Source organism: Drosophila busckii, chromosome 2R, assembly GCF_011750605.1.
Source record: "Drosophila busckii strain San Diego stock center, stock number 13000-0081.31 chromosome 2R, ASM1175060v1, whole genome shotgun sequence".
NCBI classification, from domain to species: Eukaryota; Metazoa; Arthropoda; class Insecta; order Diptera; family Drosophilidae; genus Drosophila; species Drosophila busckii.
The window spans coordinates 23,231,375-23,512,918 of record NC_046605.1 but is presented as its reverse complement, the minus strand read 5'-3'; the positions used below and the strand labels follow the sequence as shown (position 1 = coordinate 23,512,918).

Genomic DNA, 281,544 nt, shown 5'->3' with positions numbered 1-281,544 from the left:
ACTCCCGCAAGCAAACGAAGTGACGTATCTTGGAGTACACCTCGACAGAAGACTCACATGGCGTAGGCACATCGAAGCCAAGAGAACGCAACTAAAACTAAAAGCCAATAGCCTCCACTGGCTTATCAACGCTCGGTCCTTTCTCAGCCTTGAAGATAAGGTCCAGCTTTACAATTCCGTACTTTAACCAATCTGGACCTATGGCTCCCAACTATGGGGGAACGCTAGCAATAGCAACATTAATATTGTCCAGAGAGTCCAGTCAAAAATCCTTAAAACTATCACCGGGGCACCGTGGTACGGTTTTCGAAACGAAGAACTATGAGATCTAAATATTCAACCAGTCAGAGATGTAATAGCTGAACAAAAGGTAAAATAATACAGCATGGTTTCTTCGCATCCTAGTCCCCTCGCGCGAGGGCTAACAAGGCTGTGCAGCCGCTCCCGTCTGCATCGTAACGACCTACCAACCAGCGATAGATAGCGGAATCTAGGAACGTGCAATCCCAAAACAGTTTAAAGAAACTGTTAGATAATGTTCAGTTATAAGATTTGTATACTATTGTTGTCTCAATTTAAGAGAATATTCAATAAAAACAGCAAAGTTTAAAAAAAAAAAAAAAAAACATGTACAGACGCTATGGGACCTGGTTGCAAACAGCACATCACTACGCTTATGCCCAGGTTTGAGTCTTGGAAGTTCTAAATGAGCACTTAACTTAAGCCCAGTCCTCCTCGAACAGGTGACCGCTGGTCAAGCAGATTCCGAAGGTGAGCCTTCAGTGGCGTACAACAACCCTTTAAAAAAAAGCGTGCCCGTTACAATTTGTGTTGGATTTGATACTGGAAGCAAATGTACGTAAGACATTACTTATGAAGGTTAATATTTGATGGCTTTTATCTTTTTAACTGTGCTGTTTTTATTGAATCTTCTCTTATATTGAGACTAACAAAAATATTACCAATCTTATAACTAATCTTTATCTAACAGTTCTTTTGGACTGTTTTATGATGAACGTTCCTGGGTTGGTTTGATTGCTACGACAAAGATGGGAGCTGCTGCACAGCCTTATTAAGCCTCGTGCGAGGGGTTAGGGTCCGAAGAAAGCATGCTCTAGTATTATTCCTTGTGTTCATACATCTCTGAGTAGTTGAATATTCACGCCTTTCTGTATGTTTTCGTTTCGAACGTACCACTGTGCCCGGGTAATATTTCTAAGGATCTTCGACTGAACACTCTGGACAAAATTAATATTGCACTGCCGGGGCTCCCCATAATTAGGAGCTATAGGGGTGGGCTTAGGTACGGAATTGTAGAGCAGGACCTTATATTCAGGACTAAAAGAGCACGGAGCGTTGATAAGCAAGGGGGGGCTATTAGCTTTTAGTTTTAATTGTGTTATTTTGGCTTCGAAGAGTCATGCGAGTCATCTGTCGAGGTGTACTTCAATAAACGTTATTTATTGTTTGCTTGCGGGAGTGCGGAATTTTTTGGTGTTTAGGGTAAACGTAACATACTTGCATTTTTGTTCGTTTAATTTTATTCGTCAGTCAGAAAGCCATTTTTATACTTTGACCATATGAAGGGCCAATTGCTCTGATGCATGCATTGGGCACCTGGAACGGCTGATAATAGCTGTGTCGTCAGCTAAGGTGGATGTTATTAGTCGTCTACTTGTTGGACTGCTGCGTAAAGGACATAAAGTGTTGGTTCAAGTACGCTGCCCTGGAGAATTTAGCTCCAATCGTGTAGTCGTCAGACGTAGCAGAGGTACATCACACCTCAAGTTTCCTGTCGTTAGACACGGAAGCTGAGTTCGCAATTCACCGACGGACCAAGAGCTGTCCTAAACGCTTTACTGTAGAACACACAGACTCATCAGGATAGGGACAACAGGAAACAGAAGACTTCTGCCTCCGTGAATAAAAGGCAGAGGTCAGATGACTCTGCTAGGGGATCCGAGAGCAAACGGGCTTGCACGGGAGAAATCCTGGATACCCTAATCTCGAAGCTCAGCTTCAGGAAAAATTTCACTTGATAACTGGCTCCTATTCGAGAAAGCCATGCACCGACGCATTGGCCTTTCAGAATTGGCAACGCTGGTGCGTATGCGTGCGTCCAATATTGAATGTAAGCGTGAATATGTGTGGCAAAATTTAAGACCAATTCTTTGAATCCATAGTGAAACTCGCCAAACACACCTGAGATGGAGTAATAAATATAATAACGGTACCCTGTTGTCCGTCAAGAAACTGATGAACAACATGATTGCAGCGACGATCATTAAGGGCGAATTTAAAAGAGAGGAAGTCCTTATCCCACGAATTCCAATTAATCCAACTGATCTTCCATTCAAATTCAAGAGGATTCAGTTCCCGGTTCGATTGGCATTTGCGATGACAATCAATAAATCGCAAAGCCAATCGTTGGAAGTCTGCGGGATAAATTTAGAATTTCCCTGTTTTTCGCATGGCCAGCTATACGTCGTATGTTCGCGTGTTGGCAAACCATCTTCATTGTTTGTTTTTGCGCCGGAAAATAAATCTAAAAACATTGTTTATCATATCGCTCTCTGCTGATATCGATTTAAATAAGTTAATGTGATATTTTAATTATCTGTGTTTGACTTTAACCCTGGGGTTATATATAAAAGTAAAATTGGGGCGAGACAAAGTTCGCCGGGTCCAATAGTTAATTATAAAAATGTCAAAGTGTATAAAAAAAATATAAAACAATATATATTAAATAAAAAAATGAAATAATATTCAATAGTGTAATTGGCCTTCATGATGCACGACATGTGTGCATAAGCAGATACAAATCAGTGTCTCGCATTTTTTTCAGACGTCTTACGCTTAGTACCCTAATGTTCTAATATGTATAAAATATATTATATACCATTATATAAGTATATCCAGTATTAACTATCAAATATACTACTTTCGAATAATTTTCATGTAGTTATCATAGAAAACTTTAATTCTTTTTAATAATAAAATAAGAGGCACCAGTCCAAAATGAACTTATAACTTATACAGTGAAGGGTATTCATATTTTAACTTAGAAAACGAACACATGCATGCAATTATGATGCACTATAGGAAATTTACTCATTTTTTGAATCCAAAACCCGAAACCCGAAAGTCGGAAAATAAATAATTTTTTAATTGAAACTTACTAAGGAAAGGTAAAGTTAATATTGCGTACCAAAAATTTCAATAGATGGCGTTAATTCAAAAATATCAGCTGTTGCAATAGTAAAGCAAGTGCGTTTTCAAATTGCAAAGTTTTGTAATTGAAATGTTAATTAAAATTAAAAAATAAACGATATTAGTGAAATTTTTGAAATAAAACTTTAAAGAAATGGGGCTTGTATGTTGTTTGTTTGTGAATTTCAAATGTAGAAATCACTCTTGATGTTCCCAGAATAATGTGAAATGTGTATGTAGTCTTACCAATAATAAAACTTCAGTATATCTGACTTTTCAAAATGAGTCTATCAATGAAATATATTCTGCATGCATCTCGCATACTAAATATATGGGCAATTAAAACATTCAAGCCTCATAAGACCCTGGGACTAGATAAATCTACTCAACTCCAGCTCATTCTGGGGTATACTTTAACTGAGCCGAGAGCGACAAATAAACAACTCTGCACACCTAAATTTAGCGCATCGAAAATTCAATGCGCGTCAAGGAACATAGTCCAGTAGCCTTTCTTGAAATTAAGGGCCCCTTAAACATTTTTCCCGGCAGAATCAAGGACGATGGGAACTTGGGAATGGATGGGAATGGATCTGGGAGTGGAGACTCCTCTGGTGGAGCCCATCGACCAGAAGTCCTGCGAACCCTGCCATGTGAAGCTTACTAGCCCTTATATTCGTTAAACAAGGAATGAACAAATTGTTAAGGACTATAGAGGGGGAGGGTCATGTATCTCAGGGTAAATTTCCACAGACCCCGTGTGACCTAATGCAAAGAGCATTAAATACATTGGCTAGCTGGGCCTTGGAGTCAATCAGCGGCGATTACATGATGCGTCAGCAATCGAAGCTTGCTGTCTATATCTAAAATTAAAATTTAAATATTTCCGAAGTTTATATTTGACTTGAGAAAGCTTCTAAATTTAAAACCAATACTTTTCATTTTGTGGGTGTATTTCAGGTTTTTTAAGTTTTTTTATTTGCATAGGAGACGAAAAAAAAGATTTAAAAATTAAAATAGTACTGCTTTGGAATTATGAGTATCTACATCTAATATCTCAAGCTCTTGTCGTAAACAAAAAAAAAAAAAAAAAAAAAACAAGAACGTATTAGAGTAAGACGTTTTTATATACACTTTGGAACGTAATCGCAACAAACACACGTTCGCACACACATCAGAGAACGGCAAAAGTGGCAATTTTTAAGCACAAGGGTTGCACTGTAGAAAAAAAAGTGCAAGAACTGACTCGGACACAAAAAAAATTTTATGTCTCGATATACCCACTTGCACTTGAAAGTATTTTCAAGTGTTTCAAGTGGTCAGAAGACAAGGCAAAGGAAACTACGTTTGACTGGACTAACCCTTTGCGTGAAATAATTTTGCTTGTTTGCAACAGTGCATGTGATTTAATGTGAACGTGACTTCATATGAACGTGATGTAATATTTTTTTTTTTTTTAAACTTTGCTGTTTTTATTGAATCTTCTCTTAAATTGAGACTAACAATAAGTATACAAATCTTATAACTAAACATTATCTAACAGTTTCTCTAAACTGTTTTAGGATTGCACGTTTCTAGATTCTATCGCTGGTTGGTAGGTCGTTACGACGCAGACGGGAGCAGCTGCACAGCGAAGAAAGCTTGCTGTAGTATTTTACCTTGTGTTCAGCTATTACATCTCTGACTGGTTGAATATTTAGGTCTTTCTGTATGTTTCGTTTCGAACGTACCACGGTGCCCCGGTGATAGTTCTAAGGATTTTTAACTGGACTCTCTGGACAATATCAATGTTGCTATTGCTAGCGTTCCCCCATAGTTGGGAGCCATAGGTCCAGATGGGTTTAAGTACGGAATTGTAAATCAGGACCTTATATTCAAGGCTGAGAGAGGACCGAGCGTTGATAAGCCAGTGGAGGCTATTGGCTTTTAGTTTTAGTTGCGTTCTCTTGGCTTCGATGTGCCTACGCCATGTGCGTCTTCTGTCGAGGTGTACTCCAAGATACGTCACTTCGTTTGCTTGCGGGAGTGCGGAATTGTTTAGTGTGAGCGGTGGACAATTTTGTCTGTTTAGGGTAAACGTAACATGTTTGCTTTTTTGTTCGTTTACTTTGATTCGCCAATCAGAGAGCCATTTCTCCACTTCGACCACATGAAGAGCCAGTTGTGCTGCTGCTTGCATTGGGCACCTCGGACGGCTGAGAATAGCTGTATCGTCAGCAAATGTGGATGTTGTTAGTCGTTTACTTGTTGGAATATCTGCTGTGTAAAGGACATATAGTGTTGGTCCAAGTACGCTGCCTTGTGGGACTCCAGCTCTGATCACATAGTCGTCAGACATAGCAGAATTGCATCTCACTGCAAATTTCCTGTCATATAGATACGACTCTAATAATTTGTGTGTATTATTAGGAAACGTTGCTCTGATCTTATGCGTTAGTCCTTCTAGCCAGACTCTGTCGAATGCTTGGGATACATCTAAGAATATTGCAGTGCAATATTCTCGGTTTTCGAATGCGCTTCATATTTCAGATATTATGCGATTAACCTGCTTGATAGTGCCGTGTTTTTCACGAAACCCAAATTGATGTGATGGAAATTTTGTTATGGATTCTTAGTTATGGATTTTTATCCGAATCAGCAAGCATTTTTCAAAGAGGTTTTGACAGGCATGATAGTAGGCTTATGGGTCTGTATGACGATGGATTGGTGGGTTGATCTTTGCCTGGCTTTGGTATCATTATTATTATTGACATTTTCCATCTCTCTGGAAGTAACCAATTTTGGTGATGGCAATGAGGAGTTGCGCGAAGGGTGCAAACGCAACAATATGGGAGCTTCAATATGCATTTTTGGCGTTATTTGTCGAAGCCTGGTAATTTTTTCGGGTTCAACTGATTTTTGATGAATGTGTGCGATTCGTTGGGCCGAAATCCATTGGCTCTTGTTGAAGCTGAGAGTCACTTTTAATGTTGGATTGTGAATGAATTTGTGGCAGGATTTGGCTGAAACACATTTTCATGGTGTCCTGCAAATGTTTTGGCTCTGTCTTCATCAGGGTTTGGGTTGGTTTCTTATAGGCATCACAGTTTCTGTTGGTGGGCATAGAGTTGGATGAGCTTTCCACAGTGAGTTTTTCGTAGAATGGATTCTTAGATATGGATTTATCCGAGTCAGCAAGCATTTTTCAAATGGTAAGCTTGCGGGTGGCGTCTTAAAGCCTTTGACGTGCATATGGCGACCTGTGAGACTGCCATTCTCGTCTAAGGCGTCGCTTTTCTAGAACGAGTTGCTCGATTTGCTGATTTGTCTTCTTTTGCAATGCGGGCTGCGGTGACAAAATTGGACTCTAGGTGTTTGATAAGGCTGTCGATATCATCTTTAACGTTGAGTGCAGGATTTAGCGTATGTGTGAGCTTATATTTTTCCTATCAGATCCATTTGGTTTTGTGTGAAGTCAATCTAAGCGGTTGATCATCAGTTACTGGATGACTGAGTAAATTAATTAGGACGGGTGAGTGGTCAGATGAGAAATCTGAGAGACTTTCGGCACTGATCAAGTTTCGAGGTAAATTTTTGGTAATTGCGAGGTCTATTAAGTCAGGCAGTTTATTTGGTCTGTTGGCCAGTATGTTGGTCTTCCGGGGAAACCTGGTCGAGTTTGTTGCTTTTATAATTGCATTATAGAGCTGCTTTCCTTTTGGAGTCACAAGGCGAGATCCCCAGTGTGTGTGCTTTGCATTGTAGTCTCCTGCTGCTATGAATGGTCTCCTAATGAGTCGAAGAACTGCATGAACTCTCCTTCATTTATGGTGAAACGAGGGGGGCAATATACTGCGGCTAGAATAAGTTGTTTACCACTATCCAGTTTTATTCTTAATTGTTGTGGCTTGTAAATAATTTTCTGCAAGTGATGCTTGATACGGTTTCTGATCAGGATACCAGTCCCACCGTGTGCCTTGCCATCGGGATGGTATGTTGCATAGAATGTGTAGCCTCTTAAATTGAAGTTATATTTGTTTGTCAGATGTGTTTCTGACAATAGCATGACGTCAATGTGTTTGTCGAGCAGGAATTGAGGATAACTCAAGTTTATGCTGTGAAACGCCATTTAGCATTCCACGTGGAATAACGTAGAGAGCGATTGCATTATTTGTACTGGTGTATACTAACCATTTCGTATTCAAGAGATTCTGATAAGCATTTAAATCTTGCCATATTGTCCGCATGAAGACATGAACTCCATAATGCTTTTGTTGCAGGCTAGAGAACAGTGCCTCAAGGTTATTTTGTTGGTGTTCCACAGGCTGATAATGGTTTGCCATATTTATCTCAGAGTTAGGTGCTTTTGGGTGCAATGTATTTGGCGTAGTGGGCTCCAATTCTGATTTTAAAGCGCCTGCAAATGTCACATTTTTCCTTATTGAGGATCCGGAGTCAACCGACGATCTGGTTGCCGACGAGAAGAAGACGTCTGGGTGTGATTTAAATGGTGTAAGCTGTACTTTTGAGGAGCGCGGCGTGGTGACTCGCTGCTGGATTCGACTTTTTAACTCCTTATATATTGGAAACCTCTGTAGTTAGCTGTGTGATTACCACCGCAGTTGATGCACCTTTTGGTACTAGAGTTGTCTTTGCTTGCTAGGCAGTGTGGAGAGTAGTGAAGCTGTCCACAGACTACGCACACCGGGCAGTATGACCGTGTGTGGCCATATTCTTGACAGTGATTCTGCGATGCAGTAGAAACTGAAGTTTGCATATAGGGTGGCACTTCGTTCTTTTAGTACAACTTTGACATATGTTCTAAGTAAAAAAATGGAAAAAGAGGTATTTATGAATTGCTCAATGTATGTAACAGGAGAGAAAGTGAGGCGGTGCAGACGCCCATAAAGTATATATATAATGATTCAGCTGACGAGCTGAGTCGTATAGCACCTGATTCCCGTACTGTCCGTCTGAATGTATTGGCAAAGCTGTTTGTCTCAGCAACTATAAGAAAGCTCAAGGCATAACGCAAATTATGAGTATATAGGTGCTACTCTATAATAACCCAAAACTCAGCCGAACAGCTTTTATTTTATTTTTTTTTATGTCCTCCCCCCACTCCCCCGCAAATCGAAAAAAAAACAATATATAAGGCAGTAGAAAAATCTTTAAAAAACTGAAATAAATCACAAAATTGCCTTGTCATGTTTTCAACCGATTGTGCAAGTTTCAATCGGAGAAATAACTTAGGAATTAATCACATTTCAATTTTCAATATAGACATGTGTTCATGAGTCAATCCTGACGCGACTTATAATCGTCGCTGCTGACGCTACAGCGGAAACGAAAACGAGGTGTGACGCGTTAGCTGTTTTGTGTGTATGTGCTTGTGAGTGCATGCGTGTGATTTGCTGCGCATAACGCCTAGTCAAAGTATATTTAAATGTTGGTGGCGCCCACCTTTAACCTGTCCACTTGTTTAAAAGTATTGTTGTCTGGCTCCAGCTCTTATTTTATTAATAGCGGTTTGGGCTTCTTATCCTTGTTTAAGATGTTAAAGACTGTTTTGGCGTTAAAGCCCTTTTTATCATGTAGCGCATGAGTATTTTCTGCAGGTGTTACATCTGACAATGCTTAAATGCCTTTAAGAACGCTAACTATTGTAAGCCTTACTATGCCTTTTTAATAATGATACGAGTGTAAATTTCATTTTAAGTGTCGCCTAGATGCTTAGGACACACATATTCTAAAGCTTTCCTTCTGACTTCGTTTGAACTATTGTTTCACCCAGAGAAATATTGACCACCGTACAAAGGGAAAATCTATAGTGGAAGTTGTTCCTTCGTCCAATGAGCTTCTATATATTTTTGCTCACAAGGGCATTGGAATTTTTCTCCAGTATAATATATCGAAGGAGGCTTTGGCTTCTTTTTAAACGCCTCTTCTTCGGGCCTAGTGCAGATCAATCTGAGTTGTCTGCTAGAATTTGAAATCTATTGGTGGTGTTGTTTTTCGCTTGAAAGCTGGCATTTTCATAATTGCTGGCGGAGGTAACATTTTCGCTCTTGCATTAGGAGGGCTTTAGTGCTTGCCGTTTAATTTGAATCGTAGCAGATCAGACATTCCAGTCTGAACCGAGCCGGGGCTATCGCTTTGCAGTTGTTGGTCCAAGTGAGATTGGTTTGTTTGCTTTTGTTTTGTATTTGATTCGATATACGGCGCTTTTCATGCCGCCGATGAACATATAGCCGAAGCGAAGTGTTGCCAACGAATGCGCTTGCGAGCGGTGGTCAGCCGATACCGTTGCGTATTCAGTTGTGTGTTGATGTTGCGGGTAAGTCAGAGAGACTGAGTTGTGCTAGCACACGTAGGTGGAAGCATGTCGCTGCGGTCCCATTGCATGCCCAGCTTTTGCGTGTTCGATGTTTAGCGTCAATGCAACTCGGGTGCTCCTGGAGCACGGTAGAGCTGGAGAGCAAACAGAGCTCTGATCACTTGTTAAGATGCGAAGCTGTCGAATTTTTGGTCAGGGGAATTGACCGTTCGAAAAGTACTGCATCAGCAGTATTTTATGTTGGCTCGGCCACTAAAGAGAAGTACGCGTTGTTTCGCTGAAGCGAAAGCCGGCGTTCGTCTTGCTCGCGCTGTCTTTGCTTATCGTTATGATTCATCTTTTTTAGTTTTTAATGCATTTCTAAATTATAAAAAAAATTAGTTAATTCAAATTAATTAATTAATAATTCAAATAAATTAAATTAAGTATTAGTGCAGTTTTCATCGCACTTAGCGTCTTTTCGCGTTTTACACTAGTTATACACTCTCACTGCCCTCTAAACTTGTGGGGTTTATATTTTTTTTCCGGCAGTTCTAATAAAAACACGTCTGCATGCGACGGAACCGATTGCGAAGCACGTGATGTAATATGAAATTGAATATTTATTTATTACCAAGATCATTCACAGTCACTACTTTGTGTTTAGCCTTTGCAGTCTGTCAGCACTGACTGCACGCCGCCGCGAAGGCAGGTAGAAACACATGAAACACTTGAAACACTTTTTCGAACCTTTTTCTTGTGCACTGTGTTCACGGCACATACAATATTTCTTGTGCCCATCAGCCACTGTTTTGCTTATATGTATCAGTAGTACTGGGTTGTACGCTGTATGCTTAGTGGTTGTACGCACAGTGTTTTTAAGAGTGAGTGCACTATTGCGGCTCTCTGACACACATACTTAACAGCTCACGCGTCATAACCAGAGCTCCCAAAATATGCTCAACCAAAATTTCACAATCTGTCTGCTCACTGAAATAACAGGGAAATATTATACAGACTCGCTCACTCTCTGAACAGAACACCTCAAACTGATTTCACTCATGTTTTCTGTTTTATGTTGATCGGTGAGCGAACACACGAAGCGCTCTTGCGACAATAGTTTGAAAGGGATATTTTTGCTCGGCGCTCTTTAACTGAGCCTCGGCAAGTGAGCAAAAACGATTTGCGTTCAAGAACAAAGTGTTTTTTCTGTACTTGCTGGGACGTTAATGCGTAGGAATATACATATCAGAGAACGGCAGTGTGAGTGTGCCCACCCCCCGACAATTTTGCATAAGCCTTTACAAGCCTTTTGCTTGGATAAACACAAAGTCCCAAAAATGTATGTGAAAAAACGCAAAATAAGGGCTGTCTGTACTGGCACCCGCGCTGACGCGACAGCGGGTAGCGAAAATTATATAATTTTTTATACTAATGCAAGCGCGCAACACACATACATGCGCAAAAGACACTCTCACCGATTTAAAGTGTCTCGAGTGAGCGCGTACATATACAGAGCGACAAGAAACTCTCACTGATTGAGCAAAGAGCACGCTGAGTAAAAACAGGGGTGAAGTGTCTTCTTGATCCCGTTTTCAAATGTGTCTGCGAGCAACAGTTCTTTTTAGGACTTTTTGCAAAAAGAGAACACTACTTGCGAGCTCTGGTCATAACATATTTTCGATGTACTGACATTTTCATCGGCGCCTGCGGTGCAGGCATGGTTCGTCAGAAATCGTACACCGCTGTATGTATGGTAAAATCAAATATGAATATTTCCGAAGCTGAGATATTTTTCCGTTACATATTTTGGGCGTACATTTTTTACTTATACTACTTAACATCGATATCTTTTTTAAGCTTTTTTGTGTAAAACATAGTCTCGAATTTATAAATTCGAGAAAAGTTTAAAGATATTTATTAAAGTCTTTAAAATATGTTTATTAAATTAGTTTTTTCACTAAAAATAATAAATATACAATGTTTATTGCATTAACCATTATTTAAAATTCACGTATTTTTCATATTTAGTGCGTAGCAGGGCAAACTAATTTTCTCCTATGCTTTACCTTCTACCAAGCAAAAGAAACTGTTGCCCACGTAGACACCTTGCATTTCATAACTTACATACTATTCTTATAATTGAAATTGCCTATTAATAAAACATATGGATTGGTAAGAAAAAGCTTAACTTATTTGATATGGTTTTTGCTGATTGTGTACATACAATAAGCATTACATTTATTATTTAGTACAATAGATAATAATAAAAAATTGATTCTAGGAATATGATAAAGTAGAGTGAGAAGCATAATATAAACATGCCGATATTCTTAATCTGTCGAAAAAATATATTAATTTATATTGTCAGATTTACTTAAAATTTTCTACATCACTTCTCTAATTCGTCCAAGTTGAATAACTGATTGGATACGAGAATCGTCCACGAAAATTTCCTTTTGCTAGTTGATTCCCACTAAAATCACTATAGTCGTCAGATTCTTCCGTCTCTTCTTTGAATATACTTTTAAGTGAACCAGGAAATGGTGTTGCCATTTCAGAACTATACAAACTTTCAACATCCTCTTCACTGTTTTCAAATGGATCTACAGCTACATAGGAGACTGAAAAACCTTTCATATGAACGGAGCTATCAGTCTTAAAACGTACTAGTAACGAATCTGTTAAAGAGATTATGTCTTGGGGGAGCTGCATAATAAATTGTGATGAATGTATAAATAAATCATATGTCCAATAGAATTTCACTTACCAAATTACCACAGTATTGTCCATACATTGGTCCACTAATGTCTTCCATGCCTGAGAACACTTGAACATAGTCGTATGTACAATTCTCGCTGCTCTCAATATCAAAGGTAAGAAAAAGCAACTGTACATTACTATTGGGTGGAGCTTGTATTGTCCACTCACAATCCATATTGTCATCATAATCTAAATTGCTAAAGCGTGCGTGGGAGTAAAACTGCTGCACATTGCTTGAAGCACGCAGATAGCCACCGCAAGCTAAAAGAACAACAAAAATGTTAGCATTACATTTTATTTATTTATTCTTCACACCCACAAGTGGAATGCAAGGCCGTAAATCCATTCATTTGCTTGTTTTTGTCCGTCTTCAGAGCCATGTATAGCTGATTTGATGTTGATGATATAGGATAAGGTATTTTGTCGCCACAAAAACGTCCCAACAAAGAACTTAGCTCAGATTCACCATCATATATAGCTACATTATCATAAGCGCATTCCTAATAAAAAATATACGTTAGTTACCACATTAAAGTCCTGCTTACACTGTACCTGATGTGATTCCACATTGAATTCATTAAAAATTAGCTTAATACGATGTCCCGGCGTTGTTGAAAAGTGCCAGACACAATCGGCATTAGGCGGATAATTATCCGGATAGCTCGGACTGTAGATACTTCCGAAAGAGCTGGATATTTCATATTTGCACTCGCCCTCTTTGCAGTCATGTCCATTCTCATGCAGCGAGTATCCATTGTGGCAGAAGCATAAGTAAGAACCAATTGTATTACGACACTCGTGCTGACATCCGCCGTTGTTGACAGCACATTCATCAATGTCCGTGAAAAATACGGCCGCGAATCCAGAACGCTGTATTGACTTATCCGAGTGAAACTCAACACGTAGAGCATTGCTATCTGATGTAATCGTGGGTGGTATTGAGGTACCACAGTACGTACCCATTCGCTTCAATCGATTTTCAGTTAATTTCGAATATATTGTCACTGAATCGTAGCCACAATCTGATTGCTGGTGCTCCGTACCCTCCAAATCGAAATGTGTAAAGTTTAATGAGATCTTATGCTTCGGCGGTGCAATAATTTCCCAAATGCACTCTTTAAGTATTGGATACATTTCCGGAAATGAGGGCGAGGTAATTGTGCCATTGGGATATTCAATGAGGCCACCACAAGCATCTTATAATAAAAGCCATTATTAGAATTTTACCTTACGGGCCATACAGCATGAGAAATAACAACACACTCGCACATATTTGTGAACTAAGAATTAGCAGGAGCAAATTGATTCCGTTCCTAAACAAGTTAGTTTAAATGTATTCCTCAACATTATAATTTTCTTTAAAACATGTTAAACATTTAGAAGTATCTGTGCAACACGTCACTCTCTACTATATAATTTTATTATTGTAAGTTATATTTCAACCAACAAAAAAATTTTGCTATATAAAAACTGGACATGGGTGCCCTCGAAATCATTTTTGAATTTAAGTTTTACTCTTTCATTTCAGCGATGAAATTTCTTATCACTCTGACATTTTGTAAAAAAATGAAAAAGGGTATTATGAAATTGTGCAAATGTATGTAACAGGGAGAAGGAGGCGTGGCAGATCCCACAAAGTATATATATTCTTGATCAGCAACAGACACACTGAATCGATGTAGCCATGTCCGTCTGTCCGTCCGTCCGCCTGTATGAGTACGTATATCTTAGCAACTATAAGAGCTAGAGCAACCAAGCTTGGTATGCCCCTCCCCCGCAAGTCGAAACAAAAAATTAAACCCAATATTAAGCAATTAAAAAATTTAAAAATGTAAAATAAATCACATAATCTAATTTTCAATATAGACAGCGGGGTGCGGTTGCTGACGCACCATACAGCCGTCGCTGCTAACGCTACAGCGAAAACGAGCTGTGACGCGTTGCCTGTTGTGTGTATGTGTTTGTGAGTGCGTCGGTGTGTTTGCTGCGATGCTCTAGTTTTTCTCTGAACCATTTCTACTAACTATAGCAACAAAAGATTATTAATCTGTTTCTTAATTAATTTGATTTGAATGATTGAATTTGATTTGATTTTGTATAGCTAATATATAAATTTATATTTATTGCAAATTGAAATGAAGAAATTTAAGTAATATGATCTTCATCATTTCCGTTTAAAGTGTCTTAACTTTCTTGGTGTCTTAGGCCTGTTGAAATTTTCAAGCCATTTTCTAGTTCAATTGTATCATCCTTCCAAAATGGCTTTGCTGTTATGCCGTTACCTATTTTTGTGCGTCAAGCTAATTGTACTGATTTGGTTAATAAACTAGCAGCTGAAATTCGCGAAAATAAATTTTATGTATCATGACCATGTACCATTATGATCCTTAAAAGGGCACATAAAACACTGCGACAAACGTAACAAATACCTTAAGCCCAAAAAAAAAAAAAAATACCTATACTTATACTAACTCAAAAGCAAAGCCAAAAACTACATGTAGGTGTGAAACGATTCGAACCAACAGTTTTATTGTTGAACTTCAGGCTTTGAATTCAACATTGCTTCCAATAAAAATCAATCAGTTGCCGAGTGGAATTAAAGCAACCCAAATAACTATAACAAATACAATGGTAGCTGTACAACTACGCAGGAAGCTATGCGCAATCAGAATATTCTCCTGGAATTTCTAATCTTACTAAATAGCCCCTTTAAAAATCATTGTGGAATGTGAAAGGCATTTCACAGCTCACAGCTCTTCCAGTTTCTCGATCAACATGACATTCACGACATGCTTATATCAGAGACTCGCCTAACAAACAAAAATTGTGATAAATCATCCAGATAAGAAACTCATGGAGGTAATGACATTCTGATTAAGTGTAGCTCACATCTCAGCAATATGAAAGGAAGGCAACTATGTAACGCTATGCCACGAAACACGATTGACTTTATTTCTCCAAGCAGTCTAAGTTATTCTTCAAACTCAAAAAAGCAACCCAACATGATTTATTTTGCTGTTACAAGAAGAGTTTTAACTAACTAACTTCTAACACAAATTGGCTTAAATACATGAAAATATATAAGTTCCCACATTGATGGCTGCGCAAACATCTATAAAGATGACATAAATAGCTCAGTTGAAGAATTTGTGTCTATAATATCACTTGATACAAAGCTACAATATAAAAGCTGAATAATGAAATATGAGTCGCAATTCCAGACATTGAGAACTGATAGATAACCTGCCTCGAAAAAATTATGAAAAGTCCTAGAGGATGAGAGAAACCAAGCTCAAAAATACTGTATGGAGCAGATCTCTTCAAACATCAAATAGAACCGTGGAAAACCAACTGTGAAGTATGTCTAATAAACCTCATCCAGCAACAAATAGCTTTGTTCTCACACCAATCAACAATCTTAAAGTACCACGCCTATCATCTTCAAAGCAGAAGAAACACAAAAAAAGCACCAGGCCCGATTTTATCACTCCTAAAATTATCATAAGACTGCCGAGTTTTGCAATATATTCATGATCATAAACCAGAGCTCGCAAGAAGTGGTCCCTTTTTGCAAAAAGTCCCAAAAAGAACTGTTGCTGCGCATTGTTTGCCAAGATTTGAGAGACAGATAGGCTAGATTGAGGAAAAAAATAAGCTGGAATAAGCTAGACACTAAGATTTGTGTCAAAACGTCAGCAAAATCAAAAAAAAAAAAAAAAAAAAGGCCGCTGTTGAAATTTTAAGCGTCGAAAATTCATTTAAAATTCGATAGTTAAAAGTAAAACTCAGCGCCTGCAAATTTCATACAATTATGAAGAAAATTTACCAAAATTAAAATAAGCTAAGAGAAAATTAAAATAAGCTAGATTTCAGGCTATAAGCTATTTGCTACATTTATAAGCTTTTCTATTTTGAAATATGCTAGAACTAGCCTGAAATATGCTAAACTGGCAACACTGGTTGCTCGCTCAAAAAGACACTTCACCCCTGTTTTTACTCAGCGTGCTCTTTGCTCAATCAGTGAGAGTTTCTTGTTGCTCTCTATATGTACGCGCTCACTCGAGACACTTTAAACCGGTGAGAGTGTCTTTTGCGCATGTATGTGTGTTGCGCGCTTGCATTAGTATAAAAAATTATATAATTTTCGCTACCTGCTGTCGCGTCAGCGCGGCTGCCAGAACAGACAGCCCTTTTTTCTCATACATTTTTCACATACATTTCATGCCGTTCTCTGATATGTATATTCCTACGCATTAACGTCCCAGCAAGTGACCATTTCTATCTCTATCACCCTTTCACGCTTTGCATATCATGAAATAAAGCAACAACAAAGCACTAATGAAGCAACAACAGAAAAGACACTTTGCGCAAATCGTTTTTGCTTACTTGCCGAGGCTCTGTTGAAGAGCTCCGAGCAAAAATATCCCTTTCAAACTGTTGTCGCAAGAGCGCTTCGTGTGTTCTCTCACCGATCAACATAAAACAGAAAACACGAGTGAAATCAGTTTGAAGTGTTCTGTTCAGAGAGTGAGCGAGTCTGTATAATATTTCCCTGTTATTTCAGTGAGCAGACAGCTTGTGAAATTTTGGTTGAGCATATTTTGGGAGCTCTGTCATAAACTCATCAATATATGCGTATTTTTTGGTATTGAATATTATATTATTTATTAATCAAAAAATAAATAAATGAATAATAATCAAAAATGCGTAAACTATACACGTTGCTAACATTTATTTTATTAGCCGCCAAAATACGTTTCTCTTACTGTCTATACAACTTCTTGACTTAATAAATATTATATTTATAACAAAATTAGCCGTCAAAATTGATTACTACTCAAATGCTGCTTTATAAGATAATAAAGCCATAAAATAAATAAATTAATAAAATAAATGCGAGCAACCACTCGCGTGACAGAATTTCTTGGGACTTACTCGAGTAATTTTAGGTGTAGGTAATTTCTTCCCATTCTCTGATGTAATGAAAATAAAATATATTTTATGAATAAAACATGAGGACGCATTAAAGTTGGGCGCACTTATTTTACACTTTGATTGAGGTATCGCAGTAAACACACACTCACAATAGCTAGGTTCTAGGTTCGGGTGTACAACGGTCACACGTCACTATCATTATCACCCATCAGTCAGTACAGTTCTTTATATATATATATGTATATGTACATAAAATGACAGTCTTACATTTTTCATTAAATTGAGGTCTGTGTCTTTTTTTATTGCACCATGTCACGATTACTAAGATAGATGGCAATTTCTGAAGCGTTTTTATAAGTGTAAATCATGCTAAGCAGTATTTGCTTATATAATTTACCGACATATGTAGATATTTTGTTTACAAAAGTTAATATTTGAAACGTGCTACACAAAATTTTTAAATTCTGGCGGCCACGAGTGATTAATAAATTAATTGCGATTTATTAAATAAGTTATATCATTAATCTTCTTTTCTGTGTCGTTATTTGTACGCGTTTAGATTTTCCTACTGTAAAAGCACAAAGAAATTTTTATTCTTATCCTTTTTTTAACCCTTGTGCAAGCGACAACTTTCGAATTTCGGTAAAAGATATTAAAACATGTTTTTAAATCTTTTTAGATTATTAGATAATCTTTTGTCTAAATTCCTACACAAGTCAGGCCAACCACAATACCCCTAATCTGCATTGTTAATTGTGATCGATAGTAAAAGCAAGGTGCTAGTAAGGGACCTACCTTCGCAATGTTTCTTGTCACTATGCAGCTCATACCCTATGTGGCAACTGCACTCATAGCCACCTAAGGTATTAATGCACTCATGCTCACAGCCATGATTCTGAGTTTCGCACTCATCTACTTCTTTCATGAAAACGGCCGAGAAGCCTGCTTTTTGGACTGAAGTATCAGATACAAATTTCACGTACATCAAATTACCGCTGGATCTGCAATTTTAATTGGCAAGACCATTAAGTCTAGGAATTGGTTATTTTTGTTATGTTCAGTACTCACTTTAGGTTCGGCGGCGGTTTGTACCCACAAAAAACGCCAATTAATGGGGCGTCCTGAGCGTCACCATCTCTTACCTCCACATAATCATATACACAGCTATCATGATTTTCGACTTCAAAAGATTGAAACTTGAGCGCAACTTGAAAGCCTTTGGGTACTGATATTTTCCACAGACACTCCTTATTGGGTAAGTAGTCCAACGGGTAGTTGGGGGATTCCAAGCGGCCTTCAGAATCATCAACGGATAAGTTACCTCCACAAACAACTGTTATAAAAAATACATTAAATAGTTACTTACAATTGAAAAGTTAGTTACCATCAAATTCCGCCTTAAATCCGCGATAACCATCTTCCCGGTGTTTATTTATGTAAGTTAACAGCATACGACTCGACAAAGTAGTTATGACTTCTTTAGCCACCTTACCACAATATCGTCCAATTAGTGGAGATTTGATGTAGTATCCATCACGTATCTCAAGGTAATCAGTTTCGCAGTTATTGGACTTAAAGATGTTCTACAAATCAAACGAAGTTAATGTCTAATTGTAGAACAATTTAAAAAATTATGTAAGTCTGATGTGTACATACATATATAAATTATAAGTCATTTAAAATATCATATAAATTATAAGTCATTTAAAATATCTCATTGATTACGGAGATACGCCAACTTACTTATTTGTTTTGTCTTTCAAAATTCCAAAAAGTTCTAATTAATAAAAGAAATCTGACGCTAGTCTAAAAAATGCTGTTATGGTTATGAGTTATTATTAAAATGCTATCGAAAATCTATTTATTACTTTAGATTGTTTGTTCAAGTAAGGCATAAATGACATAGTAAATTTATATCAAATATTTATAAAAATTTATTAAAATACCATATTTTCAAGTCGCAGCACCACTCGCTCGCCATGAGTTGCTGTGATGCGCCACTCACAATGCTCCGTTTCATTGCTAAGGGCACCCGCTGTATAATAAACAGGACTGGAGAATATTCCAGTGCTCTCCTGAAAGGTGCGACCGCACTTGGGACATTTATATAATAGATTCGCCTGTGCAATATCGCCTTGACTTAGACGTAAACGTTGACCGATCTCTGGTCTTTTGCGTCCCTTTACCTCAATTGGAAGTATAGTATCCAGGTAGGTACCCTTGGAGAAAGTATTGCGTGCATAGTGCATAATGGAGTCATAATCGTACGCCATACCAAGTGAATTAACTTCATCCATGGAAAGCATATTGAAATTATAGTCCTGTCCTTTCATAATGTTGTTATGCTCAATGACTACATGTTTTTCACGATCTGGACGAGTATGTTCATGCCAAAAGCCTACCACATGGCCCAATTCATGCACTACAATTCCAAACTTATCGCAGTTGCGGCCAATTGATATTGCCTGGGGACCATTTCCACGTTTGCCCACAAAGGAACAACAACTGAAATGAAAGGCAATGTAATTGAATATTTAATTTAGTAAAAATAACACTACTTACCCACAGTTGCGTATTGTAAAGACTATATAATTTGGATGTATTTCTGCATCTCGCTCTACAAATTTAATACATGTGGAATTTTCCCAGTGCCGCATAGCCTGTTTAAAGAGCGCCTTGTGTAAGCCACTGAAATTCCCATCAATTTCATATGGTATAACACCATAGTCCCAAATCCGTTCCTTTTTTGCGGTTACTGCTCGTGATACGCGATTATGCGATGCAATCTGCTGCTGACTGTCAAAAGAAGAAAATAAAAATAAAATTATTTGTATGTGATGAAAAATTGTACTTGACTAGAAAAAATGTATTTGCATACAATGCTATTGTACTTTACTTACTGAATTATATTTAATTTATTCTCAAATACTTGTGACGGCTGTACAGATTTTGACGTATTGAACGATTGCCAAACTATCTGATTATTTTTACCCTGCAGCCATTTGCTATGTTGGCGTCCTGAATTCAAGTAGTTTTGTGCTTTCTGATCAATAGTTTGGTTTAAGTCCCCTCGAAAATGGGATTTTTTTTTATTACAATTATAACGGTGATGGTTTCTAAAAAATTTCAGTCAAACATATAAAGTATTAATAATGTAATCTATGGCTTACGGTAGCCAATTACCTTGTCTTGTGTATACGCCTATCTTCTTTTCGCGTCATGCCATGTGAATGTATAAAGTCCACATCTTTGTTATTTAACAACATACCATTACCACCGGCATTGCTATAAACATTTGGTATAGTAGAGCGTAGCGTAGGAAATGGGGTAGGAACAATATAATGTCGCTGCTCTGTTATGAAATGCTTCCCAGAATCATCTTCAATATCTTTGTTATTGGATTGAATTTTACGTACATCGACTTTGCGCCTTAAAAAGCGCGTCTTACTGTGCTTTAGAAATTCTGGCGTTGCATGTAATTTATTCGCGAGTCGTAGATTCCTCTTTGGTAACCATAAGTCAGCGTTTTGCTGGCTTATGTCTAATGGTATATGCACATAATGCTTCACAGCGCTCTAAGTTCAATGACATTCAAATATATATATATATATATATATCTATTTTAATGTTTTCTGTATTCAACTTACCCGGCCCTCTGAATTTAGCCAAATGTTGTTGAAATTAGACATCTTGGTTTTTTTTCGAATAACGTCTGTTAAGCCTTCTTCTTCTACTTGCAGACCCTCGTTATATACGTGCTTAAAATTTTCTATATATAGATGGAAAGATGAACTATGTTTTACAGACGAAGCATCCACCGCGCTGGGCTGGTTAGACAGCATTCTCTCGTTTTTCACTATTGAGTGTTTAGGATCAGGTATCTTATCTCTCGCAGTAAGAACAATGTCGCCCATAAATCCGCCTACCAAGTTGATTTACATTTAATTATTAACATTTTCTTCAGTAATATATGTATGCAATTATAATTTTATTAGAACCATTAAACTTGTCTGACCCCAAATATTTTTTTCTCATTTACCCCATTAACAATCAGTCTCCTACCTTATTTCCAATGTTTTTGTGCATAAGGTGGTATTTGTAATAATTTACTCATGAAGTTAGAATCTTAATGATTTAAGTCAAACAATATGTATGTAATATAAACAAGTAGACAAATTAAAGTTGGGCGCAACCAAAATTTATATACACTTTGAATAGAACATCGCAGCAAACACACGCATTTGCTCACAAACACAAACACACACAGCCAACAAAACACAGAAAACAGCCAATGCGTCACAACTCCTTTTCGCTGTAGCGTCAGCAGCTGACTGCGTTGGCAAGCACACCCGCTCTCTATATTGAAAATTAAAAAGTAAATAATTCATAAATTAGTTACCCGAGCGTATTTGTGATTTATTTCAAATTTTTAAATAACTTTTAGTTGCTTAATATTGTGGGTGTATTCCGTTATTTTTTATTTGCGGTGCTGGGGAAGGAAATAAAAACAAAATTTTAGCACGGGTATAGGAGCACCTATGTATGTACATACAAAATTTGGTTGCACTAGTTTTTCTAGTTGAGAAACAGGCACTCATACATACAGACAGACGGACATATCTATATCGACTCAATTTGTCTTGTTGACCAAGAATATATATATACATATATACTTTATGGGGTCTACCACCTCCTTCTCCCTGTTACATATGTACTTCATAATATGTCGGAGGCTTAATATATGTTTATATATGAGTACACAAACTTCACTTCACTATTTATTGACCGAACGCCGACACAGAACTGACCGTCTCGCTTCGCGTCCTCTCCTTTTATATTCATCAATTACGCATTAAGCAGCTTATTTTAGCTTAAACTATGTATATGTGTTTCTTAATATTATTGCGTAGCTCGCATTCCAGAATGTACGTATGTCACTGCGCAGCGGCAGCCGCATACCACAATGTATTTTTATGCATGTTATTGCGTAGCTCACATCCTCGGCCATCCTGACCGTTTAATCTCCTGATCATGTTGTTTGACTTACATCTAATATTTACAGTTTTTTTTCCCTTTAACTTAAATTATTTCGACATCTATGTACATGTTGACATTCTTTATTTATCTGCTATTGTTTTTATTTCTATTGAACCATGGCTTAATGTTTTGAACGCTCCATACGCTAATGTATGGCGTGCAAAATTGCAGGGAAAGACACAAAAAACATTGTCCGCGACCTTTTTTTTTTTTTTTTGTCATCAAGGGCAGATTGAAAAGGCTGCATTTTCAAAAATGCCACAATTCCCACCTGCTAGCTGACAATTTCTCCTCCTATGGATCTGGCCACTAAAAGGCGAAGTTGGCAGCACTGCACACATCATTGCCTAAAAGCACTAAGCATACAACACGACCATGGTATTATTGTATCATGAAATCGACTAAAAAGTGGCTGCATATAATTTCTCGACGATTGAGCCCAAGGCAAACTTCGTGAACTTTCGTGGTGAGTTCGCGATCCTAACACTCTTTGCCGAAATCAAGGCAGTGTTGCACAGTTCATTGCCTAAGAGGCTTTCAACGCATGAGGGTGGGTGCGCTGCGCAGCGCGCTGATATTCTTTCTATGTATGCGTGCATGCCTTAGAGCATGTGTGTGAAGCAACAACTGCCAGCGCACTCATAAGCGATCGTGTGTGCGAGTGGCCAGTTGCAATGAGAACCCATTTGTATGTATGCGGGCGTATGTGTGTGCTTCTGTTGCAAGCCCAAGCACTTCAAAAATTCAATTTTTATATTTTCTGCCGCTGACCGCTTCTAGGGTATGTAGGGTATATTGAATTTTTCAAAGTTCAGCAACAGGGTCAGCACAATATTTTATTACTTGTGCAGGTCAAAATAAATATATTTGAAATATATATAGGAAAAGGATGACACTTTTTAATTTGGAGTGCAAACGTTAATGTATACACGTGCAAACATTATTTTATGTTGTATGCTTAGTGGTTACAGTCTGTAACTATTTTAAAATGTTTGCCTTTCACGTATATTCTGAACCGTCTTAAAGCATAAATTATTGCAAGGGTTTCTAGCTCAAGGCTGTGATACTTTGATTCTGTTGTCCGATGTGAAAAGTAGAAAACTGGGTGTAGTCTTCCATCGTCTTTCTTCTCAAGTACGACAGCTTCAAAACCTAATGCACTGGCTTCACAGTGTAACTCAATATCTTTCTTATAATCATAAATTGCTAAGATTGGTGACTGTATCAATTTGTTTTTTATAATTGTGAAACATTCAAGTTCTTTTTCTTCAAATTTAAACTGTGTATCTTTACTTATTAAATCGTATAGCGGCTTGGCAATTGTTGAAAAATCTTTTATGAACCTGCGAAAGTAGGAGCACAGTCCTAAGAAGCTTTGAACAGCAGGGGATTTATCTGGTATTGGCAAATTTTGTACGGCCTCAATGCCTTTCTCGTCTGCTTTTATTCCGTCTTTCGATATGAAAAGCCCTAAATACATGACGCTTGATTGTCCATGCGTAACTCTAATTTGTTTTGTGTTGATCTTTGAAATACTACTGTCAATGTATCTTAATGTTTTTTAATGTCTTTACTAGCGATCATTATATCGTCAATATAGACAATAACTTTATTCTTCCTAATCATATACCAAAATATTTAATTCACAAATCGTTCTGAGAAACTCAAACTGGCCAAGGGGCGTTACAAACGATGTATATTTTACTGACTCTTTGTCTACGAAAATATTGAAATAACCATTTTTTAAATCTAGTTTTGAGAATACCGTTTTGTTTACTAATTTGTCCAACAAGTCGTCTGTCAGTGGCAGTGGGTAAATTTTCTTTAATTAATACTTTGTTTAGCTTTCTGAAATCAATGCATAATAACATGTCGCCAGTTTTTTTTTTACTAACACTATGGGCGAAGCATATTTAGAATCATTTGGTTGAATAATATCTTTATGTAAATAAAAGGCTTGCTATTTTCTAAACATAGTTTAATTTCTGCTCTGATTGTTGCTTATGTAATTTTCCCTCAGTATTCTTGTAAATTTCCATTTTGTTCCATCACCTATGTTTTCCCCACATTGTATCATTTGTATCAGTTGTATCACTTGTATGAGATGCCAGTCGTTCTATTTTACATATATCCTGTTGAAAACTTTTGAACTAACTTAACATTTGGTTCAATTTTGCAAATTACTGTATAAGAGCTATTCTTCAAACTTTTAATTTTGTGAGATGGATTTTCATTGTGGTATAGACTGTTTTCTACTGTTAACATTTTTAGCTTGTCGAGGTCAAACTTTAAATTACATGCATCCATGAAATTTCTGCCTAAAACTACAACATGACTCATAGACTCGTTTGAAACTATTATCAAATTAAAATAACATTTTGTTCTTTCTTTGAAAACATAATATAATATGCTTCAAGTTGGCTTTTATTTAATCCAAAATAAGATTCAGTTACAGCTTTTAAGTTTGCCTCTTTGGGCATGAGTGTTTTTTTTATGAAAGATATGGGAAAGAATCGGGTTATTGTTTATGAAATAAATTTTGAAGTACTTTACATAGTTGTTGCCACGCACTTCGATTCTATCTGGGCATTGTGCTACAAAGTGTCCAAACTGCCCGCACGCTCCCTTTTTGTTTTTCGGCATTCTTGTGCGTTGAGTCCGTTTGAGTTGCAGTTTGTGCAACGTACTTCAGCTCTGCGAGCTACAGATGGCGCCATCTGCTTGGGTGCTGCTGTCCGTCCTCGAATATGAACGTTGGCGAAAGCGCAAAGAATCTGCACTGGGTTGGAAAATCGCTGTATGTGCGCCTGATCGCGCAGGTTGATGTCCGGAATCCCTTCAAAGATATGTTCAATAAGCTCATCTGTTTTTTTTTTTTATTTGGAAGTATGCTGCGAATTTTTCACCGGGCTGCCACTTACGATCCTCGAATTTGCGCAGTAACTCCATTTTAGATTGTTGATCTCCGAATGCAAAAATTAATTGTTTCAATATCACGTCGATTGGTTCCATAATTCGCACTGTGTTGGCATGCAGCCACTGTTGAGCGCTGCCTTTTAATTTTGAGATTATCAAAATACGCATGTTGCCATTGTCTAAGTTGTACATTTTTGCAATATTTTGTATTTGTGCTGCCCAAAGACGTGCACATGTTGTTCCGTCGTATCTCATTGCGATTTCTTTAGCTTGTGACAAAGCCAAAGCTGCACTGTCACTTCGCTGTTGTTTAGCATTCATATCAAAGATTGATCGCTTCTCTATGTTATCGCTACCGTTGCCACCTTTGTCGCCAATTTGTGTTGTGGTGCTCTTCTCCTTTTGGGCCTTTGAGTTCTGCTAGCATCTGCTGTATCCCACGTAGCTGTTGCAGCACGGACACTTCATGATTGTTGTGCTTGAAGTTGTTGGTATGTCGCCAACTGCGTCTTGTGCCTGCTGATCTTAAATGTTGACCACTTCATCTTGTGACCGAACTCCGAAACAGAACTGACCGTCTTGCTTCATCAATTACGCATTCAGATATAATAATGCAGCTGGTAAACTGCGCAAATTATTTTTGCTTAAACTATGTATATGTGCGTATGTATATGATATAGCGCAGTGCGCCTTACAGAATTCGTGTTTCTTAATATTATTGCGTAGCTCGCATTCCAGAATGTACGTATGCCACTGGGCAGCCGCAACTTGTGTTAGCTTAATGTATGTATGTATGTACATGTGTGTTTATTAATATTATTGCGTAGCTCGCATTATAGAATGTATATATGTCACTGCGCAGCTGCATCTTGCCTACCACAATGTATTTATGTTTATGTATGTATGTTATTGCGTAGCTCGCATAACCCAATGTACATACATATGTATAAATATATATGGTACTGCGCAGCTTGCCTACCACAAATATGCTTTTTGTTCACAAAAATATCGAAGGGTATAAAAACATAGTGTATAGCTGGGATCTGAAAACTTTTTTTATACCCTGTAAATAAGGGATCGTAACAATGACACGTGTGAATTTGTAATGTAAAAACACATGCATTGACCATCGTTGTTTGTATTCGTGGTTAAATTTTAATAACGAAACAATTAAGACTGCATGTAACACAAGTGGTCTTACACCACCACATTGCACAGAGAACGGCAAGAGTGCACGCACCACGAAAAACACAACCGCGAACACCATGGTAGTACTGCCACACACAAGCGAATTTGTGGATCAGACCACAATCAATTACTTGTGCGTAGAAAAAATGATTTCAGCAGCATTGTGGCGCAGGCAATTCTTTCCCGAACAAAAACACAAGAAAAGGTGTCAAAATATTTCTGAGGGCTTCTGTTTTCGCTACTTGCTGTCGGCGTCGCTCTGTCGCTGCCAATGCAGTAGCGAGAGGAGGATAGCAAAAGCGATATTGTTTCTCGCGCTTATGCTTATATGCTAGCCGATCGAACGCGGACATTTCCTTTGCGCTTGCTTCGTTGTGCGGTAAAACACAACGGACCTTTTCTCGGATCTCTTCTGGGTGTTTTGGCGCTTTTTTTTTTTTTTTTTGTTTGTCCGTGCCGTATTTTCCGAGTGTCCATTGTGCGCCGTATGCGTTCTTGCACTTGATTTTTGTGTGTGCCACCATTGTGCTTAAAAAGTGCCACAATTGCCGTTCTCTGTTGCACATACGTGTTTGTTCGTTATATTAATAAAAACATATACATACATATGTACATATATAAAATAAAAAGTCTTAAAATAAGAAATTTCCTTTTTTTTAATAAATTGTGGAGATTTTAGAAAACATGGCACATTCATCGATGCATCAAACTTTTGACCCGATGTTGAGCATAGAAGTCGATATTTCATTTTGAAAACATGGACAAGGATCGACATCAGTGTTATAAGAACTAAAATACAAATACACTCTTCCAGCAGTGGCCGGCGCTGCCTATGCACGGTGCTAAGGTATTTTATGGCAGGCAGCGCTGCCGCCACTAAACAGTGTTGTATGCTTAGTGCTGCCGTCACACGTATACCGTAAAGCTATCGTGTGGCGTCGGCAATGACACTTCGGCTTTTGCTGCCTAGCTGCGCGTCGGAGCGGCAGAAAAAATTAAATCAGTTGTTTCTGAAAAGTTGACAAAGACACATAACTCTGCGCAATTTGAAAAAACTAACACAAGAAAATATGGTCGACAAAATATATATCCAATTACTTTTTTTTTATCGTAAATTGGGAGGGCGATACGCAATTTTCACAAATAAATATACCACTTATAGATGTGACCGTCTGTCAAGGGGTTGGTGGTGGCGTATTAATTGCCGTTGAATCCGACCTTTATCGGAATTTATTTGTTCTTTATCTAATATTGAATTTGTTGCAGTTAGAGTGACTTTTTGTCAAATTTCCTTCTATATAAGCCTCTCCTATATCCACCTCAATCGGAATGTTACATTTATAATGAACACCTACTAATATTAATTAGATTCCTTCTAAAGCTATCTGAAAGGATTATTTAGTGTTTAAAGGAGACTTTAATTTATCCAAGAAATTCTTGGTAAACTATGGATATAAACTTGGGTAGTTCTTACTAGCTCCAACGAGTTCATAAATAATTTACTGGATCTTTCACTTTATGAAATAAATAATATTCCTAATTGTAACAACCGATTTCTTGATCTTATATTTGTATCGGATCATTCAGCTAGCGCAGTTAGCAGAATAGATCCGATTGTGCTTCCCGAAGATGTATTTCACCCAACTTTAGAATTACTTATAGAGCTACCGGCTCTTGAGCAAACCGTGCAGCCTACAGCAGCGCCTAAGCCTCGTTGTTTTAGAAAGGCCGACTTTAATAATTTAAATAATCTTATTATAAATCATGACTGGTCTAACTTTTTTGCCAGCAATAACTTAGAAATTGCTTTGTCTCTTTTTTATAACGCCTTAAATAGCTTTTTGAACAATCCGTTCCTCGTAGGCAACCTAGTAGGTCTAAAAAGCCTTTATGGTTACTAGAGAGTTAGCGGGTTTACAAAATATAAAATCGCGTTTATTAAAGATATCAAAACGTAACGAGGGATAGATTGATTTTGCGTTATCTAAACTGCTAAATCTGAATTTCTAACTTTTAAATCTCAACTTACAGACAATATTTATGTCGCTGGTCGGCTTCAGTTTGCTCAGGATCCTAAACAGTTTTATAATTTTGTAAACTCTAAACGTAAATCGTCTTCAATACCTAACTATGTTTCTTATGAAAATACTACCGCAAATAATGATCAGGCATCAGTCGATCTATTTGCAGACTTTTTTCAAACAACCTATTCAGTCACTAACAACTTTTTCTACACACACTACCCTTATAACATCAACAAATCTAATTTTGTTGCGGAGCCTGTGATTAACGAAGACTCAATATTGCGTGAACTAAATGTAATGAAACCTACGTTCTCTCCAGGACCAGATGGTGTACCAGGTTGCGTACTTAGATATTGCGCTGGTTCACTATATTTACTTTTACATAGATTATTTGCCTTGTCCGTTAAATGTTACTATTTGCCTCCAATCTGGAAGGAATCTTTTATTATTCCGTTACATAAAAATGGCCCTAGAAGTTATTTAAATAACTATAGGGGTATATCAAAATTGACTGCTACGCCTAAACTTTTTGAAAAAATTCTTACTTCTCAATTAATGCATTTCAGTAGCTCAATAGTTTTACCTTACCAACATGGCTTTGTGAAACATAAGTCTACTACCATCAATCTACTTGAGTTTTCGTCAATGGTAATCAAAGGTTTTCACAACAAAATGCAGACTGATGTTATTTATACTGACTTTAGTAAAGCATTTGACTCTGTTAATCACCGTCTTCTAGTTAATAAATTAAGCTTGATTGGACTTCCAAACAATTTTCTGAAATGGATTTCCAATTACTTAACTAACAGAACTCAGAGGGTGATTTTCAAGTCGGCTGTTTCCAAGCCAGTATTCGTAACGTCTGGTGTCCCTCAAGGTAGTCAAGTTGGTCCTTTGCTCTTTAACCTATTTATTAACGATCTTCCCTCAGTCATTATGCATTCCAATATTTTGATGTATGCTGATGATGTGAAGCTGTGTCTATCATTTAGAGACATGTCATGCAGTACTTTATTGCAGACCGATCTTGATTGCTTTTTTAATTGGTGCAAAAATAATTTATTAAAACTTAATTGCTCTAAATGAAAAGTTATGTCATTCCATAGACACTCGCCTCACATCGTCAACTACTACATGGTTCAACTGCCTCTGAACAGATTATCGGAGGTTAATGACCTGGGTATTCTCCTTGATAGTAAGCTGAAGTTTGACAAACATGTTTCCTTAACTGTCAGTAAGCCAATTCAAGTTCTCGGCTTTATCAACCGAAAGCAAAAGAATTTGATGACCCTACACCAACTAACTACTTTTTATATATTCTAGTTCGACCGATTCTGGCAATATGGATCTTGTATTGGCTCCACAATACTCGAACCACCAAATTTAGTATTGACTCTGTTCAAACAAAAAATTGCTTTCCGTGGCCTTAACTGGGTTCCAGGTGTTGATCTAATCTCTTACTCTAAGACTAACTTTAATAATCTTCAATCTTAACTAAAATCGACGAAATCATGCTTGGTTGTCATGTTATGATAAAATAATAAAGGGGAAATTGATTCTTCATATTTGTTGGGTCAACTCAATTTCTCGGTTCCTGTTAGGTATACTCGAAATTTTGTTCCCTTAACTCTTAACTTTTGCACATCTATCTATTTACTGCATGAGCCTCTTCGAGTTTCTGTGCTGATTATAATAAACTTATTCTGTTATCAACACAGAGCCCTCTGAATTTATTACTAAGCGGTGTACCTTAACTTACTTAAAATATTAACAATTAACTTTAATCCAGATCTGATGGTTTTTCTGGATTTCCCCAATCCTTCACAAATTGTTAGGTCTGTTTACACTACAAGAGAAAATATATGCAGCACTTTTAAGAGCTCTGAGACATAATAAATTAATTTTACATATTTTGTATATAAATACTATAATGTAATTTACTCTTTTGCTGTCGACTGCTCTTAGTTGACATTAAATAAATAAATAAATAAAAATAAATAAATAAAAAAAAAATGCCTTATTTGCCATCAAATTTTGTCTAGAAAAGCAATTTTTTTTTTGCATTTTCTACTATGAAAATAATTTTGAGCAAGCTGACTAATAAAAAAGTGACGAACATATAGCGAATTTAATGCGGATCGAAGAATATAAAGGAGACATAGATTTGGACGAGCTAATTTAAATATTCTGCTATTGTTTCTCAATTAATTTTGTGCAATACACGAGCAATTTTCGCAGTGCAAAGCAACAAAACGTCACGGATTTCGTGTCTGTTGCTCCGAACACAAGTACAACGTAAAAGTGCAAACGTAATAGAAAACCAAATCTTAATTGGTAGCCTAAGCCATCTATAAACCGTAATTGAATAGGTATGCCACAAAAATCACTATTGAAATTGAGTTTCGCTGAAGGCATTCAAGGCTAAAAATTTCGTAGGTGCACACAGATTCAAGTAATTTTATTTTACTTTTTTTTTTCAGTCGTCGACTAAACGTTGAATCGATCGGTTGTGTCTTCGCAGTTAATCGCAATTTAAACGCACAGTTTCAAGCTTATCCACTTTTCAAGCGCTCATTCTCTTTCATCAAAAAAAAACACAACAACAGTAAGTCTTAAGTCAATAACATGCTCACTGGGCAGAATAGCCAAGGGGCAAATCGCTTTGAAATTCTTAGCAATAGCCCCAAAACCAAAAGGAAAAAACCTTCACCTCTATCAGAGGTTTTTCCAGAACTCCCAACGCCCAACTTACCCAATCCAAAATACTTAGTTATGTCAGCCACTGACAAAGAAAAACCCCTCTCATCATACTCATGCTTCGCAGTTGAACGAGCAATTAAAATAATTAGCACAAAAACACTGAAAATCAACCGAGATGGCAACTTGCTTATCTTTGTCGAAAACCCGACTATTGTAGAAAAGTTTATTGCTGCCAAGGAGCTCCATGGCATTTGCAAAATCAACACACAATATCACAACAATCTTAATCACTGCAAAGGTACAGTCTATGCTCCGTACCTTAACGAAGTTCCAACTGAGGAAATAGTGCAAGAACTTAAATCGCAGGGCGTTGCAGAAGTTTATAAATACACAAGGCAAATTGCCGGCAGGGTAGTTCCGACCGGTGTAGTACAGCTAACTTTTAACCTCTTCAGCCTCCCACCCCCAAAAAATCCAAATCTCTTGGAACCTCGCTCGGGTAAAGGAATACCTTCCAAACCCCATGCGATGCAAAAACTGTCAAATTCCAGGACACACAGCCAAACACTGCAAAGGTAATACAACTTGAGATCCAGGCGGCCTTCCAGCCCACCTACCGACTCCATGCACTCGCACATTCTGTATAAACTGCAAGGGAGAGCATGCTGCTAGCAGCAGAGACTGTCCAAAATATAAAGATGCACAAAAAATATTGAAAATAAAAACTCAAGAATAATGTACGATGTTCGAAGCCAAAACGAAATATTACAAACAACAACCACAGACACTACCAAACACAAAAAAAACTTACTCCGAAACAGCCACTACAACAGAATGACCAAAAGTAACGGCGACTGAAAATTTATCTTCCACCTCAAATAATCAAAACAACTCAAACGACAAAACAAAAATCAAAAACACACTAGATAAGCCATACAACTTCACAAGCACAGAACACAAAAAACAAATAACAACAGGAAAAAACTCGACCAAAACAAAAACGCACTCACACAAGATAACAGACAACTCAACAAACGAAGACATGATTACAAACAGCGTATCAGACTTCGACGAACAAATGAAAGCCGAATTGAAATTGATCAAAGCAGCAAACCAAAATAACTCAACGCTCTCTAATATAGATAGTACCAGAGAAGATGTTGAGTTGTGAAAATAATCAGCCTTTACCTATCTCTACTGGCTCTACCCTCACTTCTTGCGATCGCCTCTAATGTTCTCTGCATTAAAGCGCAGTATCGCGGGACTGAGTGGGGAGCTAGAAAGATAAGGAGAGATCACTTAAACACAATACGAAAAAGTTTTCGTATTTTGATAAGTATCAAAAACAAAAAAAAAACCTTCTCACTAACCCAATGACACTCAATATAATCCAATGGAATATCAATGGATATAAAGACTAACACCATAATCTCTCCCTCCTAATACAAAAATACAAACCACAAATATTATCACTTCAAGAAACTCATCTCACTAACCATGACACAACATTCCACACACCAAACCAATTCTTACTTTATAAAAAAACGATATAAATATACTAGCCCCCAAAGCTAGCAGAGGAGTAGCGCTTCTAATATCAAAATCAATTGAACATAAAATAGTAAACTACCAATCAAATATTTTAGCAATCGATAATTAGCGTTTATATATCACCAACTGAGAAATTTGTTGAACAAGACTTGCACGACCTAGGTGACATCAATGCCTGGCACTCACTCTAGGGATCACCCTCAAACAATAAAAGAGGAAATATTACTGCTAAATTCATTCAAAACAGCAATCTAATAGTTTTAAACAGAGGAGATGCCACACACCACTCCTCGCATAACACTTTCACACAAGTAGATGTATCCCTCTGCTCTCCACCTCTTGATTTAAACGCATCCTGGTCAACCTGCGAAGACCTATATGGAAGCGACCACTATCCAATACACTTACAGCTATTCCCAAAAACACTCACCAACTCAACCCATAGAACGCATAAATACAAATAACACTCAGTTAACCCTCAAGTGCCCAATTTGATTTTTCGAAAAAAAAATATTTTTTGGTTCATTTTGTCTTAAAAATAAAGATTTGTTGGGAAAGTAAGCCAAAAAAATAATGTAGTATAAAAATTATTTTGATAACGTATTTTATTATAAAATAAATAAAGAAATGCTCAAATAAGAAAAGAATTAACAATTAAAACTAAAGTAAATTAAATTTACAAAATTCAAAAATATTTTTATACTAAAAGCTAGTTTATTTGTGATGAAAATCGAAGAAAGTCTTTTTGTTGGGATAGGCACAGGTTTATATGTATTACATTTACGGCATACAATTTGTGTTTCGGATGTACAACCAGGTAGCTTACAGGTTATTTTGTCAGCGCGTGATAAAAATATCGAAAAATGCTCAACTCCATCATAACGTACATCATTAGACGGTAGGAAAGTTTTGTTTCCTGCGAATCTCTTATCCTTTTCAGAAACTTGTCGTGGGCGTCCTCGTCCTGTTAGCAGAGAAGGATCGAAAGTTTGGCAGCTGGTATTTTGTATTATTAGAGTCGGGCTGGTTTATTCGGTGGAACAAAATGTAAGCGTTTACCATAGCTAAATCAAGCATATGTGTAAATAGTCGATTTGTGTACTTGTTGCTCTTTAGTGGAATTTTATATCGGCCAATAAGTCCGTCCATTAAGTCGACACCACCCATGTTGCTGTTGTATTCGTGGATTACATTGGGGCAATCTATGTCAACGTATTTTTTTTCAGAGCGAACAAAACGTGAAACCTGGCCTTTTGAATTCGTTTCACTCAGGAAAGGCTTTGTTCCCGAGTAAGTCGAAGCAAGTCGCACTGCTTTATTGTCCTTCCAAACCGTTAAAGAAATTTCGACTCCTAATGCATATCCACAAAATTCAGTGGAATATCCACGCATTCGTTTCTTGATGTCGTTGTCACAAGGCAGCTTACAATGTGGAACACGGTTCGAGCGAATCGTTCCCAAAGAAAATATTCCCCGCGATTTAAGATATACAAGAAGCGGCAAGGAAGTATAATAATTGTCAAAGTAGATAATATGGTTTTTGAAATTCGGAACATTACGTGACAATCGAACAACTACATTTGCTGCCGCATCAAGATCTGGTACGCCAGTTTGAACAACGTTGTTTCCAGCGCCGCAATATATCTCAAAATTATAACAAAAGCCAGAGGAGTCACACAAATTGAAGAATTTTACTCCCCATTTGTGTGGTTTGTTTGGTAAATATTGTCGAAAAAAGGTTTTCATCTTCGTTGCACACATTTGTTCATCCACGCTTAATCTTTGGCTCATCGGAACTGACTAAAACTTCTCATTGAAATGATTCACGATAGTCCGTATTTTGTACAAATGATCGTGGTCTGCAGAATCCCTGGAGGGCAACTTACTATTATCGTTGAAATTAAAAACGAAGTATTGACATCTTTTTGGACAGCATACAAATTTGTTTGCTGGGTAATATGCTCAATGATATTATCGTTCAAAAAGTATTCAAAACATTTGAATGGTGTATCGAGCGTTTTGTAAATAAAATCGCAGATTTATCTATTACTAAGTTCTTTTGGCGCCACAATATCTTTTTAAACAGGGGTGATTTTGGATCTATAGCCGAAACAGGTTCCACAAATTCGGCCATTGTGCTTTCTTCAGCATGAGCAACATCATCCTCAGCAAGCTCTTTGCGTTTACGTTTCTGCGAGTGAGGTGAATTGGATGCTATCGAAGTTGAGGGTGACAATAATTTTGCCAACGGAGTAGGACTTCCGCTTGAATTTACACAAATGTCTGAAATCAACATATTTACCGCTTTTTCAATCGCTGCTTGATCTTCCTCATTGAGAGGAAATTCTGTCTTGCACACATCGTCAGTCAAATTGTCATCCGATTCTTCTTCTCCATCCGTATCCGTGTCAAATTCAATAGAATTTAAAAATCTCTCAATGTCCACGTCGGAAAGAGCTGATAGCTTATGCATTTGTCGGCGCTCCATATCTACTGAAGCAATTATTTGCACTTAAATATGTATTGAGATGGGCCAGTTTCAAACTTACTTTATAATTTTTTTCTCCCGGAAATTAGCCAGACCCGTTGGCTACCATAACAAAACTTGTTGTTTAACATAAAAGAAAACTTTGTTTTGTTGTGAGTGCTATGTTTTGCGTCCTTAAGACTATCACCAACACGGCTATATTTTTATTTTCTGCGTCAAACTTTCAAAAATATAAAAAAACCATTTTTTAATTCGCACGTTTTACAAAATAATTATTTCGACTAAACTGCACAACTTTTGATCTTTAAATGACTAGAGCAGCTGACGCAACCTCTTCTATGTATTGCAAACGCAACAAACTTAATTTTTGGACTTCCCCGAATAAGAAAACTGCGAAATGAAAAACCCGAATGAGGAATGTGACTAACGGTATATTTAACTTTGCCCGTCTAGAGGCGGTCTTGGGCACTAGAGTGTTAACTGGGAACTATTTCAAAATAATGTGTACGAACTATCACACAAAATACACATCACAAACAACACAAACAAATCAGCAGCACAATTCTTAAAAGTCATTAAGGCAAGTGCAAATAACGCAATACCAAAAACTAACCCAAAAAAAACTAATCCTAATATAACCTATTGGTGGAGCTCAAAATTAGAACTCTTGAAAAGAAAAAAAATCAAACTTCTTAACAACCTTAGAACACATTTAAGCACAGAAAACTTGCTGAAATACAAAAAAGCCAACGCCAAATTTAAATACGTTGCCAAAAGAGCTAAAAAAAAAACTAAGTTTGCCGATTTTACCCAGGATATTAACCCTAACACATCAACAAAAACATTATGGGAAAAAGTTCATACTATTACAGGAGTCAGAAAAAATATGCACATACACGCAATAGAAATAGAGACAGGCAATGACTGCGACCCAACCAAGATAGCCAACGCATTCGCCAAACAATGGTCAGAATACTCAAAAGACTCAAATTTCCCACCATACTTTCAGCAAAACAAAGCCAATCATCATACACCCACCTACCCATAACATACTTCCCAAGAAACAGAGCTAAAATTATTGAAACACCTATTACGCTACTTGAACTTTTATCATGTCTCAATAGCCTAAGGGCACCACGCCCGGACACGACAACATAAGCTATCAAATATTAAACAAAACTCCCTGCTACAGCAGTCAACAAACTCTTATACAATAAAATACTAGACACAAGCATCATTCCCCAGCAATGGAAAATAGCCACAATAATTCCGATCAGCAAACCCAATAAACCAAAACACCTCTTAAATAGCTATCGCCCAATATCACTACTATCCTGTATATCCAAAACGCTAGAAAAAATATTATCTAAAAGAATAATGTGGATGCTAAATCAAGAAAATCTGCTCTCCCCCAACCAATACGCTTACAAATCAAACAGATGCACCATAGAACCTCTTTTAATATTAGTTAACTATATATGCAACAAACTTTCTTCAAAAAACCATATCTCCATACTGTCAATAGACATGGAAAAACCCTTCGACAGGGTAGGTGCGCACTGCAAAAATAATAGAATTTATACACAGCTATCTCAAGAATCGAAAAATCCAAGTTAAAATAAACAACACTCTTTCAAATGTAAAACAACTTTATAATGGCATACCACAGGGTTCACCATTATCTGTAACTTTGTTGCTTATAGCATTTAATAAATTAAGCATTATTATTAACGAAGATAAATTTTTTACACATACAATGTACGCCGATGATCGCTGTCTTATCTTTATTCCAAAACCTGTTTATGTTACTAAAGTTAAAAATCTATTTGACAAAATAAACCAATGGTGCAATTTTACTGGAACAAAAATATCAAGCGACAAATCATCTCACTTACATATATGTAAAAAACACAACATAGAAATAATAATAAACAACACTAGTATACCTAAGGTACAACATCTCAAAATATTAGGATTAGTTTTTGACTCAAAGCAGACTTGGAACGAACATGTTAAGACTTTAATAAAATCTTTAAGCTCTAAATTAAATATACTTAAATGTTTAAGCAGTAGCAATCTTAAGTGTAACACCACATCACTCATAAACATTTCAAAATCAATAATACTATCAAAAATTGACTATAGCCTCTGCATATACGGTAAAACAAACAAATCCAAAATAAAAAAACTCTCCACCCCCTATCACACCACGATCCGACTCTCCCTAGGTGCATTTAGAACCACCCCAATCTACAACATGCTTGCAGAAGCTGGAGTTCCTGATTTAATAACCAGATTCCAATGGAGCATTGGAAGACAAATAAACAAGAATTATCAACACACCCGGCTCATCCTTACAAAAAACACTAGTAAACCAACTCAGACGTAAAACGAGAACGCGAAAGACATCAAGCCTGCAACTCATCATCGACAAAGCAAGAGCACTTGACATACTCATTCTGCCAAAGAAAAAAGGACAAAGAAAAACTTCCACCATGGTTCTTAAAAAAAAAGAAACTGTCATGCTAGAGCTAACTGAGCACCACAAGGCCACAACATCCAACGAAGTATAAATTAACATAGCTTCAACAAAATCAGAAGTTGAACACTCCACATGGCGGTTCATCTTCACAAGACGGCTCAAGAAACAAAAAACATCACCGCCTTTAGCGTGGCCAACGAACAAAATATTATATTGTAAAGCGTTCATCACACCAAGCATACACCCTCAATCTTCACGGCAGAAGCAGAGGCGATACTAGCAGCGGCTGAGCTGGCAAGCGTAGCTAAGCGGGAAAAGCACATTATATGCACCGACTCTCTCTCCACCCTACTTGCAATACAAATCGTCAACAATCATGGACCTACAATACAAAAAATACGTGTAATCATCACTACAAGCCACAAAAAATTAAAACTGCTGTGGACACCAGGACACGCACGTATAAGAGGAAATGAGCAAGCGGATACAGCAGCTAAATATGCTACACAAGCACCATTACTCCTCCACAACACTAACAAAAACAAAATATATAAACAAGCTCGTCAACAGTAACACAAATTGAAATTTTAAACGCCGTCTGGATCAACTACAATCACTTCTACAAAACGATAAACCCAAATAAACAACCAATTAACATACCAACATCGACAAATAGGAAGGATGCAATAATATTCACTAGATTCAGTTTGAGAAACACAAGTCTAACACGAACATCTCCTAAAACAACTACCTAAAAACATACAGTAGCAAAACTACACTTACAATCCAACATTTCTTAAGCCACTGCAACTCTATAAAAAATATCTGCACCACCCTTAACATTCCCACTCCAAACCAACTCCTCGCAGAGGTCAACCCAAACAACATAAGAGACTTCATGAAATTAACAAACATTAAAAATAAGAAATTAGAATAAGAAAAAAATCAGCCTGAAGGCCTTTGTTGCTCTAGCTATACTAATTGTACCATAGAATTAAATTCTAGGCTACAATTAAAAAATAATAAATAAATAAAATATTTTACTTTTTAATATTTCACAAACTTTTTCGAATTTCCAAAGTTTGTCAGCTTTTTTAAGTTTACCATTGGAAAGCAAATGCTTTCAATTTGTTTTTTATTTAATTTATATTTTTTATTTACTTAAAAAATATAAAAAAAAAGTTTTTAAATTATATTTATAAATAATTTACGTATTTTTGTCACGTCAAACAATACACTTAGCTTGGCAACTCTAAAAGTGTGGTTTTTGCAAAAATCGAGATCTGACAAGGTACCGGACACCAGCTAACTTATCTCTGATTTGTTCAGCACAGACTTAGTAAGCTGAAGTGCCTGTGGCGCCGCTTAATAGAATTAGAGTGAATTTCACGCTGAACTGAATTCTGGCACGTGGCAGCGTCCATTAGATACAAAACAAGGCAACTGAAACGCAGGAGCAAAGAAACTCAGAATTCGGAAAACATATTGAATGGCTTTTCAGTTCACTTGTGAGCAGTAACTACCACCACTCTTTAAAACGACTTAAAATTACAAGGCGACAGAGCGACTTGGTATTTACCCAAACTTGCTGCGTTGGTACACTCTTGCCATTTTCTGGCTGTCACCTAGTTCCATCTCGATATTCGCATTCAGTGTTGTGAATTATATATATTATTTCGCCCCACCTTCTCCATTTTACAGAGTTACGATATCATACTCCGGTCAAAATATACCTCGTAGGAAGCGATGTAAGCGACAAAATATACTGCATTTTATATATTTTAACATCAATTGAGGCAACTTCTTGACTGGTGGATGATATCGTAGCTAATGTGTGCAGCGAGTCATCCGGACGCTAAACGGTTTTGCGCAGGGTCTGGGACTCGTAAAAAAGAGATCCAGTGAAGACCAACAAAACTGCCTCGGATAAGCAATAATAACTTTAATCAGTGTGCTAAGAAATTATCTAATATCTAATTATCTAAACAAGCTGCGTTGTCATGCGGAGAAGCGCAAATTCGGATGTAGATTTGAAGTAAGCCGGAGACTTCACCACCACGTCTCCAGGCTCACACCAGTGAATGAAAGGCTAGCTACAATACGCGTCAAAGCTAGGTTTTTCAACATTAGCCTAATTTGCGCGTACGCCCCGACAGAGGAAAAGGACGATGCCGTTAAAGACGCGTTCTATGCGAGAAGGAGGAAATATTCGGGGAAATATATATCCTCGGGGATTTCAACGCAAAGGTTGAACGAGAACTCATTTTTACCCTCACTATCGGACAGTTCAGCCTCCACGAGACCACCTCGAATAACGGTCTAAGGCTGATAGACTTCGCCGCGTCGCGAAACATGGTAGTTAGTAGCACCAGATTTCAGCAGCTCGGCGAGTTGGCTATCCCCTAATCAAAAACACAACCAAATTGATCACGTTATGAAAGACGGAAGGCATGCCACAAGCGTGCTGCAGTCTGCCGCAACGCGAGCCATGCGGGATGCATACAGTGAGGAAAGAAGAGAGACGCCTTTTCAGACGGAAAAATGGGAGCAGGAAAGGTGCGAGCATGAGGAACTCGAGGTGCTGTTCGAAATGATGTTCGAAAATTCAATCAACAGGTGTACCGTCTGACCCAGGTTTTTAAGCACGGAGCCGCGACGAGAATAGAAATCTGGTTACAGATACGCAGCTGTCACTGAGATTATGGAAGGAGTATTTCTTCAAACTGCTTGCAGGCGATGACGACACAAATTCCGCAATTGGAGAAAGCAGCCCGATACCACCAATCAACGATGAGGTGGACGTACCACCACCTAGCCATAGTGAGGTCCGAGTCGCTATAATGCGACTTAAAAACAACAAGGCAGCCGGCGCACATGGACTGCCAGCAGAGTTGTTTAAGACCGGGAGCGATGAGCTGATAATATGCATGCATCAGCTCTTCTGCAAAATATGGCTAACGGAAAGCATGCCCGATTGGAATCTCAGTGTTCTTTGTCCTGTTCTGAAGAGGGGTGACCCGACGTTATGCGCAAACTATTGGGGAATCAGTCGTATAGCTATATCATATAAGATTCGTGCTGTGTGAAAGACTAAAGCCGATCGCCAACACAATGATTGGACCTTATCAGTGCGGCTTTAGACATGGTAAGTCCACCACAGGCCAGATCTTCACCAAATCCTGGAAAAGACCCACAAGATCGATAAACACCATCTCATTATCGATTATAAAGCTGCGTTCGATAGCCCGATAAGATATCGTCTGTACGCCATGATGTCTGAGTTCAGTATTCCGGCAAAGCCAATCAAACTTTGCAGGATGACATTGAGCAACACCATCAACTCTGTCAACGTAGGAACGAACCTCTCCGAACCTTTCAATACCGTTCGAGGTTCAAGACAATCCGACCGCTATCATGCGGCCTCTTCAACAAAGCCGGTGTACATCGCAATGGAACTATTTTTTACAAATGTGTGCAGCTCCTTGCATACGCTGATGATATAGATATCATTGGTCGCGGCAAGCGAGATGTCACCGCTGCATTTTCCGCTATCGAAAATAAGTCAGCAAGAGTGGGTCTGGCGGTAAACGAGGGCAAGACGAAGTATATGCTGTCTACGAACAAGGACGCGTGGCGCCTTGGTTCCCACATTCTAGCGGACAGCTATACTTTCGAAAGGAAAGCAGCTCTATAATGCAATTATAAAAGCCAGCAACAAACTCGACCACGTTTCCCCCGGTAGACCAACATACTGGCCAACAGACCCAAACAAACTGCCTGACTTAATAGACTTCGCAATTACCAAAAATATACCTCGAAACTTGATCAGTGCCGAAAGTCTCTCAGATCTCTCATCTGACCACTCACCCGTCCTTTTACTCAGTCATCCAGTAACTGATGATCAACCGCTTAGATTGACATCACACAAAACCAAATGGATCTGCTATAGGAAATATATAAGCTCACACATTACGCTAAATCCTGTACTCAACGTTAAAAATGAATATCGACAGCCTTATCAAAACACTAGAGTCCAATTTTGTCACCGCAGCCAGCATTGCAACTCCTCAAAACGCAAAAGCGCCTTACACTCAAAAGAAGACAAATCAGCAAATCGAGCAACTCGTTCTTAGAAAAGCGACCCCTTAGACGAGAATGGCAGTCCTACAGGTCGCCATATGCACGTCAAAGGCTTTAAGACGCCACCCGCAAGCTTACCAAGCGTTAAAACAACAAAAAGCAAATAGTCAACATCGCTACATCCAGCAACTACCATCCTCTTCTACGAAAAACTCACTGTGAAGGCTCATCCAACTCTAATGCCCCAACAGAAACTGTGATGCCTATAAAAAACCAACTAGGCGGCTGGGGCCGCGTGACGGACAGAGCCAAAACCATTTGCAGGAACACGAAAATGTGTTTCAGCCAAATCCTGCCACAAATTCATTCACACTACCAACATTAACAAGTGACTCTCAGCTTCAACAAGAGCCAATGAAATTTCGCCAAACGAAATTGCACACATCATCAAAAAGCAAAAATCACCAGGCCTCGACCAAATAACGCCAAAAATGATTATTGAGCTCCCATGTTGTGCAGTTTGCACCCTCGCGCACTCTTCAATGCCATCACCAAGCCTGGTTACTTCCCAGAGAGATGGAAAAAGTCAATAATAATAATGATACAAGCCAGGCAAAGATAACACAAATCCATCGTCATACAGACCCATAAGCATACATGCATGCCTTTCAAAACTCTTTGAAAAATGCTGACTGATCCGGATAAATCCATATCTAAGAATCCAAAACAAAATTCATCACATCAATTTTGGTTTCGTGAAAAACACGGCACTATTCGAGCAGTAATCGCATAAACATCTGAATAAAGAAGCGCATTCGAAAAACCGAAATTTGCACTGCAATATTACTAGATGATCCCAAGCATTCGACAGAAGTCTGGCTAGAAGCTAACGCATAAGATCAAACAACGCTCCTAATAATTACACACAAATTAATTAAGAAGTCCGTACTATATAAGGAAAATTTGAGTGAGATGCAATTCTCTATGTCTGACGAACTATGTGATCAGAGCTGGAGTCCCACAAGGCAGCGTACTTGGACCCAAACACTATATGTCCTTTACACACAGATATTCCAACAAGTAGACGACTAACAACACCAACTTTGCTGACGATACAGCTATTCTCAGCCGTTCGAGTGCCCTATGCATGCATCGGCGCAACTGGCTCTTCATATGTCCGAAGGGAGAAATGCTCTCCTGACTGGCGAATAAAATAAACGAACAAAAAAAGCAACATTTACGTTTACCTAAAAACAGGCAAAATTGTCCAACCGCTCACACTAAACAATTCCGCACTCCCGCAGCAAACGAAGTGACGTATCTTGGAGTACACCTCGACAGAAGACTCACATGGCGTAGGCACATCGAACCAAGAGAACGCAACTAAAACAAAAAGCCAATAGCCTCCACTGGCTTATCAACGCTCGGTCCTCTCTCAATCTTGAATATAAGGTTCCTGCTTTACAATTCCGTACTAAAACCCATCTGGACCTATGGCTTCCACAAATATGGGGGAACGCTAGCAATAGCACCATTGATATTGTCAGCGAGTCCAGTCACAAATCCTTAGAACTATCACCGGGCACCGTGTACGTTCGAAACGAAAAACATACAGAAGATCTAAATATTCAAACCAGTCAGAGAATGTAATAGTGAACACAAGGTAAAATACTCCAGCAAGCTTTCTTCGCACCTAATACCCTCGCGCGAGGGCTAACAAGCTGTGCAGCCCCGCTCCGTCTGCGTCGTAACGACTCTACCAACCAGCGATAGAATCTAGGAACGTGCAATCCTAAAACAGTTAAGAGAAACTGTTAGATAATGTTTAGTTATAAGATTTGTATACTTATTGTTAGTCTCAATTTAAGAGAAGATTCAATAAAAAACAGCAAAGTTTAAAAAAAAAAAAAAAAGGCTATACTTTCGAAGTGGTCAATTCACAGACCTGGCGTCCGCCGTGAACACCGTGAATGATGTTAGCCTGGAGATCAAGTGAAGAATCACACTTGCTAATAGATGTTACTTTGTGAGCCCTCTCTCGTTCGACAAAAATAACGCTCTACAAGACGCTCATAATATCCACGCTTCTGTATGGCGCAGAAGCATGGGTGATGTCGCAGGCGGATGCAGCCGCTCTTGCAGTGTTCGAGAGGAAAATTCTACCAAGATCTTTGGTCCCGTTCGTGTTGGGGACGACTTTCGTATTCGTATGTACCACGAGCTGTACGACGACATTGACGTTGTCCAGCGCATTACAATACAACGTTTGCTCTAGCACGGATATGTCGTACGCATGGACGAAGAAATTCCAGCGAAAAAGGTATTCGAAGCGAAAGCCAACGAAGGTCGACGAAATGGACGACCACGCCTCCGATGAAAAACCAAGTGGAGAAGGCGCGCACAAAGCAGAGGCGCTTGGAGGGAGTTTTTGAGGTCGGCCGTAACCCGATAACGGGTTGTTATGGCCACCTAAGTAAATAAGTATCCAACATATACATAATTTTGAAATTTCCTAGCATTTTTTAATAAACATCCTTCCACTTTGGACAATCAGTTGTGTGGAACTATGTGTCATTTAAGATTCAACCCACAAGTCTAACACTTGAAATTAAAAACGGTCTTGCATTTTCTATGTGTCTCTGTATTTTTACGTGTCTTTTATGTATGTACATTAGAGATCAGAGAACGGCAGTGTTGTCATTTTTTAAGCACCATGGTAGCATCCACAATCCATGGGTATTGGTATTTTGGTCCATTTATTTTTGTATTTTCTTTTCAATGTTTTTCCAGCGTGGTGCTCTTAAAAGGTCACTTATGCTGTAAAAGCTCGATTAATTACGGTGCTGAATTTATTAATCAAGCATTGGTCTTAAATAAAGAATGTCAGAAAAAGCCTTTCAATATAGTTTCATATTCTTTTTAATTGATAAAATTAATGATTGTTATATCTTTTGATTTGATTAATTTTAAACTTAAATGAGTTGTTTTTACTGAACACTTCATATTCGCTCGGACGGAAAAATACCAAACAACTGTAAGGCAATTACACAAATTAAAAAATTAGTTTTTTTAGGCATATTATTTATTAAGAAAATAATTTATGTTTAAAATTTTCAACATTTCAATAAGAAATGTTCACAAAAAGATTAAGCAAAATATTTGAAAATTTATTCAGAATCTAAATTTGAATCACAATTTACAAGTTCTTTTGAACAACAATCACAACATGGTTTTATTGTTATTCCGCTGCGGCTTCAGGTTGAAGGCGACAGTTTGATAATTAACATCTTTTATTTTATCTGACCATAACTTGCAGTATTCCTCACCTTCTTCTTAACATATAAAAATGAAGCCTTAAAAATGTAAACTAAAATACTACTTGAGATCGGCTGGGCCGATTTGGTTAAACATTTTTTTCAGTTAAGATAATTAAAAAATATCCAATAAAATTACATTTATCAAAATTATTTGTTTCAATCAGTCAAAGTTACGATCAGACGCCCGGACTTATTCATTTTTATACACTTTGACATTTTTTTTATTTAATTTATATTGAGTAAAGTTAATTTGTAGGAATAATGCCTGCTATTAGACGACCAAATATTAGACGACGTACACGTAGTGCAATATATAGTCGGAATGACCATGAAAGTCACGCACGGGAGGAACGTACCGAAAGTAATGAATCGACACGAGCCCATATAGCACAGATTCACGCTGATCCACTCGGACGAATATACATAGTTCATCCACGCCAAGACGAATGCTTGCTTTTGTTATATTTTAGAGGCCCTACATTCTTCGAATTCCTGCGTACTGTGTATGGCGGTACCCGACCGCACTGTGGGAAAAGTACAAGGACGATATGGCTGACGACGTTTTAATAGACGTTCGCAGGACAACTACGAATTTCATTCTTGCCATTAACAGAAAAATGCACAACTAAGATCAAAGACATGTTCATGTGCGGCAGTCTACTCTCGACATTTGGAATGCCAGCGCCACATCGCTCAGTGCACGATGCTTTCAATCACGAATTTCAACCGGAGCAGCACTAAAACCAAGATAACTTGGCCAGTCTACACAAATGTGCCGTTTTTGAATGCCGAGCAGAACAGGCAAGACATTTGTCATTTAGTTGATTCGATTCTGCCACATTTTTGGCAGGCGGTCGGACTGCATATTCAGCTTGAAGCTGCCCATGAATCTTCTCACGCTTGACAAGCCACGATAAGCAAGAATTCGGCGACAGCGAAATTGATGCGAGAATGCAAAATCATCATTTGAGATGAATGCACGAGCAAGCTTTGGAGGCAGTTGACCGAATGATGAATGGTTTACGCGGTGATTCGAAACTGTTTGGTGATTCTTTGATATTGCTGTCCGGAGATTATCGTCAAACACTTCCCGTCATCCCAAAATCTGGGGCTGCCGATAAAGTTAATGCATGCCAAAATTGTCTTCATTGCGGAGATATGTCAAGAAGCTGAAATTAACCACGAACATGAGAGTCACATTGCAAAATGACACGCCCGCTGCTGAATTCTCGAGACAACTGCTGGCACTTGGCAATGGCGAATTCCTGTTGATGTTTCGACTGGATTAATATCGTTAAATAAAATAAATCAATTTGAAATTTTAATTATCTGTGTTTGACTATTACCACTAATCAAGAAATATATAGAGGCGTCAAACAGCAAAAAAAAAGTGCTTCAACAACGGACTAGCCATGGAACCCCAGAGCAGATCCGAAGGATGTCTAGAACCAGAGTGCGTTCGGCTGTTTCGAGTTCGAAGCGTTCGTTCGAAAGCACGTTCGAAAGCAAGCACAACAAGAAATCTGTTTTTCAGTCGCCATGACTGCGTTCGCAGTTGAGCACGCGCTGCGTTTCTACTGCGGCTGTTGCTCTCGTTTCGTTGTATGTGTATATATGTGTACAGCTTCAGCAGGTTTGTATCGCATGCAAAACATTGTTTGCCGCTGTTCTTTTCCTGTCGCCTCACAATCCACGCGGCTATCGCTGTACTCTTCGTTGACAGATTCTTGTGATTGCTGTCTCACTCTTTGCCAATGATAAAATTCTGCCGCTAAACGACTGCAAATGATTTATGTGAGCGAATATAAGAAAGCATACCAGCTACATGCAGAAAAAAGAGAAAATAATATTAAAAATAATAAGAATTATGTATACCCTTCATTTTATGACAAGTTAAATGGTACGTTTAGGTATAATCAAATAAGATTTCTAAATAAATTTTTTAAACTATATTAATTAGCCTTAATATGTGTTTATTATATAATAACAAAATAATTTGTTTACTGTATAACATTAACATATTTACTTCATATAGTCGGAATGCGTGCAGATTACCTATTTTATGCAGGATGTTGCGCGGTTGTCCGCGAATGGCAATTAGAAAAAGGAATCTGAAAATTATCAGCGATCTAACCAATATTGTCTCGTCCGCAGCACTTTTAATTGTCATGAAGTTCATAGCAAATTGAGCCGTGCGGAAAACCTTGCTTATTGACCGCAAACAATCGCCAGATCTAAAAAAACAAAGAACCGCAGGCAACAGTGTTTTGATACGCACCAAAACGTGCGAGCGCTTTATAAATATAACACATACAGAGAACGAGAACCACAGCGCGTAAGAACGCAGCAGCAGCGACTCAATCGATAAACGCACAATCGATCTCGCGCATCTGAAAACAGATTTCTTGTTGTGCTTGCTTTCGAACGAACGCTTCGAGCTCGAAACAGCCAAGGCACTCTGGGGTTCTAGACATTCCGTTCGGCTGCTCTGGGCTTCCAGGCTCAGCCGTTTGGTTGATAGAACTTTTTTGCTGTTTGACGCCTCTATATATTTCTTGCTTAGTGCTATTACCCTGTGGTTATAAAAAGGCGTCGAATTAGGGCGAGACAAAGTTCGCCAGGATTTTTTCCACATCAAATCAAAGTCATAACAAAGTATTCTAAACTCCTACTTAAACTAGATCTGAAAAATTATTGCTACGCGCTCTAAAAGTTATTTAAGCTTAACCGTTGTTCTAGTTGATCAAACCTCGATAAACTCTGTGCGTGTAATTGCAATCATTGATATATTGAAAGCCTTCGGGCTGAACGATTTTTTCATATCCTGATTCAGATTGAACAAATCAGGTATTTTCTGGAATTTTGGAAAATGCCGCCCGTAAATCTGGGAAAACTAAAAGTTTTTCTCAATTACAAAAGACATAAAAAGCTGACAGTTTCACCAAAACCATCCATGTGGAGGCAGAGGAATTATTGTTAATAAAATCAAAAGTAATCGAATATTCGTCAAATTATCCAAAAGTTCAAAAGCTTAGCTTTATAGATATAAATTTAAAATATATCGAGATGACCTCTCGTTATGAAAACGTTTAAGTTATGAAAATCAAAAAAAAAAAAAAAAATAACGAAAGATTCGAAATTTCTACAATCTATCAATAAGTTAATTATCGAAATTTTTAATGAATATCAGTGATTTTTGATATTATTATTGTAAATTATTGATGATTATTATTCGTTTGTATATAAGATTGGTAAAATACACACAACATTTACATGAACATTTATTATTATTTTTTAAGTGAAACCTTTTAAGCTTTTAGCGCATTGAGCTTAAAACTAAATCGGCACTCTAATTAGAACGTCACTCAAAAAAAAAAAAGCTAAACCCGCGTAAAATCATACGATAGCGCCGCCGCCAAGCAATGTTTGTTGCTATGCATAAAAAAAACTCACTGTCTAGCAAGAAAAAGAAAAAGCTCTCGCCTGGGAGAAACGTGAAAACAATCAGATTAGTTCATAATTCCAATTAGACAAAGTCAGTCACATTGCGCAAGTGCGTCGGGAAAAAATTGTAGCCCACAATGCACAAGAAAATTGTATAACTCAAAATAGTAACATTTCGAAAAAGTAATCGCGTGTGATGCTGTCTGAATTGCAATAGTAACATTTGAACCTTTGCCGTTTACGCTTTCGCTGAGCGAATACAAGAAAATTAAGAATCAACTCCAGCTCGAATGTGGGCTGATAATTGGTTCAAGCCACACATTACTACCACTACAACCAATATTCAAGCCGCCATATCCGCAACTATCATAGCAGCAGCAACCGCCGGCACTACAAAGAAAAAAAGAAATAAAAAAAAACTTTAACCAACATTAGCAACATCTACAGCAGCAAATCACGCAGATTTTCAAGATGCAACATTCAAATCTTCAACATCTTCATCCGTCACACATACCCCAACATAGACCCAGTAGCAGCGCAGCAGGCAAATCAGAAATGAATAATTCTTTTAATTATAACGCACCTTTCATGATTTAGCTCGTCTGGAAAAAAAAATTCGCAATTTGTAACGTATAAGTTATCGAACAACCAAACTCCAAAAAGCAAGAGGCAAAAAAGAAAAAATCCTCATAGTTCTAATTAATTCTAGTTCATCATTATTTTAAAGAAAAATTATAAATTTTCTTTCGGGCATGCATGTATAGCCATATATAGACATAGGAATATTATAAATTTTTCAACAGCTAGCTAACGTCCATCCTCGCATTTCTGAGCTCAACGACGGCAAGGAGGAATTCAATTATAACGCTGTAAGTTAATTCGAAAAAATAATTTAATCTAAGGCCATAAGCCTATACATTTTCATGAATTCTATATCTATATATGCGTGTGAATAAAACTGTTTATTTATATTGAATACAAAGACACACATGCCTCTCTTTCTATTTCAAATAATTTTTGTCTGTAATTAAGAATTTTAAAATTTATTAAATTTTATAAATGTCAATGCAAAATTTACACTTATTTATAAAATATTTAGAGACTTCATTTTTTTTTTAAATTGTTAAAAAGTAAATTATTAAATTTAATCCTGAAATCTAAAGTCATGAATTAATAGTTTAATCATTGTTGGAGTCATGTCGTCCGTGGATAGTCTATTGTCAGGGTAGTATGAGCTGTGCATAGTTGCACATGTCCGTTAGTGTTGAGTCCGATTAATTAAAGCACGCGAAATTTTAATAAAATATTAATTAGAAGTCAGAGTAAGCGTCTCAGTGGCATTAAATTTTTCCTACCCCATATTGCCGACAACAAATGAGCCGGGGCCAGCGCGTCAGGTTACCTCGCCAGACTAGTAGGTTGTATACTACAGATTACGCCTTAACATTTAAGCTAACACGATAGTAGGTCCCACACGCTGCTAAACGCTGCTTTGATTAGAACAATTAATTACCAGTATTTATACAATAAGGATTGCACGCTAGTTCGCTTGGATTACCCCAGGTTGTTTACACAACAAGGATTTCACCCTAGGTCGCTAGAATTACACCAGATTGCAATAAGGATTACACGCTAGTTCACTAGGATTACACCAAGGTTGTTCGCACAACAAGGATTACACGCTAGGTCGCTAGGATTACACCAGATTGCTTTGTATAAAACGGATTACACGCTCGACTGTGTTAATTGGTTCACCAGACCCTTCTACCACGCTTGTAACTTGACTTGACACTAGATTGATCTTCCCTTGATTCTGGCCTCGATCCTTTATTCTTGCTACGGAAAGTCCCACGTATCGACTGACCCTGTTCCTGTTTGCACTCGCACTTATATAGGGACGTAACGGAACTTTTCTGCTGTCTATCTTCTCCATTTGTCTCTTTGTTTCCTTGACATTGTTTACCTAGCAGGAACTGAAAAATTAAGTTGACTCAACAAATATTAGGAGTCAAATTCCCCCTTAACTAATTTAATCAAAAACATGACACATAACATAATCCGGCGGTTAGTTAACAATTGGGGATTAATTAAAAGTAATCTATTAGTATAAGATGATAGCTCAACTCCTCCTCGCTTAGCGAATAATAAAAATTTTTTTTCAACAGAGCCATATTCCATAATCGAACAAACAAGAGATCTATAAAGTAATTAAATGTGTAAGGATCATCAAATTCCTTAGACCATCGTTTGATAAAACCGAGAACTTGAATTACCTTACTGACAGGTAAAGAAATATGCTTGTCAAACTTTAACTTACTATCAAGGAGAATACCTAAGTCATTTACTTCTGCCAATCTATGTGACTATGTGAGGTGAGTGTCTATGGAAGGACATAATTTTACATTTAGAACAGTTAAGTTTTAATAAAATCTATCTACACCAATTGAAAAAGCGGTCAAGATCTGTCTGCAATAAAGTACTACCGTAATGATTCGTAACTTTGGATTCGTGTTCAGTACGAAATATCATTCCAAAACACTGACCCACTTTATTCGCAAAACCCATGCAGTGCACTGTAATTAAACCAATGTCAAATTATTTGTTTACGCTTCGAGCATTCTTTTGCTCTCCATCAATTTGACAAAATATATGTAGATAGTGCCGACCATCTCAGTAATCTACTTTTTATACACTTTGATATTTTTTTTATAAGAGACAGACTTCAAGAGCTGGAGATACAAATTTGGTCTGTAAGTTCTCCTATTGTTGAAGCAATTTGCTTATATTTTTCAACCTTTTATTCTTCCGGGTAAGCGTAGCTTCTAACGACAAGCTATATCGCGTTATTTGTTTTGTATATATATGTTTTTGAGTGCGTGTGCGCGTGTGTGTTTTTGGTGCAATGCCCTAGTCAATATGCACATATGTATGGTGGCGCCCAACTTATAATGCTGTCCTACTTGTTTTTATACACTTTGACATTTTAAGCTAACATTATTTTCGTATTTACTGTGTGGCTTGCTGAAGGCCAAAAAAGTAATATGTTATGATGTGTACTCACCCGCCTTACAGGGATCCATGTCAATGTCATTAGATAGCTTAGGTACTTTCTGCATATTTAATAGCTGCTTAATGGTATACTTGCTGTTATATATACGATGATTGTGCCTTTGTAGTTTGTCTTGAGTTATAAAATGTTGTTCAAGTTGATGGTTACGTTTGCTGTTTCTATTATTGGTCTCACCAACGGATTCAATGTTTTTAAACCCCGGTATTTTCTGCTTCCCCTCATTTAATTGAGCGTTTGTTGCATGCACCGAGATTACAATCAACCATAATGTTGCTATCACCAATGCAAAGTTAATATTATTAAGAACGCGACCAATATTAAACCCAATTCCTGGCCGCAATCTTTTTCTGGACTCTAGCAACATCATCACAATAGATGCGTCCACAATTTTCTTGCTCCCCAAGAGTTTTTGCAGGCTTTTTGGTTGTTTAAAAAGCTGCTTAGTCTTGGTGTCAACGCTTACTAACTGCCTTGCTACTCAAAACCGTTGCATAGTCACGTCAAATGTGGCCTGCGAAAGAAACAATAACATTTGATATGAACTAGAATTCAAAATTTATAATAAACAATAAATAAACAATTTTAGGTTCGAAACTCAAAGTTTCATGGAAAGTCTGTTAGGATTTTAGCTTTTTCAGCTTTTGTTTGACTTAAAAATAAATATTATTCGTTTCGGTTAAAAGATATTAATTTAAATTTAAATTAATGAAAAACTGAATAAAATCTGAATATCAAACTTGTAACAACCAGTGAGAAATCATGTATGAATATTGACGAGATGAAAACTCGAATCAATCAAATAGATAGAAGAAAATTGGGATGGAATCTCACAGAACTTTTATTAAATGAAAATCAAAATGAGTATACAAAGTCATATGAGAAATTAAATGATCTTTCATTTACTGTGTTCAGATTTGCCGCCGGCAACAGATGAAAACTAGAAATGTTTACCAATACTGTTTGTGTGGCTGATGCACACCTGACAATTCTCGATTTTTTAAATATCGCTGTTGTGTTGAAGCTTAGCTTGTGCAAGCTTTTATGGATATTTCAAACACAGGTCAAAAAGATTAATTGTTTTTTTATACACTTTGGCATTTTTATTTAAAATGGAAAAGGGTATGTTAAAGGTATCCTTAATCAGCAAAACAAACTGAGTCGATATAGCCATGCCCGCACGTCCGACCGTCTGGATGTATAAGCAACTGTTGCTGTAGGTGCTCCTACATGTGCCCAAACCAAAAAGCTTTTATTTTATTTATTTTTATTTCCTTCCCCCACCCCGCAAGACGGTTAAAACCGATTTGATAATCAATCCACACTGATTTAAGCTCAAAATATTGATAGAAAAATTTGAAAAAAAATAAATCACAGAAGCCTTACTACGTTCTTCAATTTTCAATATACATAGACAGCCGGATGCGCTAGCTGACGCGTCATTCAATTGTCGCTGCTGACACTACAGAAAAACGAGCTGTATTGCGTTAACTGTCGAAAATTTAATTGAAGCAAATTTATATTTTTATTTAACAACCATATGTATACTAGATTCCCTCTGTAGAAAGCATCAATAAATATTTTTGCTAAAAATACAACCTGGCATTTTTTATCGAGCCGATTAAACAGCGGGAAACTTTTGTCGACTTTGTGCGCTTGGCAATTCAGCACGATAAGCAAATTGTTTATTATTAAAAATGGATTTTGAAGACCGAGGTATGTAAATTGAGTTGTATGAAGAGATTTTGTGTCAAAATTTGTTATATCTGATAATATGTGTATTGTTTTGTGTGGTCCAATAAGAAAGAATCTAACCAAAGTGTTTGTCTTCTGTAGAGAAAAAAGTCTTCTACGTATTTCTGCGATGTGTAATGTATGCAAAAAAAAGTAAAACCTATTCATAAAAATATAATAACAATCCGGTTTGGGCTTTTTGCGGCTTTTCCGATGGCTTAATTATCTAGATGTGCTAGAACGACTGAATGCCTGTATCTTACATTTTCATTCTAATAACATAAATTTAACAAATTAATATAGTTCCTATTGTTCCTATTATTCAAGCCACACAAAAAACAAAAAAAAACAAAATATAATTTAATAATTTAATAAAATTTATTATATTTATATGGGCAGTTGGGGTAGGCGTGGTCAAGCTGACTCAAAAAATTGACCAAAAGCTGCTTATAGCAGAGCAATTCATTAATACATTAATACACCAATAAAATAACGAATACAGAAACGCACGCGATTTTTTTAATTCAACTTGCTCCACTGCAAAAAAAAAATGTTTCAAAAAATTAGCAAAACAAAAAAAATAAAATACATTTTCATATTATTTTGTATCTAAACAAGTGGACAAATTAAAGTTTGGAGCCACTAACTTTTAAATACACTTTGACTAGGGCATCGCGGCACACACATGCATGCACTCATAAACACATACATATACACAAAACAGCTAACGCGTCACAGCTTGTTTTCGCTGTAGCGGCAGCGACGCCGCCGCGGCGTCGGCAGCGTCGTTTGTATGGCGCGTCAGCACTTGCACCCCGCAGCAGAATAAATTGAAATATATAATTCAGGATCTACTGATCGTTCGGTCGAAAACATGACTAAGCAATTTGTGATTTAATTTTAGATTTTTAAACGATTTTTACTGTCTTATTATCTGATTTCGATTTCGGGGGAGCGGGGGAGGAAATAAAAAAAATAAAATAAAACGTTAGTGTCCTGGGATAAGAAGCACCTAATACCTAATTGGTTTCTCTAAGCCTTTCTATAGATTGCTGAAACACGCAACTCATACAATACGGGACGACGGAACTGACATGGCTAATTGACTCATTGTCGACTGATCAAGAAATAATTTATGTGGTCTGGCCGCACCCTCCTCTTCTGTTACATTTGAGCAACTTCATAATACCCTTTTTCCATTTTTTTTACAAAAATGTCAAAGTGTATAAAAAGGGAAGATAGCAAACATAGTGGAAGGGCAAGCGTTGCAGAAAAATACAGCACCGCTCAAAATTTTAGTCTCTGATGAAACTAACAAGTGAGCTGACGTGAAATCAGTCAATGTATTTCTTGTGACCAGTTAATTATAACTTTTCAGCACGTGTCTGCTAAAACATTTTTAAGTTCTAAAAACATTTTTACACAAGTGCCAGCGATATTTAATTAATAATACAAGCGCTAACAAGAACGTGTAAACGCCTGTGCTTTGCGCTGTGCGTGTATAAAAAATATTATATCAATACATATAATAGTGAAATTTGATTCTCGAGCCTTAGTGCGCCTAAGGTAAGATATGTCATGAATGTCTGTAGATTATTAATAAAAAGAAACTTGCAGCTTTGTGACAAAAACTACAGTAACCATTACGCTTGTGGCAGTCAGCTACGCGCCCGATTTACCCGCAGAAGAGTACTCTAAAGTTGGTATAGATCACTCGCCTCGGACAGCGCTATAAAAGAGCCAGGCGAGTGATCTTCAAAAAAAAAGGGGACAAGGAATGATGTACTAAAATTTGGTCACCGAACTGCGCATGCGAAGAGAGAGAGAGAGAGAGAAGGCCAACCTTTGCACAGCGCTTAACAATTTCGGTCCATGCACAGTGGGACCGCGAATTAACGCGTGGACAATGACAACACGGGACAATATACGCACATAGACACAACAAAAAATTGTGTGTGCGGCGCACAAGCAGCGCACAAAACACCCAGAGAGATCCGAGAAAAGGGCCGTTGTGTTTTTAGCCACAACGAAGCAAGCGCAAAGGAAATGTCCGCGAGATCGATCGGCTGGCATATAAGCATAAGCGAGAGAAAATATCGCTTGCTATCTCGCTCTGGCTGCATTGGCAGCGACGGCGACACGACTGCAGGTAGCGAAACAGAAGCACGCAGAAAACATACAAAAAATATGTTGACCTTTTTCTTGTGATTTGTGTGTGCGCACTCTTGCCGTTCTCTGGTCACGATATTCTTCTTGTCCAGCTTAACTCAACTCATTTGGATAGTGCGATCGACAATTTAAGTTTATTTGAAGAAGAGGATTAAATCATTTTTCTATATTCATTCGTTTTTATTCCTTTTTACTTATTTCTAATTAATTAATATTTACAAAATACATTAATTTGAATACTGTGACTTAATTACTTACTTTTTAATTTTGATTTAATTTTAATACTGTGACTGAATTAAATAAGTTTTTCATTTTGATTTTTTGTTTCTGAATAAAATATTATTAATTTTAATTCTTCAACATCAAGAGTCCAAAAAAATTTTTTTTAAAACGCATTCTTGTATTCTTGACAATTATAAAATAACGGTGCATAAGAAACATCGTTGAAAATCGTTGTAGCATTGCAATAATAGTGTTGTAAAATTATTGAAAATACTACATATTTTGGTATATTTGGTGTAATTTAGTGCTTGAAGAGCGAAAGTCAAATCAAAGCCAACTCAGCTAATAGAGCTGGGAAACAATCGATGTCAATGTCGACTACATAAATAAATGCATCCATTCGGTTTAGAAACAATTGATTAATCGACGTACCGAATCCATGTTTAAGATAAATTCTACCCTTATGAACAAGAAGAAGACGTGTAAATAGGGATAATTGCGTTAGAATTCTGATTTAAAATGATTAAATATCTTTAAGTGTTCTGCGCTATCTGTGCGTTCCAGCTAGCTCAACAGAATCGGAGCGAGTATTTAGTAGGGCTTGATGTATTATGATATATATGCTCGTTTTTGCCAGGAAAACCAGTGGTTTTTTTGCTTTTTATTTTGGTATGGTGAACTTTAATTTTTTTAATTTAAGTATAGAAATTTATTTTTTATATAATTTAATTTGTTTAATTTTTCTGGCATAAACCAGTGAGTAATTGATTTCGATTTTTTTTGTTTTTATATTATAAAAATATTTGTTTTTATTATTTTTTGAATTTGTTTTCTAAATTTAAGTCGTTGGAGTGTATTTTGGTTTTGTTGTTTTTGTTTTCGATTTTATTTTCTAAAACAGAATCGATTTTTTCCCAGCTCTATCAGCTATGTTTGTTTTTTTTTTTTCCAGCCTCAAGGAAGCATGAAAACGATCCTGAGTGAGACCATGCCACTTGAGGATGCCGGATGAAATACGGTAAAATATTAAAATTTTAATTAATAAAATAATAATAGTTAGTAAATAAATTATAATTTTATTTGAGTTTTTCTAATGCAAAGTTTACATCATAAAAGCCTTTTGCTTTTTTACTTTACTGTCATGAACTGCTCGCCATACCACAATGGACAGTTTCACACCATTAAAAGGCATATTTAATCTCTCAATAACAAACTCACAGTAGTCGAACAGCTGTCAAGTTCAACTTTGCAACACTTTAACGTCCACACCTTTCGGAATGGGATGCTCACATATACAGTGTGGTAAACAATCTCTTTTGCAACGATACAACACTATGAATACCCTAAATCTGTTTTTGATATTGCTTTTAGATTTTTCAGTCTAATATTGTGGACATAAATCGAAGAGGAAGAGGAAATAAAAAAATTTGTTGGTTGCTGTAAAAAAATGGTTGTAAAAAAATGGTTGCTGTAGCTCTTATAGTTGGTGAGAATCTGCTGCTCGTGCATCAGGTAGGACGAACGGACATAACAACATATGTCAATCTAGATTATCTTGCTGATCAAGAAAGATATACTTTATGGAGTCTGACACGTATCCTTCTTTGTTATATTTATTTTCACAACATCATAATACCCATTTATTACAAAAAATGTCAAGGTGTATAAATAACTGAAATTTTCACTACAAATCTATAAAAAAAATATTTAATGAGCTAAGCATGTTTATATTTTAAAAATGCTGACGGAAATACTGTATTATTTTCTTAGTAAAAATGTTTCTTAATAAAAAAGCAAAGTAATTATCAACAAATCAAATAGTTCGAATGTTATCGAAATTTTAAAAGTTGCCTTCTTTTGTCACAAATAAATTTTTGTGCACAAAACAACACACTTTTTATACTTCAATACAGGGGCGCCCAAACGCTTGCATAGGGAAGAGCAAATTACCAATAAATTAATACGAAAACACTAACACAAGTAAAGATGCCGTTAACTTATTTTTATTTCATACGCTGGAAAGAAATTAGGCATCGCTTACTTGTCCAAAGTTTGCGCAGGCAATGATAATTTCGTAGTCCAGCAAGCTGTTTCATTTTTTTTAAGTGCACGCATTTCGTCAAAGCAACAACAAGTTCGCAAAAAAGTTTTCGACACAACAACAAACACATGAAAGTGTTGTTGCCACGCTCGCGCAGTCGAGACAAGGCAGCAATAGACACATGAAAGTGTTGTCGCTATGCTCGCACAGGCGAGACATAAAAAAAAATTCGAAAATTGTTTGTGTAATTTGCCAATGCATTTACATTTTGCATGTGCGCACATTTTCTTTTGCCCTTATTTTTCGGCACTTGCAAACACCCATGCTTCTTGTGTATATGAGTAAAGGCATATGCCTCTGTTTTGCTTGTGCGCGTATTTACCCACACCATGGTGTCAAAAAAGTGCCACCCCTGCCGTTTTCTGATATACACGCATTTGCTCATCCTATACTGAAGAGCAATTACAAAAACAAATGAGCACTCTGAGCATAGGGCTTGGACGCCCCTGCTTCAATACAACAAAAACATTTTGTATACAAGCACTTTTGCTTGCTAATTTTGAAAAAGCACTGGGTACCCAGTACAAATTCTGAGAACAATTTTAAATATTGCCCACGATGCAATAATTGCTGTTTATTTTTCTTAAGTATGCACTAGGCGTAAATTGCAATGTAATATGTACATTGTACATACATAGTATGTACATATCAGAGAGCGGCAAGAGTGCACACACCCCTAAAAACACAACGCGTACACCATGGTAGTACTGCCACACACAATCGAAATTGTTGATGAGATCACAATGCAATTACTTGTGCGTAGAAAAAATGATACAAGCAGCATTTTGTGCACAGGCAATTCTTTCCCGAAGCAAAACACAAGAAAAAGGTCAGAATATTTCTGCGAGCTTCTGTTTCGCTACCTGCTGTCGCGGCGGCGTCGCTGCCCAATGCAAACAGAGCGAGACAGCAAGCGATATTGTTTCTCGCTTATGCTTATGCCAGCCGATCGGCCTCGCGCACATTTCCTTGCGCTTGCTTCGTGTGTGATAAAAACACAACGACCTTTTCACGTGATCTCTGTTTTGTGCGCTGCTTGTGCGCCACACACACAATTTTTTGTTGTGTCTGTGTGCGTATATTGTCCCGTGTTGTCATTGTGAGCGTATAGTCTCGCACTTGTTTTTTGTGTGTGCTACCATTGTGCATAAAAAGTGCCACAATTGCCGTTCTCTGGTACATATGTATGCATATGTATGTACATACAGGAGTAGATTCTTTTGTATTATGTATAATTACTTATGTATGCGTTATGTACATGTTTCTCTCAAGTTTTGTCATTATCTTTTCTACCCGAATGCAAAATGCGAGAACAGCGTAATAAGACAACCATTTTGTGCTGATAAGGAAGGCGTCACATTAAATGATAGAACATTCAACGCAAAGATCGCGAATAGAACGATCGATGACCTAACATACAAATATACACATTTCACATACATAAATACATACATATATATGTACATATATGTATGTTACATTATAAATTTATACATATATGCATATGTATGTATTAAACAACAAGATCAAAAATGCGTGTGCAATGTACATATGTATTTATATTCACATGTATGTATGTATATAGGGACACTACATGAATGTACATTCATCTGTACATGCATACATGTACATATGTATATGTATGTACATTTGATGATAATCCATTTGACTCATTTTTTAAAATAATTGTTAGTACCTAGGTATATATGTACATACTATGTATGTAATCTATATACATAAGTTAACTACACATATACATATGTAGGTATGTGCATACATCTATGCATGTATATATGTATGTATGTATATGCATATGCATTGCACATGCATTTATATTTTAAAATATATATAAGTATGTGCTAATAAATTTGTATAAATTTTTATTGAACATTTATCAAACATACATACACTTATGATTACACATTTACTGTCAGAAAAGTCCTTTGGATTATTATTTACAAATTTATTATCTTCCGTTGTTGTCGATATTTAAAAAACACACGTCCGTTCGCGCTGAAAGTTTCTCACATTTTGAGAGATTTAACATAAACAAACTGCGAGCAACTATGCATTCATATAAAATTATAAATCTCTCTATAAGTATGTACGTACATACATATGTACATATAAACAAATATGAAGTACATTCAAATGTATGTATGTTTTTAAAGTAAAGGTATGTATGTATTTCTCTTAACTTTATAATATACATATGAACGTACGTTTATTTATTCACAGGGCACAATCAACACACAAAGGAAATATTACCGTCTCGAGAGAAATAATAAAAAGAGAATGGAAGGTAAAGAATAGGAATATGGGGGCTGCAAGAGAGCATGCGCTGAGCACAGCAGCCGATGAACAGGCGTTACACATTTTTAAATATTCGAACTTCATCAGATATATTTGTACTTACGTATGTGTACGTGTATGTATGTATTTTTGAGTACGTAGTACAATGCACGCCCAACCGTACCCAGGCAGGAAACTTGAAATATAAAATCTTATATTAAATTATGTACATACATATGTACATGCCAAGATTATGTTTTCGCGTGCAGAAAAATGTATGAAATATGAATGTATGTATTTTATAAGTTCGCAAACTATTTTAAATTCTCTTTACCAATTTTGATAGGGGTAATTTGTATAGGTTCAAAAAAGGGCATATAAAAAATCCGATGTCTAAAACCGGAGTCCTTGACAAAAAAGTGATGAAACAAATGTTCAGTCAAAAGCAGTCAAACATATGTATGTATGTACATACATATGTACATATGTATAAAAAGAAAAATAATATTTTCTTTCTTAAGCGAGATTCAAAAATAATGGAACTGTCCGTAAGAGATTCCGAAGGGCAGCATCCCACGAATGACATTAATCGGAATCGAAACGCACAACCCAGAACTGCTCTCGAGCATCAAGTGTACAAACGCTGTGTTCTAGATAAAATGGATTGATGCTGATTACAGTCTACTTGGTCAAATTGGACTCATTAATGCAATATGTCAACACAGTGCATTGGTGGTACAGTGGTAACAATTGGATATGTTTTTATGATAATTACATTATTATTTTATTTTAATTTATGTGCATATGTGCACAAATGTCAAGTTAACAGGTAACAGTCACTATAATACATACATATATGTATGTACATATATTAGAATGCATGAGTAACCCTCGCAATTGACAAGCGCTGAACACCCTGTATTAGAGCATTACAGCTGCAATGGTCAGAAAACATTTTCGTGTATGAGTACAGAAGTTCCGTTAGTTGTTTTGTGACTATGCTGGGACTGCTCGGCAACAGTGACATTGCGGAGTAATGTGAGCTTCAGTTTAGTGTTTGGTTTAAGACTGGAAGAGTGCAGTAATTTTTGTCGACTTGCCGACTTATGATATGGTGTAGTGTGAGCTTTAGTTAATCAGAGTACATGAGTCGCCTTATTAAAACATATTACTCCGGCATTAATTATTCCTTGAGCCCAAGGCCAATCGCTGTTCATCACAATCGTAGAGCTATCCGATGATAGCAACGAGCTAGAATTGTGAGACCATTAAAGCTCCGTACTACATCATTTGCAAATAAAATAGGTATAATTATATAATAGATGTATGTACATACATATTGAAATAAAAACATGGTACAATAATGATAAGCAATCGTCATCCAAAACAATTACAATCTATAAAGTTTTGAAAACTGTTCCAGAAAACATGGACTTTTTAATTTTTCTCGTATTTATATAAAGTTTTTGGTTTGTGTATGTGACAGGGAGAAGGACCCCACAAAGTATATATATTTCTGATCAGCAATACATACTGAGTCGATATAGCCATGTCCGTCCCTTTGTATGAGTGCGTGTTTCTCAGCAACTATAATTGCTAGAGCAACAAAACTTGGTATGTATGTAAGTGCTATAATTCCCAGGATATAATTCCCTCCCACGCATATCGAAAAATAGGATTACACCCGCAATATTAAGTAATTAAAAAATATTTAAGAATCTAATATAAATCACAAATGCGCCTTGTCATTTTTTTTCACAAAATTTCAGAACGATCATATAAATAACTTAGGAATATTCACAATCTAATTTTCAATATAAATACAAACGTCGCTGCCGACGCAGGCGATGGCGTCGCTGCTGACGCTACAGCGAAAACGAGCTGTGACGCGTTGGCTGTTTGCGTGTATCTGCTTGGGAGTGCGTGCGTGTGTTGGCTGCGATCACTAAGCTCTAGTTAAAGTGTATATAAAATGTATCTAATTGATTTAACTTCCATATGAAAATATAATATCGTTTTTGACAGATGAAAGCCTTGGAGACATTATTTAATAATATTTGTAAATTAAAATGCCACCCATCCGTTCTCTGCTACATACATAATTTTGGTCCTTTAGCTCTTTTTGTTCCTGATGGTCATACATCCATCTGCCATACCTACTTATCCCTGTTACACACATTTGTACAACAACATAAGATTCTTTCCCTTTAATTATAAAAATGTGTATAAAAATTCTGAATTTACTAGTGATTAGTATGCTGTGGATATTGGTGAATTCACTAGTAATTAGTATGTTGGATATTGCTGAAAAACAAAAAAAAAAAGAAAAACAAAAAAAAAAGAAAAGGTCTGCGGCTATAAATTTGTAAATATTATTTTTTGGGGTTTTTTTTTCTCAAAAAAAACCCAAAATCTAGGGTTTTATCTAAAAATTTTCGGCAACACTGGTGGTTGCCTCTGCTTTGATTTCGGCAATGAGTGTTCGGGCCGCGACGTCAGCACGAAAGTTTACGGAGTTTGCCTGGGGTCCAATCGTTCAGCAAAATTTTATGCAACACATTTTTAGTCGATTTGACGCCCGCCTCTATGTGTTGTATGCTTAGTGGTTGTACTCTAAGCAGAGCTTTTTTAAATACGCAACGAGCTTGAGTCAGGAAACGATGTTCTTACTTTTTCCGCTATTAAGCTTAAAATATGTATTTCCCAAATGCAGAAACAGGTCGGAGCAATATTTTATTACTTGTACAAGTTAAAATAAATATATTGACCTATATTTAATTGCTCTACCCGAAATATATTCTGTTCAGTTCAGAATGTTTATTATGGCTTTATTACCAAGCAATCTATAATTATTGACCGTTAACAAAATAATGTTTGCAACGTGTATACATTCACATTCAATGGCCTACGCGTCACTTGCATTGATTTTATTATATTGCTATATTTATTGCAGAAGCACTTTATTATTATTATTATTAATAAATAGTTCCGAGCGCCCGTATGCGGTCTCGCCCATGGCTTGTGAGTCACACGTGGGTGCCTGTAGTTCTCTGATACTCACCTGTTGTCCCGAGGCCCGTCTAACATTTAATAAGAACAATAACACACTCTATATGTATGAACTAAAGAACGGCATGGGTATACCCACCCTAAAAATTAACACGTTACTAACATGTTGACATCCGTACACACATCCGAAATTGCGGCTGATGCCAGCCTATGCTTGTTGCTCGGCTGGCTGATGAACAGCCTACAATTATTGTGAGGGATGTTAAACAGACATCCCTCGGCTGTTTATAAGAATACTATGAACATAAGTGATATACTTATATTGCTGGGACTTTAATATTTAACGAGTGGACGTCACTTTTTCTTTGAAATTGATTGCATATATTTTGCATATTTTTTCCATATTTTTTGCATATATTTTGCATATTTTCTATAGACACTAAGATCTGTAATATTTAAACGATATAATGCCTTAATACAAAATTTGACATCAATCGGATAAAAAATAAGAAAGTAAGTAAATTCCGAGGTCTAGTTATTAATAAATATATTACTTATTATGTAAAATATAGTTTTTTCCTTATATAGGTTTTATTAAGAAAAGAAATTGTGGAAAAATTGCATATATGTACCGGAGAACGGCAGGAGTGTACCCACCCCTAAAATTACCATGTTACTTACATGGTACTACCCACACAAGCAGCCGAATTTTTTTGTGTCCATTGGGTACATTGGTACCCAATTGCACTTGAAACACTTGCTTGCAACAGTGCTGACATATATGCATGTGATTTAATGTGAACGTGACTTGATGTGAACTATCAATTCGAAATGCTTTTAATTTCCTTTCGGTTACACCAAGCTCATTCACAGTCACTACTTTGTGTTTAGCCTTTGCAGTCTGTCAGCACTAACTGCAACGCCGCCGCGAAGGCAGGTAGTAACACTTGAAACACTTTTTTGAACCTTTTTCTTGTGCACTATGTTCGCGACACATACAATATTTCTTGTGCCCATCAGCCACTGTTTTGCTTATATGTGTCAGTAGTACTGGGTTGTACGTACAGTGTTTTTAGGGTGAGTGCACTATTGCCGCTCTCTGGTATTTACCCCACCCATAATTTATGAATGCCACCATGGTGTCAAAAAAGTGCCACCCCTGCTGTACTCTAATGTGTACATCGATGGTCATAATTTTGAAGACATTGACGAACATAGACATCGGTGTTTTCTATAAAACCTAGATCACTTATCTCGCTAACTTAGCGATAATTGAACACAATTTTATTTAACATTTTTTGTTGAGGTCTACAAGAATCTACTTTAACATCTTGTCACCGTATTGCATATAATAACACATCTTTAAAATACTCTTTTCATATTTTATAGTGTTATGTTACTTTTTCTTGCAAAAAAATATTGATATCTTTGACATTATTCATTGATTATATGCAGCTTTGATATTTACCGATAAGATGCTTTTCCTGTGGTAAGGAGATTGGCAACAAATGGGAGTCTTACCCTTGACTGTTGCAAGCTGAATACACAGAAGAGTAAAAATCAGAGACTGTAATCACTTAAAGTTTTATGATAAAAATTACACAACAACAGTAATGTACAGCTTCTGTGTTAAGTTTTCCCCCAATATTATTACATATCCTTATAAAATGAATGCAACGGTGGAGTGATATAAAAAGGCCTCGAACTTGCATACATTGTCACAGAAAAGCTGCAAAGCACTCAATTATTCATGGATGACTTTTATAAGCTATAAGCTCAAGTTCACCGTTGTTCAAATACCGATAAAAGCCAAACTTTAGGTCAATCGTCTACACCGTAATGCTCGAGCTGCCACGACTGCAAACATTAGAATCCTAGTGAGTGTGTCAGTAGGGAAGGATGCAAGCGCATCTAACCTCTTGGCACAATACCCCCAGGACGAGTCAATAGCAAGATATTGTTTCACCAAGCTCTTAAAAACGGAGATCAGTCAATAGACAAAGTGGATAGGCCTATACAACACCTATAATAAAAAAACACATTATTTTTGCAGTGCTTAGGATCACTGAACAAATTGGGTAAAACCAATAGGATGACCATATACAGGGTTCCGGGCCACGCCGGAATACCAGGGAACGAAGTGGCTGACTATATAACCAGAAAGGAAGCAACCTCAGCTTTCTGGAGACCGGGCCTTTTTGTGGGCTCGGGCAAAGCTATGTTAATGGTAGCATAACTCTAGAAACGCAGCGAGATAGCGAGAACTACTGGGAAAAATCGCTGGGAGCCTGGTACAGTGAGAAACTTATTTATGACAAGAAGTGTACCGCTGACTATTTGTATCTGAGTAAAAACTCGCTTAGGATAATCACAGGTTCCTAACGGAATACTGTAGACTGCGTAAACATCTACACAAATTAAAAATTGTGGATTATGCAATATGCAGTCTAGAGCCTAGATGCCTAGAGCATGACGAAACTCCAGAACACCTACTGGAGGAGTGACCAGTGGTCTGCAGAGTAAGACATATACAGCTGGGGACTCACACCCTGGGGACTCAGACACTAGTAAGATGAGGAACTTGAAACCAGGACAAATTTTGGCACTTCTGCACAAAATAGCACTGGACAAGGAACCTTAAAGTCAACTACCAGTGGGAGACACAATAGATCTTTTAGGTCGCAGCGCACAGTTGATCCAATGAATACTAACTAATATATAACGTATAAACTATTAATATATACATTATATGATTGTTGAACGATTGTTTTTACACTGAAGAATATTTTGTGTTCCTTTTATAAGGATGTGTAATAATATTGGGGAAAACTTAACACAGAAGCTGTAAATTACTGTTAAATTTTATTTTACTTACTTACTACCCGTTATCGGGTTACGGCCGACCTCAAAAACTCCCTCCACGCCCTCTGCTTTGAGCGCGCCTTCTCCAATTCTCAACCCCAAGTTTGGAGAGGTTCGTCGTCCTTCGTTCGCTTTCGCTTCATATACCTTTCTCGCTAGACCTTCTTCGTCCATGCGTACATGTCCGAGCCAGCGCAAACGTTGTATTGTAATGCGCTGGACAACTTCGATGTCGCCGTATAGCTCATACAGCTCGTGGTTCATACGAAAGTGAAAGTCATCCCCGACACGAACGGGACCGAAGATCTTGCGGAGAATGACATCACCCAAGCTTCTGCACCATACAGAAGCACGGATATTATGAGCGTCTTGTAGAGCGTTATTTTTGTCGAACGAGAGAGGGCTCTGCTACACACTTGCTTACGTAGCCCAAAGTAACATCTATTAGCAAGTGTGATTCTTTGCTTGATCTCCAGGCTGACATCGCGCCGCGTCCTTGCTCGTAGACAGCATATACTTCGTCTTGCCCTCCTTCACCGCCAGGTGACCAACTCTTGCTGAATCCTTTCGATAGCGGAAAATGCAGCAGTGACATCTCGCTTGCAGCGATCAATAATATCAATATCATCGGCGTATGCAAGGTGCTCGACACTTTTGTAGAAAATAGTGCCATTGCGATGTACACCGGCTTTTCGCAGCACCTATCACAATGTTGAAGAGTCCGCACGATAGAGGGTCGCCTTGCCTAAAACCTCGAACGGTATTGAAAGGTTTGGAGAGGTTCGTTCGTACCTTGACAGAGCTAATGGTGTTGCTCAATGTCATCCTGCAAAGTCTGATCAGCTTTACAGGAATACCGAACTCAGACATCATGGCGTACAGGCGATCTCTCGGGCTATCGAACGCAGCTTTATAATCGATAAAGAGATGGTGTGTATCGATTTGCATCTCGTGGGTCTATTGCAGGATTTGGCGTAAGGTGGAAGATCTGTTCTGTGGTGGACTTACCAGGTCTAATGCCGCACTGATAAGGTTCAATCAGTGTGTTGGCGATCGGCTTGAGTCTTTCACACAGTACGCTCGATAGAACCTTATATGAATTAGCTATACGACTGATTCCCCGGTAGTTTGCGCATATCGTTGTTTCACCCTTCTTTAGCATAGGACAAAGGACACTGAGATTTCAATCGGGCATGCTTTCCGTTAGCCATATTTTGCAGAAGAGCTGATACATGTACCTTATCAGCTCATCGCTCCCGGTCTTAAACAACTCTGCTGGCAGTCCATCTGCGCCGGCTGCCTTGTTGTTTTTGAGTCGCATTATAGGGACTCGGACTGCGCTATGGCTAGGTAGGTGTACGTCCACCTCATCGTTGATTGGTGGTATCGGGGTGCTTTCTCTAATTGCGGGGTGCTTTCTCTAATTGTCGTCATCGCCTGCAAGCAGTTTGAATAAATGCTCCCTCCATAATCTCAGTGACAGCTGCGTATCTGTAACCTGATTTCTATTCTCGTCGCGGCTCCGTGCTTAAAAACCTGTGGCAGATGGACCTGTTGATTGAATTTTCGAACATCATATCGAACAGCACCTTGAGTTCCTCACGCTCGCACCTTTCCTGCTCCCATTTTTATACACTTTGACATTTTTGTAAAAAAATGGAAAAAGGGTATTATGAATTTGCTCAAATGTATGTAACAGGAAGAAGGAGGCTGGCAGACCCCATAAAAGTATTATATATTTCGTGATTCAGCTCAACGAGCTGAGTCGATATAGCCATGTCCGGCTGTCCGTCTGTCTCAGCAACTATTCAGAGCTAGAGCAACCAAAATTGGTTATGCATGTGCTCCTATATCCAGGACCACTACGCTTTTATTTTTATTTTTTATTTGCCTCCCCCCCCCCCGCAAATCGAAAAAAATTAATATTAGGCAGTACAAAAATCTAAATCACAATATTGCCTAGTCATGTTTTCGAGCGATTGTAAAAATTTCAGAAACGAATCGATAAATACAATTTCAATATAGACAGCGGAGGCACGTGCTGGACGGCGCCATACAAACGAACGCGCCGACTAGCGGCGGCGTCGCTCCTGATGCTACAGCGAAAACGAAGCTGTGACGCGTTAGCTGTTTGTGTGTATGTGTTCGTGAGTGCATGCGTGTGTTTGCTTCGGTGCCCTAGTCAAAGTGTATTTAAAAGTGGTGCGCCCAACTTTAATTTGTCCACTTGTTCCGTCTGAAAAGGCGTCTCTCTTCCTTCCTCCCTGTATGCTTCCCGCATGGTTCGCATTGCGGCAGACTGCAGCGCTTTTCGCTGCAGCTGATTCTCTATCACAACGTGATCAATTTGGTTGCGTTTTTGTTGATCAGGGGACAGCCAAGTGGCCTTGTGAATGTCAAGGTGCTGAAATCTGGTGCTAATAACTACCATGTTTGTTTTTTATTTTAATTTTAAGCAATCATAATTAAAATCATGAATAATTATTATATTTGAATTTCATTTTTTTTTTTATCTACAAATCTTACTAACGTATGTATGTATGTACATAATTATTTTTAGAAATGTACTTGATGCTTTAGGCTTGAACCGTTATTGCTGTCGTCGAATGCAATTAGGGCACGTGGATCTCATTGAAACAACTGATTACCGACATGCACCGCCAATCTACATATTCATTATAACCAGTTTAACTTATAATGGAAAAAAAGCTATTTGTAACATAACGTGTACTACAAGTTATCCATAAACCAGGGCTGTCCATTGTTCTCTTGACGCTTGGTTAGAATCTCGCAGCCATTGTTTGTGACGAGCAACGTTTGCTCAAACTGAGCGGAGTACCGACCATCTGTAGTAACAGCAGTCCAATCATCAGGCCAGGACTCTGCTTTTTGCAGACCTTCTGATATCATTGGCTCTATTGTAAAGCAATGGCCGGCTGCCATAACACCGACCGCAGAATTTTCTGTGGATGGTGATAATCATAATTAATAATTGTAACTATGTATATGTGCAAGCGTTACTTCGTTACTTACTAGCATAGTGTGGCACATTCGGGGCAGTATGGAAGACGCGATGAATTCCATGGCCGCAATAGCTGCGAACCACGCTGAAACCGTGTGGGGCGACATACTTTTGAATGACATTACCAATTTCGCGGTATTTAACACCAGGGCGTACTAGTTCAATTGCTTTATTTAACGATTCATATGTGATACGAACCAACTTCTTGTGTTTCTCCGAGACGTTTCCAACAAAAAAGGTTTCATTTAAATCTCCATGAAACCCGTGGTGATATACGGTTACATCGATGTTACATATGTCACCATCTTCTAACGGGCGTTTGTCCGGTATGCCGTGGCAAATAACTTCATTAACACTGGTACAACAGGACTTTGGGAAGTTATAATAATTAAGAGGTGATGGATAACAATCCCGTTCAATGGCTGCCTCATGTACCAATCGGTCAAGCTCATCCGTTGTAATGCCAACGTCAATGGCCTTAGCACCTTCGTCCAAGCACTCACGACCAAGGCGTCCTGCAACACGCATGGCCTCGACTTCGTCATCATCGAGAACTTTAATGGAAGTTCCACGCAAGGATTCCTCAGACAGTGACCTCCCTTCTGGATGGTCAGCGTAATCGGGGCGCCTAATTAAATCGGGAACCACACGTTTTGGAGTTTGTGGAAACGGACGCAGCTTTCCGGTAAAGCGAAATGTTGGCCACGGATTATACACATCAAAATTGCCGGAAGTTATAGGCTCAACTCCTGATAAATAACAAAAATACCAATGACACAATAAATGTATATATGTAACATATCCACGCATAAATTTGCGTATGTGTGTACATGCATATATACAAATGCATGTACATATTAATTTACCGGCTAATACGTGAATGGCCTTATGTACCTTCCAAAATCCCTTGAAACAGATTTGCGAACAAAAGAATGAGCCTCTAATGCCTAATTTTATGCAAGTTGGACATTGTAGTGATGCCTCCTTATTACAGTTTGCCGTTTCGCACTTTTGGTCCATTTTGCTTGTTAGATTTCTCAACTATTACATTAGCTACAGCGTGACCGCGCCGGATCAAACGAGAAATACCAATTTGATCTCAAAAATATACTATAAAATACTACTTCATTTTTTACAAAATACCACTATAAATACCATAACAAATAAATCTCCTGAAAATTCGAATTATAATATGTAATATGTAAAAATAATAATTAACATATTATATACAGAAAATATAAGGTTATTCCCATTGCAAAAAATGTTTGTTATTCATTTCATTTTACAAGATTAATGATATTTCATTCCAACATAAAACTAAAACAATATGTATTCGTATTCAATTCCATATTCCATTATGTATATATTTAAAGTCTTAAAATCAGAGCTCGCAAGAAGTGGTCCCTTTTTGCAAAAATCCCAAAAAGAACTGTTGCTCGCAGACACAATTGAAAACGGGATCAAAAAGACACTTCACCCCTGTTTTTACTCAGCGTGCTCTTTGCTCAATCAGTGAGAGTTTCTTGTCGCTTTCTATATCAGAGAACGGCAAGAGTGCACGCACCACGAAAAACACAACGCGTACACCATGGTAGTACTGCCACACACAAGCGAAATTGTGGATCAGACCACAATGCAATTACTTGTGCGTAGAAAAAATGATTTAGCAGCATTTTGTGCGCAGGCAATTCTTTCCCGAAGCAAAACACAAGAAAGGGGTCAAAATATTTCTGCGTGCTTCTGTTTCGGCTACCTGCTGTCGCGGTCGCCGTCGCTGCCAATGCAGCAGAGCGGAAGCAAGCATATTGTTTCTGCTATGCTTATATTGGCTAGCCGATCGAACTCGCGTTTTTCCTTCTGCGCTGCTGTCGTTGTGGGCTAAAAACACAACGGACCTTTTCTCGGATCTCTCTGGGTGATTGTGCGCTGCACAAGCAAATTTTTTGTTGTGTTCCGTGTGGCGTTTTTTTCCCGGATTGTCATTGTGCGCGTATGTCTCCAACACTTGATTTTGTGTGTTGCCACCATTGTGCTAAAAAGTGCCACAATTGCCGTTCTCTGTTCTATATGTACGCGCTTACTCGAGACACTTTAAATGGGTGAGTGTCTTTTACGCATGTATGTATGTTGCGCGCTTGCATTAGTATAAAAAATATATAATTTTCGCTACCTGCTGTCGCGTCAGCGCGGCTGCCAGTACAGACAGCCCTTATTTTGCGTTTTTTCTCATACATTTTTCACATACATTTCATGCCGTTCTCTGATATGTATATTCCTACACATTAACGTCCCAGCAAGTGACCATTTCTATCTCTATCACCCTTTCACGCTTTGCATATCATGAAATAAAGCAACAACAAAGCACTAATGAAGCAACAACAGAAAAGACACTTTGTGCTTGAGCGTTTTTGCTTACTTGCCGAGGCTCAGTTGAAGAGCTCCGAGCAAAAATATCCCTTTCAAACTGTTGTCGCAAGAGGGCTTCGTGTGTTCTCTCACCGATCAACATAAAACAGAAAACACGAGTGAAATCAGTTTGAAGTGTTCTGTTCTGAGAGTGAGCGAGTCTGTATAATATTTCCCTGTTATTTCAGTGAGCAGACAGCTTGTGAAATTTTGGTTGAGCATATTTTGGGAGCTCTGCTTAAAATTAATTAAATGCTTAAAATTCATTTTGTTAAAATAAAATAATAGAGGAACTTCTTTGTCCAGTCATCGAGTAACATGTTCTTAAAATAAAAAAGAAACTTGTTTGTCCAGTCTTGTAAGTTTCTTTTAAGATCAGAATATTACAGTTTCTTTTAAGATCAGAATATTACAGTTAATTATATTTACTAGCCTTCTTCGTCAGAGCTGCTTAAATTAAATTTGTTGAGATCATCACATAACATTTGTTCATTGGGCTTAAAATTATTGCACCAATTTTCGCGCAATGATTGTTTAACATGTAATATGTGATACTTTTACATTTTTAAAGCGGTTTCGATTTTTCGTTTTGATTAAATTAATTTTATAACAATAATTTATATCTTTTAACTGATTCAATTCGTACCAGAATATATCGCAATTGAGATTTTTAGTCAAAAGCACTTTAACCATGTTGTCAGCTTTCATTGTTCGATACTCATTGTCAATTTTTTGTGGATCATTGACAAAATCGGGAAAGCGTTCATACAGCTTGAACAACGATTGACAATTTTTATTATTAAAATCATTTGGTCCCAAAAAACTTAACATTTTCAGAAAGTTACCTTGTAACGGCAATCTTTTTTTTAGTTGTGTAACTCGTTTAAAAAAAACTGACTACGTTTCAAAAAAACCAATTTATGTTCTTTGTCCAAGCTTTTTGTCGAAAGTTCAGTTGCCCCTTTTTTCCGAGATACACGTCTTTTATATGTAAACAATATAATGTGTTTGTTGGCTCTATGGCATTTAAATCTGTATTATTTATATACATCTCCTGCATATAACAAGCCAATACACTTTTGTAAAATTCGGACAAAGATTTGTAGAAATAGTGTACAACAGATCGACTAGACTGGAATATAATATTGAATTTGTTCACTAAAGCAAGTATATGATCCAAAAATAAAAGATAAAGTCTCCCACTCAGCTATATATTTTTGATTATTACTCATGTTCACTTTTTGTTTGTTTTAATAGATTATAACAAAATTAAGACTTGATTCGATTTGCTATTCAATAAAAAGAGGGCGTCACATTTGTTAAAGTGTGACCAAACCGAAAATACAATATAATACCATAAAATCTAAGAAAAATGCTAATAAATACCTACATACCATTAATATCAAATAATATTTAAAATACCTTATTCGGTCACGTTAATTAGATAACCAGTGTTGCCAGGTACTTTTAGTTACCATAAGATTTTTTTTATATATACATATATATATCTAAAATAAATAAAAAATAAACGAAGCTAATATTAAAAATTATGATAAACATGGAGTACCCAAAAGCAATAAGACACATAAAATCATTTTGGTTTTAAAGCTATTATGTATTTAAATAACAATCGTTCCTTCAATAATTACTTAGCGATATGTTTTTATTTAAACGTAATTATTTATATATATTGCATTTAAAGTATTTAACTGCTTTTTTTTATGATATTTTGCCTTAACGATGTTCACCTCTGACCCTTTGCCCAATCAAATATTAAAAAACAAAAAATAGAATTGCTCCTATATGCTTGATGAACTTAAGAAGTTAGACTTTACGCCATTAGCAATTTGTATATTCTATAAGTTTTTTCCTTTTCAAAATGCTAGATCTGGCTAGAAATTAATAAGCTGATAATTAATGCTTTATGAAAATATCGATATAATTTTCTTATCGATGTTTTTCATAGTATAATTTAGTAAATGATGCTTGACAAAGGCTAAAAAAGCGGAGCTGATAACTATGTTTATACGTCAGTTTAGCAGTAAGTTGCAGTCAACCAACTATTTTTCGAAACGTTGTGACAGAAATCACGCAGAGGAGTAAAAAAAAACGATAAGCTCATAATAATATTCAAAATGAAGACTTCGAGCACAAAAAATGTCGTACAAATACCGAAACGACCAAATGCAGTCAAAAAACCATCAAAACTAACAATAAATATATAAAAAAATCATTAACTAAATAAAGACGAAAGATTTCTTGATAGACGCAGTTTGAGATTTTTCCTACAAAGAGCTTCAAAAATTGCCAAATCTGTCAAGAAAAACGCTAATTTTCAGCCCTGGTGGACTGACATGTTTCTCATGTAATAGAAAATAATAGTGAAAATATAAATTTTATGTTATGTATGTATGTTGATATATTATGCACCCTTGGATACCGACATTTATTATAAATTGTTTAACAAAAACGTATACCAAAAGTTGCACTATTCATAGCATAAGAACGGAGTGTTAAAAAAGTTATCTTTGGTTTCTTGTTACTTTATGTCAGGGGCGTCCAAGCCCTATGCTCAGTGTGCTCATTTGTTTTTGTAATTGCTCTTCAGTATAGGAAGAGCAAATGTGTATTTTTGTATACGCGCTCCGTCCATAAGCCAATGCAAATAACGCAAACAATTTTTCGTATTTGTTTTCTTGTCTCGACTGTGCGAGCGTGGCAACAACACTTTCATGTGTTTGTTGTTGTGAAAAATTTTGAGCGAACTTTGAGCGAACGAAATGCGTGCTGTTGTGTCGAAAATTTTTTGCGAACTTTGTTGTTGCTTTGACGAAATGCGTGCACTTAAAAAAAATTAAAACAGCTTGCACTGGACATACGAAATTATCATTGTCTGTGCATACTTTGATCAAGTAAGTGATAACTCATTTATTTTCAGTGTATGAAATAAAATTGAGTTAACGGCATCTTTACTTGTGTTAGTGTTTTCGAATTAGTGTATTGGTGATTTGCTCTTCCCTATGCAAGCGTTTGGACGCCCCTGCTTTATGTAAATAGAAAAGGCAATAAAGGCAAAATATAATATTAAAGTTATACTACAGTTAATTAACTACATAGTTTTAGACGGATCAAGGTTACATAGATATTTTAAATAATATATACCAGGGGCGTTGTGTTAAAAAATTTTTAGCGAACTTTGTTGTTGCTTTGACGAAATCCGTGCACTTAAAAAGCTTGCACTGGACACACGAAATTTTCATTGCCTGCGCAAACGTTGAACGAGTTGGAGCTTATGTCGTTCGTATGAAGGAATTATTCATTGAAATTCATTTAAAAGGTTAATGCCAATGTATTATTTGTTAAATAATAATACTAGGAAAAATATTTAATGCAGAAAGGCATAATAAATGCAAACATTCTACTGACGCACCTGACATTAAAAAACAACGTATCGACTTTATAACCAACTATGCGGAACAAATTCTTTACCATATTAATGAAAATAAAAATGAGACACAAGAGCAATCAGTATTGCGAAAAAATTTAAATAAATAAAATTTATTAAAAATCTAATTGTGAATTTATAAAAAATGTTTGTCAGGAAATGCTGAAGAGTTTCTATGATAATGGTTCTGAGTTTGCAAACACATTAAATTTAGTATCACTATTTATAAATACAGTAGCCCGTCGAATTGATGATCTGTATTAGACTCCATTTTAAAGAAAAATATTTAAAATTCTTTAGCTTTACCAATCCAAATGGTTGACAAATTTTGTAATATTGATGAGGAGATTTTAGCCATGATCCCTCTTTTGGAAAATACAAGAGGAATCGATATATATAATGCTGTCAATAAAAGAATATCACTTAATGAAACAAAAAGTAAGTTGGCAGCAATATGTACAGACAGCGCACCAGCAATGTTAGGTAAAAAGGATGGCTTTATAGGACAGATTAACAAATCGAGAATAAAAGTCCCAACATTTCATTGCATTATTCATCAAGAGGTTTTCTGTGTTAAGTGGGCAGGAAGGTAGTTTCCAAAATTGTAAGTAAGGTAATGGGTGGGCATAATTCACTCAGAAACTTAGAAACTTTTTAAAAGACTTTAAATTTAAAATGCCTTGAGAGGTTTTTTGAACTACGGAAGGAAATTATTAAATTTATTGAAGAGGAAATGCCAAGTTTTGAATTATTGTCTACTATAAGCACTGAAGAGTTTAACATTAATCTTGTTTTTTCACCGATTTTTTCTTATTATATATATAGAATAACAAAAAAAGAAAAGAAAAGGTCTGCGGCTATAAATTTGTAAATATTATTTTTTGGGGGTTTTTCTAAAAAAAAAACCTTAGTCTAGGTCGGCAACACTGGTTCTGTTCAGAGAGTGAGCGAGTCTGTACAATATTTTCCTGTTATTTCAGTGAGCAGACAGATTGTGAAATTTTGGTTGAGCATATTTTGGGAGCTCTGCTTAAAAGCGGTTCTTTTTTGCATGACAAAAATCACTACAAAAACCAAATATGTACACATTTACGTATACGCCATAACGCTCGAGCTAAGCGCTGGGAAAAAAGTAGAACACATTCTATTTCCCTCGCGACCCTCAAAAGTATTTGTATGTACACACATGCTTAATAGGAGCGCACAAAATTGTATCTATTAAAACGAAACTTTTACAAATACTCTCAAATAATTGTTATAAAAAATAAAAAAATGTACATACATATGTAATATTACAATGGAAAATTTGACTTAATTGCCGCTAGCAAGGAAATTTCGTCTACTGTGTACAGTCGTGCTTAATCGCTAGCCTGGATTAGTGCCCTCTGTCTCTGTGGACACCAAGTCACGTCGTTTCATTTCATTGGGGACAATTGTATTGTTTACTAATAGAAGTTGCGCCTATTCATAGTGGAAATTAACTGTATTGCATTTCCTTACATTGAGAAAAGGCTGAGTTGTAAGCTGACTTGAGGTGTGTGTATAAGGTTGGGCCTAGAAAACCCTGTTTTGGGAACCGCGGTTAAGAAGTGGTACTTCTGCATTTCACTAAAAATAATATTCTGTAAAGATAAGACTTCAAAAGCCGTTTAGTGTTTATCGGTAGAGTACTTACTTTATTTATTCTGGATGGTATCTGAATGGGTATCCAGCCTGATACTGTCGAATGCTTGGCCCACATCGCCATGTACTCCAATGCAGTTTGTATTATTTACCTAACTTTTATGGCCGTTCTTATGTAATGGAATAATACTTGATTAATTACAGATAGATATAGAAAATGACCAACAGTTAACGGGCAAGTTAAAAAAACGATAATTACAGCGCAATCTGAGACTCTATCTGTTCGTTGAGAGAATGCGGGTTTCATTCAATCTAGCTCACGCAATACTGACTCCTCTTCAATCACAGACATTGAAACCTAATCAATATCAAACAAATTAACTTTATAGGAATAGGGTGTAAAGGGAGAGTTGCTATTAACTATAAATAAACGTTGTGAATTTGTAAGTTAAGTAAATTTAAATTAGATTTGACAATTGAATAATGCAATAAATCAATAATGTAAAAATTTATGAACAAGGGATTCTTCCCGGTTACAATAACGGCGAGGACTTTCAAAAGAAATCAAAAGAAATACTCTATATTTAATTTAGCTAATTTAGACCTAATACCTCTTAACATTTTGATACCCAATCAAAGAACAATAGAATTAATTCGTTTTTTGCTACATTAGAAGATTAAACTGTTATTTTTTAAAACAACGACACATTTGGTCTGCTTAAATGGTGTACATTCTTTAATAAGGCAAGCCTGATAGGTGACGGGTGATAGTGATAATGACGACAATAAAAGTGTAGTAAATAATAGTATTACAGCAAGAAGACACAAAAGACACCACATTCTCGATCTTCCTAATAAAATAATCAAAAGATTTATTTATTGTGTTAGGTAAAGATTGAAAATAGATAAAGGAACCCACCAATATATTAATTAAATGTTATCAAATGTTACCATGTTATCAACTAACAACTTTTCAGTCTGTTGAAGAAGTTACTTTTACATATATTATTAAACGTCGCAGCAGGCCCCGTATATATATATATATATATATATATATATATATATCAGAGCTCCGAAAATATTGCTCAACCAAAATTTCATTAAGCTGTCTGCCTCACTGAAATAACAGGAATATTATACAGCTCGCTCACTCTCTGAACAGAACACTTCAAACTGATTTCACTCGTGTTTTATGTTGATCAGTGAGAGAACACACGAAGCGCTCTTGCGACAACAGTTTGAAAGGGATATTTTTGCTCGGAGCTCTTCAACAGAGCCTCGGCAAGTGAGCAAAAACGATTTGCGTTCAAGCACAAAGTGTTCTTTTCTGTTGTTGCTTCATTAGTGCTTTGTTGTTTCTTTATTTCATGATAGGCAAAGCGTGAAAGGGTGATAGAGATAGAAATGGTCACTTGCTGGGACGTTAATGCGTAGGAATATACATATCAGAGAACGGCATGAAATGTATGTGAAAAATGTATGAGAAAAAACGCAAAATAAGGGCTGTCTGTACTGGCAGCCGCGCTGACGCGACAGCGGGTAGCGAAAATTATATAATTTTTTATACTAATGCAAGCACTCAACACACATACATGCGCAAAAGACACTCTCACCGATTTAAAGTGTCTCGAGTGAGCGCGTACATATAGAGAGCGACAAGAAACTCTCACTGATTGAGCAAAGAGCACGCTGAGTAAAAACAGGGTTGAAGTGTCTTTTTGATCCCGTTTTCAATTGTGTCTGCGAGCAACAGTTCTTTTTGGGACTTTTTGCAAATAGGGACCACTTCTTGCGAGCTCTGATATACATATATACATACGTTTGTCTTGAAAAATGGGTGATTGGTGATAACTGTAAAGTATAACCTATAAGATAGTATGCATTATACGATTGTGTATGTATTCGAAAATGATTTGCCGTTGGTGATTGATGCTAGCCGTTTCGTTATTACATTTCTTTGTATAACGTGTGGAGTGCGGCTCACTGGTGAACAAACAGTAACTTTACCAGTTACCGACCACCAGTTTTGCAAACTTCAACGGTTATTGTCCATACAAAACATAGGTGATATTTGTATGGTAGTAATCTATTGACACCGCCTGCATGGACTTCAGCAATATCCAACATACTAATTACTAGTGAATTCACCAATATCCACAGCATACTAATCACTAGTAAATTCAGAATTTTAATACACATTTTTATAATAAATGGAAAAGAATCTTATGTAGTTGTACAAATGTGTGTCAACCCGCTACCTATAAGATGATTTAAAAGAATTCACGCAACAGATCTACCTGACAGAAGAATAAACATAAATACACTACATAAATAATCCCATTAATTAACAATAGTCAATGCTCAAAACGTGCAATACATACTTTCCCTCACATACAACCGGTCATATTCAAAAGTATGAATGATTCCGGCCGCCAAATAATAATTAATTTAAAAAAAAAAAAAAAAAAAAAACATGTGTAACAGGGATAAGTAGGTGTGGCAGATGGACGTATGACCATCAGGAACAAAAAGAGCTGAAGGACCAAAATTATGTATGTAGCAGAGAACGGCATGGGTGGCATTTTAATTTACAAGTATTATTAAATAATGTGTCCAATGCTTTCATCTGTTCATCCATTATTTTTTCAAATGGAAGTTAGTTCAAGTGGACGCATTAAAGTTGAGTGCAACCAACTTTTATATACACTTTAACTAGAGCATCGCAGCAAGCACACGCACGCACTCAAAAGCAGATACACACAAACAGCCAACGCGTGACAGCTCCTTTTCGCTGTAGCGTCAGAAGCGACGCCACCACATGCGGCAAGCGTCGACAGCATTTGTATGGCGTCAGGAAGTGCACCCCGGTGTCTATATTGCAAATTAGATTAGATTAGACCAGAAAAACTAAAAATTCCATTTTTTCTGGAACAGTTTTCAAAACTTTATAGATTCTAATTGATTTGGATGACATTTACTTATCATTTTTGTACCAGGTTTTTATGTCAATATGTATGTACGTACAAATATTATGATTTTGTACCTATTTCATATGTAAATTATATAGTACGGTGCTTTTATAGTCTCAGCTACGTCTGATCCGCAATGCTCCGTTGAATTCTTTGTGCTCCTATCCGATCCTTGCTCGTTGCTATTATTGGATAGCTCTACGATTGTGATGAACAACGAGTTCTTACTTCCGATTGCTGGCTCTGGGCTCAAGGAATACTTACATAATATTTGTTTGCGGCTAAAGCCGGAGTAAATTTATACATGTCAAGTGCGCAGGTTTTACAATTAAGTTTAAAGATTCGATTTTCAATAAGACCGGCTTAAAATGGTCATGCGAATCTTGCCGTGAAGCCGAGGCCGACATGTCTTGGTTTATAAGACCGACTAAACTCAATTTCTAGCTCTGAAAGAGCTAATAAACTCAATGATGAGTTTTAAGTTTAAAGTTTAAAGCTCTTAAAGCTTGAGACGAATCTCAGTTGGTGACGGCTGTAACACCTAAAATACTAGCGATCTAACATTGGTAAACTTTCCAGTAACACCTGTTACTCCAGCTTACCCTAGCATAGGTGAGGCTGCTCCGTCATCTAAAATTGTTTAAAAAGATTGTTATGTCGCCCACTGATAGTTTCCAGACCAGCTCCTAAGCCCTTATTAGCTGTTCCTATAAGGCTTACATTCAAGCAAAAGTTCCTAACCCCATAATAACTGTAGAAAGTTTAAATTTAAATATTCTAGAGAGAATCTTCATTTAAATTAAATGTGCCACCAGAATTATTCGACACTATTTGTTGTACTTTTTTTTGGCAACAAGACTTGCTTGTTAACCACCAAGTGTATCGCTGCCAAAATTAAATTTCCTACAGTTAAACCTACTAATGATGCAAAAACCTATTACTTCGTTTGCTTAAGCATATCAAAATGTTAGAGATATTAAATCTAAATAGGGTAAACTAGATGCCTGAAAATTCTAGTTCATCAATTTTCACAAATAAATATACCACTTATAGATCTTTTATCGAAATTAATTTGTTGCTTATTTACTATTGAGTTTATTGCAGTTAGAGTGGCTGTTTGTCAAATTTCCTTATATTTAACATGCTCTTTAATTCCACCTCTATCGGATGTTTCAATTTATAATGAACACTTAGCATTCAAGCCCCTTTGTTTTAGAAAAGCCGACTTTAATAAATTAATGACCCTTTTTATAAATCATGACTGGACTCACTTTTTTGCCAGTAATAACTTACAAATTGCATTATTTCTTTTTTATGACGCCTTTAATAACTTTTTTGAACAATGCGTTCGTCGAAGGCAGTCTAGTAGGTCTAAAAAGCCTCTATGGTTTACCCGCCAGTTAGCTGGTTTAAAGAATATCAAATCGCTATACTTTAAAAAATATAAGCGTACAGGGTTGATTTTTCACGCTATTCTACTGCCAAGTCTAATTTGAACTTATTAAACTACAACGATAATTTATGTCGCTGTCGGCTTCAGCTTGCTTATGATCCTAAACATTTCTAAACAGTTTTAAATTCCAAACGTAAATATTCTTTAATACCTAATTCAGTTTCATATGAAACATATCATATGATATCTATTTGCAGACTATTTTCAAACAACTTATTCTGTTAATATCGACTCTTCAATTACACCCTACCCTTATGACGTACAAAAATCTAATTTTTTTCAGAGCCTGTGATTACCGAAGACTCGAGGACCAGATGGCGTCCATTACATAAGAATGAAATTCCAAAGATTTTTTTGAAGTGGATATAAATTACCTAAATAACATAATTTAAAAGGTAGCTTTTAAGGTTACCAAGCCGGTGCTTGTAATGTCTAGTGTTACTCAGGATGGTCACCTTGGACCGTTGCTTTTCTACCTATTTATTAATGATCTGCCCTCAGTCATTATGCATTCAAACAATCTTATATATGCTGATGACGTGAACCTATACCTATCGTTTGTCATGTAGTACTTTACTGCAGACAGATCTTGACCGCTTTTACAATTGTTGTAGATATAATTTAACTTAACTGTTCTCAATGTAAAGATATGTCCATCAATAGACATCACATAGTCAACTATCACATTGATCAGTTGCCTCTCAATATATTAGCAGATGTAAATGACTGAGGTATTCTCCTTGATTGTAAGCTAAAGTTTGACAAGCATGTTTCTCGAACTGTTAGTAAGGCAATTTATTATTATTATTGATTGGAGTAAGTGCGCTGCGACCTAAAAGGTCTATTGTGCCTCCCACTGGAGATGGAGGTTAAAGTCTACCAAGCCCTATTTGTGCAGAAACACCAAATTTTCCGGTTCAACGTTCCTCATCTGTCTGTGTCAGGGTATAATCCCCAACGATTAAATCTTACTCCTGCAGAGCGCAGGACATCCTCCAGAAGGTGCTCGGAGTTTCGTATGCTCTAAGACATAAGTCTACACAAGGCATCGTCCACAATTTTTAACTTGTGTAGGTGCTTGCGCATTCTGCAATGTCCCGTTAGGAAGCCTGTAACTATCCTAAGCGAGTTTTTGCTCAGATTTAGACACTCGACGGTACGTTTCGTGTCATAGCCGCCCAGTAGTCTTTTACTGTGTCTGGCTCCTACCGATTTTTCCCACCAGATCTCGCTCTCCCGCTGAGTTTCTAGAGTTATGTTTCTGTTAACATAACTTGTCCCAACTGGTCCCCAGAAAGCAGAGCTTGCTCCCTTCCTGGCTAGTACGTCAGCAATTTCATTTCCCGGAATACCGGCGTGGCCCTGGACCCAGTAAATGGTCACTCTGTTGGTTCTACCCAACTTGTTGAGTGATTCTATATATTGCCATACTAGTCCTGAGACTACCTTGTGCGCAATCAGTGATTTGATTGCTGCTTGGCTGTCCGAGAAGATGGCAATGTCCCTGTTTATATATCCTCTTTCCATGTTGAAAGCTGCACATCTTTCTATAGCGTGAATCTCCGCTTGGAAAATGCCTGTAAATTTTCCTAGCGGCATATGATACTTGCATTTGGGTCCGCTTACTCCTGCTCCTGCCCCATTTTCCGTGAGTGACTCATCTGTATACCACCTAATGGCATGTGTTTTCACATTATAGGTGTTAGATAGGCCACTAAAGTGTCAAACACAATAAGTATTAAAGAACCTAGTGAAACTGTATTGTTGTGCCATGAGAGTAGAGGCGCTCCCCTCCTCCCATACTTGCACACTCCCCTGGATTCTAAAACTTGCTCTTTTCGCACACTGCTTTATGTAGATGTGCAGTGGTGGCAACCCAAGTAACACGTCCAATGCTGCGGACGGGCATGTGCGCATTGCTCCCGATATGCACGTGCAGGCAAGTCTCTGAAGTTTGCTCAGTAGACCTTTCGCACATACCAGTTGTTCGCTCATCCACCCCCGCCCCGCACCGACTAATTATTGGTCTTCACCATCGCTACGTATAGCATCCACATGAGTATCTTGGGGGAGAGACCCCAGTTCTTGACAGAAAGAGCTCTACAGTTCATTAGAGCCATGGTTGCCTTCCGGTAGAATTTTCCCAATTGGCGTTCCACTTTAGCCCTACACTAGATTACCCCCTCACCGATACCTTGACCGTCGTTCCGAAGCTGTATTGTCGCATCGCCGATTTAATTGGTAATCCCCAGCCCGATCTCTCAGTTTGTATCTATTGTGAAAGCAAACTATAGTGTTGCTGGGTTTAATTCCAGCCCACGTTTATGCAACCATTCCACGCTAGTTTCAGTCCCAGCAATGACCCCTTTCACATAAGTGTCATATTTACCCTGCAGACACAATGGGAATTGTCGGCATACTTGCATCGAATCGTTGTCCTGCAAGAGTTTCAAGAGCTCGCACCGACTATGCCCACATGAGTGGTGAAGAACACCACCTTGCGGGCATCCCCTTTAGTTTGGCTCGACTGAGTAAGGTACCACTGTCACCCCTGCTATCCTGGATCAGTCAGCGCTCTAAGCCACATACACTATTTCTCCTACCTCCTTTCCGGTCACCTGCCTCACTACTCCACGATATCTGCGCCCGTTTATCAAAAAGCCCCCTCTATGTCCAGACGGCGCCGATGCAATTCTCTAGGCCTTCACCTGACTTATTGAGAGACTCGTGAGCTCCCCCCCCTTAACACACATAGCGCTGATATACCTCGCCCTCGCTCCGCCCATCATCGACTTCTATGAAAGGACGTCACTAAGATACGGTAAGCCCATAGTAGTGTCCACCACCTTTTCAGGTTTGAGTAGAGCAAAGAGGTCAACTTACGCCCAAAGCCGATCTGCCGCCCGCTTGAAAGGGGTCTTTCTTCCCAACCTTTGGGAGGAAGATGACTCTGGCTACTCTCCAGGCACTAGGTATATGCTGCTATACTGCCCCTAAATATTCTGATCAGATACGGCATTAGCAGCCTCCATCCTTCTGTAGAGTATCGGGATATCCCGATCTCGCCCGGAGCCTGTTATGCATGAAGGCCCAAACTGCCCACCGTACCTAGAACTTTTTACTATTCTGGAGGCACTTTCCCTATTTTGGCCTTCTGCTGCAGTCCTTCTGTTTCCCCCTCTATTGTGGGTAACGTCCTTCAGCACTCTGCTCAGGGAAATGTGTAGGATAGAAGTCAGCCTCCTTCCTCATCTCCGTGAAAGACGTCTATTCTAGGGCAGAGTCTGAATGCCTCCTACGCTTGAAATCGCTTTGAACACCCTCGCTGCTGGTGGTGTCTTTTCTATGTTGGTGCTGAACTTGCGGAAGTGGGCTCGCTTGCTCTTCCTTATTTCTTTATTGTAAACTGTAAGCTTGGTAGTATAATGAACCCAGCTGCTCTCATTTTTCTTTGCTGTATTAAACAGTTTTCTAACTTCTTTTCTCAGCTTCTCTAGTTCCTGACTCCACCAAGGGTTGTCCTTTCTTGAGGTCACTGCCCTCTCTGGACAACTCTCATGGTATGCGTCTGCTATTATCTCGTTTAAATCATTTGTTAGATTTTCTAACTCTCTGTTTGAGCCAGAGTTGACTCTAAGTCTTTTCAAGTTTAGATCGAGAATTTCCTGAAACGCCAGCCAATCAGTTCTTCTCGGGTTTCTAATCTTATTATTGAAGGCTAGGCCCTCCTTAATGTCGAATAGAATTATTCTATGGTCCGACATTGACGGCTTGGATACCTCCAGTTCGAATAAGCCCGGAGAGTCCCCTGTTGCCTATCGTTAAGTCCAGGATCTCTGCTCTGCTCTTGGTAACGAACGTCGGTTCAGACCCGACGTTTAAGACGCTTAGATCTGTTTCTAGACAATAATTTAGAAGGTACTCACCCCTGCTATTGTCGTCTGTGCTGCCCCACGTTTTGCTGTGTCGTTTGCATCACCAGCAAAAGTGGCAGGTTTCTTCTCTTGCAGTGGTCCACCAGTGCTTGCACCTCAGGTGGTGGTGCCTCCGCATCTTCTCCCGGGAAGTAGGCTGATGCTACAACCAGTTTCCTCGGGCTCGACCCAACAGTGATCTGCACTGCTACCAGGTCTTTACTGAGGAATTGGGAGAGACATAAGAACTTTATGTTTTTACTTATCAAGATGCAAGCTCTTGATTTAGTCTCGCGACAGTCAGATGTAATTACCTGCACATTCTTGTCGTTCAGACCGCAGATTCTTCCTCTGAGAGGACTGGCTCCTCCTCCGACAGCTCTAAACTGTCGTCCAGTGTCTGGGACGAGCGTCTGCTCGTCTTCGGATTTGCCGTCCTCCGACTCTCCCACCTGTAGCCCTTCCAGGTCTAGGCCTGCCAGTGATGCGCTGTCAAACTCAGCCTCGAGTTCAGCTAGTGCATCCCTCTCGACCGTGTTGACTGCATCGGGGACAGCCACTTCGGTGCTAGGCCCGGCTGTGGGTGTCGCTGTCGCTGCTGCGCCCTTTTTCTTATGCAGCCGACATGGGAGCTGGCCAAAACGGTAGTTCAGGAGCATACCGTTTTGCTGGAGCAACAGTAGAGCAGGCTGCTCTACACCCAGGGTCACCAGCTTTCCCCCACTTGTGTCAGTGCATTTGAGCACCGTCCAGGTGTCCGGGAGAAGGTCAGAGTTCTGCCTCTTCAACAGGTCCACGGACGTTTGCTCCTCTTCGCCTGATGACCGCGGTAAGTGAACTGAGACTACCTCTAGTTCCGGAAGCTGCTCCCCCATACAGGTTTTGAGCTGCACTCCTTCTACCGCAGTCAACTTGGGAACGACGGATACCAGCCAGTCCCTGGTATTGTCGTCCCGGCATTCAACTATTATCAGACCAGGCCTGAATCTGATGCTGTTGAAATTGAGGCTGGTGCTCCACCCTTTCCTCAACTCCCTGATCAGCATCGTCTCTACGCTGGTCAATTCTTGCTTGGCCAGCAGTCTGCTAGGGTAGTCAGCGGCCGAGATGCCCACCTTCACTGATTTGGTGGCATTGGCGTAAGACACCCGCGGTCTCTTCGTGCTCTGGGACGGTGCTTGCCCGACCTCTGCACGACTCTCGCCCCTACCCTTGGGCTTTTTGGGGACTGCCTTGGGGTTTTCTTGTGGAGACGTTTGGTGCAGCTGACGCTTGCGCCCACCCGTTTCCTCCCCCTTCCGCCTTGGCCACTGGTTGCACATTTTTGCATTTGTGCTCTCCGGCTTTGCGTCGAGCCTCCTCCGGCTTTAGGCCCCGCTCGAGATACCTTAGGTACCATCTGTTGCCGGCTCCGCTAAGTCCTTGCCTCAGCGGATCGTCCATGCCACCTGGCTCCCCCAGTCCCGGCAGAGTTAAGCCCTTCGACACAGCTCTCGGTCTAGTGGTGCTGGCCCGCTGACCTGAAGCTCGTTCGTTGCTGTGCATCGCACTCCCGCCCGGCCCTAACGTCGTCCGTGTGGTAGTTGTACCACCAACCACTTGGGGTGTGAAAACCCCTGCCTCCCGTGGAGTGCTGTGCCTAGGGGGCGAGCACCGCTTGGGCGTGGCACTGTTGGGTGGAGGGTACTTGCCCCTGCGCGGTTGGAGGTTACCACCCTGGTCCAGAGCCTCCTCTTCCATCCGCTCTGCTAGCTGTGTTGCGGTTAATTCCCGCCTTGAAAAATTATTTTTAGAATTGGACATATAGATCCCACGAGTGTAGGGGAAAGGAGGTCCGCCGTGCCATAGCCCCCATTGACACGGTAAGGCCTATACACTCATCGAGGCGGCCAGGTATCGATGAGGCTCCGTAATAATACAGTCAGTTAACCCCGACTGCAAACTAGCCAATGAGCACGGGTCGCGTGACACTCTGGTTTGGGGCTGGTTAGTTGTATTTATATGAGAACCACCCCATATCGTTTTATGCTTCCCCGCCAAGCGTAACCTCTAGCCATGATACGGGCCGGTCACCAACCCGCGCCTCATGCTAGACACTGTAATGCCCAAGTCGAGCAAGGACAACTAGATCACTTCCGTACAACGGGACAATGCATGTCCCTGCCCAGTCCGCACCCGTGAGGGTTCAGCTAGAGGATTTTTGCCAGCCTAGTAAGGCAATTAAAGTTCTTAGTTTTATCAAACGATGGGCTAAAGAATTTGATGACCCTTACACAACCAAATTACTTTATACATCTCTTGTTCCTCCGATTCTGGAATATGGCTCTTGTGCTTGATCTGCACAATACTCGAACCACCAGAATAGTATTGAGTCTGTTAAAAAAAATTTTTTATTATCTTTCTTGAAAATTGAAATGTAAATAATTCAGATTTTTTAAGATTTTTTTTACTGCCTTTAATCGTTTTTTTTTTTCGATTTGCGGGGGAGAGAGGAGGAAACTAAAAAAATAGTATACTTTATGGGGTCTGCCACGATCGACTTTCGAGATAGACAGACATTGAATGTAAGAAACTACACCTCAAACTAACAGACAGCAACCTCCTCTGGATTATAAACGCTCGATCGCCCTTGTGTCTGGACTACAAAATCCTGCTCTATGGAGCAGAACTAACATAGACATTATACAGCGCACTCAATCAAAGATCCTGAGAACTATCAGTGGGGCACCATGGTATATTCGAAACCAAAACATCCACAAGGATCTTGTCATTCTTGCAGTGAAAGATGAGATAGAGAAGCAAAAAGCGTCGTACAAGCAAAAACTCTCAGTCCACCCAAATCCTCTCGCAAGGAATTTGACTAGGGTTTCCAGCAGAGCCCGGCTACAACGCATCGACCATCTAACCCAGCCATAATTTGTCAAGGCCATTTTTTACTGTTCCAAGCTACATGACTGATAGTAAAGTTATATTATTGTTAGTCTCGCAAGGAGAAGATTCAAAAATAAAAACAATAACTTTTTTTAAAACAAAACAAAAGGTTGAATATTCAAAAAATCAAATTTTTTTTTTAATTTGTGTACGAAAATTGGACGAAAAAAAGTTTTTGTTGACCCTCATTTCGAATTAGTGAGAGAGCGTCCGGCCGCCCCAGAGGGACCACCAAAATTTAAAAGCGAAACGCTAGTTTTTAAATTGGCACACAATATGTGGAGAGAGTGAATACGAATGGACTTTTTGATAAATTTATTGGTCGATTGCCTGCATTCATTTTATGTGAAATGTTGATTTTTTTTTTCAAACAATATTTTAACAAATCCGTACGCCATTCTCTAATTTTACTAGATTGCATTCAATTGGACATGAAAAATCATGGCAACCACTTCGGGTGTCAGCCTTTTAATTGGGGACGATACATTGCTAGCCATTACCTTACTCCTTCTCACGCCAACCTACCTCACCATAAGCACGCTTTATTTTGGCTCATACAATATGTATTGTCTTTTATATTAATACTAGTGGGCTGTGTGATCATGCATGGCCAATAAATTTAACTCCTCCTACGAAGAGCTGATCTTTGCACTTGCATTCACGCGCTCTCCTCTTTGCGCTTGCACTCACGCGCTCTCTTCTTTGTGCGCGGATTCGGCACTTGTCTTCTGCATAGCTGCACTCGCTATCACTTAATCTTTTATGACTTATCTATCGCTAAGAGCTATAATTCTCTTCACTCACTTACTTTCGATCGTCGCAACTCACTAGTTGAACCTTTCTCTCGCAAGCCGGTCGTACCGTCGCTTGACTTATCGCTTTAATTATTTGTTAGTAAAAACACTCATTTTACTTTCCTATCGTCGAAACGTACAGATATAGTTCTGTAATTACTCTCGTAAGCCGGCCGTGCCGCATACATATATATATGTACGTACACATATTCGAAGCATTCACGCCAAAGTGGCCACCCGTAGTGGATATGCTGTAGCGTTTCGCTACTGATGTAGCGTTTCGTTGCTGATAAGCATCAGCATCCCTTTGTTGAGTTGCGCATGTCGTATTGCTGCAGGCGCTCTAACCAGCGGGCGATTGGTCTTCTGGCTTTTTAAAATTGTATAGCCAAGTTAGCGACGCATAATCCGTGCGAAGGGTGAATTTACGTCCAATAAGGTAGTGGTGGAAGTGTTTAGTGGCCCGGACGACGGCAAACAACTCCCTGCGGGTGACGCAATAGTTGCATTCAGATGAACTGAATGTTTTACTGTAGTACTTCAGCACTCGTGCGTGGCCGTTTTGTATCTGGCTAAGCACGGTTCCCGCGCCATGGTTCGAGGCGTCACTGCCCAGAATGAATAGTCCATCCGGGTCCGGAAAAGTTAAAATAGGCGCCGTGGTCAGCTTACCTTTCAATAAGTAAGCTCGTGAAGCGGCATAGCTTGCGATAGTAGGAGCATAGCAACAAAGAATCGCACGTCGCTTTGACATCGGGGCGGTGGCCACTGAATCACCTTCTGAATCTTTTCCGGACAGGCCTCAGGTAATCGACTTCGGTGCAGAAGAAATGACACTTGCGAGGGCTAACCTTCAGACGCCGGTCTGAGTGGCAAACGTTCAAACACAGCCTGTAAGTGCTCATCTGTTGTTTTAGAATGCAGTCATACAAATAGAGTAGGGTAGATTTCCAGGTGTCATCGGAAAATAAGCCATCCATTAATCATTCAAACGTTGTCGGCGCATTTGTCAATCCAAAACACATCACATTGAACCCAGCGTCGCAGACGTAAAGCAGCGGTATCCATGTAGCGTCGACACAATGTCAGATATCCGGGGCAGTAGGTACGAATCTCCATCAGTCACATCGTTGAGTCGTCGATAATCAACGGTCGGTTCGCTTACCTGATTCTGACTGGCTAGTGCGAGACGGCGAAACGGCTGCCTTATAAGTCGTGATGTACGACGGTCAGCTGAGTACGCCCCGTGTCATCGTCGCTATGGGCGAATACATTACGGAACCTTTCTATCAACGCAGCGAATTTTTATCTCTCCTTAGTTGTAAGCTCTGGAGTGGGTACCGAAGTCAAGTCAATGCCCGTTGATGCTCCCAGGGTTGGCAAGGGTTGCTTCCGCAGCTTCCCAGGATCGTAAGTGCAGGAAGAACGTGTTCTTGTGAGCTTAAGTTGAGCACGCGCATCGTTAGGACGCGCCGTGTAGAGTCCAAGAGAGGGCAGCCGTAAATCACGTCAGCGGGCAGCTGACAGTGTTCTTCTCGTTCTAATATAGCGAAGGGCTCAGTCTCTTGTAGTGCACAGCGGATACGTACACGTGCATCGCTGTGTGGGAAAGGCGGACGTTGACCATTGAGAACATCAGATTCGACATTACCCATTCAAATCGCAGAACCCATGATTTGAGATTGAGTAATGACACGGCAGAGCCAGTGTCGATAATGAGACGTACAAGTTCTCGCTGTATGAAGACCACACCATGCATGTTATACTAACCAAAACTATGTTCACTTAGCTTGAGTGGGTGGTTTGAGCCGGGCCGCCGGTGGGCTTGTGGATGGCCAATAGTTTTGGCTTTGCACTACGGGTACCGGGCGGTGCGGTGTCGTCGGTTGATGGGGCGCCCGCTGGGCGACACGGTTACGCAACTAGTGCGAGATTGCCTGGCCTGTGACAGCAGGAGGACTTGGTTCGCACGAGGAATGCGGGGGCGGCGATATGCTGATATGCCGTGGGTGCGCTGAGCAGCGTTAGCATGTCGGTGGACACGAGTACCAGGCCCTTCTTTTACGGCAGAGGCCATTTTATTGAAATATATATCCAAAATCCGCACATAAATTGCAAGCAGTTGTGGAATAACTGAAGCACCAAGCCTGTCTCTAGACACGTATCACTAGTGATTTTATTAGTAAATAAACATACCTTTAAGCAAAAATATGAAACAATTTGGTTAAATATGTTAACTTTTATAAGCAAAACAAAACACAACTTGCAGCAGCTCAGATTTTTGGCGCGAAATAACTTATACTCTCTGCAAATGATGATAACAACCGTTATCTTGATTTAATATTTGTATCAGATCGTTCAGCTAGCACTGTTAGCAGAATTGATCCGATTGTGCTCCCCGAAGATGCCTATCACCCAACTTTGGAACTACTTATAGAACTGCCGGATCTAAAGCAAACTGTACACAGTACAGTAGCACTTAAGCCCCTTTGTTTTAAAAAAGCCGACTTTAATAAATTAAATAACCTTATTATAAATCATGACTGGTCTCACTTTTTTGCCAGTAGTAACTTAGAAATTTCTTTATTTATTTTTTTATAACTTTTTTGATCAATGCGTTCCTCGAAGGCAGCCTAAAAAGCCTAAAAAGCCTCTAAAAAGCCTTTATGGTTTACCATACTCAGTTGATTTTTCACTGCTATTGGCAGTAGCCAAGTCTAATTTTAACTTATTAAACTTACAACTTTACAACGATTACTTATGTCGTTGCGGCTTCAGTTTGCTTATGATCCTAAACAGTTCTATAATTTTGTAAATTCCAAACGAAAATCTTCTTTAATACACAATACAGTTACATATGAAAATACGACGTCAAATAATGATCAGGCATCAGCCGATCTATTTGCAGACTTTTTTCAAACAAATTATTCTGTTAATAGCGACTCATCTATTACACCCTATCCTTATAACGTACAAAAAGCTAATTTTTCCAGAGCCTGTGATTACCGAAGAATCGATATTGCGTGAACTAAATTTACTGAAACCTGTGTTCACTACAGGACCAGATGGCATACCAGGTTGCGTACTTAGATATTGCGCCGGTTCCATATACTTAATTTTACATAGACTTTTTGCATTGTCCGTTAATTCTCGCTCATTGCCTTCAGTCTGGAAGGAATCATTCATTATTCCGTTACATAAGAATGGCCCTAAAAGTCACGTAAAAAACTATAGAGGTATTCAAAATTGACGGCTACACCTAAACTCTTTGAAAAAATCAATTACATCTCAGCTTATGCATTTCTGTAGTTCAATTATTTTACCTTACCAACACGGTTTTGTTAAACAAAAGTTTACCACCACCAATTTACTTGAGTTTTTCTTCAAGGGTGGTTAAAGCTTTTCAAAACAAAATGCAGACTGATGTTACTTATACTGATTTTAGTAAAGCATTCGATTCCGTTAATCATCGTCTTAAATATGATCCAAAGAATTTTTTGAAGTGGGTATCTAATTATTTAACTAACAGAATTCAAAAAGTAGTTTTCAAGTCAGCGGTTTCCAAGACTGTGTCTGTGACGTCTGGAGTTCCTCAGGGTAGTCACCTTGGACCATTGCTTTTTAAACTATTTATCAATGATCTGCCCTCAGTCATTGTGAATTCAAACGTTCTAATATATGCTGATGATGTGAAGCTATGCCTATCGTTAGAGACATGTCAAGTAGTACTTTATTGCAGACAGATCTTGACCACTTTGTCAATTGGTGTAAATACAACTTATTAATACTTAACTGTTCTAAATGTAAAGTAATGTCATTCCATAGACACTCGCCTCACATAGCCAACTACCACATTGATCAGTTACCTCTCAATAGATTGGTAAAAGTAAATGACTTAGGTATTCTCCTTGACAGTAAGCTAAAGTTTGACAAGCATGACCCTTACACAACTAAATTACTTTATACATCTCTTGTTCGTCCGATTGTGGAATATGGACTCTTGTGTTTGGTCTCCACAATACAAAAAAAAACCACCAGAATAAGTATTGAATCTGTTCCAAAAAAACATTTTTATTATTATGCTTTGCGAGGCTTTAACTGGGTTCCAGGAGTTGATCTACCATCTTACACTAATCGACTACTTTTAATTAATCTCCCATCGTTAGCTAACCGCCGTATTATGTTAGGCGTCATGTTTATGATTAAATTAGTTAAAGGGGAAATTGACTCCTTATACTTGATGAGTCAACTTAATTTCTCAGTTCCTGCTAGGTATTTATTAGGAAATTTTGTTCCTTTATCAATTAACGTTTTATTCACTGCATGAACCCCTTCGAATGTACTCTGTTGCTAATTACAACAAAATTTACTCTGTTCTCCAACACCGAGGCCTCTGATTGTATTACTAAAATATCTATTTTAACATTTTTAACTAATAATAATTAGCACTTACTAAAAGATTTATTTTAACATTTTTGAACTATTAGATAAACTGACCACTAACCCAGACCTGGTTGGGTGTTTGGGTTTTCCCCAATCCTTGCAACGAATGTTGGGTCTGTTTAACACTCCCAATCTATAAGTTTATCAAATCTAAAAACAAAAACATAATTTTAAATAATTTTTAACTTTAATTTTAAATATTTTATGTAATCTTTTTTTTTATGTAATCTTTTTTCAACATTAAATAAAGTTGACTTAACGGTAGCACTATGCAAAGGAAGAAACGGGCCCAACCTGTGGCATCTGCATACCTACCATTTGAAGAAAAAGACCCACTACCAGAAAACATCAAAGCCTTTGTTCAGCATGCACAAAGTGAGGCCATCAATGTTATTCTAGGGTACGATGCCAACGAGCATCACGGCCTGTGGGGGAGCACGAGTTTGCACTGCCTACGAAACTTAACGTGTGTAACAGGGGAAACCACACTACTTTCTGTAATAAGAACCGCGCAGAGGTTAATGACCTTAGCATCGAACAGCAACTCTCTAACTGTTGACAATTGGCACGTATCCACTGAATACTCCTTTTCGAACCATTATAGTATAGTATTTGAAATAGACTTGTCCCCAGAGGTCAAGCTGCCCTTTAGAAGGATCAGATTCACACAGTGTGTCCGGAATACCCTACCAGAATGCCCTGCGGGACGGTTAGACAATCCCCGCACCATCTAGGTTGTCATCACAGACACCCTGAGTAAGGCCTTTGTCGAATCCTGCCCTCTTAGCCGAGCACCAAGGTCGAACCGCAATGAGTGGTGGACACCGGAGCTCGGGCAAATCAGGAAGAGAATGAGAAGACTCTACAACAGAGCTAGAGACATAAACTGCCCGGCGGATTAAGAAGCCTATCGCCTCAGTTTCAAAAATTTTAAAACAAAATGTAGAAAGGGCAAAAGAGACTCGTGGGTTGCCTTTTTGAGGACCTAACCAGTTCCACGGAAGCGTCCCGATTTCGACTGTTGCTAGCGAAAAATCTGGCTAAACCAGGTTTACTCTGCGATCTGGATAGCAACTTCGCAAGAGACAGCCAAGAGTTTCTGCGGCTACTGATAAACACTCACTTCCCGAACTGCCTAGATACTGTAAGAGTGGCATTCATTCCCAAGCCAGGAAAGATAAACCACTGCTCAAAAAAAGGACTACGGCTAATCAGACTTTTATCGTTGTTTGGTCATGCAAGGCCATCAATTTGGCTCCTCAGCTACTAACAACTGATTTGGTGTAAGCTCGCACTTTGGCGCTGAAAAAGCTCAAGCGCTCTCTTATTTGCGCTTGTAATCACTCGCTCTCTTCTTTGTGCGTGCATTTGGCACTGCACTAGTAAAGCTCGCACCCTCTTTGTGCGTTTTTCTTGCATCACTAATCTTCTATCGCTTTATCTATCGCTAAGAATTATGAGGCCGAGCCTATAATTCTCTACTTAACACTTACATTCGATCGTCGCAACTAACAAGTTGAACTTAGCTCGCTCTAGATATTCGAAACGGACAGACCCTGCTCTGTAGTTATTCTTGTACGCCGGCCGTGTCGCATATATATATGTTCATACATATATTCGAAACATTGTAAATTTAACTAAACTCAACACACATAAACCTGCAGAAGGCAGTAATAAATCTACATATTATAAAACCTTCGTCGTTTTATAATATAAATTGGGGCGTTAAATTGCGATTAGCAACATTACAGCTAGCGACAACACTGCAGAATGATTCAGCGCCAGACTCTGCACCTCGTCTATAATGAAAAAGACCACAAGGGGCACCCCACAAGGAGGAGTCATATCCCCCTTGCTGTGTGGCTACGCGGACGACCTAGCTTTACTGGTAACAGGCAAGCTATTGCCTACAGTCAGCGAACTCATGGAAAACGCAGTTGACCAGACTCTGCGCTGGGCAGAGCGAAACGGACTTGGGGCCAACCCACAGAAGACCGAACTCATACTGTTCACACGAAAATACAAGATTACGAGCTTTAAACTCCCAACACTTGGAGGAACGCAGCTCCAGCTATCAAGAGAGGCGAAGTACCTTGGAGTAATTCTGGACTATAAGCTATCCTGTCGGAGAAACTCAGAGGAAAGGATGAAAAAAGCACCAACATCAACTCCCACCTCAAAAACCTTCAAAAGGCCCACAGACTGGTCTGCTTGAGCGTAACAGGATGCATACGTTCTACTCCTCAAGCAGCCCAAGATACCATATTAGACTTGAACCCGATAGGAATTTTCATCAGGTGCACAGCGGCGAGAAGAGCGGTCAGGCTACGCGACCTAAGACTCTTCAAGCTGCGCAGTACCACAGCACAGTCCTGCTCACGGTAGGACATACGGCTGCGCAAGAAAGTGACTATCGATGTCCAGAACTTATATGGAACGAGAGTTTCACAACTGTTTTTCGGATCGAGGAAGAAGGAAGGCACAGGATCTGGAGTCTACTCCCCTGACCTAGATGCGCAGCTTTCCTAACGACTTAAATTTTATGATAAGAAATTAGATTTGTGTTTTTTTTTTTTGAGTTTAAATAAAAGTTTATAATATAGTATTAAAGATTATTTATATTATGATATAGATTATAACAAATAAAATATAAATAGCGAAACAGATAAATACAAAAAATAAAGTAAAAATGTATAAAACTCTTATTTTGATTCCGTGATTTTTTTTTTCCTGCAACGTTTTCAGAAACCTTGCTAATGTTTATTGCCAGCAAAATATTTTAAGCTCCATCTGACCGATTTTGTTTACGCTGCTATAATGTAGACATGTTGTTAGGTTATTAGAATTGATTTACTTTATATTAAATAGCAAATTACCGTTTCAAAGGTTGTTTCTTCATCTGGCACAAAAATTCGCAAGGGTGTATGGTCAACAAGGTGTTTATTTATCAGCCGCTGATTATTCTCAAAAGATGTTTCTGTGGACTCCGGTGACTTTGTTTGAATATACAATTCCCTCAAAGGGAGTTGGTCTTGGTCATGTAAATGCACATGCTCCAAATATATCTGCGGTAAGTCTTGCTGCCTTTGAAGTTCAAAGGCAGCTGGGTCAGTTTCCAGATGCTGTCGATGTGCTTTATTATCGGCATATGCCGAAGATTCGCGTGAATTGCTATAAAAGTTGGACACGATAAATCCACCATCCTTGGCACTTGTCAAAGTCAGCGATGATTCCGTGATCGGCAGCCCAGTCTGTCTTTGCGCTGCTGAAGGAGCAACAAGTGCTTCATATTGTGGGGCTCCTTGTAGCACTGGATGAATATTCTTTTGTGGGTCTTTGGCTGCCTGAAGAATTTGACCATTACTTGCTACAACCTGAGTTAGATCTGTATTCACATAACCAGTTTTGACTACACTGCCATGATCCGTGTTGGGTTGGAAGAGCTGCTGCTTATGCTTTGTGTATAACTGATTGGATAGACTTACTAAATATGCTGGGTTGTAAATGGGCATATGATCCGCTGCTATGATTGGTTGTGCTGCTACCGGTGTAAATTGAATGGGATACATTGGCATCGTCTGCGGGGCAGTTTGATCGCTTAGTATATGTACCAGCGGCTGAGCATGCAGATGATTGTTTAGTACATCTGAGGGTAGCGGCTTGTTATTACTAGGTATATTAAAACTTTCCGTGGGATGCTTGAGCTTAGTCGTTTTCAGTGAGGGATCTAGATCTGGAGCAATAAATCTTTGTGAGCCCGAAATAGGATCCCGGATGGTTTGATCATTTGTTTCATTCTCATGCACGCTAGAATAGCTGCTTTTAGAAGATGTATATTTTAGTTTGGTTGTGTGCCCACGTGAAGGTAAAGAGCTTGCATGTTCCAAATGCCTTATGTGTTGGTGTTGCACTGCCAAATTTGGAGCAGCTACCGTATAAATGGGTGCGAGGGGTTCCGCGTTGTCAATATTTTGTATCTCTAGCTGTATATGTATGTTTGTGTCAGCCTGGATAGAGTTTTTATACATATTTTCTACTTACCGGTAAACTTTTAAGTTTGCTATAAATGCCTGCTGTTGGCTTATCGTACATAAAAGGCTTTTTAATTCTTGCATTAGTCAACTTAACCTTCAAGGGCTTGCGCAAAGGCTTGAAATATGTTGGACCAATCGGACTTTGGGCACGTAAGTCTCGTGCGTATTGTGGCAGTGAGACTGCGTTTGATTGGGAATTAGCGTGTACATGCGGATGAGCTAACAGATGATGTTGTTGCTGGCTGTGAGCACCAGATCGATTTTTAACCACCAATAGACCCGGTTGATCTCTGCGTATCTGGACAACCAAAGTGTGTTGGTTTTCATGCACAGGACGTGCGAACAGCTGTTTTGTGTTCATATTTTGTGAATTGTTGCAGCCGGCCACGCCCAAGAGTAAGATAACCAGCAAAAATTTCTAAAATTAATAATAATTTTAATTACTGCACTATGGTCATGAAATCGTTTTTTTCTTTTTTGGCATAAACTCTACCTTTTTATGTGAATATATAGTGTTTTTATTTGTGGATATTATCTAATAATAATAATAATAATTAAAAGCTGCAATGAAGCTCATTGAGAGATTTTAAATGAAAACTAATTTTCAGCTGATTTTAAGAAACGAGTGGACGCATTTAAGTTGGGCGCAACCAACTTTTATCTACACTTTGACAAGAGCATCGCAGGAAACACACGCACGTACACCCAAACAGCCAACGCGTCACAGCTCGTTTTCGCTGTAGATTCAGCAGCGACGCCGCCGCCAGCGACGGCAGCGACGATTGTATGGCGCGTCAGCAAGCACACCCCTCTGTCTATATTGAAAATTAAAATGTGAATATTTATTATTATATTTATAATATTATATATATTATTTATTTCAGAATTTTAAATATTTTAATTGTTTAAAAAAGTTTTTTTTCGACTTGTGGGGAGTCGGGAGGAAATTAAAAAAATAAAATAAAAGCGTTTGGGTTTGGATATATGAGTACCTATGTTCAAAATTTTGTTGGTCTAGCTCTTATAGTTGCTGAGAAACAGTTGCTACAGTAATTTGAAAGCGGAGATGTCGATTAGGGGATAGCATCATAATCAATAGACGACATGTAATGGAAATATATTACTAAATTTAATATTTTTTAAACATTTTTTAACGTCGTTGGCTACTTCACAATAGCAATCATATATTGTAAATCAAATATAAACTTATACCTACATTGAATGAAAATATAAGCACGTATGTACATATGTATATAAGTACGTGATTTGCAATTAAAAGTGTACATGAGATGTCCATATTGTAGAATAAAAGTGAAAGGTTGGAGCATAATAATGAAAGTTATGTTTTACTGGCAGTTCTTACTTGATGTAAGTATCAACAGCGACAAAATATAAGGCCTCGCTTATTAACCTGAAATCTGAAAAATATTAAAATATAAGTTTAACACAAACCAATAAATCTACATTCAAATTGTTACATATATTATTTTCTTATGCATTGGTTGAAATATTCTGCGAGCCACTATATAATTTTTACTTGCTTGCAAGCAACGAATTTTATTAGTATTATCAAAGTAGGCGGTCAATCAGGTGTTGACCAAGCAGATTAAACTATTAAATAAGAAAACGTACAAACACATACTTGTGTATACATGTGTAGTATCAATAAGCAAACTTATTTTATGCCGACAGCAAAGGCGTAAAACTCGCGGTCATAGATGCGACCATCAACAAGGTATAATGTTTTCATTCATTTATTTTAGTGTTGGCATTATGCAAGGTGGGTTTTTAGTGGGTGTAACCCCACATAACTAATAGGTGGTATCTCGGAACTTGTTCACCCTATTAGTATCTTTTTCAAGATTTTCCTCCCTCCTGCGAACAAAAAAAAAATATATATATTTAGTGGTAGTACTTAACTTTATTTTTAATTTTTATACACTTTAACATTTTTGTAAAAAATGGACAATGGTATTATGAAGTTGTGCAAATGTATGTAACAGGGAGAAGGAAGCATGGCAGACACCATAAAGTATTTCTATTCTTGATCAACAAGACAAACTGAGTCGATATAGCCATGTCCGTCTATCCGTCTGTCCGTATGAATGTTTGAGCAACTGTTTCTCAGCAACTATAAGAGCTAGACCAACAAAATTTTGTATATAGGTACTCATATATCCAAACCCAAACGCTTTTATTTTATTTTTTTCCTCTCCCCCGCAAATAAAAAAAAAAACATATTATGCAATAAAAAAATATTTAAAAGTCTGAAATAAATCACAAAAACGGTTGGACATGGTTTTGATCGATGCCGAAAAGTTCAGGTTAATAACTTAGGAGTTATTCACATTTTGCTAACGCGCCATAAAAACGTCGAAACGGCAGCGTCGCTGCTGACGCTACAGCGAAATCGAGCTGTGACGCGTTAGCTGTTTTGTGTGTGTTTGTGAGTGAATGGTTGTGTTTGCTGCGGTGTTCTAGTCAAAGTGTATATAAAAGTTGGTTGCGCCCAACTTTAATAGGATAATTGATGTATAGGTATATATAAGGAAAGATATTATTGCCTAATCAGCAGATACGCATGGGCTTGCATATTTGATGATAAAATCTGGCTTCGCGCACACTGCAATCGGAGATGATAACTGAGCCTATTCGCTACACAAACGCACTGCTTATCTGATCAGCTCAACTTTTAGTGTGCGCGATTTCATACAAGCAGTGTGCTTGCTTGAGCGCGCTGATCAGCTGGCAAATAAGCTGCGAAAAATAGGTTATTTTTTTTACTGGTTTCTGCCTTAGTTGAAAGTTGATACTTGTGCAAAGTTTTACATTTCATTTTGAGTTCGACACGTTAACTATTCTGCAGCAAAAAGGGATTTTCTTTATAAAAATTATTTTTCAACCGCGAAAAATTTAAATTGTTGCAATTTGTAAGCTCAGTTGTAAAATTTCTAACAAAATTTCAAAATGGCTCTCGCAGTCGAATTAACTGAAAAAGAGAAAACCCAAATCGAAACAATGTGCGACTGTGGCATAAGAGTCTGTGAAATTGCTTAAAAACTTAAAAGACTGAAACACAATTGGTAATTTTATAAAAAACAAGGTAAAATATGCCCAAAACAATCGCAAAACGAAGCGGTTCCAAAAGTTGATGCGCGCACTAAACAGCATATTCGAGCTTTGGCAACGGTACATGCACTGTGCTCAGATTAAGACAGAATTAGATTTGATTTATAGATTTGTCTGAATTTGAATTTGTTTGCTTACTTTTCGATATTTCGATAAAAACAATGTTTCAAAAGTGAAGAGTTTTCTAATATAAACATATGTATGTAGAATTAAATATTAACCGAGGAATAAATTTTGTGCTGATACATATGTACATACAAATACTCTCAATAATTAAATAAAGTAAATGAAAGTTACCGTTGTACGTGACATGCATATGTATGTAAATGTATATCTATGTATGTATGTACTCTCAATAACTGAAATAATGATAATGCACTCAACAGTTTAATAATCCCGTTCAATTGAATATATATGTATAAAGATACAAGTATTATGAGACTTTAAATTTAGTTTTTTTCACAAAATCAAATTTAACTCTCATGCACTGAAATTAACTCGTCTATGGGTACCCCTTTCTTTTCTACAAATCGTGAAGAGTTGCTTAAATAATTGTTGTACAAAACTTATTGTTAATGATTTTAATAATTTTTATTATTTTTCCGTATTCAATATTTATTTAAAACAAAAGCATGATTGTTTAGAGAATACGGATTCAAATTATTTTGCCATTAGCTTAAACTTAGCTGCTAGTTCTGTCAATAAAAAATACCCAGGATCTTTTTGATTTATGCGGAAACAAACGCTCATAAATACCCATATATTATATATACATATAATATATATATACATATATATATATAATATATATATATATATATATATATATATATATATATATAATAAAAATTATTAAAATCATTAACAATAAGTTTCTTTTCATGTTTGTAAAACTTATTTTAATATTATGACTTACATTCATTCCGGCCTTGTTTTTTAAAAAATTTTTATGTATTTATGTATATACTTAACGCTTAGAAAGCTACAACAGACTAATCGACGTTATTCCAGTAGCAAATATATGAAAATAATAATGGCTATTAGATAGACAATTATATCGATTAACTTCATATCCAGGAGCCCTTCTGTGGTTTTATTTTAAATTTTATCTACACTTAAAAAATTCGGGAATAAATTTTCTGCGATTTTATATGTCTGTACGCGCTTAAGTCGCAAAGACAACTGAGAGCTGGTCAGTGACTTGGCAATACAAATGTGTACTGGAAGCAATCGAACTACTTTGGAAGCAACTAAGAGACTCGCTATGAAAGTCGTCAGCTTTAATTCATCGGCAAACAAACTAAAGTATACATATATGTGTGGCATGTATACTTTCATTCATGAAAAACACTCTGGTTGCAAGCATTAAGAAACAGTTCAACCGAGACAATGGGGATTGGATTTGTATGTGATGGTACATATGTATATATTCTAAATTATAACAGTTATTTTTAAAATAAGTCAGACGAGAATAGGCTTTTTATTTATATTATTTATTTTTAAACAAACCATTGTCGCATTATTTCAAAAACCCCGAAAACGGTTGCCAAATTAGAAACATAACCTGTTTTAAGTTTTCTGTATAGACAGTAGCAACCAATCATCGATGCTGACGTAATGCAAAATGTCCTGGCAATAAAATACATAATATAATAAAAATAGCATTTTATTTTGTTTCATTATTAATAATAAATTGTAACAAGACACAAATTCTCCACACCAATTGAATTTTCGATTGTGCGAGGTTTCTTTATCTTGGTGTGAGTACTGTGTACGAATATCAGGAAAATTTTACTAGAAACTTATCTGTCACCCCTCGCTACGTTACAACTGATCCGTTAAACACGTGTGCGCAAGTTTCTAGCCTAAAAGCTTTCGCGCATAATTAGATAGGCCAACAACATTGCTGGTATTAATCTTTGGAATGTTTGCCAAAATAATAATACTGTAATAGAGAGAGCCACCAGGTTATAGTCAGTCCAGAGTTTGGTACGTGGTCAGCTGCAAGAGTGCTTTCCTGTGTTCCTGGAACAGGTATTACTATTTAAAATTCACGTACTTGGGAAAAGTGGCAATAAAAATTAAATTACATAAAGCAATGTACATTTCTTACTTGTGAGTATATGTTTGTAGATATCTGAAACACTACTTCGTAGAGCCTGGTCGCCTATAGTAAATCATAAACATAATTAATCTATGTTATGTATGTACCCTTGCATGTTTACATTGGTATACATAAATATATAATTCAATATCCGCGGAACATAAGCGGGGAAAAAATAAAACACAAGTTAAATTAGCTTTACGCAGTTCACTTTATTCGGATTGATCTTATGGATATGTTACACTGGGTACATTGAGCGAATGTTTCACGACTTATCTCTGTGGTGTGCAAAAACCAACTCCCTGTCTTAAATGTTTATTCCACACAGCAAGCTCCGGTTTTTGGTTGTTTCCATACGTGGCTCTTTTCTACGGAAAATTTTAACATAATGTAAGTCGGTTGCTGTGGGCTTATTCCCTCTGCAAAGGGAATTGTTTAGATTATGCAAAGCTTTGTTTTGTTTATTGAATCTTTCGGTTTTAATCACAGCGTTGTTTTGATTATTTCGGGTGGCATTTTTAATTGTCAACTAGGCATGGGAACCAATATCCTGTTTATGTTTTTAGTATTGATTGTTTACAGTTCTTATGATTATGAATAAGCTCCACGCGTTATTGTGTTTATGAAGCTTCTTTCTTATACATATGTATAAGTGGGATCAAAAATTATTGTTTTCAGTGTATGACAAATAATTTGGCACGTTTCTCATCACATTCTCTAACGGTTGTTCGTGAGTACGCTTTGTTCCGTTTATTGCCAGGTGGTCAAAAGAGTTAGAAACTAGCTTGTTGTGTGCGATTGTCGATGCGTGTATGCTTGAGTCACTCCGAGAGACAGAGACGGTTAGAGGTGAGGTTTTTCGGTAGAAACACATACATTTAAGTTGGCTGCGGTGCATTCGAGTCAGAGAGCGGCAAGAGTGCACACACCCCTAAAAACACAACGCGTACACCATGGTAGTACTGCCACACACAATCGAAATTGTTGATGAGATCACAATGCAATTACTTGTGCGTAGAAAAAATTATACAAGCAGCATTTTGTGCACATGCAATTCTTTCCCGAAGCAAAACACAAGAAAAAGGTCAGAATATTTCTGCGAGCTTCTGTTTCGCTACCTGCTGTCGCGGCGGCGTCGCTGCCAATGCAGACAAAGCGAGACAGCAAGCGATATTGTTTCTCGCTTATGCTTATGCCAGCCGATCGCATTTTGAGTTGCGAACATTTTCTTCGTTGTAGCTGAAACCACAACGGACCTTTTCTTGTGTTTCTTTGGGTGTTTTGTGCGTTGCTTGTGCGCCGCACACACAATTTTTTGTTGTGTCTGTGTGCGTATATTGTCCCGTGTTTTCTGTGCGCGTATGGTCTCGCACTTGTTTTTTGTGTATGCTACCATTGTACATAAAAATGCCACAATTGCCGTTCTCTGATTCAAGTTTATTCGCCAAGCGCAAACGTATATATATATCTCAAGTGGATAGGTTAAAGTTGGGCGCCACCAACATTTAAATACACTTTGACTAGGGTATCGCAACAAACACACGCATGCACTCACAAACACTTTTCTTTAAATTTGCTTGTTTAATTTTAATTTTTTTTAAATTAATTATAAAAGAATGTATGCATAAATGAGTTATATGTCGCCCTATAGTTTGATAAGTTTTTTCAGATTTTAAAGATTTTTGTACAGCCTTATATATCGTTTTTTTTCGATTTGCGGGGAGGGGGGAGGAAAAAATTAGAATAAAAGCGTAGTGTCTGGATATAGGAGCACCTACAAACCAAATTTGGTTGCTCTAGAGCTCTTATAGTTGCTGGGAAACACGCACTCATACAGAAGGACATGGCTATGGACATGGCTATATCCACTCAGCTCGTCGAGCTGATCAAGAATAATATAACTTATGGGTCTGCCAGCCTCCTTCTCCCCTGATACAATACATTTGAGCACCTCCTAATACCCTTTTTTTCCATTTTTTAACAAAAATGTCAAAGTGTATAATTAAACAATTATTAGTGACGAGAACAGTGTTAATGTTAACCCGACATTAGAAGTGGGATCTGTATCAACTCCTGCAATATCTGCTGATCAGTGGCGTGCTATGGTGGAATTCCAGAATCGCAATTTTATTGAAATGTGCAAAGTCATGCAAGCGTCGATGCGTCAAAAAAATGACGTGGTTTTACCAAAATTTACCCCAATTCAAACGGAGATGATGCGACTTCAATGGGTACAATGCAAGATTGTTATGATGAACGGCAATCGAGATGCAGCTGTTTTCCAACTATCTGATGATTAGTAAGCTGCATCGAGGGAGTGCTTCTGCTTGGCTGGCACAGATCTGCTATCTGGATATTGGGCAGTTTAAAGGGACGCTCTTCTTGAAGCGTTTTTAACCGAGTTTGAGGAAACAGCGGCAAAGTACGTTTTTAAATTTGTTGAACAGCCGGTCGCCCACAAACGGGTGCCACGCAGTGTACGAAGCCGTGTGGTGCGTGTCATTGACCACAAAATGGGCAACATGAGCGTGAGGAATAGCTGTCACCCCCGGCTGCGCAATCGTTTGGCAAGCTCCTGGTGTTCATCAAATGTGCAACAGGAGTAACTTCAATGGACTGAGTGTAATATTTGATAAAAAGAGTGTGCTGTAAACCACTGATGGTCTAGTGGTGCTACAAAAGCGGACCTAAAATTGGTGCCACTCAGAGCAACCAGGACATAAATGTGCGGAATGTTAAATTCAAAGCGGTCTGGACCAAGAAAAGAAAGCAAGTACGAATGTAACTGCTAAGATGAGGACAGTTTTGGACATATTCCGATTCGGTGCCCGAGCAATTCAGTTAAGTCTGGAGCGCTCACCGAGAAGAAGTGTAATTAATTGTTTGTATTTGAGCCAAAAGGAGTTATGATGCACTGAGGTGAGATCTTTCCAATTTGTTTTGATTCCGGAGCATTATTTATATATTATCTAATGTCAACTATGGACAGCCGTCAATGCAAATGTCAAAACATTTATGTTTGATTTGAAGTTAAAATTATGTTTTTGTTTTTAGATTTGATAAACTTATAGATTTGGAGTGTTTAAACAGACCAACATTCGTTGCAAGGATTGGGGAAAACCAAAAAACCACCAAATCGGTCTTGGCTGTGCGGGGGCGTGTTAAAAGTTAAAATAAATCTTTTAGCAAGTGTTAATTATTATAGTTAAAAATGTTTAAAATAGATATTTTAGTATACATCAGAAGGCCTCGGTGTGATAACAGTAAAGTTTGTTGTATCAGCGACAGGTATTCAATAGGGTTCATAGCGTGAATAATTAGTTGTGCACGTTAAGTGATAAAAGGAACAAAATTTCGAGTAGCAGGAACTGAGAATTAAGTTGACTCATCAAGTATGAGGAGTCAATTTCCCCTTTAACTAATTTAATCATAAACATGACGCCTAACATAATACGGCGGTTAGCTTACGATGGAAGATTAATTTAAAGTAGACGATTAGTATAAGATGGTAGATCAACTCTGGAACCCAGTTAAAGCCTCGCAAAGCAAATAATAAAATTTTTTTTGACAGTTCAATACTATTTCTGGTGGTTCGAGTATTTGGAGACCAAACACAATAGCCATATTCACATCGGACGAAACAAGAGATGTATAAAGTAATTTAGTTGTGTAAGGGTCATCAAATTCTTTGGCCCATCTTTTGATAAAGCCGAGAACTTGAATTGCCTTACTGACAGTTAGAGAAACATGGTTGTCAAACTTTAGCTTACTATCAAGGAGAACACCTAAGTCATTTACTTCTGCTAATCTATTGAGAGGTAACTGATCAATGTGGTATTCGACTATGTGAGGCGAGTGTCTACATTTAGAACAGATAAGTTTTAATAAGTTGTATTTACACCAATTGACAAATTGGTCAAGATCTGTCTGCAATAGAGTACTACTTGACATGTCTCTTAACGATTGGCATAGCTTCACATCATCCGCATACATTAGAACGTTAGAATTCACAATGACTGAAAGCAATGGTCCAAGGTGACTACCCTGAGGAACTCCAGACGTTACAGACACTGGCTTGGAAACCGCTGACTTGAAAACTACCTTTTGAATTCTGTTAGTTAGGTAATTAGATACCCACTTCAAAAAATTCTTTGGAAATCCAATAATATTTAATTTATTTATTAAAAGACGATGATTAACGGAATCGAATGCTTTACTAAAATCAGTATAAGTACATTATCTGCATTTGTTTAGAAAAGCTTTAAAACTCATCTGAAAGAAAACACGTCAACTAATTGTGGTGGTAGAATTTGTTTAACAAAACCGGCTGATAAGGTGATATAATTGAACTACAGAAATACATTAGTTGAGAATAATTTTTTCATAGAAAGAGTTTAGGTGTAGCAGACAATATTGAAATACCTCTATAGTTGTTAACGTAACTTTTAGGGCCATTCTTATGTAACGGAATAATGAACGATTCCTTCCAGACAGAAGGCAATGAGCAACATAACGGAAAATGCAAAAAGTCTATGTAAAATTGTATATGTATATGGATCCGGCGCAATATCTAAGTACGCAACCTGGTATGCCATCTGGACCTGGAGTGACAGGTCAGTAAAGTTTAGTCACCATAAGGATAGGGTATGATGAGTCCTAAATTAACAGAATAATTTGTTTGAAAAAAGTCTGCATTTATTTGACGATGCCTGATCATTTTTTGACGTCGTATTTTCATATGTAACTGAATTGGGTATTAAAGAAGACTTTTTAGGATCATAAGCAAACTGAAGCCGACAACGACATAAATAATCGTTGTAAAGTTGTAAGTTTAATAAGTTAGACTTGGCAGTAGAGCATTGATCAAAAAAGTTATTAAATGCGTCATAAAAAATAAATAAAGAAATTTCTAAGTTATTACTGGCAAAAAAGTGGAGACCAGTCATGATTTTAAAAGGTTATTTAATTGTCCAAGTCAGCTTTCTACTACAAAAATGACTTAAATGCTACTGTAACTGTGTACAGTTTTTGCTTTAGATCGGCGCTCTATAAGTAGTTCCAGTGGTGAATTAGCGCATCTTCGGGGAGCAATCGATCAATTCAGCTAACTGTGCTAGTTAAAGATTCTTACAAATATTAAATCAAGAAAACGTTGTTAAGCATTAGAACGTTATTTATTTCTTAAAAGTGAAAGATCAAGTATACTATTTACAAACTCATGAGAGTTAGCAGGAACAACTAAATTATCCACTGTGGACCAGATTCTCTGGTAATTAAAGTTCACCCGTTCACATAAATAGTCCCTATCAGAGAGAGGATATTAATTGTATATTGGATAAATGCTCATTATAATTGAAACATCCGATAGAGTGGAATATAAGAGCATGTTATATAGAAGGAAATTTTGCACTCACTACTCTAACTGCAATGAACTCAATATTAGATAAGCAACAAATTAATTCCGATAAAGATCGCTTCGAGGAATTAATATGCTACAAGCCACGTGGCAAAACGGTCTCCACATATCTATTACATCTCAACCAAAGTATCCGGGTGAAGCCTAGAAATAAAAACTTGTTTCCTTATAGGAACAGCTAATAAGGGTTTAGGAGCTGGTCGGGGAGTATGGAAACTATCAGTGGGCGGCGACCTAACAATTTTAAGAATAACTGAATTGTGAAAATGTAACATTATTCGACCTAGCTGTTCTCCCTATGCAAGTCCTATACTGTTGGTTCCAAAGAAAAATGGTTCAAATCGTCTTTGTGTTGATTATCGTGAGCTGAACAGAAATACGGTGTCAGATAAATATCCCTTACCACTTATAAACGATCAGATTGCTAGACTTTCAGGTGCAAAATATTTTACTTGTTTAGATATGGCTAGTGGATACCATCAGATACCCATTCACCCCGAATCAGTTGAACGTTCGTTACACCGGATGGGCACTATGAGTATCTAACAATGCCATTTGGTCTCAAGAACGCTCCGTCTGTGTTTCAGCGAGCTATTATGAACGCATTGGGAAATCTTGCACATTCTTACGTAATAGTTTATATGGATGATATATTGGTGGTATCACCTACCATAGAGTTAGGTGTTGAAAGATTGAAGATTGTGTTGGATGTATTGACTGCAGCTGGATTCTCATTTAACATAGCAAAATGTGGATTTTTGTTCAATACTTGGGCTATGAGGTACGAGCTGGAGAGTTAAGGCCCAATCCGCGAAAAATTACTGCGTTAAGTTCCTTGTCACCCCCGCAGACAGTCACTAGCGCAAGACAATTTATTGGACTGGCGTCTTATTTTCGAAGATTTGTGCCTCGATTCTCACAGATTATGAAACCGATTTATTCACTAACTTCGAGCAAGAGTGTGTTTAGTTGGAATAACGATTTGGAAAAAATTAGAAAGAATATTATTGATATCCTTACAAATGAGCCTGTATTAATTATTTTTGATCCTAAGCATCCGATAGAGTTACACACAGATGCAAGCTCTTATGGTTTTGGCGCAATGCTAATGCATCGAATCAATGGTAATCCTCATGTGTATTTTAGTAAAACTACTTCTCCTGCAGAGTCTCGTTATCATTCTTACGAATTGGAAACGTTGGCAGTAGTAGAATCTGTTAAACAATTTCGTCATTATTTGACTGGTCGTGAGTTTGTAGTCTATACTGATTGTAATTCTCTTAAAGCATCGAGTGCAAAGATTGAGCCAAGGGTGCATCGTTGGTGGGCGTATGATTTCACTATAGAGTATAGAGAAGGAAAGCGCATGGAGCACGTTGCTTTTTATCAAGAAATCATGTTAACGAGTCAACAAAAGCTGATAAGTCTTTAGTACCGGAAAAACGTGTCAATTTAACAGTATATAATATTTTCGTTTTTTTTTGTTTTTTTAATTTCTTCCTCCCCACCCCCGCAAATTGAAAAAAAAAAACAAAAAAAAAATTAAAAAATCTTTAAAGATCTGAAATAAACCGCAAAATTGCCCAGTCATGCTTTCGACCGATTCGAATTTCAGAACGATCGGATAAATAACTTAGCAATTATTAACATTTCAATTTTCAATATAGACAGCGGGGTGCCGTGCGACGTACTCGCGCCATACAAACGTCGCTGCCGACGCAGCGGAGGCTTCGCTGCTGACACTACAGTGAACATGCGTGTGCATGCGTGTGTTTGCTGCGACTCCAAAGTTGGTGGCACCCAACTTTAATTTGTCCACTTGTTTATCAAGAAATCATGTTCACGAGGCAACAAAAGAAATCATCTATATCTTTGTTGGGCAAGCCAAACCGTAAAAAAGCTGAGGGTACATATTTTACTATTGGGAAATTTTCAGTATTTTGTACATCGCAGAAGGTTAAGCTTAATTTGATAGCTACCGGAGGAAGCCGTGCAAACGGTCAAGTAGAACGTGTGATGAGCACGCTTAAAAATCTATTGTCTGTGCTTGAGCCAAGTCACCGATCTTGGCAAGATGCTTTAGGTGAGATACAACTTGCGTTGAATTGTGCAGTTAATCGTGCAACCAAAGCAAGTCCTCTAGAGTTGCTTATCGGAAAAGAAGCTCGTACTCTGGGCTTGAAAAAATCAGATTCGATAAAAATAAAGCAGCAGTTGAGAGACATAAAATGTTAGACATAATATTGTTCTATTGAGAAATGAAGAACGGCATCAAACTAAGTTGGATACAAAGTTTAAAGGACCATTTTTGGTTAGTGAAGTGCTAGAAGGAGATAAATATATCCTGAATTCATTGCATAATAAGAGAACTTATAAATATTGTGATGAAGATTTGAGAAAGATGCCAGTTGGTTATGTTTCCAGTGAATTGGAGTGCCCGCCTGAGACTTATTAAAAGTGTTATTAAATATCTGTGAGAGAGGATATGGGAAGTGGACTGAAATTGTCCAAATAGAGTGTGTATTGATTGCAATGAAGTTGCAATAGTTTTGGAAAAGTAAATGTTGTGAATGGCGGAAGACCATGGAGATGGTGTTGATTAATTCTAATGGAAATAACCTGGCGGATGCAGTTGTTGCATAATTGATGTATGACAGTATGTGATCGTAATGTATAGTTTGAAGTTATGGCTTTGCGATTTGAGATATCTTCTGACTAGAAGCCATTTAATTTTATTGATTCTGCCTTTGAGAGTGGCTATTATACTTGAAACGTGTTTTGCAAATGTTAGTCGCTTGTCCAGATGTATGCCCAGATACCTGTATCTGGAATGATGCTCCAAGTGCTTACCCTGCAAAAAGACATCTGAACAGAGGCCCACTCGCAGAGCATACGTAACGTTGGCACACTTGCTTCCATTTATCCCGATATTCCAATAATTTGCCCATTCTGCGAAGTTGTATACCTCCGGCTTCAATTATAAATTTACTTCTGGTCAAAATCGCCGTGTCACCTGCATAGGTCGCGATGAACAGATCCTTGGAGTCTTCCATGCGGATCATAGATCCGTTGGGTATTTCATGTGTGAAGAGGGTGTATAAAGTGGTCCTTAGAACACTGCCCTGAGGCACACCAGCTTTTATAGACTTCACATTGGACTCCTCACCATCCAAGACAACCGTAAGCAAACGGTCCGCTAAGTAACTGCGTACTACCCAGAGTAGTTGGGGCGGTAGGAGTGGCTTAAGCTTAGCCAACAGGCGATTATGCCAGACTTTGTCGAATGCCTGTTGTATAAGTTAATCTTGCTTGGTTCGTGGAAATGAAATTGCGCACGAGTAGTAGATTGAGGCGAGGATGCCGTTCTGTTTATTTGATTCTACTTAGTTATAAGCCGTATTTTATTCGGATTGCTTTATTATGGCCGAAGTTAATTCTGGCGGGGCTCTCAACAGGAAGTCCGAAGACTTCAAGCTTTTCAAGCTTTACTCTCGAAAAAGCCGATAGTCATCATACATTGCGCCACCTAATTGCACAGCTGGAAACTCCGATACTTCCAGAGTGCCAATCTGTGCAACCGTACAATCGTTCGCCTGGCCGTTGGAGTTGTTTGTTAACTTATATCCGCCGCAACTGCAGACTCCTTTGCTTCAAACCCCGCCAAAATAAAATTTACAACCCTGTTAAGCTGCTCAAACCAAACTGAAAGGGAGGAATTTTGTCTTTGATGCTTTCCAGTCGAAGTAAGCGCGTCAAAAGGCATCGCTCAAAAAGTTTAGCTATCGTAGGAAGTATGCTGATCGGTCTATATGAGTCACGTAATGATAGACTTTTGCCTGGCTTATGTATCATATAGATCCTTGCTTTCTTCTAGGGTTTCGGGACATGGCCCAATCTAAGAACAGCGTTGAACATTAGGACCAGAAACATTACAGCTTTAACTGGCATAACTTTGAGTGTAAAATTATCTAATCCGCCTTCGTCTGGAGCTTTTCTAACTTTTAGCAGCATAATGTGTCCGTTAACTTCCTGAACTCTAATGGGTGCTATCGGGGAACATAGTTGTTCAGTTCTTCTTTTACAGCTAATTGAGCTGGTGCTAAACGGTTGAAATCTGGCCTGTAGACCCTCCGCAAATGCTTCGGATATTTCTTTTGGGGATCTGGCCCAGGATCCGTCAGGCTTTCTAATTGGGAATGTCGGTGACACCTGCTGCTTATATTTCTTAGCCAGAGCTATAACAGAAGATATAACTTAGACTTTTAGTTTACATTTGAAATAATAGAAATTATACACGAGGACGTGTTAGCGTCAGAATGGCCGTGTCGGATCTAAAATTATTGTTCTCAGCTCTCAAATAAATTGGCACGTTTCTGAAAAGAAAATACAATTCCCTCGTCGTACAGACCTAGAAACTATTATCATGCCTATTAAATTTATTCAAAGAGATAGTGCTACCTGTAATAATTTCTATGAGCTTACAACTCTTAGCGCTCCCAATATTTGTTGTAAATGTTTTTGTAGTGCTCCCAAATTCAAATTTCGTGCCCAATAACGATTCCAAGTAATACATGTAAAATGTTGTAATTCATACCTCTCCGACAGGAAATTCGCACTATGATGTTATAGTGATATGCCTGACACTCACATCGTTGGAGCTGAAGTTCCTTAAGGCAGTACACGGGCTCCGTAAAAAGGTGCACATCTGTTTAGTTTTTTTGGTCATGCAACGGCAATTAAATCTGGGGCCTAACTGTGAGCAACTGATCTACCTCAGCGAAATAATTATTGATACAAGAATACTAATACCATTTTTGTATATTTAATGTTATTATCTGCAGTTAAAATTTGTTGAATACGACGGTGAGTGATGTTTAGAGATAGTTAAGCTTTAATATCTCGTGAACTAGTCTGCGTATTAACAGCTAAATGCTTAATCTGACGCATTGAACGCAACAACGTAGACGGGCGGCTTCTTATTACAGTTTTTTTGTATGCCTCAGGATTTTTTTTTAGAATGTTTAAGCCGTAGTTTTGCTTACTTTTGCTAATTTCAGCAATTTCACGAATAGTTTTGCCTTCATTCCGCAAATGCAATATAACTTTCTTCATAGAAAGCGACAATTTTACACCTTTTCCCATTATGATGATTTGAAGCGTTTATTAGATATAATTTTGACAAGTAATTAGTGTTGAATAATTAGTAACCATAAAATACTCACATTTGCATATAGAAAACTGAAGTATTTTGTCAATTGGCATAGTTTTTTGATTTTGTACCGATAATTATTTCGCTCCAAGAAAAAGTTACTGTCGGCAATACACAGCAATAAAAGTAACCGCGAATATTTAATATAATTTTTTAATACAATATCACTTTCTTAACATGCCAGAGTATTTAACAAAATATTTACATCGTTACAAATACTTACCTATACTTCGCTACACTGAAAACAAACTTTGATAAATGCTTGTACCAATAATTATTTCGCTGAGGTATAACTTAATACGATTTTGTTCTCTGCACAGAGCTGAATAAGTTCACGCACTCTGCCTATTCCATGCACTGGCCTTCTGCACAGCTGCACTTTGTTCACATTCGTAATTTGATTTTTACTAGAGTTCATTCGTTCATTGTCGCTCTCGTGAGCCGGCCTTACAGTTGCTTAATAAAATTATAAGTGTAATCGGCCCTGCGGCATAAAGGCTTTGTAAATATATTCTAGAAATATCATTAAAAAAAATGTAGTGAATACATAATAAACATGCTTTTAGTGAATACACATACGTACATACATAAATAAATAATTATATTATAAATCGCGGTTGCAACATAGAGCTGGCGACAACTCATTAGCGCAGCAGATTTCATTGACTTAATATGATATTACAGTTATTTTTATACACTTTGTAATTTTTTAAGGATATGGATTTTATAAAGTTTTTATAAAATGTACAATATTTTAAAGCCAGCCAAAGACATTGGCATACAAACTAATTGTGGATTGTTGTGGAGTCACCACTAAAACTTCAGCTAAACATAAAAAAACCACAATATAGACAAAAAACATGTATTAGTTCGAATTAATATATTAATAATAGTAATAAATATATAAAAGTAATCAACTTTAAAATCGATAATAAATAATTTTAAATTGGAAACGTATTTTATGATCTGAGTACTTATAGTTTGGTTTTGTTGTGAAGCATTCCCGATGCTCGCAGCTGCCCTTTGCAAATAAACACGTGTTCACAACATCTATTCCATTTTTAGAAAGTACTGTTTCCAGAAAAATCTCGCTTGGATTTGTTTACTTTTCGTAAATTGTTTTTGTAATGATTTTTTTATTTTTGGCCAAGTGGCGCAACCACAACACGATGGTGTGTATGTAAAAGTTGTGTCCAAATTTAACGCGTTGTTTTTAATGAAGCACAATTAAAGTATATTAAATATTTTGCTTGGCTATGACCGATACGAATATCGTTTAAGCATCTCACACACCAGAGCGAATAAATCGCAGCGGCAGCGCGCTGCAGCGGCGCGAATATGTAATTACATTGCATCTTATGAACGTATGCACACCAAAGCGGAGCGAATTCGTTTCGACGGCGAACGTGCAGCGTTTTTTTCACAACCGCGCATGCAGCGTTTTTTCCGCTTGCCGCCAAGAACGATAAAATTACATTGCGCAGAAATTTGCTCATATTCTGCGCTTATGACGGCACATGTGATGCATGTGTTGAATTTTTGCCTTGTTTACATGTTAAATTACTATATTTTGGCTTTTAATACAATATATTATAATAATATAATTTAATAATATAATGTTACAATAAACAATCACAAAAAATTAACTATTTAATACTCACGCATTTTTCTCATTTTCTTCTTCTAATAACAACGTTAACAAAATAACTTCTTCATCCGACGAAGACATTTTTGCGAATGAAAAAACAGCAAATAAATTCGCGGTGGTGTGAACACACTTGCGAATTTGGCGCGGAAAATATCACGCGGTTTATTCGCGCCGCTGCCGCTGCGATTTATTTGCTCTGGTGTGTGAGATGCTTTATGCGTGTATAATTTAATAATTTATTAGTTTCCTAGTTAACAGTTAATACAATCATTATAATGATAAAATATAATTAGTTTGTGCCTGCTTTCACATGTTGCTTTGAATAATATGTTTGAATAAAGTTATTGTAGACTATGAGTTTTTAAAAAGAGTTTTGATTTCTTGATAAAAAAATGTTATAAATCTATTTAAACATAGATCCTGGTTCCTGTGTTATCCGCATATATTGGAGTTTTGTTCCACTGTTATTTAGTTCTCGTTTCTCAAAAATAAAGTTTAAATTTTAAGCTATGTACATACATACATGAATTTTGAATTAATAGGACAATGAACATACTTAAACAATGTTTTTAAAGCGCGCTACGTAATATTATTATTCAGTTTTATATTAATAAACATAAATTTAGTATATAGTCTAATTTTAAAAACTTCGTGTTTTAACAATAAAAAACAACTTCATCGAATACTTGGAAAAAGCAGGGTCGTCAAAAACACACAAGTATTTTCTCGCTGAGTCTCCAATACGCAATCGTGTATAATAAGTGAGACGATGTCGAAATTTTGTCGACTTTTATGAGAAACGTCTTAAATCGCCAATATGACACAGTACAGTGTTTGCAAAAAATAAGCAGAAGGCAAAAATACAAACAAAAAATGGGTACAGTTCGATTATTGAAAAACATCAACAAAAACACTCTCAGACCAAGCCGAATAAGTCAGTTGTTCCATCGTGAAGGATCGGATACAGAGTGGCTCTATCGAGAAGGTGAATACATCGACCCGCACTTAGTACAAGCACCCCAGATGACTTATGAGACACCCAATTATTTTACGATGGCGCAGGAGCAGCTAATGCTCGCCATGCTTTAAGAAAAGAGAGTAGCTGAGGAAAAATATATTGAGCAGAAGTTCCAATTATTTGCACAGCTGAATTTCGCAGAGTTAGCATTGCTCAACGATACAGCCACGAATAGCATTTTTAGGTCCCAGGTAGCTGCAAGAAATGCTATCCCAAAATATCTGCCAATATTCAATGGCGATCCAGAGGAATGCCCGATATTCAGTAGCACCTTTAACCACAGTACTGCACTGGCAGGGTTCTCCGATAAAGAAAATATGCTGCGTCAATAAAAATGTTTAAAAGGCAAGGTCCGTGAGGACAAGCTGCTAAACGTAGCATGGACCTAGAGGTGATAAGTACACTTAATATGTTTTTCGGCAGACCTGAGCATATATTGGATAGACTGCTGGATAAGACTCGCAAGCTACAGCCCTTATTGAATTTGCATCAACGGTCCGAAATATTTGCATGCTCAGATGCTTGATGCTCACTTGGACAATCCTATGCTGGCAAAAGAGTTGATAGACAAGCTACCGACGCAGTACAAGCTCAGAATGAACATATATGAAAGTCGCACCTGCAAGCATAAATCCGAAAAACAAGAAATTTTAAACACAGAGTGGTCAGGCGCTTCTCAACAAAGCAAGGACCGCCTAAAGCAACATACGGTATTTAGCTCTGATCGATGAAGCAACATTCAAATGCTGGGCATTATGCTTACAGTGGACTAGCGAAACGACACGCGAAGAGAGATCATACGTGCGTGCGTCAATGCAAACAAACATCAGCACTGAACAGCAACAAACAATGTTCACACCAGAGAACGGCAAAAGTGGCAATTTTGACGCACAAGGGTTGCACTGTAGAAAAAGAAGTGCAAGAACTGACTCGGACACAAAAAAATTTTATGCCTCAATTTACCCACTTGCAGAAGACAAGGCAAAGGAAACTACGTTTGACTGGACTAACCCTTTGCGTGAAATAATTTCGCTTGTTTGCAAGAGTGCTGACATATATGCATGTGATCTAATGTGAACGTGACTTCATGTGAACGTGATGTAATATGAAATTGAATATTTATTATTACCAAGATTATTCACAGTCACTACTTTGTGTTTAGCCTTTGCAGTTTGTCAGCACTGACTGCACGCCGCCGCGAAGACAGGTAGAAACACTTGAAACACTTTTTCAAACCTTTTTCTTGTGCACTATGTTCGCGACACATAAAATATTTCATGTGCGCAATGGGCCTGTATTGCTTATATGTATCAGTAGTACTGGGTTGTACGCACAGTGTTTTTAAGAGTGAGTGCACTATTGCCGCTCTCTGGTTCACACCGTTCGAAATTTGTCTCTATTAAAGCAATGCAAAACATCAACCCCAGGGAACTTGGAAATCCATATCCAAATCTAAAGAAGTTGCCTTTTACCATTGTATCACGATACATTATCAACTATACTCAACGGTTTAGATAACTGGAAGACTTCCGTTCCACGTAAGATACGCGAGGGACAGCAAAACGACCCAATCGCGTCGAAATGTTTGCTTCGATGGAGTGCGCAAGGTAACAAATACGGGAAGAGTGTTGGTGGCAGAAGCTACATGACGCTGTAAAAGAGAGTCTTAGCTTGGACCCAATCAAGGCACACAAACTACAATCTTGTGACGTTCAAAGAGCTATAAAGATTGTCAAAAAGACTTGCGTCAAGGTGGACGACCGATTTGAAGTTGGACTCTTATGGAGCAATGAAGACAAAAAGCTACTCAGCTGCCTAAAGTATAAATCGCCAAGTAACCTAAATTGTATGACAAGATTGAAATCCAGATTCAAAACCTGCTACAAAAAGGGTACTCTAAACAACTCACGACCTCTGAGATCGTGACATTTTTATTGTATAATATTTGGATCGCTTGCAAGGTAAAGTCCAATGCAAAGTCAAACCTAAAATCGGGACTACGAAATTGGTACAAACACCGAAAACTGTTCTATACCAAAAAGCGCAAGTCTCAGTATACTCCAATAAAATCGAGTCAGTGGCGTAGCGCTTTTTGTGCGAAGCAGTCTTTACGTACTTTTATCAATTCGGACGGAGCTCTGGGCATTCACGGAAGGCTGGACTCTATCAATAGTAAAGATAATGCGATCATGCTGCCGCGATGAAGCTCTATGAGAGACAGCAAAACTTGGGATCACGAAACAACGATTAACGACATCAAGGGAACGTATTATACGGTATATAATACGCAACACAAGGAGAAGGGCGACACAGGGAGCACTCTTCACATGCCTCACATTAAGAGGAGTGCACATAGAAATCGCTCACAGTCTAGATACGAGCTTCTGTATACGGAACAGCAGTGGAATTTTACACCGATATCGGGACCAATTTTCGAGCATTAGAAAAGGCCGCGAAGAATTGATTAAGATTGACTTTAATAAGATCGTCATTAAGTACGATGACATAAAATCGAGGCCATTTTTTGCTGCTCTATTTAATCATGCAAGCGAGTTCAGCTGCCAAAGTCAACAAATACTGTGCTCACTTGTCTTCGCTAGAGAAAAAAATGGGCTCTACTAACAATTAAACTGTATATTTGTGTTTATTGAATCATGTGTATTTATTTAGAATAAAAGTATGTACTATGTGTATTAACAAAGCAGAAAAATGGATAATTACAAAAGTTAGCTGATAAGTTTTTTCTTTAGCTATGTTGTTTTTACGATATTAAAAACTGTTCAAAGTTTTAGTTTATATTTACCTTGTTGACCGAATTTATTATTATTATTCACTAATTAACAATTGCACAATTATATAACAATTTGGCAGTACAAAAAACTCTAAGCTATTCTCAATATTTATCTCGAATTAGACAAATAGGACAGCGAACAGACTTGAATTAGTCTGTGCCTTTGATGAACAACTAGATACAGCGAACCAATGAACTTAACAAGACTAATTTTTGCACTTAGCAACAGGCCAAGCGCATGCATTAAATAATCTAATCTGATACAATTAAAAGTGAGAAAATAATGCAAAGCATAAACGAATTAAGAACAGTTATAGGTGGTTGCGTTACGGTACTTTCTCTTATTCTAAATTTACTCCTATTCAGAGCTTCTCTATACTAAATTGAATTCTATTTTGACCTTAAGCTTTTGGTTAAGCTAGCGGCGAAATCAAACTTTCTCCCCTTGTTGGAAAACACGGGCTTTCAACAACATCCTGCTTCGGAAGCACACATAAGTCTATGCACTGTTCGTCGGATGATGCCAGTTGACGATCATGGCAACACGAGAAATGCCATAAGAGCGAGAAATGAGCTCGACGACGAGTGCCATCAAGAGATCATCAAGAGAATAAATTTAAGGTCCAACTGCTTGTAGAAATGATATTTCGCTGTCTTCACTGCATTTCCATTCGATGTCATCTGGAAAAGCCGTTTGAGTTCAGCTAATTCATTCTTGGCTCCCACGAAGCAATGTTCGACCATATGCAAGCAGGTTAGGATGAATCGCCTAAGAGCATTGAGAAATGCTGCAGTTGTTAAGTCAGGAATAAGTTCAACATGAACTGACTTTGCAGCGAAGCAGATGAAGTTGGAAATGTAGAATTTTACTGGACTCTCGTTTCCAGCTTCGCTCTTATGATAAAAGGATCCACAATAGTCCACTCCAGTGGCTGCGAAAGGATGCGATCCAGTAACATGATCCCGGGAAAGTTGTGCCATGATGGTCTCTGCTATGACCAGAAGAATTCCAAAGATAGATGCTTTAATCTTCTTTCCAGTTTGAACAACTTTGTATTCATCGTTCAGTTAAGCCATTTAAATGCAACGCAAGAGTAATTAAGTGCCCTTGCCAATGCAATCCACTGTAAGATTGGGCTGTCTGATACGATTTCTAAAATTGTGCATGTAGCCAAAGAAACAGCTAAGGTTTTCAAGGAGTTCACAAATTTGCATCTTTGACTGAGTTCAACACATTTAGTCACAGTAACAAGAGCTTTTTGGCGAAGATATGGAAGCGGTGGGGTGGTAAACATGATGAAGGCCATGCGCATAGCTCTTTCACCAAGAATTCGGGACCATGCGTCGATAAAGATGCACCTTTAGACAAGATGTCAGCATAGCGCCGTTCCAAGCCTGTTGTTAGTTCCTGGACAAACGAGATGTGATTAAACGGCTATATGCTTCCACATCGAAATCCCTAAGCATATCTACACCTGACTTCACTGGGAGACGAACCGAGAATCCGCCAGTCGGCAAGAGCAATGCAATCGCCGTCGCATGCAGACGTTTAGAGTGCAGTGAGAGTGTATAACTAGTGTAAAACGCAAAAAGACGCTAAGTGCGATGAAAACGCACTAAATATTTAATTTAATTTATTGATTATTAATTAATTGATTAATTAATTAATAATTATAAATAAATAAAATATATCAAAAAACTAAAAAGATGAATCGTAAGCAAAGACAGCGCGAGCAAAACGAACGCCGGCTTTCGCTTCAGCGAAACAACGCGTACTTCTATTTCGTGGCTAAGCCAACTCAAAATACTGCTGATGCAGCACTACCGTCTTAGAGCACTGCTGGCATGCAATAGGCCGAGCGACATGCTCTCACCTACGGTGACCAGCACAACAGTCTCTCTGACTACCGCAACATCAACTACAACAAGCCACCGCAACGGATATCGGCCGCCCGCTCAAGCCCATCGTTGGCAACACTCGCTCCCTGTGTCATCGGCGGCAAGAAAAGCCCCGTATGAATCAACAATCAAAAAAGCAACCAAAAACCAACTCCTATGACCAACAACGCCAAGCGATGCCCCGCTCGTGCAGACTGGAATGGATCGCTACACATTCAAATTAAACGGAAGTGAAGCCCCCCTAATGCCAAGAGAGAAAATGACCCGCAGCAATAATGAAGATCAGCTTCAAGCGAAAAAACAACCACTAAATAGATTCAAATTCTAGCAGACAACTCAGATGATCTGCTAGCCCAAAGAAGGCGTTAAAAAGAAGCCAAAACCACCTCCGATATATATACGGAAGAAAAGTTCCAATGCCCTTGTGAGCAAAATTATAGAGCTCTTGACAAGACAACTTCCCACATAATTTCCCTTGTACGGGGTAAAATTCCGTGAAACAAAAGTTCAAACGAAGTCAGAAAGAAAGCTTTAGAATATTACCCAAGCATCTAAACGACACTAAAATGAATTTTTACATGTATCAATTAAAAAGCAGTAAAGGGCTTACAAGTGGTCTTAAGGGCATAGAAATCATGATTAACACCTGCAGAAAATAAACCTCAGCCCTACAATGGATAAAGGGGCTTTAACGCCAAATCAAGTCTTCAACCATCTTACAAAGACATAAGAACCAACCGCTCTTCAAGATGAGCTGGAGCCAGACAACAATACTTCTTTTAAAAAAAAACGAAGTGCAACCCTAATATACAAACTTCAGTTTCTACTGCATCGCAGAATCACTGTAGCAGAACCACATAAACGCAACGCCCTGTGGCCCTGTATTGAATTGTCAAGAATATGGCCACACACGGTCATACTGCACACTCCACACAGCTAACTACTGAGGTTGCCCAATCTATAAGGAGTTTAAAAGTCGAATCCACCAGCTAGTCACCACGCCGCGCTCCGCAAATGTACGGCTCACACTATCTAAATCGCACCCAGACGTCTTCTTTTCGTCGGCAACCAGATCGTCGCTTGACTCCGGATCCTCAATAAGGAAAAATGTGACATTAGCAGGCGCTTTGAAATCAGGATTGCACCCCACTGCGCTAAATACATTGCACCCAAAAGCACCTAACTCTGAGATAAATATGGCAAACCATTACCAGCCTATTGAACACCAACAAAATAACCTTGAGGCACTGTTCTCTAGCCTGCCAACAAAGCAATTATGGTTCATGTTCTTCATGCGGACAACTATGCAAGATTTCATGCATAATCAGAATCTATTGATACAAATGTTAGTATCACATCAGTCCAAATAATCAAAGCCTCAATGGCATAAACTTGAGTTATCTCAATTCCTGCTCGACAAACACTTGACATCATGCTATTGTCAGAAGCACATCTGACGAACAAATATAACTTCAATTTAAGAGGCGACACATTCTATGCAACAAACCATCCGATGGCAAGGCACACGGTGGGACTGGTATCCTGATCAGAAACCGTATTTTGTCACCGCAGCCCGCATTGCAACTCCTCAAAAATCGCACAAACGCCTTACCTCAAAGAAGACAAATCAGCAATCGAGGCAAACTCGTTCTAAGAAAAGCGGTATTGCCTTAGACAGAATGGCAGTCTCACAGGTCCGCCTAATGGACGTTCAAAGGCTAAAGACGCCACCCGCAGCTTACAAAGCGTTAAACACAAGAAGCAAAATTATCCAACATCGGCACATTCAGCAACCTATCATCCTCTTCTACGAAAACTCACTGTGGAAAGCTCATCCCAACTCTATGCCCACCAACAGAAACTGTAATGCCCTATAAAAAACCAACTAGGCGGCTGGGCCCGCAGTGATGAAAACAGATCCCAAAACTTTTGCAGGACACCTTGAAAAATGTTTGTTCAGCCAACCTGCACAAAATTCATTCACAATATCAACCCATTAACAAGTGACTCTCCAGCTTCAACAAAGCCAAAACCCCAAACGAAATCGCACACATCATCACAAATCAGTTGAACCCGAAAAAAATCACCAGGCTTCGACCAAATAACGGCAAAAATGATTATTGAGCTCCCGTATTGTGCAGTTTGCACCCTCGCGCAACTCTCATAAGCTAACTATCATGTCTATCAAAACTCTTTGAAAATGCTTGCTGACTCGGATAAACCATATCTAAGAATCCATAACAAATTTCCATCACATTAATTTGGGTTTCGTGAAAAACACGGCACTATCGAGCAGGTTAATCGCATAAACAATCTGAATAGAAGCGCATTTCGAAAACGAGAATATTGCACTGCAATATTCTTAAATATATCCCAAGCATTCGACAGAGTCTGGCTAGAAGGACTACGCATAAGATCAGAACAACGTTCTAATAATAACTCAAATTATTTAGAGTCGTATCTATATAACAGGAAATTTGCAGTGAGATGCAATTATTAGAGTCGTATCTATATGACAGGTAATTTGCTGTGAGATGCTATGTCTGACTATGCGTTCAGAGCTGGAGTCCCACAAGGCAGCGTACTTGGACCAACACTATATGTCCTTTACACAGCAAATATTCCAACTAGACAACTTACAACATCCACCTTTGCTGACGATACAGCTATTCTCAGCCGTTCAAGGTGCCCTATGCAAGCAGCAGCGCAACTGGCTCTTCATATGGTCGAAGTGGAGAAATATGGCTCTCTGACTGGCGAATAAAAGTAAACTAACAAAAAAGCAAACATGGTACGTTTACCCTAAACAGGCAAAATTGTCCATCGCTCCACACTTAACAATTCCGCACTCCCGCAAGCAAACGATGTGACGTTTTTGGAGTACACCTCGACAGAAGACTCACATGGCGAAGGCACATCGAACCCAAGAGAACGCAACTAAAACTAAAAGTCAATAGCCTCCACTGGCTCATATATAATATAAGGTCCTGCTTTACAAGTCCGTACTTTAAACCCATCTGGACCTATGGCTCCCCACTATGGGGGAACGCTGCAATAGCCAACATTGATATTGTCCAGAGAGTCCAGTCAAAAATCCTTCGAACTATTACCGGGGCATTGTGGTACGTTCGAAACGAAAACATACAGAAAGATTAAATATCAACAGTCAGAGATGTAAAGCTGACAACAAAGAAAATACTACAGCAAGCTTTCTTCACATCCTAATCCCCTAGAGCGAAGGCTAACAAGGCTGTGCAGCCGCTCCGGACTGCGTCGTACGACCTAACAACCCGCGATAGAATCTAGGAACGTGCAATCCCCTAAAACAGTTTAGAGAAACTGTTAGATAATGTTTAGTTATAAGATTTGTATAATTATTGGTTAGTCTCAATTTAAGAGAAGATCAATAAAAAAACAGCAAGTTTAAAACAAATTGCAGCGGAATGGGTAAAATCCAATATGGAGATAAAGCCAATAACCACGGCTGTGCGAACTGCTGATGGCAAATCGCAGCGCATTATAGGCCGAATTAACACACCAGTGACGTATAAAGAGGAAACTAAAAACATTAATTTCTATCTTGTCCCTAGTTTAGCTGAAGATTTATACTTAGGTATTGATTTTTGGTCTAGCTTTGACTTACTACCAATGCATTCATTAACGGTTCAACAAAATATTTCGGCCATAGAAGACAGTACATTGAGGCCTCTTACTCCTGCGCAAAAACAATTTCTGGCCAAAACTATGGAATTATTTCCATCATTTGCAAAAAAAGGCTTAGGCAGAACAGATTTAATCGCGCACACAATTGATGTGGCAGATGCAAAACCGATTAAGCAGCGACATTACCCGGTGTAGTATGCCCACATATTGAATGCACACTGTACACAGTGTTATGCATTCATAACCAATGCTCTAAACATATTTCAAGTGCAAATGTAACTTGAGTAACACGCGCAGCCAAAGTGCTGGGTCGGCATGTATACATACATGCGCGACTGGCCTGTTACCTATGTAAGCATAATACCCTCTCCCTCGTAGCGACGTAATCGCCGCTACTCCTATACATAAATATACATAAGCAAATATAAATATGTAACAAAGGCTGCTCCGCTGCTGGCGTCGCCGACAGCGCAGTTGCGCAGCCTTAGGTATATGCACATTTTTAGAAGTAAGTCATGATCATTCGAATAAAGAGTACATTATGAACACAACGTGTTCAACAACAAAATAACTAATTAATCTTTTTATGGACTATCCTACATGGCGACCGTGACAGTGATCAAAGACGATTTCCAAGTGGGCCACCAACAACAGAAGCAGCTACAACAACAACAAGAAGCAACAACAACAACAACAACAACAAGAAGCAGCAAATAATGTTACATGGCATGGAAATTACAAACGGAAATAGTCTAAGTGAGTAGAGTTTTGAGTGATATAGGTAAGCGCGGAGGCGTTAAAACAAAAGTAAATAAGAGAATAGCGCACATAAAGTGGCTATTATTTACCGCAACGCCGCCTCCCGCATGGCAAACTGCACAAAAGTTGCAGTTAGAGCTTGACTACTTAAAAGCAAGTCTCTTAGCCATTAAACAACCTATCACGAAAGCTCACTCAGCTATAAAATCAGTTAATACAAAAAGTAATACAAATCTAAACATCCCCAAACCATTGCCAAAGAGGCCAGACGCCTGCCCAGGAGATTGCCCTGGACCATTGGAGAGTGTACATTGCAAGTACACTTGCAGAACCACAAAAACAGAAGACCCAGAAGACTCAGAAGAAACAACAAGCGTGAGGGGCACCTACGCCAATTACGCATACGAGGGAGCGTCAACGTACCAGGCCGGTGACGTCCAGTTGACGCGGAATGGGTCCATAGCAGTTTCCGTGGTGGAAACAGCGGCCGCGGAAGTTTCAGAGGCAACTCCAGTGGTCATAATAACAATTACAATAACTACAACAATTATAATAATAATAATAGGGGAAATAACAAAAATAGAGGCCAATATAGAGGGAGCTATAGAGGCCGTGGAAACGGCAATAGAGGAAACCAAAATAACAATGTGAGAGTAGCCCAAAATATATCGGAAAACTCTCAAGACCCTTTAAGTACACATCAGTAGAAAATATAATGGTTCATGGAATTAATCTCAGTCAGAGTAAATTTGTCACTTTTACTAACGTGTCCACGGGAAAAGAATTGGTATTTCTAGTGGACACGGGTGCAGACATTTCAATAATTAAAGAAAATTCTGATGTCTATCATGACATAAGTACTAACTACATAATAGATATAAAAGGAATAAGTCAGGAGGTTACCAAATCAAAAGGATTAACCTCTATTGAGATACAGACAACTAATTATATAATCCCACACGACTTTCATATCGTGGATTTACATTTCGCTATCCCATGCGATGGCATATTAGGAATCGACTTCATAAAGAAATACAACTGTCAATTAGACTTCAAGCCATCTGAGGCTTATAATCAGACCCGATAATCTTAAATTTCCAATTTATGTGCCAATAACATACAGTTCTGGCAACAATTCAATACTTCTGCCAGCAAGATCCCAAGTTATTAGAAAAATTCATTTAAATTCCCAAGAAGACAGTGTATTGATTCCAAACCAAGAAATTAAACATGGTATTTACATAGCTAGTACCATAGCAAAAACAAAAAATGCATTCATAAGAGGACTTAATACTACAAATAAAAATCAGGTAGTCAGTACAAGGAACTTGGCATATGAATCACTTTTGAACTACGAAGTAGTCAAAACTGATGACGGAAATAGAGTAAAGTCTGTATTATCTCAACTATCAAAGAACTTTCCTTCACAATTCAAGTCACAGCTCTCAAGTTTATGCGCCAAGTACAATGATATATTCGGGCTGGAGACAGAACCAATAAGCACAAATAATTTCTACAAGCAGAGATTGAGATTAAAAGATGACGAACCAGTATACGTCAAAAATTATAGAAGCCCACACAGTCAGGTGAACGAGATAAGGAAACAAGTCGGAAAATTGATCACCGACGGAATAGTCGAACCTTCTGTGTCTGAATATAATAGCCCATTATTACTTGTCCCCAAAAAATCATCTTCTCCTTCAGGTCCAAAGAAATGGCGATTAGTGATTGACTATCGTCAAATAAACAAAAAATTATTGACCGATAAACTCCCGCTCCCTAGAATTGATGACATTCTGAATCAACTAGGGCGAGCAAAATATTTTTCGTGTCTTGACCTTATGTCAGGATTTCACCAAATTGAACTTGAAAAAAGTTCACGGAATATAGCGTCATTTTCAACGAGCAATGGCTCGTATCGTTTCACACGATTACCTTTCGGTTTAAAAATAGCGCATAATTCATTTCAGAGAATGATGACTATTGCATTCTCTGGATTAGAACCTTCACAAGCATTCCTTTATATGGATGACTTAATAGTTATAGGTTGCTCCGAAAAGCATATGCTTAAAAACTTAACAGAGGTTTTTGAGAAATGCAGAGAGTACAATCTAAAGTTACATCCAGAAAAATGTTCCTTTTTTATGCATGAGGTGACTTTTCTTGGTCATAAATGCACAGATAAAGGAATACTTCCAGATGATAAGAAATACGACGTCATCAGGAACTACCCAGTGCCGCACAATGCGGATAGCGCTAGACGTTTTATAGCCTTTTGCAATTATTATAGGCGATTTATTAAAAACTTCGCCGAATATTCCCGGCACATAACAAGATTATGTAAAAAGAATGTTCCCTTCGAATGGACAGTCGAATGCCAAGATGCATTTCAATATTTAAAAAACAAACTAATGGAACCAACATTGTTGCAATACCCCGACTTTAATAAGGAATTCTGTATAATTACCGATGCGAGCAAACAAGCATGTGGAGCGGTTTTAACTCAAAACCATGATGGACTCCAACTTCCCAGTGGTTATGCATCTAGAAGTTTCACTAAAGGAGAAAGTAATAAGTGTACTCCCGAGCAGGAATTAGCTGCAATACACTGGGCAATATTACATTTTAGACCATATATATATGGAAAACATTTCACAATAAAAACAGACCACAGACCATTAATATACCTTTTCTCAATGATCAATCCCAGTTCTAAACTGACACGTATGAGGCTTGAATTTGAAGAGTATGATTTCTCAGTGGAATACTTAAAGGGAAAAGATAACTATGTAGCTGATGCGTTATCAAGAATAACCATCAAAGATCTCCAAAATATAACTGGCAAAATCAATAAAGTAACAACAAGATATCAGAATAGACAGAAAATCCGCGCGGAAAATAAAGAAAAAGAATTGCCCACTCAATCTTTAAATACAGCTTCTATGCCCAAAGTATATGAAGTCATAAAAAATGACGACGTACGTAAAATAGTTACATTGCAAAGATACGTTATGTTTATTTAAACATGGCAGAAAAATTACTGCAAGATACGATATTGGTGATTTATATACCAATGGAATCCTAGACTTAGGTCTATTTTTCCAAAGGCTTGAACTGCAAGCCGATATATATAAAATCAACCAAATCAAAGTGGCACCGTAAGAAAATATCTTCGAATATATTTCGATAGATAATTTCAAATTAATGAGCAACAAAATATTGAAAAAATTAAGAGTAGCGCTACTCAACCCGGTGACCATTATAGATAAACAAAAAGATAAAGAAGCCATTCTGTCTAATTTCCATAACGATCCCATACAAGGAGGTCATACTGGAATATCGAAAACTTTAGCAAAAATAAAAAGACATTATTTTTGGAAGAATATGACACGTGATACCACTGAGTATATACGAAAATGTCAAAATTGCCAGAAGCCAAAATAACCAAACATAGTAAGACCCCACTAACAATAACAGACACACCCATAAATGCTTTCGACAAAGTGGTAGTGGACACTATTGGTCCACTACCAAAATCAGAAAATGGCAATGAGTATGCAGTCACCTTAATATGTGACTTAACTAAGTATTTAGTTGCCATACCTGTTCCAAATAAGAACGCTAATACTGTCGCTAAAGCAATATTTGAATCTTTCATTCTGAAGTACGGTCCAATGAAGACGTTCATTACGGACATGGGAACAGAATATAAAAATTCAATTATAGACAAATTGTGCAAATATTTAAATATTAAAAATATTACATCTACAGCACACCACCACCAAACAGTTGGAACAATAGAAAGAAGTCATAGAACTTTTAACGAATACATACGATCTTACATATCGGTTGATAAAACTGATTGGGACGTATGGCTACAATATTTCGTCTTTTGTTTCAACACGACCCCCTCAATGGCACATAATTATTGTCCATATGAATTAGTATTTGGTAAAACAAGTAATTTGCCAGAACAATTTAATAGCATAGATAGCATAGAAGCAATATATAATATAGACGATTATGCTAAAGAAAGTAAATATAGATTAGAAGTAGCATATAAAAGGGCTAGGATACTGATAGAAAAGCATAAGAATAAAAATAAAATACTTTATGATCAGAAAGTAAACAATATAGATATATCAGTAGGAGATAAAGTATTATTAAGAAATGAAACAGGTCATAAGCTAGACTATAAATATACTGGTCCGTATAAAGTAACGGAAATAGGAGATAGAAATAATGTTGTAATAGTTAATGAGAAACACAAAAAACAGATAGTTCATAAAGATAGACTAAAACTTTTTATTTCTTAATGACACCTAGTATGGCCATGCATAAATAAATATATAGATATATATATAAACACTTTTGATCATTTCATTTTTTTTTATCATTATTAACAAACAAAAAAAAAAAAATAAAACTAAAAAAAAATATTTAAATAGATAATAAAAATTAAAATAACTTCATAATATTACGTTATTTTTCAAAAGGAGGGAGATGTAGTATGCTCACATATTGAATGCACACTGTACACAGTGTTATGCATTAATAACCAATGCCCTAAACATATTTTAAGTGCAAATGTAACTTGAGTAACACGCGCAGCCAAAGTGCTGGGTCGGCATGTTTACATACATCGCGCGCTGGCCTGTTACTATGTAAGCATAATACCCTCTCCCTCGTAGCGACGTAATCGCCGCTACTCCTATACATAAATATACATAAGCAAATATACATATGTAACATATAAGGAGTAATAAAGGAATCAAACAGTTCATGGTCATCTCCGGTAGTAATATTTTGAAAGCCAGGTATAGTTAGAATGTGCTATGTAACTATTAAAGACGCATTCCCATGCCTATCATAGATGGCATATTATGTCGTTTGTCAAAGGCGGAGTATATTACAAGTCTCGACCTTAAAGACGCTTTTTGGCAAGTGCCTTTGGACGAAAAGTCATGCGATAAGACAGCGTTTGCTGTACCTGGCCGGCCTTTATACGAGTTTAACGTGATGCCCTTTGGCCTAACGAACTCGCCCCATACAATGTCTAGACTAATGGACAAAATAGTGCCAGCAGACTTGCGTACGGAAGTCTTTATATATCTTGATGACTTACTTATCGTGTCAGATACTTTTGAAAGGCATCTGACAGTACTTCAGAAAATAGCAGCGCAGTTGGAACGCGCTAAATTGACCATAAACGTAGAAAAGAGTAAATTTTGTAGGAAGGAAGTACATTACCTAGGCCACGTTATTGGCAATGGAACAATAAGCACGGATCCAGAGAAGATCGCAGCAGTTAAAGATTTCCCAGTCCCACGATCCCTAAAGCAAGTTAGGCGATTTCTAGGAATGACGGGGTGGTACCATAAATTCATTAAAAATTATGCTGCAATAGCTTCACCTATTTCAGATACTCTTAGGCAAAAGCGGTACTTTGTATGGACACTTGAAGCTCAAGCTGCTTTTGAGGAGCTAAAAAAGCAAATGTGCTCGGCGCCTTTGCTACATAGCTCGAATTTTGCTGAGCCATTTTATTTGCATTGCGATGCAAGTCAAGCAAGAGTAGGTGCCGTCCTCATGCAAAAAGACTCTGCCAATGAGGACATACCCATTGCATTTATGTCTCGTAAACTCAATAATTGTTAACAAAAATATAACAAAAAGAGTGCTTGGCAGCAGTTTTAGCCGTGAAAAAATTTAGAGCAAACATTGAAGGTCAGAAATTTACTATAATTACTGACCATGCCTCGCTCAAGTGGCTAATGAAACAGACCGATTCGAGTAGTCGCTTGGCTAGGTGGGCACTTAAACTTCAAAGTTTCGCCTATGACTTCGAACACAGAAAAGGCACAGAAAATATAGTGCCTGATGCCTTATCACGCGTGACAAATAGGCCATTAAAGCCAGCTATGGGTAACACTGGACAGTCGTTACGCTTTTTTCAACGACTGTATGTCGACTTCTTAGGCCCATATCCGCGTAGCCGTTCAGGACACATAGGTATTTTTGTGGTAATGGATCACCTTACCAAGTTCCTTTTTTTTAAAACAGGTAAAACAATTTACAGCCGACGCCATAACCAAATATCTAGAGCAGAACTTATTTCATTGTTTTGGTGTACAAGAAAGTGTTGTTTCCGACAACGGTGTCCAGTTTAAGTCAGTTGCATTCAATATAATGCTGGACAAATACAATGTTAAACATGCGTATACGGCGTTATATTCCCCTCAAGCAAATGCTTCAGAGCGGGTCAACCGATCAGTCCTATCTGCTATAAAAGCATATGTAGATCCCGACCAAAAAAACTGGGATGTGCTTTTAAGCAGTATTTGCTGCGCCATGCGCTCAAAAGTGCATTCAGCAATTAATACCAGTCCTTATCGATTAGCTTTCGGCCAGCATATGGTCACCAATGCTGCAACTTATAGGTTGCTAAGAGACGTCAATATGCTGGAGGATCGCAACGTTCAATTTGAACGCGAAAACACTTTTGACATACTTCGCAAAAAAGCAAAAGAGTGTATGCAACTTCAGCGCATACGAAATGAAAAATCTTATAATTTGCGCACGCGTGACGTTACGTTTAATGCTGGTCAAGAAGTATACAGGCGGAACTTCTCCCAAAGTAATTTTGTAAAGGGATACTCTGCCAAGTTAGCACCAGCCTTTCTTAAAGCCCGAATCGAGAAAAAAGTCGGCAATTGTTATTATGAGATAGAAGATCCCCAAGGGAGATATGTAGGCAAATATCATGCAAAAGATCTCAAACAGTAGCTTAAACCGTCTTCTTGTGCCAGCGTGCATCCCACTTGTGCGAAATTACCACCAAGTGTGATTTCAGTGGGGGGGAAAGTTTATGTAGTGCGCTGTCACGAAGAAAAAAAAAAAAATTTCTTTTAGACCAAGGCAAGAGTCGAGCGCAGCTCCCAATTTATTAGGTATATACATACAAGGAAATGTAAATATATAAAAGCTTTCATGCTTTTAAAGAGATGAGCTTTTAAGCTTGCGCATCGCTGAGCTTCGTTCTATCCGTCACTCGCGCACGAACTGCACTTAAGAGAAAGGTTCACGTGCAGTGACCCCGACAAAGAATGCTCGCGAAATTTTTCGAAGATGCGCTTGACTTTGGCGCTAAGCAGGCGTTACTTTGGTCTGTTGCTAGGCAGAGCCAGCGAAAGAAAAAGCTCTTGCCTAGAAGAAAGTAAGAACGTATTAGGTGGACAGATCAGTATTTAATTGGAGTTAGTAAAAGAGTAAAACAGTGACTTACTCAAAATTTTATAAAAAACAAAAAAATATAATTTACACCAACGCTCAAGTACTATCGCTAAAGAATATACGGTTCGTTAAAGTAAACGCGAGTGAAGCCGTAAAAATGTTATAGACCTTGGCCTGTAGCAGCCATACAACAATAGAAACAACGCCCGCAGATCTTCAAGTGCAGCATTTCAAAAGTACAACTATAACCGACTCACCTAACCCAGCCTTCACCCCGAACCAGCGCCGCAGGCAGATCAAAATGAACAATTAAATAATTTATTCGCCAACCGAAGCGAAAACTGTGTAACCAATAAGCTATAAAAAACCAGAAAAAAAATTAAACTCCATAAGGCAAACGGCCAATAATCAAAGAAGAAAAAAATTAATAAATTTTTTTAAGAAAAATAAAACTGTAACAACTCTAATATCCTAGTTCTAATTAATTATAGTCCTTAATAATTAAAAAAAAAAAAAAATTTATTTGATTTTGGCTAAGCTAATTATTAAATTTCCTTTCTTTTTAGCATGCATAGATAGCCATATATAGATATAGGATTATTATAAATTTTTCCACAGCTAGATAACATCCATCCTCGCATCGCTGAGCTCAACGACCGCCAGGAGGAAATCAAAGAAAATGCTGTAAGTTAATTCAAAAAAATTAATAACTTAATCTAAGGCCTTAAGCCTATACCTTATCCCGAATACAATATCTATCTATGCGTGTGTGCAAAGCCATACCTTTATAATATTTACAACAGAACACATGCCTCTCTTTTTAAATTCATAAATTTTTGTCCGTACTTAATAATGTTAAGTTTTACTAAATTTTATAAAAGCCAAAAACAAAATTTACACTTAGTTTAACATATTTTTAGAATATTTTTTTTTGTTAAAAATGAAATTATTAAATTTAAGTGTGAAATCTAAACCCATGAATTAATTGTCTAATTATTGTTGGAGTCATGTTGTCCGCGGATGGTCAATTTTCAGGGTAGATTGAGTTGTGAATAGTTGTATATGTCCGTTTGCGTTGCCCAAGTCCGATTAAGTAAAGCACGCGAAATTTTAATAAGATATTAATTACAAGTCAGAGTAAGCGTCTCAGTGGCATTAAATTTGTTCCCACCCCATATTGCCGACAACTTTTGAGCTGGAGCCAGCGCGAATTATGTAAGTTGGGCTTACACTTTGAGCTTCTAAACCATTATCACTTTTGGGAACTCTTGCCACTCGATTTGAGTGTCGGATTAGAACTGAACTCAATTGTACATAGTTGATTCTTATATCTAGTTTTCTTTACAATATTGAAAGTATAGAACCAATCTCCGTTGGTCCACTCTTGCTTATCTTTACATTATTTGTGGATGTCATGTTTATGCTGTTTGTGGATATCATATTACTTTGGTAAAATCTTGAATATGTTTACGTTATCTGCATATATTATTATTTATGTGAGACTTAAACTGCACTTGAGAAACTAATTATAGAACTGTAGATTGAAAGCCTAGTTTCTTTGTTATGGTTGCCGGTATTGGGGAAGGGGTAAGTGTAAGTGGTAACTGATGTATAACTCGCGTGCGCCTTTGACCGACGCAACCCAGAACAGCTCGCAAGACTAGTAGGTTGTATGCATGCTCAATACTGCCCAAGCTCTGCAACGCGCAGATGTTAAAGTTCACGGTGTCCGAAAAACATGGTAGTTTTACAGCTGACGACGATTCAATGCGATCCAAACTCAAGATCTCAGTGACATTTTATTTTTTTTTTTAACTTTGCTGTTTTTATTGAATCTTCTCTTAAATTGAGACTAACAGAGCAGGACCCTATATTCAAGGCTGAGAGAGGACCGAGCGTTGATAAGCCAGTGGAGGCTATAAACTTTTAGTTTTAGTTGCGTTCTCTTGGCTACGATGTGCCTACCAGAGAACGGCAATTGTGGCACTTTTTAAGCACAATGGTGGCACACACAAAAATCAAGTGCGAGACCATACGCGCACAATGACAACTCGGGAAAAAATACGCACACGGACACAGCAAAAAAAAAAAAAAGCGCAAAACACCCAGAGAGATCCGAGAAAGGTCCGTTGTGTTTTTACCCACAACGAAGCAAGCGCAAAAGAAATGTGCGCGAGGTCGATCGGCTGGCATATAAGCATAAGCAAGAAACAATATCGCTTGCTGTCTCGCTCTGTCTGCATTGGAAGCGACGACGAAGCGATAGCAGGTAGCGAAACAGAAGCACGCAGAAAACATACAAAAAATATGTTGACCTTTTTCTTGTGTTTTGCTTCGGGAAAGAAATGCCTGCGCACAAAATGCTGCTCAAATCATTTTTTCTACGCACAAGTAACATTGTGGTCTGATCCACAATTTCGCTTGTGTGTGGCAGTACTACCATGGTGTACGCGTTGTGTTTTTCGTGGTGCGTGCACTCTTGCCGTTCTCTGGTGCCTACGCCATGTGAGTCTTCGTTTGCTTGCGGAAGTGCGGAATTGTTTACTGTGAGCGGTGGACAATGTTGCCTGTTTAGGGTAAACGTCAAGTTTTGCTTTTTGTTTCGTTTACGCAATTTATCGAGAGACTTTCGGCACTGATCAAATTTCGAGGTTTATTTTTGTAATTGCGAAGTCTATTAAGTCAAGCAGTTATTTGGGTCTGTTGGCCAGTATGTTGTTCTACCGGGGGAACCGGGGGAAACGTGGTCGAGTTTGTTGCTGGCTTTTATAATTACATTATAGTGCTGCTTCCTTTTGGAGTCACAAGGCGCGATCCCCAGTGTGTGTGCTTTGCATTGTAGTCTCCTGCTGCTATGAAATTATCTCCTAGTGAGTCGAAGAACTGCATGAACTCTCCTTCAGTTATGGAGAAGCGAGGGGGGCAATATACTGCGGCTAGAGTAAGTTGTTTACCACTATCCCGTTTTATTCTTATTGTTGTGGCTTGTAAATAATTTTCTGCGAGCTCCTTGTAACGGTGATGCTTGATACGGTTTCTGATCAGGGATGGTTTGTTGCATAGAGTGTGTAGCCTCTTAAATTGAAGTTATAATTGTTGGTCAGATGTGTTTCTGACCATAGCATGACGTCAATGTGTTTGTCGAGCAGGAATTGAGATAACCTCAAGTTTAATTCTGTTGAAACGCCATTAGCATTCCACGTGGATATAACGTAAGAAGCCATGATTTATTTGGACTGGGAATTGATACTAACATTTGTATCAGAAATTCTGATTACGCATTAAAATCATGCATAGTTTTCCGCATGAAGGACATGAACTCCCTAATGCTTTTTTGCAGGCTAGAGAACAGTGCCTCAAGGTTATTTTGTTGGTGTTCAATAGGCTGGTAATGGTTTGCCATATTTATTTCAGAGTTAGGTGCTTTTGGGTGCAATGTATTTGGCGCAGTGGGGTGCAATCCTGATTTCAAAGCGCCTGCAAATGTCACATTTTTCCTTATTGAGGATCGGGAGTCAAGCGACGATCTGGTTGCCGACGAGAAGAAAACGTCTGGGTGTGATTTAGATGGTGTAAGCCGTACATTTGCGGAGCGCGGCGTGGTGACTCGCTGGTGGATTCGACTTTTTAACTCCTTATATATTGGGCAACCTCTGTAGTTAGCTGTGTGATTACCACCGCAGTTGCTGCACCTTTTGGTACTAGAGTCGTCTTTGCTTGCTAGGCAACCTCAGTAGTTAGCTGTGTGGAGTGTGCAGTATGACCGTGTGTGGCCATATTCTTGACAATTCATACATTGTACAGGGCCGTTGCGTTTATGCGGTTCTTCTACAGTGATTCTGCGATGCAGTAGAAACTGAAGTTTGTATCTATATACACTTCGTTTTTTTAAAGAGTATTGTTGTCTGGCTCCAGCTCTACCTTGAAGAGCGGTTGAGGCTTCTTATCCTTGCTTAAGATGTTGAAGACTGTTTTAGCGTTAAAGCCTTTATCATGTAGAGCCTGTGTTGTTTCTGCAGGTGTTACATCTAATTCTATGCAGATTCTGATTACGCATTAAATCTTGCATAGTTGTTCGCATGAAGGACATGAACTCCATAATGCTTTGTTGCAGGCTAGAGAACAGTGCCTCAAGGTTATTTTGTTGGTGTTCCACAGGCTGATAATGGTTTGCCATATTTATCTCAGAGTTAGATGCTTTTGGGTGCAATGTATTTGGCGTAGTTGGCTCCAATCCTGATTTTAAAGCGCCTGCATTTCACATTTTTCCTTATTGAGGATCCGGAGTCAAGCGACGATCTGGTTGCCGACGAGAAGAAGACGTCTGGGTGTGATTTAGATGGTGTAAGCCGTACATTTGCGGAGCGCGGCGTGGTGACTCGCTGGAGATTCGACTTTTTAACTCCTTATATATTGGGCAACCTCTGTAGTTAGCTGTGTGATTACCACCGCAGTTGCTGCACCTTTTGGTAGTAGAGTCGTCTTTGCTTGCTAGGCAGTGTGCTGAGTCGTGAAGCTGTCCACAAACTACGCACACCGGGCGGAGTGGGCAGTATGACCGTGTGTGCATATTCTTGACAATTCATACATTGTACAGGGCCGTTGCGTTTATGTGGTTCTTCTACAGTGATTCTGCGATGCAGTAGAAACTGAAGTTGTATATAGGTTGCACTTCGTTTTTTTTAAGAGTATTGTTGTCTGGCTCCAGCTCCACCTTGAAGAGCGGTTGGGGCTTCTTATCCTTGTTTAAGATGTTGAAGACTGTTTTGGCGTTAAAGCCTTTATCATGTAGAGCCTGAGTTATTTCTGCAGGTGTTACATCTAATTCTATGCCCTTTAAGACCACTTGTAAGCCCTTACTGCTTTTTAATTGATACGTGTAAAAAATTCATTTTAGTGTCGTTTAGATGCTTGGATGATATTTTAAAGCTTTCTTCTGACTTCGTTTGAACTTTTTGTGGCCACGAATATTACCCCGTACAAGGGAAATTATGTGGAAGTTGTTCTTGCCCAATGAGCTCCTTAATTTTGCTGCACAAAGGGCCAATTGGAACTTTTCTCCGCGTTATATATATCGAGGTGGCTTTGCTTTCTTTAAACGCCTCTCGGGCTGCAGATCATCTTGAGTTGTCTGCTAGAATTAATCTATTGGTGGTGTTAAAGTTTTTTCGCTGAAGCGCTTTCATATTGCCTGCGGGTCATTTTTCGCCTCTTGGCATTTAGGGGGCTTAGCTTCCTTTTAATTTGAATGTAGCGATCCATTCCAGTCTGCACGAGCGGGGCATCGCTTGCGTTGTTGGTCAAGGAGTTGGTTTTGGTTGCTTTTGTTTTGATTGTTGATTCATACGGGGCTTTTCTTGCCGTTGATGATACATAGGGAGCGAGTGTTGCCAACGATGGGCTTGAAAGGGCGGGCGATACCGTTGTTGTAGTTGTTGTAGTTGATGTTGCGGTAGTCAGAGAGACTGTTGTGCTATAGTCACCATAGGTGAGAGCATGTCTCGGCCTATTGCATGCCAGCTTTTGCTTGTTTGATGTTTGCTCAATGCACTCGCTCCTCTAAGACGGTAGAGCTGGAGAGCAAGAACGAGCTCGATCACTTGTTAAGTACGCGTTGTTTCGCTAAAGCGAAAGCCGGCGTTCGTCTGGCTTGCGCTGTCTTTGCTTACGAATGTCGTTATGATTCATCTTTTTAATTTTTTGATATATTTTATTTATTTATAATTATTAATTAATGAATTAATTAATTAATAATCAATAAATTAAATATTTAGTGCGTTTTCATCGCACTTAGCGTCTTTTCGCGTTTTACACTAATTATACACTCTCACTTCACTCTAAACTTGTGGGGTTTATATTTTTTTCCGGAGTTCTATAAAAACACATCTGCACGACGATTGCTATATAAACAGAAAAGCAACAATAAAATAATTTTACCTACTTTAATGTGCACTCCTTCATCGTGAATATCACTAATAATATCCTAGGTAAACGCATCAATTAAATATATCAGAGATAACAAAAACACAACAATAACACAGTAAAAGCTAAGTACGCATCTTATGCATTGATATTACGTTTTTCATTTTTTTTAGCCATCTACAAATATTTTTATGCCTGTTAAACATAAATAATTTAGAGTGAAAAGAAAAATGGTGTTAGGGTCGCGAATGAATGACATTTTCCCCGCGACACGGATTCTGCTCAGGTCTCAAATATAACGGGAACACTATCAACGGCGTTACTTCGCACTCTTATCTGGGTGTCCACTTAGACTGTAAACTGATATGGAGGCCCCCATAACGCCAGTAAAGACTAAGTGGCTTGAAAAGCTAAAGAAGCTCGACTGTCTCCTTGCTTCCAACAGGCTGCAGATGGATACAAAAGCACTGCTTTTAACGCTAACTTTGACTTAAGCCATCCAAGTTTGGAGTACAGCCTCAAAGAACCAGCTTAACAGACTGCGTGCATCCCTTGAAACGTCAGCAACCATGCAATTTAGAGCGACATTCGATGAGTTCTGATCGGTGATCAGATCAACCACCACAGCAACCGATGCGGACAATCTTATAGCTCACCCCAACTCATTATCTAGCAATCTGGTCAACCCATATACTTTATGGGGCCTGCCATGCCTCCTTCTCCCTGTTACACACATTTGCACAACTTCATGATACCCATGTGAGTCATATGCACAGAAAACAGCTAGAATCCGATCGTTTTATAATTTAAGATATCACCAAGATCATGAGAAAGCGTTTTTTGAATCTTTTCACATTTTTTCGTGAAGTATTTTCGTGAAATATTGTACACCTTTAATGGTTTTTTCCTATTTGCGGGGGAGGGAAAGGAAATAAAAATAATAAAATAAAAGCGATTTGGTTTGGGTATATATACAAAATTTACCAACAACAACAAGAGCTAGAGCAACCAAATTTGGTATGTAGGTCCTCCTATATCCAGGACACTACGCTTTTATTTTTATTTTTTAATTTCCTCCCCCCTCCCCAGCAAATCGAAAAAAACGATATTAGGTCGTAAAGAAATCTGAAATAAATCACAATGTCATGTCCTAGTCATGCTTTCGACCGATTGTGCAAATTTCAGAACGATCAGCACGTGTGACGCGCCATACAAACGTCGCTGCCGACGCAGCGGTCAACGTCGTCGCTGAGGCCCAGCTCGCTCGCATGAACAAGGCGGTGATGAATTATCACGCGAATGCTGAGCGTGAACAGAAGAAGGAGCAGGAGCGCATTGAACGTACGCGACGAGGAGAGAGGAGCCGGACAGTGTTTATGTGATTGCGCAATGAAGCTAGCCACGTGGCGGCTGATGGTTATGCTGAGCACTGGCGAAAGTCCGAAAGCACGGGGTGTGAGTGAAACTGTTTGGGTGTGTGAGCGCGCACGAATTCATCAATTTGGCATCACTATGTATAAAGTATCTCTTGTCATGCTTATATTGAGTAGAACTAAGAGCTAGCTCATATGATCGTGGACTACAGTTGTACAATGTCTAATGATGTGGGTAAGCGCTCAACATGCACATACATCACACTAGATGAAAATATTGGCATAATGGAACAAATATAATAATATAGGGCGTAACAAATCATGTTATAATTTATCATGATATGATTATGTGCCCTGCGTGAAGGTACAGAACGTGAGTGAGATAATACAAGCACAAATAAGAGAACCTCTCCCTCATCACACAAAATAACACGTGGGGTACGCAGAGATATTAATGATAGTGCATAAGTCAAGTGGGAACGCTATTGATTGCAAAGGTCAGCAAGGCGCTCAGACAACAGACAAAAGGAGGGACTCCATTAGTGAAAATCTGTAAGAAGTGGTAAATATGTGCGCTAGTAAAATATTATACACACGATCAGATCTGAGAAGTCAATCTGATACGGACCACCTTAGTGTCTTTGAACTTTATCCTTTGTGGAGAGATTTATTTATGTAGTTAGGCACCGTATATATATTTCTCTGGTTTCGATGTTGCTTTTATAAACAATTGAACATTTTTGCTATGAGAAAAAACGTATATAGTGTTAATGAAGAGCATAATTGATAGCTAATGTAAGTTAAGCGGGCGGTCTCTAGCAAACGGGATGAGTGCCTAGGCCGATACATGGATAGGCACTTGCTGTTGGATTGTTCGGCGAGACTAGCACTAGTAAGCGACGTATAATATATTCTATGAGATCATCGTCGTGAAGCGAGCCTGTACAGGCTAGTAAAGTGCGCAAAAGCTTCGAGTATAGCATGTCCTTTTATCCGACTACTCACACAAAATGTCATGAAGCATACGAACAACATTAAACTATAATAAATGTATTCCTATCGCATAGGATTGGATTCTTGATTATAACAATATAACAGGTACGATGAGTATTATTGTATTAATAAGACGATACCCATAATATCACATATGTAAAATACAGAATACAGTACTAAAAGTCGATAATTTACATCTCAAAAATAATCTGTTTTAACTATAATTATTCAATCGGTTACAATTACGATTAAGAAGTACAGTTCAGAGAATAGCGTATAAGATTAACACACGCATGGAGACAATAAAATTAAGTTTCATTAAATATATGCATGCAAATTCATACATACGCATATATATATGTATGTAAATACTATTTTAATTTAATTACCTGCTATATTCTTCATATTTTTAAAATTTTTTCAGGATAGTAAAGTTAGTTTTTGAAAAAATAAAAATGGGGCCTGCGAAAAAATCTCACACAATCATGCAAGCCATCAATGAAAATACGTTTTCGGACTATGGTCTACACCCGACCGCTTTTTGTGGAAATTAACCATTCTTATAGCTTTTAACGAATAAGTATGGATGCAGCCTTGTTTGCAACCCAAATATATAAAAATGGTACAGTAAAATACTACTTGAGAACAGATGGGTCGATTTGGTTCAATTTTTTTCAGTTGTTATTTAACCACTGGTAAATGTTACAACACAATATAATTTTTGGGAAACGTTCCGTCACATATGAAAAAAAAATATTTTTTTTTAATAAAACCGACATAAAAAGAAATAGTAGTATAAGTCATTTTGTAAACACTCCTATTTTCATACCAGCATAGGCGAACGAACATTTAGAGCATTGAGCTTAAAAGTAAATCAGCGCTCTGATTAGAACGTCACTCAAACAAAAGCTAAAGTGCAGTGACCCCAGTAAAGAAACCGCGTAAAAAAAATCATACAATGATGCCGTTTAGCGCCGGCGTTAAGCAGGCGCTACCTACGTCTGTTGCTAGACAGCTCTCGCCTGGGAGAAATCCAAAAAGAATTTAGTTGGGCAGATCACTACCCAATTCCAGTTAGAAAAAGTCAGTCGCATTGCGCAAGTGCATCGGAGAAATTTTATAATCAAAAACAGTAACCAATTCTAAATAGAAAAATTCAGTCATAAAGCGCAAGTGCACCAAAGACTTATTTTGACCCGTAAAAGTAAACGCGTGTGATGAGATCTAAAGTGCTAGAGAAACATTTGTAGTCACTGCCGTTCTCGCTTTCGCTGAGCGAACGCATGAACCAAGTTAGGAAGCAATTCCAGCTCGGCTGTGGGCTGAAAATTGATTAAAGCCACTCGGCACTTCAACAACAACCAGTACTCAAACCGTCAGCAATCTGCCATAACCGCAACTACCATAGCAGCAGCACCCACAAATGCCGACACTACCAAAAACTACAACCAACCCAACATACACCCAGTGGCAGCGCAGCAGGCAAAACGGAAATGTATAATGGTTTTAATTATAACCCACTTTTGATAATTTAACTAGTCTCTCCAAAAATTTGAAATCGTAAATGTATAAGTTATAAAGCCACCAAAGTCCAAAAGGCGAGCGGCAAACAAGAAAGATAAAATACATTATAAATTACAATAAATATAACCTCATAGTTCTAATTAATTCTAGTTCAATCTAGATTAAATAAAAAAAGTTTAATGTTAAGCTAATTAGCTTAAATTAACTTATAAATTTTTTTACGGGCATGCATGTATAGTTATGCTTGTTTATATACATACATAGATCTATATCTATGTGCATTAAAAGTTTTTCGACAGCTAGCTAACGTCTATTCTCGCATCGCTGAGATCAACGACGGCAAGGAGGAATTTCATACACACATCCACAAGTATTAGCAAATACTCGTATGCAAAGAAATAGAAGGGATGTCTTCAGACATCCTCAAAACAAGGGCAAAGAAAATGTGCGCACACGCAAATGGATCGCAGCATATAAGCATAGCGAGAAAAAACTCGCTTGCTGTCGTACCACTGTCGACTGGTACCGCGCAGACGCAACAGCATGTAGCGTAAGAGACGTCGCCGCATTTAGAAGTAAAATTGCAATGACCTTTTGTGTTCTTCACATTCATTTTCGACCTTTTTGAATACCCAAGCAAAAGGCATTGAAGGCCTTATGAAAAATTGTCGGGCCACACAAAGCCATCCAAATTCGCTGCTGTGTGGGTAACACCATGTCAAGTAAATGGCGATTTTAGGGTGGTACATCATGCCGTCTGTGTATGTATGCGTCCGTATTTGCGCTTCTGTTTGCAAGCCCAGCACTTCTAAAAAATCAATTATATCTTCTGCACTGACCGCTCTTTAGGTATGTAGGGTATCATTGAATTTTCAAAGTTCAAGTCAACAGGGCAGCACAATATTTTATTAACTTGTGCAGGTCAAATATAAACTATATGAATATATACAGGAAGGATGAAACTTTTTAAATTTGGGGGCAAATCAAATTCCTCACTAACTAACGTACACTCGACAACTTGTTCGAATGTTAATTATTATATTTAAATATTCTTTGCTAGGTAATAAAAATAAATAAAGCATGGCAGCAATTCTTTTGAAATAAAAATCAATTATAATTATTTTCAATAAATTGTTTTGAACTTGCTTGCTTTGGTAAATAGTTCAATCATCCCAATATACCGCAAAGCGCCAGCAGCAATTAATGTCTAACCGCCCATCCACAATATAGCATTTGGCCGAGCCCGTCGAGCCTAAAATTTCATTTCCACTAACTATGCCAACATTACTTGCCAACTACAAACTGATAGAATGATTTTCTATTCTATTCGAGCGCCTCGGCCAACACAATTGAGTCGAGCATTCCATAACGAGAAATTTCGTTCGAGCTCAACAGTCGAACCAACATGCTCTACTGTGGATGGGCCGCTTAACAGTGCAAGTGCGCGCCAAGTTCAAATTCAATTTGCCGGCGGGAAACACAAAATAGGCAAACAAACGCTCGGCGTCTGAAAATATAAGAATGCGAACAGAAGCACTCACATGTTGTATGCTTAGTGCTAGAACCCGCAAAGATCTAATTTGCGCTACAATATCTATATACATATGTATGTATGTGTGTGTGTAAAGCTGTTTAGTTATTTTGAATACAAAAGACACATGCTTCTCTTTTTATTTCATATCATTTTCGTCTGTAATTAATAATTAAAATTTTATAAATATCTATGCAAAATTACACTTATTTAAAAAATATTTATAGAATTAAATTTTATTTTGAAATTGTTAAAATTTAAATTATTTAATTTAATACTGAAATCCAAAGTCATGAATTAATAGTTTAATCAGTGTTGGAGTCATGTTGTCTGTTGAGCCACTGAGCTTTTTCAGTAGCTAAAAGGATTATTTATGTGAAATTAACTAGTTTCACGAATTTTTTTATATACATATATCTGTGTTTATTGCTGACTTGATTAATCATTAAACGATACAGCAGCTCCGACTTGGGCTGTGCAGATTTAATTAACAAATGTAAGTAAAGCGATTTATTAAGCGATAGATTAAGCGACGGTACGACCGGATGGGAGGGGAACTAATATCTTAATAGTTGCAAAGATCCAACGAGAGTGAGTTAGTGAGCACGCACAAAGAGAGCGCGTGCTTTTATTAGTGCAGTGCCGGATGCACGCACAAAGAAGAGCTTGTTAAAATGCAAGCGCAAAGAAGAGAGCGCGTGAGCTTCTTCACTGCTCTGCAAAGCCAAAATACGATATTAAGCCTGATCAGTTGTTTTTTATTTATTTATTTAATTAGTGTTAATTATTAATAGTTAAAAAAGTTAAAATAGATATTTTAGTAATACAATCAGAGGCCTTTGTGTTGATAACAGAGTAAAGTTTGTTGTAATCAGCACAGAGTACTCGAAGGGTTCATGCAGTGAATAATTTTTACAAACGTTAAGTGATAAAGGAACAAAATTTCGAGTTACTAGCTAGGAACTGAGAAATAAGTTGACTCAAGTATGAGGAGTCAATTTCCCCTTTAACTAATTTAATCAAAAACATGACATGATTAATTAAAAGTAGACGATTAGTTAAGATGGTAGATCAACAGTTAAAGTCTCGCAAAGCAAATAATAAACATCTCTTGTTCGTCCTTTCTGAAATATGGCTCTTGCGTTTGGTCTCCACAATACTCGAACAACCAGAATAGTATTAAATCTGTCAAAAAAAAATTTTTATTATTTGCTTTGCGAGCCGAGAATTTGAATTGCCTTACTGACAGTTAGAGAAACTTGCTTGTCAAACTTTAGCTTACTATCAAGGAGAATACCTAAGTCATTTACTTATGTTAATCTATTGCGAGGTAACTGATCAATGTGGTAGTTGTTCGTAGCTGAGGCGTTACATTTATTGGTCTTGCATGACCAAACATTGTCAGTGGATAGTTTATTGTCAGGTTATTTTGGACATAGTTGCACATGTCAGATAGTGCTGAGTATGTCCGATTAATTTAAGCACTCGAAATTTTAAAAAGATATTAGTTCGAAGTCATATTAAGCGTCTCAGTGGCATTAAATTTTTCACACCCCAAATTGCCAACAACAAATGAGCCGGAGCCAGCGCGAGCGCATTTGACTGACGCAATCCAGATCAGATCGCCAGACTAGTAGGTTATATTATATAACTTATATACTACAATCGTGTCCCTAGGTAACTTATCCTCGTTAGAATTTGGTTCACAAGATATTGCCGAACTAAACAAGAACACGTTTCATGGATTCTCTGGCATCCTGAAGGATTGCGAGCTGGTGCTCTACATTGAACCCACAATCCTCAGGATTATGCACACTGTGGGTCTGGAATAATTACTGCAAAATTATACATATTTCCCTGCAAATCCAAAAAACTATTTAAAAAAAAAAATTGTGAAAATTGTTATTGTTTTTCACCGATAACGCCAATTTCAAAACAATCGACTTTATAACTAAGGATTTATTCATACTTTAATTTTCAATATAGGCAGTTAAGTGCGCTTGCTGACGCGCTATACAAACGCTGCTGAAGCTACAACGAAAACGAGCTATGACGCGTTAGCTGTTTCGTGTGTATGTGTTTATGAGTGCTCACATGTGTTTGCTGCGATGCCCTAGTAAAAGTGTATATAAAAGTTGCTTGCGCCCAACATTAATGCGTTCACCTGTTTAGGTTTGAAACAATGTAAACTATTAAAAATTTTCTGAGTTCTTGATTTTTATTTCCAAATATTATATTAACAAGGTTTTTTGAACATTAACAACTTAATTTTTGCATTCCTATTTTTACAATTAATTATAATATTAGTATTATTTATTTACTCCTTATAATATGTTAAATTTAACATTAGCGAAATTGGATTTAATGAATTTGTCATATAGCTCTCTTTTATGTTTTAAAAGATTGGCTATTGAGATTTTTACCAAACTTAGTTTTTTTTGTGTAAGCGAATATTTTAAACCATAAGCTTCATTGTAATTTGACCAACTAACTATTCACACTAATCAATAAAATCTTAAAAAAAAAAACTGATTTTCTTTTTAAATTATATATATACATATGTATATTCTTTAATATTATTAGCGTTTTGAGTAATGATCCTTTCGGCAAAACTTTGCACTTCTATGAAAATGTATTTTAGATGTTTATAATATTCATTTAATGCGTATGAATAGTGTAAGTGTAACACTTTTCAATGCGCAAATATATAATATTTTCAAATATAATAAACAGAACAAGTTTAAATTAATATACAATAGAATATTCTATAAGGTAACAAATTTAAATATAGTAGAAGGTTGTACTAGTGAACAGGTAAATTGGAAATGTACTATGAATATTTGTTTTGGATTTGTATAAATCATGATTTTATCAAGTTTCACAACATCCAGAGTTCATATTGTTGATGTTTTTACTATTTATTGAGATTTTTGGAAATACAAGTGCAGAAGTCTGTTTGTTCTTTATTTCTTAAAGCTTAAAAACGTATGCATGTTATCAAAGACTATAGATGCTTATATCAAAGATTATATAATTGTATTATTCTATTATCTTTGGTACTATCCCTTTATGATGAGCGTATTTTTAGTTGCACTAAGAATTACTGAACTATTTTTTTATTTTGTACATACATATTTAATAATTAATGCTTTTAAAAAATTTTTGCGATCATACATTACCTTACACTTTACCATCAGCTTAAAGGCCTTTTACTTAATATGCACTTATTATAGTTTTCATAGTGCAACATTTTAAACACGCAAGCTTATAAAATTGATTTGTTGAAAAACCTTTTCAAATCAATAATTTAACTTAGTTTTTCATTTATTGTAAAAGCTCGAAATCTTTTTTACTACTATACTAATAAATGTATGTAATTTATGAAACTCATTACAATGTTGTTTGTTTTAAATAAAGATTAAAAATATTATTTTTAAAAATTTTCAATTTGTTTTAATAACATTGTGATTTCCATACGCTTTGGCAGTGTTTATTATTTTAATAGTAAGTGTGTAAGAACAGGGCTAAAACATAAATCTACATTTGAGACTATTTCTGATTATAATAAATTAAAAACGTAATTAATCTTTATTTTTGTTTACTACATTGACCAAAACATAAAAACAACACTTATTCTTTTAACATGATTACAAATATAAATAGGATCAAAATAATTTGTAATTGTAGTAAAAGGTAGTGTTTCCTAGTTTCAAGATATTTTAATATATCGGCAAATTTTTAATTTGTGGTACAAAAACTTATTGTGCTTATCATACTATCAATTGTTTACATTTTTCACACGCATTGACAAGTCTTTGCAAGGCATATGTGAATAAAATCACGATGACTTATTAACTAGTTCATTCACTTGATCTTTAATATGAATTATGAAGACGGCCCTCAAACACATTACCACGTTTATTTCATGCGATCAGTAATGTTAATAAAACTTTTAAATTAAATTGAACACAAATATAAATTAAGCTCAAAGGAATTAAAATTTCTGTGCATGTTGGCAACAAAGTTACCACGTACTTTCGCGTATATAGTTACTCATGAATATACATATATATTTGTATAATACTTGCATATTACAGTTTTTATCTATACAACTATGAATATCCAAGTGAATTAGTTGTTGCTATCTTAGGAATTGTGTATTGTATCTTTGTCTTATGTTTTGCGCACACTCAGAAACTCTGTGGTAAATGTCTTTTCTAGATTTGAATGCTCACATAATCTTTTCAGTTCTATTATTACGTGTCAAATGTGGCGTATTAAATTATTTTGAGTGTAATTATTTTTTCTTCAGTTTTTTTTTTAAATTTTAGTGAGTTATTAGGGTAAGCGTAATGTATCTGTATCCTTTTACATTTTGTAGTTTAGCATAGGTTAGCATAGACTTCACATAGCTTTGTTAACATGTACGCTATTCATTAATTATATTATTTGTTCACATATGTACATTGTACATATTAAGTACACATGTATGTAATCATTTGTTGATTTTTTATTATACTTAAGGCTAGATTGATAAAAATATGTTGATTAGCCGCTTGTTTTAAAGTATTTGTATAATGTGTTGCTTACCTTACTAATGGTTCCTAATTGCTTACGACACACCATTGAGATATATTTTTGATCAAAACATATCATGTTTGTTTTATAGATTTGCAATACATAGAACCATGAAATACTTTTAAATTGGTAAAAAAAAAAAAAAAAAACACACAGTTATACATAAACACAAAAAATAAAAAAAAATGTATACTTATCCAAACATAAATGTAAAAAATAAGCATACATATAAAATATGGAACGAAGTAAACGAACATTAAAACGTATTCTTTTATTTGAAAGTAATAAAATCAACAACAAATGTTAAGCAATTTTCTAGAAAAATAAATTAAGTATATCTGACAATAATTTTAGTTATGACTTGAATGTTAGTTTCAAGGTTCTAAAATGGCATTCGGAATGGTGTGGAAAGCAATCAGCTAACATTTTGAACGATATTTTTCATTGAAGAAGATGTTCTCCGATTTCACATACTAATATATAGATAGCACTTTTATGTTTATTTAGACAAACGTTGTTGGCATTTTTAGGGTCGTTGTTATCTCTTTTGATTTAGGCAGCACTGTCTTGTTTTGTCTATTCAAATATAAAAGTATAGAGCAATGCAATTTTGTTTTACAAATCATTAGCTATTTTTTTTTCAACATATGCCAGTTAGGCTATCTTTTGATTTAGTTACTGTTTCCCTATTTATGTAGTATACACGTAATATATATTTTATATTAAATTATTGTTTATCTGATAATACTATAAAACGTAAAAATAAAAGTTTTCTGATATTATTGCATTGCTCTACAAATTAGTGTTTTTATCGTTCAAATGTATGAATAAGGACCATCAGTTAAGGCGCTACACAGTAACAATCAAGAGTTATCATCTTTGTTCGAGCCACCACCACCGACTCCCGAGCCTTGTGTATTGGTACCGCGTCCACCTGTAGGAGCACGTACTGCGGGCGGCTTGTATTCTAGACCCGGGTCGAATTGCATTAAAACGAATACCTGTTTTATATAAGTCAAAATATTAAATTGTAATTCAAACAAAAAAATTTTAATGTCTTGCCTGATCTGTTGGCAGTAATGAAAAGTCATCGGGTGGGTTTGTAATAACATATCGTTTGCTACTGGCATCACAGCTTGAGCTTGTATCCCTGAATCGATAAAGTCCTATACACAACATACCGTACGATTTAAGTGCGGCCACAAATAAATCCCCATACTTTCCGCACTCCCCAAATTGCGCTAATGGACCATCGTATAGAGAAATTTGACCCACGCGACATCTTAAAAATTATAAATATAATTAGAAACAGATTCGTACTTAATTAGACTAAATATCTTAGCACACCTGTCACGATTGCTCAGACTGTCAATAGTGCTATAGCCGCCGCGTAGACCTGCACCCTCAGCGAGGATAAGTTCCAACTCAGGCGTAGCACCGCCTGTTATCAGTGAACGTATTAGCGTTAGGGCGTTTTGATTAAAATATGTCTGCATATAAAAAAAAAATGTGAAATTCAATTATTAAACACACTTATAGGGCCTTCTATGAAATACTCTCAAATAATATTACCGTGGACATTAGTGAATCTAAGACGCTCACTGCGAACGCTGTACCGCAGGCAAATGGTTGTGTTAGATATAGCTCTGTGTCGGGATCATCATCGTCGTCTTGATCCAGAAACTGCACGTTACTATCATTGACCAATTCTTTAAACGACAACCAACAAACAAAACCGCATTAGTGTTTATTAGTGAACGCAGCTGACATTGAAAAAAGACGGATCCTGGAAACTAAGCTTTCAGCCGCCAGAAATTGTCTAAGCTGTGTTCGTTCGTACGCTCGAAAACTTGGTCAATTTAGTGCAATGCAGTTACCTGTTATCATGGGTACATTTGCACCATATACTGAACCGCGGCGTTGAAGTACAATTGGACTACCCGCTGTCGCGCTCAGATTGTCGAACTCCGGACCGCGTTGACTAAGCACACCTATGGTATCATCAAAAGTCATAGCCTTGATGTTCAGTGATGCCAAAATTGCCTCTTTATCAGCCAGCGTGGGGTCATCATTACTAGGAACTTTTGCCGACAATATGCAGCACATGTCGCACAGATTGACATTAACCGCACGCAAATCGGCTCGACTCAATGGAGAACCATTTAACACAGATATCTTGGGTAGATTCTGTAACATTTTCCATTCGCGTCTTATGTAGTCAACTGATCCTACTATTACCACATGCTTTAGCTCATGGTAATGAAAATTCGATGCACGCAGGGGCATCACCAAGTTACGCAGCCCAATCAAGGGTGAATCCGGATCAGCGAACAGGCAAACTACAACATGTCCATTCAATACCGTCATGGCCGCTTGATTGCGATCCTGAAAAAATATAAAGTTTGTAGTTACGTAATTTATGAGCTAATCAGCTTTTATTTTATGATTGCTCTTTAAATTTATTGGAAAAAGTAGAAGAGCATAACATAAAGAAGCTTTTGGTTTCTTAAAAGGACCAATAATGAATGTGTTTATGTAATAATGTGTTTATTGGTAATTTTAATAAACCATAGCTGCCTTTGTTATGTTCTTCTATGTTTCCCATAACTCCATGTTATCAAAGTCTAGTTCCATTAAATATTAGTATTGTATTTCTAATAATATGATAACCGTAACTGAATATAATTTTTGTCCGGTGCATTTATGTATGCAGGGGCTCCATCGATTAATTGGACAAACTCTTGTGGTATGTTTCGGTGTGTAAAACTAATAAAAAATGGACTATGGATGCATTTTTTTTTTTGCAAATATTTATATTTTAAGTATTATACTAACATAGTGTTAAAAAAATCAAACATTTAATTCGAGCTATTGAAATATGAAAATAAGTCAAATTTCATCGCTCAACGCATAATCGGACAGCACATGTCCGGATCAAAAAAATGTAAAAAAACAAAGAAATGAATACTTTGTGGGTATTCCTTTGCTAGCCAAAACTACTAGTAATCGTTTTGGCACTGATTTTACCAAGATTTAGAACACTTCCGACTGGATTGAGTTCCAGGCTTCGACCAATCCAATTTTGAGTTATATATGTCCCTGTACACTCTCCTGTCAAAATTGTTCCCAGAGATGTTCCAAAACAGCGGCGTCCAAGCTCTATGCTCAGTGTGCTCATTTGTTCTTGTAATTGCTCTTCAGTATAGGAAGAGCAAATGCGTGTAAATATACGCGCTCCTTCCATAAGCCAATGCAAATTACACAAACAGTTTTTCGAATTTTTTTTTGTGCGAGCATAGCGACAACACTTTCATGTGTTTTTTGTTGTCTTGTCTCGACTGCGCGAGCATGGCAACAACACTTTCATGTGTTTGTTGTTGTCGAATATTTTTTAAAAAAATGAAAACAGCTTGCACTGGACATACGAAATTATCATTGCCTGCGCAAACTTTAGACAAGTAAGTGACGCCTCATTTCTTTTCAGTGTATGAAATAGAATTGAGTTAACGGCATCTTTACTTGTTTTCGTGTTTTCGTATTAGTTTATTGGTGATTTGCTCTTCCCTATGCATGCGTTTGGACGCCCCTGCCTACATGGAAAATGTATGTAATAGGGAGAAGAAGATAATAATCGTGCTTTAGCCAGAGCTCCCAATATATGCTCAACCAAAATTTCACAAGCTGTCTGCTCGCTGAAATAACAGGGAAATATTGTACAGACTCGGTCACTTTTTGAACAGAACACTTCAAACTTGTTTCTCTCGTGTTTTTTGTTTTATGCTGATCGGTGAGAGAACACACGAAGCGCTCTTGCGACAGCAGTTTGAATGGGATATTTTTGTTCGGCGCTCCTTAACTGAGCCTCGGCATATGAGTAAAACGATTTCCGTTCAAGCACAATGTGTCTTTTTTTGTTGTTGTTTCATTAGTGTGAAAGCGTGAAAGGGTGAGATATATAGAAATGGTCACACATACATACGCCGATTTAAAGTGAGTGAGCGAGTGAGCGCGTACATAAAGAGAGCGACAAGAAACTCTCACTGATTGAGCAAAGATCACGCAGAGTAAAAACAGGGTTGAAGTGTCTTTTTCATTCCGTTTTCAATTGTGTCTGCGAGCAACAGTTCTTTTTGGGACTTTTTGCAAAAAGGGGCCACTTCTTGCGAGCTCTGGTTTTAACGCGTTGACTGTTTTGTTTGTTGTTTGTAGATATTTCGTCACATACAAGTCATAAAAAAGGAAGGGAGAAGAGGATAGGGTGTTTTATATGGTTTTGCTCTTTACTCATGCGATTAGATGTAAATGTTTACCCCTCCTCGCGCGCAACACGCAAAAGACCTTTTGCCGATTTCTCATGATGCAACCGGTCTTTAGTGAGCACGGACCCGATCATAAACAGTCCTCGATTGAGCGAAGAGCAAGCCAATGAAAAACAAAGTTAAGAGTTATTTCGCGATAGTTTCTTATCATATATAATACACATGTATATTAAATATGGTTTACCAATATGCAGTCTTCTAAGCTCTTTGCTGGACTCCAATGAAACATGCCCGTGGAGTCATATTTCATTTCGGTCTTTTCAAAATCAAAGTCCTTAGATTGGTCATCCGCAATGCCAGCCGGAAGAGAAACTCCTCCATTTTGATTCTGTGTACCGCCGGAGCTGCGACTGGTTGGCCTGCAGGCAAGTACAATTTATTAAAATTTTAATAAATTTTTATTAACCGTTTTTATATGTATAATCAATTCCATGAAATTTAATAATGTAATGCTACATATAGATATTCATCGTAACACAACAACTATGAGTCATTTCAAAAGAATTAAAAAAATTATACTAAAATAAGTTGGATGGGATATGAGCTAAAATACTTCAAGTCATCTGTAAACTAATTTATTATTCATTATGCATTCATATGTACATATGTGTGCAAAGAGAATACTTAGCAGAATTCTACAACAAGCAAATAATTATTCAAATATCAAAGACGACGACAACATAAACAGTCCAAACACATAAATACATATAAACATCAAATTATTGCATATTTTAAATTCAATGACTAAAAATATATTTATATATAAGATATTAATAAAGAGTGTGAAAGATACAAGTGTACAGGTAAGTAATATGTATTATTAGAATATTACTATATACATAATGTATGTATGTATAAAATAATGTAAGTATTTCTTAAAAAATGAAAATAATGAAATTCATTTTTCGTTTTCTTGTTAATCTAAAATATAAAAGAGATTTTGAATATGTGTATTTTGTTTCGAAAAAAATCATTTTGTTCAAATAAATAAAATAAATAATATATAAATACAGTTATTATTCTAAATATATTTCACTAATTTTCCTTCTTTTAATTTTTGTAATAATTTACATTTATTTGATATAAATTATTTTGCTGCTGTGCATTTGAGTAAAGTACCGAGATTGATTTTTAAATTCTTACTTTAAATATTCGTTTAAAAATGTTATGGAGAAACTATCCTATGTCTACTGTTTGTCATATATACATATTTATAAATGTTTTCGCTTGGTGAATTTGAAACACTTATAACTCTGTATTGTTTATGCATGTCTAATCCTTAGTTTATTTGCATGAAATACCATGGATACTTTGCCGCTCGTATTGTATCTGTATTACTAAGAATAAGAAAATTCTCTGAAACGCTAAGACAAAAATTACATGTAGTAAATGTGAATTTCAAACGGATTGGCATTCGGAGGTATTATGACTATATAATACATGCATGCAATATACTTAAATAAAGATTTTCTTAAAAATCGCGGAAAAAATGTATACTGTGAAAAATATAACGCAAATTTATGTTATAAGAAATAATTCCATATTTTTACGCTATATTTGTCAGACCAAATGACGTTATATATATACATTATATGTATGAATGTACAACTATATGTAATTTACAACATTACCAAAATATGTTTTGAAAAATATGAAATGAGAGTGAGTAAAATATTATATTAAAATGTAAATCATCAAAACGCAAGCCTTACATTAACAGACAGACAGTTTTTACGTAAAGTTTTTGCATAACCAAAGAAAAATGTACATAGAAAATGTATGATTTAAAGTCATTCAACTAAAGTGAGCGATTTACAAAATGTTTTGAATTAAAAATGTTTACGAATACTAGTAAATCGTTATATTAAAAAGATAAAAACGTGAAAGTAGTTTTTTTTAACATTTTTTTTTTGCATACAAAATCTAGGAAATTAATGGACGCATACATGAGCTTTTTAACTTCGTAAGCAAGTTGATAGCCCGCATAAGGGTTAGCATCATTTTCTGGTGGCCTGAAACAAGATGTTTTTTTTATACATTTTTGTATATATCGATTTCCTTAAACATATAATAGCTGTCGTTATTTATAGAATCGTAGTTTGAGTGCTTGTGTTTTTTATTATTTGTTCATACAATAAGTTTATCCTTACAGTAAATTATTAAAAAAAAATCGTATAAAGTTAGAAATCATTGAAAAATGTAGGAAATTTATGAGAAGCAGGTGTAATTTAGCTTATGTTCTTGTTAGTATTGTATAAAATATAATATTTTTATGTGTCTAAAATCAGATAATTAAAAATATATTTATATATACATATAATATATATGAATTCAGTTGAATAGCGTAGGTCTAAGCAGCCTGCTTGCTTTTAACCGTTTTAAATATTAATTTACTATTATGCTAAGCTATTCTTATAAGATTGTGGTGAAAATTTACATCGTGTATCCTATAAAATGTGGTCTGTTTTATTAGCACCGACCTGTATTGCTTCGTGGCTCTGTTATTCATATTTTAAATAGTTTTGAAATTACCTGTTATATTGAGATGGCGATATGACTTGTCCTTCTACTTGTCGGCTGATGTTTACAGTGGGCTTTACTTTGTTAACCTGCTTTACCACAGAGGCCGGAGCCACAGCAGTAACAGGAGTGTTATTCATATGATATAAACCACTGGCACCATTTCCTGTTCCATTAGGGCGCCTTATATTTCGATTCAAAACTAAAAATAAAATGTAATGGATAATCATTAATGCAATATACTTGAATCCAGGTAAAGACTATAGGGGCGCAGCGTTTAAACGCATACAATATCAATTGACTAGTTAAGATAAGAAATGTTTTTGTTATTACAGAGCAGTTTTTACAGAGAACGGCAATTGTGGCACTTTTTAAGCACAATGGTAGCACACAAAAATCAATGTGCGGCCATACGCGCACCCAGCAACACAGGACAATAACGCACACAGAACAACAAAAAAATTGTGTGTGCTGGCGCAAAGCAACGCCCACAAAACACCCATAGAGAACCCGAGAAAAGGTCTGTTGGTGCTTTAGCCAAGCAAATGTTCGCAAACCCAAAATGCGATCGGCTGGCATAAGCATAAGCGAGAAACAATATTGCTTGCTGTCTCGCTCTGTCTGCATTGGCAGCGACGCCGACGCGACATCAGGTAGCGACACAGAAGCACGCAGAAAACATACAAGAAATTTGTTGTCCTTTTTGCACTCTTGCCGTTCTCTGGTTTTTATATGCTAACAGTAATACTGTGTTTCTTTAACAGTAAAATATAAACTATTTACCAATACTTGTATGATATTCATGATCAATGATCATTAAATATGCCCGCTATAGACCTTACCATTATTTTTTCAAATTAATAATTAAAATATTAGCACATAGAACTTACGATTTGTGTCTTCTCTGTCACGCGTAATATCACCTATAGCAAGCAGTGTTTATTGCATAAGTCGATGAGATAACGATATAATTGAAATAATTGAAAAAAGTTAGTATTTAGTATTGAAAAATGTTCATTGTATTACTTAAAAACTTAATTTTTATACACTTTGACATTTTTGTAAAAAATGGAAAAGGTATTATGAATTGAGCAAATGTAACTGTAACAGGGAGAAGACATACATGTTGTGTATCTTGTATCAGCTCGACGACTGAGTCGATTATAGCCATGCCGTCTGTCGTCTGTATTTGAGTGCGTGTTTCTTCAGAACTATACGAGCTAGGCCAACCAAAATTTGTATGTAGGTGCTTTCCTATATCCAGGACACTACGCTTTTATTTTTTTTTTAATTTTCTCACCCCTCTCCGGCAAATCGAAAAAAACGATAAAAGGAATTAAAAATTTTTTAAAAATCTGCCTAGTCATCTTTTCGACCGATTGTGCAAATTTCAGAACGATCGGACAAATAACTTAGGAAATATATACATTTCAATTTCCACAAAGTTTGATTCGTCGGCGGCGTCGCTGCTGTGACGCGTTACCTGTTTTGTGTGTGGGTGTTTGTGAGTGAGTGCTTGTGTTTGCTGCGATGTTCTAGTCAAAGTGTATGTAAAAGTTGGTTGCGTCCAACTTTAATTTGTCCACTTGTTTATAATCAAGAATGGGTTTTGGAGCAACATTTAAAGTTTTTAGTTTCCTATTGTTAGCTGTTGTTATAAGTTTGAATTTTGTGTACGCAAATACAATACAACTGTGTTAAGGAAGCATTTACGCATAAATTATAAACATAAATGAGAAAATGAGAAACATTCATAAATGTATGTATATGTTCACTGCAAATTAAGTAAAATTACAAGTTATTCAATACTAAGCTTAAGTTATTACAATCGATACAATTTTTTGAGATAAGAAAAATAGTTGTATTGATGTCAGCAACATGATGAAAAAAAAAATTGGTATGCACAACACAATTTAAATACATATATTTTGTATACCTTAATAATTATTGCTAGCGTTACAGATAATATGAACTAAAGTAAGTATTTATCTAAAACTAAAAATATCTGTTAATAAATGATAACTTAATAAATATATTTTTAAAACTAAAAAATATATGTTGTGTATTTAAGGTAGTTTAAAATAACCATTCTTTTATAAATATAACAAACAATATAGAGCTTTCTGAAAGTCTTATGGATATGACGATATTACCCGATACAGATCCACGCACATGCACCCGCTTGGGTAGCTCTGGTGGCGTAAATGTGGGTGCAGGATGGTGTTCATCTGTAAAATATTTTGTTTATAGGTTTTTGTATTCAATATCGCCGCTCTATATGCAACGTTTGTTTCTCTTATTGTATAGTAAGTGTTTTTTTTTTTTTTGTTAACGTTGCTGTATGAGGTTTGGGATAACTAAATTTCTGCTTTAAGAAAAATTAAATTCATTTAAATCTTCTACACCAATTATATTTGGGCGAAGATGTCTAAGTTTTGGTTTAATAAAAATCTCTACAAAGTAAAAAAAAAGGTGCACGATAACCTAGAATTGTGTTCATACACAGAAAAAAAATATTTGGGAACTGATGCTTTTTTGTTTTATAAATAGTTTTTCATTCTTGTTAAAAGCAAGCAAGGAAGTATTATTCAAAATGTGCCTACAATATTTTTTACTCTTTAATAAATGCTTTTAAGTTAAGATTAATACATTGCATTAAAAACTAATGTGCGAAGTTTAATATAATAATAATAATAATATAAGTTTTAAAATCATTAATGAAAAAGATTAAATCGATGAATGCCGTTTGTTTTGATTGCTTAACACTACCAGCCTCATGGCGCTGTACTGGTTTTGTTATTTACGTATAGACCATACGTAAATAAAGTATAAATTTAAAAATGTTAATATATGAAATTTTATATATAATATAATTACATAATTCAAAGTTTAAAAAAACACACAAGTTAAAAGTGAAGTGTGACATCAAAAATATTTTCAGTAAATTATAAATTTAATTTAAAGGCTAGGCAACTTTTACTATAAATATATATTTATTATTTATGCAGTTTCTCATATATTTTATTAATTTTTTTATTTTTTATTTTTATCTATTTTATAATTTCCTCTAAGAACAAATTGTTTAAAGTTATGTTGACTTACTTGACAACGAGTATTCATCGTCTTCTAATCAGACAAAGAGACATACAATGTACGAGTTTTGATAGTGGTAGTAAAATAAGTGGAAGTGTAGTTATACATATTTAGTTATAATATTCTTGGATACGAATTATCAACATAAGAACCATACAGTTTATAATAGGAAATAACAATGACCGAAATTATAAAAGAAACATTAAATCTATGTATATCCTATACTTTGTACTTTGAATTTATGTATTACCAGTGTCCAGTTTTCAACTAAAACAAGTGGTGTCTTTAAGTCTATGCATATACAACATCCAACGTCATATATAAAACATCAACATCATATATAAAACATTAAACGAATATTAATTATAAATTTAAATTTCTATTAAAGTAAATGACATCAGTTTTTGACATTAGCAAAAGTACATACAAACTGAGTTTGCACTTATGCACATTATTTCTATAGATTATTGTAACACTAGGTAACAAATCTGGTACTGAGGAGATCTTTTTATGAAATTCCTTCAGATATGACCCTCTTAAACGTTAAAATTCTTTTAAAAAAAATATTGAATGGCATGTGGAAAATGGTAGTTGGTAATAGTAATGGTAATGGAAGTTTTGCAGATATATGTGATACGGAGGAAGCGTGAAGCATTCCTTATGAAAAATAAAGAATAAGTATAATGAATTTAGATTCATCCTCCATTCTTCACAAATCAACAATTCACCCACCATACTTAACGGATTTGTTTGTAATTAAACACACAGCATGTTTTCAATCAATCCTGAAAATTTAAGAAGTTCAACAAAATACTCGAGATGTCAAATTTTAATAAGTAGAAGGGTCATATCTATAGGAATTTCATAAATAGATCGCTTTAATGTTAGCTACCTAGTGCAATTATATATTTGTAAATGTTAGAGCAAAAGAGAAAGTAGAATATTGTACATATGTCTGACTTTTTTAGTGTTTTTAATTGTTGTTTAAATGTTAAGGCAAGAAAACACATTTACGTTACAAGATTTAAAGCATTAACTGAATTGATTAACAATCATAAGTAATAGGTGTTTTTAGATCACTTTTAAATAACTGCCATACATTTCGTTTTTATTTGTAATGTTAAAAAGTATTGTTATTTTTTTTTTGCGGTTGATAATTATTTTATGTCTCAAAACGATATGCTGGTATACTTATAGTTATTTTTAATGTAAAATATATAGACATAGAATACAGGGAATAGATGGAAATGACTAGCTAGTATGACAGTGAAGCGAAAATTATACGTACTTGCACGTCCAACCATTTGTACGGCTCGGACGCCTTTCCGGAAGGTGGCCACTGTTTATGTTTCATGAAAACAGAATTATATAGGATTTGTGTAAATAGGCAAATGATGATCCGGTTGTGAAAGTTTTTAATTTTAATGTTACCACTTTTTAAATAAATTATATAAATTTAAAAATAAAATTTATAAACAATCAATAACTCAAAAAAGAGTAAATTAAATTATATTAAATAAATACCACTGAAAAATCAAGCATACTTTGGTGGTACCATAATATAAAAATAGTAATTGGTACTAAGTACCTACATAAGTAATAAATTTTATACAATATATATATGTATATGTGAATATAATAATCATTCCAAAATATGCCCTTATAGATATTATATAGTACCCAAACAGAAATCTGCAAAATGTATTATTTGCACTATATTAATACAAATTAAATAGTTATACTGAGCGCATATAATATTACAAAAGGGATAAAGAACATTTATCAATTTTAAAGTGCTAGTTCAGTTATCTATTTTTATTTAATGTCAACCATGTCAATATGGCAACAATAATCCACTCGGCTTTACAATGTAGAGGCTATTGCAAGTAACGGTGGAACTATAACTATAAAATTGCTATATATAGCAAATTTGGAGATAGATGTCATGTATTTTTTGCCCTTGCCTTTGCTTAGTAAGTTAAGCCCTCAGACCTCATGCAGTTTGGCAAGGTTGGCCACCGCGTTGGCGAATTGTATACTCGTTTTTTTAAAGACTTCGTATCTTTCATAAAACACAAGCAACAGCTTTAAGAAAAAAAATGTTTTTTAACAAGATTGGCTATTGATTTTGATGTATATTTGGTTGCTTGCTTTAAGAGGCTTTAACTAGATTTCAGGTGTTTATCTACCACCTCACTCTTGTAGACTACTTTTAATCAATTGTCATGTTTATAAGTGAATAGTAAAATTGATTCCTCTTATTTATTGAGTCAAGTTTATTTCTTTCCCTGCTACTATGTATACGCGCAATCTTAATGTTAACACAAATACTATTCACTATTCACACTATGCATGAGCCCCTCCGAAAACTCTGTGTGGATTACATAAAACTTTATTCTGTCTTTAATACAAAGACCGCAGATTTTATTATATTTAGCGATGTATTCACATATTATTTTAACTATTAATTAGTAATAACTAACAATAACACATATCCGATTGGGTCTCTCCTAATCCTTGGAAAAAATATTGTCTGTCCAATACTCCCAACATTTAAGCTTATACATATCATTTTTAGACATATTTACCGCAGACTGTTCATAGTTGACATTAATTAAATAAATAAAAAAAATCAATAGAAGGCGTTCAAGGGATCATTTTGTACGTGCTTTACTTGTTTCAAATCAATTAAATAATTGAAATCAAATTTACTAATCGTGGTGTTAGAGTATACTAACAGATATACCGCATAAATTAACTAACATAATTATTTTCTCGGACTTATTGCTATTTTTTGAGCGTATCTTATATATATATGGTCTCAATTGTTTTCTCTCTGTGCACTTAGGCTTTTCTGTCCTATTCTATTGCAATCACACTAGTGATTGTTGTTGCTTTTTTCGTAAATGCGCCTACACCTCAAACTAACTAATGCTCCTATCTAAAGTATATACTCTCTTATTTGTGCGTTTTGTTTCGTTGTATTAACATTTATAATTTTTTTACATTTAATCCAAAGACAAAAGAACACATATCGACGGAACAAAATGTCGACGGTAGCTCGGGCTCCAAGACGCTAGAGACGCTACAAAGACGTTCCTAGCAGTCAGTTTGATACTGGAAAATATATGAATGCATATAAAAACTAATGCATAATAGACACTTAGCTTAAAAATTCAGTACTGGATAACACTTAACCTTGACTGACACATTTCACAAAATCTTACTTGGCATTAACAATTAAAACTGTTAGCATTCATTTAGCAGAACGTGCAAAATAAGTTCAATGGTGATATCTCCTGATCTGGTAATAAATAAACCTAATCAAATGCTACCTGTATCATCATCCAATCTAATATCCTATCAAACTGGACAGGTTCTGACACACAAGCAATATTTGGTACACACTTGTGGTACTTACCATTGGTGTCAAAATCAATTATAAAATTATTTGGCAATGAGATTGAATTTTGTTGCAATTGCATTCAGTAGTGCCTACTACTATGCTTAGTGGTAGTACTACAGTCAAATCAGCTTATTATTTCTGCATTGAACGAATCAGATTTCAATCATCTGGAGTCTGATATATACAGTATTTGCTACAGATAAAAATTCTAGCTTTATTTTTAATACTCATGTAATCATCCTGCATACTTAGCGCTGATTCATTCAGTGCAAACTTAGTAATCTGATTTGGCCGAAGTGATTCCTGTGGCTTCACTGAGTTTGCTGGAACACCAAAATAAGATATGAATACATTTTACGGGAAATGTCTCAACTCAGATTACATGAAATTCATAATTTTTTCTGATATATACATATACAAACCTACATTGTAACAGTAAACCAAAGTCTTTAATTTTATAATATATTCTGAGTACTTTAGTAGCAGTATTATGCAAATTATGAAAACATAGATACGTATATTATATATATATATATATACGATTTACGAAATATATATATATTTTATTTTACTAGCATTTTATTTTTTTAGTTTTTATATTTATTTATGAATCGTACCCTGTAGAGTATTTATCACAGATGTGATGCCCTGGTTAACCATTCCAGTCTGCATCATAATCATGCCTACATCTGGAAAATGTTTAGATGTCACGAATGAAAATATTGTAGATATTTATTTAAAAAATCAGTTAACTGAACACCAAGCTATGAATACACAACAAATGTCAAGAATATTATTTGTAAATACTTTTGTACTGGACACCTTTACATACATTTTTATTATTATGTAAACGTATGCATGTGTGCATACCAGGCATCCCCTGTTTGTGGGTACATATGTATGTACATATTTATCTTTATTTCATCTTGTATACAGTCGAAATATATATAAAATTATTAATAATTTGCCTACTTTAAAAATATTCATACATATTTTAGAAACAATAAAAATAAAAATACTCAATCAACAAATATTTCCACATTACCTTAAAATCAAAAAACCCGCCACTACAACTGAGCAGGGGAGTCACAGCTCCAAAACTGCAAAATAGATTTTTGCTTCGAAAACGAAGAATTGGGGAAAATTGAGTCCACAGAAATGTGTTGTCGACAGAGACAGCGAACGCAGATTTACAAAATTTAAAGCAAAGTATAGACAAGTGTAGTCACCGAAAAAAAAAAAAACACAAAAACAAAACACGTAACGGGAAAGTAAATTTTTGGCAGCAGCCAACTATTTAATACACTTTGACTAGTGTATCGCAGCAAACACACGATGCACTCACCAACACCATACACACAAAACAGCGAATCGCGTCACAGACTCGTTTTTTCGCGTTGTAGGCGTCAGCAGTGGACGCCAGCCGCTGCTCGGCAGCGTCGTTTGTATGGCGCTCAGCACGTGCACCCCACTGTCTATATGAAATTGAAATGTAAAATAATTCCCTTATGTGATTTATCCGATCGTTCTAAAACTTTTCACGGTCGAAAACATGATCAGGCAATTTTGTGGTTTATTTTAGATTCTTAAAGATTTTTGTGCTGCCTTATATATTGTTTTTTTTTCGATTTGTGGGGAGGGGGAGGAAATAAAAAAAATAAAATAAAAGCGTAGTGTCTGGATATAGGAGACACCTACCTACCAAATTTGGTTGCTCTAGCTCTTATAGTTGCTGAGGAACATGCACTCATACAGGACAGACGGACGGACGGACAGACGGACATGGCTATATCGACTCAGCTCGTCGAGCTGATCAAGAATAAATATACTTTATGTGGTCTGCCACGCCTCCTTCTTCCTGTTACATACATTGAGCAACTTCATAATACCCATTTTCCATTTTTTACAAAAATGTCAAAGTGTATAAAAATTAGTTTTGCTTGCCACAAAAAAAGGAGCGCTTCACAACATTCACTTAATTCCATCCTCTCGTTTTTGTATAGTCTAGATACAGTCTATGTAGCTATGAATTCCAATAAAAATATATAGATATTTTCTATTCTTTACAGCCTGAAGGGGTTTGTTGCTCTGGCTATACCAATTGTACCATAGAATTTAATTCTAGGCTACAATTAAAAATAAATAAATAATATTCTTTACACTTTGTTTGTTAACGATTTGGGCATTCTAGGCGGCATGTCTGTATTTATTAGTGTGCATTTTTATGTAGTGCGTGAGTGTGTTTGCTGCGGCTCACTAATCACATAGCAAAAAGTTGGCTGCGGGTAACATAAAGAAGTTCTTAAATGGTAAGAATTGTTCAAAATAATAACCAACTAAGATCAACTATAAGGGCTTTTATAGCTTTTATGTCAACCTCTAAAAAAAATTGTTGTTGTTGTATTTGCTATAATAATCATAAAGATATCTAAAACTTTATTGATAGAAATAAGTCACAAAAAATCACTTACACTCGCAAAAGTAATGGAAATGTGTTTTTTACAGAGGTGCCAAAGAAAACACTAGTGAATTTCAGATTTGCTGAAAGCAATTCATTTAATTTTTTTTTTGTTTTCAGATTTAAATTACTCAAAAGTTTGCTTAGCAACTATTTCTTATATTGGAATAGGTTTTTGATTTGTTTCTTGTTTAATTTATTTTCTTAAAACGTCGCATGCAGACGTGTTTTTTATAAAACTCCGGAGAAAAAAAAAAAATATATATATATATATATATCCGCAGCTTTAAACGAAAAACTTAACACCAATAGATATAAAATTCTAGTAGATAACTCTGATGAACTACCGCACGAAGATGGCGTTAAAAGGAAGCCAAAGCCACCTCAGATAGATATACGGGAAAAAAAACTCCAGCGCCACAAAATTATAGAGCTCACTGGGCAGCACAACTTTAACATAATTTTCCTTGTACGGGGTAATATTCATAAAAAAAAAAACAGTTCAAACAAAGTCAGAAGACAGCTATAGAATAATGAAATGAATATTTACACGTATCAACTAAAAAGCAGCAATGCCTTGCAAGTGGTGTAAAAGAGTATAGAAACAGATGTAACACCTGCAGAAATAACTCAGGCGATACAAGATAAAGGTTTTTACGCTAAGACAGTCTTCAACGTTTTAAACAAGGATAGGAAGCCTCAACCGCTCTTCAAGGTAAAACTCGAGCCAGACTGCAATTCTCATAAGAAATCATAAGTACACCCTATCTACAAACTTCAGTTTCTATTGCATCGTAGAATCACTGTAGAAGAACCGCCCGCTGCCCAGCAAGCAAAGACGATTCTATAAAGCTCATTAAAGAGGCTGTAATTATCGTCGTTTGACTCCGGATTTCAACAAGGAACAATGTGATTTTGCAAGTGCTTTAAAATCAGGATGGAGCCCTCTGCCTCAACTACATCGCATTCAAAAGCACCTTACTAAAAAACAAAAATGAAAAACTAACACCAGCCTATGGAGCACCAACAAAACAACCTTGATGCAATGTTCTCTAGCCTACAACAAAGCATTATGGAGTTCATGTCCTTCATGCGGACAACTATGCAAGATATAATGCGAAATCAGATCATATTGATACATATGTTAGTAACACATCAGTCCAAATAATTAATTAATCCATACGTACATCCAAGTGGAATGTTAATGTCGTTTCACAGCATAAACCTTAGTTATCTCAATTCCTGCTCGACAAACACATTGACGTTATGCTGCTGTCAGAAACACATCTGACACGCAAATATAACTTCAATTTAAGAGGCTACACATTCTATGCAATTAAGTAAGTACCTAATGGTAAAGAACACGGTGAGACGGTGTCCTGATAAGAAATCGTATTAAGCATCACCGCTACAAGGAGTTTGCAGTAAATTATTTACAAGCCACAACAATAAGAATAGAAGTAGACAGTGGTAACCAGTGGTAGCCGCAGTAACTGAAGGAGAGTTCATGCAGTTCATCGATTCATTAGGAGACCATTCCATAGCAGCAGGAGACTACTACACTGGGGATCTCGCCTAGTGACTGCAAAAGGAAAGCATCTTTATAATGCAATTATAAAAGCCAGCAACAAACTCGACCACGTTCCCCCCGGCAGACCAACATACTGGTCAACAAACCCAAACAAACTGCCCGATTTATTAGACTTCGCAATTACAAAAAATATACTTCGAAACTTGATTAGCGCCGAAAGTCTTTCGAATCACTTATCTGACCACTCACCCGTCCTAATATATTTACTCCGCTATTCAGTTACCGAACATCAAGTGATTAGACTGACCTCACATAAAGCCAAATGGATCTGCTATAGGAAATATAAGTTTACCCATTGAGCTAAAGTCTGTACTGAACGTTGATGAAGATGTCGACAAACTTAAATCAAATCAAATCAACACACTGGAGGACGATTTTTTCAACGCAGCCCACTTTGCAACTCCTCAAACTGGACAAGCGTCTTACACTCCAAAGAAGACAAATCTGCAAATAAAGCAACTCGTTCTCGAAAAGCGACGCCTACGACGAGAATGGCAATCTCACAGGTCACAGGCCGTATGCATGCCAAAGATTAAAAATCGCCTCCCGAAAAGCTTTAAAGCAACAAGAAGCAAATACCCAATGTCGCTATATACAGCAACTATAAACAATTCATTGTGGAGAGCTCATCCAACTCTATGCTCACCAACAGAAACCGTGATGCCTATAAGAAGCCCATTAGGCGGATGGGCCCGCAGTGATGAAGACAGAGCCAGAACATTTGCAGGACACCTTGAAATCGTGTTTCAGTCCAATCCTGCCACAAATGCATTTACAATACCAACATTAACAAGTAACTCTCAGCTTCAACAAGAGCCAATGGTATTTCGCCCCAACGAAATCGCACGTATCATCAAACATCAGTTGAATCGGAAAAAAGTCACCAGGCCTCGACCAAATAACAACACCAAAGATTATTATTGAGCTTTCTTATCGTGCAGTTTGCACTATCATGCATATCAAATCTCTTTGAGCAATGCTTGCTAACTCAAATAAATTCATATCTAAGAATCAATAACAAAATTCCATCACATCAATTTGGCATTTAAGAAAAACACGACACTATCGAACAAGTCAATCGCATCACATCTGAAAAAAGAGCACATTCGAAAATCGAGAATATTTTTAGATTTGGGATACATCTTCGATAGAGTCTGACTAGAAGGTCTAATTCAGAGCTTCTTATTAATACACACAAATTATTAGAGTATTATATATACGACCGAAAACTAACAGTGAGATGCAGTTCTGCTATGCCTAACGACTACGCGATTAGAGCTGGAGTTCCACAAGGCAGCGAACTTGGAGCAGCACTATATGTAAAGGACAGTAGATATTCTAACAAGTAGACGACTAAAACCATCCACCTTTGCTGGCGATACAACTGTTCGAGGTGCCCTATACATACATCAGCGCAATTGGCTCATCATATGGTCGAAGTGGGGAAAAGACTTTCTGACTTGCGAATAAAACGCAAGCATGTTACGTTGACCCTAAACAGGCAAAATTGCCCACGGCTCACACTAAACAATTTCGCACTCCCGCAAGCGAACGAAGTGACGTATGTATCTTGGAGTACACCTCGACACAGACTCACATCGCGGAGGCACATCGAAAACAAGAGAGCACAACTAAGACTAAAAGTCAATACCCTGGGTTATCAACGCTCGATCTTTTTTCAGTCTTGAATATAAGGTCCTGCGTTACAATTCCGTACTTAAGCCAATTTGGACCTATGGCTCCCAACTATGGGGGAGCGCCAGCAGTAGCAATATTGATATAGTCCAGAGAGCTCAGTCAAAGATCCTTAGAACTATCAACAGGGCTCCCGTGATACGTTCGAAACGAAAACATACAGAAAGACCTACATATTCAACCAGTCAGAGATGTAATAGCTGAACAAGGAACAAGGAAAAATACTACAGCAAACTTTCTTCGCAGCCGCTCCCGTCGTAATGACCTACCAACCAGCGATAGAATCTAGGAATGTGCAATCCTAAAGAAGTTCAAAACAACTGTTAGATAATGTTTAGTTTAAGATTTGTATACTTAGTGTTATTCTCAATTTATGAGAATATTCAATAAAAACAGCAAAGTTAAAAAAAAAATTTTGCTATACTAATTTAAAAATTCATTTTTTATATATAAACAATGCATTTAAGTTTTCCCGCGTAATTAAAGTTACTCGGCAACATTAAAAGTGTGACCTGCGAAAATCGGGATCGAACGAGGTGGGAGTATTTTTTCCCGTAAATCAATTTAAATTATATATTAATATATTATAATTTTTTAATTGTATCTTAATCTATAAAAAAAGGATATCTATTAAATATATGCATGCATAATCATATGAACATATTTTATTCTATTGGCCCGCTATAATCTTCATTTTTTTGAAAACAATAAGAATTTTGACTGGTAATCAATAATGTAACCTGTAATAAAAATATATACAGGCATGCAAACATATCAATGAATATATGTATGTACATATGTGAATGGATTCACGCTCGTCATATACCCGAGCCCTCCGCCCCCCTCTGGTCCATTTGCGCAGGCCTAATCCACTACAGTTAGACAATGGACTAGTTTCAACTTAAGTTTATGGACAGTAGTCCAATATAACTTGAGAGGTATTTTTTTATAAAAGCTTGACATTTTTTCCACATTATTTTAGAAAATATTTCAATATTTCAAATAGAATCAAAATAGAATCAAATAAAATCAAAATAGATTTTTGCTGACCCTCGACAGAGACGGTGAAACTGATTTACAAAATTTAAAGCAAAATCAAAGAAAGATACCACACACAATCGAAATTGTGGATGAGACCACAATGCAATTACTTTTGCGTAGAAAAAATGATCCAAGCAGCATGCAATTCTTTCCCGAAACAAAACACAAGAAATAGGTCAAAATATTTTTTGTGTTTTCCGCGTGCTTCTGTTTCGCTCCCCGCTGTCGCGTCGGCGTCGCTGCCAATGCAAACAGAGCGAGACAGCAAGCGATATTGTTTCGCGCTTATGCTTATATGCCAGCCGATCGGTCTCACGCACATTTCCTTTGCGCTTGCTTCGCTGTGGCTAAAAACACAACGGACCTTTTCACGGATCTCTCTGGGTGTTTTGTGCGTTGCTTGTGCGCCACACACACAATTTTTTGTTGTGTCTGTGTGCGTATATTGTCCCGTGTTGTCATTGTGAGCGTATAGTCTCGCACTTGTTTTTTGTGTGTGCTACCATTGTGTTTAAAAAATGCCACAATTGCCGCAAAAACGTGGAGGCGTGGCAGACCCCATAAAGTATGTATATTCTTGATCAGCTCGACGAGCTGAGTCGATATAGCCGTGTCCGTCTGTCTATATGAGTGCGTGTTTCTCAGCAACTATAAGAGCTAGAGCAACCAAATTTGGTATGTAGGTGCTCCCATATCCAGAACACTACGCTTTTATTTTTATTTTATTTCCTTCCCCCTCCCCTATAATTAAAAAAAAAAATCTGAAATAAATCACAAAATTGCCCAGTCATGTCAGAACGATCGGATAAATAACTAAGGAATTATTTACATTTCAATTTTCAATGTAGACGTACATGTAAAATTCGGTTCCAGACGGACGGACATTGCTATATCGACTCAATTTGTCCAGCTGATTAAGAACATATACATTCTGCCACGCCTCTTTCTCTGTGCTACATACATTACCATAATACCCTTTTCCATTAAAAAAAAAAATAGTAGCAGCAAGGAACGACTTAAACTTAAAGTAAAGTTAACTTTAACCAAACTTGCTGAGTCATAAATATAGTAATTGTGACTATTTATGGTTACTTATTTTTATTCAATAAAACCTCAAGTATAATCATTATGGTCCTGCAATTTAATCATCTTCAAAATAGTAAATTTATTATCTACGTTATTTAGTGTGAGAAAAAAATATTAATCTCGTGCTGATAGTTTAATTGAAGGAGCCTACACCACATGGATAGTATAATTACGGAAATTACTTTTCTGCTGTGTCAAAAATCAAAAATATAGACCCAGGCCGTCACCATAGAAATATAAAGTTTATAAAAATTAATTTAAGTTTAAGTTTTTGCATGTTTGTATATAGTTCAAATTTTCCAATATTCGAGCGCTTACAGATTTTTCCTGGTCATGCACAATATTGCAAGAACTATAAAAAAATAAATATAGAGCACTTTTATAGGTAGATGGCTTTAATCTTAATTAATTTTTAGAACACACAAATATATAATTTTTACAAACATATTTACAAATTATGATGACATTGTATATATACAATATATTGTATATATATATATATATAACATATATATAATATATATATATAAAACGATTAAAAGTTGACAAACGGTGACCAAACATAAATTGCGCATATTGAAAGATGTCAGAATTCATTAATTTGTAACGTTAATGTGTGTAAATAAGATCGTTGAAGCTACACACTTTTTAAGATCGGAAATTAGCTGCAGAGTTTATGTAATTATATGTCGGAAGATCTGTATACATTTTAAAATATATTAAAAATGAAAGAAAAGTTTTTTAGTGCACTAAAAGTGACGTGCTATGTGGAATATAAAGATTTGTTTTGCAGTTTTTACAGTAAAAATTATTTTTTTAAATGCATAATAATTAATTGGGATATCAAATTTTTAGGGAGTACTTAAAATCTTAAAAGCTTTATGGTGTGTGTTTGTCAATGTGTGTGTGTACACGAATGGGTGTTCGCATCTTCTTAACAAATATAGGTATTCTGAGAATAAAAATATGTTTGTTGAGAATTTTGAATTACCTAAATCATCATACTTGCTCCTTGGCTGAACAGTTACTGTGGGACAAAGTTTATTTTTACATAGATTATATTTTGAGAACATTCTAGGATCAAAAAAAAATGTATTTTTGTTGCATATGCATGATTGGATAATAATTATTTACTGCCATATTTATCGAGTATTTGATAAATATCAATATCATATACGTATATATCATATCATATATAACATATATGAATATATAATAATTATAATTTTCATATTTTCGACATGATTCTGTTAATTCTTAGTATAGTCACTTTCTATAAAATTTTACGATTATATCGTAAGAGAGCACCTGAAACATTTATAAAGTTAAATCTGCAAAAAATGTTCAATTTTAGTTTAAGAAATCGACTGACAGTCACACTCAATGAAAGAATAATAATAAAAAAAAACCCATACTAACAGGAAAATAAAATAAAAATATGCCCAAAATACTAAAATGTTTTCTAAATAATTCCCATGTTAAATATTTCTAAGACATGAAAAGAGGTGTATTTTTACTCACAATTTTTGCATTTGCACTTTTTGATTAGGGTTTCATCTTTGATATCCTCGTGACAGGCCTTACAGTAGAACCACGCGCTGTAACCAGATTTAATGCAGCATAATTTTTATTTTTCAATGAACATTTTGGATTAAATGTAAGCTATTATCTTTGTGTTAAATACAAAAGGTGTATAGTATATTCAAAATAAAAAAGTTTAAATCAAATTCATAATAAGTAATAAAAAATAAAAATTAGGCTAAAAAAATGTAAATGAATTAGTGTGAATTGGTGGTCGAATTAATTTTTTTTTGTATTTTATATTGTATATAATTTTGTATTTACGAAATTGCATATTTATGCAATATAGACTTTAAAGATTTTAAACAAAATGCTTGAAACGCTATCAAAAATATCTCAGGTACTTGAATAATATCTCATACATATCAATAAATCAAAGAGTTATCAAAATGTACACAAAGTGTAGAACATTCTGGAAGCTACTGAAAGATGTAAAAATAATCTTATTTTCCAAACGCTGTCGAAAAATGTAAATGAATTTGTGTGTATGACTTGGATATTGTTTCTCTACATAATTTATAAAACACATGTACATAGATGAAAAATTCTGAATAAAATTGTATTTTAGAGAACCTTTTAACAGCGGAAAGAGTTTTTAATTCGAAAAAACGGGAGATTGACCTTACTTAGGGGCGAGCGTACGTTCGTACGGCGTTTAATGCAATAAAAAATAGAAAACAAACCTTTTCTGAAATTTTTTTTTTTGTTTCGATAAGCATTTTTTTTTTAGCTCTTTGCTTCGTGTAAACGGTTTTATTCACAAGAAAATTATCTCTATTAGTTTTTTTTTAAATTAAATTAAGTATCGGTGCGAACGTACAAGTCGCGAACGTTAAATTTTTCTATATTATTATTAAATTTTTATTTTTGTAAAACCAGTTTTTTTTTTAATAGTTTATATTTTCTTTAAAATGTAATGCATGTAACAGAGAACGGCTTCCGTTGAGGACAAAAATATGCGAAAAATCAACTTTTTCGGCTCAAGCAGGCGTTTGGATATGTTATACCTATTGAGTTAATCATAACTCAACTGTTGTCAATTATTTGGTCGGCCACATGCTCAGTCGGCTCATACAAGATTAATATACACATACCATAAAATAAAGTATATATAATGAGTGCGTGTTTCTCAGCAACTATAAAAGCTAGAGCAACCAAATTTGGTATGTAAGTGGTCCTATACCCAGAACATATCATTTTTATTTTATTTCCTCCCACCTCCCCTCCAAGATTACACCCGCAATATTAAGCATTTAAAAAATATTTAAAAGTAAATACAAATACGCTTTGTCATATTTTTGACAAATGCCGAATTTTAGAACGATCGGATAACTTAGGAATTATTCACATTATAATTTTCAATATAGACAGCAGGGTGCACTTGCTGAGGCGCTTGCGGACGTCGCTGCCGACAGGCAGGGAATATAATCCTTCCAAGCACAGTTTACATTTTCAAAGTATTGCTTTTGAAAGACTACCCAAAATACGAACGTATGTAGCAATTAAATAATTTTTGTAATTTAATGTAAGAGTTTTTGATTTATGCCAACAAATAATAAGCTGATGCATATTATATAGATGAATATTAATCGCAAAACTTATTTTTAAGTTTAAATTTGAATGATATAAATACATACAAAGAGTTCTAAGGCAGAAAAAATTAATATTTGAAAACTAGTGTAATGATTATCAGTAATATAGAACGCATTTCATGCATGAATGAATGCCGTCAAAACGTTTATAAAAATCCGAGCATTTAGATTTCTTTCTTTTATTATTACAACACTTACCGCTTAACCTCATCAGCGCTCTGTGCTATGAAGAAACCCTGCGTGTTAGCCTGAATCTTAGCACCACGTGGATTTATAGATATTTTGCTATCTGCTCCCTCCTCTGCTCCTTTGATCTCAATAGCCAGCAATAACAATTTCAGCTTGGAGAAACACAACCTGAGATACGAATGCAAAAATTTAATAAAATTCGTATTACATTTGTATTTGTCATAGTACCTATATTAAACTTATAATTATCTTTAAAAAAGAAGAAATTATATATTTACATGCGCTTTCACAGTAATTGTGTAAATATACATATGTGCATATAAATGTACGTAAAACCGATCTACATACACATTAAAACGTGCCACGGAGATTCACATGCAAGTAAATTTGGGTTCAAATTGGAAAACTCATTCAAATGATTGGTCTACAAGGGTGTAAAATGATCTTAGCTTGAAAATTAGCTTAATACATGCACTGGGTTACAAGTCTTAAGTTCGACGTGCTGCTATAGAACGAAAAAGTGAAAATGTATTTATGTATGTATATGATAACTTAAAATGTTGTATTTGAACTAAACATCGCTTTTGAGTGTGGCATTTAAATCATTTCTATAATCCAAAACCCAGACAAATTTTGCTTACATAGTATATAAAAAAGGATCAATGTATGTATATATAATATATATGTATTGTACATGTAAGAAAAATATAGTCTTCAAAGTGTGGCATGTACAAGGAATCAAGTTGAGAAAAAGCATTGCTTGTTTAATTTGGCTTCATTATCAACCGTTAGTGCATTAATAATTTATAAATGGGTTAAACATATCCTTGCATTATAAGTTTTCTCAATCTTGAGTATGTACTAAAAGAAATAGTAGTTAAATGAGATTATTACGAGCAATTAATAAATTTGAGAGAGGTTGGTTGTCTTTAAATTCGTAGTTGGACTTAAAATGTTATAAATATAAAAAAATAAATAAAATCCTTTGATTAAAAGATCTCTAAAAATATTTGTTATGTGGTCGAGTCTTTAAATTTCAGAATACTAATAATTTCTGTATATATATATTTTTTTTTTGATTATTATTGTTTTTTTATTTGAGTCTTACTCGCTGGCTTGTGGAAATGTCATGCCGGTAAATGAAGGTGATAGAGTTTCAGTATACATCTCACACCCTGTACCTTGAAGATAATCATTTTGCCAGGCCTGTGTGTCTGGTGACTGAAAGTTAGAAAATTGTTTGTTGTTGTTTTTGGATATTTAGTAAGTTCGCTAAGTGACGTTAAATTGTGTCATTTTGTTCTCTATTGTTGTTTTTTTGGTTGTGAAAAAGTACAGAGTTATTCGTATTAGAGGTCTGCGATTCGTCTGGGTGGCATAGTTTCTGACATTGGTATACATGTGGGCATTTCCAAACAGCCCAATGTGAACGCTGTGAGACAAAAAATCGAAAATCGCCTTGTTTTTGTTGTCATATGTATATGCATATTATCCACTTCAAATTATTTTAGCATTAACAAAATTAAAAAAACCTTTAGCAGTAAAATGGGTACAGGTATTGGAAATGCCCATACGTGGGATTGTTATTGTGATTGCGTCGGGCGCGATATGCTGGTGCGAAAGAAGATACACTTGTCTTCATTTCATAAGTATATACGTTTTTTATTACTATGAATGCCTAGTAACTTCTTTATATAGTTAGAAATATGTACATTTCTTCATTAAAATATGTATGCGATAGTTCTACTTAAGGGATATAATAACTTCCTGTTAATATATGACTCATACATTTAGAATTTACTGATCTTTCGTTAAATACAACTTAAATTCCAATAAGATGGCTTTAGGAAAATATCGTATCGTTACATTTCATAGGCATTTTATTCTGTGCTCCGACCAGACATAACTATAGTTTTTGAAATTGCTAAGAATTCTTCTATTCTTAAAAACAAATTTTAATTTAAATTGAGCTTTACTTTTAATTTATTTATTTTTATTTACTAGTAGGCTATACAAATATGAAATAGAAAACAAACATAAAAAATTTGACGTTGAAAATTGCAACACAAGTTGCTTTCAAATGCGAGCGTGTATATAAGTTTGTATGTTAGTGTATTTTCTTTTTAAGTGAATTTATTCACTGACAAATTAGATCGAGCAAATTAGTTGAAAAAACAAGTGTCTTAATTTCAAATTTTAAAGCATGTACTGGCAAACAGTTAACAAAGGATTTTTAAGGTTCTGATAACATTTAAGTACACCAAGAATTCGAATAAAACACTGACTAAATATTTAACACTATACTATACATGATACAAACATATTTGCACTGATATACACTTATGTAACTGTAGGGGATTTTTTAAAATGTATCCAATTATAAAAATATTTTATTTTAATCTGATAATAAAAAAATAAAGAGTTACATAAAATCTAAACTGGAGTAAAGTATATTCCAGATATAAAACAAATGTTTATTCTAACCAATGTGCCCATCGATCCCAACCTAAGTACATATGTATATGCAAAACAATTCTATTCATATTTTTTTTCATAAAAATGTATACCAGAGAAAGGCAATTGTGGCACCCTAAAAAAGCAAGCGCGAGACCATACGCGCACACAGAAAACGCGGGACAATACAAACACACACTCACAACACAAATTGTTTGTGCACCGCAAAAAACACACACGAAACTCACAGGAAAATTTCTGTGTGCTAAGCCACACAAAAGACAAGAGCAAAAGAAAATGTTCGCAAAGGAAAATATTCGCAAATCACAATCTCGCTTGCTCTCTCGTTCTGATGGATTGGCAGCGACGCCGACGCGACAGCAGGTAGCGAAAGAGAAGCACACATAAAACACACAACAAATTTTAAGACTTTTTCATGTGCATTGCATCGGGAAGCTGATCCCCACACACAAAATACTGCTCGGATCCCTCAGGACATAAGCCATTGTTGTGTGGTCTCAGCTACAATTTTGCTTGTGTGTGGCAGTGCCACAATGATAGTACACATTTATGGTGTTCACGAAGTGTTGTATCGTTGTATAATATATTGTTTGCCACATTGCTGATGTGAGCACCCCATTTTGTAAGGTGTAGACAAAAAAGTGTTGCAACGTTGAACTTAACAGCTGTTCGACTACTTTGTGTTTGTAATTGTGAGATTAAAGATGCCTTTTAATAGTGTGAAAATGTCCATTTTGGAATGGCGAGCAGTTCATGATAGTAATTTAATAATTGAAAGCAAAAGGCTGTCTATTTATGATCTAATGCTTGCATTAGAGAAACTCTCAAATTTTAATTTATTTAATTAACTATTACTATTTTATTAATTTAAATTTGAATCTTTTTTACCATATTTCATCCGGCATCCTTAAGTGACATGGCCCCACTCAGGTTTGTTCCATTCTTTCTTGTTGCCGGAAAATATATACAGAGCTGAGTTGGCTTTGATTTGACGTTTGATTTTTCTATTTAAGCACTAATTAACACCAAAAATACCAAAAGTTTTAGTATTTTTCTACGAATTTTACAACATTGGTTTTGCAACGTTACAAAAATGTTCGTAGTCAGGGTCTGTGGAATTATTTGCTTTGCAAGTCACATGCCATACAAATGTAGTTCGAGTAGGCTTACACTTTTATAACACTTCGTAAACACCCTAATTGTTTTTTTAGGGGTGTGTGCACTCTTGCCTTTCTCTGAAGTAAACCAAGTTTTGTTTTTTGATTTATTTTTAAAAGTATGTAACTTGGTTTACCTTAAGCGGAAATCGTACGCATTAGCATGAGAAAGATTAGTACTAGATCTAACCGTCTATTGGTGTATTCATCAGGTTGCCTGATGCGACTGCGCTTAATTTTGAGGTTTTCCAGACAAAAGGAAAATGCCAATCCAGTCTATTTCAATAAATAGACTGTCGTAGCAATATATCTTTCTGTTAAGAAAGCGTTCAGAAAAAAGCGGGAATTTTAAAGCTGCTTTGCCATTGCAAAAAATTGTGCGAGTAAATGGTACTGGTTAAAAAAATAATCTCGGCCTGAGCTAGATTAGAAATGTTTCCAAATTGTCAAACATTTGTAACAAAAATTCTAAAAACACCAATACGCATAAAATTTTGGGCGTAGCCAACTTAAAAATAATATATGTACATCAAAAATATTATTAACAATGAAGGAGGGTATTATCTGGTAATGAAAATGTATGTAACAGGGAGATCGTCTTCGTGATCAGCAAGACAAACTGGGTCGATAAGCCATGCCTGTCTGTCTGGATGTAAGAGTAACTGTTTCTCAGCAGCGTTGCTGCTGACGCAATAGCGAAAACAAACTGAGACGCGTTAGCTGTTTTGTGTGTCTGTGTTTGTGACTGCGTGCTCGTGATTACTACGTTGCCCTAGTCAATGTGTATACAAAAGTTGGTTGCGCTCACTTTCTTATAATGTGTGTGTATAAACAATAGTTTGAGCACTAAGTCGATTAGAACTACAAGACAAGGTATGGCATACTTATAGCAGATGAAAATATTTTTAACAGATTGCTGATTACTGCTGAATTTTATCCATGCAGCTTGCAGGTGATCCTGCTGATGCATGAATGGTATCACCTATGTCCCCGTTACTATACGGATATTTTTTTCAAGGAGAATCTTAAATTCATTCCCTTGCTAATTAATTTATAAATGTAAGTGTAATATAAATAAAAACTGAAAAATAAAATATCTAGTCACCTTTTAAGAGCATGTCAGTGCATATACATTTTTGTATACCATTTTATCATTAAAATTAAAATAATAACTGACATCATAAAACACGTTTAACATTAATTGATCACTATATGAAAACAAAAATTTTGTGTTTGTAGGCGCTGAATATTGCATTGAATACCCTTGAAGTCCGTCGTGGTTAAATTAAAAAAGATTTTAGAATTAGTTTAGTTTAATTATATAGTGTGTGTATGTATATGATAAATGTATGATGTATACCCTATGTGCCGGGCCTATCCCAAGAGTCTGAGTGTATAAATTTTTTATTAAGCCAGTCGAAGTTCTCATCAAAGGTATTTAATGTCGGTATTCCGATCATTTACGGGATTTTTGTGTATTTTGAAAATATAATTTATGTCCATACGATATTTATTTTGACACGCTGCACAAGTACATAGAATAATAAAAGTATAATAGCAGATACGGTACGATACGATTATATAGCATATTAAGAGCATTTAGAGAGCCCGCTGTGCAAACTTACTCAGTAGCCTGAGCAAATGGTATTCCAATAAATGTGGGACTCAATGTTTCTGTATACATTTCCATGCCCGTGCCGCGCAGGTAATCATTAGTCCAAGATTGCATTTCTGGAGACTATTGGGGTTAAACACATACATAATATAGGTTTATTGTTTGATTGTTTTGCTAATTTGACCTTTAATGGGTCCTAAACAACATGTTTCAATAAAAAGCTAAGCATATTTTTCATTTATTTCAGTAGACCTGCATTTTTCAAGTTAAACTCGCCACCAAGTATGTGTTTGTGTCTGTTACATTAATAGAGATAGCATTTTTGTGTAGCGCCCGTTGATGCAAAATTTACCGTTTTAAAGGAACGCATTGCAAATAAATTTGCCATCATTGTAGAAAAGCCTGGTGCCAAACAACTCTGCGCTATAAATCCCAGCTTTAGCTCTGCCAGACATATTACATCATCGCCTTGTTTCCAGTCCCACGACGGTATATTCAGTAAATATGCCTGAAAATTGTCTTATTGTTTAGGTGGAAATTGTTTTTACAAATCTATTATGAGTGTTATAGAAAACAAATATACAATATAATATTACATAATGCACTATGTAAAAACGAAAACGGGTAAAAAACGAAAATGTTAGCATTAAGTCTAAGTAATAAGCTCAATATATAATTTTGCATGTTTTGTATTTTGTTATTAGAACACCCCTTTACAACTTCTCCATTCAATTCTATTGCTTTTTTTTTAATTTAATAGCTTAAATCTTCATATGCAAAACATATGTATGTTAAAAAAATTATTATTATTATATCACAAAAGTTTTCTACCACATATTACTACTACATATCGCAGTGATAATAAAATCCCATAGCTCCATTAGCCCATATAAGGTCACCCTTCGCAATTGCAGCACACTGCACATGAATTTTCTCATTTTTTTGCCAAAACACAAAAAAAAAATTTCTAAATGTATACTTTTTTTTTTAAGAGAGCATACTAATAGACTGCGTTCAGCAAAGTAATAAACCTTTACCTTCAGATACTTAAAAGTTGTGTGTTTATACTAAATCGTAGACTTTTATGGACTTACCTTATTGTGGTATTGCATAAGCTGAATGATTACACGTATATCATCGCTGTAGTTTTTTATTGAAATAACCCTCATTATGTTCGCAGCATCTTCAGCGTCGGGGTCTTGGCAATATTTGTTAGCTAGCACTAGACAGGCATCAGCTTCATGTACCTTTACAATAGACAACATATTTATAATCTATGTATATAGTATTAATAATAATTATTATGTTATTGATAGATTTTTAAACATTTAATTTTTTGCTGGTATGCTACTTTATATGATCGATATGTTTTTAATAGTTTGTGTAGTGATTTGGGCTTGATTTATTACGGCATCATAGTTTTTGTTTTAATAAGAATAGTTAATAAGCATATATGTAAGTACGCTGAACTATGGTACAAATTACAGTGTGATTTGGAATGTCTGAAGTGAAAATGCATGTGTTTTTTTGCCCTCTTGCTTGACTTACACATATACAATTTAGTACTTCGTAAATTTTAAGCTTACGCAACAACAGAGATAGGAAGACAATAAGCTGTAAAACAATCTCTTGACTGTTAATATTTTTCACTAGTAACTAATAACAACATTTAAATGAACCAAAAATGGTCTTCTTTATGTATTGAATTGGTAGTAAAAACAGAGATAATGTATTTTTTAAGAGATCTTCTGACATTCGAGGGATCAAAAGATTAAACCAAAAAAAATAATGAATGTAAAAACAAAAGGGTAAATTCAAATAAATTTAAAGTGTATAAAAAAAACACATAAATGGCTAACATGCAGCTATTTTATATTTTGTATATTGGGAAAAGTATATTGGAAGCATTGCACAGTATCTAAGAATTCAAACCTAGTGTTTCCCAGCATGCAAATTCTAACGTATTTTACAGGAATGCCATAGGTATCAGTAGAAAAATAAATTCCGTATTTCCGCTTTGAGGGTGATTGTCCCTAATACATGGCTAATAAAACATTTATAATCTTTGTGAAAAAACTACTTAGATTGGGGGCCAATTGTTGCGAGTGCGTAAAAATCCAAAAATATTCCCAACAACCTCATCCTTTTTTGAGGCGTCAGCTTCAGCCAGCATTGATCTATGTTGATCTGTTTTTTTTTCAATTGTGACATAACTAGAAATAGTTGAAATCGTACACTATCGAAGGTAAAACCACTAGTTCTTAGTGGTAAAATCTAACAAATTTGTAGCCAAAGTGTTTGTTCAGTGTCACATAAAATCTGCTCGAAGTTCGATATCGTATTTGTCAGCTTTAAATTAGAAACGATTAACGATATTATGAAGCTAAAAGTATTGACTTTAAAAATGTGGATCGATACCAGAGAACGGCAAAAGTGGCAATTTTTACGCACAAGGGTTGCACTGTAGAAAAAGAAGTGCAAGAACTGACTCGGACACAAAAAAATTTTATGTCTCGATGTCAGAATACAAGGCAAAGGAAACTACGTTTGACTGGACTAACCCTTTGCGAGAAATAATTTCGCTTTTTTGCTAGAGTGCTGACATATATTCATGTGATTTAATGTGAACGTGACTTGATGTGAACGTGATTTAATATGAAATTGAATATTTATTTATTACCAAGCTCATTCACAGTCACTACTTTGTGTTTAGCCTTTGCAGTTTGTCAGCACTGACTGTACGCCGCCGCGAAGGCAGGTAGAAACACTTGAAACACTTTTTCGAACCTTTTTCTTGTGCACTATGTTCGCGACACATAAAATATTTCATGTGCGCAATGGGTGTATTGCTAATCCAACATTGTATTGCTTAGTGCTTATATTATCAGTTAGTAAGGGTTTGTACGCACAGTGTTTTTAAGAGTGAGTGCACTATTGCCGCTCTCTGATCGATACTTAAACAAAAGACTTATTTGTATTTATTTACGATCAAATTTAAACCTTTTTAAAAATCGAGCTGAAAATTATCGAAAGCTTCATATAAATTTAGGTGTAGGTAGGTGTAGGTTCAGAATATATATATAAACAAATCTGTTGAGTAATATTTTTTTTTTTTAAATACCATTTAATTTAAAATTTTTATTTTACATAATTTCAAATATTTTTTTTTTAGTATGTTGTTGTCCGTATTACAAAATTAAATAAATTAAGCAAATTAGTAAATAAGTAAAAAAAAAAAAAACTAGTATCGGAAGTTTTTGCTTTGATATGAAGTCAAACTTTTTTTTTTTAATTTTTAAGCTAGTGCTGCGTATTGAAAGAATCATTTGTCACCGTGAAACACAACATCTATGAATCTAGAAACTAAAAGCATGAAAACTAAAAGAAATTTATAAGGGAATAATAAAAATAACCGGTGTTTTTAGTAAAGCGGCCCATCCACAGTAGAGCATGTTGGCCGACTGCCGTCAGCTAAATTTCATTTGCCACTAACTAGTGCCAACATTGCTTGCCAACTTCAGCTGCCGGCAAATTTTGAGCAGTGAACATGGCAACGGACAACGACAGCGCCACTGTAATTGCACTTATGGCAATAAATATGTATTTGTATAAAGAACTGTTATGTTTAGTAGAGCCGGAAATCTGAAGACAGGACACACAAATGCGTGACGCAATAAGTGCAAACGAACGTCTGTCAGCGACTTTGCGTTTCTTGGCTAGTGGTCAAAGTTACGAAGATCTAAAATTCTTAACAGGAATTTCTCCTCAGAGCCTTGGGCGCATCGTTATTGAAACATGTCAGGCAATAATTAAAATGCAAGTAATGTTCGTGCCAACATTGCCGAGCATGTTGTTGCCAACACAAACAAGATAGAATCAGAGCTCGCAAGAAGTGGTCCCTTTTTGCAAAAAGTCCCAAAAAGATCTGTTGCTTGCAGACACAATTGAAAACGGGATCAAAAAGACACTTCTACCCCGTTTTTACTCAGCGTGCTCTTTGCTCAATAGTGAATTTCTTGTTCCTCCTATATGTACGCGCTCCACTCGAGACACTTTAAATTCGTAGAGTGTTCTTTCGCATGAATGTGTTGCGCGCTTGCATTAGTATAAAAAACAATATAATTTTCGCTACCTGCTGTCGCGTCAGCGCGGTATGTACGCCAGTACAGACAGCCCTTATTTTCCGTTTTTTCACATACATTTCACGCCGTTCTCTGATATGTATATTCCTACGCATTAACGTCCCAGAACTTGAACCATTTCTATCTCTATCATCCTCTTTCACGCTTTGCCTATCATGAACATAAACAACAAACAAAGCACTAATGACAACAACAGAATAAGACACTTTGTGCTTGAATCGCACAAGCAAAATAATGCGTCCGATCAAAAATATCCTTTCAAACTGTGTCGCAAAGCGCTTCGTGTGTTTCTCACCAGTGTTGCCAGATAGCAATTTCATGCTAGTTCTACATATTCAAAATGAAAAGCTTAATAAATGTACAAATAGCTTTAGCCCTGAAATCTGCTATATTTACTTTCTCTTTATCTTCATTTTACAATTTTGTCAATCTCTTCAATTTTTTAGAATCTTTCATTAGAGTTTTGAAACACAATTATTGTCTAGCTTATTCCAGCTTATTTTTTTCCTCAATCTAGCCTATCTCGTCTCTCAAAATCTGGCAACACTGTCTCTCACCGATCAACATAAAACAGAAAACACGATTGAAATCAGTTTAAAGTGTTCTGTTCAGAGAGTGAGCGAGTCTGTATAATATTTCCGTTATTTCATTGAGCAGACAGCTTTTGGTTGAGCATATTTTGGGAGCTCTGGATAGAATGATTTCTATTTCTTTCGAGCGGCTCGGCCAATGCGAAATTTAGAGACGAGCATTACCTCCAACGATGAAAATTTCGTCGAGCTCAACATGCTCGACCAACATTCTCTACTGTGGTTAAGTTTAATTACCAAGTAAATATAAAAAATTGTGAAATGTCAGATCAAACAGTTGTTTTTAACAATACATATAATACTAATTACAGTACACATAGGTAATTAAAATTAATAATTGAGCGATATCTGTAGAAAGCTAGCGATGAAAAATGTGTGTAAAAAGATTTATTTGTAATTGTGTAATTATAGTTAATTTTGTCTGTAATCAATAAGCCAAGCACATTTTAGTTGTATAAATAAATAGATGCACACAAGGACATTGTTATGTATGTATTTAAATATAATCGCTTTAAATAAAACAACAAACACGTAGTAACACAGAAAAATGATCAGCAATTGTTTTACCTTAACCCTTTGCAGATCAATTGGATTCATTATGGTTCCTTGGAAGAACTCCACGGTGGTAAAATGACGTTTGAACAAACCCTCAAGTTCCAAATCGGGTGGTTTTCTTATTAGTTCAATTTATTTTGTTTTTATCATTTTTTTACGATTGGGAAAGTTATTTTTTTATATTTTTTTTTTTGTTGAAAAAGGATGTGTTGTATTTTGCCGTATACATAATTTTTTCCACAACACAATTACGAAATATTTTTGTTTTTTAAACCAAATATTGTGTTAAATGCGATATTATAATCAAAATTTATGATCATTGTAGTTTACGTTTAGCGACATATGCAAATAAAAATATTTATATTAAAGAAATTAAAATCAATGTATGATAAAAACATAATAAAATGAGTGCATTGTAAAAACATTGAATGCATTTTTGAATAACACAAGCCTATCAAATTCAGAATTTTTTAAAACATATCACAGTAACCTTCATTAATATTAAATGATCTTCAATCAGGGGTGCTTTTGGACACATTCGAAATTAGCTTCAATTTATGAAGAAAAAAAAACAACAACTTGGAGTTCCTATTCTGTCTGAGTACACGAACTATAGGCAACTTTGTAATTTTTTTAAAGACTGATTTAAAGAAGATATTAAAACAGACATTTTCATCAATTTAGCTTTTGTTCTATTGCTTGCAAATGGTAAATCTTAAAAAAAATTTTCTTCTGTCAACGAATTTTAAAATAAGACGTTCGATGTCTATAGATATCTAATTTTTATCAGAAACAAGTTGGTAAACAGAATGCATTGATATCCAATAAAATAAATAACAATGGTAAAAGCCAAGTTAAACGCCGCAGGCATGAATCGCAGCTGACTCGTTATATTCTTTGTACAATAAACAATAAATAACAATAAATAAAGCGTACTGCTGTGTCTCTAGCTTTTATAGTCTCTGAGTTCTTATTGCTCATACATACATACAGGTTCATATAATATAATATATGCTGGTGCCTGCTCTTTTTTTATTTGTTACATAAATGTAAATGTGTGTAAGGACTAAATCGAAGAAGACAATACTTGGAGGGCTGATTTACTGTGAAAGTGAAAAATATATGTATTACTACAAGCCAATTAGGCGAATATTATTATAGTTACAGATATGTAAATACCAATTCGACAGGCCTGCGTTATAAAGCATTATAATTAAAATGCGCATGCATACACAAATACATTAAATAATAAATATTAATAAAAAAAATTCTTTAAATAATGCTCTTAGTTTGTTTGATAAATTAATTTAAATCAATTCGATTGTCTTAAGATATTTAAATTAGTTACTAATCTAATAATCTGCTTGTGTGTAGTATTGATCATTTTTCGTAGTTTATCTAAAGTCTAATAAAAGTATTGAACTCTACATAGATCTCTAATTTACGTTTTATTTTATAATTACGATAAAACTGGAAGAATTTAAATATAAATTATAAAAAAATTTTAATATAAAGCATATATTTCTGCAACGAAAATTAAATTAATTAAAGATAACTTATCTATATGTAGTGTTTAATATTTTAGCTTACAGTAAATTTGAGTATAATGTGAAATTTATTGTCAATTAATTATTACGAAGAAATTCAAAAAATTCATATTGAAAGAAATTTCATTCCATATTAATAAATATTGGGAGACATCGTAAACGAATAAATAAATAAATCATCACTAATTAATAAAACCGAAAAATCATAAAATAAATGTGTAAAAAAAATAATATAAGATAAATCGGAAAGTGGATTGTAAGTGTACATGGTCTAACAAATATTTAAATATTTGTACACTTGTCTTGAGTTTGAGTTGTTACATGGTTGACTTGGTTGCTTAACAATATTATTTATAACATGAAGTGTGTTAACTTAATATTAATAAATAAATTATAGAGTCCGATTTTCAGAAGTCTCATTCTGAATTATTTTCTCTTTAGAAATAAAATCAAATATACCTATATGGTGTACCTACATAGCTCCATTCTTAAACAAGTGGACAGGTTAAAGTTGGGCGCCACCAGCATTTAAATACACTTTGAACTATGTATCGCCACCAACAACACAATGCAACTCCACCACAACACATACAACACAAAACACCTCGCAAAAGACGTTTGTTGCGCTCAGCACTGCACCCGCTGTCATAATTAAAATGATAATAGAATAATTCCAAAAAGTTATTTATTACCGATCGAGCTTTGAAATTTCACTAATCGAAAACATGACGAGCAATTTGGTTGATTTATAATAATTAAATATATATTTATGGTCGCCACTCCTCCTCCTTTACAATACATTTTGATCAAAACTCTTATACTGCTTAGTTTCTTTTTTACAAAAATGTCAAAGTGTATAAAAATTAGCGTCATTTAAACCAAAACTAAAATTAAAAATATAATAGATAATATTTGAAATATAATTCTTAAAATTCGGGGAATCATAATTTTCTCTATATATTTTTGAACATTCCTCTTATATATATTATTTGTATTCGTATTCAGTAGGAGTCTTCCGCGATCAGGAGTCTTGTCAAACTAAACTGTTTTGCGATTTTAAACTAACATTTTGTATTTAAATATTATAGTTTCTTTTGTTATGTACTTTGAATATACTTATTCTAACCCTCTGTGATAGAAAACAAAGACTTATACTCTCTAAAATAAAAGGATGGGACCCTTTAACTTTATTAATAATATCAGAATGATGGAGATAAATTTGATACCAAGGAAGACTATATACCCACTACACCTATATATCCACTTTGTATCAATGCCTTAATTGATTATAATTATAATATACAATAATTGGCATAACATAAAAATGTGTTAGTCTATGGAAGCGCCTCGTAATTTCATCTTTGTATATTAAAGATCACATATTTATCCATACTTTAAAAATTGTCTTTTTTAATAAAGATCTGAAGTTTGAAACGTAAATGTATACGTTGAAATTATTGAAACGAATCAGAACCAAGCTTTTCACATTATTTATTTAATTTGAGTATTTTTGTGTATTTCTATTGTACTTTTATGAGTGTATGGATTTCAATTAATGTATGTTAACGACTATGCGTCGTTAAAGTATATTTGTGTACCTTAACTCGTTCCAGGTCGACTGCATTCATCATAGTTCCCTGAAAAAACGCCACTGTTGTATAGTGACGCTTCAGAAGTCCCTCAAGCTCCAGATCAGGTTCTTTGCTATTATTATTATGATATTGTTTACATTACGTTATGTTACTTGTCACATATATAATAGGGTGTCACATATTTTTCAACAAATTTAAACCAAAAAATCTACATAAATTAATTTTGACGAAAATGTAATACAAATTCACATTCCAATTGGCACTGTATTATTTCAACTTTAAATTGAAGAGAACTTGAAAAAAATATTCGGCACGTGTTAATGCAGCCATTAATTTGCAAAAGAAAATGTTTAATTCTTAAGCACAAAAGCAATAAATGGAGAGCAGATGCGTCTTCAAATCCAAAAAAAAAAAAAAAATTACTCTAATATATACGTGTATACATTCATAAGGTAAAACGACAATTTTCTTGAAAAAATTAAATTTTTTGAATTTAAATATGCATCTTCCCATTTTGTTAGACATTACATTAGCCCATGATGAAAAAAATATAAAGCTTTTTCATACAAATTTTCTATCTTATAGTGCTTATCGGCATGGGATAATGTAGTGTAAAATAATGTCTAGTATTATTAAAGTATGCTTTGAAAAAATAAAATTTGTTGAAAGTATGGACAGTCTATATATATATATATATATATATATATATCTATATACAATTTATACTGGTATACACTGTTTAATAAAAGCATATACATTTTAACTACTAATATAATTAAAAATAAAGTTAATTTAAGCTTAAGTTATATTATTTTTGTTGAGAGACTTATGTGATTTAATTTATGTAAAATGAATTTAATAGCTTGATACAAAAATTCATTTTTCAAACTTTTCAGCATTCATAATATTTCAATAATTAAAATTATATTTTTAAAAAATAATTATATTAGAAATAAATTAAATAAACAATGTGATAAATTGTGAAATTTAAATAATATCTTTAAAATTTACTTACCGATGCAAGAAAACTACTTCGACATCAACATCCTCACGGTCTTCGTGCAAAAAGTCCTTCAAGAAATGGGACACGGATTCATACGTAATATGACCGCATACTACAATATGTCTATGTAAGTGTATAAGCGTAGAAAATAAAAAAAAATTTATTAGAAAAAATATATTATGCATTTTCTAATATTTTTTTTATATATTTATTAAATAAGACTATTGGTTTGCTTGGTAATACTTGATAGAAATAATATACTCTAAAATTATATTTTAAAATTCAATAACCCAAAATTTAGCTTGAAAGTTATATAAATTCCAATTATTTTCAAGGTTGCTACACAAATCTCCAGCGATTTTTTCTGTGGCACCCTAAGCCTTTAATTATTTACATAATATATAACTTTGTTACCAAAATCGTACAATATATTATATTCTCTATTTGTTCAAACAAACTAAGCAGATTCAATAAAATATACAAAATAATTTTGCGTGTAACAAAGCTTTATTAATTTTGTATATAAAAGAGAACTTTTAAGTTATTGAATTTTAAGAACGAATAAATTATTTATTTCAATGATTTTAAATTAATAATATGTATATATTGTGTGTATGTTAATGTTATGTAATGAAATAAAGTTACCAGTTAATAGTTAATAATGGTTGGTATACATACATATGTGGTATACGAGTTATAAGTTTAAATCAATTAATAATCTTTCAAATATATTTGACGATAATTTAAGCTCGCATTTTGACACAAGTCTATGATCACTGATTAATAGTTTTATTAAAAATCCAAATTCTTCACATATGTACATATTTTTTACTTCTGTTGTTGTATAACCTCTTACTTGTTTTTAAATTCTAACAATACGATGTACTTATAATAAATTAGTGTATATAAATATTTATTATTATTTATAAATAATATTAATATTATTTTTATTTTTTATTAACTGTTAACAGTTTCGTTTAACCATTTTATCAGTGTTATTATGTTTTTAGAATGCTTACATTATGTTTTTTATAAATTACATTGAATGCTTAAAAAAAAGAATCGATAATAAAAAAAAATTGCATAAGTAAAAAAGGATATTACATTATGCATTAAATTTAGTCTGCTACCCCAAAAGTTTCAAACACAATGAGGTAAAACTTATAAAAAAAAATATTTATTGTTTTAAAAATCGAATAATCGTATCTATATGTATCTGTTTATGTGATGGTCATGCAAACTACTAATTATGTAACACAAAATAAATTAGTCTAGCTAGTTTTATTAGTATGAGCTTGTATACGTACATTATTCAACGAAACCTAACATGCTAAGCTTATGGAATAAGTATAAAGTCAAGCATACAATTTTTAATGAATAGATACATATTTAGATTACAGGTAGGTTCATATTTGTTCTATTGTATATAATGTGGGTATAGTTTCCATTGTCATGGTAGTGGTGTACACAACACAAACTCAGTGTGTTACTGAAAAACAGAAATTTTTATGCAACACTCTACTTTCACGATTTAATCCAGTAATCCAACATCATGCATTTGTAACAATGTGCATTCAAAGGGATCATTTTAAAAACAAACATTTTATGTATACTTATATTTGTTTTTGAAATATTTGTTTTTAATCGTTTTATTTATTTAAAAAAAATTCTTTACAATTTTTTAAAGTCTAAATTTGATGTTAATAAATATTTAAAGTGACGTCAGAAAACAATTAAAATAGCGGGCCATTTTTAAATGGAACTATTCGCATTCATATCAAATGCTCACAGCTTTTTTTGCTTATAGAATTATTGAACAATGGATTTGAATTTGTATAAAAAAAATGAGTGACGGAAAAAAACAAAGCAAATAACGCGCTCTATTTGCCTTGCATTATGACCGATAATCAAAAGCTGTGTTTTTTCACACGAGAGCGATGTAAAATGACACCTTAACACTTAAAAAAAAGAAGAACAAAACTCATAAAATTTACATACAACTTAAAAAGCAAAGCAGCATCTGTTTTATTCAAACGTTAAAACGTTGTGCTTGAGGCGAACTCCTCTGACGCCACCTTAAAATAAATGCTTTTCTGAAGCTTTCAGAAGGTGAAAGTAATTTTTATATATGGGCATCTCCATATGTTGCGTGCGACAATTAAGCTTGTATTAAATGAAAAAAAAAGTCAATATGAGACAAACATGCTTCTTGTTTGTTTTATAAAATAAAAAAAGCTCTGGCATGGATGACTTAATAAAGAATATTTTTCGTCAAGGAAGGATAGAATTTAATTTAACAATAGGCTTAAAGCCTGTCTTTAGCCCTATATTTGTTGCTAAGTTTGTTTGCTGACATTTTTCGTAATCGAGACATTGAAGAAAACTAAGTCCTGTGTATGAAATAAAAAAATAAACCAATTTGACTAATCTTAAAATTTTTATATTGATGTTTCTCTGCTGTATACAGTTTTTCTCAAATTAAAATAGCTATGGATATACCCAAAATTATGAATCGGAATAATATAATAACTGACTTGAATGGTAGATATGTACATAGTATAAAGTTAAGTCAACGATAGCACTGCCCAGCGAACCTCAACTTTTGCTCTGCGAATAACATCCAACATAGTGTTTCCGCAACGATTATTAGGATTATTTAATCTAACAAAATAACCTTTTGTAATTTTAACTGAAATATCTATATTACATTCTAAATTTGTATGTTCTGTGTACATTTGTTTCTTTCAGCCTAGATATAAATGCACCCCCTGCTCCTCTGCATTCGAACGATTTGTGATTAACACGAATAAATCCATTAGGGCACACTATCTCGTATGTTATTTTCAAGCCACCTTCATGGCAGTGTAGAAAGTGTAGACCTGAGTCAAAAGACATATCCTGTACAGGGCCTGTCCATATATTACGTAATCGCCTAGGGGAGGGGAGGGGGTGAAGGAAATGATTATGTTTGATTACATGCGGAGGGAGGGGGTTTGGACAATGATTACGTAATCATTTTATAAAAATGTTGTTGTTAAAAGTATTTATTCAAAAATTGCTTTCGCGCCGATTACTCCGCCAATAAGTACTGAATGCAACTATATAATTAAGTCGATATACATATTCTATTATTTGTAAATCATTAAATAAATAATTAAATAATTAAATGTAAATTATTTGAAAATCAGCTGCTCGTTTTGAAAGTATGGGATTAACCGTAATCTGCTTTAAAATTTCGGTTGTGACATTTGCTCGTGTGCTTTGCAATGGAATCAAACCTAACGTATAAGCAGCTTTTGACAAGCCAACTTCCAACAATAAATAATATTAAAGATTGGTTGGAATCTCCGTTTGAAAATATAGATTAAAAAAACAAATTTGCTTAGTTTTCTTTTCTTGTGATTACGTAATCATTGTGGGGGGAGGTTGTTCATTGAATGATTACTTTTGATTACCAGGGGGGTCAAAATCGCCGAAAACGTGATTACGTAATACTAAATAATAAAAATATGGACAGACCCACACAAGTCTTTCGTGATTTTAGTGCCTATGAAACTAAGTCAGATTATAAGCATATTGAATACCTGGCTCTACTCTTTTTTTATTGCGTAAGTCTTTCACATTTTAAATTTTGTAACAAATTAGCAAAACAAGCAAACACATATTTTTTTAAATTTTTATTTTAGATATACTAACACTCAACTGAATAGGTTTAACACATTTACAGGTTATAATATTGTCAATTTGAATTAAAATGAAACATAGAGATATTAAAGTCTGAATACTACAAATTTGTCGAATCCCTACGAACGTAACCAAATTATAACAAACAATTGCCAGCACCCAAAACAATATTTTTATTTACAGAGCTTTCCTTAGCTGTAGCGTTGCACAACTTTGTGTGCGACTAGGAAAGGTGAGAAGAATATAGCTTAAAGCGTATGACTCTCATATAAAACTTCCTAACGATTCTTAAAGACTGTTATCTAGTAAATTGTACAATTGTTGTAGTTATTAGAGAAATTTTATGAATATACAAAAGATTTAATATAACATGATGAGTTATGATAAAAAAAGGATTGAACTCATACTCGTATTTTATTATATACTAACTAGTTTTATAACCTTCTATTATATATTTAAGAAATAATTATATTGCAATAAGTGCTGTGGATAAAAAAAATGAGAAAATTACATTATATTGGTGTCATTCAAATTATTTTCCATTTAAAGTTCTTCTAGATATGAACCTTCTAAGCACATTATGGTTTTAAAAAAACTAGACGATTGCTTAGTTATCTATAATTAAAGTCTAATTATGAATCAATCCCAGCTTTGATGGTCGCTGTAAAGCGCTGTAAAAAATGGTTCAATTCAAAGTCTTCTAAGATTCATCATTGCGTTTACTAGGTTCAATCTACGGAAATTTTATGATGCACCTGCTGTGGTGGAAGCCTAGTGTTATTTCTACTTATAAATACAAAAAATCAAAGATACAGAAAGAAAAACTTTTAGGGCTGCCACATAAATCACTGTGACTACATTTCATGTACAGCAGACCGAATCATCTCTAAATCAGCTGGAGTTTCATGCTTCCACCTAACCCAATTTATATTTTCGCAGTTATAATAAATTGTATATATAAGATAATAATAAACTTACAAAAGTTTCCAAACAAACTTTTGGATAATTTATATCTGGAAAGCTGGCAGTCCTTAGCAACTGAGTTCTAAAAGGTTGGTGAAAATACTAAATAAAAAGGAAATCACTAAAAATTCTCTGGCAGCTTGGAAATTTCCGTGCGAACATTTTGTCCACTGAATTCGATTTCACTTGTAATTTCTGTAACACCCCGAATATAAACAAAATTTATTTCATTATAGTTTTAACTAATAAGTAACAAAAATGTCAAAACCTACGCTCACATTTAATATAGATAAGTTTTACGTTGACACAACTTTATCGCTTGAATATGGTCTTGCATTAAATAAATATTTGACTATACTTCTTAGTCTTCTAAAGCTATAAAAAAGGATTAAATGAATATTATAATGGTTATCAATTTTCTAAGGTTACTAATTTTCTTAGCTTTTTGATACATAAATAAAAAAACTTATTTCTCAATAACTACAACAATTTTACGTAAATAAGTCATATACAGTAGTTAAGAAAGACAGAGACAGACAAAGAGAGAAAGAAAAATATTTATAAAAAAGTTATTTATTATTACTGGCACGTTGTAAAAAATTGATGTAATTAAAATATCAAGCATGTTTGAATGGAATAAAATTTTGTAGCAGTGAGAAGTAAATTAAATATTAACGGATCATGATTAATATTTATAAGATATAAAATCTTAGTAGATCCTGAATTATATATTTCAATTTATTCTGCTTAATGTCCGACCGTATTTCATGATATAATTTTATGTTACAAAAAATCTTACCGAATGGCATTTTATAAATTTGAAGAAAAGAAGCTTTTCGAAAATGACCGATAAAGCGGATGGTGACATCTTACTTCATCTAATTTAAAAGTGAATTAAAGCCTTAGCTTTTTTTAATTTGATCGAAAACCACTAATAAACTTAAAATCTTGAATTAATAGTAGTATTTGCTTAAATCATACTAATGTTAGTTTAGAGTAGCTGGAAGGTTTCCTGCCCTCGGCTCCTTATACTTTAGCCTTTTGTGTTACCACATAATGCCTATTAAACGCGTGTTCTAAATCACACTTATAACATACATATTAATAAAAACGTATTTCTTAACTTGAATTGCCATCTTCTAGTTTGATTGAATACTAGTCTGAATAAAAAATTAAAATCTCAAAATCCCTAATGGTCTTCGATAAAAATTATCAGCTATAATAACATTAAAAATTGAGTTTTGCAATATAAAATAAAGTGTAACAAACCGTTTACAATGTGTTGCTGATACTATAAATGGAGACGAAAGATAGGCATATACAAATCAATTAATTTTATTTTGAAGTGTATTCAGTTCAATGCAAAAAGTTCTGAATAACCAAAACGGACTTGAAATTTTTTTTAGTTGTAGGTATTGAATTAACTATTTATATTATTCTAAACATTTTGTTTGTTACTTTAACAGTTTGGTTGTTTTATGAATATTCACATTTTTGTTACATCTTAGTGCTTTTCAGGAAGTTGTTCAAGATGTTAAGCGAATGACAATATTAGATTCTCTAAATCGTATTTAAAAACGATGCATTCTTTTTTTGACTTGTTACTTATTTAATAATTGGCAAAAATTAACCAAAATTTAATATAAATATCTTCCAGACTGTGTGTGTAATAAGAATGTGTCTGCATAATTAATGAAAAATAATCAAAACCGGTTAAGTTTATTGGCGGATATATTATATATATATTGCCTTAAAATAAATACCAGTTATCTCAATATATATTTGTAATTTACCAATGTATCAATTTTTCCTGTCTGCTGAAAAGTTGATGTCTACATTTTCGCATTACATTAGCATTACAATTGTCTACGGGAACGTTTTAAAAAATTTAGACGGTAGGAAAATTTTATAAAATATTTAAGCCTGTCTTATTAAATTGTTTAAGTGTTAAACTGAAATTATAATTATTAATCAATTAAATTATTTATGAAACACTATTGTAATGATTATTCAAGATTCGGGATCAGTTGAGATTACGAAAAATAATATTTCTGAAGCAGTCGGTATATATTTTGTAGTTTTTGATAACTTCCCAACAAAACCAAGACAAGTATTTGAAAATATACACCAAACCAAACAAGACTTGTAGCTACTCACGCATTTAAAGCGAAAGCTTTCTTTATTTTTGAATACTTCGGCATTTTTTATAAAAAATTAAAAAGTGTATTATGAATTTGTGCAAATGTATGTAAGAAGGAGGAAGTTTATGAGAAGACAAACTGAATCGCCTGTCTGCATGAATGAGCAACTAAATCTCAGCAACTATAAGAGCTAAAGCAAGCAAATTTAATATGTAGGTGCTCCGATACCCTTTTTATTTACTCCTCCCTCCCCAGTAAATCGAAAAAGAAAACAATTTACGTCACCAATAGTTAACGGAAAAATATAAAATGTATCACAAAAATGATTTGTCATGACGCGACCGATGCCGCACAGAATGAGCGCATAAATAACTTGGGAGTTATTCACATTTTGATTTTTAATACAGACAACGGGGTGCGCCTGTTGACGCGTCGTTGCTAACGCTACAGCGAAAACGAGCAGTGTAAATTACGAGCTGTAAATTAATCGCTGTATGTCTGTTTGTGATTCCGTGCTTGTGTTTTCTGCGATGCCCTAGTCAAAGTGTGTATACAAGTTGGTTACGCAAACTTCAAAGCGCTCATTTTGCTGTTTATTTTGTAATCTCAATTAATCCCATTTTTTTATTTGTAATCGTACGTAGTCAATTGGGGATTGAGCAGAAACGAAAACAATCGTAGATTTAGTACTAATTCAAAAGAAATATTTTGTTAAAATGTAACACAAAGGCTTTCAAAATGAGTACGATATACATATGGTATTTATTTATATTTAAAATTAAATAAAAAATGTCCTAAATCATACCATTTATTTTTATATTTTTGTAAGAAACATCCACACACATTCATAAATATTATTTAGGCGATTAGACTGTCATATTAACGCTTGAAATTTTCGATTAAACACAGCGAAGCACTTTCTACTTTTGTGAATCTGTGAGATAACATAACAATTTATAGTTCTGCTAACGCGTACGTCTACGATGTTTACTATGATGAATTTAAGTTAAGCATTGGATTTATTAAAGTATTTTGGCATATAATAATACACACAAATATGTATATACAAAATACATTGAGATATCGAAGTCTAGACGAATAAGTTAACACAATATGAAGCACCAATCACGAATTATTTAAAGACTAATGAAATGCAAAAATGTCAAAATTAAGTAAAAAATAAAATGTGTATAATTTTTTTAAAAATGAGAATTTTATGCTCTCCCATATATTAAACAGCTAAATAAAAAAAAAAAAAAATAAAAATAACTTAAAACGTGCAACATTATACATTTTTCTTTTGAATACGAATTGTTTACAGGTACGACGTATCACAAACATTGAGAATCAGAAATTTTAAGAGATGCTTTGATAACAAAAATCAGGCGAATCAAAAGATAATATAAATAGATTTTGGCAACATATTAAATTAATCGCTTGAATAAAAAACAGAATATTTAGACTTTTATTATGTCAAATTAAACTATTAGAAAATTAAAAAAAAAAACAATTGAAAAAGCTCTTTGGCTTTTTAATTTTTTTATGTATAATTTGCTTGGCGGCTGTGGCAAGAATGATGGCTTGATTACACATACCGTACTTTTTATTATTTTTGAAATATATTATTTTAAGTAGTACTCTGCAGAGTAAATAATTGTTTTTAGGGAGTCATTGACTATATGTATGTCTTGTTAAATGTTATGTCAGCTAAATTAATTCTTTAACTATATAGAAAAACGACCACTCTCTCAAATCACTCGGTACATGTAATGAGAATTATGATCAGCTTTGTGGGTATTTAAAATCAAATTTTACTTTTATAAGCCAAACGTTTATCTGTTGTTCTTTATATTTGAGTGTTGACTTGGTGAAATGGCGGCCATGTAACGTGGGACATTTTAGCTGAAATGTTACTTTCTTATGTCTTTATTGAATAAAATTAAAGTCAAAATCAAATTTACTTAGCAACATAAAAAATAATTAAAATTGTATTTTTATGAATAAACACAAGTTAAATTTTAGATTTGGTGTCTATATTATGTCAATTGCAATGAAACATGTAATTTTATATTCTCTTTGGACTTAAAATTAAGTTTTATTATATTGTTAATTGTATACATATTTTTTGATTATTAAATGTTTTGTATGAATGGAAAGAAAAAAATTTAGTTTGTCTCACCTTCGCCCTTTTTCATTTTTTAATGTGCCCCCATACTTGGCTCTTGTTCCAATCAAGTCTATTATCTCAGGTATACAACTTGCAAAAATGGCCTGTTTACAGTATGAAAAAAATTGATGATTGTGCAGTATTTTCGATTTCTCATTAATCTTTATTATTTCATTTTATAGAATGATAATAAACATATTTCACATAAATAATTTAATATGACACAATGCGCAATGCCAAAAAAGAGGGCTGACACAAAATGGAGATCAACGAGGCGAACATAACAGGAGATGTGATGGAGAAAGCGAAAGAGAGAAATAACCACGATAGGAATTCATCTATTAAATGCTCTACAGAAATTTTAACGTTAATTTTCATTATAGCGGTCCTAGCCCTGATGCTCGCCTAAGCTTTTCTGTGGTCGGCGCTGAATGTGCTTATTTCAAATCCTAAGCACAATGATATAAAACCATAAATTATAAAATAAAACATAAAATATTCGCATATAAACTTGTTCATCTTGAAAAAACTAATGTGAATTATTTTTTATTATATTGCAAGTAACTCCTGTAGAAAAGTAATTGTAGACTTTTATTATTGCAATAGGCGTTTTGATTTCTTGGAGGAGTGTGTTGACTATATTTGGTAAGATATGCAGGGATGGTAAAATACAGCAAAATTTAATTAGGCATCAAAATTACAGAGGGAGATTTAGTGAGATATATTTTCTTCTTATTCAAGTGATCGTTTTAGATGCAATCAAACAAACTTGAATCATAAGTTTAAAATTGTAACAACAAACAATAAATTAGCTTAAAATGTTGCTTAAATAAAGTTTTTATTAGTATGTTTGTTTTAAATTTTTAACTTAACTTTAATTTATCTTTTGATTTGGTTAACAATATGTTGATGCACTAAATTGTGATTATAAATGTAATGGTTACTATGTATAAGACTTTAAGCATCTATAATAAAAAATGTACATTTCAGTAACTCATATACGAAATTCGGAAAATGTCTTTCTATTCGTGACTTTGGCATTAAAAGTGCGTGGGATGTGTGCAAGAAAAATATTTACTAAATAAGTATAAGTTGTATTCCATATAAATGAGTTTCATTGTGAATAGGTTTTCTGTTCGCACAACAAAATAAGTAATTGATGTAATAGCAGTATATATTTAATTATTTAATGACATGTATATTTTATTGTAAGCGAGTGAACATAATTTAAAATTTAAAAGGTACATGAACTACCTTATATTCTTTTTGAAATTTGTATTTAAATGGAAAAGCAATTGTCATTAAACTCAATTGTAATAAATTAAAATTAGTAATATAGATTCATTGACAAACAAACCTAAAATTGAGAAATATTGTTTTTTTTTTCCATAAATTCTAAATTTAGTGTAAAATCAATTTAAATGACAATACTGTCAAATATATATATGCGAGCTATAACACTTTCGATAAATGTACAATAAGTAAATATTAGTAAAGAAGAAAAAATAAAGAATTGATAAAATAATTACAGATACTACTATTATTGAATCAATCATAAGAAACATAAATTTCAAAAACTACAAATATTTGCAGTCAAAATTCATTGATTTCTGTGCTTGTGTTTATATTTACAAACAAAATTTCAAACCCTTCTGTAAATAACGATTTATACAACAAAATGTATTTATTAACTTGAAATTTTGTTGTCGTTTTTTGTATGTTTAAAATATGATCATTAAAGTTTTTAACTATTTCGTAGAAATTTTTAAACGAATTTACTTCTGATCTTCATTTTAATTTAATTTTTCGAATCTCAAAAATTATCATGATATTTGAGAAATTTTTGAGCTGCAAAACATACCTAGAAGTCCCAAGTTTCCAATAAAGTACGTAATAGCAAGTAAAATGCTTTTTTAGGACAGCTTAATTTTTTATTTGTCAAAGCTTTTCACAGAAACTTACGACACTCACACAAACTTGTTTAATAAGAAAAAAGAAATATACTATACAAATTAAAGGCGAACATTGTTTTTCGAAATTTTAAATATAAAAACAAACTTAACGGAACATGGACATATTTGTAGCTTATTGTCTACGAAATCTAAAACAGACTGAGACAATCTATATATGTACATTTTTGTCTTTCAAATCAAAATCATTTGATCTTTATGATTCAAATATGCAACCTTCTCCTTGTTACATACATAAACACAACGTTTTTATAGTAATTTCCTTTTTTAAAATCGAAAAGTATATTTCATTTGCATTAGGTCACATACAGTAGTGGATCATATCCAGTAATATATTCTGTAAAAATTTTCGCAAATAGACAAGTATAAATATCCATAGTAATAATAGCGAAATAAAACTTTTCAAATATTGTGCGAAGGCAAGATGACACAGTAACTAGCGCTCCATGAATAAAACGTGAAAAGAAATTTTACAGAAGGATTTGAAAGTTAGAAATAAATTAATGTGACACAACTTTATATAAAAATTAAAAAAAAATTGTTATTTGTTTCATTTTGTTTGTTCTACACATACCACCAAGAAACCAATGCCTTTTGGCTTAGATTTTGATTACATTTTAGATTTCCATCTTATACTATTAAACTTTTCATTACGTTAAGTTTGCAATTTCTAGTGAGCGTCACAAACTCAAAAAAAAAACTGGAATTAGGTAAGTAAACTAAAATAATTAACAAGCTCGTTAATTTTAGTAAGCAACTCAAAAATTGATTTTTTTTGCAGACTCATGTGTTATAAATTTTAATGTTTATATAATTTTGTTTTGTGTTGTTATTTATATTAATATTTATTTTTATTTTTTTTTATATTTATTGGGTATGATCTTCATTCAATTTGTCTTTGGGTTTATTTTCTTTTTGGTACAGTCAGCAAAGTGTATTCGTGTACCTTTTTCTAGGATCCTTGCTATAAGTTCCACCATATTTGCTTCTTTGGGCCGCCAGTTCAGTGATTTCTGGTATCCAACTAGCGAACACAGCCTAAATTTAACACAACACATACTGATTTAGAAATTTAAGTTAAGCCAAGACACAGCTTTGTTTGATTTGTTAAAGTGTTTGACGCTAAGTTTTGTGTGTGCTCAAAAGACATTTCCTAAATTGTCTTGAAATAAGACTAACTATCTGTAAATAACTGTAAGCAACGAAAATTCTGGCACAGGAACAAATAAGCGAAGACCTAAGAACTGGGGCTGGCACCACTCATAGACGAGTCAACTCAGACTGTCACATTGTCACACTCGTTCGTAATTAAAATTTAAAAAAATACCCAAAATTGTACATTATACATTACAAAGGCATATATATAAATTATGTATTTATAAGATAATGTTGATTGCTATGAGCTTATCGACAAGCTTATATAAAAATAACTAAAGCTTTAATATAATATAGAATTAGTGCAACCAGTCTCCATTTTTGCTTGTGGGGAAGGAGTACAAGAAAATTAAACAAAAAAAGGAGAGTATAAGTCATTCATTTTTGTAAGCAATATTTCCATTTTGTATACGTTAGCAATACCAAACCAATAAAACACCAAAATGACTGGCGGACAAATAAGGGCGTAATTTAATGGACTCATAACTGTAACTTCGTTTAGAATTTTGTTGATGTCGTAGCCGTTGGTTTATCACAAATAATATTTGAGAACGTCAATTTACTACTAATCTTTGTATTGCAATTTATTTACCAAACTCGCGTTACACTGATAAAGCAAAAAAAAAAAACTGTTAGCTAGCCCGAGATTTGAGACGTAAGTACACGCCCTTACCGCCTATCGTAGGACCTACTTACGTTGTTGGCATAATTATTTTTCAACAAAAGAACAAAAAGAGGTGTTTTTTATTTCATGACAGTCTTTGCATGGTAAATTGGTAGCTTAGATAACAAATTAAAAAAAGGAAATATTAATCCATGTTAAAATTGCTATGTCACGATCCGATCTTAGATTCTACTATTTAGGTGGCATTTTTTTGGCTATCCTATTAAAATCGAAAAGTTTTTTATAAAGAAACTGTTTGACTACAAAATATTGATACGAACAAGAATTAAAATTTGAAAGTACAAATGAATGTTTATGACACAAGAAGAACTACATCAAAAAGACATGTTATTTCCATCGATGAGCTTCGCTTTTTAACCTTTGGCTTGGAACCGGCACTTATGTTAAAAGCATTTCGTGTGTTCATACCATAAGAAACACAAATTTTTATAGGCGTTTACTCCGTTTTGTAGGTTCTTATAAGGTTTTGTATGTACAAACATACATATTACAATTACCTGTTTTTCGTGAAATAACTTGTTTGTGTACTTCTTGACGCTGTTTCAGGGTGGAAGGTTGCCGAAATTATCAGTCTCTGTTGTTTAGATAGTACAATCTTATTCCATACTAATTATTGCAAACAACATATTTTATGAGGGCGATCGAGTAGTGAGATTCATAGAAAATTTAAAAGGGAATGACTAACCCTCTATGCCGATATCTTGCAACGACAGCTTAAACTATTTTATGCATACTTCAGATTGCAGCGGGCTTGACATATCCCGCCATTGTAAAGGGTCGTTGGTGTGCATTACAATATTTGTGATCAATAATTATCAGTACCATATACAAAATGAAAAACGTAGATATGTGTTATAAAAAAAACATTCTAGTGTCCAAAGATATATGTAGATAAGAAGGAATTAATAAATTATAAATTAAATTCATCAATCAACGCATGTCACTGGACCTCTGTAACTAAGTACTGAACGCGTTTTATTAACATACATTTTACACTTTTCCTATTCTATTCCTATTTCAATAAAAATAAAATAATAACTCACTAAATGGAAAAGTATGATTTACAATTATATATTAAACTCACACAAAGCATTTTAATGAACAATTTAAAGATAATAAAAACGATAAGGACAATGTGATAATACAAATCTTAACAATAAAACTGCACAGACCATAAATTCTGTTTTTATACTAAAAGATTGTAACCGTGATGCAAAATGTATGTCCATAAATCTGTCTTGTAATTAATTATAAGCCATAAATTTTAAAAGATGAATTGTGTAAAATTTATTTGTCATAACAATAAAAAATAACATTAGAGAAAAATCATATAGTAAACATTTATACTTTGTTTTTATCAATGAAGCAAATGGTTTATGTTCGGTAAGTTATATAAAAAAAATATGGGCGTATCGATCGCGAACGTACGTACCAAAAAAAAACAAAAAAAACTGTTATTTGAACAGTTTTTTGTTGTATTTGCATATAAAAATGCTTTTAAAAGTAGCTAAATGTGAAGAAATTTCATTTTTTAATTTTGCACGCCAATTTCTATGAATCAAATGTATTATGAAAATTCCGACATTTCTTTATGAGAATGCACAAAAAAATGCAATAATGATGAAGATTTTTTTCGGTCGTCGTTGACCATTTTTCAGATTTCTCCATCCATTATTTATTTATTTTTTAACATCTCAATGTAAAATTGATTTATTGGCCGTTTGGGTCATGTGCTCAATAGATCCCCGAAATTTTCATATCTCATCTACATATTTTTTAGTTTATAAGCAACAAAAAAAAATTGTTCCACAAATTATGTGAAATTAATAAAACTAAAAATAATAATATCTAATATCTAGGGTAGTGGTGACCACAATAATCTAAAGGTAAGATACACCTTTTAGAATTATCTATACATTCAGCATCTTTTGCAATAACAACTGTAAAATTCGTCTTCTTTTGTTTCCAAATAGAACAATTGCGCAATAAGTAAAAAGTAAAGAGAAATAAATATGTAAATTCGTCAAAGAAAAAATTACTTTTGGCAAACTAAAGTAATATAAACATAATATTCATGATCTGTATTATTAGAAATAGTTTAATTAGGCCCAGACCAATTTAGTTTATTGTTATTCAAACTACGTTTCATAAATAGTAATCTTTTTAAAACTAAAAGATTACGGAAAAAACACAGTAGCCACAGTATTAAAATCAAGATCCTATTAACATTTGTCTCAAGTTCAACTTTTTATACACATTGACATTTTTGTAAAAAATGGAAAAAGGGTATTATGAAGTGCCTCAATGTAAATGTAACACGAGCAAGAGGCGTGGCAGGACTTCCCATAAAAGTATACTATATTCTTCATGAGCATCGACTAGCTGAGTCGATATGTCCATGTCCGCCTGTATGAGTGCGTGTTTCTCACAACTGTTTCTCAGCAACTATAAGGCTAGAGCAACCAAATTTGTGTATAGGTGCTCCAATATCCAAACCCGAACGCTTTTATTTTTTTTTTTATTTCCTCCCTCGCAAATCGAAAAAAAACGATATATAAGGCAGTACAAAAACTTAAAAAATCTGAAATAAATCACAAAATTGCCTAGTCATGTTTTCGACCGATTGTGAAAATTTCAAACGATCGGATAAATAACATAGGAATTATTTACATTTCAATTTTCAATATAGACATCGGGGTGCACGTGCTGACGCGCTATACAAACGTCGCTGCCGACGCCGCGGCGGCGTCGCTGCTGACGCTACAGCGAAAACGAGCTGTGACGCAGTTAAGCTGTTTTGTGTGTATGGTTTGTGAGTGCATGCGTGTGTTTGCTGCGTTGCCCTAGTCATCAAAGTGTATTCAAATGTTGGTGGCGCCCAACTTTAACCTGTCCACTTGTTTCAGATAATTTATTTAAAATTGGAAAGTTTTATATTATACATTATATTTATATTTAATTATACACTTTGATATTTTTATAAAAATTTAATTAAATTAAAATTGAAGTTGTTTAAATGTATGTAACAAGGAGAAGGAGGCATGGCAGACTCAAAAAAGTACCTATAGTCTTGTTCAGCTAGACAAATGGAGACGATTGAGCCCAGCCCCTCTGTCTATCCCTCAGCCCTACTTTCGGGGGTTCCGCATGATTCTCCAGAGACTTGCCTCAATTTGGTTTTAAAATCTCTCAAATTAAAACCATGGGTGACACAGAACTTACACTTATATACATCGTATTAAGTCCAAGTAAACACACAAGACGAGAACGGCCATTGGAACTGAAGCCATTCATAATATTTTCTAACAAAAAATGTTAAAATGATTCATTGCTTGTAATTTGAGAACAAATCAGAAAAATATTCTATTTAAAGTTGCATGACAACCATATTCCAATTATTTCCATTAGAGTTCGGCACGACTTTTTAATTTGAGAGCACTACAAAAAAAAATTTACACCTATGTTCTCGGCCGTTTCATAACTTCTCGATCGGATAGAAAACTGTGCAAATATTGATATTTTAATTTTCCATTAAAAAGAGCGGGTGCAAGTTCGCTTTCTGACACATCATGCAAACGTCGCTGCTTACACCACAGCGAAAACAAGCTCGTAAAACAAGCTCGTAAGCTCTACCACAAATCAAAAAAACAACTAACAGACAAAGCTTTGACTTGGTATTTACAAATATCCCCATCATGTTAACATAATGTGAATCGATCGAAGAATAAGCACAAAAGTTTTTAAGGAAACTTTTAATATTTAAATTAAACAGACCATTAAATCCTGTTTGGAAAACTACTTTTATTCAATTTAAAGTAAAAAATGTGTAAAATAAAACACATTTCTGAATCGATTCACTTTTGCTCGATATAATCTCTGAGGCAGCAACAAATTAGTCTTGAGAGAGCGAAGAAAGTTACTTTCGTAGGTAATTTATTGTACATTCGTGAACTCTCAAAATGATAGAGGTAAAGGTATGCGTAATATTATCGGTATGCGTAATATTATCGGGTAATTACTCTGAAGATAACTTTGAAGCCGAATGCAGATGGCAGACCATGGCGGACCATGGATGTTTCAATAAGACTTGGCAACGTTTCAAAAAGCTCGAGTTAACCAAGAATGGCTGAACATCAAACATCATTTCGTCCACACAATGGCTCACGCTTCACCAGACGCGAACCCGTTGGATTTTTCTCTTTGGGCTATGTTAAAGAGCAATTCCCGAACTAAAAGATACAACGGTCGAGGATCTGAAAAAAGCCATTTTTGGCGAGTGTGCTCAAGTACCTGCAAGTAACATGCTTGCGCTTGCGATTATTCTCATGATTCTTAATGTTGTCTTTGTTTTTACACATTTTGTACTTTGAATTGAGTAAAAGTAATTTTTGAAACCGAATTTATGGCCTATTTAAACGGTATTACTTCCAGTGCCGGACCCTGTCCATTATGATAATTGAAAATATTTTTTTCTTTTTGTTCTCAAAACATTAATGTTATTTGTAAAATTTGTGTACACCTTACTGATGTAATGATTGTTATCTTTCGTAACAGAGATTCCTGGTTCCGGAAAAAATATATGTTTTTCAAAAGTTTTGGTATCCACGCACGTACTGGTACAAATATTTAATGTATTTGCCTAAATGAAGAATCTCATAATGTGGTTGTGCACGACTGTACTTGTCGGAATTCTCTAATTCGCACAAATTATGTCTTTATAGAGTATTGATTTCATATCTAAGCACACACTTGTAATTTCAGACACAAATATGTGGCGGGGGTCCAGTATGCTCTGCAAATATAGTTCATCTTATTAAAACAATAAATTGATAAATTAATGTGAAGTGAAGTAAACTTTCTCTTTTCGTATTTTCGGCATGTAAAAGTTAATCGGCGTGTTATAAAACTATCAAGAAAACAACAAATATTTTAAAAGATAATTGTTAGTAAAATCTTCTTCCAAGTGAGTGACTTAAATTAAGCGTAAACCCGTATTATATTTAAATGTTAAGCTTAAGACAAAAAACTATGTTGTGGCATACCAATATTGAAAACATTACTTTGGTATTTTGTAAATAAAACTTAAACAAGAAGGGTAACAGACTAAATAATTTTAAGCTTAAAACTTTCGATTCACACATTTGATGAAACACAAAAATATTAGTTCAATAATCAATCTAATATTTGAGTCGAAAAACTTAATCTTTACTATGCGAATTTCTTAATAAAAGAGAAGAAGACTTCTGTCTGTGAACTTAGTTTGATTGTGGCTTTAGCTGACTAAGTTTTAAATAATTTAAAAATTCAATAAACCTTTCATTAATGGTTGACACTTATGTTATTTTTATTATTATCTTATGGTTTATTTTTTTATACGCTATAATATTTAAATATAGTATATTATAGTTATATTATAAGTATTATTATTAAAGTCTTGCGATTATATAATTTTCTTTAATTCATATAAAAAGACTACCTCTTTCCGTGTTCTCTTTTCAGTTCACCGCCGTATTTATTGCCACTACCAACGAGTTCAATTATTTCCGGAATACTGCTGGCAAACATTGCCTAAAATATTATATTATGTATTTACGCATGTAAAAGAACACAATTAGGTAAAAATAAATAGTTAATTTTTTATAGCATTTGCATTAAAAAATAATAGAAGTTGTCGACAGACATCATAGCTGATACTTAACATTTTTAGATTGGTAAAGAGATGTTTTTATTTCTGAAGCAGATTGTCAGGTATAAATAGCCATATCACACTAGACACCAAACAATTTTTTTTTTAAATAGAGAGTATGGGTAGGTAGAATATCCAACATATTTTTAAAAAGTTAAGCACATAGCTTAGTTTAAAAAAAATGTAGACATGTAAATATAACATACCTATATATGTATTTTATGAAGTACACGTATATGGTTTTCATTAGTTATTAAAGTATACCTAGTTACTTTGCACATCAGCCCACATCTTCTAATTGATTGACAGTATTTTAGGTGCATAGGTGTATAGTAATACAAACACAAATTTAATGAAATAATTAGACTACAAAAAAAGGTAAAATTCTTACTTTAAGATCGGCAAATGTCTTTTCTGCATTAATTTTTTCCACCCTTCTTTTAATTACGCAAAATTCGTTGCGACTGAAAGTTACGCGCGTTAAGCTTAATTTAATCGAATTTGCTGAGAGCTCTAATTGGATCTTAAATTGTGTAGCTCGATAATCATCTCTATTGGTTTATTTACATCGCCAAAGTTTATTTAATATAGTTAGTTTGTAACAATATAGTACATTTATTCTGAAAAATTGAGTTGTAATTATTGTTTGGCGGCTTACTGATTTTGGTGTAAGCTCAAACTGTTAAACTAAACTAGTGTTTGAGTAAAATCATACCGATTTATGCCGAAAACATGAAGTCATTCTTACATATCAGTACAAACAACCCTTCGTTCTACCTGTTTACTTTATTCAACTTAAAATGGGTCTAAAGTATTATTGGAAGTGCCAGAGCAAAAAAGGAAATAGTAGTCAAAATTCTGTTTATCTAAAAAAAACACTAATTTTTGCAATATAGGTTTTTTTGGTTAGATGTTCTTTTTTCTTTTTTAAAACTTACCAAGCCGACGAGCAGAAAAAACACTAGAAATGTTCTTCCTAAGACAGTCTCACAGTAAACATCACCATATCCTACTGTTGACATGGTCACAATAAGGAAATAGACACAGGTCCAATAGGATAAACGATGAGCATTATTAAAATCCAGTGGATCGCCAGAGTTCTCCAGCTACATTTTAAGTAAATGCAATTTTTACATCAATATTTATGCCATTGGACAAACCGTTTTTTAACTGCACCAAAAATATCTATGTAACAGGGTGATGCGCGACGCATGTGTAATATTTATATCTGGCTCACACCATGCGCAAAAGCTGTTACAAAGACTCTCTGGCTCACGTAGAAATAAATGGTTATGTATTTTCACAGGCTTAGGATTATTACTAAATTTTCATTATTATTAAAATTTACCAGTTAATTATATACAAATTGAACATTATTAAATTAAATTAGGATTTAAATATCATTTAAATGAAAATGAAACCAAAATTACACATTACACACATTCAACATAAAAAATAAGAGCGAATTAAAGTTGAGCACAGCCAACTTTTTGATACACTTTGACCAAAGACTTTAGAAACAATAAAATGAGTATCATACAAACACGCAAATGTAGAAAGCTCATTTTGAGCTCAGAGCCGTTTGTTTACTGATTCGGTTTTTGTCTGTTTTTCGTCAAACATAGTTGTCACCCTCGGATCTTGTCATTGTCAACTAAAATGGTGCTTTGCAATTTCTTGCATCAGACACTCTACTCGCCATTACTTATGTGTCTATGATTTTTGATATATTTAAATTTCAGTACTATTGCTTTGCGAGGTTTTTAAATTGTTAAACGCTACGAATGAATAGGAAGGTTGAACATTTTCAATTACCGTGGAAAGGTGGATATCAATGGGACAGCGATCAATCGACTCAGTTTGAGTTGTTGATCAAGAATATATATACTTTAATGGGGCCTCCTACACTAAGTTGCATACAACTTAAACTTCATACCGTTTTCATTTATTATAAAAAATGTCAAAGTGTATACAAAAAAATGATGAAATCTATTGACGAACATAACTCATGTTGATGAAGAACTTTTAGTACCCTCGAATGCTTAAAAAACTCAAATAAAAGTCAATAAAACCAGGACTATTTTTACATCAGCCAACTCAATCGATTTGACAAATTTAAAGTTGAACACCAAATTTAGATATATTATCTCTGCAAAGAAACGTGTGTATGTTCATCCGACTAATTTGTTAATCGAGGTAGTACACACCTCTAAGTCAGAGAGTTAGCGGGCAACCGATAAATGGGCTGGTAATTGTAGTCGGAACATAGAGCTTAGATAATTTTTTTTTGTCAAATGATATCGTTATGAATATTTTATATATTATTTAATTATATATACGTATTTTAATTTTTTTAAATTAGTAAATCTCAAAATCTCAGCAAACTTCTGTAGCACTCACGTATACTAGTAAAGCTTTTTTCAATTATATGGCAATGGACGACCCAAGCTTCCTCTGTTGTTGAATGTTTATGTCTACCACTAAGCATACAACACATAGAGGCGTCAAATCGACTAAAAAGTGGCTGCATAAAATTTCTCGACGATTGGGCCCCAGGCAAACTTCGTGAAATTTCGTGTTGAGTTCGCGACCCGAAACACTCTTTGCCGAAATCAAAGCAGTGTTGCAGCAGTTCATTGCCTAAAGAGGCATGGAGGGTGGGTGCTGCCAGCGCGCTGATATTCTTTTCTATGTTATGCGTACATCCTTAAGAGCATGTGTGGAAAGCAACACTGAAAGCGCACCTCATAAGCGACGTGTGGTGCGAAGTGGCCAGTTGCAAATTGAGTACGCGTTGTGTTTTTAGTGGTGTGTGCACTCTTGCCGTTCTCTGGTGCTGACCGCTTCTAGGGTATGTAGGGTATAATAAATTTTTCTAAGTTCAGAAACAGGTCAGCGCAATATTTTATTACTTGTGTGTTCTTATGGCAACTGAAAATATCGGTGCGCTGCGCAGCGCACCCTCATGCGTTGAAAGCCTTTTAGGCAATGAACTGTGCAACACTGCTTTGATTTCGGCAAAGAGTGTTCGAGTCGCGAACTCAGCACCAAAGCTCATGAAGTTTGCCTGGGGCCCAATCGTCGAGAAATTTTATGCAGTTACTTTTTAGTCGATTTGACGCCTCTATGTGTTCTATGCTTAGTGGTTCTACACATCAAGGAATGAGCACTCCGCAAGTTTCTTTGATATCTAATAGTCCACTAGCTTTCTAGCGGAGCCAAGCTAATGGGTCCGTAAAGACTTGGAGTTTATAATATTTCTTTTTTATATAAGAGATTAAGACTACTGATTAACATTCCTCTAAGATCGGAAATCTACTATATTGTCAGTTTTGTACGAAAACGAGCGCTATGCACACCTTAGTTATTTGTCCACCGATTTTGCTCCTGAAAGTCCAAACTTTATGCTCAGTATGTGAAACTAATTTTTTTGCGAAAAATATAATATTTGATGTTTAAATATTAAATATATTTTCCAACTTTGAAAGATCAAAAATTCCCAACCTGATGCTCAAATTTAAAATTTATCTTTTATTAAAAATAATAAAATTTTTTTTTTGTTTTGTTTTTAAAACATAAAAATATTGTTCTTGAAATAAATTAACCTTCAGTCAATAATTGGTAAAAAAAAAAAAACATTAAATTTGTACAAAATTATTGTCATAAGAAACTTAAAGCCTAGTGTACTGAAGCGATTTCGAGTCCATCGAAATTATTTTTTTATTTGTTGTAGAGCTGTTAACAATTTACACCTTTCCGCATTTTTTACAAATTTATTTGTAAGTGTAAAGACTCAAATTTTTGTCACATTTAAAAAAATATTCAATATTTTCGCAAAAATTCGAAGTGGTGCAAAAAAAAAATGAATCCAATTTTTTTTAATGATTTTTTTAAGTTTATGCTTGTATAAGCTTTTACTGGGACACTTCAATAAAAAAAATTGTATTCTCCGTCTTTATGGATCACTTTAGTATTTGTCTATAAAAAAAGATTTCTTATAGAAACTAGTCAATCCCATTTACTTTTTCAAAATATTTTGAATAAATTAATTCTCCTTTCATATCTCAAAGATCATAATACAGTGCAGTGCTTTAAATTTCGTATAGATCAGATAATAAACGCAGTAGTAACTAGGGTACATTATACATTATACTGGTGTAAATAAAAGAATGGCTAGAAGCTTGCAAAATTATTTTTAATTTGTCGTTTGGACGATTTTTAACTTATTTGTTCTTTGTTAACACTTAGCATGAAACAACACAACTCACAAAAAAAGGTACATGAAACGCCATACATACTACAAAATTTGTACAATAGTAACTAACCAAGTCTACCCCTTCGAATTCCAATAAAATTTTAAGATTGGCATTGTGTCAGTAATTGTAAATTGCGAATTATATCTAATAATTTCCGCAATACATGCGTAATAAACGTTGATTGCTCGACTTCTGCTTAAGGTACTTTGTAATTATATTTTGGAGAAGTACAATAAAATAATCAACAAAACCTTTGTTCAAAAAAATTACTAAAATTAAAATATTTATAATGACATTTAATTCGCTAGCTATAGATGAGATTCAAAGCATTAGCATTTCATTTAAACTATAATAATAATTAGATATTTCATTGCAGGTTGTTAGGTTGTTAATATACATAGAAACAAAATAATGTGAACGAGATTCTTAGTAAATGTACATACCAGATGTATAATTCCCGCTGCTGTCAGCCATACGGATATAAAAATTGATACTAGTTGAGCCAAACGTATTGAGCTCGATGTTTTTAGTACATTTAAGTATTGTAATATATCTGGAACAGTCATGAGTCGTAGCGCACGCAGAAATCGAAGACCTGTTGAAATTTTTTTATTATGAACTATTTTTATTATAAGCTAAGGTTTTTCTATAAGAACATGCATGCATATATTAATATTATTATTATTAAGAGCTTTTTATCAATAATCTGGTAAATAATTTTTGTACTTTATTTTTTGTGCCCGATCACGAGTCCTGGGTCAATCATATCTCTTCACGTAACTTTTTCGGAATGATAGATATAAAAACCTCTAAAAATAAATGCTACGAAGTTCGTTGAACAAAGAAACTTAAGTGCGAATATTGCACATTTGAAAGAAGTAACAAATTAAAGTTGCGACGCTGGCGACTGTGTCGGTAGCGACGTTTATATGGCGAGTCAGCAGGCGCAGGTCTTTACTGAGAATTAAAATGTGAATAATTCAAAAATCATTGACAAAATACTAATGGCCGGTTCGATCTCCAGCTCTCTTACATGGAGACAAGCTTAAAATAAAGAGAATGGTGGCAACTAATATTTTTGTTAGTGCTGGAAAACATGTTGTGATGCCGCCACAAAGCTTGAATATCAATCCAATTGATGTGATTGAAAAAAAATAAGAACCCATAAATTAAGCAAAACCTGAGAATGGCAATTGTGGCACTTTTTAAGCACAATAGTGGCACACAATATACGCACACGGACACAACAAAAAATTACTTGTGCGGCGCACAAAACACCCAGAGAGATCCGAGAAAATGTCCGTTGTGTTTTTAGCCACAGCGAAGCAAGCACAAAGGAAATGTGCGCGAGGCCGATCGGCTGGCATATAAGCATAAGCGAGAAACAATATCGCTTGCTATCTCGCTCCGTTTGCATTGGCAGCGACGCCGACGCGACAGCAGCGAAACAGAAGAACGCAGAAATATTTTGACCTTTTTCTTGTGTTTTGCTTCGGAAAGAATTGCCTGCGCCCAAAATGCTGCTGAAATCATTTTTATACGCACAAGTAATTGCATTGGGGTCTGATCCACAATTTCGCTTGTGTGTGGCAGTACTACCATGGTGCATGCGTTGTCTTTTTAGGGGTGTGCACTCTTCCCGTCTCTGCTCAAAACCAATGGCCGCCCATACAATTTTTGCAATTTAGGTCGATAATAGAACAATTTTATACCAAACAAGTGGACGCATTAATGTTGGGCGCAACAAAACCGCTAACACGTCACATCGTTTTTCCTGTAGCGCAAGCAGTGACGTCAGCAAGCGAACCCTGCTGTCTATATTGAAAATTTAAATGTGAATAATACCTAAGGTTTTTATCCGATCGTACGATATCCATCGAGAGCATGACAGAGCGTTTTTGTTACATATTTAAGATTTTTCCCTTAAATATTGTGAGCGTAAATCGTTTTTTTTTTTTTTGATTGTAGGAGAGAAATAAGGATGCCATAAAAAATAAAAAGCGATTTGGTTGGGTATAGGAGCACCTACATACAAAATTTTGTTGCTTTTAATTTTTTTGTTGATATTCTATGCTGTACCAAGACATTTGTGGAGTAAAACTTACGTATAATTTTGTTGATACATAAATTTATAAATCTATGCTAGAATATCGAAAATCCGTCCTCCTACATAGACTTAACTGGGTACTTATATATCGACTGCAACAAAACTTTTCTTGAAGAAGAACAAAATCACAACTTCTTTGACTGCCCAGTATTGACCTTTCTTTTTATACACTTTGACATTTTTGTAAAAAATGGAAAAGGGTATTATCAAGTTGTGCAAATGTATGTAACAGTTAGAAGGAGGCGTAGCAGATCCCATAAAGTAAATATATTCTTGATCAGCAAGACAATCTGAGGCGCTATAGCAATGTATGTCTGTCCGTCCGTCTGTATGAATGCGTGTTTCTCAGCAACTATGTATAAGAGCTAGAGCAACCAAACTTGGTATGTAGCTGCTCCTATACCCTATACACTATACATATCTCTTTTATTTTATTTCCTACCCCCTCCCCCGTAAAACGAAAAACACGATTTAAGGCAATTAAAAAATATTTGAAACTCTGAAATAAATCACTAAAACGCCTGCCCATGTTTTTGACCGATGCCAAAAATTTCAGAATATAAATAGATAAGTAGATGATTATCTTAGGAATTATTCTTTTTAATTTTCAATATAGACAGCGGGGTGTGCATGCCGACGCAAGCGCGGCGTCGCTGCTGACGCTACAGCGAAAACGAGCTAGCTGTTTTGTGTGTGTGTTTATGAGTGCATGCGTGTGTTTGCTGCGTGTGTTTGCTGCCACGCAAAAAATCCATGTATATAAAAGTTGGTTGCGCCCAACTTTAATTTGTCCACTTGTTTGCTCATGAAATAAGTTGAAATGTAAATGTTTGCACTGGTAGGCGACCTCTTTCTTTTTTTTTGTTGCTCGTCAAATGAGTTTTTACACAAAATTCTTCCTTTATACCACATTTTCAATGCAATCGTCGTCGCATGCAGAACTCCGGAAAAAAAAAAAACCCCACAAGTTTAGAGTGCAGTGAGAGTGTATAACTAGTGTAAAACGCGAAAAGACGCTAAGTGCGATGAAAACCGACTAAATATTTAATTTAATTTATTGATTATTAATTAATTAATTGATTAATTATTAATTAATTGATTAATTAATTAATAATTATAAATAAATAAAATATCAAAAAACTAAAAAAGATGAATCATAACGACATTCGTAAGCAAGACGAACGCCGGCTCTCGCTTCAGCGAAACAACGCGTACTTCTCTTTCGTGGCCGAGCCAACTCAAAATACTGCTGATGCAGTACTTTTCGAACGGTCAATTACCCCTGACCTAAAATTCGACCACTTGCACTTAACAAGTGATCGAGCTCGTTCTTGCTCTCCAGCTCTACCGTCTCAGAGCACCGAGTGCATTGAGCAAACATCGAACAAGCAAAAGCTGGCATGCAATGGGCCCAGCGACATGCTCTCACCTACGGTGACTAGCACAACAGTCTCTCTGACTACCGCAACATCAACTACAACAACGACCGCAACGGTATCGGCCGCCCGCTCAAGCCCATCGTTGGCAACACTCGTTCCCTATGTGTCATCGGCGGCAAAAAAAGCCCCGTAGAATCAACAATCAAAAACAAAAGCAACCAAAACCAACTCCTTGACCAACAACGCAAGCGATGTCCCGCTTGTGCAGACTGGAATGGTCTTGAAGGGCATAGAATCAGATGTAACACCTGCAGAAATAACTCAGGCTCTACATGATAAAGGCTTTAACGCCAAATCAGTCTTCAACATCTTAAACAAGGATAAGAAGCCCCAACCGCTCTTCAAGGTTAAGCTGGAGCCAGACAATAATACTCTCGTCGGCAACCAGATCGTCGGTTGACTCCGGATCGTCAATAAGGAAAAATGTGACATTTGCAGGCGCTTTAAAATCAGGATAGGAGCCCACTGCGCCAAATACATTGCACCCAAAAGCACCTAACTCTCAGATAAAAAATGGCAAACCATTACCAGCCTATGGAACACAAACAAAATAACCTTGAGGCACTGCAACAAAGCATTTTGGAGTTCATGTCCTTCATGCGGACAACTATGCAAGATTTAATGCGTAATCAGAATCTCTTCATACAAAAGTTAGTATCACACCAGTCCAAACAATCAATGGCTTCTCTACGTATATCCACGTGGAATGCTAAGGCGTTTCACAGCATAAACTTGAGTTATCTCAATTCCTGCTCGACAAACACATTGACGTCATGCTATTGTCAGAAACACATCTGACCAACAAATATAACTTCAATTTAAGAGGCTACACATACTATGCAACAAACCATCCCGATGGCAACGCATACGGTGGGACTGGTATCCTGCTCAGAAACCGTTTCAAGCAACACCGTTACACGGAGCTCGCAGAAAATTATTTACTAGCCACAACAATAAGAATAAAACTGGATAGTGGTAAACAACTTACTCTATCCGCAGTATATTGCCTCCCTCGCTTCACCATAACTGAAGGAGAGTTCATGCAGTTCTTCGACTCACTAGGAGACCATTTCATAGCAGCAGGAGGCTACAATGCAAAGCACACACACTGGGATCTCGCCTTGTGGACTCCAAAAGGAAAGCAGCCTCTATAATGAAATTATAAAAAGCAAGCAACAAACTCGACCACGTTTTCCCCGGTAGACCAACATTACTGGCCAACAGACCCAACTAAACTGCCTGACTTAATTAGACTTCGCAATTACCAAAAATATACCTCGAAATTTGATCAGTGCCGAAAGTCTCTCAGATCTCTCATCTGACCACTCACCCGTCTAAATTAATTTACTCAGTCATACAGTCTGATGATCAACCGCTTAGTTTGACTTCACACAAAACCAAATGGATCTGCTATAGGAAATATTATAAGCTCACACATTACGGCTAAATCCTGTATCACGTTAAAGATGATATCGACAGCCTTATCAAACCACTTGAGTCCAATTTTGTCACCGCAGCCCGCATTGCAACTCCTCAACGCACAAGCGCCTTTCACTCAAAAGAAGACAAATCAGCAAATTGAGCAACTCGTTCTAAAAAAGCGACGCCGTCAAATTCTTAAAGACGCCACCCGCAAGATTACCAAAGCGTTAAAACAACAAGAAGCAAATAGTCAACATCGCTACATCCAGCAACTATCATCCTCTTCTAGAAAAAACTCACTGTGGAAAGCTCATCCAACTCTATGCCCACCAACAGAAACTGTGATGCCTATAAGAAACCAACTAGGCGGCTGGGGCCGCAGTGATGAAGACAGAGCCAAAACATTTGCAGGACACCAGGACACTTTAGTCAGCCAAATTCTGCCTCAAATTCATTCACAATACCAACATTAACAAGTTACTCTAAGCTTCAACAAGAGTCAATGGAATTTCTCCCACACGAAATCGCACACATCATCAAAAATCAGTTGAACCCGAAAAATCACCAGGCTTCGACCAATTAACGCCAAAAAATGATTATTGAGCTCCCATACTGTGCAGTTTGCACTCTCGTGCAACTCTTCAACCCCATCACCAAGCTTGGTTACTTCCCAGAGAGATGGAAAAAGTCAATAATAATAATGATACTAAAGCCAGGCAAAGATCACACAAATCCACCGTCATACAGAGACCCATAAGCCTACTATCATGCCTATCAAAACTCTTTGAAAATGCTTGCTGACTCGGATAACATATCTAAAATCCATAACAAAATTCCATCACATCAATTGGGTTTCGTGAAAAGCACGGCACTATCGAGCAGGTTAATCGCAATAACATCTGAAATAAGATGCGCATTCGAAAACCGAGAATATTGCACTGCAATATTCTCAAATGTATCCCAAGCATTCGACAGAGTCTGGCCTAGAAGGACTAACCCATAAATCAAGAGACACACTTCCAAATAATACACACAAATTATTAGAGTCGTATCTATATGGCAGGAAATTTGCAGTGAGATGCAATTATGATATGTCTGACGACTATGTGATCAGAGCTGGAGTTCCCACAAGGCAGCGTACTGGGACCAACACTATATGTCCTTTACACAGCAAATATTCCAACAAGTAGACGACTAACAAAATCCACCTTTGCTGACGATACAGCTATACTCAGCCGTTCGAGGTGCCCTGTGCATGCATCAGGGCAATATGCTCTTCATATGGTCGAAGTGGAGAAATGCTCTTTGACTGGCGAATAAAAGTAAACAAACAAAAAGGCAAACATGTTACGTTTAACCCTAACAGGAAAATTGTCCACCGCTCACACTAAACAATTCCGCACTCCCGCAAGCAAACGAAGTGAACGCAATTAAAACTAAAAGCCAATAGCCTCCACTGGCTTAAGCCCATCTGGACCTATGGCTCCCAACTATGGGGGAACGCTAGCAATAGCAACATTGATATTGTCCAGAGAGTCCAGTCGAAAATCCTTAGAACTATCAACGGGGCACCGTGGTACGTTCGAAACGAAAACATACAGAAAGTTCTAAATATTCAACCAGTCAGAGATGTAATAGCTGAACACAAGGTAAAATACTACAGCAAGCTTTCTTCGCATCCTAATCACCTCGCGCAGGGCCTAACAAAGGCTGTGCAAGGCCTGCTCCCGTCCTTGCGTCGTAAACCACCCAACAGCGATAGAATCTAGGAAAGTGCAATCCTAAACAGTTTAGAGAAACTGTTAGATAATGTTTAGTTATAAGATTTGTATACTTATTGTTAGTCTCAATTTAAGAGAAGATTCAATAAAAACATACATCATACATCGATGTTTCTGCACCCTCTAGTGCACATATATATATATATATACATATCTCGAGATATTTTTTATGAGGGGTCAACTCTTAAATACCCAACTGTGATTTTCCTTTTTTATTTAAAAACTTTTTCCAACTCTCTTTAAAAATCAAAATACCCACAACTTCAATTGTGTTCAGAAATTTAAAAATAGAATTGCTTCGAAAATGAAAAATTATTAGGTCAAGTGACAGAAATGGCAAATGGCAAATGGCAGATACAGTGAACGTTGGATACACAAAATGTAAAGCCAATTCAAGACAACCACAGTGAGCATCAAAACCAAGGCGGCATAGTGTAGAGTCTACACTGTAGACTACACAATTGAGAATTACTTCTGCTTGAGCACACCCGCCCCAAGAAAAAGGGGCACTTCACGAAAAGAAGCTCGTTTCATCCTCTATGTATTGTACTCGTTGGTTAGACAGAATGTGATGCTTTTGTTCGTTACACAGTACTTACATATATATTCTTGATCAGCAGCATATCCGTCTGTGTGTATGTTTGAGTAGCAAGAACTCAAACACTATAAGCTTGACCTACCAAATTTACAATGTAGTTGCTCGTAGACTGTCCGCAGATTTCAATATAGACAGCGGGATGTACTTGCTCACGCCTTCGTTGCTCTGGCAATACCAATTTGTACCATAGAATTTAGTTCTAGGCTACAATTAAAATAAATAAATAAATAAATAATACTTGCTCACGCTTTATATAAACGTCGCTGCCGGCCCAGTGTAGAATTTCGGTGAAAGTTTCAGCTCTCTTATGGTTTCTGCTGGACAGCAGTCAGGACAATTTTATGGACAGTATTATAGGCTTTTTATAAGCCTACAATTTAACTTAAAGCCAGGAGGACACGAAGAACTATTTTTGTCATTCACTTCCGCTGTGGTATGGTATAGTGAAAGCTAAAAAAGTACTACTTTCGCTTTGTAGCTCGTTTCGCCGAAGTTGGTGGGAAAACCTTTTAAGATTTGAGCTGACAAGCTTATTTAGATCCGGAAAATAGGAGAGAAGAGAATTACAATTTCGAAATATATCTAGTTACCTAGCTAGCTCACATCATACATTAAGGTAGGGGCGTCCAAACGCTGCTTACGGAAGATTATGTCACCAATTCATTCATAAGAAAACACTAACACAAGTATAGATGCCGTTGCCTCAATTTTATTTCAAACACTTAAAAGAAATTAATCATCACCTACTTGTCTAACGTTTGCGAAGTCAATGATAATTTCGTGTATCCAGTGCAGTTTTTATTTTATAAAGTGCACGCATTTCGTCAAAGCAACAACAAAGCTTGCAAAAAATTTTTCACACCACAACAACAAGCACATGAAAGTGTTAAATACGTGTGAAAAATACGAAAAATTTTTTGTGTAATTTGCATTGGTTTATGGCCGGAGCACGTGTGTGTCTATATACACGCATTTGCTCTTCCTATACTCAAGAACAAGTACAATAATTGGACGCATTAAAGTTGGGCGCAACCAACTTTTATACACACTTTGACTGGGGAATCGCAGTAAAGATACGCACTCACTCACAAAAACTTACACACAAGACAGCTAACGCGTCACAGCTCATTTTCAACAGCGACGTTTATATGGCGCGTCAGCAAACGCACCCCGCTGTATATATTGTATATACTATCATATAGTTGCTGAGAAACACGCACTCATACAGACGGACGGACGGACATGGCTATATCGATTCAGTTTGTATTGCTGATCAAGAATATATATACTTTGTACGGTCTGCCACGCATTCTTCTCCCTGTTACATACATTTGCACAAAAATGTCAAAATGTATAAAACCAAATGAGGATACTGAGTATAGAGCTTTAACGCCCCTGCACTAACGCAATGAAGCAAAAAACAAGTTCATCTCGCTTTACGCTAGGAATTTTTGAATCATGCGGAGGGTACAACTGGAATAACAGGAATCGTGTCCAATGTATTCTTAATGCCCTCAGAGAAAAGTTAGACACCATAAAGTTCGATCATATGCAGGACGAACTGAAAGAAAAATATCTTACAAAATTATTATCTCCAATGGTCCACAAGATTTTGGACCATGGGCAGGCAATTATTGAATATCATTCCAAAGTATATTCAATCAGTGATCACTACATTACTTATGTTCGATTATTAATAAGTAACTGCTGAATAGCATATATTATAAACCTTTTCATAATGGAATTTTAATAATATTTTCAATTAATTATTTAAGATCGAGATTTATTTTTACTTACCGATCCACGTTCGATCTAAATATATTGATACGAAGGACGGGGGTATTGTAAAATAATCTACAAAACTGTACATTTCTAACATAAACCAAAGCTTATCGGACGCCGCTATAAACTGTAAAATAGTTTAAATTAAAAAGAAAATATATATTTTAATTGAAATAGGATAACTTATGATAATAAATAATAGTGACAATTGCACTGGCCTTCGCAAGACCTGAATAACATATGATATAGTGCTTCCGACTGGATTTTTTGTACTGATCACGATCACATTTTAAAGATCAGAAGTCAGCCTTTCGTATTAGATGGAAACGTACCACGTCAGGACTTAACGGTTTACCAAAAATAGAAAAAAAAAATTTAGGCGTTTTAGATACTAGTTTTTTGAAAGCAGGACGTAATCGATCATTTTTGACCACATCAGCACAAAAAATCCATTTGGAAAAATGATATCGCATATAACTCGTAAAGCAAAAGTTTATAACTGCTGTCAAGTGCTTTTATTCTAGAGTGTTTATAATAATATATAATGTATTATAAAATAAATTGATTATAGGAGCGTACTTACTCGAATAAAAAAGTAAACCATAAAAAATATATTGAAAGCGAGATCGATTTGTTGAGTAATGTTATTACTCCATTTTTGACAACGTTCAACTTCTTCGCTAGAGGCATCAACAAAGTATATAATAAGAGATGCAATGCTGAGTATGAACACGAGTACGACCTGAAATAAATATAATAAAAACAAAATAAGAGTCGGTTAAAAATTTGTGGGCATAGGCACCAAGAGTAATCGGTGATTTATTGATAAATAAATTTGATCGAAATCTAGACCCCCAGTTTTTCGATGAGATGTTCATTGGTTCAGAATTAGATGCATGGTTCTTACTATTTTATTTGCGATAACCTTTAGACTTTTCTGACATTTTTAGAAGTTTCAATTACGATTAGCTATATAACAATATGAAATATACCATTCATAAAAAAAATGTATTTCTGATTTTCGCAATATTTTCAAACAAGATCATTTTGCTTAAATTTAGTAAAGCAAAAAATAGTAAAATGGTTGTGATACATTAGAAGCTGACATCTAGTTAAAAATAGTTATGCTTAATAAATCAATTTTAAACTTCAATATATTTGTGATGCGACGATATTAAACCTATTTATATTTAGCAAAAAACTAAACAAACACATGAAGGATTTCATAAAAAAGAAAGTCATAAATTTTGTGACTTTTATTAATGCTCGTTTGAACAAATGCAATCGAATGGTTGCAAGGTTTAGGATGCAGCATGAATGTTGGCTTGCATCGCGGTTTCGAATACAATTAAAACGATGTTCCTTTGTTGAAGAAGAACAACCTAAAAATGCAGGACGCCCACGATTAAGCTATGATGAAGAGAGTTCTCGCTTAAAGCACAAATTAGTTGTCGACGCTGCAACGGATTATGGTAATGTAAATCTTCTTACCCATGCTACTGCCGTAGCTGTCACGTTAAGACTCATACAAACCAAAGGTTATTGACCTTTTAAAACCACCAAATGTCACTTTCCCAAATAAATGTGTCAATACAGTTGACGATGAAAGATGACTTGATGACGCATTTGAATTCGGTGCCTATTCTATTAAATTAGATGTTGAATAGGATTAATTTACTAATAGAAAATATATTTAACTAAAGGCCTAAGTGAATTTAATTTTGTTTTCCTTACGAAGTATTATGAGGCGGTAGGGAGGGCGTAGTCTGATCGTGGTATTGGATGAGGGTTTTCATATATAATAACCAAATAGTGTACAAAGTTTTAGGTCTGTATCTACATTTTTCTATTTTCTGCAAAAATGTTTGACATTGCGACCAGAGAATGCCATGCGTGCACCTACCCTAAAAATTACCATAATACTTAAATGGTACTACCCACACAAACAGATGAAACTAAGGCTGTTGCCACAGGACAATTTTTTCATAGGTATCCTGCAATTATTGCATGTCCGCCTACCCATACCCATAACTTGTGAATGCTACCATGGCGCTTTTTTCTAATTGGGACCTGTTTCAATGGATCAGTCATCGAGTCATTTTATTTAATTTTAAACACTTGAGTCTAAGTTATTGACCGATAAAAATATATTATTTAATATGGTTGGGCGCAGCCAACTTTTATATTTACTCACAAACACATTCACATAAAACAGCTAACATGTCACAGCTCGTTTTCGCTGTAGCGAAATTTTGGTTGTGTGGGGGTGCCAACATGTAAGTAACATGGAAATTTTTAGATTTTCTGAACTGTGCGGTCTGTCCGTCTATATGAGCAATAAGAACTTATAATGTCTGAGACTCAAAGTGTAAGCTCTAACAAGCGACGACAGGCAAACCCATTCTGACCCTAACAACTTATTACCAATAAGTATTCTATTGTTTAGTTGTTTCAGTGGCATAAATAAACTAACAATTGTTTTCGCGGTTTTATTGCTGTGTTGTTTTTGTTGGTTTGAGCATCTCTTGTATACGCTCTCTCCAACTTACTCTCTGTTTCTTGTGCTTTCTATTTTTAGAACGGTGCTTGCAATAGTGTGTGTTTCTTGTTGCATTTTTCGTAATTGCGCTCACACAAAACTAACTAACGCTCTCATTTAATATTTAATATGTTAATATTTTTGTTACTCACATACCCCTTCGTAGAGCATATACATTTAGTTAAAATGTTCGCTTGCTGCATTAAAAATTGCAAATGGCAAAGCGATGCAACTGCTGAGTGCATCGGATGCTGGCTGTGCGATAGATTTATACATGTGAAGTGTGCAGGCTTCACGATTAAAGTTAAAGATTCCATTATGAACAAGACCGGCTTAAAATGGTCATGTTGAATTTGTCATTGAAGCTCGAGGCCGACAGTCTAGGTTTATGCGACATACTAAGCTTAATTTTTATGCTCAGCGAAAGAGTTTTAATAAACTCAATGATGAGTTTAAAAGTATGGAGACTCAGTTTAAAGCTCATAAAGTTTTAGACGAATCCCAGTTGGCACCAGCAGTAACACCTAAAAAAACAAATGAAGTAACATTGGTAAACTGTCCAGTACACCTGTTACTGCAGTTTGCCCTAGTATTGTTATAAATGATGAGGCTGGTCCGTCATCTGAAAATTGTAAAAAGAGTGTGTAGATCGCCTGTGATAGTTTCCATACTCCGCGCCCTGCTCTTAAGCCCTTATTAGCTGTTCCTTTACGAACAAGTTTTGTTCTTAGGCTTCGAAACCCGGATATCTTTGGCTGAAGATGTAATTGTTTACATTCAATCAAAAATTCCTTTGGTTAAAAATGTAAATAACTGTAGAAAAATTTAAATTATAAATCTAGAGAGATATCTTCATTTAAATTGAATGTCGCTCCGACACATCCACACGTATTTGTTGTTATTCTTTCTGGCACAAGACTTGCTGTTAACAGAATCTACATTTAAAAAACTAAAAGCATGACCAACTGTGCGTGGCCAAAATAAATGTTTCTTACAGTGAACCTACAACCTAACTAATGAGCAAAAAACAACTTCTTCATTTGTTTAAGTGTAATCAAATATGTTATGAGGCATTTAGTCAAAATTCGCTAAACTATATATAGATAGTAGTTCTTTTGATTATAATGTTCTTGCCTTTACTGAAACCTGGTTAATGCCTGAAATTCTAGTTCAACAATTTCACAAAAAATATACTCACTTATAGATGTTGACCGTCTGTCAGCGGTGGGGTGGTAGGTGCGTAATAGGATTGCCGTTGAACCCGACCTTTATCGATAATTGTTCTTTATCTAAACATTGAATTTGTTGCAGGTTAGAGTGACTGTTGTCAATTTTCTTCTATATACCTGCTCCTAAGTTCCACCTCAATCGATGTTACAATTATAATAACACGCTATCCTAATATACATTAATATCCTCTAAGCTATCTGAAAAGGATTATTTATTAAAGGAGACTTTAATTTACCAGAAATATCTTGGTCCACTATGGATAACTTGGTAGTTCCTACTAGCTCCAACGAGTTCATAAATAATTTACTGGATCTTTCACTTTATGAAATAAATAATGTTCCTAATTGTAACAACCGATTTCTTGATCTTATATTTGTATCGGATCATTCAGCTAGCGCAGTTAGCAGAATAGATCCGATGTGCTTCCGCAAGATTGTATTCACCCAACTTTATAATTACTATAGAGCTACCGCTCTTGAGCAAAACGTGCCAGCCTACAGCAGCGCCTATAGCCTCCTCGTGTTTTTAGAAAGCGACTTTAATAAATTAATTATAAATAAATGCATTTTGTTTATGTTGCAGCAATAACTTAGAAATTGCTTTGTCTCTTTTTTATAACGCCTTAAATAGCTTTTTGAACAATCCGTTCCTCGTAGGCAACCTAGTAGGTCTAAAAAGCCTTTATGGTTTACTAGAGAGTTAGCGGGTTTAAAAAATATAAAATCGCGTTATTTTAAAAGATACAAACGTACAGGGAATAGTATTGATTTTTTGCGCTATTCTACTGCTAAATCTAATTTTAACTTGTTAAATTCTCAACTTTACAACAATTATTTATGTCGTTGTCGGCTTCAGTTTGCTCAGGATCCTAAACAGTTTTATAATTTTGTAAATTCTACACGTAAATCGTCTTCAATACCTAACTATGTTTCTTATGAAAATACTACTGCAAATAATGATCAGGCATCAGCCGATCTATTTGCAGACTTTTTTCAAACAACCTATTCAGTCACTAACAACCTTTTCCTACACACACTACCCTTATAACATCAACAAATCTAATTTTGTGGCGGAGCCTGTGATTAACGAAGACTCAGTATTGCGTGAACTAAATGTAATGAAACCTACGTTCTCTCCAGGACCAGATGGTGTACCCGGTTGCGTACTTAGATATTGCGCTGGTTCACTATATTTACTTTTACATAGATTATTTGCCTTGTCCGTTAAATGTTGCTATTTGCCTCCAATCTGGAAGGAATCTTTTATTATTCCGTTACATAAAAATGGCCCTAGAAGTTATGTAAATAACTATAGGGGTATATCAAAATTGTCTGCTACGCCTAAATTTTTTGAAAAAATTCTTACTTCTCAATTAATGCATTTCAGCAGCTCAATTGTTTCACCTTACCAACATGGTTTTGTGAAACATAAGTCTACTACCACCAATCTACTTGAGTTTTCGTCAATGGTAATCAAAGGTTTTCACAACAATATGCAGACTGATGTTATTTATACTGACTTTAGTAAAGCATTTGACTCTGTTAATCACCGTCTTCTAGTTTATAAATTAAGCTTGATTGGACTTCCAAACAATTTTCTGAAATGGATTTCCAATTACTTAACTAACAGAACTCAAAGGGTGATTTTCAAGTCGGCTGTTTCCAAGCCAGTATTCGTAAGTTGGGTCCCTCAAGGTAAGCATCTTGGTCCTTTGCCCTCTTTAACTCTATTATTACTACTTCCCCTCAGTCATCTATGCATCCAATATTTTGATGTAATGCGATGATGTGAAGGCTGTGTCTATCATTAAGACATGTCATCAGTCCTTTATGCAGACCGATCTTGATTGCTTTTTTAGTTGTGCAAAATAATTTATTTAAACTTAATTGCTCTAAATGTAAATTTATGTCATTCCATAGACACTCGCCTCACATCGCCAACTACTACATGGATCAATTGCCTCTCAACAGATACGGAGTTAATGACTGGGTATCCCTTGATAGTAGCTGAAGTTTTGACAAACATGTTTTGCTTAACTTCAGTAAGGCGATTCACCAGTTCTCGGCTTTATTCAAACGTATGGCTAAAGTAATTTTGCTGACCCCTACACTAACTTAAACTACTTTTATATATCTCTGTTCGACCGGATTCTGAATATGGATCTTGTTTTAGTCTCCACAATACTCGAACCACAGAATTAGTATAGAAAAAAACAAAAAATTTGTATTATTTGCTTCCGGCTATTAACTGATTCCCTGGTGTTGATCTACCATGCTACTCTAGTAGACCTACCTTTTAAATTATCTCCATCCTTTAACTAACGACCGAATCAATGCTTGGCTCATGTTATATTAAATTAATTAAAGGAAATTGACTCTCATATTTGTTTGGGTCACTAATTTCTCGGTTCCTGTTAGTAACTCCCTTAACTCTTAAACTTTGCAACCCAACTAACTATTATGCATGAGCCTTTTCGAGTTTATGTGCTGATTATAATAACTTATTCTGTTTCAACACGAGACCTCAGAAGTTTATACTAGCGGTGTAATTTAAGCTTACCTACATATTAACAATTAATCTTTAATCCAGATCTGATTGGGTTTTCCCCAATCCTTCCCAATCCTTGCAACAAATGTTGGGTCTGTTTAACACTCCCAATATTTAAGGTTTTAAAAATAAAGATATAATTATAAATTGCCTTTAAACTTAATTTTACATATTTTATATATAAATACTATAATGTAATTTTTTCTTTTGCTGTCGACTGCTCTTAGTTGACATTAAATAAATAAATAAAAAAATAAATGTTGGCAAGCAACAAAGCAGAAACATTTTTAGAATTAATCGAAACTCACCCCTCATTAAAATCTATTTTAAAGATCAATACAATTGTCTGTATTCTTAATTGAGTACTTTTTTTTATACACTATGACAATTTTTGTAAAAAATGGAAAAGGGTATTATGAAGTTGCTCACATGTATGTAACAGAGAAAGGAAAGATGGCTGACCCCATAAAGTATATATATTTTGATCAGCTGAACAGCTGAGTCCCGATATAACAATGTCCGCTGTCCGTCCGTCCGTCGTTGAGTGGTGTTCCCCAATCATATAAGATGCTAGAAGCAACCAAATTGTATGCTAGTGCCCCTATATCCAGGACACTACCTTTATATTTTTTTTTTTAATAGTTGGGCCTCCCAAATCGAAAAAAACAATATATAAGGCATGCAAAAAATCTTTAAAAATCCGACAAAATCACAAAAGCCCTATCTTTTTTTCGCACCGATTGGTGCAAGTTCAGAAAACGATCGATAAAATAGCTTAGAAATAATTTCATTTCAAGTTTAATATAGACAGCGGGGACACGTGGCTGACGTGCGCCAATACAAACGTCGCCTGCCGACGCACGCGCGCGTCGCTGCTGACGCAACAATTCGCGAAAACGAGCTGAGACGCGTAGCTTGCTTTGTGGTAATGTTTTGTGAGTGCATTTGGATAAACCCTGTCAAAGTGTATTAAATGTTGGTGCGCCCAACTTTAACCTGTCCACTTGTTTTAATTTCTATAGGATATCTAAATTCCGACACTCATTGAAAAATGTTGATAAGAATCCACCAGTTATACTAACAAGGAAACACTACGACAATATCTATGGTTTATGTAATTATTATACTCACCAAAATTCGACCAGTTGTTGTTTGACCCGAGATAAGTTCTCCAGCCCAGTCTTTTGCTTCTGTCATAAATGTACCTTCAAATTCCTGTTTGTTACGTGAAGCTTTCTGTTCCTTTTGTTTTGGATCGTTGGGACCCAGGTCCGGCTCTTTGCGGCAGCAAATAAATGCAAATGCACGCCATAGCAGCACAATAAGCAAGCCAGCAAGGAATGTAAAAATGCTCGATAGCAAAAAACACCAATATTTTCGAACTTTAAGACAATCATCGGCATCGAATGGTGAATCTGTTGGATCATCAGCCAATGATTCGACAGTGCTTTGATCACACCCCGACATCCCCTGTTAAATGATAAAAAAAAATATTATATATATTAGCTTATTATTATAAATATAATATATTAAAATACACCAATATCAATAATGAAGCATAGTGCAAGAAACAGTTATGTACACATTACCTTTATATGTGCTTAATTCAGCATACACAAAATTAAGTATGTAAAATATATGAAAATTGTATAAACATATTGTATAGGCATTGATAAATATCAAATTATGACACACAATCTATAATATAATTATAGTTAATCGATTGTTTTAAAATATAGATTGGCAAAATAAATGGAAAAAGTATGAGCTACGTACACTCTTTGTACTTGTGCGCTAATTCTTAGTTTGCCAACTTAATCCTATGCAGTGTCGACAGCTGGTCATTGCCGCAACTAATGGCTATTAACTAATTTAATTTAATTGCCTACAATCTTTTAACATACATATGTACGTATTTATTGTAAACTTTACACATAGGATGTTTTGAATCTCTATCAAATATAAGATGGAATTTAAAGCGCATAATATTTAATTGTTACACTATTAAGCCTTAGTTGAAGGATTTTAAAGTTATTCTTGAGTATCTTGTACGTAGCCCACATCCGAACGCTATCCACGATAGTGGTAAAAAAAAAAACACAACCTTCCAAGGTAACAAAACAAGTGAATTCTTAGACTAACTTTCAGGCAATTCCTTAGACTTAAAGCTTAAACGACGATTTTATGAATACCTTGAAATAACAGAAAATATTTTAAACTGTCTGTGTTTTTTACACACTACTTAGTGTATCAACACAAAAAAGACAGTTTCCACATCATTTATTAAAACTAGCGTCGTTTTAAAAACATAAAGTAATCGTAACTATATTTGTACAGTACACTAACATTTGCGTCGAATTAATACTTATGTACAAAAACTGCCTGTAAATATATAAACTCACACACATTGATATTATTATATTTTCAAATGGACATTTATATAAATATATAATGATGATGAGTATCTCTGTCGAAGTAGCAAACTGACGACATCAACTGGGGCAATAGCACGGCCAAACACAACGTAATAAAGAACTTAGCCCTCCTTTAAAAATAGGCACAAACAAGTCTTTTATTTTTAACGTGATCTCGCAATTGACGACAAAGTCATTTGCCTAAAATGTCAACTACATTAAAGTATTTTCATAAATGCTTTATTAAATTACAAATTAGAACATACTGGATTATTGCAGAAAAATATGACAAACTTGTTTTGTTTTTAATTTTTTTTATTATTATCCATATATATTTGTATTCTATACACATACACATGCACATATAGTGTAAATACTTATGTATGTATATTGGTATGTTGGTTTATCAAACTATGGATGGATATGAATCGCTTACACGTGCATATACATACAAACCGCGTGTGACAAGAACTATTTAAAACATAATTAGGATGGGACCGAGTATGAACCACACGAGTCGCACACCAACTAAAAACTAAATAAATGCCTTAGAATACAAGCAGCAGTAGCACTTTCATGCTACCGCTTCAGCTCGCAAATTTGCTATCTTCTATCAAGCCAATTATATATTAGTGTAACACTATCTCTTTCTCCCTTTGACCAATTTTTTCCCTCTATCGTATCTTTAATATTACATTTGCGAAAAACATAAACTAAATTCAAAACGAGCACTCTTAAGTAGAAATGACATACAAATAATATGTACATCTCTACATATGTATGTATATAATGTAAATATATATATTTCATTTACAAATATACTTACAAAGTTCCTAAAGAAACCAAAATGAAAATAACGAAAGTAATTTTGTTTCTTTACTATGCACAGTAGCCGATTGGGCATTTCTAGTGGAATAAAATTAATAACGTCCAATATCTTAAATTGTTTATTTTAGAAGGTTAGAAAAAAAAAAAAATGTATGAATGTTTTTTAGTATAAGTATACAATATATTAATAATATATAACATTATAATTTTACTATTATGCGTACATTGACATTTTTAAATATACAGCGTTGTATTCTACAAAATACAGATAAAAACAAGTGGACGATTAAAGTTAGGCGCAACCAACTTTTATATACACTTTAACTAGAGCATCGCGGCACACACCGCCTGCGTCGGCAGCGACGTTTGTATGACGCGTCAGCAAGCGCACCCGCTGTCTATATTGAAAATTTGAATGTGAATAACTCCTAAGTTATTAACTCGAACTTTCTAACTTTTTGGAATTGGTCAAAACCATAACCAAGCGTTTTTGTGATTTATTTAAGATTTTAAAATATTTTTTTTTTTGCCTAATTTCGTTTTTTTTCGGTCGTGCTGTCTTGCTGATCAAGAATATACTTTGTGAGGTCTGCCACGTCTCCTTCTCCCTGTTTTTTACAAAAATGTCAAAGTGTATAATAAGTGGATGCATTAAAGTTGGGCGCAACCAACTTTTATACACACTTTGACTAGGACAGCAAACATACGCATGCACTCACAAACCCATACACACAAAACAGCCGGCGCGACACAGCTCGTCGCTGTAGCGTTCGCACCGGCGGTAACGACTGCATCGGCAGCTGACAGAGCTATTTGTGATATTAATTGCCTAATATTGAGGGTGTAATCCTTTTTTTTTCGATTTGCAGGAGAGGGGGAAGGAAATAAAAAAATATAAAAATAAAAGCGTTTGGGTTTGGGTCACTATGCTTGGTGGTTTGGGTATTGGAGCACACATACAAAATTTGGTGGCTCTAGCTCTTATAGTTGCTGAGAAACAGTCGCTCATACATACAGACGGACGGACAGACGGCCATGGCTATATCGAGTCAGTTTGTCTTGCTGATCAAGAATATATAAAGGGGCCTGTCACGCCTCTTTCTCCCTGTAACATACACAACTTAATAATACCCTTTTCAATTTCTTGTAAAAATGTCAAAGTGTATAAAAATGACAGGTTACGACTGAGTAAGTACAACAAGAACGCAAAAATCTTGGGCGCAGTCAACTTTGTGATACACTTTCACTAACAAATACAAATTTAGCAACTTATACGTCACAGCACATTTTCGCTGTACTTCAGCAGCGACGAAAGTTTGGCGCGTCAGCAAAAGCATTCCGCTGTCTATACGGAAAGCTGAAATTTGTATATTTTTTGAATTTAAAACGGATTAGTTTTTTAATTTGCGGCGAGGCGAGTAAGTTCTTCTTACTCATTCCGGCAGTCAGACGGACGGACATGTCCGACTCAGCTTGTCTTGCTGATCACGAATATATACACTTTATAAGGTCTGCCACGACTCATACTGTCGGTTACATACATTTGCATGACTTTATGATACCCTCTTTATAAAAATAAAAAGAGGTGTATAAAAAAGACAAGCAGGTTGACAAGTTGTCAAATAATAAGTAGATAGATATGAGTGATTTATGGAGGAAACTTATTGACCGCTAAAATTACGGCGCTACCATGGTTGAAAATAATATGGCACTGAATTCATTTTCGGCATCAGCAAATCATTTTTCGCGGTTTTGCATCACTGTGTATTCTCATTATTCAGCCAAGAGGTGCCGTTTTGCATCGGTAAATTTGTAGGCAGTCGGCACTCAAATATAAGTATGTGTTTTCATGTACTTAAAAAGGCCAAGCATAAGCAGAGCCCCTGCTTATGCAGAAATTTTTAACAAAATTCAAACATAATTATCTATTACTAAAATTACTTTTACGAAATGCAGCAAAAATAAACTGAAATTTTCATGTGTAGTTGTTCAGCAAAATGCCGCCCAATCAAAATTACTTTTAGAAACGGCACGCGATACAAATCTAAATTTTCACAAAAAATCTATAAAAAAATGTCGAATAAAATACAGAAAGTCTCAATTTTTCTATTAATAACAATGACATTCACAAACAGATAGAAATTTGAAATTTTCAATAAAAATTATCCAAAATCAATGATTATTTTTCAATTCAAAAGTTTTCTTTAAATCCAAAATTTATTAAAAGGTTCAACATCGATCAAATGAAAAGTTATCGAAAAGTCCAAAAGTTAATAAATATTTCAAAATATATCGGAAACTCCAAGAATTATCAAAACGTTTGGAAAAAATTATTATAAAAGAAAAATTTAAATTGAAAAAAAGTGATACAGAAATGTACAGAGATTTAAGCTTTGTAAAACTCTTCAATTTTAAGGAAATTAAAAATAATTAAACTGTGAAAATAGACGAGGAATATGCCTATACACTTTTTTATTTTTAACATAATTATTAAAAAGCCTCTGTAAATACACATATATACTGTGTCAATTCAGCTACGACAATGTTTTTATACAGCGATCGTTTTCTGCTGTTGCTTCGACTTTCGGCTTTCTCAAACGCTTAAGCACAAGCAGCAGCAACATAAATGAAACTTTTCGCAACTTTTCAAACACTACTAGTATTGCAAGGCCGTTAGTCTTCAGACCACGACTACCCGTTTTGCATTGCTATTACGTTGCGACTGTGTTTTTTGTTAGAACAACGTCAGAAACAGTGTTGGGCGTGATGTGTTGACAACAAGAACATTTTTTGTGCGCCTGTGAATAAATGTTTGTCTTAAGTTTTTGTTTTGAATAGTGGGTTTATTAAAAAATTATTATTTATTAGAAATTAGTCTTAATACTCCTACTTTAAAAAGTCACTGATATGAACATTACCAACCGATAATTAATTTAGACAAAACCATGTAGACGCATTGAAGTTGGACGCAACCACTTTTATATACACTTTGACAAGGGCATCGCGCACTCACAACCTCATACATATAAAACAGCCAGCGCGTCACAACTCATTCTCGCTGTAGCGTCGGCAGCGATACTTGCATGATGCGTTAGCAAGAGCACCCCACAGTCTATATTGAAAATTGATATGCGAAAAAATCCGATCGGTGTGACATACCCTATGTGCGATTTAATTAGCCAAATTTGGTTGATCTAGCTCTGATAGTCTCTGAGTTCTCGTTGCTCTTACAGACAGACAGTCGTACATATATCGACTCAGTTTTTCTAGCTAATCAAGAATATATGTATGTATATACTTTATGGTGTCTGCCACACCTTCTTCTCCCTGTTACATACATACAGCTTCATTATACTCTTTTCCATTTTTTATATAAATGTCAAAGTGTATAAAAAAAACTTCCCCACAAATACTTTGTTTTCTCATTCATCAGCAATAAGCCAAGCTGTTTGTTTGTGTGAATTAAAGAGATTTATTTTTCAAGTTTGCTTAGATTGTTACTTATATTACTTATATTTAGTTACCTATTTCTAGAGCTTCTGATATCGCGCTTGCCCACTTCATTACTAAAGCTAAAATTCTGTACCTGCTTATCAACCAAATGCGTGGTGAATAATGCATTATACACTATTGTACGTTCATTAAATTATCTACTTAATGTACAGGCGGCACGTAATATGTATCTATCTATCCTATTGATATGCACAAAATGCCGACGGCGCCTGGGCCAGAAAGACAAAACGCAGCACTAAATGCAAAAGGTTAACGGAATATTTTGAAAACAGCCTGGTGTTTGTCTGACTGTTTGACGATTGACTTGGTGTTGAAGAGCAATCGGCTAGCATGTTTGGCGCTTGCTTACTGCTTTGATTACGTATGTATATGCATGTACGAACGAATAATATATTTTGTTATTGTATATTACATTATTTATTATCAATAATTAATTGTTGTTTTTACACTGACTTTGCATCAAATTAGGTAATACAAAATTATATATAAAATCCTTAATACATATAGGTGGTCAGCTCGAACATATTAATTCATGCGTGTTTTTAATTTACTTATTTTTCATTATTATAGCACTAAGCATACAATGTTATATGTTCAGTGATTAATAGCAGGGGTGCCCAATTGCTGCTTATGGCACCAATACACCAAAATAAAAACACAAATACATAAATGAAAACGTTTTTATACACTTTGACATTTTTGTAAAAAATGGAAAAGGGTATTATGAAGTCATATTTGCACGTATGTACAGGAAGAAGGAGGCGTCGCAGACCCAACAATGTATATATATTCTTGATCAGAAAGACAAACTGACTCGATATAGCTATGCTCGTCTTTCCGTCCGTCCGTCTGAGTGTTTGAGCAACTGTTTCTCAGCAACTATAAGAGCTAGAGCAACAAAATTTTGTATGTACGTGCACCTATACCTAAACCCAAATAAATCACAAATACGCCATGTCATGAGTTTGTCGAAAATTTCAGAACGATCGGATAAATAACTTAGGAATTATTTAGATTTCAATTTTCAATACAGACAGCGGGGTGCGCTTGCTGACGCGTCATACAAACGTTGCTAACGCTACAGCGAAAACGAGCTGTTACGCGTTTGCTGTTTGTGTGTATGTATTTGTGAGTGCATGCGTGTGTTTACTGCGATACCCTAGTTCACTTGTTTTTACTTTAAGTTTCTGCAGATTGAAAAACATTTTCATAATCTTATTTTCTACAAAATAAATTGTCAATATTAATTTCAGTTTCTGTCAATGATAATTTTGATAAGGTCTCCAAATGATTGCCAATTTGAGCATTTTTTAAGAACAATGGTAGCACCCTAAAAAAGCAAGCGCGAGCATACGCGCACACAGAAAACACATGCACACACAACACAAATTATGTGTGCACCGCACAACGAAACACACAAGAAAAGGTCAGTGTGATTCAGCCACACAGAAGAGAAGAGACACAAGATCCGATTAGCTGGCATAAACATAAGAGAGAAACTAATCTAATCTTGCTGTCTCGCTCTGTTTGCATTGGCAGCAGACTTTTTTTCAGGCTATTTGTAATCCAATGTATACGCTGATAAGCCAAGAGCCATAACTCAACTCAAAGACAACATACGGCGAGAAATCGTGAGCTAAGTCTACAATTAAAATTCTGTATGGAGGCACATAAATAATCACTGATTCAATTTTCTGCAGAATTTGCGTATTGATGACCACTCCTATACTGATCAGCACTGAATTATTAGCAGCAAATTTAGTTACCAAACTATCTTATGCTTACCTTAAACGCGGGCAGCAACTGGTCACGAAGCGTAGCGTAGGAAGCCATAGATAACGCTACTTATAGTGTTTAATTGCTCGAACTATAATGTACCAACTCCTCTTAGATCTTCCGAGATTCGTCTTAAAGGTATAAATGTGTTACCATAACACACTTTATTCATCTTTTTTTTTTTGTTGTTTTCAATGACTATATTATAACATGCTTGAACATTGGATCGTTTGGCATCCCATTAACACACGCACGACTCACATAACAGCTAACTCTTCATAATACTTCATAATAATAAAAGGATGCGTGACAGTATCATCTGTAGCAACTTGGCTTCAGAATAAAAAATCAAAATGATTTACATATGAAAAATTATATACATATTATACTGCCCTAAAAAAGAACGATATAGTGTTTTCGAATATTTCTCGTCACCTTTTTTGCAGAAAAATAGTGTTGTACGCTAAAATAAAAAAAGTATTTTAAGGCATTTTTAACAAGGTATACTACTAAGAACTTTTTTGGCATGACCCAATAGGCCATTGTGCTAAGTCGGACGGCACTATTGCAGTGGTTGCGCCCATAGGCCAAGCATAAATAAAAATCATAACAAAAATGTACGAAAAGTAAACAATTGTAAACAAAAATTCCCAAGGCGGAAATATAACGGAACTTTCTAAAAACAGAATAAAAGTTGTGAACACGTGTTTATTTGCAAATCGCAGCTGCGCGCATCGCGAATGTTTCACAACAAAACCGAGCCCTAAAGTGGTCAGATTATTAATTACGTTCCCAAATTAATAGTATTTGTAATGGATTTTCTATAAAATGAAATAATATTATATATGTTAATAATAATTATTATTTTTATATTAATATGAATTAATACATGTTTTTTGTCTATTTTGAGAACTAGCTGAAGTTTTAGCGGTGACCCCATAAAAATCAACAATTAGTTTGTGTGCCAGTGTGTTTGTATGTCTTTAAAGGTAAGAAATGTTTCAAAATTTTCTGCCGAAATTTGCCGATGTTCCTAAAATCGAAAAAGAAAAAGTCTACACGTATTATGAAACAGATCATGTCGTCCAAAATTAAGTAATCGTGCTAATTATTGATGCAAATTTTACTACGAGAATGTTAGCTTAGGAACTAAATACGTGTAAAAAAAACTGATTTGAAAATTTTGACCGAAGATTTGGGTAAAAAAAACGTCAGTGGGCGTTTTGTTCCACACGAATTAAATGAAAACCAAAAAACTGCTGAGAAGACTTTCTTCATTCATTCATCGATCCTAACTGGTGATGACCATGTCTCATGTTTAAGTCTAACCCTGAAACCAAACATCAATCTGCTGCATGGAAGTCAGGTAATACGTGCACACTTTGTCTTTTTGTAAAATGGCATCTGTGATCTGAGTCGCATGAAGTTAGGTGCCTTTAAAAGAGGATGAATATATCAGTTTAACGCTGCAAATTGTCAAAAGATGGGCTGCAGGGTTTATTGGGTATATGAAATTTTTCCCAAATGCAGCAAGTCAAAATAAATATTCTGAAATATATTTTATTGTTCAATCAGAATGCTTCCAACGCTTTATTATATGAATTTATTACCTAGCAAAGTCATATTTAAATCAGGGGCGTCCAGCCCTATGCTCAGTGTGCTCATTTGTTTTCGTAATTGCTCTTCAGCATAGGAAGAGCAAATGCGAATATATATACGCGCTCCTTCCATAAGCCAATGCAAATTTACACAAACAATTTTTCGAATTTTTTTTTGTCTCGCCTGTGCGAGCATAGCAACAACACTTCATGTGTTTGTTGTTGCCTTGTCTCGACTGCGCAAGCGTAGCAACAACACTTTCATGTGTTTGTTGTTGTGTCAAAAATTTTTTTGCGAGCTTTGTTGTTGCTTTGATGCGTTTTTTACTCTCGAAAAAGTCGATAGTCATCATACATTGCGCCACCTGGTTGCACAGCTGGAAACTCCGATACTTCTAGAGTGCCAATCTGTGCAACCGTACAATCGTTCGCATGGCCGTTGGAGTTATTTGTTAACTACTCTCCTCCTGAAAAGGTCTGACCGTCCTCGGGCATGTTTATTCTGACGATCACTTCAGCAATTTGTTGACCATCGCCAGATCGGCGCCCCAGATCGGCTTCTACTTTTCCTTCAACATATAGGGGCGTCAACTTGTTGCCCAACCTCCTATTGGTCTTTACCAGCACTTTCTCACCCGTTTCAAACACTCTGCTCTATCTATCCTTGTTGCGCGAGGGGATTAGGATGCGAAGAAAGCTTGCTGTCATATTTTACTTGTGCATCTCATTCAACATCTCTGAACTGGTTTGAATATTTAGAACTTTCCGTATTGTTTTTCGTTCGAAACGTTACCGCACGGTGCCCCGGTGATAGTTCTTAGGATTTTTGACTGGATCTCTGGACAATATCCATGTTGCTATTGCTAGCGTTCCCCCATATTGGGAGCCATAGGTCCAGCTGGGTTTTAGTTACGGAATTGTAAAGCAGGACCTTGTATCAAGGCGAGAGAGGACCGGCGTTGATAAGCCAGTGGGAGGCTACTGGCTTTTTTTAGTTGCGTTCTCTGCTGGCTTTCGATGTGCTACGGCCATGTGAGTCTCTGTCGGGTGTACTCAAATACGGTCACTTCGTTTGCTTGCGGCAGTGCGGAATGCGTTTAGTGTGAAGCTGGTGGACACATTTTGCCTGTTTAGGGAGTAACCTAACATGTTCAGACCATAGCATCTCACGCAAATTTACATTGTCATAATGATAGGACTCTAAATATCTGCATCTCACTCGCAAAATTTCCTGTCAATATACATAATTCGACTCTAATAATTTGAGTGTATTATTAGGAAGCGTTGTTCTGATCTTATGCGATGTGAATGTGAATTTTTTTATGGATTCTAGATAGTGGATTTATCCGAGTCAGCAATGCCATTTTTCAAAAGTTTTGACAGGCATGCATAGTTAGGCTTATGGGACTCGTCACCCTCACCGATCTTCATTTGTGTGTCTTTGCCCTCGGCTCATTGTATCATTATTTATATTGACTTTCTTCCAATCCTCTGGGAATAACCAAAGCTTGTGAACGCAGTGAGAGGTTGCGCGAGGGACAAACTTGCACAATATGCAGCTCAATAATCATTTTGGCGTTATTTGGTGGAAGCCTGGTGATTTCGGGTTCAACTGGTTTTTGCTGATGTGTGCGATTTCGTTGGGCGTTTGCTCTGTTGAAAGCTGAGAGTACACTTGTTAATGTTGGTCATGTGAATGAATTTGTGGCAGGAATTGCTGAAACACATTTTCAAGGTGTCCCGCAAATGTTTTGGCTCTGTCTCATCACGCGGGCCAGCCGCCTAGTTGTTTCTTTAGCATAAGCATCACAGTTTCTGTTGGTGGGCATAGAGTTGAATGAGCTTTCCACAGTGAGTTCTTCGTAGAAGAAGATGATAGTTGCGATGTAGCGATGTTGAGCTATTTGCTTCTTGTTGTTTTACACCGCTTTGGTAAGCTTCGGGGGCGTCCTTTAGCCTTTGACGTGCACTAGCGACCTGTGATGCACTGCCATTCTGTCAACGCTCGCTTTCTAGAACGTAGTTGCTCTTGCTGATTTGTCTTCATTGTGTGTAAAGAGTGTAGGCACTTGGTGCGTTGAGGAGTTGCAATGGCGGGCTGCGGTGACAAAATTGGACTTTAGTGTTTGATAAGGCTGTCGATATCCTCTTTAACGTTGAGTACAGGATTAGCTCAATGGGTAAACTTATATTTCCTATAGCAGATCCATTTGGTTTTGTGTGATGTCAATCTAAGCGGTTATCATCAGTTACTGGATGACTGAGTAAATTAATTAGGACGGGTGAGTGGTCAGCCTGAGAAATCTGAGAGACTTTTGGCACGATTCAATTTCCGGAGGTTATTTTGGTATTGGAAGTCTAAGATTACAAGTCAGGCATTTTATTTGGGTCGTGCCAGTATGTTGTCTTCCGGGAACTGTCCGGCAGTTGTTGCTTTGCTTTTATAATTGCATATAGAGCTGCTTTGCTTTGGAGTCACAAGGCGAATTCCCCAGTGTTTGTGCTTTGCATTGTATCTCCTGCTGCTATACAATGGCCTCTCAGTGCAGTCGAGAACGTGCCAAGAATCTCTCCTTCAGTATGGGAACACGAAGGCGCAATTAAACTGCGCTAGAGTAAGTTGTTACCAGTATCCAGTTTTATTCTTATTGTGGCTTGTAAATAATTTTCTGCGCAGCTCCTTATACACGGTGATGCTTGATACGGTTTCTGATCAGGATACCAGTCCCACCTGTGTGCTATGCCAATCGGGATTCGAACATAGAATGGTAGCTCTTAACTTGAGAGTTAATATTTGTTGTCAGATGTGTTTTTCTGAACACAATAGCATGACGTCAATGTTGTTGGTCCGAGCAGGAATTTGAGATAACCAAGTTAATAGCTGTGAAACGCCATTAGCATTCCACATGGATATAGGTAGAGAAGCCATTGATTATTTGGACTGGTGTGATACTAACATTTGTATCAAGAGATTCTGATTACGCATTAAATCTTGCATAGTTGTCCGCATGAAGGACATGAACTCCGTAATGCTTTATTGCAGGCTAGAGAACAGTGCCATGGTTTGCCATATTTATCTCAGAGTTAGGTGAGTTTGGGTGCAATGTATTTGGCGCAGTGGGGTGCAATCCTGATTTCAAAGCGCCTGCAAATGTCACATTTTCCCTTATTGATGACCGCGAGTCAAGCGACCCCCCAGGCCCCTCTGGTGCGACAAAAGAAGCGTGGGTGCATTTAATTAGTGTAATAGCCGTACATTTGCGCGTGCGCCTCGGTCGTGGTGGATCGCTGTTGACTCGACTTTTTAACTTCCTCATAGATGGCCACACCTCTGTAAGTTCAGATGCTGTGATTACCACGCAGTTGCTGACACTTTGGTACTAAGCGTCTTTGCTTGCTAGCAGTGTGGCGGATCGAAGCTGTCCACAAACTGACTCACACGGGCGGGAGTGTGCAGTACTGACCGTGTGTGGCCATAACTTCTTGACACTTCATAACCATGCATGGGCCGTGCGTTATCGTGCCGCTCGTCTCTACAGTGTGATTCTCGATGCAGTAGAAACTGAACCGTTTGTACTAGATAGGGTGCCCTCGTTTTTTTGTTAAGAGATTGTGGTGGCTCAGCTCCACCTAAGAGCGGTTGGGGCTTCTTATCTTCGTTTAAGGATGTTGAAGACTGTTTGGGGCGTTTAAAGCCTTTATCAGGTAGAAGCCTGAGTCTATTCTCGCGGTGTTACCTGATTCTAGCCTTTAAGACCACTTGTAAGCCCTTTCTGTCGTTTAGATGCTTGGATAATATTCTAAAGCTTCAATTTAGTGGTCGCTTTAGATCTGGATAATATTCTAAACGCTTTCTTCTGACTTCGTTTGAACTTGTTTCACGAATAGTTACCCCTAAAGGAATTCAGTTGTCTTGTCCAATGAGCTCTATAATTTTGCACACATTGGAACTTTTCTCGCCCGTATATAATCGGAGGTGTGGGCTTCTTTTTAAACGCCTTCTTGGGGCTTGGCGACACTGAGTTGTTTCGCTAAATTTGAAATCATTGGTGGTGTCAAGTTTTTTTCTCGCTTGAGAGCTGCTTTATATTGCTGCGGGTCATTTCCGCTCTTGGCATTAGGGCTTCACTTCCGTTTCAATTTGAATTAGCGACCATCTCCAGTCTCACGAGCCAGGGATCACTTGCGTGTTATTGATGGATGTTTTGGTTGCTTGTTTTGATTGTTGATTGCATACGGCTTTTCTTGCGCGATGAACACATAGGGACGAGTGTTGCGCAACGATCGCCGTGGCGCGGCGGGCGGCCGATTCCGTTGGGTCGTTTTGTTAGTTATGTGCGGTAGTGCAGACAGACTGTTGTGCTAGTCACCCGTAGGTGAGCCCAGCAGTGTCGCTCGGCCCATTGCCATGCCCAGCTTTTGCTTGTTTCGATGTTGCTCAATGCACTCGTGCTCTTGAACGCGTAGAGCTGGAGAGCAAGAACGGCTCGATCATTGTAAGTGCAAAGTGTCGAATTTAGGTCAGGGGTAATGACCGTTCGAAATAGTACTGGCATCAGCGTATTTTTGAGTTGGGCTCGGCCACGAAGAGAAGTCGCGTTGTTTCGCTGAAGCGAAAGCCGGCGTTCGTCTTGCATCGCGCTGTCTTTGCTTACGATTCATCTTTTTAGTAGTTTGATATATTTTATTAATTTATAATTATTAATTTATTAAGCAATTAATTAATAATCAATAAATTAAATTAAATATTTAGTTTGACTGTTTGACAATAGGGACTTTATCGTTTCTGAGTTCAGAGACGGTTCATTGTCACAGTAAATCTGTCTCGCGTGAGGAAATATATTCATTATCTGCATTAGAGGACCGTTAGCATCCTCAATAGTGCGCGATGCAATGGGCTGCACTACTACGAATTTGGAAAGCTTATCGATACATGTCAGAAACTGCTTTTTATCTGTCGAAAAAACGTCGACATGTAACATTTCCCCAGCGCGCGCAGGAACTGGCGTTCGGCCAAGTTCCTGTTTCTTTGGATGTCTGTCGTATTTTGCCTTGCGGCAAATTCTGCAATTTGAAACGACTTCTTTAGCAAGATTCGTCAATCTTAGAAAATAATAATCCGCCATAACTTGGTTTGCATTGTCTTGCGCGGCTCTGCGAGTGCGATTATTCTCCTCCTCGGTCATGATCTCTCTCCTCTCGTTAGAGTCGAAGATATCGGTAACCATCTTCTTGCAATGCTGGAACTTTGTGGTGGGGAAAGCCCTGACCAACTCGTCCTGCACTTTTGCCAGCGTGAGAAAATCGCAATGGATTGCGTTCACGACTCCGGGATTTACAAGCGATTTGATCTGCCCTATGAGGGATTCTTTGTCCGTGAAATGCAATATGTGGCGCGTTTTGCTGCTGAAAATTATAAATTTTCTTGTTAAAGGAAACCTGGACTGTTCGAGAACTATCTGAAAATGCTTTCCGCATTTTTAAGCCCGAACGGGAGTCTGCAAAATTCATATTTGTCTCCGTCCACCGAAAATGCAGTCTTTTCGCGGTCGCGTTCCGCCAAAGTTATTTGGTGGTATCCTGACTTAAGGTCTAGCGTTGTGAACCATTTAGCCAGTCCGAGATTTGCCAATATTGTAGTGATATTTGGCATCGGATATCTGTCAGCTATGGTTTTCGAGTTGAGTTTTTTGAAGTCCAATACGAGACGCTGCTTTTTATTGCCAAATTCGTCCACACCTTTTTTGTCCACCACCCAAATTGGGCTATTGTATGGCGATTTCTATTTTTGAATGATGCCATCTTTAAGGAGATTTTTTATCTCTGTGTCGACGAAATCAGCTACGCCCATGGGATAAGGGTATAGCTTGGAATAAACGGGCTCTTCGTTTTCGGTTCGTATGGTTGCTACCAACGAAGTATTAAACGGAAGTGCTTCGTCAGGGTCGGCGAAGGCCTTGTGTCTGTCCCTAAGCATTTGCAGGAACCGTGTCTTAATATGTGGGGGGGCTTTGATGTCCACTGCCTTAGTTAGGTTCACACACACAAAAGTTTTTCGGATTTAGATCCTATACTTATTTCATTTCTTTTTAGACATAAGTCTACTCCCGTCTCTAGCAGCAGATCATGCCCGATAATCCCATCGAAGGTGGAAAGACTCTCCAACAAAAAGAATGGAGCAATTATGCCAAACATTGGCAGAAGGCACTTTTCTGTAATCTTGTTCGAAACGTGAATAGAGAAAGGTTTGTCGACCGGGGTTATGCCTCTTAACTGTTCAAAGGGTCTTATATAACTGTTTGTCTTTGAAATTTTCGCATAGGCAATTGGCGAATGTGCTGTCATAGGTCATGTTAATCTTGTTTGCCAACAAGGTTAACTTCTTCTCGACCTCGTCGTAGTACTGTACGATCGTCATATTTCCCTGCCTCAGTGTGCCGAGTTCCTGCTCGATGACATGGATCGGACGCTTGTCACTGTATGTGAAGTCCAATCTGCTAATTATGGCTTCAAAGTTTAAAGGGGTATCTAAAGATGCAAGGACGGCATCCGCAGGGCCGCGCACCTTGCCCCTGATAATTAAAACTGCCTGATAGTGGCGGGAACTGCCATTATATCTATCGAAAATTTTATATGCGGCTCGGGCTGCCTGCCGCCATGACACATAACACTCTTGCGAGCCGCTAAATTCGGACAGGCACTTGACTGCATCCAAAGGCTCATGCAAGCTACGGTATCATCAATAATAATGTCTCTGTAGGCTTTAATTGTTGGTGTTTGTCTATTTTGCCTGCCAATTCATTTATTTGTTCATTGAATGCCTCCGCTTGTACCTGCAAAGCGCTATTTATTGGGCTCTCGAGGGCTGCTTGAAATTGTTCCGGCGACATATTCATTTTGCTTTTGCCGCGGTCACGAGCTAATAAATTTAAGTATGCACTGTCGGTGCTGCAGCATTTACTACGTTTGTCAAAGTTTAAATCGGTTTCACTATCACTCATTTGATTAATTTATTTATAATTAAATAAAAATGGAGAGCTCGCAGTTTACAATTCGCATGAACTAAAGGCCCCTTCATTAAACAATTCACTTACATGTGTTTTTTTTTTTATTTTCCAGCGGCTTCGGTGACTGTTTGGTATTTTTGTTTTTTTAAACACAACTCGTTGTGTGCTTTCACAAAAATTCTCGCCTCCTTGGGATGCAGAAAATTTCGGACTAGCAGTTGGTTGCCACTTTTATTATTTTAATTTACCGTGGGCTTTTATAGTTGGGCGCCAGTTAATCTTGCTTGGTTCATGGAAATGAAATTGCGCACGAGTAGTATTTTGAGGCGAGGATGCCGTTCTGTTTATTTGATTCTACTTAGTTATAAGCCTTATTTTATTCGGATTGCTTAATTATGGCCGAGGTTAATTCTGGCCATGCGAGTCACTGATCTGCACTGATCGTTCGCCTGGCCGTTGGAGTTATTTGTTAACTACTCTCCTCCTGAAAAGGTCTGACCGTCATCGGGCATGTTCATTCTGACGATCAATGACGGAACAATACTGCTAGGCATTTCAGACCAACAATGCTTAATCGCGTCAAAGGAGGATTTTTCATGAGAGGACGATATGACTCATTCCTGTAGCGTATCCATTATGGAAGTGCAGTGTTGAGGGTCGATTATTAAATACCTAAGCATATTGTATGGTCAATGACACGGTTTAGTTCCGAACAGTGCTAGAATCGACGGTAGTCGCTAGGAAAAAAGAGACGGTTACCCATGTTGCACACATAAAGATTTGTGCAGTCTGCGCATGCTGAACAAGGGCTCGGAGAATTTTCGATGTTAGAGTCTTTTCTTTATAAGCTAGGTTTCCTGTGGATTTTAGCCAAATCAGGGGCCCTAACGTTATGATGTCCTCTAGCTAGGCATTTAAGAAACAACATTTTCTCAATAATTACTGTTTGAACTCAGTTTACATATTGTCACGCATTGTTATACACTATGCCAAATTTGTAAAAAATGGAAAGGGGTATTATGAAGGTGTGCAAATGTATGTAACAGGGAAGTAGAAGGAAGCATGGGAGACCCCACAAAGTATATATATTCTTGATCACCAAGACAAACTGTCCGTCCGTCCGTATGTATGAGTGCGTGTTTCTCAGTAACTATAAGAGCTAGAGCAAACAAACTTGGTACATAGGTGCTCCTCTACCCAAGACATATCGCTTTTATTTTATTTTGTTTTATTTCCTCCCCCCTCCACCACAAGTTGAAAAAAAGGTTTCAACTACAATATTAAGCAATTAAAAAATATTTAAAAATAAAATAAATCACAAATACGCTTTGTCATGTTTTTGACCGATGTCGAAAATTTCAGAACTCTCGGATAAATAACTTGTGAATTATTCACATTCTAATTTTCAATATAGACAGTGGGGCTTGATTTTGTTGATAAAAACGTCGCTACCGACACAGTCGGCGGCGTCACTGCTGACCCTACAGCGACAACTAGCTCTGACGCGTTAGTGTTGTGTGTGATGTCAAAATGTATATAAAAGTTTGGTGGCGCCCAACTTTTTTGTCCAGTTGTTTTAAAAACTGTTGCTTATTATATTCAATTGTTACAATATGCCAAAATCAATTATTCTGTGAATAAATTTTTTTCATTCTACGTTAAGTTTACATCATTAACTCTCTTTTGCTTGTGTACAAAATGTTGTTGTTGTTATTGTTTTAGTTGGTCGGTAAAGATCCTCTAGCTAAGGGTGCCGGATGGGCTATGGACACTGCATTCTCCCGAGCGACCCGGGGATGTAACGACAACGAAAAGATAAGACGGGTGGATCTGAATGCTGAGGACATGATTACGGCCAATTCAACGACGGAGCAAGAGCTATCGCACTCATTGTACTGTATAAGACCACACAGACTAAGCAGGCTGGGGAAAACAAGAAGCAGAAACCTTCTGCCCCCGTAATAAAAAGACAGAGATGAAAAGACTCTGCTAGTGGAGAGCAAACGGGTTTGTCCGGGAGAAATCCTGGCTATCCTAGGCTTGAAGCTTGAACTTCAGGTTGTCATTATCGACACATAAGATCCGGAAGGAAGATTTTCACCGGATAACTGGGTCCTACTTTTTAAAGCCATCAACACATGAGACGACGTTCCGGACTGAGAGCCCGTACCTGCGGTGGCTTGTGGCAACGATGAATCTTAACGATTCATCAAAGACACAGTCCAAAACGTTTGACGTAGTACGCACGGGCCAGGTTCCTGAGCGGACGAACATCAAGGTATGGGTTCCACTTCAATGAAGGAGGACAGAATCCTACTGGGCATGATCAAGCGCAAGAACGAGAGCATTGATACTAGCGACTGGACCATAACGAGAGGACTCGCTCGCAACATAGGAAAATGCAAGGATTTATGAATCAACATTGGTCACGAATCCAAGTGCCACCTGGATCGTGGGAGAAAAAGTTTGTGGACTAAGATCGCATGTAAATCATCTCCTTGACTTAATGTTCTTTTCTCTTCACGTTTCAGTAACGGAGACCTAACGGTAGCACTATGCGAACGAAGGAACAGGCCCAACCTGTACCTGGCATCTGCATACGTACCATTTGAAGAAAAAGATTCACCATTTGTAAGAAAACATCAAAACCCTTGTTCAGAGGCCTAGGTGCCCTTTAGGAAAAAACAATGTGAGGAGCCAAAAAATGACTCCCACAAACAAAAGTACAGTCGCGTAAAGTTGCACTAAACACAAAGTCAATTAAATGCATCACTGTTACTGCGAAAACAGCAAAGTTTACTGTTCTTGCTAAGCACAAAAGGATCAAGGATCAAGTCAAGGCAGCAAGACAAGTTACAAGCGAGGTGAAGATCAGGTGAACAGACTTAAAATAGTCCAGCGTGTAATCCGTTTTATACAAATCAATCTAGTGTAATCCTACCGATCTAGAGTGTAACACTCGTTGTACAACAACCTGGTGTAATCCTAGCGAACTAGAATGTAATCCTTACTGCAACAATCTGGTGTAATACTAGCGACCTAGAGTGTAATCCTCGTTGTATAACAAGCTGGTGTAATCCTAGCGACCTAGAGTGCAATTGTTATTGTATAAACACTGGTGTAATCATGGCAATAAAGTATTCCACTCAAAGCAGCCACTTTCGAGTGACTACAACAACAAGACCACAACATTATACAACAATACAAGCCGTGAAGGCAACAATAAGCAAGTGAATATATACAAAACCTAGCATTATCAGTTAATTATCGCAAGCAACAACAAATTTGTTGTACCAAGCCCACCCGACTGAGCTGCCCTGCAAAACAGTCGAGCCAAAAGGTTCATTACAACATCAGATTCTCGCAATGTGTCCGGGTTAGACAATCCCGGCACTCTAGAGGAATCGACCTAAAATGTCACAGACACCCTGTATAAAGACTTTTTCAAATCCTGCTCTATTTGCCGAGCACCAAAGTCAAACCGCAGTACGTGCTGGACTCCGGTGCTCGGTCAAATCAGGAAGTAGACTCTGCAATAGAGCTAAGGACAAAAACTGATGGGCGGACTGGGAAGCCTATCGCCTCAAGCTAAAAAGTAATGTAGAAGGGCCAAAAGAGACTCTTGGGCTGCCTTTTGCGAAGATCAAACCAGCATTACGGAAGCATCCAGACTTCGACGGTTAGCAAAAGATCCAACGAAACCAGGTTTACTTTGAGTTGGCAACTTCTCAAGGGATAGTCAGGAGTCTCTGTAGGTACTGATAAACACTCACTTCCCAGGCTGCCTAGCTGCTGATACAGAGAATGCGATAAACAACCTCACCACCAGCAGGCAAACTACAAATGAGTTGAATACGGATAGGAATCGACTAATAGATGAAATAATAATCGAAACAAGATAATCTGTGCTATCAAATCGTTCCACCCTACAAATCCATGTTACAAGCGGTAAGCAATTGCCTCATACCATGGCTCTTAGAAACCTTTAAAGTATGCCTAGTAACAGGGTACATTCCGAAAAAATGGAGAGAATTTAGACTAGCTTTCATTCCCAATTCAGGAAAGATATTGCTCATCAGTGCTCAGTCTTTCATCGTTTTTACTGACAACACTGGAACGACTACTAGACCTGTACATTGCTGACACATCAAGCATTCAGTGCAGACCAACACGCCTACCTTAAAGGTAGATCAGTTGAGTAGGAATGATAGAAGGCACACTGCATGGAAAGGAGTTTGCGTTGGCAGCCTTTCTAGACAAAGGGGATGCATTCAACAATGCCAGGATCGAGTCAATAACAACAGCATTGGCTTACAACCGATGATAAAACAATGGATAAGTAACATGCTTAGCTCCAGAATGATCAACATCAAACTCTGCACCTAGTTTTACTGATTACAGGCAAGTTCTTGCCTACAATCAGCGAGCTTATGCGCTGGACAGAGCGAAACGGACTTGGGGCCAAATTAACAGATAACCAAACTCGTTCTGTTCACACAAAAATACAAGATCCAACTTCCAACAGTTGGAGGAACGCAGCTCAAGCTTTGAAGAGTGGCGAAGTAACTCGGAATAATACTGGACTCTAAGCTCTTCTAGCGAAGAAACTCGGAGAAAAGGAAAAAAGGCACTACAAGACCACTACATATGCAAGAAGAATTTTGGGAAGAGATACATCAGGTGTACTGCAGTCGTTAGGCCCATCCCAACATATGGAGTGAAGACTGGGTTGCCTGAGTGTAACAGGATGCTTACGTTCTACTCCTCAAGCAGCCTTAGATACCATATGAGACTTAAGCCCGATAGGAATTTTCCTCAAGTACAGAGCGGCGAGGAGTGTGGTCGGGCTACGACCACTAAGCCTCTTCAAGCTGCGTAGCCACAGCACAATTCTGCTCTCGATAGGACAGAAGGTTGTGAACGAAAGTGACTATCGACGTCCATTTTAATGAATTAAATTAATTTAAATAAATCGAGTTTTTAAACCTTCTTTCGAACAAGAACTGAGCTGTAAATCTATACGGATGGATCAAAGACGGAAGAACCCACAGGATAAGGAGTTTATTCCTGTGACATTGATGCGCGGCTTTCCTACCGACATCCTGACTGGTGCACGGTGTTCCAGGCGGATATATACGCTTTCTTGCAAGCGATAAAATTAAGAAGCAACTTGACATATACTTTAAGGAACTTGACGATTCCGATTGCTCGGAAAAGCCTTTCACTGCTCGGAAAAGCCTTTCACGAGGGGCTAAGTAACCTTGTAGAGGTAGGGTTGGAAAACCTGGCTAAGTTTCTGGACTCAACCGGATGGTTTTACGGGCACACTACCTGTGGGCAGTAAAAACAGGATCCAAAGACTTAACAGAGGCAGGCCCCCTTCCTTCATACATCCCGTCAACCACCCCATACCCCATTTACTCCTACAGATATACAGGCATCACAATGGGCCCCATAGACTTTGGGTGGTCCCGTTAGGGAAGCCTGTCCAATAGAGCTGGAAAACGATCGGCAATGTATCGATACATCGATGTCTTCCAAAAATCGATGTTTGAAAACCTCGATGTTTCCTCTTTACCCAGCAGGGAAAAATCTTGGCAAGCTAAACAAATATATTTTTTATCAAATATTTGTATCAAATGACACTGCATTCAAAACATGCTTTTCGAAATATATAATTTTGCTTACCGACCACCTCTACTGAAAGTGAGAGGATGTTCAGCAATGCAGGACTTGTTGTTAGCAAAAAACGCGAATCTCGGTAAAACCAAAAAATGTCAACATGATATTCTATCTAAACAAAAATGATTGGATATCTTCTTATTAGATATGTTGCTTTTTTCTACTTTTTTTCAGTATAACTTGATATTGCTTTTTATTTTCGTTTTAATTGAATTGTGGTTCAAGAGACAGTTTTGTGTTTGAACATATCTGATTTCATTTGGTAAATTCAAAAACAACTTTATCTTTAATCTCTAAACCATTTCGAGCTATTCAGTTCGAAAAGCTTGTGGTCGAGTTGACATAAATAACGCATTAATTGCCAATAATTGCAAGTATAATACATTTACAACAAAAAAAAAAAAAAAAAACCCTAAAAAAAAGCGATGTACGTATGTTTTCTGAAACGGAACTTGACGATTCCGATTGCTCGGAAAAGCCTTTCACGAGGGGCTAAGTAACCTTGTAGAGGTAGGGTTGGAAAACCTGGCTAAGTTTCTGGACTCAACCGGATGGTTTTACGGGCACACTACCTGTGGGCAGTAAAAACAGGATCCAAAGACTTAACAGAGGCAGGCCCCCTTCCTTCATACATCCCGTCAACCACCCCATACCCCATTTACTCCTACAGATATACAGGCATCACAATGGGCCCCATAGACTTTGGGTGGTCCCGTTAGGGAAGCCTGTCCAATAGAGCTGGAAAACGATCGGCAATGTATCGATACATCGATGTCTTCCAAAAATCGATGTTTGAAAACCTCGATGTTTCCTCTTTACCCAGCAGGGAAAAATCTTGGCAAGCTAAACAAATATATTTTTTATCAAATATTTGTATCAAATGACACTGCATTCAAAACATGCTTTTCGAAATATATAATTTTGCTTACCGACCACCTCTACTGAAAGTGAGAGGATGTTCAGCAATGCAGGACTTGTTGTTAGCAAAAAACGCGAATCTCGGTAAAACCAAAAAATGTCAACATGATATTCTATCTAAACAAAAATGATTGGATATCTTCTTATTAGATATGTTGCTTTTTTCTACTTTTTTTCAGTATAACTTGATATTGCTTTTTATTTTCGTTTTAATTGAATTGTGATTTAATTTTAATTTTTGTGTTGAACAATATGGTTTTATTTTTGAATTTTGAAGATATAAATACAGAAAACTATGGATCGCAAGCAAAGCATAATTTGTTATAAAGAACTTTTACACATTTGATTTATTTATGGTATTCCCATATAATGTGCGAGTATAATACATTTAAAAAAAAAAAAAAAAAACCCTAAAAAAAGCGATGTATCGATGTTTTTCTGAAAAACATCAAAACATCGATGATTTTCCAGCTCTAACTGTCGAATCTAACCTAACCTAATGTATAAACATTTTTTTTGTTTGTATTCTCGGTGACAAAAGCAAAATAGCAAATAGAAATAGAAATAGTACTGGGGGCATAGAGATCACCGATAGCAAGGTCACCTCTGCTTTGCGTAGGTTAGCTTTTTTAAAAGTTTCCAGTTGTGGAATCCAGAGAACGGCAAATGTGCACTTAATATTAATATTAATTAGTGGTTTTTTAATTTTTTTTCAAATTAAAAATAAAATATAATACAACAAAAAATGTTAAAAAAAAAAAGCTCCCGCTTAAATAACACGAGCAGTTACTTTCTAGATATCCAAATCAAATAATATCCAAATAAATATGTATATATATTTTAAAATAGTGCAACTATCAATAGCTAATGATATTATTTATACTTAAAAATCTATTTGCAACCAAAAATGAACATTTTATTTATGCAAATTTTCCCCCTTAGTAATAATTATTAGTTATTTAAATTGGTTTTTAGTTAAATAAGGCGTGTGTCCTCTGCACATATTATTGCTATTAGTTGCTTTAAAGGACTTACCTAGTACAGGCTAATCCACCGAGGCAGGGCTCCAGCGCTGCCAACATTCAGCACAAATAGCACATAAATTGTTGTGACGAATTTTGTTGTCGATTTTTTCAATAAATTGTATTATTCCTAGTTATCGCGAAAGTTAGAGAATTGTTATACTTGTTAAGTTTTTATATTTATTCAAATTTAACTGCAAGGGTTAATATGAATACGCACATGTGGACATAAATTGGACGAATATTCTCGAATTATATTCCGTTTTAACTCAGCTATAAATACGTTTATTATTATTATGTATATTATTATTTGTACATTCAAACAAATGCACATGCATCTTTATATTAAATATATACATTTTACATGTATTTATTTAGATTTACATATTTAGATGGCTACCATTTGACATACATGAACATAAAAAGCTTCTACTACAATACATATTAGCATATGTACCTCATATGGGCTAATAGAATAATATTTAAGCCAAAAACAGTAAATAAAAGTTGTAATAAATTCAAACGCTGATAATGAAACATTAGATTACATATTCAAGCTGCAAAATATATAAACTATATAATATACCAAAACGATGGCATATCCTAACATTCCCTACCTCTGAAATAATGAAAGTATTTCATGTACAAAAGTGGATAATACAGTCGTTTGAATGTTTACCGCAAACTTGGTTAATATACCATAATCTACGATAAAAACAGGACTTACGAGATATCTAATATAAATTAGATTTCAAGTAAATACATGTACACTTAAAAATAGTGTAAGCAACGGAAAACAGGCTTTAAATTTTATAGAAAATTTAAAATATGTTGTATGCTTGTATCTTCCAACAAGGCTTCCAACAATTATTTAAACTAATTAAGAAATAATAATAATAGTAAGAAATAATTTAGTCTAATTGAGAAATAGCTCTACCGATATTTTTTTTGTTTACAAATATGAAAGTATATCCAGAAAAGTATGCAGATATTTTTTTTTTGCAGTAAGGTGTAGGTGTTTCTAAAAATTTTCTAAGGCGTTCGTTAAATTGATCTAGGGTGCTCAAAATTAATTTTAGTAATGAATTTTAAATTAATTCGTTTATGCGTATGCGAATATAGTGTTATTTACCAATATATATATATTAGAAACATTTATATATTTATATTTCTAGCTTCTAATGTTATTTGTAAATAAGAGCAAAGCTGGGTCCTTCAACAAATTCGACTATATGTCTTTTATATAAGTCGAATATATGCAAAAAAAAAAAAAAAAATGAAACTTAAAAAATAAATACGCTTTTTATTTACACAATTTAACGTAATTAATTTAACTAAAATTCTAATTTTGGATTGTTGTGGATATTACGTTTTGTTAATTTGTGTAAATAAAAAAACATCAACGTCTTTATTGATTGATAATGATTTAATAGCTTACATACATACATACATATATATTTCACATACTTTGTGGAATTAGACTTTGTTGATTATGCAAAATATGTTGTAATAATCGAAATATCGACTTTAAATTTTTTATAATGGAACTTTACGGAAGTCAAATTTTCCAATCTTTTTTCACAGACAAGTAATTACTTTTGATAGTATTTATTCCTAAAAGTTTCAAATTCCAAAATATTTATGTATGCAAATAAGCCAATCTCAAAGCAAGCTGAACATGAAACATGAAAATATGCGTACAAATACGCGAATGTTGGATCCGAAACACAGGAATAGGCCTTCAATTTGTATGAATGTATGAACATATGAGCAATCGTTTTCGTATATTTTCGCCGAAAGCTACTGTCTATTGAAGTAGAACTATAATACGTAATAAAAGAAACACAACACTGTCATGTATGTATGTATGTATGTACATATGAACATTGTGCGTAAATATGTATCTGAATAACGCCGTGAAACACACATGAAAGCAGACGACAGCTTAGAATCGGTTTCTTTAGTTCTCAACATTCTCTCGCGTTTTCTCGTGCGCATGCCTATTAACTGTAGTCCGAAACCTTTCCTACTAAAGTTCAGCGCTCAAACTCAACTGCGTGTACATAAACACTAACATCTGTATGTACCTAAAAATGTATGTACATAAATTTTTGAAAATACAATACATATTTACAATTAAGTGTATCTATGTGCGTAATGCATATGTACACATATATACAGATGTATGTATATGAAAATAGCACACACTAATAAAATAGGAGTAAGTGGTCACCATGGCAAATAATGAACCTAAATATGTACATATGTATGTATAAAAAGTCTGAGAATTCTGTACGGAAATATGTACATACATACGTACATAAATGTGCGGTGAAGCCGATTGTAAGGCAATGAACGCTACTCCTGCTGTCCTGGGAACTGGGTACACTGCCCCAGATTATTTATGTACTTGTACATACATATGTATATATGTATGTGTGTAAAGACGCAATAAAGTATGGTTTTAAATCCACTCAAGCACATTTGTGTGCATAAATACAATATCCTAGTTGTACATACACAAATACATGCATATACATATATGAATGTACATCTATGTATGTACATATACGCAAAAACATACTAAAAAACATTCATATTTATGTACATACTATGTATCCATGCATCTATTGCCTTTAATCAAATGATTAATTTAATGTAAAACACACACACATGCATATGTATGTAAATAAATAAGTCACATGTGTATACTTGTATGTACATATGTATTTACATATACATATGCATTTACATACATATGTACAAATGCAAAAATTAATTATTAAGTTTTCTTTTTCTAATGGTATTCTCGTTTTTTTTTCACAAATTTACATAAATATGTACATTGTATCTACATATGTACATACATACAATTTACACATCTATGTACATATGTACGTAGGTATGAACATTTGAGTTTATGTACATATATTATATACATACATACATATATAATATATAATTGTGTTTATATTCTCATATGTATGTACATATATTTTACCGATTGCAAGCTTTGTGTTTAAATGCGTTAAATATGTTGCAGATTACGTCAAAATTTAATTTTTATTAAATCGCTTTTTACGCGGAACGAAAATATTCTTTCACAGTATGTGTGATTTTCATTAATTTATTGGAGAACTTTTCTTACATTTCAGTTTAGTAACACAACGCGATTTTAAGTGACCAACCTTTTTTGTTAACACCGTAGACAGTTGTGCGCCTTCGTTTGAGCCTAGCGCTGCATAGCTGGTTGGTTTTGAGCTTTTTCGGAGTAACTGTGGTGAATCTTATGACCATTAAAAATACGCGCCAAAATCACATACATACAGACATAAACATATGTATGTATGTATGAGCATGACGAACGGTACATTTGTACGCATTCGGAAGAAAATATGTATATAAAATATATTATAAAATTTATTTAGTGGGATTTAATTCCCATATCAAATGGTATAAAATAAAATTTGATAAAAAGTATTTCTGGACATATAACTGATAAAAAGAAAATTGTTGACTTTTGTCAATTCCAAACTTTTCGCCACCAACAGTTTTTGTATACTGCACCCTTTCCAGTACTTGAGTTCTTAAATTAATTAATATTTCTTTTATTTATAGAATTATAATATTCTTTTATGCAAAAAGTGCATTCATTACTTCAAATTATAGACGACGGCAGACAATCTATTTTCTACTCACCATGTAAAAAAACTTTTTATACACATCAGAAAACGGCAATTGTAGCACTTTTTAAGCACAATGGTAGCACACACACAGAAAACACAGGACAATGTACGCACACAGACACAACAAAAATTGTGCGTGCGGCGCACAACTAACGCGCAAAATACACAGGAGAGACACAAGAAAAGATCTGTGTGCTTTCAGCCACAACGAAGCAAATGTACGCAAAAGAAAATGTTCGCCAACCCAAAATGCGATAGGCTGGCATAAGCATAAGCGAGAAACAATATCGCTTGCTGCCTTGATCTGTCTGCATTGGCGACGCGACAACAGGTAGCGAAACGGAAGCACACAGAAAACATACAAACAAAACTTTCACCTTTTTCGTGTGCTATGCTTCGGGAAAGAATTGACTACGCACCAGAGAACGGCAGGGGTGAAACCATGGTGGCATTCAAAAATCATGGGTATGGGTAAATACGCGCTTACACAACACAGGCATAAGCCTTTACTCATATACATATGACAAGGCTGGGTACTTGCAAAGTGCCGAAAATGAAAGGCACAAGAAAATGTGCGCGCTCACAAAATACGATCGGCAGGCATATAAGCATAAGCGAGAAAAAACTAGCTCTGTCTGCACTGGCAGCCGCGCTGCGCACATAAGGCGAGCAAAAAATTGTATGACCTTTTTTTGCGTTTCCTCACATACATTTTCGGGACTTTGCGTTTCCCCACGTAAAAGGCTTGTAACGGCTTCTGAAAAATTGTCGGGTAGCAACAGCCGCAATATCGCCTGCTTGTGTGGGTAGTAACATGGTAATTTTTTGCGTGGGTACACTCATGCCGTTCTCTGCTATGCACAAAATGCTGCTCGGATCTATGCACAAGTAATTGTCTTGTGGTCTCAAACACAATTTCGCTTCTGTGTGGCAGTACTACTACTTACGCGAATTCGATTTACACCCACAGGAAACGGCGATAATCCGTAATAAATCACAAATGTCATGTTTTTAACTGATACCGATAATTTCAGAACGATCGGCTTTATAACTTAGCATTTTAGTTTTTAGGAACAGACAGCGGGGTGCGCTTGCGGATGCGCCATATAAACGCTGCTGATGCTACTGCGAAATTGAGCTGTGATGCTATAGCTGCTTTGTGTATTCATATGTATGTGTGTGTGAGTACATGCGTGTGTTTGCTGCAATGCCTCAGTCAAAGTGTATATAAATGTTGGAATACAAGGCTTTTGTAATTTTATTAGACTGTGCGCTATTCTTTCATGGCGGCGGTCCCCAGCACCATTGTACATGCGTGGATTAAGACATTAATAGGTAACTGAACGAACCAAAAAAGGGTTTCCAACGCTCTAAATCTAATATTTTTATTTAATTTAAGCATCTTAATACCATCAAATCAATACTAACGTAAACTTTAGATGCTCAAACGGGTATGACTATTATTCACATTTTTATATTATACACGGGAAATCTGAACAAATGACTATTCTTCCTAATAAAGATGTATTTTCCCTAAAAATCAACCATGTTTAATATTTCTTGTTAACTCCAAAAGTTATAAAAAAATGAAAATATCGAAAGATTTCAAAATAATTGATAGGTCCAAAATAAAAAATCGAAAAGTACAAAAGTGATCGAAAACTTTTCGGATCATCTAACAGTATTTGAAAAAATGTATAATAATAGAAAAACTGCAACTCTGGGGAAGCACGCCTTATAATGTGACAACTATAATAAATATTGATGATTTTTCTAGACTAGAACTAGAAAGCAAGATCAGCAGAATATTACAATGTGACATTAAAATAACTTAATGCATTAACATTGCATTTTACAGAAGACCTAATCAGCAGAGCTATTTTTAAATGCGAAACAATGCTTACGTAGTTCGCGAAGCGAGTGGATTAGGGGATTTTATAATTTACTGTGACACCTACTTAAAACTGAAAAGTCCGAAATTTTAGGGTCTGCAATTGCACGTGCTGCCTGCGCACAGACCTGTTACACACACAAGAGCAAAACTTTGTATGCAAAACATATCCATTGCAATAAAAAGTGCATGTGTGAGTAAGTCTGTGATAATAACCTGTTAAAATGTTTGTTGTGTATATGTATATAACAAAAATAAATTTCATAATTATAACAAAGACAATGAGAACATTCAACAGGTAATTCTGGTCACTAATTACACTATCTGGGGCATACCTTTAAATTCTGCAGGAAATTTACGGCTATCAAAAACGAAAGCAGAAAAAATTTATCATGTAAATTTGTGACACCAGGAATTTAAGAAATTGAGGCGAAAAATGCCTTTGTGGCGACCACCATAATTTTGTGTCCTGTGGCCAACGAGAGTGGCTCATTAAAACTTCTCTCAACATTAATTTCCTAATATTTTTAAAGTAATGCAAGTCAAATGTTGTATCTTGCGTGACTTACCGCCTGGAATACACTGCACTAAATTGGAAGACTGTAGGTGAGGTGAATATCAAAGTCTCCGGAGTAGACTATATTTTCTGTTTCTGCCTTGTTGCTTTTTTATTTTTTCATAAATGGTGAAGACTCTACTTGAAATCTCAAAAACTTTATGGTGTGTGTTTGTCAATGTGTGTGTACACGAATGGGTGTTCACATCTTATTAGCAAATATATGTAGGTATCCTGAGAATAAAAATATGTTTGTTGAGTAATTTTGAATTACCTAAATCATCATACTTGCTCCTTGGCTGAACAGTTGCTGTGGGACAAAGTTTATTTTTACAGAGAATATATTTACAGAGAATATATTTTAAGAACATAATGCTTGAAATGCAGAGAGAAAGCTATCTATCAAAAATATCTCAGGTACTTGAATAATATCCCATATATATCGATAAATCAAAGAGTTATCAAAATGGAAAAAAATGTAGAACATTCTGGAAGCTACAGAAAGATGTAAAAATAATCTTATTTTCCAAACGCTATCGAAAAATGTAATTGAATTTGTGCGTATGACTTGGATATTGTTTTTCTACATAATTTATAAAACACATGCACATAGATGTAAAATTCTGAATAAAATTGTTTTTTTTTTTTTAATAAGGTATAAGGGGAAGTCGTTGAACCCCTTTATGGCATTGGTATCTGTTCTTTCAGCCCAGATGGGCGCGCAGGCTAGTCAAGCAACTAGCGTTAACTATAAAATTGTATTTTAGAGAACCTTTTAACAGCGGAAAGAGTTTTTAGTTTGAAAAAAAAACGGGAGATTGACGGAGCTCTTGAAGCGAACGGATTGGGGTGCGAATCCCACTAGTATATGGGCCTTACTAGGGGCGGCGTACGTTCGTACGCGTTTTATGCAGAATTAAAAATGAAAACAACGTTTTCTGAGATTTTTGTTGTTTCGATAGCAGTTTTTTTTAGCTCTTTGCTAGAGTAACGGTTTTTATTCTCAAGAAATATTCTATTCGTTTTTGTTAAATTATTTGAGTATGGTGCGAACGTACAAGTTCGGGGAAGTTAAAATTTTTCCTTGTGTATTAGTAAATTTTATTTTTGAAAGCCAGTTTTTTTTTTAACGTTTATATTTTCTTTAAATGTAATGTATGTGACGAGAGGCTTCGTTGGGCAAAATATTGCGGAAAATCAATTTTTTCCGGTCAGCAGGCGTTTGGATATGTTATACCTATTGAGTTAATCATAACTTGTCAATTATTTGGTCAATTATTTGTCAATTATTTGGTCGGCCGCATGCTCAGTCGGCTCATACAAGATTAATATACACATACCATAAAATAAGGTATTTAAAAAAAAATATGAGTAACAATTGGAACCGCGTGCCAGGCACACATCAATCATATTTCTTCAAAAGCAAAATGATCAAATGAGCAGTTTGTCATAAGGAACAGAGTTTGCTCATTGCTTTGCTTCGAAGAGTGAGCAAACGTGAGCAAAACATTTCGGAACGAAGGCTGTAGTTGTACACGATTGTCGTGTCCGACAGCTAGAGCTGACTTTCACTCAGGGCTGTGTTTTGCTCAGTAGCATGAGTTGACTGAGAATTTTTACGTCTGACAAGGAGACACCACGACGTTGGGGTCACCGATTTGGCTGAAATTTGGATATGTTATAGCACTATATATAGGCCTATGCCTATTTTGTGGGAATGTAAAATATTATGACGCGACGGCCAAGGATTCGTGAGCTCTAAGCAAAACATACAATAGTGGTCTGAGCTTACTCATGAAAATTGTGAGTTTTGCAGTTCTCTGGTATACATTCATTATATATATTACACACAATACATTTTTTATAAACTTAAGTATTTTTAACGAGTAAGTAAGAGTAAGTTAATTAAGTGCAAGACTTTTATCACTAAGCATGTATGCTTAGTGCTTTTATTTATTGATTTTTTTCTATTGATCCGGCATTCCAAATTGTTTGTAGATACAATTGGATCTTTTCTATTTTCCATATACATACATACATATACATATGTATTAAATAAAAACTTAATTTTGCAATTGGAGGCCTAAAAAGGCCTAAAAAGTTAATTTTTGTAAAAATTGTCGATTGACACATCTGTACATACATATACCATTTAAAAAACAATTAAACACTTTTAAAGACTGCATAAACTGTTTCAACAATACTTGTCAATTATTTATATAACCTTAAGCAAAAATTACTTATCACACCACAATTGTTATTGGATTTTCTACATTGCTACTTACATTTACTCACAATTTCGGGAAATTACATACAATTTGTACAAAACTTTGACTTGAAAGTATAAGTACAAATCATAACCATAAGCATTAGGCATAAACAAAATCGCATTTTGAAATCTTTTAAAATATAATTAATAAATACCAGAAAAAGTGGCTAAAAACCTATAGTGGAATGGTAGCCACTCTGTATTGCCAATAAATACGAAATACGTCGAAAAATTACATCTCTCTAAGTTCTGTTTCAGCTACGGCGTTGTTATAGAGATTTGAAAATCTTCTTGAAACAAAATTTCTCGCTAATCTACTACTTAAAATAAAAAATTAATCAAAATAATAAAGTTAAATAAAATATAGAGATTACAAATTAAGGAAGTTAAGTTAAGTTAAGCCTTATGAAGGTTAAGCACTATCATCGATAATATCAATAGTGCCATTAGTGGAGTGACATCTCTAACACCGAGTTAAATTTTATAATATATTATAAGCCCGTAATTCTTTTATCCTCTAAGAAATAATAATTCCAGGAAATAATGACAACGGCCGTACTTGGCGGTGGGATCAGTGGTCTCTCTGCCGGCTATTATTTGTTGCGTCGGTTTGGCAAGCCCGCGACCATATATGAAGCATCGCCACGCGTTGGTGGCTGGATACGTACTGAATGTCACAAGAATAAAGGATTTCTCTTTGAGGGCGGGCCCCGCACAATTCGCCCTCACGGTTTGGCTGGTGCCAATACTTTGCAGTTAGTAGAAGAATTAAAGCTGTCAATAAAGCCCATATCTAGATCGCATGTTGCTGCCCGTAACCGTATGCTTTATGCTAAGGGCAAGGTCTGCTTATTGCCCAACAGCGCTTTGGGCATGATTGGTACCATTGAACCATTTACAAAGCCGCTTTACCGAGCATTGCTCAATGACTTAGCTACAAAAGTCACTGTGGCTAAAGACGGAGATGAATCCATATACAGCTTTGCGGAACGTCGTTTTGGTAAAGAAATTGCCGACTATGCTATCAGTCCAATGATATGCGGAATTTGTGCTGGAGATGCTCATGAGATCAGCGTCCGATTTCTAATGGACAGTCTTTTCGAAAAGGAACAAAAGTACGGCGGCGTCCTTAAAGGCTTGTTCTACTCCCGATTTCAAGATAAAGATGAGAAAAACAGCATAGGTATTTTTGCCCAAAAACAGCCGTCACTTTACACACAGGCATGCCGAGAGAAATGGGCTATGTATGGACTAGAAGGCGGACTTGAGCAATTGCCCCGCGCTTTGCGAAAATACTTGGCAAAAAATAACATAAACGTGCACCTAAATAGCCGATGCCAAAATGTTAGCTTCAATAATGATGGGGCGTATCTTACTATGCGACATGCTGAATTGCCAGTGGAGCATGTGATTAGCTCTTTGCCGGCTTATCAGTTGGCACTGATTGTAAAAGCTCAGCATCCATCGCTAGCCGCGAAATTGTTGGATATACCTTATGTAGATGTGGTAGTGATTAATTTGCAATACAACAACGATAAGATGCTTCAGTATAGTGGCTTCGGTTTGCTTGTGCCTCCAGTTGAAAAGCTGCCAGTACTGGGAATTATCTTTGATAGCTGTTGCTTTGACATGAGTGGCAGCACCGTTCTGACAGTTATGATGGGTGGTCGCTGGTTTAGCAAATGGTTTAGCAATCAACCTAGCCAAAACGAGTTACGAGAAATGGCACAGCGTTATGTAGCCAAGATATTAAACATTAATGAGGAGCCCAAATTTAGCCGCGTGCACACATTGCCAAAGTGTATTCCACAGTACACAGTCGGCCACAAACGACGTGTAGAAAATATAAGAAAATACATTTCCAACTACAAGCTACCATTGTCAATCTGTGGTGCTGCGTTTGACGGAGTTGGCATAAATGATGTTATATTATCTGCGCGTAGGCAGATCGATTTACTGCCCGTACGGTAATAGCGAAAATTTCTAATGCAATTTTATTTCAATAATATAATTTATTTAAAATATATAATTTATTGAAACACTAAAAAACACAAAATATTGATTGACCGTCATTTACCAAAGCCACCCATACAGGGTGGACTCTTTTCCGGCAGCTGTTCGGGCTTCCACTGAGTTGGCGTCAGAGTCTCAATTGATAGGGCGTGCATGAACTGAAGCCCCGCCCCTATTAACGCGGTTTTTATTGTATCATTAACTAAACGATGGCGCTGCATAAAAATGTTCAGAAGACTTACATTCAATTAGAGGTTCCAATTACCTTACCTTGATCAATGTAAGATTGTTAAATTTTTCAGAAACCACAAAGACCCGAAAGTGAGATTCTGCCTTTTTAGGTGTGTTGTGCATTGGCGACTCGTTAATAACTTCCATGTATACTGGGTTTAATTCTCTTGACAGTGCTTTTCTCACTGCATCTTCAATTGGTGGATACTCAGATTTTTCAGACATGGTCGCTTCGCCATACTCCTTGAAAAGTGCGCGTGTAATAAAAAAATGATGGAATTTTTTAAACAGAACTCCAGTAAAGCGCCGACCTGTAAAGCTAAGCATATTTTCAAAATATTTTACTCTTGCTGTTTTCAATTTCAAGTTGATAGTATTAAATATTACATAAACTGGTAAAAACAGAACGATAATTCTACACCTATAGTTTGAAATAGAGGTGAGGTAAGTTGGCGCAAACGAACAGATATCGATAGAAGTTTTGAATTATCCATAATAGCAAACTATCGGAGGTGACATAGATTTTCTAAACAACCAATCATAAGCAAAAAGATTTTAGTTTATACAGAGCCCTGAAGCAAAAAAAACAAGTGGACAGGTTAAAGTTGGGCGCCACCAACATTTAAATACACTTTGACTAGGGTATCGCAGCAAACACACGCATGCACTCACAACACATACCCACAAAAAGCTAACAGGCACAGCTCGTTTCCTGCGTCGGCAGCGACGCCTATATGGCGCGTTAGCAAGCGCACCCGCTTCTATATTGAAAATTGGAATGTAAATAACTCCTAAGTTCTTTATCCGATCGTTCTGAAATTAACAGTATCGGTCAAAAACATGACAAAGGTTATGTATGATTTATTTTCGATTTTCGACATCGGTCCAAAACATGATTTTCGATTTGCGGGGGAGGGGGGAGGAAATAAAAAAAATAAAATAAAAGCGTTCGGGTTTGGATATAGGAGCACCTATATACCAAATTTGGTTGCTCTAGCTCTTATAGTTGCTGAGAAACAGTTGCTCAAACATTCAGACGGACAGACGGACATGGCCATATCGACTCAGCTAGTCGAGCTCATGAAGAATATATATACTTTATGGGGTCTGCCACGCCTCCTTCTCCGTGTTACATACATTTGAGCAACTTCATAATACCTTTTTTTTTTACAAAAATGTCAAAGTGTATAAAAAATATAATTGAATCATATTATTAATTGAAACCACATAATTATTAATTGCTATCAATCGAAGAAAAATTAAAAAATAATTGATTATTTTGCATTTTTGTTTGCATATGTAAACCATGGTAGCATATGTTTGCATATGTAAACCATGCTAACTAATTAAGTTCAGTATTTGAATATTTCCGCTGGCTGGCTTGCATCTACTAGGGCTATGGCCTCTGTAAATAAAGAACAAATATAAGTACAAGCAAATTCCATTGATTCGTTTACTTGAAGTGTCACAATTCCATTAAACTTTACTTTACTTACCTGAACTTTAGATTATTGATAAAGTTAATCACTTGTAATTGCACAATTTTAAAACGCGTTTGCTTCCCGCACACACAAAAATCAAATGTAAACATTTTTCAGACAAAGCAACGCGCGTCGAAAATGGAAACAAAAACAGCAACACATTCACATGTAGGATTTTTCTTTAACCCTTTCTTTATTGCCTCTTGCGTTCGATTATAAAGCTACGATAAGAGATCGCCTGTACGCAATGATGTCTGAGTTCGGTATTCCAGCGAAAGCGAACGAAGGGGACGACCACGCATCCGATGGAAGGACCATGTGGAGGAGAACCTATCCACACTTAGGGTTGTGAATTGGAGAAGGCGCGCCCAAAGCACAGACGCCTGGAGATAGTGTTTGATATCGGCCGTAACCCGATAACGGGATGTTATGGTCACCTTAGTAAGTAAGTAAGTTTTGTATTAAGCAAGTGCGCGCCAGAGAACGGCAATTGTGGCACTTTTTAAGCACAATGGTAGCACATACAAAAAACTAGTGCGAGACCATACGCGCACACAGACAACACTAGACAATATACGCACATACGCTATAATCATCGCAGCAAAGGGCGATGTTAGCTACTCCGATATTCTTCGGAAAATAAAAACGGACGAGAAGCTTCAGGGACTTGGAGAAGTCGTCTGCAAGATCAGGAGAACGCAGAAGGGAGAGCTTCTATTAGAGCTCAACAAGGCTGGAGAATAAACGGCCGCGTTCAGGAGCCTACTGGATGAGGCCATAGGAGAGCAGGCCGTAGTGCGGATGAGGTCACGACGAGAGAGGATATCTGCGAGGCACTACGAAAGCAGATGAGCATCATGGATGTTGTCCCTGACGATCCAGATCCAGACTGCCACCATAAAGCTTCCGGCGAATAACGCGAAAAAGGCGCTGGATGAGCTCTCGTCTCCGGGAACGGTTAAGCAATACGAAGTGCTTTCGGTGCCTCGAATTTGGTCATCTGACGAGCACTGTAAGAGCGAGGTGGACAGATCCAAGCTATGTAGAAGATGCGGAAAGGAGAACCACTTAGCGAAGGACTGCACACAGGATCCGCAGTGCATGTTCTGCAAAGGAAAAAACAAGGAGTGGAACCACATCACGGGTAGCAGTAGATGTCCACTCTTCAGGAGTGCTTTGGCTAAGAGGACAGTATGAATTGTTTTCAACTTAATCTCAACCACTGCGAGACAGCCCAGGCCCTCTTGAGGCAGACCGCCGGAAGGACATTGCTCTTATATGCGAACCATATAAGGTGATTCCAGGCAGTGGATGGGTCAGCAGCAAATGCAGAGGAGCTGCTATATGGTCCACAAGGATCGTGCCTCAGGAAGTTAATATCTCCCGCGAGGGATTCGCTAGAGCGAAAATCAGAGGAATAACTTATGCTCCACACAGCTGAGACCTGGAGTGCTTCAAGCGGATGCTGATGGACTTGAGACGACGAGCACCTATAATGATAGCAGGAGACTTCAACGCTGTGGAATTGGGCAGTAGAGACACCCGGCCTACAGGATCCAGCCTGCTGGAAATATTCTCAGCGATCGACGTAGGATTGGCAAATACAGGTGACAAACTAACATACTGGAAGGCTGGAAGAGGATCGGTCATCGATCTTACTTTTCTTAGCCCCTCCCTAAGTAGGAGAACTACTTGGAGGGCGGGGGAAGAGTTCACCGCCAGCGACCACCAGGCTGTCTTTTTTAACTTCAGCGAAAGACGGAGAGCAAAACAACGCATGCAAATAACCGGTACGAAGTGAAAGGAAGGTTCCCTCGATGAGGAAGTCTTTAAATACACACTACACTAAAGCGAATGGTGCCTAGGACCAAGCTCAGCAGAACATACTGCTGAAAAGCTGACACACATCCTCGCTGATAAGCGTGACTCAGCGATGCCAAGGAGGAAACCAAATAGACGCGGAAAGCAATGCTACTGGTGGACGGAGGACATCAGTCAGGCAACGAAAGGTTTGCTTACGGGCGAGACGACTCTGCCAGAGACCCCGAGGTCGACAAGACTTTGGTCGGCGACTCGAGGATAGCCAAGCGAACGCTTAAGGGCTCCATTAAACGGAGCAAAGCATAGGGTTTTAGGCGTATCTGCGGGGAAGCAACCATGGATGTATGGGGAACGGCCTACAAAGCGGTGATGTAGACCCTTAGAACCCAGGAGACTGACTTGCCCAAGACTGCTTGGTACCATCGTGGCTGAATTGTTTTCTCAGCATCCCCAGCTAGAGGTGACAAGACCGGAATCTCAGGAGCCATGGCAACTAGTAAGCACCGACGAGGTGTTAGCAGCCTCAAAACAAGTGGGTGACGGGAAGGCTCCCGGACCGGATGGAATCCTGGGACAAATTCAATAAATGCCTAGAGGACACATTCAATAAATTCCTAGAGGAAGGAGTGTTCCCAAGAAGATGGAAGCTTCAACGACTTTTTCTCCTGCCCAAAGGAAATAAGCCCGTAGAGGAACCACCTGGGAGTCGACCGATCTGTTTGTTGGCTGTTAGCCGTTATAGACGAGAAGAACGCGTTATCACAGTCTCAGTATCCACGCTCTGCGGTGGATGCTTTCCAGGCGGTGACCGACATCGCGTCCAAAGCGATCGAGGGAGATCGCTGGAGATAAGGCAGTAAAGAGTACTGCGCAGAAGTGACTCTGGAGATTCGGAATGCCTTCAACTCTGCAAGTTGGGCGGGAATTAAGGACATTAGGATTGGAGTATCTAGCTTTTTGCTGGGCTGAATACAGTACGATACGGAAGCAGGTCCCAGGCGATACCAGGTAACAGCCGGAGTTCTACAGGGGTCAGTCTTAGGACCTCTCCCGTGGAACAAATGTACGATTACGTACTTAGGATTCGACTACCAGGTGGATGTACGCCGATAGGATACGCAGATGACCTGGCGCTAGTGGTAGTGGCCAAGGAAATCAGGACAGTGGAGGAAACGGCGTGCGCGGATATTGATCTCATCGCCAACTGGATGGAAACAGCAGGAGTAGATTAAGCACGACACAAGACGGAGGCAGTGCTGATAACAAGCTGGAAGCAAATGGAGTACATATGCGTAAGAATAGGTAGCGCTACGAGCAAGTCCCAGCGCGCTATCAAATACTTTGGTATTATGATAGACAATAGGCTGAGCTTCCACTCACATATAGAGTATGTGACAGAGAACGGCATGAGTGCACGCACCACTAAAAACACAACGCGTACACCATGGTAGTACTGCCACACACAAGCGAAATTGTGGATCAGACCACAATGCAATTACTTGTGCGTATAAAAAATGATTTCAGCATCATTTTGTGCGCAGGCAATTCTTACCCGAAGCAAAACACAAGAAAAGGGTCAAAATATTTCTGCGTGCTTCTGTTTCGCTACCTGCTGTCGCGTCGGCGTCGCTGCCAATGCAGACAGAGCGAGACAGCAAGCGATATTGTTTCTCGCTTATGCTTATATGCCAGCCGATCGACCTCTCGCACATTTCCTTTGCGCTTGCTTCGTTGTGGGTAAAAACACAACGGACCTTTTCTCGGATCTCTCTGGGTGTTTTGTGCGCTGCTTGTGCGCCTGCACAAGCAATTTTTTGTTGTGTCCGTGTGCGTATTTTTTCCCGAGTTGTCATTGTGCGCGTATGGTCTCGCACTTGATTTTTGTGTGTGCCACCATTGTGCTTAAAAAGTGCCACAATTGCCGTTCTCTGGTATGTGAGTAGGAAGGCAGCAAGGACGCAAGGAGCCCTATCGAGGTTGCTGCCAAACGTTGGTGGGCCGCGACATGGAAGGCGCCTTATGATGGCGAGCGTAGTTGCGTCGATTTTGCTGCCCCCATATTGGCATCAGCAGTAGCCAGCAACAAGAGTCTGGTGAGGAAGCTATGTGCGCCGTATAGGCTCGCGGTGCTTCGCGTAGTATCAGGATTCAGGACGATCTCCGACGAGGCTGCGTTAGTACTGGCCGGCAAGATCCCTATCGACATACTGGCAAAGGAGATGCAGGCGATGTTCGAAGCCCGCTCTCAAGGAGGTATCATAATAACCCTTGATGCCTCTCGGCTTTTTTTTTTCTAGGTACATGGCAAAGGAGATGGGAGAATGGAACCAAAGGACGGTGGAAATTTCAATTGATCCTTCGCATTCACTTTACACAATTTCTTACAGGACATAGAGGATACAGGAAATATCTATACAGATTCAGGCACTAAGACAGCCCTGAGAGCCCAAGCTGCCCAAACTCCGAAGAAGATCCGGAGCACGTGCTGTACCACTGTACAAGATACACGAATAGACATGGAGGCATACCACCAGTGGAGGAACTGGTGCCGTTTATGATGGAGAGCAGCGACAACTGGAAGTACGCGACCAAACTAATCATAGAGCGATATGAGACGATGCGAGAAGGAGCGGCGTGGTGTGGTGAGGGCCTAAGATAAGCTACCCTTCCCCGCGAGGTAATAATTTGCGGTACGTAGGCACTGACTCGTGTATAGGCACCGAGTCAGTGAATCGTGCATGCTTCTGGTACGGGCCAGTAATATATTTAGAAGATTTGCCCTCCATGACGACTCGAAAAAAAATGTACGCACACAGGCACACAACAAAAAATTGTGTGTACGGCGGACAAGAAACACACAAAACACACAGGAAAGACACATGAAAAGGTCTGTGTATTTTCAGCAACAACAAAGCAAATGTTCGCAAAGGAAAATGTTCGCCAACTCAAAATGCGATCGGCTGGCTTAAGCATAAACAAGAAACAATCTCGCTCTGTCTGCATTGACAGCACGCCGACGCGACAGCAGGTAGGAAAACAGAAGCAAACAGAAAACATACAAAAAATTTGTTGACCTTTTTCGAGTGCTTTGCTTCGGGAAGGCATTGCCTACGCACAAAATGCTGCTCGTATCTTTTTTTCTAAGCACAAGTAATTGTCTTGTGGCCTCAACCACAATTTTACTTGTTTTATTATTATTATTATTATTATTTATTTATTTAATGTCAACTAAGAGCAGTCGACAGCAAAAGAAAAATTACATATTAGTACTTTATATATCAAAAATAGGTAAATTAAATTTTTAAAGTAATTTATAATTATATCTTGTATTTTAAAATCCTTAATATTTGGAGTGTAAACAGGACTCCAACATTTGTTGCAGGATTGGGGAAAACCCAGAAAAACCCCATCAGATCTGGATTAAAGTTAATTGTTAATATTTAAGTAAGTTAATATAAGATACACCGCTTAGTAATAAACTTGAGGTCTCTGTGTTGATAACAGAATAAAGTTTATTATAATCAGCACAGAGAACTCGAAGAGGCTCATGCAGTAAATAGTTAGTTGTGCAAAAGTTAAGAGTTAAGGGAGTATACCTAACAGGAACCGAGAAATTAAGTTGACCCAAACAAATATGAAGAATCAATTTCCCCTTTAATTAATTTAATCTATGAAACATGTGACACCCAAGCTGATTCGTCGATTAGTTAAAGATGGAAGATTAATTAAAAGTAGTCTACTAGAGTAAGATGGTAGTACCATGGTAGTACGCGTTGTGTTTTTAGGGGTGTGTTCTTAGGGTATTACATGACATTTCCGACTATAAAGTTACAAATATATTTGTTTATGATAAACAACATATAATTGGCCAATAACTATAGTTTAAGGAAATTTATTAAAAACTAATTAATTATCGCTTAAAAAAATATTTGACTGAACTTCAAAAATTGAAGGGTATACAAATTTCTATATGTAAAAATGTTCTTTTTCCTTCTGCTGCTGTTTCCTTCTTATTGTCGCTCACTGTAGCGACCGAATATTTGTGCATTGGCAAGAGGAAGACAGCAATATTAGAAACAGTCAGAAGAAGAGTACAGCGATTCAGTTCGTGGACGACAGGGAAACAATAACATTCATTAGGCAACATTTTTTTACACTTGACATTTTTGAAAAAAGTGGAAATGGGTATTATGAATATTTGCAAATGTATGTAAAAGGGAGAAGGAGGCGTGGCAGACCCCACAAAGTACATATGTATACTCTTTAACAAGACAAACTGACAAACCTTTGGCCTTGTCTTTCGGGACTTTGCTGGTACCCATTTCCTAGTCCTGTGTATATTAGCACGGACCATACATGCTATGCTTAGTGATATTAATATGCGCCCATGCCCTGTGTTGTGTGAGTGCGTATGTACCCATACCCATACCCATAATTTGTAGGTGCCATCATGGTGCTTAAAAAGTGCCACCCGCTGCCGTTCTCTGATACAAATGCATACATGTATATGTATTTATACAAATCCGGCCAACCGTTATTATCCGAATTTACCGGTGGCTTTCTTAGCTTTTAGTGAATATTTCAGATTTTGGTCTCTTAACGTCTTCCTGGGAAGCAATGTGTATATATTAAAAAAAAACCTATTGTGAAAATTTCAGCACTCTTATTGGCTCTGGTTGTTCAATTATTAATAATCATTCTCATTATGACAGGTCACTCTTCAGCAGTCATGTATATTAAGAATTAAGTCAACTTAATTTCATTTCAACATTTCTGTTTCAAATTTAATTTAATTTTTGTTATACTTAATTTTCAATTTTTAATGAAGATTTTAATGTTATGTTTTATATTTTAACAATTGAATTAATATTTTCAAATGGTTTCCTTTACAACTCTTCCTCCTTGACGTGGTCTCAACTCTCTTCTGGTTGGAGAAGTTAAGTTCAGATGGTAACTGATTGTTTTCGTCTTCCATATAAACCTGACTCTCGACCGTAGAGCCATTGCTATTGACCACTCCGTTGTTGTTTGTAGTTGTTGCAACTTCATTGTTTGTTTCCATGATTTTACTTGATTTAAATTTCGCGATTGTTGTGAGATAGAATACAACAATATGATCGAGGGCCTAGTTGTTGTTGCTTCCAACTAGATTTACTTAAAATCTCTGACCATGACCTTAAATCTTAAGATTGCAAGATAACTTATTATTTTTGGCTGAAAAAGTTACATTGAACTATTCAACAAATTTAATTTGTAATAATATCCAAAACCGCTATCAAATTAAAATTTCATGAACATATTCTTGCCAAATACTAGGTGAAAATCTTGTCACGTTTGCGATGTCGCGTAACAAATCTATTAAAATTTGTAAAATAAATAAAGTAATATAAAAAAAATATAAATTTTTTCTATTAATTGAAAGCTTCATTAATTTGTAAAATGGCTGAAGATTATTTTCTTTTAAATACCACAGAAATTCACAGACTATTTTATTTTTAAAAATCAGGCCAAAAGTATGCGTATTGTTTTCTATAAATAATGCGAAAAAGAAAAGTCATCACAGCTTGTCTTTTTGCTTAAAAATGTACGAATGTCGCGTTTACCAGCCTGAAAGTGCCCATATACTTACATATTCATATGTAACCCTTTATTTATGTATATATCAGAGAACGGCAAGAGTGCACACACCCCTAAAAACATAACGCGTACACCATGGTAGTACTGCCACACACAAGACAGCAAGCGATATTGTTTCTCGCTTATGCTTATATGTCAGCCGATCGACCTCGCGCACATTTCCTTTTCTCGGATCACTCTGGGTGTTTTATGCGCCGCAAAAACAATTTTGTTGGATCTCTCTGGGTGTTTTATGCGCTGCTTGTGTGCCGCACAAGCAGTTTTTTGTTGTGTCCGTGTGGTTATTATTCCCGAGTTGTTTTCTGTGCGCGCTTATGGTCTCGCACTTGTTTTTTTTGTGCCACCATTGTGCTTAAAAAGTGCCACAATTGCCGTTCTCTGGTATATATATATTATATATATAATTCTTTACCTTTTATCACTCATACAAAAATTTATAGCTATCGCTTGGTCAAATAAAAAATTACGAAAATAAAATATCAAAAATACTTTATCAAAATAAATTTTGTTTGTGCTTTTAAGAAAATTAAAAAAAAAAAATAAATAATTTGTTTGCAATATGTAAATACATCAATTATAATAGAGAATAGGTCCTTTGCAAAATAAAACAAAATAATGAAAGGGCGTCCATAAAAGTTAAATTTTCATTAAATCTCTTTGGTATGCGAATAACCTATCAGTAGTCAACCAATTTTTTTAACTTGGGTGGTGCAGAAATAACCACACGTCCTCGATTTCCTCTATTTGAATTGCTGCCATGATCATTGCCACCGTCTCGACTGATTTGCGTGCGATAATATTGGTGTTGTCGATAATGTTCTCTGTCGCGGTTACGTTCCATGCAGTGTTGTCTAGGACTACGAACTCTATGATTACGTTCGGAGCGACTGTTACTGCGTCTGCTTCGGGATCTGGTGCGTAGTGTGCGATTTCTGCTAAGACTACGTGCTTTATGTTTACGTTCTCTGCGGGTAATGCTGCGCCTGCTTCGTGATCGTTGTCTTCGATCTTTGCTTGGACTGCGTGTTCTCTGTTTACGTTCTAAATTACTTTCACTGTCTTGACTACGCGACCCAGATTTGGAATTACGACCTCGACTAAAACTACGTGATCTGTTATTACGAGCATGCGACTTATGCAAGTACCCTGGGGCGACTGACTCTTCTGAATCTATTTCACTATCCGAAACTTTACCACTGGAGGGTGTTCCATACTTATGCCGCAATTCCCGACGTCTGTGAATAAAGAGATGTGAGAGGGTTTTTCAAAATCCTTACACAACTGATTACTCACCTACGTCGCAGCTTTAATGCAAGCTCTCGCATTTTCTCCTCGCGTTCCTGCTGAAGTTGGCGTTCTCTTTCTGTTTTTTCAATCTCGGCACGCTTATCAGCTTTGTCTGAAATGCAGATATATCTATTAGCTAAACCAAACTTAATAGGCAAAATTATACATATCGTATTGATACTACAAACAACTGGCTTACATTGCCTGTTGAGCAGGTTTTGCATTTTGCGCTTCAAGCGCTCACGTAGATTGGGTCGCCCTACACCATCAGGTTTTACACAACCCTATAAAAATAAATTAATCGTATTATCTTGTAATATCTTGAATTTATAAATTTAATGGGGCATTTAGAGTCTGTACTGGTTAAAAAGGCATCGTCTTGGAATTACATTCAGTGTTCCGAATTCAGTGTGTATAAGTAAAGAGAAAAAAAAAGAAAAAAGTTTTATAATAATTATAGCTGCTGGAATTTTAAGATGTGTATTGAGTGGTGGCCACACCATTATTCAAACGGACTCTCCCTTAAATAGTTTCAAAAAATTTGTTTTTTTTTTCTTTGTAGAAGCGTGATAAATTTTAGCAGTGTACTCCAGTTAAATTGAGGAAAGAAGGATTTGCTTACTGACTTTGGTATCTGTAGCAGAACTATATTTGCCTGTTTGATTACCCGTGGTGGATGACGACATCAATGGCTGAGAACGCTCTGAACTGAAAGACAAACAAAACACAAACAAATGGGATTTACCAATTAGATATTTAGACAATTTTTACTTGATGATTTGAGTATGTGTCTTAGTTATGGTTGTGTAGTTGATGTGATGATGTGAGAGTTGCTTGGCATCTTAACTTTACCATGCTTTCAGTCGTCACTTACGCAGTATCCATGTCCATTTCATCAGAGTCATCCCTAACTCTACCTCTGCGCAAGGATTTGCTTTTCGGCTGCTTATTGATATCATCTCTTCTATCGCTTGGCTCGCTGTGCTCAGCTGATGATGAGGACGATGTGTTGTTTCCGCGCTTCCTTCCATAATAACGCTTGAGAGGAGGCGGTGGGGCTTCCGTTACTTGTGATAGCATCAGTACCGCATTGCTCACAGCTGCTGTTGGACCTGTTGCCGTAGCTGCTAAGCTTAAGACTCGCGTAGACATAGGGTAGCTGATCATAGGCACAGTAGGGGCTTTTTGGGAAAGTGACCTTGATTGTTGTAGCTCCATTTGCCTCAATGGCACATGGTGAGTTGACGTTAAAATTGTTCCGGAAGATGTGGCAATCAAGCCTATTGATTTCTGTGTTCGAGATGTAGACGCTTCATTTTGTTTCTGAACAATAGAGTGCGCGCGACTTCGGACAGAGTGAGAGCGTGAGCTTCTTCTATTAGAATAAGAGTTTGAGCTTGAACTGCAAGAGGAATGCGAGAAACGTTTACGTGTTCGCTTATGGCTTGGACTGCGGCTGTGAGATGTATAATGCTGACACGAACTAGATGATCTCGAGTAGTATTTACGTCGTCGTTGGCTGCGACCCCGACTTGGAGTGCGACTCCAGCGATGATATTTACGATACCGATTGCGACGACAATTCGGACTAGATGAAGAGCTAGAGCGGGTGACTCGGCGTCTGGACCGCCTTGACGTATCGTTAATTATCTTAAGGGTATCTAAGTTTTCCTTTACCTTTTGAGCATAAGAGATAGGAGTAGCGGCAGTTGCCGCAACACTGGTAGCACTAATGCAGGACTCGCCCAGTGTCTGCCCAGACTTTTTCAAATTAATCGTGATCTTTGAATGCGACTGCATTTCATCATCGGCGCCAAATGATGTGATGTAAGTGATTTTATCACCTACGCCCTCAACTGGTGATGGTGAGTGAGATTCTGTATCTTCATCCTCATCATTTTTTTGGCTCTGATCCTCCTTGGCTGCATAACTTGGCGGACTAAAGGGCCTATTAGCAATGCGGCGCTCTTTCTGCGCTCTGCGCTCCCGACGAGATTTGCGTCCACTTAAAAGCATTTTCTCCTGTTCTTCTTCGCGAGCAATCCGTAGCGCATCAGCTTCATCTGCATCTTTGGTGAGATGCGAGAAAAAGTCATTGCTTTTCATTCCATAATTACGTCCACATGCGTTCAGCTCATGCGCTTGCGCTGTGTCAAGTTTAGCAATGTCAATAGACACATCCATATCTATATCAGAATCTGAATTATCGGTATTTTCCGCTTTATCAACATTTGCACCTGTTTTAGTAGTGGTAGATACAAGGCCACTCGATGCGGAAACAATACCAAAGGGCTGTGGTCCAATAGTCACTGATGATACCTCTCTTGACTCTTCGTAGGAGTATCCAATAGTAGCACCTCCACTGCTACTTTTTTGCTTTTTCTTGCCTATATTACGTTCTGCTTCCAACTGGGCATTTGCGCCAAACTGCTCCTCTAAATACAATTGATGCAAAAATTTATCTTCACATAGATTTAGAAAATCATTTTGTGCTAATATGCGATAACGCTCGTAGTTTAACTGACGTTCCTCAACTGTAAGCTCCGTTTCAGGATTTCCTGAAGCGTTCGAAAAACTTTTACCTACAGGTGCTATGTAGTCAAGATGTGCACGCACGTCAAATCGATCAATAAGATTGTCTTGCTGTCCTTGCCAAGGAACTCTGTAAAATAAACAAGCAAGACAGAGATTAGCTAATACAATACTAGTGCAACAGATAAAATAGAATGATTTGTATGGTGGTGCAGAATATCACTTGCATAATTGCATCACCATCTCCAGCTGCAGCAACGGCTGGGTCCAGATAAATTTTACACCGTCTGCCATGCAATTGGAGAAATTGCGTGGGATCTGCACAAATAGCCGAGTAAAAATACTGTCTCCGCTCCGCACGCTTGCGGTAGTCCACAATAAGACCGCGTATACGACGTTCTTGTTTACGAGCCTCGTGCCACATTTTAGAGTGCAAATAAAAATCTCCCAAGAAAAACTCTTTCACCGTCACACATGTATCTCCGGCAATAATCTAAGAGCATTTAGTGTCAATCTTCCATGGCAATTTGAGGCGGCTAGGTTCCCAAATCAAAGAAATGAGCGTCGTGAACTGAAGCAAGTTCCTGAAAGTTCAATTGAGTAACCCTGTTTAGTTCATATGTACTTAATTTATATTTAATTATATGAATATGTATGTGTGCATATCATTTGAAATAAAGTAGGAATTAATAGTTATCGTATTTTACTTTTTAAACTTGCATATTTATAATAATGTCAGAAAATACAACATGAAATGAACTAGCTCAATTATACTACTCACCTATTCATATCATTCAAGTCAAACAACATTTTAGAATCAATCGAATGATTTGAAATCTGGTTTTAACTGTGTGCGTGTCTACTATTTGCAGCAATTAACCAATTTCCTTTTATAGGCAGGGATGATTTCATGAAGTCCTTTTAGTGAAATCTTAAATGTGAAACACAAATGCCATTCTGATTCCTGATTGCTACTGCGCATGCTTTCACTGTTTCGGGGGTTGGGAGAAACTTAAATAAGAGGATAATAAATAACAGGCTGAACTGGAATGAGCCACAACATATCAACTGTATGTCTGCTGCTTATATTGCTGCTGCACAGACCTCACACGGCATCGCTTTCAAAGATACCTTGGGCCTTTTTGAAATCCTATTCTACACAAGGCATAACCAGTCGGAGATTTCTGTTCATTGTCTAATGTCTGAAAGACGTTATTACTTCAAAGCAGAGCAGCGATATAATACCTCAGGTGACGGCGAAGAGGAATCTCATGTCAATGTGACCCCTTTGTATCCTTGTGATAACAACAACAACAAAGAATGTGACATTAATCATAGCGAGCAAGAGCCTGACAATGACGACGATTTGGAGTTCCTGCAAGACGTACCCAACTCACCCAGTAGCATTGATCGCAGCTCCATTGGCTCAATACCCTGGGCGGACGATGCTATAAAAAAAAACAAACTGGATTGGGAAAAAGTCGAACGCATGTTGACTGGAGAAGCTCCCCTGATAGAAATGGAGCCTGACCTCCGACACGAAATTAGTGACTGGCATAATAAATTTCCATGTGTGTTGGCTATTGAAAAGAAGCCTCTAATGGAAAAAAGATATGATGCTAATGTTCATTTTCATGATAGAGAATTGGATTCTATCTCTGATCTGAGTCTTAATTCATTGAATGAATATGGCGATAGTGGAGAGCAAGATAATGGATTCTTAACGCCAACAGTAGGATACCAGTGGATACCCAAAATGCCTACAGCTCTGAATTATATTCGTTCTGCTAAAAATCTTGACACTAAACATGAAATTGACCTGCAGGTCACACCGTTGAAACTCAACCTAAGAAAACGCGAACACTCCCAGTCGTCATTAACGCATAGGTCACCTCAATCCATCACAACTGCTACTGCCACAGCAGCAGTAACATGTGTACGTTCCTATCTCAGAATGCCGCCCATTTTCAACGTAGTCGATTCCAACCATCGTTTTCGAGGCCTACTTAATAATCGAAGTTTTGTGCAACTAACACAGGTTCAGGTTCAACAACAGCCAAAGTCTGCTGCAATATTATACGCAAGTAGTGCAGAGCGGAGACAGCCTGCAGGCATTTGTACAGCTTGGCATATGCCTATGGTCTCCACACGGTTTCTTAGCAACAAGCATAGTATTGTGCTGCCATCCCTGAATCCTCAAAGAGACCATTCAACGACTTGTGCAACATCTAGCCATAGTATTTCGAGTAGTGTCTTAATGAGCGGAGACAATAGCACAATATCATCACTGCGCTCCGCAGAACCCATTTACAAAACCCAATGTAAAGAACAATTTCATATGTCGTTAGCGCAATTGCGAACTAATTCAATAACTCCATCACCTGTACGTTCAATTTCAGCTGCTGTGCATAATCCTCGCGCTGAACTTGTAGCTGGCAATGGATACTCTTTACCATATAGTGCAAAATTAAAAGCACATAAATAATCAAATTCTAATATTGTATCCAACGATAAAATGTTCTCTTACATCTCTACGTTAAATTATTAAAACAGAACCATCGCATAAGGGGGATACAATTATTAACTGAGTGGTGAGTTAGACATCTATAAATTTTCAGATATCTTAAATGTATTTATAACGTTATCTACACAGGCACCAAGAAACTCCAGTGAAACAATTTTTGGATCAGTAGAATTTGAGTTAGCAAATAAAAAGAATAATTAATACTAAAAGGAGTTAACATTTGATGGCCTTAGGAGCTAACACTCACCACCCTTTAGTTATTATATATTTTGTATAATAATTAAGCATGTAAATAGTAACAATATGATTTTCCACATTATAATACCTAATAAAGAATTCTTAAGCTTTAGAGTTATTTTCATATCAATCAAAATAGTCCTTGGAAATGAATACACTGAATACATTATCTACAATAACTGTGTGCTACAAGTCTGATTTGAAAGAATCCTAAAATGAATTAATCATTTTAGTTATAAAAAGAAAAATACACAAAATTAATTTAAAATCGGCTTAAATTATAAAGATAGAACATTGTTACATAAATAAATATAAAAATTGAATGAAAATAGAATACGTAATCGGCATGGGCTAACGTAGTCTAAAATGGCCAATATTATTTTTAACCCTATTGCATATAATTTAAACTTTCTGTGCATGCATACTGTGCATTTTAGAATATATAAATAATAATAATAAATAAAATTCAAGGTAATTGTTTCAGCCGTTTTGACGGCATTTTATGTTGCAAAGTATAGTATGTAGATTAAACAGTAATTGAAAGAATCTTGCGAGTTTATTAATTCAATTCAATACTTATAATACTATAAATGTGTAATTTGAAATGTAATGAGCAAATAAACAAATTTTCTGATTAAATAAACAGTAAATAATTAAATCCCTGTGTTGTCCAATCGAAGACGTCCATCATTTTCTGTTAGATATAGTGTATCCGCCAGACATTGTTCCGTTATTAATTCATCAACACGATCTTGCATCTGTTATGTATAGTATAGTAATACTTTTATATGAATGAATACATTTTTTTAAGTGTAACTTACGCCTTTTGCGTTACGATTGGCCAGCACATCAGGATATTTGAAAACTGGTCCGAAATTGACACTAACTGTGGCGCCCTTGTGTATTGAAATTGCCGGATAGTAGCTACCTGAGTAAATTTCTTCAAAAGCCACACCCTTAGAGAGACCATTTTTAAAGAACTCAATGCGGCTTCCAAGGAGAATGCGCATATTTTTGATAGTCTCGGATATTTTATCTTTATCCTCGTAGTATAAATGCGACTTAAATTTAACAAGGGGCTATGAGGGAATATATACGATTACCAGATAGGCGAGCAAAAACATTCATTAACTTACGCGATCCTTAAATGTGTTTGGCAGATAGTCTTGTGCCGTATCCTCGGGTAGAGTTATAAGCAGACCGAGCGTATCACCTTCTCCATATGGCTCGCTGTAATGCTTGCCGTGACTTTCAGTAAACCTTGTGCCTTTACGTGAGCGCCACGAGTAGCCAAATTTATCATAACCAAGCGGGGCTTGCAAATTACCATATTCCCTCCCCCACCCGAGTCGTGTAGCAGCACCATCTGGCATCTCTTCAATTGTGACCTCATAGTACCAACAACCGCGGTTAACAGCTGCAAGTTTAAATAAATTAAATTATTTTGTAAAAATCAAATAAATCTCTTCAGGTAATGACTAACAGTGTGTGGCTCGAACTTGAGAGTACCCTCGCTCTCCAGTAACCGCTAGGCGATCCTCACTTATCTTTAACTGCGGCGCACGGTCATGCAGTGCCAGAAGCACGGCATTAGGTACCAATGTACGATATAGCCAGCCAGGTATTGGTTTTCCAGCCCAGTCGGAGCTCTCATCAAATTCTTGACGAAAAGGTGCATGTGGATCAGGTTCTGCGAGTATATAGCGATAACCATCCTTGTTAAACGGATGCTCTAGTGGATATCCGTGTGGCGGGAGCTTAACATTAGCTGTAATATCCGAACTAGGACGTCCTTTTTTTCCAGTTGGGCCTGCATCATTACCCGGAAACTTTCGCTTCTGCCGATTGTTTTTAGCCAGAGCTGCTGGAATGTGTAAAAATTTATAAGTATTGACGTATTTCAGAACAGAAAACTTGTAGACATTTTTTGGTGTACATTTTTAATTACATTATTTACATTCTACCTCGTTGTAGAGAAAAGAAGTGTGAATCAATATTATTAGTGTTAAAGCGTGTGTTACATATATTATATATAAAATTAGTTTGACCGGACGGGTAATAATAAAGGGTGATCGCTATACAGCTTAACCAATAGGAAGTAGAGAGTTGAAAAATCATTCTATCAAAAATATCTAAGGTGCTTCTCAAGATTTCCAAGGGGAAAACTCTATTTTCTTTTAATAAAAATTGCTTTCACGAATAGTATTAGGTAAAAATTGAAGATTTTCACTTAAAATCTTTAAAAATATATTTAATGACTGTTCATATTCGGAAAATTCTTACGGGAAAACCCAATTTTTATCTCAATAAAACTGACTTACAAACGGGAAGAGATAAAAATCTGAAATTTTGTCGCCGAAATTCACCCAAGCCCGTATCGGATAATCTAAAAAGTGACGGGTAAAAAAATGTTCATAGAAAGCAAGTCTAAAAATTTTCGAAAAATGGTCATGTACCTATTAGAGAGATAACAGAGAAGCTCCAACTATTCACGGAAACCGTCCATAGGCATTTAAAGTCGAAAGTAAGAAAAAGGAAGCTAGATGTATGGGTGCCTTATGAGTTATCACAAAATAACCTTTCGGACAGTGTCTCAATCCGCCTATCTCTGCTGCACCGTAATAAATTCGACTTATTTCTGGACCAATGGCAGTGAAAAATGGATCACATATGACAACACCAAGCTTGGTTAGAAAGTTTCAATGCATCCACCCCACTTCACCCTAAGCTATTGAATATTTTTTTTTTTTTATAGCCAGAAATAAAGAGGCTTGTGAAAATCGACATGTTGAGTTTTTTGCCTACAGGATTAAGGACTTATTCAGGGGCGGCATATAAATATTCAAATTGGTAGTAAATTAACGAAGAAAACGGTATATATAGCACTTAAATCAGACAATGGTAACGAAAATAATCGTCAAAAATCAAAAAGAATCATTACCAAACAACCTAATATTGGAAATCGTAAAATTATTTGTGTGTATGAGCTTCGTTTTACACATCTATAAAATATTCTAATAATAATCTTACCACGTTCACAATAATTATTTTTTAGTTTACGAAACTTAAAGCAATTTGGTATTTTAGAGAAGACCTAAACAGAGGACCGACATTTTAATTCTAAAAAAAAAAAGGTTGACGGAGATCGTGAAGCGAGTAGAATAAGGGGGGAAGCCTTCAGTGTTAGGTAAAAAACGACCCGAAGACCACTGAAAAAAAGCTAAATGTTATTTCTGGCTAAATTTCACAAAAAACTTTTACAAAATATAATATTAGTTATCCGTTGCACAACCGAATCGTATGTTTAAAAAAGAAGGAAAGCGAACAAACGAAATATCTAATGAAGAAGAACAAATGAGGCCGTGATGTTTGCGAATAGCATGTGCGTAGACAACTATTTTATACACTTTGGATAGGGCATCACACAACAACTTTTGCAGATGAAGTATAAGTTAAAACATTAAGCATAGCTAAGGTTTATCTATTTTATACACTTAGACTAGGGCATCACACAACAACTTTTGCAGATGAAGCATAAGTTAGAGCACTAAGCATCGATAAGGCTTATATATGGGTTAAACAAAGAAGTTACCAATGAATAGTACATTCAAATTATACTACTCTTCAAATTATACTGACCTTTGAAATTACAACAACTAACTTAAATACCCACCTTGCATAAAACCATCCTCAGTAAGGCGCATTCCACCCGTTTTGCCCAAAAGATCGTAATTCGGCTTTATTAAGCGTAAATCAGTGTGAAATAGCCCATACATCGCACCGTGCTCCACATGCTCTTCATATGTGAATATCGTGTTCACATCTTTCATGAGAGATCGCTGTACGGTAGAGTACCAAGATTGCGTTAATCGTCGGGGCATCGTTGTCATAGATTCCCAATATTGTTCGATGTAAGGTATAATCTCTCTATCTTTACTAAATTGGGTCTGTTGCTTGCGATCACGCAGAGCTAACTGTTGCATATTAGCAATCGCGCATTGACACATCTGAGAAATTGCTTTAAATTGAAAATCAATGTTAATTTCAGAACCTATGTATGTACATATATGTTAACTGTAGTGTCCTACTTACTAGCTTGACTTTTTCGAAAACTTTCCAAACCCGTGGCCGAACAATTTTTGCATACAAAAATATAGTTGCTTATAAATGGCAACAATTTTACTTTGCCGAGCTGATACGTAATGCACGTCTCGTGAATCCAACGTGAGCACGTTGCACACAGTAGTTCTACCACATTGAGGTTTCGATCTTTGCCACTAATAATAATCAAATTAAATAACTTTTAGACTACGATGTATGTTTAATGGATTTAATATGTAATAATGTAATGTACATATGCATACCAATAACAACCACTGGCTGATATGGGTCTGTCGCATATATCAACAACTGAAATAGCTTTGCTGCCTGCTGCACCCGTTGTGTGCTCTGGCAATTGCACTTTTTCATCATCCATACTAAAATTTAACTCAGTGGTGGACTCCAACGGCGAACTCATCTCCATAATGCTAACATCCATGAAAATAAATATTACGGCAATTAGGTTGAATTTGTAACTCGAAAAATGGAATAGAGTAGAGCTGGGAAACTATCGATAGTACTATCGAGGTATCGAAATTTTACCTTTTTGAGGCACCATCGATAGGTTTTTGTCGCTATCGATGGTGCTGTGAAAAATTATTAATGACTAGAGCATCGCAGCTCACGGTTGGCCAGATTTGGCTCTTTTGAGCCAAAACTGGCTCATTTTTATCTCGTTGGCTCTTTGGCCCATTTTTATTGAATTTGGCTCTTATTTTGCTAGTAGCGGTACAAGAAATTTTAAATTTGAAAAAACGAATTCATTTTTTTGTTAATGCATTTTTTTTGCAATTCTAAAAGTGATTAATGTCTGAAACCTAAAAGTGCCAGATCGAAACTAAATTGTTCCGCTGTTTTCATTGAAGAAAAATATTTTGTTATGTTTTTGTTCATGTTTTTATATTATATTATATGATAGGAGATAAAAAAATTTAAATAAATAATAAATAAAAATTTGGCTCTTTTTTATATTTTTTTGGCCCATTAAAAATTTTTGAAGTGGCAACCGTGACATACTTCTATTTTTTGCAAAGAAAGAAATCATTGATTGAATATATTATGTAATTTCTTTGTCAAGACAAATAATTTGAACTTTATTCTTTTTTTACAGAGTTGATCTCCCATTAAGCTTCTTATGTTATTTTTATATATTTTGTACACTTGAATTTTCTTTTTTGTTTGTTAGAGAGTTGATCTTCCATTAAGTTTCCAATGTTATGTTAGGTAAAAATTCTTTGTACATCACACTTTTTTTTTTGTTTTTTTTTTTTATTTTTTTTTTAAACTTTGCTGTTTTTATTGAATCTTCTCTTAAGTTGAGACTAACAATAAGTACACAAATCTTAAAACTAAACATTATCTAACAGTTTCTTTTAACTGTTTTAGGATTGCACGTTCCTAGATTCTATCGCTG

At 36.3% G+C, this 281,544-nt stretch overlaps 10 protein-coding genes across 56 annotated transcripts; 2 read left to right on the top strand and 8 right to left on the bottom strand.

Annotated features, from left to right (window-relative positions):
• Nucleotides 1-11,738: 11,738 nt before the first annotated feature.
• LOC108602829 (dorsal-ventral patterning protein tolloid) lies at nt 11,739-59,738 on the bottom strand. Of its 7 annotated transcripts, none has more exons than XM_017991064.1 (15): nt 59,629-59,732; nt 51,489-52,008; nt 20,848-21,122; nt 20,384-20,775; nt 20,101-20,316; nt 19,763-19,996; nt 19,147-19,705; nt 18,585-18,783; nt 18,269-18,533; nt 17,996-18,201; nt 12,818-13,461; nt 12,585-12,765; nt 12,273-12,526; nt 11,899-12,211; nt 11,739-11,840 (listed from the first exon to the last, which is right to left on the bottom strand). In XM_017991064.1, exons 2-14 carry the CDS (start codon nt 51,862-51,864, stop codon nt 11,903-11,905), a joined length of 4,110 nt encoding a protein of 1,369 aa, XP_017846553.1. In that variant the 5' UTR covers nt 51,865-52,008; nt 59,629-59,732; the 3' UTR covers nt 11,739-11,840; nt 11,899-11,902. The 7 variants fall into 7 exon arrangements, with proteins under 7 accessions (XP_017846553.1, XP_017846554.1, XP_017846552.1 ...); XM_017991065.2 differs by having other exon boundaries at nt 11,786-12,211; nt 51,489-51,608; nt 51,672-52,008; XM_017991063.2 differs by having other exon boundaries at nt 11,786-12,211.
• Nucleotides 59,739-68,393: 8,655 nt separating this feature from the next.
• LOC108601888 (methionine aminopeptidase 1) lies at nt 68,394-72,571 on the bottom strand. 2 transcript variants are annotated; one of them, XM_033293341.1, is made up of 3 exons: nt 72,540-72,571; nt 68,917-69,654; nt 68,394-68,846 (listed from the first exon to the last, which is right to left on the bottom strand). In XM_033293341.1, the coding sequence occupies exons 1-3, from the start codon at nt 72,541-72,543 to the stop codon at nt 68,614-68,616; spliced, it is 975 nt and encodes a 324-aa protein (XP_033149232.1). In that variant the 5' UTR covers nt 72,544-72,571; the 3' UTR covers nt 68,394-68,613. The 2 variants fall into 2 exon arrangements, with proteins under 2 accessions (XP_033149232.1, XP_017845352.1); XM_017989863.2 differs by lacking the exon at nt 72,540-72,571 and adding an exon at nt 69,772-70,069.
• Nucleotides 72,572-81,642: 9,071 nt separating this feature from the next.
• LOC117135094 lies at nt 81,643-86,063 on the bottom strand. Its single transcript, XM_033295043.1, has 3 exons — nt 85,030-86,063; nt 81,774-81,824; nt 81,643-81,687 (listed from the first exon to the last, which is right to left on the bottom strand). The coding sequence occupies exons 1-3, from the start codon at nt 86,035-86,037 to the stop codon at nt 81,643-81,645; spliced, it is 1,104 nt and encodes a 367-aa protein (XP_033150934.1). The 5' UTR covers nt 86,038-86,063.
• Nucleotides 86,064-95,593: 9,530 nt separating this feature from the next.
• Nucleotides 95,594-97,281, bottom strand: LOC108601615. Its single transcript, XM_017989514.1, has 3 exons — nt 96,925-97,281; nt 95,760-96,866; nt 95,594-95,695 (listed from the first exon to the last, which is right to left on the bottom strand). The coding sequence occupies exons 1-3, from the start codon at nt 97,276-97,278 to the stop codon at nt 95,663-95,665; spliced, it is 1,494 nt and encodes a 497-aa protein (XP_017845003.1). The 5' UTR covers nt 97,279-97,281; the 3' UTR covers nt 95,594-95,662.
• A 50,708-nt stretch (nt 97,282-147,989) lies between these two features.
• On the bottom strand, nt 147,990-249,976 carry LOC108603137 (calcium-activated potassium channel slowpoke). 36 transcript variants are annotated; one of them, XM_033293082.1, is made up of 27 exons: nt 249,878-249,976; nt 226,238-226,576; nt 219,374-219,532; nt 218,806-218,917; nt 210,105-210,256; nt 206,344-206,511; nt 205,196-205,287; nt 186,967-187,077; nt 182,825-182,930; nt 178,620-178,772; nt 177,878-178,033; nt 177,536-177,648; nt 172,288-172,446; nt 170,438-170,514; nt 169,908-169,943; nt 158,928-158,978; nt 157,649-157,672; nt 156,700-156,774; nt 155,437-155,469; nt 154,559-154,748; nt 153,973-154,038; nt 152,211-152,385; nt 149,585-150,092; nt 149,280-149,416; nt 149,055-149,197; nt 148,770-148,989; nt 147,990-148,708 (listed from the first exon to the last, which is right to left on the bottom strand). In XM_033293082.1, the coding sequence occupies exons 2-27, from the start codon at nt 226,571-226,573 to the stop codon at nt 148,571-148,573; spliced, it is 3,690 nt and encodes a 1,229-aa protein (XP_033148973.1). In that variant the 5' UTR covers nt 226,574-226,576; nt 249,878-249,976; the 3' UTR covers nt 147,990-148,570. The 36 variants fall into 36 exon arrangements, with proteins under 36 accessions (XP_033148973.1, XP_017847150.2, XP_033148972.1 ...); XM_017991661.2 differs by lacking the exons at nt 182,825-182,930; nt 249,878-249,976 and adding exons at nt 185,958-186,063; nt 227,957-228,042; XM_033293081.1 differs by lacking the exon at nt 249,878-249,976 and adding an exon at nt 227,957-228,042.
• An 8,768-nt stretch (nt 249,977-258,744) lies between these two features.
• LOC108601796 (protoporphyrinogen oxidase) lies at nt 258,745-260,276 on the top strand. Its single transcript, XM_017989732.1, has one exon. The coding sequence runs from the start codon at nt 258,810-258,812 to the stop codon at nt 260,235-260,237; it is 1,428 nt and encodes a 475-aa protein (XP_017845221.1). The 5' UTR covers nt 258,745-258,809; the 3' UTR covers nt 260,238-260,276.
• A 28-nt stretch (nt 260,277-260,304) lies between these two features.
• On the bottom strand, nt 260,305-260,871 carry LOC108601798 (bolA-like protein DDB_G0274169). The gene is made up of 2 exons (XM_017989733.2): nt 260,550-260,871; nt 260,305-260,494 (listed from the first exon to the last, which is right to left on the bottom strand). The coding sequence occupies exons 1-2, from the start codon at nt 260,835-260,837 to the stop codon at nt 260,336-260,338; spliced, it is 447 nt and encodes a 148-aa protein (XP_017845222.1). The 5' UTR covers nt 260,838-260,871; the 3' UTR covers nt 260,305-260,335.
• A 9,131-nt stretch (nt 260,872-270,002) lies between these two features.
• LOC108604714 (CLK4-associating serine/arginine rich protein) lies at nt 270,003-273,811 on the bottom strand. 3 transcript variants are annotated; one of them, XM_017994291.1, is made up of 6 exons: nt 273,496-273,811; nt 271,611-273,398; nt 271,363-271,444; nt 270,936-271,020; nt 270,743-270,848; nt 270,003-270,684 (listed from the first exon to the last, which is right to left on the bottom strand). In XM_017994291.1, exons 1-6 carry the CDS (start codon nt 273,690-273,692, stop codon nt 270,126-270,128), a joined length of 2,817 nt encoding a protein of 938 aa, XP_017849780.1. In that variant the 5' UTR covers nt 273,693-273,811; the 3' UTR covers nt 270,003-270,125. The 3 variants fall into 3 exon arrangements, 2 of the variants coding, with proteins under 2 accessions (XP_017849780.1, XP_017849781.1); XR_001915357.1 differs by lacking the exon at nt 270,003-270,684 and having other exon boundaries at nt 270,757-270,848; nt 271,359-271,444; XM_017994292.1 differs by lacking the exons at nt 270,003-270,684; nt 270,743-270,848; nt 270,936-271,020 and having other exon boundaries at nt 271,362-271,444; nt 271,589-273,398.
• A 279-nt stretch (nt 273,812-274,090) lies between these two features.
• On the top strand, nt 274,091-276,294 carry LOC108604463. 2 transcript variants are annotated; one of them, XM_017993945.2, is made up of 3 exons: nt 274,091-275,589; nt 275,668-275,859; nt 275,922-276,294. In XM_017993945.2, the coding sequence occupies exons 1-2, from the start codon at nt 274,341-274,343 to the stop codon at nt 275,751-275,753; spliced, it is 1,335 nt and encodes a 444-aa protein (XP_017849434.1). In that variant the 5' UTR covers nt 274,091-274,340; the 3' UTR covers nt 275,754-275,859; nt 275,922-276,294. The 2 variants fall into 2 exon arrangements, with proteins under 2 accessions (XP_017849434.1, XP_017849433.1); XM_017993944.2 differs by having other exon boundaries at nt 274,091-275,859.
• Nucleotides 276,295-276,586: 292 nt separating this feature from the next.
• Nucleotides 276,587-280,635, bottom strand: LOC108604462 (set1/Ash2 histone methyltransferase complex subunit ASH2). 2 transcript variants are annotated; one of them, XM_017993943.1, is made up of 7 exons: nt 280,394-280,635; nt 280,122-280,306; nt 279,703-280,047; nt 277,513-277,890; nt 277,166-277,446; nt 276,851-277,108; nt 276,587-276,787 (listed from the first exon to the last, which is right to left on the bottom strand). In XM_017993943.1, the coding sequence occupies exons 1-7, from the start codon at nt 280,567-280,569 to the stop codon at nt 276,683-276,685; spliced, it is 1,728 nt and encodes a 575-aa protein (XP_017849432.1). In that variant the 5' UTR covers nt 280,570-280,635; the 3' UTR covers nt 276,587-276,682. The 2 variants fall into 2 exon arrangements, with proteins under 2 accessions (XP_017849432.1, XP_017849431.1); XM_017993942.1 differs by having other exon boundaries at nt 276,588-276,787; nt 277,513-277,893.
• Between the last annotated feature and the right edge of the window lie 909 nt (nt 280,636-281,544).

What these genes read in the sequence shown, in the direction of transcription:
- LOC108602829 (XM_017991064.1), bottom strand. Translation starts at nt 51,864, where the DNA reads ATGATGTTGCTAGAGTCCAGAAAAAGATTGCGGCCAGGAATTGGGTTT. An exon ending in AAACCGCCGCCGAACCTAAA is followed by an intron (nt 18,202 to 18,268) that starts GTGAGTACTGAA and finishes TTAAAATTGCAG; the next exon opens with ATCCAGCGGTAATTTGATGT. An exon ending in TCAATGTGGAATCACATCAG is followed by an intron (nt 12,766 to 12,817) that starts GTACAGTGTAAG and finishes ATTTTTTATTAG; the next exon opens with GAATGCGCTTATGATAATGT.
- LOC108601888 (XM_017989863.2), bottom strand. Translation starts at nt 69,925, where the DNA reads ATGGACCAAAAGTGCGAAACGGCAAACTGTAATAAGGAGGCATCACTA. An exon ending in GGCCATTCACGTATTAGCCG is followed by an intron (nt 69,655 to 69,771) that starts GTAAATTAATAT and finishes GTTATTTATCAG; the next exon opens with GAGTTGAGCCTATAACTTCC. An exon ending in GAATGTGCCACACTATGCTA is followed by an intron (nt 68,847 to 68,916) that starts GTAAGTAACGAA and finishes CACCATCCACAG; the next exon opens with AAAATTCTGCGGTCGGTGTT.
- LOC117135094 (XM_033295043.1), bottom strand. Translation starts at nt 86,037, where the DNA reads ATGTGCAACCAGTGGCCAAGGCGGAAGGGGGAGGAAACGGGTGGGCGC. An exon ending in TGAACGACAAGAATGTGCAG is followed by an intron (nt 81,825 to 85,029) that starts GTAATTACATCT and finishes CTTATGTCTTAG; the next exon opens with AGCATACGAAACTCCGAGCA. An exon ending in ATGTCCTGCGCTCTGCAGGA is followed by an intron (nt 81,688 to 81,773) that starts GTAAGATTTAAT and finishes CTGCACAAATAG; the next exon opens with GGCTTGGTAGACTTTAACCT.
- LOC108601615 (XM_017989514.1), bottom strand. Translation starts at nt 97,278, where the DNA reads ATGAACACAAAACAGCTGTTCGCACGTCCTGTGCATGAAAACCAACAC. An exon ending in GCAAACTTAAAAGTTTACCG is followed by an intron (nt 96,867 to 96,924) that starts GTAAGTAGAAAA and finishes ATACATATACAG; the next exon opens with CTAGAGATACAAAATATTGA. An exon ending in AAGAAACAACCTTTGAAACG is followed by an intron (nt 95,696 to 95,759) that starts GTAATTTGCTAT and finishes TCTACATTATAG; the next exon opens with CAGCGTAAACAAAATCGGTC.
- LOC108603137 (XM_033293082.1), bottom strand. Translation starts at nt 226,573, where the DNA reads ATGTCGGGGTGTGATCAAAGCACTGTCGAATCATTGGCTGATGATCCA. An exon ending in TACGAAGTTAAAAAGCTCAT is followed by an intron (nt 152,386 to 153,972) that starts GTATGCGTCCAT and finishes ACTTGCCTGCAG; the next exon opens with GCCAACCAGTCGCAGCTCCG. An exon ending in AGTCTGAGCAATCGTGACAG is followed by an intron (nt 148,990 to 149,054) that starts GTGTGCTAAGAT and finishes ATAATTTTTAAG; the next exon opens with ATGTCGCGTGGGTCAAATTT.
- LOC108601796 (XM_017989732.1), top strand. Translation starts at nt 258,810, where the DNA reads ATGACAACGGCCGTACTTGGCGGTGGGATCAGTGGTCTCTCTGCCGGC.
- LOC108601798 (XM_017989733.2), bottom strand. Translation starts at nt 260,837, where the DNA reads ATGCTTAGCTTTACAGGTCGGCGCTTTACTGGAGTTCTGTTTAAAAAA. An exon ending in ACAATCTTACATTGATCAAG is followed by an intron (nt 260,495 to 260,549) that starts GTAAGGTAATTG and finishes ATTTTTATGCAG; the next exon opens with CGCCATCGTTTAGTTAATGA.
- LOC108604714 (XM_017994291.1), bottom strand. Translation starts at nt 273,692, where the DNA reads ATGTGGCACGAGGCTCGTAAACAAGAACGTCGTATACGCGGTCTTATT. An exon ending in GAAATGGACATGGATACTGC is followed by an intron (nt 271,445 to 271,610) that starts GTAAGTGACGAC and finishes TTTGTCTTTCAG; the next exon opens with TTCAGAGCGTTCTCAGCCAT. An exon ending in GTTCTGCTACAGATACCAAA is followed by an intron (nt 271,021 to 271,362) that starts GTCAGTAAGCAA and finishes TTATTTTTATAG; the next exon opens with GGTTGTGTAAAACCTGATGG.
- LOC108604463 (XM_017993944.2), top strand. Translation starts at nt 274,341, where the DNA reads ATGTCTGCTGCTTATATTGCTGCTGCACAGACCTCACACGGCATCGCT.
- LOC108604462 (XM_017993942.1), bottom strand. Translation starts at nt 280,569, where the DNA reads ATGGATGTTAGCATTATGGAGATGAGTTCGCCGTTGGAGTCCACCACT. An exon ending in TCAAGTTCGAGCCACACACT is followed by an intron (nt 277,447 to 277,512) that starts GTTAGTCATTAC and finishes TTAAACTTGCAG; the next exon opens with CTGTTAACCGCGGTTGTTGG. An exon ending in CAAACACATTTAAGGATCGC is followed by an intron (nt 277,109 to 277,165) that starts GTAAGTTAATGA and finishes ATTCCCTCATAG; the next exon opens with CCCCTTGTTAAATTTAAGTC.